This window comes from Passer domesticus, chromosome 3, assembly GCF_036417665.1.
Source record: "Passer domesticus isolate bPasDom1 chromosome 3, bPasDom1.hap1, whole genome shotgun sequence".
NCBI classification, from domain to species: Eukaryota; Metazoa; Chordata; class Aves; order Passeriformes; family Passeridae; genus Passer; species Passer domesticus.
This window is the reverse complement of record NC_087476.1, coordinates 23,789,550-24,066,650: the sequence shown is the minus strand read 5'-3', so window position 1 is coordinate 24,066,650 and position 277,101 is coordinate 23,789,550. Positions and strand designations below refer to the sequence as shown.

Here is a 277,101-nt window from a genome sequence, read left to right as displayed (position 1 = left end):
TTGACCATGTATTTTACTTGATGCAAGAGAGATACTAAGTGTTGGAGCTTATGATAGGACTTAGAGCCCCAAAACTGGGGTAACAAAAGCCCCAAACCTCATAAAGAGCTATTCTGTGGGTTGCCTCTGCCTTTGATATTTGGTAGTTGTCTTGAGTTTAAGTTGATAAAGTGTGTTTCTTTTATGAGACTGGAATGTATGTTGTTAAAACATAGTGTTTTTACAACAAGTGTATGCATTATTCAAAAAAAGAGATGTAAAAGATGGATGCCAAAGAGAAGTATAAATAAAATCAGAGGCCAAATTACTTGAGCTGTGTGGGTTCTGCAGGGAATCCCGTTGCACAATGCAGTGAATGGTGAAATACAGGTAGAGATCTGTTAGAGAAATGCTGCTCCAAGTTGTATTGGTACAGAGGATTAATTTACGTTGTCACTGTCATCCTCTTGCCAAGAATTACTGCACCAGCAAAAGTGATTAGTTGTGATCATCAACATGTTTCACAAACTGATTTATAAGCAAACTTTGATTCCATTTTTGATTTTTAAATCATTTACTTTAAATAGCTGGATATACAAAACAATATCTATACGTTTCTCAATTTCATTAGAACACATTTGTATGAGCAGGGGAACCTGGAGTCCCCATGGCCTCCCACGACATGAGAGTAGTAGAGGCATTTGTTTTTATGTCAAATGTATTAAAATAATCTCCAACAGAAAGGAGGGGAAAGCAACAAAGGTCCAGTAAAAAAAAAGGGGGAAAAAAAAGTATTATGTTTAAATGAGTCAAACTGGGATGTGGAGAAGGAGGAAAGAAACTTACATGTCTTGTGTTTCAATGATATATAATGTAGATACTATATTTTCTATAGAAGGAATGTAAAAGGTCTCTGGTAAATGGTAGACTTAATAGTCTGATTTCAGTATGATGACAGGTTTCAGAATAAATGTGAAGAATGAGCAAAGGGAAGTAAAAAGAAAATGAGAGAAAATGTAACAGTGCTTTTCTGGAAGTAATCACATCTGATTGCCCATATTGGTTTTTAATAAAAAAATACTGTGTAGACAAAGGAAATATATCTTCCATGCCTCTGGAATGGGTAGTATTTTTAATATTGGAAATCATTATGTAAACCAGAGGGTGTGGTGACCAGCAACAGGATCCATGGATAAGCAAGGTCAAACTGATGAGCAGATGCTTTGTCTCAATGCTTTCAGCCAGAACGGAGCCCATTAATAATGTTTTAGGAGAAACCCTGGTATAAAAACCAGGACTATTGGCAACAATGCTTGGAGATGACAACATCAGAAAGCACTGTCAGTGCCAGGAAAGATTACATCTACATTGACTACCTTGATGGCTGGAGTAAGAAATGAAATTACTGTAAATCCCCCTTAGGTACCAGTAACAGAATTTCAGCTGTTTCCATGGGAGTTCCAGTTGGACATGACTGAAGAGAAGGAAGGTATATTTCAAATCATCTCTTCAACAACTTAAAGCTGCAACTGCGAAGAAAAAAAAAAGGGGGGGGAAACTCTTATTTGCTAATTGGTCCATTTTTAGTAGGAGGAATGTGCTAGCATGGGAGGATGAGGCTCTAGCAGAACTTCCTTTTGATGAATACATCAGCTCTCAAGAAAACTGATTTTAAAAGATCTGCTGTACCGAAGAGTTACTGGGATGGGCAAAGAAATGGAGAAGTTCTGCAAAACAGATGTTTAACAAGAACAGTGTTGAGAAGGCATGTAACCTCAGCCAACACAGGCATCACATCAGTAGATTCAAATTTTTGTGAAGGAAAATGAGCTATTTTAAGTGTATGACACAAATCAAATGGGTATAAGCTACCCAAGAGTCTTCCTAGGCTAGAAATAGGGAGAGTGCTTTTTTTAGTGGAATATGGCTCTGGAGCATTTTTCCCATGAGAGTAGTGTGGAGGTCTGGGGGATTGCTTGAAGATGGGTCACTGACCACTTCTGAAGCTGGTAAAACCAGGGGTGGGTCCCCCTGGTGTGCTGCTCTGCATTCTGGCAAAAAGCAGCTGTTGGTACCTCTGTGAAAGTATATCTAAGAAAGGGCAAAACAGAGAGAGGAGCGATGACAAAAGTGTGAGAAACAGCCCTGTAGACACCAAGGACGGAGAGGAAGGAGGGGAGGAGGTGTTGCTGGAGCAGATTCCCCTGCAGCCTGTGGAGAAGCCTGTGGCCAAGCAGATACCCACACTGCAGCCCATGGGGGAGCATGTGGTGGGGCAGGTGGACATGCCCTGAAGGAGCTGCAGCCTGTGGAGAGCCATACTGCCAGATTTTCCTCAGGGACTTCAGCACATGGGAAAGGCCCACACTGGAACATGAGCAGGAAGGAGGAGAGAGGAGCTGCTATGGACTGATCAGAACCACCCCCACAGCACCTGGAGCATGGAGGTGGTAGAGGGGGTGGGAATGAAGGAGTGAAACAGCCTTGGAAGAAGGGAGTAAGGAGTAAGTGTTTTAGTTTTTGTCTTTGTGTCTCACATTCAGCTCTGTTTTAATTGGAAATAAATTACATTCTTTTTTCCCAGAATCCATTTGGGCCATGACAATTACTGCTGAGTAACCTTCCTGTCTTTATCTCAAACCTCAATCTTTTCATCTTATTTCCGCCCCCAATCCTATTGAGGGGGAGAGAGAGCAGCTGGCTGGGTGTCTGGCAGGTGGCCAAGGTCACCCCACGCCACATGGACCTTTTGTTCTCTTACAAATCAGCAGGTCAGGCAGAAGGCAGCTTCCTTGATCAGAAGGAAGATCTGCTAAAGGCCACGAGGTAGCAGGCACCAGAAAACCTGAAGGCCATTGTGGTACATCTGGCAGTCTTGTAGTCTGGGAAAATATGCTCCCTGGAGTGAACCAGCTGCTTTAGTTTTGGGGGATTTTCTTGGTTTTTTTTGGTTGTTTGTTTGGTTTGGTTTTTGTTTTGTGGAGATTTTTTTGTTTATTTTGGTTTTTAAAATTTTTTTCTTGTTTTTTCCAGATCCAACACATGTTAAAGCAACACATTTTCCAGGAATCTGTCCTGTAATTCTTGGAAAGTTTTTAAAGGCAGTGTAGGAACCTCCTGTTTGCTAATGGAAGGTACTGCAGTGGCACAAGGTGTGAAGGAAGCCTGTGTTCAGAAGAAAGGTCCTGAATTCCCTCAGGAGAGGAGCTGCCTCACACCCACACCCTTCAGAGGCAGCTGGAGCTCAAACAGGGATGGTCCAGCCATGTGACAAAAAGAAATGCAAAACCGTACTCATTGTCACCTTTCATTTGGGAGCAGGTGAGACTTCAAGTGTGCTGAATGTGTTGACAAAACAATGCAATCCCACAGAGTTGTTTACACCTGTGCATTTGCTGCTCCTGTGCTGGTGTAATGGGGAATGCACAACCCCTGGGGCACAATTGCACTTTTACTGTCTGAAACTTGCCTAAGTGGATATTCACAGCACTTCCATCAGGATTAGCCAGCACCAGAGGTAATTTTATGTGGTGATAAACTACTTGGTAAAAATACTTACAGTGAAATGAAGTGAATTTTTTTCCACACTTACTAAAGCAAGGTATTGTGGTATTTGTGTAATTGATTAGACATATGGTGTCTCATCCCATTTAGCAAGCAGGAAGCATGTCTTTATCAGCTGTTCTGTCTGCTGCTAGAGGCCAAATGTTTACTAAATGCTACTAATTCAATTTCACCAGCTGTTGTAGGAAATCAGAATCTCAGCTCACCTACCAGAAGTAAGAGCTTTATTAAAATAAAATTTTAAAAAAATCTGTAGCCTTGTAGTTAAGTGCCTTTCTTCCTTTAAAATCAATGTCATTCTCAATGCTTTAGTGCCTTTCTAAGTCTAGCACCTTTCTGTATATTTAGAAAGGATCGCCTCTCTAAAAGATCTTCTGTTAATTTATCAAGTTGCTTTTTTCCCACAGCACTTGGGGTTGGAAGGGAGTGTGAGACCAGCTCTTGGTGTGCTGGCCTATTAGGGACTTGAGACATGTTTGATGCAAATGCACTTTTGCTCAGTAGAATAATGATGAGCTTGTGAGAAAGACCAGGAAATACATCCCATGCATATAGATGGCATAACTATTATAATCCAACTATTATCAGCTGTGCTTCCTTTTAAAATTGTTTGCACAGATTTTTTCAAATCATCATGAAAAAGACTCTTCTGTTCTCAGAAGTTTTAATAATAAGGTAAGAAGTAGTCTTTACATCTGACTCTGGCTTCCATGCTAAGTAGATGTGAAGAATTGCTGCCCAGTCCTACTGTTATGAAGCTGTACAAGTAGATTTTCAAATGAGTGGGAACTCCTGAAACCCGAGCAGGCAATTTGGTGGTGGATGCTCTGCTTAGTTTCCTGGTATTTTTGCAACATGCAGTATTTGCCCAGTTTCCTTGCAACATAGGAAAATAGGAATAATTAGCAACTAACTCTCTCTTGCTCAAAAAGGAGCAACAAAGTTTCAGAAACCTCCAAAACTATGAGGCCAACTTCCTGGCTCCATCCATCCAGAGCACTTAGAAAAAAAAATATATATAGTCAATGTGAGATTTTACTTTTTGAGGTAAAAGTAAAAAAGTCCCAAAACCAACTAGACAAATACCCACTCCCAGTGCTCACAACCAAACCCCATTCATCTCACCTTGCCAGAATAATACTAAAACTAAACAAACAAACAAAAAAACCTAAACACAACTATATTCAGTTTTGCCTTCTGGCCTCAAAATTGGAGAGAGTAGATCTAAACAATATCTGCAGAGGTGTTTTCTCTCTTAGGCAGATGATTTTAAGGAGATTCAAGAATGGTGTAAGCATGCACCGGGGTTTTAAAGCTAATTCTGCAGTAGTCAGGTGTGGTTAAGCCCAGGGCTGCTGTCAGCCCGGCTGGCTGAGAGGGGCACGGAGGAGGTGGCAGCGGGCCCGGTAAGTGCGGGAGCATCCAGGGCCAGAGGGGCGCGGGGGATGCGCTGTGAGCGATGCCCTCTCCTGGCGACACCTGTCTGAGAGGGCACAGCTGGGGACACGCTGCTGCTCCTGCGTCCGGAACCAGGAGCATTTCACAGCAAGATGCAGCTGACAGCAGTGACAAATGTGCCAGCATTTAGTACAGGCAAGGACGGCAGATCAGTATCTACACAGAGAGATAGATATTTCACAGCCAGAGACTTTTTCCTTGTGCTTGCACTGTAGTGTGTTCTTCGAAGATCATGTTTAGCCCCTTCCTAAAAGAGGAGGACTGGGCAGAGAGGTAAGTGTCAGGTAAACAGAGCTCCTGACCTCTGCTGGAAACATCTGCACAGTAGTTCCTGGTAGTAGTACAGATGATCAGAGTATAATTGCTTTTGAATACCACATCCAAGAATAAACCACTGTGTTGTCTTCATTTCACTGCTGCAAAGATTTTGTAATCAAGAGCATTTCCTCGTGTGGAAACGGGTCATAAAGGGAGAGCAGATTAAAAGCAAGCATATCCTATATAATGGCTTTTATAATGCACCTGACCTTGATTGCACGAATAACCTTGGGAACTTTGGCTTTCATGGAAAAGCAGGAACTGTTTTGTTTTCAATTATCAGAATACTGATCTGTGCATCCTGATACCCAGGAATATTTAAGACCATTTTATAGGTAGAGGTGAATTTATGCATTAAAGCAGGGAAGAAAAAAAAGAACAAATTCATTAAACTCAGGCCAAATCTCAAATCAAATCTATTTTCTTATTAAAGCTTACCCAGTAATGGTTATTAACATAATACATCACCAGCTGTCCCGCACATACAAGTGACTGGTAATTATTTAATAGCACTCAGTATTTATCATGCTTTATAGTAGATAAATTTAGGTGAGCAAACCCCAAAATGTCTGGCCTTGTAAGAAGACCACGAAGGGTGGTGCTAGGACAGCAGCTCCTCTGCATTACAGAAGACAGCATCCTCCCTGCTCTGACACCTCAGTAACAGAAGGCTAGCTTGGAAAAAATGAGGAAACACTTCAAAGGAAAACATAAACAGGAAGCAGAAAACACAAAATGCCAGGAAAAAGAGCTAATGGGGAGAGAGGCTCTAGTAGGCAAGAAAGAAGAATGCCCTCATGGCAGTTTTGAGAAGAGGGACAGGAAGAGAAAGTGGAGAATACGAGCTGAATTGCTCTCATTTTCAGCAAGGCAAGGGAGATTGTGCAGAGATGAGAAGGTTACACTGGATCAGTTTTCTGACTGGCTGCAATTACTGTCTCTCTCAGCAGCAGGTTTTTGAGGAACACCCAAAACCATCCCTGCTCTCTGCAGAGCAGCCACAGCTCAGCTTGACACAAGGGCAGGTTTCCCTTAAGCAGCATTAAGAAATATGTTCCCTGTCTTTACTGCTTTCTTCCTTTGGCCTTACCTCAGAAGACACAGTCCCCATCTAGGCATGGATTTGCTTCTCGTGACCTCAGTCTGGGTCTAACCATTGCCAGGTCTGCTGAGCCTCCTCCTCTCCTCTGCACAGAAACCTGGGGCTGCACTTCCACCACACATGGGGATGTTGCTTTTGCTGCAAGCATCTTATGGACTAGGCTACCTGGTCATGTTTTGTTGAGTGGAAGCTCCTCTGCCTTTCATAACCCTTGTCTCCAGTCTCGATGGCTCTTGCTGAGCAGAATCATTGAAAGTATCTCTAGAGGGAGAAATAGGTTGACATCGGAGAGGCACAAATAGCATCCAACACTGGTGTTGAAACAAGTGCCATAGATCTTTGTGGCCATGTTAACCCTTGATGCCTTTAACAGTGCAGCTTTATGGGTTGTGTGGGAACACCTCTCTCCTGGCACCTGGCCTCTGTCCTGGACAATGGGAGCTCAGCAAAAGCTGAGACAAATCCTGCAGGAAAATCAAAATACAGTGCAGTATTGGAGCAGTGGAAGAGGTAGGGAAATGGTTACTGGGCTTCCCCCTCTCCTCATTCCCTCTGATCTTCCTGGGCCAGTCCTCAGCACTATGCTGTGCTGGATTATTCCCTGAGGAAGTGAAGGTGGCCAGCGTCTGGGAGTGAGTTTTCAGTCTGTCTCCTCGCTGGAGCTCCTGCAGTAACATACTGTCCCTTCAGGTTGCAGTCCCTACTGCATTGCTCTGACAACATCCCTGTCAATCATCCCCCAGGGAATATACATCCATTGCCTGAACACCAGGTGTCACTGAGGCCCTAAGGTAACATTTCCTTGGTTTTTATTTCAGATTGTATTTTTTAGTTATTTTGTTGAAAATATCATGGGGGTTTTTTTCCCTATGGAAAAAAAAAAGTCTCAATTTCTGTCAAAGTGATTTATAGAAAAACACAACACAAAAATACTCTCTCACAAGCAGTACTGAAACATAACTTGAAAGAGAACACACAGCCTTCAGTGTCCAGAAGTCTGCTTGATATTTGTCATACTAAAGAAGCCATCTATAAAAGCAAGCCTTGTCCCAGCAGCTGCTGAAAGAGCAATTCACTTCTGTGGAGCAAGTTTTTCTCAGAATAATGATCAGAAACATATTTATGATTGGACCAGAAGTGCACTTTTGTTGCAGAATTGTAATAACTTTTCTGTATATTGAGATGCAGGATCCTCTCAAGGGAAAGCTTATATATTAATCATTTAAGGTATAACATGAAGAAACGAGGTCATAAGGAGACTGAACAAGTTCTAAAAATAATCTGGTGGAGAAATTAAGAAGTCTGCAAGATGCGAAATTAGAGGACACTCTGACTTGACTCTTTTGTCCTTTGAAACTTGAAGATCCCAAATCAAATCCTGACTGGGTCTTTAGGAGTATAAGAACTGAATACGTAAAGGTAGCATCCCAGGATTAACTTTTAATTGGGTGAGACTGTTTACCCTGCCCACCAATGCCCAGTAAGGATGACCTTTTTTACTAACTCCATTGGGCTTTTAGGCAAAATGAGATATTTGGAAGTGCCTTGTCTATACCTAAGATGTCTGAAGTCTTTCAATTGTCCTCACTTTTTGAAGCTGCCTATTGGCAAAGCACCTGTCTGCCAGAGAGCACTGAGATTCAGGGAGCTGCAGAGTAAAGAGGGGGACACCTCACAGCTGTTCTCAGCTGCCTCAGGGTGATAAGGAGGAGGATGGACAGAGTTTTCGTGCCAGGGCACAGAAGAAGACCAAGAGGTGCAATGGAAGGATAAATGCATAAGTTGCAGCAAAGGAAATTATGATTAAATGTATGGAAAAAAAAATCCTTCACAATGAGAGCAGTCAAAGACTGGCACAGGCTTTCCAGGGAGGCTGATCTCTATCCTTGGAGATGTTCAACAGGTCAGGCCCTGAGCATCCTTCTGTAACTTTGAAATTAGCTTTGCTGTGAGATGGGTGCTCTCCAGAGGGACCCTTTACACCAAATTATTCTGTGATTGTGTCAGTGCAGAGAGACAAAGACAGACATCTGAGATGTAGTTTACAGGGGGGAAGCAGCTGTGATAAAATCACTACTCTGAAAGAGTGGAAACGAAGTGCCTTGGACTCAGCCCAAGCCAAGCATGTCTGCACAGGAGTGGAAGGCTGGTGACAGCTTTGTAACATATGAACTTTGCATAGATGAACTCTGACAGTGACTGAGAGAGAACCTGGTTTGTAACTAGCACTACTGAACTAGCCATTAGTAACCCAGTGGTGCTTATTTGTTCCTCTGTTCTACAAGGTTTCAGTCAAACAGAAGAACAAGCCTTAAAGAAAGGCAAGTTATAAAGATAAAAGAGCAAAGCTGGAAGAGAAATGTGTTGCACACTTGGGGATAAGGAGAGAAAATATCACCAAGAGCTTGCAGGTGATTTTTTTTGAATTTGTTTCACCAAGACAACAGCCTGCTATCTCCTACTGACAGAAATAAAGACATTTATCAAAGATATGTTGGTATTCTTCATCAGTGTTCTCTTGGATTGCATCTGGGAGACCGTGCTGCTCCCTGTGACAGAACGGTGGCTGATGGCACCTACAACTCCCTCTGTTACTGATTACACAGTGTGCTAAAGCATGCATGTCAGCTGCCCTTACACTGCCGTGCCTCTCAGTGTCCTGACTGTCAACACTCGCTGTCTCCAGGCTTTCAGTGGTGCGGAAGACAGCTTTGTTCCTGCCCTGGGACACTTTGTTCTCCTGCTCTGCCAGAGCCCCACAGGAACATTGCCGACTCCTTTCTGTAATTGCCTGCACGCGGCAAAGTCAAAGACTCCCAAGACTGGGGAGCCCAAATCATGTTTGGTGGGATTTTGCTTTTTTAAAAATTATTATTATTTTTTTTCTCCCCCTCTTTTTTGGTCTGCGTTCTCATTCCGTCCGCAGACAATAAAAGACGCAGATCTCTATCAGGTGGACAGGGTTAGGAAAGTAAAAGCGAATGGAGGAGGACAAGGAGAGGAGAAAGGCCAGGCGAGGGCCGGGTTGGGCGCGGGCCGTGACTCACCGATACGGCAGCGCCGAGCACGGGCAGCCCCGCCAGCATTTCCAGCTAGAGACATCATTTATTGCAGTGAAATGATGCACTGACCTTAAGAAGCAGCCAGAGGCTTTCTCTGGAGACTGCTGGAGAGGCAAAGTAATCTAATAGATGGGAAACTGCACTGAATACGTTTTTTTCTTGGTCTTGTTAATGATCTCAGCATGCACTGCTCATTTCACCACTCTAAATAGTTGGCAAGTTGTTCCTGAGATTTTTCCAGTCATTTTAGGGCTGGTTTTCAGTTACCACTGAAGATTATAAGAGATATTTTGTCTGTGTAGTGTTAGCTTCCCAAAGTGATGTTTGAGACCTTTTGTAACATAGGTGTCCATTTCTTACTTATTAACATCACTACAGATCACTTTCCTCTAACAAAATAAAAATCTACCCTAAGGCAAAAACTAAGGCACAATTTGGGTGCAAACTGCACACAGCTTGGAGCAGAAAGAAACAATTCAGATGAGCAGTGGGTTTAGGTGACTTTTGAAGTTTGTTACTCCCAAATTTACAATTCTGGAACATTTTTTCAATTTCATGCAACTGTGTTAAATATGCAGGAACAGCACAGGAAATAGGAGCTAGTAACATCCAGGACAAACAGACAGTGTCTGTCTAGAGAACAATTTTAGGACTTTATACTTGTTCCTTTCAAATCTGTGCGTAGGAATGGTTGCTTCAAGTTCCCACGTGATTCAAATGGGAACTTGCCCTTTGAGCAGCTCAGGTGACATAGAGATTCCTGGAGTTGTGCTTGAGCACCCACAGCAGAGTGGTGATGGTTCTCTGTGCCATCTCTGTAGAAAATGCTGATTTCTCAATATCCTGAAAGTCAGGCCAAGTCTTCTGCTGTCTGTAGACTACAGCAAAGCTCTGGTTCCTTACCAATGAAGAGGCAGTGGCAGGAAACAAATGCAGGAAAACTGACACGGGCAGCTGACTGCCCCACAACATTTCACCTGGGGACACTTTGGGGCTGTTCAGCCAAGGAAAGTGGCTGGAAGTCTCTTCAGCTTGTGAATTATTTCCATGGTTTGTCAAAGACAGGGACAGAAAATGGATGAGAGCAATGTGCAAGGACATTGTGCATCCTGCACCTGCACAAAGCCCTTTCCCATCTTGTTCTGTTTTCCCTCTGTGTTTCATTACATAGTGGGTTTGATACTAACAGTAGATGTTTATCCCAAATCCAGCCAACTTTTTTATTATTTTCCCTAAGAAGTTGTTTGTTCTGAATAAGATGACTGATTCAACTTTTTTTTTCTTTTGAACATTTTGTTGACTAGCAGTGAGAGAGGCAGCTTAAACTTTGCATTCCAAGTAGTTTCATGTTTCTACTTTTTTTTTTTCTCTTGTTATGTGACTAATAGATGTTGTAATGGTTGCTATAGTCATGGCTGAAAAGCCCTTTACACAAATTCTTTGTATATAGATAAGTGAATTCTATGGCTTTAAAAAAAAAGCCTTAGTGAGTTCAGCTCTTGCTGTCAGCAGCAGTCTCGACCTCCAGGATGGTCCCTCATTAAAGTGATATTCAATCCTCACTTTTCCACATGTGCCTCAGAGAAGCTGCATGACCAAGTGTTAATGCCAGTAGCCAGTGTTGCCCCTTTTGTTGATGTTGCTTTTCTCTATTTTCCTGTACAAAATCTTCTAGGGATTAATTTCTGTGTTTTGACTGCCTTAAGGGATCAATAGATACTAGTAATTTTGTGTGCTCAAATATGCACAATATGCAGCGAAGGTAGAAGATACCATTTTTATGTCCAAGGTAATTTATAAGAGCATCTCTTGCTTGTACTTACTTAAAACTTACATAGTTCAAATATTTTATATTTTAAATAAGGAGAAAGAGCAGCAAAATTAAACAGCAGCTATGAATGGAAGTCATCATTTGCAAAGCCAGAGGACTAAACCATAGTCAATACATGTGGAAAGGAGAGAAGGCTCAGCAGATGAAGAGGGGATAGTAGGAATTTGTTTCTGAGCAGGTGGCAGGGAGTCAGCTTTTGAAGAAGGCATGAAAACTGCTGCCAGTTAGAGAACTATGACACTATTTTAACAGCCCTCTTCAAGTTGTAGTTCTTCATATGGACCTTTCCAGATCAATTTGCTGCCTTTGTCAAGGTGGAGTCATGCACATACTGTGGAAGGAATGGACAAGAATATTCTGACTTTCTTTGTCTTTCTCACTTTGCAAGAACTTCTGCTTAGCAGCTTTGAAGGTAATTGGAAAGGGTGTAAAAAGCAATTTTCACTTGCTTGTCAACAACAATTGAAAACACACATTTTTGCCACAAAATTAGAAGATCCCCAGAGAAGCAAGGAGCTAAAAAGGCAGCTAGAAAAAAGGTAATTCAGAAAACAGCAGTAAAATTATTCTGGGGTCAGTGCTTTGAAGTGAGTTGTGCAGCAGCACAGCTCCATTGTGTCCATAAGGTTAAGATGTATAAATAACACCACAAAATAAATAGGAACTCCTGCCATAGGTTGTGGGGGTCCCTGCAGGATTCTGCCTAAACACACAAGTTCCCTGTCTGCTGCCGCCTCTCATTTGTTGCCTTCCTGTTTCTGGTGGCCCCACAAAAACAAGGTCTAGGTTTTCAGGACAGTCAATGACAACTGGCTTCTGGTTAATGGACACTGTTCTGTAACTTCTGTCCTTGGTCTCTGCTTTTCCATTTGATGCCAGTAGCAAAGTCCCTGGTCTGTGGCACCAGGACCACATTGCACAGTGCCCCCCCTCACTGCTGTGACAGATACAAGTCCAGAGGCTTCAGTTCAGTGCACTGCAAAAAAGCTGCTGGGTTTCTTCTTCCTGAAGGACAAATGGACAAGCAAAATTAAGAGAAAACGAAAGACAGGCTTGTCCTTCTGTGCTGAGAGGCACACGAGGTGTAAGGAAACCCAGTGGTGCTTACCAGACTGCTGCTGCAGTTTGTGCCACAGCACAAGAGCAGATACGTAGGCAGTCACTGGAGTGTCATCAGATTACCTGAACATTGCTGCTCCATGATATTAGATATGCTGAAAACTGTACTCTATCTAATTTCAAATGCACAGTCCATCTCCTGAGAGGGCAGTGGTTTCTTTGGAGCAGTCTCAGAACAACCCGCAATACCGTGCTACTCATGTGGTTGGGCTTTTACAGCAGGGCTGCAACAGCTAGAGCCAGCAGAGCTAAGTGACCTCGGCAGAGCAGCCTGGTCATGCAGCTGCAGAGCCTCCAGTACCCGACCAGCTGCCTTGCTTTTGGAGGCATACCCACTTTTGGTGAAGTGGGGGATCAGGCTGCAGGAGTACCTGACAAGTCTGTCAGTCATTCTGCAAACATGAGTCAATCAAGGCAAGAGCAGAGGTCAGCCTCAGAGCTAAAGAACAAACCAGGCATCCTGGGCTACTAGTTTTGCTGCCTACTATTCTATACCAAAAAAAAAAAAACAACAACACCTAAACAAACAAAAAACCCTACTTGGAAAATTTGTAGGTATTGTAGATTGTAGATCATTGCACTGCACTCTCCAGATAGCTAGGGAATAGGTGAGTGGGAATGGAGAAAGAAAGTGAGGCAAGGAACATGACATGGGGAACAATGCTGCTGTCATCACTTCTGGGAAATTAATCTGTTAGCATGTGAGGACCTTAGCTGCAGTAGAGAGTCCATTGTACTTTCAGAGAACAAGGTGTTGTCTTGTGCCATTACTGGAGTTACAGGTATCCTAATATGAATCCATGCTGCCGGTGAAACAAGGTCTGCAACACGGCTACCACAGACAGAACCAGGAGAGAATACAGGGGGGTGCACAGGAAAATGTGGGGGTGAAGTCCCACCCACAGGGGTACTGTAGATATCAGACCAGCTCACAAGCCTGAGAAACTCAGTTGTGTTCCTTTTCCTGGAAGAGATACAATAGCAGAGTCAGGCAAAACTTATAAGAGAGATTTTTCTCAAGCCAGTCTTGAGAAAGAAATAGCTTAGAAGTGCACTAGTGTGATAGATAAGCACCAAGTGAGAAAAGGACATGTTGGCCATAATATCGACAAAGAAAGATGTGATAATTATGACCTGATCAGTAGAAGCAGGGACTGCCCGTGTGGGTGGACTATTGAACTCAGGGAGCTCCTGATGCAGGGAATGATTGGCAGCTGACTCCACTGATTCAGAATGCTGAACAACTGCTTTATTGAACGATATTATATTGCCTTATACTATGCTATATTAAAAAATACTATACTACTATACTACATACTAAAGAAAACTCATGACTGTCTCCTGACAGTCAGGACACAGCTTCAAGTGATTGGCCAAGGAAACAAAACAATCGTTAGCAGAATCCAATTGCCAAATTCCTTCAGGTAAACAATCTTCCCAACACATTCCATATGTGCAAAACACCAGGAGCAGCAAGCAGAAATAAAAGTTGTTTTCCCTCTGTGCTTCTCCAGGAAAAAAAAAAAACTGAGAGAGAGAATTATGTCTCTCTCTGTTCAGAGAATGTGAATGGCACAGGTGGACATATCTGTCTGGATTTGGCTTGTTACCAGTTTCCATAAGGCAGAAGTGTAGCTGGCCTTTACAAGTTTTGTGAAGGACATACAGAAATAGCTGCTGGGGACTGCTATGAAGGCCAAGGAGAAAAATTTTGAATAGAGGGTATTGGAGCAGTTTTGGGTTGCAGCAGATGAGACCAATGGCATGGAGGGAGCTGAGAAGTTCCAGGGTGTGACAACGTCAGGAAGCTACACCAGACTGGCAAACCTAAGCTTATAGCTGGGATTCTTCTCTCCTAAAACCAACAGAGATAGGACCTGGAATAAAATAGATAATCAAGTGTAATCTGGCACTCCTCAAACTGTAAAAGATCTGATCTTGTGTCTCTGTTAATATTTCCAGCAGCCTGCTGCATACTGAGCCCAGCCCAATAGGAAGAGTAGCTGTGATTCTCAGGAGTGAAGAAAGTTGTGCTCTGTTGCAAAGCAAGTGACCAGAACAAAGCTCAGTTTCCCCATGCAGTGCTCCTTCTAGTGCTCAGGCTGTGGAAAAGTTCCTCTCATTCTTGAAAGTATGGCAGACCAAATCAGTTAAACTTTTACAGTTCTGCCTGAACACTTGAATCTGTGAGATAACATTGGCAGTAGAAAGAGGAACACACACAGGATCTCCACAGCAGCTGAGTACACCAGAATCTGGCTGTTTGAAGCTAGGGCATGGCTAACTGATAGGAGTTCATTTTGGAATTACCTGCAGCTGAGGATGGATTTGGTAGCTATGATACTCCACCTGACCATGGAGAAAAGTAGAGCATGCTGTCAGAGATATCAGAAATTAGTCAGCTCCGACAACTCAAAAATTAGAATGCATATTGCAGCAACAGAGTGGGAACAAGGAAAACAGCAATCATAGTGACATACCAAATTCCTGTTCTGAAGCAGAGGGACATGAAAGACAACTTATTTAGCAATTACACATTCTTTAAATCACAAAAGGGAAAATCACAGGATTTTAAGGAAAAGAAAAAACACAGCATTCAATAACTGAGTGTCAATCCATGAAATGAGATTTTGCATGTACGTGATGTTCATGCCAGGCAGAGCTGCAAAATTAAGTGTATTTATACCAGCCGCAAAGGCAAGATGAAAAATGGAATATCAGATCAAGAGACAAAAGGACTGAATGCCTGTGGAATAGCTATAATGAATTTTACCCCCGTAAGTTAATATGATGTCTAGAGCATCACATGTTTTGCAGAGTGTCTGATATGTTAAGACAGAAAAATAAAGAGGTCAATAAAGTAAATAAAAAACTAGACTTCACTGCCAAAAAACTATAGCTCACAGCTTTAATAAAGAAGGGAAATAAAGAAATAAAGGGAAATATGTATTTTTATATATTCAAGCATTACAAACAATTATTAAAATGAGCTCAGATCTCAAACCTTTCACTTGGAGCTATGTTCTTCACATGGCAGAAAAAGACACATTCCTAGAATTTGGTACTAAAACCTTGTCCTGGAGAAAAGGACAAAAAAATTAACAGAGTATTGATTCTATTCTGTTCAATAGTAAGTTGTTCAACTACCAGGCTCTCAGCTGAGAACACAGCTTGGAAGCTGATTCAGATGTGGATGAATATCAGTGTCCTCAAGAAGAGGGACTGAGAGGCCTGGCAAAAATATTTACTCTGTGCAATCCAAGTGTGTGGACATGAACCTCATGTGGTAAAGACTCTGAAAAATCATGCCCCCAGCTGCACCTCTCTGCTGCAAATAGCCAGCAAAGTAAAATAGGAGATGAAAAATGAGAATATTGCAGCCAAAAGACTGTTCAATTGACACAGAGGAAAAACTAAGATGATTGCAGGCAGCTGAGTAAGAGCTGTTCAAGAAATTACCATTCCAAGAGCAGGATTTGAATATCCCCACAGCAGATGGTCCATGTGTCCATCCTTGGTCTGTGCAGCACAGGCAGGAACACACAGCACCTCCCAAGCACTCTGGCAGAGACACCCTGAGTGTCTGTACTGAGCAGTGGCCTGAGCCCGAGGGCAGGAGTGATGTAAGAAAAGAGGCCAAGACATTGATCAGTGTTTGAGCTTTGAGATGAACTCTCTGCTAATCTTGTTGGTTTACAATCTGTGGTGTAGATATGTCTGTGTTACATGATGTGGCAGCCGGAGAAGCCTGCAGACTATGTCACCTGAGAAAGTGCTCTAGAAAGAGGATGTTTGGAATAGTAGGGAACTAAAACTTCTTTTAAAAAGCATTTTTAAAAAATTGTTCACTGGATGTGACTGAAGCAGCAAAGCCAGGATAACTACACCACCTACAACTGCTTTTCCAGAGCAGTCCAGAATTCAGAAGTATGGTAACTGAACAAAAATATGAGCTTATTAGCTGTTACAGATCTCAAGGGCCATTAAAATAACAGTTCTGAGAAAAGAATTAAAGAGAAACAAAGTATAAACAAAACCAACCAAGGATTTATAAGTATTTCCATCTCAAAATACGTACATCTTCCAAGACCCAGATCACAGGAGAGAAGCTTCCACTTTTGGATACTGAACGGTGAAGATAGCATAAGCATTTCAAATGATGTTGAATACAGAGGCAGCCAACTTGAGGCTCTACCAGGACAATCTGAAAACAAAAGTTTGTCTCATTGCTTATTGAAAATACACAGCATCTCCAGTGCATTTTTCCACAGGCAGAAACTGTCTTCTCATTATAAATGACACATCTATTTGCAGTGAGATTATGCTCTGCATCTGGGGATAATCGTATTGCTTCATCCTGCTGCCACAGTTATCAAACAAAAGGGATGAACTGGAAGATAAACTTGTTGTTATTTTTAAGTTTACAGAATGTATTTGAAAAAAAGATAAAAAGGCCAGTCTGGAGCAGTATTCCTCAAGGAGTATCAGCAGCATCTTGGTATAAACGTGCACGTTCCTTGGTTCTTGTGGAACAGCACCATGAAACTCTGCAGCAATAGAAGTGGGACAAGAAGCATGCAAAGGCAAACAGTGGCAGTGGAGGAGAGGCAGGAGGGCTCCCACAGCAGGGTGAAACTCTGAGTGTCAGAGAAAACCATGAACTTGAGGCAAGGCACAAAGGCAGCCGTGGAAGACAGTGCATCATAGGCTGTTGGTGGGACAGGTAACAGCCCAGGTAAAGCTCCACTGACTCCACCTGACGTCACTTAAAGGTTGTCATCACTGAAAGATGACACCAAAGAGCAAAAGGGAGACTGATGGAAGCACTGCCTAAAGAACGCTCTTTGTGTGCTGGTGAAATGATGCAAGAAAGGAGCCTGATCTGGAGACTGCTTTGTGACAGGTGACATCCAGGTGCTCCTGCAGCCGAGCCTGGCAGCGGGACAGCAGCGGGCAGCCCCTGCAGGGACAGCTGCTTCCCTCGGTGCTGCTCTGCAGGCTTTGCACAGCCCTCTCCAGAGCAGGAGCCTGAGTTCGAGAAGCCTTTTACAGCTCCAGGCCTTTTTTAGTCCTCAATTTCTTGTTGTAGCGGGTTGCTGAAGAACTGCTGAAATCTATGTTTGTGGTTTGCCAGACTATTCTTCCAAATACAATTTCACAGACAATATTGAATTAATTTAACCTATAGGCTCATGTAAATTTGTAATAAACCTAATTTATTTTAAAAATTCATAATCCTTTTCCTAAGTGGTCAACACCAAGTACTTGTAAGGAAAATAGAGGAAATTTTCCAAATCCTTGCTAGTTAAATCATAAAATATATGGCTTAAATCTCTTTCCAAATGTATTGTAACCTATCTCAGATGTTATATAGAAACAAGAATTAAATAGCAGATCTTCAAATATTATTTCTTTCCTATGTTTTTGACTTTGTCTTGCCTAGTGTTTGACTTCCATGACATATCACAGCAACACTAGTAGTAATGCTGTAGCACAAGAGTCTAGAGAAATAAGTAGTAGAAGGCTTTGCCTATAAGTAGTTAAATATATATGATTCTCTTGAACTTCATTTTTTGTGTGTATTATGATGAAATTACCTATTAATATAGTATAAAGAAGAAATATTCCATTTTTTTCTAATGAAGAAAATTAAAAATCAATTTCCAAGCTCTTACTTTTCTCTCATTTAGAAAAGTAATTTTAAAATCAATGCAGCTATAATTTTGAATTGTGTAACAAATCAATTAATGTTTTAGAGCACACAGTAGTCAAGGGTGATTTGTTTAGCAAATTCAACTGAGTTTTCCAATGCAGCTTGTGTTTTGTTTGTCCTGACCTTACTATCTCCATTTTCATTGTAGTACAGTAGGAAAATACATGGAGACCTAATGTTTCTTACCGAGGTTTTTATTACTGATTTACTGTGTTCCCTTCTCCTCTGTACTAACACCTCATTTGAATCTGTTGGGTTGCCCTCCCAGTACAGTGCCCTCAGTTCAGATTCCTGAATTTGGTGCTGACTACCAGGCCCCCTCTGTGGGAGTCTGTTTCTGTGGAGGGTGTTTTGCTTCTTTTTCCCCCACAATCTGAGCCACCACATGGGGCAATGGTGCTCTGACTGTGATGCCAGAGAATCACACGGCCGAACGTCTCAAGTGCTCTGCAAAAATCCGCAAAGTCTTCCTTTAGAGGTGATAACGTAACATGAGAAAGTAAGATCACAGATGTTTTATAAACAAGTAAACTAAGGACATGGAGGCTAAATCACTTTCTGAGGGCCATACGTATATGCAGAGCCAGAAATAGCAATGAAATACATTATGCTTTTGAAAATCTATGTACTAGACTATCAGGTAGATTTTATTTCTCTCACTACTCAGTAGTCTTTAATAAATCCTTAACTGGCATAACTATAGTGACCTTCCTGAAAACACAGAAACTTTCCAGTTTCCAGAAAGCAAAAACTTATTCACCTTTTCTCTTCTTAACAAAGGAAACAAAGTTTTTCATGCATGGGATTCCTGAGGATAAAACTCAAAACCATCTCTGTATTATCAACCCTGTGTTCATAACAAATTCAATACTGCCCTATATCAGCCACAGTGAAGAAAATTAATTATACCCCAGACAAAACCAACACAGTATTTTATTAAGCTTGGCTGGTACTAAAATCCTGAGTAGGGCAGCCACATACTTAAAAAAATTTCAGGGAAAACCTGTTGGTTTTAATAAACATACAGTGGTGGGGTTTTTTTTTTTTTCAGTCTGCAATTGAAATAGGAAAATGCAGGTAGCCCAACCTCCTTTTCTATACTTCCCTGGTGCAACTGGTAAGCTCTCAGAGTTACCAGCAATATTTGAAATGGTGGAGCACCATTTCTTCTGAAGTGGTGGAGCAGAGCCCTCTTTTGCCACCTTTGTCACATGCAGAGTGAGAAATATCTAATAGGTAAGGAGCGACTCAAAGACCCCTCAACAGCTGCTGAGCTGTTCAGTCAGTTTGGCTCCGGGAATCCAGAGCCAGAGTTGGATCAGATGTACAAAGAGCCCGTGAGCAGAGTTACATGGCTATAAACATGGTATGAGAGGAGATTGAGCAAAGCAAATCAGATGCCACAAGCACGATTTGCTTGCTGCTAATGATGTCTCTGTAACATCACAGGCTATCTCTAAGCTATATTTTCCACTGCCTCGCTGGCTTGCAAAACTTTTAATGGAACAAGTTTTTCTGGCAGAAGAACACTGATTTTTATCTTTAATGAGCAGCCTCTCTATCATTTAGCTTCAGGAAACAGCTTCCTGGTTGTAAACTGCTTGAGACTGCTGACAGCCAGGCAACTTCAAAAGCAGCCAGGAGCAACTTTCTTGCTAACTTTGGGAAGGAATTCAAAAATGCTGAAAGGTGCAGATGATTCTGTTATGGAGCAGGAGGACTCTGCTTCCCGACATGGAGAAATGACGAGTTGGGATATCAATGACATCAAACTTCCTCAGGTATGTGCCTGTGTCGTAGAAATTTATTTAGTTCTGACCAGTCATCTCCACCACTGATCTTAAACGCTTTCTCAGTCATCTGTGACTCATTGCCTTTATTCTCATTGTTACCTCGAGGTATGGAGGAATTTTGCTGAAACATATTGAGAAAATATTGACATTTCCATGCATTTCTCCTTAAATGTATTATTGAAAGCGTTGTTGATGCATGAAAAACGGCAACGCTGCAAAGGCTTTTTTTTCCCTGGTGGATTAGGTGCAGAGAAAGCAGAGGAAAAAAAGGTGCCTCCTGCTATGGGCGCTTAATCAGAGCTGTCCAGGACTTGCTTTTAGCCCTGGGTGGTGTTTTTTGAGAAGGGAGCACAGCACCCACCACTGCCTTGCTACTGTGGGTGTTCAGTCTCATTGCAGATTGGGCTCCAGCTCCAGAGCTGTCTTCTCACATGGAGGCAAGTATTTTCAGGAGCACCTAGGGAAACCTTGCTTCATGTTTGCAGGTTTGCTGAGAGGCACAATAGTCATCTTGCCCTCCCTCTGTCCTTTTTTAGTTCTCTTAGCTGAAAGTTTCAACCATGCTCTCCACTGAAAGCCCACACACACTGCACACCAACGTCACCTCCCTGTCCCTCAGCTCTGCAGATTTCTGCCAGATTCCTCCTGCTGCAGTCCTTCAGCATGCAGCTCTGCCTTTCAACTCCCAGCCCTGCCTTCTTACTGGATCCCAGCCTCCTCCCTACTGTAACAGTGCTGTTTGCCCAAAGCCTCTATGTTCCAGAATGTCCCCTGCCCTTCAGCCCAAGGTCACCTTCACCTGCATTTCAGTCTAGAGGCATCATGGACACCCTTCCCTACACTATCCAGTGGCTACTAGGGGAGCATTGGAATTTTTCTCTTCTTGGTTGATGTTCTTACTGCTGTCATGGCTCTCAGTCCTGGGATTAGCAACTTAAAGGAAATTTCTACTAAGCTTTTGTATCCCTTATTTTAAGAACTTTTCCCTCAAAATCATAATCAGGTATGGTAGATGCTTTACAGCTTACTGCATTTTACTGTATTGACTGTACCCACTGGTGTACACTGATGTGATGTGTATTTGGGGTTTTTTTTCCCAGTTTTATTTTTATTGCTCCTTACTCTGTTGTCCTTGAGGCTTGCTGTTTGTTTAGGGGGTTTTTTGTTTGTTTGTTTGGGGGTTTTTGTTTGTTTGTTTGTTTTCTTTTCTTTGTTTTTGTTTTTATTTAATTTTTGTTTGTTTGGGGGTTTTGGGGGGTTTTTGAGGGGTTTTTAGTATTTTTTATTATTTTTGATTGGTTGGTTGGGTGAATGAGAACAAGCCCCTAGCCAGGCCTTCCTGATGCTCTGGGGCCTGTGGGGAGCCACAGAGATCCGTGTTTTTCCTGCCTTATCTCCACTGCTCTCTCCTGACAACCAGCATCACCTGCTGGGGTGCTAGAGTCACCTAGGCTGGAGGAAACTCAGCAGAGGTCCAGCTCTGCTCAGCTCCTGGACAAGCTTTTCTCTTCCCCAGCCTAAAATATGGCTTGCTTTGCTTTTTCCACAGCATGTGAGCCAGACAGACTGGTTTCAAGAATGGCCAGATTCCTATGTAAAACATATCTATAGCTCAGAGGATAAAAATGCTCAGAGGCACCACAGCAGCTGGGCAATGAGAAACACCAACAACCACAACTCTCGCATCTTAAAAAAGTCCTGCCTTGGGGTGGTGGTTTGTGGTAACAACTGCTCTACCTTGGATGGGAGGAAGATCTACCTAAGACCAGCCATATGTGATAAAGCCAGGCAAAAACAACAGCGTGAGTACAAACATGACAGTTCATTGTATGGCAGTTCATACAGAGCAGAAATCCAAGTATAGGATACCCTTTGGATTACCCAGCCTTCCTTCTGCCATTCCTTATATTCCAATGCAGTTCTTGATTTGTAACACTTCATTTTACACTTCTTATTGTTGGGGCATAGTCATCTGCTTGTTTATTTTCTTTTTTTTTCCCCCTAAACGTTTTTAAATCTCTATTTCTGCTGGTTAGGCATTGGTTCCCAGCCTTCTCAGGCCCATTAGTGAGGGTGCTGAGAAAGCAGTTCCTGCACTGCCCTGCTGTTCCTGCCCACCTGCGTGTCGGCTTCATTATTGCACTGGCCCAAGAGTAGCTCAGGAGGCAAGTCTTGCAGGAAAGAAGTTGCTCATAAACTGTGATGACTGGAAAATAGGCCCCACAGTCACGTCACTGGAGCCAGACAATGCAAACAGAGAACATGAGCTGCACACATATTTTTAACAACACCATTCCAAACAATTGTGATTGCTCAGTAGAGCTAGTGCATACTGATTTCTAAATCTGATGAGCAATTTAGCTAAAGAAAGGTATAACTCAGGTACTCACTGAAGCCAGAACAGTGATCTCTAGAAACATATATGACATTCCAAACTCTGACAAGAGAAAAATTAAAACTGACCATGATAATAAATGATAAAATTGTGATAAAATTGTAATAACATTTTAATAGAAATAATTTTTGAAGGTTCTATTTAATAACAGACAGAATAAAGTCAATGATAAGTTTGTTTATATTGATTTTTGCTCATGTTTGGAAGTTTTTCACATAGTTTCCCTCAGCGTAATTTCTGAGCACCAAACCAGAAGTGGCAATCTGCCACCAATGAACCATTGTATCACATGTTGTGTAGAAAATGTTTCCCCCTATCCTTGTTCCAGGGAAATGCTGTCCAAACTGCAGTGGACCACTGCGGCTCCTTTCCTGCCGAGGCCATGGTGGTTACCCAGTTACCAACTTCTGGAGGCATGAGGGCCAATTCATATTTTTCCAGGTTGGTATAAAATTCCTTAACATTATGTAAGTTAATTTTAAAGACTGGTATTTAAAGTCTTATTTAGCTTTTTAATTTTTTTTTCTCCCAAAAGATAGAGGTTATTGAATATGACAAGGTCAAATAAGTAAGGAGAAAAAAAATTCACAAGGTCCTAAACAACCTGATCTAACTCTGAAGTTAGTCTTGCCTGAGCAGGAGGTTGAGCTAGAGGGCCCTTCCAGCCTAAATTAGCCTATGCTACTTTGATTTTACAGCACAGTGTATTTTTTATTTAGGCTTCTGTGAAAACTTGTTGATTTGGAAGTGTTTTGCCTCAGGTACATAGGAACCAACAAATCCTCAGAAGTCAGAAATACCATATTATCTCTTCTCCTTCTCCAAGGAACTACACATAATTGAGAGGGAGTCTTGGAATAGGAAATGGTTGTACCCAAGGGACTGTCTATGGAAAAGGCCATCTATGCATTATATGTAACTTATATCTGGAACACAGTGTATGAAAGTGTTTAAATAATGGGCACTATTTCTGGAAGCTGTAGTCCTGGTTTAGTAACATAACCATTTTCCTGTTTTCCACTCTTTCACTTATGTGCAGGCTAAATAAAATTAATTCTCTGTGGAAACTAATGGAAATTAATGTTCAGATAAATATGTCTAAACTGTAAGAAGAATTAAAGTGACTGCAGGGACACTGTAGCCAAGCTGCAGAAGATTTTTTGGCTTCAGCTGGGGCTCTTTGGGGGGACTGTTTTCTACAAATAAATGTGGTGCACTGATTTTACGATTTCCGAGGGTTTCTACCCCATCCCACTTCATCTGGGATATGTTTATTATTTTACCTCATAGTAACTAAATCCTATTAAATACAAAGCATTAAATTAGGCCATAATATGTGATTTTGGCCTGTGGTATAAATTCTGTTCCCTTAAGATTATTAACAAGGTTGCTTCTACCTTTAATATACCATAATTACTTTCTAAAGTCCAAAGGAGCTCACGACCACCCACGTCCAGAAACAAAACTAGAAGCAGAAGCAAGAAGATCAATCCAAAAAGCAAAGACAGCTTTCTCTTCATCTTCTCTAAGACTAAAAAGAGTCCAGGAGATTGAGGTAACTCTTGCTGTTTGTCAACAAAATTTTGGTCAAGCAATCTGTGGTTCAAGGCATGGGGGAGGCTGTCTGGGCTTTGGGTCTGGGTGGGAGCAGGCTTTACATCTCCACATTCTGCATGTCCAGGATCAGGCCAAGAAGGACCAGGGCTGTCCTGAGCATCCCGCTCTCCTTAGCGCTGTCATCCTCTGCCAGCATCTCCTCTCCAGAGCAAATTTGTGCCTGGTGGCAGCAGGAGATTGCATCTACACTGGTAAACAAAGCAGGGCTGCAGGGCAGGCTAAGTTTCATCACCATTCAAGTGGAACTTCCTGTGCATAAGTTTCTGCCCATCGCCTTTTGTCCTATTTCTTGGCACTACCAAGAAAGAGAAAGGCATGCTCCACCTCTGCTTGTTCCCCTTGAATTTCGGCAATAAAAGGTGAGGGTGCATAACCTGTACCTGGTTTGCCTGGTTTGAAGGCAGAAGAGTGCTTTGAAGAACTTTCTGAAGCATTGATGGTAAAACACCAGCTGTGATGGGTGTGGAAACACTTGTGAAAGCATCTCCAGAGATCCTTGGGACTGCTGCATAACTGATGGAGGGAATCCCAGTGACTTTCGTTGCAAAGGCTGTGTTAAACTCAATTCTCATCACCAATATTCACATGCAGTGTCTCTTGATGTATTAGGGGTGGTGCATTCCCCCAACCTGGTGTTAGAGATAGTAATCCATGCCCTTTCAGCCACAGACAGAAGGGATAATTGCACTCGGTGGGGACAGATTTCTTAAGTGGATGACATGGAGAAGCAAGGGGATCTGGGAACCCAAGAAGCAGATAAAATGTGCACACAGGAAGTTAAACCCATTTGAATAGAATGTGAATTTAGAAGCTGTAGCTATTTCTACTGGAAATACTCAGGAGGATACTAAAAACCAGAACCTCTTGACACAAGTGCCTGGGAACAAAAGCATAAGAAAAACCAGCCGATCTAATTGTCCAACCAATACAGCAACAATGCTTTTCCTATCACTGGTTTAGTTATGTTTCCATGAACACTGAAACAGTTTCTACCTAGGAAATACGACTGAGCCACATGACTTTCTTTCTTTTATAACTGAGCCTACTGGTGAGCCTACTTGCTTAGGTCAAGTTTCCTATAGACATTTCCCTTCCTAAAGCATCTTCCTGAGACTTTCAATTGCGTGGGATTAGAAAGAGACTAAAGATGTCACAAATGTCTAATAGTAGAGCCTGGTCTTCAGCTGTTTTGATTCTGTACAGTCAGACTTAGGCCATTTAACCTCATTGGGTTTCCAGTTCACGGCTCTCCAGTAGGTTTTCCTTGGGCATAACCCATCATATTCCTGTTTTGCCAAACTAGCTGTGATAAAACTAACTCAGGAGTCTGATTTTTCACACAGAACCTGTGTCACTCAATCTGCAAATATATATTCCAAAAAGATTCAGTTTTAATGTGTTCAATCTGGAAAATGTATACTGAAAAGGTTCAGTTTTAATGTGCTCACAAGAAATCAGGGAGGAGAACTTCAGAAAAAGGTACGAGCCCAAAATAGAGCAAGTGATTTATAGGATGCTCTCCCTATGGCATCTGTGGCGGGTCTGTAGCTGAGGGTGGGCTGGGTCCTACACCAAATTGTTGAAATTTTTTCTCATGATGAGTGGAGAACAACTGAAAGGCACTTTGCTGTTCCAGCAGTCTGCAAAACCACTATAATTAAATGGATGAAAAAGCAGAATTATAAAGAAGAAAGACCTGCAATCACTCATTAGAAATGAATGTTCTGAAAGGAATTAAAGTTTGCATAATTATAATCCAATAATTGGAGCAATTAAAGAAGTTGTGAAATATCCAGAACAGAAGACCCAGGAGAATAATTATTGTGTGCTGATACCTACCTGAATGAAATTTCTGTTTGTGGGGTAAAAAAATGTAAAGATAAGAAAATTTATTAGTTAGAAATAGACTCTAGAAAAGCCGACAAGGAATATTTTTGTAGTGAAAAGATCACTTCAAAACAATCAGTATAAAATGATCATACTTAGCTTTTCCATTCTCCATAGAAAAAAAAAAACAAACCAGTGGTGTCAAATGTATTAGCATAATTTCATTTTTAGGTCCTTCTTCAGTATGTGCTGGCAGTGGACCCAAAGGGCTGTGAATGCAAGGTCTAAACAACTCTTTCAGTGTAAAACAGGCCTTGGGCAAAAACTGGTGAAACAAACACAGAGCCAAGAGCTGAGAGTCTTGTTCAGCTTGCCCCTACAGCCCATGGGCACCCCGCTATGGTGGGGAGGCTGTGCTATGCCATCTGCTTTGTTACCTGTGTTCACAGAGCCACAGAACGGTCAAGGTTGGAAGGGACATCTAACTAAGATCATCAAACCCAACCATCGTGTTAGTTGAGTGCCTTTGTAAGCAGCTCACAGAGGAGAGGTGCTATGCCACACCTTGTTTTACTAACCCATGCCTTGCTTTCCCAAGTCTTTAGCAGGTGCAATGCCGACACAGGAGCCTTTGCCTTTGCTTCTTTCGAACCTGGATGCTCACATGCCACCTGCTAATTTCAGGGGACATTTAAGCAAAAGCTCCCAGGAGCCAACGCTGAGCAGCTGCTCTGGGCATCTTCCATACCCAAGGACAGCTGGGGAGGATGGGGCCTCCAGGGAGCCACCAACCTGGAGCCGAAGCCTGTCCCTCAGGGGGACGCCCAGAGCCGAGAGGCTGTGCAGTGTCCCTGCTGTGCCCAGCACAGCCCCTTCTCCCCAGCAGTGCAACCACCTCAGCGCCCAGCACGTCCTGCCCGTGGCACAGGGTGGCCATGACCCCTTCAGGTCTGGCACGGGCCCTTTGGGAGATGGATCCTGTGGGGTGAAATCCCCGCTGGCCTGCAGCAGTGGCTGCCTCTGCCTGCCGCCCCAGCCCGCGCCTCAGGCAGGGCCCTGCCCCACGGCGAGTGCGGCACAGCCTCACCCACGGCTCTCGCTGCCTCCGAGGGGAAGCGCAGGAGACAGGGGTGGGGCAGGCCACCAAGTCTCTCTCAACTACTGCAACAACGACATGTTTTTTAACCTGTACCCATTACGGTGACTGGGTTCAAATGTCCCTGCTCGCCCCTCCTCTGGCAATGGGTCCAATTCTCCACCCCTGTGGCAACTCAGACCTTAAAAGTGCTACCACAACAGGTCTTACTTTAGCTCCTCTTGCAGGCCCTGGAAGGGGCTTTTGTACCTGAAGGCTTGTCTTTATTCCTTTTTATTTAACTGTCTTATTTCCCACCACTGTTTCATGGATCTAATAAAAGCTATCAGCTCCTCTTACAGACTGCCTCGCTGCCATTCTGGTTTGGTAGCATTTCAACCCTCCTAGATACACAGCTTGTTCAAGCCTGTGGGACTGCGGAAGGTGTGGATGGATGATCCCAAGGACCACAACTGTCATGCGCAACCTTCTGCACTCTTCAGGCCGTCCCTCTTCAGACCTAAGTCCCTGCACTGCACCAGCCTTGCACTTGTGTTGTATAGAGCTGGATGCAGGACTTCACATGGGATCTCATGAGAATGGAGTAGATGGGGAGAATCCTGCTCCTCCACCTGTGGCCACATTTCTTTTGATGCAGCCCAGGATACGTTTGGGCTTCTGAGCTGCATATGCACACTGCCAGGTCGTGTCCAATACACCAGCTGCCCTAAGTCCTTGTCTGCGGGGCTGGACCCAGTTTTAGATATGTATATATTCAAGGTGCCTTGCTGCTTTTTCCAGGAATTTTTAATTTCTTTCATTGCAGACTGTAAAGAACCCTTCAGTATCTGTTCCATACATCATCCCCTTTGCTGACCACTACCACAAGCTGTATTTCTGCAGGACCCATCAGTTATCTACATTTGTTTAAAAAACTAGGGTGCCAAATAGGAATTTTTCTTGCCTGACCTTAGTGGCTCAGACACTTTTGGCAAAGATTCCTTTATGTTTTCCCATAACTGACATCTGCTTGGCTTTGCTGCATGACCGGCCTCTGCTGCTCTCTGGACTGGGTTTCAGGGACCACCAACCTCCCCTGCAGAGGCAAGCGCTGACACACTGCTGCCTGCTGCCACCTCTGCAAGAAAGAGCTGAGGGATGTCATGTACAACATATGGAGCCACATTTTCTGGTAGGACAGTATTACAAAACAAGTGGCAATAAAAACTTCATAGTACCTCAGAAGGGGATGTATCACATGTTCATCAAATAGGTTCAGTCTTAGCACTTTTTTCCCTCCCTAGTTTTTATATTAGTTGCTAAGGAAACCACTCTCCTGGTGATGGGTATAATTCGGAGACATTTACAAGACAAGAATTAATTGTATTTATAGAATGTTTCAAAATGTTTATTGGAATTTGTGAAACAGGATGCGCAGTGATTTAAGTGGAAAAAAATCTAAATGTAGATCACAAAATAATAGTGTACAATTGTACATGAAGGTCAACTCACCAAACTTTTTTTAGCCATTGAGTTACTCCCACACTAATTCCAAACTTGGCATGTTTTATGATTTTTCAGATCATTAACTCAAAGAAAGAAACTTTGATCAACATTTGTAACAACCTCTAAGACACAAAAAGAGAAATTAATAGGCGTCATAAACACTTGTGCTTTAGGAGGTGAGCTGCAGAATTAGGGACAGGCAAGGCTGCTGGAGCTGGTATCCCATACCTGGGATTCCTCAATCCAGTCACACAGGTGAGGGACTGCACAGGGCATGGCCCCTGCCATGGCCATCTGGCTCTGTCTCATCTTGTCTCTCCTCTGAATTCCTTGCTTCTCCACTGCAATGCTGCCAGCATCACCTCTCAGCAGCAGTGCCATTCAGATGTGTGGCTGGGAGGCTCCTTGGTAATTGTTTCCACACCAAAGTTCTATCAGTTCCCCTTACACTCACCAACCACTTTCCAAAATGAAACCTATTCCAGTGATCTCAGCTCCCCTAAGTAGCTCCCTGCCATGCCTTCTTGAGGCTTCCATGCTTGTAATCCTGCACAAGCAGGACTGTCTTGCAGTTTGGGGGGACCCAAAATTCATGCAGCGTTCATGCAGTGTTTATCATGCCCAGCCTCTTTCCAACAGAAACACATTTCAGCCTCAAGGAGGACACGTTATTAATTTTTAAAAAGGAGGAACTAAACATTTGTGATTTTTCTAAGGTTAGACATGGAAAGTCTTTCCAGATTTATAACCTGCCAGGGTAATTTCCAAGCTCTTGAAGCAACTTCTGTGCTGGCAGCAACTCCCTCCTCTTCAGGTATGTTCAGCATGGTGGGTCAATATAGCACTAAATTTATTTCTGTTTACAAAGATACCAGTCCCATCACTGACCTTCACAAAAATTAATTTTTCAATGTGTTTGGGATATGTGAAAAACCTATATATGTATAATTTCTTTAAGCCTCTTTTACCAGTTCTAAGGTACTATGCCCAGCTAGGCAGTGGTAATAGTAGAATCATAAGATGGTTTGTGTTGGAAGAGACCTTAAAGATCATTTAGCTCCAAACCCCACTGCCATGGGCCAGGACACCTTCCACTAGAGCAGATTACTCAGTGCCCCATCCAGGCCCCCTCTAGGTACTGGAAGGTGGTTTAATGTCATCTCAGAACTTCCTCTCCTCCAGGCTGAACAGCCCCAACTCTCTGAGCCTGTCTTCATAGAAAAGGGGTTCCAGCCCTGTGATCAACTTAGTGGCCTCCTATGGACTCATTCCAAGATGGACAGGTCCATCTTTTTTGTGTTGGGAGCCCCAGACCTGGATGAAGCACTCCACTCTAGGTGGAGTCTCACAAGAGCATAGTAAGAGGGAGAATCAGAGGTGAAAGAGCACTGGATGCATATCCCCATATGCTGTATTTAAGAAAATATAATGAATGCTCAGGTTATTCAGATTAACTTAATGAAGAAACATCAATTGATCTGTGAGGATCCACCCATAGATAACCCTGTGACCTTGTTCTCTCCTGCAGAAAATGGTTTTCTGCTAGGCCCAGGTGCAGCAAAGCATTAAGAAGCCAGTAGAGACTCAAGGAGGTCAGGACGTAGATGATTACACAGGCAGAATGGTTTGTTCTGGCTTATTGCTGTTTCTGATGGCTGTAGCTACTGCCAAAGCTAACACAAATCCCCATACATGGCATGGACGATCTACACTACATTCCTGAGGTCCTAGCTCTGAAAGCACTGGCCTAAGTATCTAAGGGCTAATTCTTTGGGACCAATCTCTGTGCATTTTTATATATAAGGGCTCTTTTGAAGCCATCAGAGCACTACAATGTTCCTCAGAATCCTACATTAGCCAGGCTGTATCTTACAGAAGCCTCACTTTTATGTTTGGAGGATTTTGACTCATGCAGCATTTAAAGGTGAAATATACATATAATGATAGGGAGCTACCCAAATAGAACAAGGCAGCAACTGCACACCTGAATTTATTAGTGTATTTATCCTGAGAACATCAGATTGAGAAAGGGTAATGTTTTTGTATTGTCACAGCAAAGGGGAAATGAGAAAACAGAACAGGGATTTGACCCACATCTCTCCAGCCCTGGGAACACACACTGTGTTTCTTCTGGCCTTCCTCTTCCCAGGACCTCTGCCTTTGCATGTGAAATGAATTACAGGTCAGACTGAGAAAAGACATATTTTCCTTTCCAACCTCTTGTACAAAGCTCCTGCCCCTGGGAAGATTGGCAAGGATTAGGATCATTTCTACAATATGATCCTAAATGCATTTTTAAATGAAACAATGTTGTCAAATTTCTGGTGGTAGAAAAGACTTCAGCTGAGAAAGCTTTAGGGGATACATCCCCATTAATTGTAAAGAGCTTTTCTTTCCTTGTGGTTTTTGGGATATTTAGTAATCTGTGTGTCTGGTATTCCTGGCAATTTTGCTCTGCTTTCTCTCAGGGTAGTAATTTGGGGCTTTTTAATAACTATGGTCACGGAGTCAGTGTTTTACTTCACTGCAAGCAATATGTAGAAGTGACCCCTGTGGTAGATCTCAGCAGGAGTATGGCCAGGAAAAGGCATTGTACTGAATCAGGATCAGTCAGCACAGATTGCACGAGTCAGGTTCAACTTCTTTGGGTGTTTAGATGTGCAATTCCAATTGCTATTCATGCTCTGCTTTGATTGCTGATTGCATCTATTTTACTCTGACATCAGCTGACTTCCTTAATTTTTCTTTTTAAACTAACTGTATAATTTTCCCATCCTCCTCTGCCTCTCCTGGGTCCTCATGCCATGTAAATCCTCTTCCTCCCTGAGCTGCTGCAGTCCCCAGGCACTAAGGGGTTTTTGTCATTCACAAAGTGAACTTCCCCAGCATTGTTCATCTCCTAAACTAGGAGGACTCACCATCAATGCAGGGGAAACAGGTTAGAGAACACTTAAACAAAGCCAACACATGTAAGTCCATGGGCACCCATGAGCCCAGAGGAAGCTGGCAGGTGTTATTGCGAGGTCACTCTCAATAATCATTGAAAAGTCAGGGTGATTGGGAGGGTCTGATGACTCCAAGCAGTGTAACTTTTGTCTTCAAGGAGAACAAGAAGGAGGATCTGGGAAACTACACACTGCCTAGCTACACCTTGAAATGCACAAAGGTAATGAAAAAAATCCTCTTCATAACTTTGCAAACACACGTACGACTAAAAAGCGATTAAAGCCAGTCAGCATGGATTTATGAAAGGGAAATTGTGCTTAACCAATCTCAGAGCAGTCTACAGTGAGAAGAGTGGCTTGGTGGATGAGGAGAAAGCAGTGGGTATTTTTTATCTTGTTGTTAGCCTGCCTTTCAGCACAGTCTTCTAAAACATCCTCGGAGATAAGCTGATGAAGTGTGGAATTGTTAAGTGGACAGTGAGGTGAAACATCTGCTATTTTGTGATTCTGGTAACACTTAGGATCAGCCATAGCTCTTCTCATACCAGAGAGCTGCGGTCTCCAGATGTTTCTGTTCGAATTAGCCATGTGCAGTGTAGCATATCCAGAAAGTTATCTGAAATGTGGCATATGAAAGACCCTAGGGCAGCCTTTGTGGCCCTAAAGACAGCAGCATCAGCAATGTGATTGCCACAAGCAAGCTTTTCTCTCCTTGTTGGATTATTTGATTTCTGTGAGCAATGGGAGATGATCTCAGCACAGATGATCTCTTAGGGGACAGGACAAGTGAGGAAGGTCTTTGGCCAGCTTTTCACTCTGACCTCATTTCTGCTGTTTCCAGTTAGTAAGTGAGGAAGCAGAACTGTCTTGGGGGACATGTCTCAGATGAGTGTTTTTCATTTCTCCAAATCAGTTGTGTCAAGATTTAAATTTCACGTCTTTTGTGTCATCAGTGATGTGGCTTAAGTATTCTGTATCCAAGGGCTGCCCAATCTATTTGTTCTTCTGAAGACAGTCATAGAGAATACAAACCACAGCACAAGAGTGTCCTCTTTGCTCAGTGCCTTCTGTGCCTGGTGGAAGCTGTTAAGCAAAGGTCAAAGCCACATGGCAACTGGGCATCCAGCTCCTTTTAGCTTCTAGAGGAGATAGCAATTCCCTGTAGCAGGATCAGGTCCTTCACCCCAAGCAGAATGTCCCTGCCATGACATGGCATGGACCATTTGGTGGGGCCTTCTGCCCCAAACACCAGGTGAGGTGAGGTGAGGTGAGGTGAAGTGAGGTGAGGTGAGGTGAGGTGAGGTGAGGTGAGGTGAGGCACAAGGACTGCCTGCTGACCTCATGTCTACAGCCTCTCCCCTGGCACCTGCAGGTGCTGGCAGCCTTACATTGGACCCTGGCACCTACAGCAATGGGTAATGACTGCCACAAGAGCAGCTGTGACCAACTTAATGTCTGTGGATGCTAAAAACATTGGGTGTCATGAGAAGCTGTTTGCCAAGCATCCAGATTTTCTCTGCTCAAGTCACAGCAAGGACAGGAGGTAACAGCCATGATCTTCAGTGCAGACCAGCAGTGGCTGTGGGCAGAGCAGGATCCCTGGGGGCAGGGCCCTCCAAGCTGACAGCAAAAGCAGCAGTACATTTCAGGGTGGAGAAGGGCTGGCTCATGTTCACTGCCTATAGACATCCCTGATTCCCCACAGAGAGGAGTGGGATTCCCTGCCTGAGAGGCTGGAGATGGTAGAACAAGGGGGTACATATGGCATGACTAGAGATTCACTGACTCCTGCACTCAGAGAAAAATCTAGGGGTAGGAGGACAGCAGGAGAAAAAAGAATGAATATTTGGTCTTGGGATGGGTGAATACTGGATGAACAAACAGATCTTGGCCAAAGTGAGTTAAAATAAAAAGTAAATGGATGGTGTCTTGCTAGTTTACTCCACTGGAGTCGATACATATTGGTCTCTGTATGCCCAGGAGAAAACTTTAGGTCAGACTGTAATCCTGCTCTGACCCTCCTGCACCTTAATGCGTTTAATCACCTCACCAAGAACTTTCCAGAAGCACCAAAAACCTGCCAAGAGCTACCCCTGGAGAAATGAAAACCAAAACCTGTTCCTCTTTGCACAGATGGGTTAATGCTTGGCCTCCAAGGCAGGAAGCCAGTGGAAAACGTCAGCCAGCAGAGCAGGTATGGCAGCTCCCTGCTGATGGGGGATTCGTGCAGAGTGCTGGATTAGCAGCACAGACCACCATCACACCGCCTATGGAGAATGACAGATCCAAGCAGTGAAACACACAAAGCTCACCTGAGGAGCATCACCCAGCAGGTTACTCTGCTCTCCTCTCTTCCTCTTGCACAACACACAATGCCCCACTGGGAATGGGCAGAGGGAAATTTTTTCCTCCAGTTCAAGCAAGTTATGTTCTAGGGTTTTATTGTTTTATAACTCAGTAGTTAATGATAGTTGTGTAGCTAATTTAACAGGGCTTCTGGTGTTACTTGACTTGCTCTAACTTAACTGAAGCACTTAGACTGAGTACTTCATTGAAATAATACTAAAACTCTTGTCATGCACCAGCCTCCTCTTGTGAACTTCCAGAAAATGCTCCTTCAGAGATAGTGAATTATTTACAGCTTAGCCCTGCTTCCTCCCAGTTCCTTGTGGAGCCCTTCCTTGGGGACCAGAGGAGTTTGCCTCACTTGTTAAATTCGCTGTTAACATTCACCGTTAACACCTTTATGCACAGCAGTACTGACAAAGGTAAGAAAGAAAGGTTGGTGTACAGCCAGAGGGAACTAATCCCCATAACCACGATTTACACGAGGAGACCACTCACAAGCCTGTCTGTGTCCTTCCTGCAGCATGGCAGTCTGTCCCTGAGCCACAGCACCAGCTCCAAGCCCTGGCAGCAGGAGGAGAATGCTGCTCCATGGCACCCAGCAGCTGGGCTGGGGTGGACTCGGCAGCTTGGTGAGGGTGCAGACTCTCCACACAGCAGATCTTTCCTGACCCCACAAAAAAAGTCTGGCTTGCTCTTTCCTGTAAAACTAATGCTTTCTCAGAAGGTCCTTTCTAGGTGCCTACCAAGGGAATGCTTCAGTGTTTTAAAAAAATTGGTCTCCTGAGAGCCCTATTCTTGTAAGAGAAAAAAATCTCATTATTCAGAAAAAAAGCTTAAGGTTTTTTATCTTCTCAGTGGGTTTTTCTTGGCCACCCACACTCCCTCAAACAACATATAGCTACTCTTCTCTAAGATGGATCACTCCTTCATACTGGAAACCTGGCATCCTGAACTCCAGACAGCCTTCTCCTTCTCTCTTGTCATTGCACAGAGTGGATTCATGGTTTTCCATACTTATTCTTGAAGTTTAATTTTGCTTTGAAAAGCTCATGCAAAATTTTACCTACTTGATTAAAATCTTGGTCTACATGACCTTCACAGAAATTGTGAAGCTGGGCTTGGCCTCCTCTGCCACACTCATCCTTGTGAATTCTTTGGGTTCTAGTAATGGAACTGTATCAAAGTATTGCAAAGATAATCTGTGATGATAAAACCTGAAAAGAGATGTTGTACAACAGGCCTTCTTCCCATGCAGAGACCAGAAATGTGTGTCTTTCCCCCATTGCCTATTTTCACTATCAAAATGTGGTGCAACTGAATCTTTGGTTCATCTGTCAAATTTATTTCAAAATTAGTAAGCAAGTTCAAAAGCTTTTGGTGGAATCTGTCAGGCATGACAGATGACTGGTTAACACTAGTTTTGTTAGAGATCTGTATAAAAGGCTCTACAGAGGCATCTGGACAGGCTGAATTGATGGCCCAAGGCCAATTGTCTGAGGCTCAGCAAGGCCAAGTGCTGGGTCCTGCACTGGGGTCACAACCACCCCATGCAGAGCTACAGGCTGGGAGCAGAGTGCCTTGTTCTGTTGGGTCTTTTGGAAGACTTTAACTGAGGCTTACTGTAAACCCGGGGTAACCTCTTCTCTGTTCAGGTGCCGTAAGTTTAAACTTGGTTTGGGTTACAATTTTTCAATAGCAAACCATCTTCAAGCTTGATGAGAAGCTGAACTGCAATTTTAGGACGAGATGATCAGGAATGCTGCTGTGCTGAAGCTCGGTGATCACCAGTTGATAACAGTGCACCTCATTGTTATTTTTTAAAATTCCTGTGGACATTAGTAATGACATGCTGACAATACACTATATGATTATGGTTTCATAAAAGACTCTGAGTCCTTAAAGAAGAAAGAAGAAAAACTTGATTCACTGTGTTGCACACACCCAGACAAATATTCATCTTATCTTATTAGACTACTTTTTGTGGTAGTTTTTCAGGTTCTACAGACTTTGGTGGGCTTTTATGTGAAATGTTTAAAAAGGCACACTTTTTAAAGAGGGAGTAGGTTTCAAACAAAATTGCTGGCAACTGTGTTAGCCCCCCACAATCTTCCCCCTCTATTATCACTGGGAAATGTGGCTGACTTTAATATCTCTAAGTTTATTTGTCTCAGACTTTACTTGCCAGATCACCATCTGTCTAGACATTGTCAATTACTAATATGTGTACTCAAAGCAAGTGTAAGGGTACTCAATATTTTCTCTCTCAATATTTTTATGATTAAATTTACAGGGAGAACAGATCTAACCCACTATATTAATGTTTGTCATTTAAGACAGATGCCAAATTGTCCAAAAGAAACTGAAGACCTTTGCATTGATTCAAAGTAAGGAAGTTGTGATAAGTACTCTGAATCTCAAAGGTCTTCTTGAAGTTTGTATAATAGGAGCAACATTTTCCTTGGAAATCCTCTCCACTCCCCAAAAAAATCAGTGAGGTGTGGGAAGGCCAAATCCATTTGCATAAATAAGCTAGTAACAAACTCCTAAAGCCCCTGATATATATACTCTTAATGATAACTGGTTGTAACTGATTATTACTTTCATACACATTTGTCAGTTTTCCTTTACATGAAGACATTTGTGTATTTTACTCTACACTAGGCCACTGAATCCTATTCCCCAACCCTGAGATGCCTGCTCCTCAAGTTATCTTCAAAGCAAAAGTCAGCTCTTTGTGTGAACACTGTTTGAGTCAGGAGGCAATAGAAAATGGGCTCTAGGGAAAAAGGAGGAAAAAAACAAAACCTTTGTACATTTTTTTCCTTGAAATATGCAACTGAGAGCTAATAAAACTTAATGCCCCTATAAAACATCCTAAATGGCCATCCCAGGTTAATAAACTCTGAAGTGTGAGGTACTAGAAGCTGCCTGAACGCTCGCTGCAGTAAGAAACCCCTACAGTATCCTCTTAATATGAGAAAGGATTGTTCCTTTTTGTTCCCCAAAGACAGCAGGTGGTGCAACATCAAACTTTGGTGGAGACACACATCTTCAGCTCAGGGGTTCACTTCTCTGCTCTCACTGAGGCACCCCATTCATATCCATGTTTAGCAGTTTTACAGGGGGTCTGGGGAGATACTTGTTATTCCTTATTAAAGCTGTTCTATAACAAATAGATCACTTGCACATACTGCAGGGCAGGATGTCCAAAACTCCCAAAAGCATGTCTGCTTGGCCCTGGCTGGGGCCACCAACCTTGCCCCAGCAAACTCGGACTGGACAGAAATGTTCAGAGCAGGGCAGGGACTGAAATGATGCCCCTGCTTTGGGAATGTACACTCTCCAAGTGGCACTTCTTTTCAGTGCATCATCCTTCATCATATAACTTTTCATACTGGCTGTCTCAGATCCCATTTGGAAGCCATGATTCTGTGATTCAGATAATTAAAATCCCTTCTAAGAGCTGGCCTTTCTGTTTATTCCCATTCAGTTGTGTTGCTGTAAATGTCTTCCTAGTGCAGAAACATCAGGAGATGAATGCTTGCCAGGCTAAATGTGTGTACCGATTGCTTGGTCCATTTCCTCTATTTTTCCTGGAATGTTCTCAAACTTTAAGTTCTAGGGGAAAATAAATATACTTAGTTTATGAAGTACAAAGGAAAACTTCACACTGTGGCAAGCCACCTCACGGCACAACAGCAACAGCGTGCACCACCCCGGGAAATGCAGGAAGCTGCATCCCAAAGCTGTTGTTTACTGCAAAGCTGCAACAACCTGCAGGGGCAGCACTACCTCGGGAATAAAATAAAATTTAAAAAGAGGAAAAAATCAAGTGGGCAAATTCCTTTGCCAAAAAAAAAAAAAAAAAAGAGTTTGCAAACTAAATCTGGCAGATTTGTTTTAGCAACTTCAGCAATCTCTTGGATTGGAAGTAAGTTAATTAAAAGATTAAATTAAAAGAAGTTTACTTACTCTATTAATTTAGTATGGAAACGTAGGGGTCACAGGGCTCATATGTAAGAGGAAATTCATTCCTTCAGAAATAAAATGTGTGGAAAAAATGTCTACTCATATTGGCTTTCACATTAAAGAAGTATTTAATTTGGCAGGATTTAATAGTGTTAGTTTCCTTACCTCTGCATCATATCCAGCTATTCCTCATTCTGAGACTAAATTAATATATGTCTTACATGTATCTTCAAAAGATGTAAAAAAACTTGCAGCTGCCAAGGAAGGATGCAATTCCCAAAGATGCAGGAATGTTGTCTTTAGAAGCAGTCGTGCCCCATTATTTTTTTTCTATTCATACTATGAACATGTGTTAAAAGGAGTTGCTCTGTACTGTAAGGTTAACACGTGCCTTGTATGATAGGTACACAACTGCATGGTGCACCTTTCAAATGGGCTACACTACCAGAGCTGAAAGCAGTTCTAGCTAAGAGAGAATGCCACTTTTATATATCCTCAGAAGGTCCATTCGATAAAAGTTTTGTTTCTCCTCCCAATCCTTTGTTTCAGTCAGTTTTAGATGGGACTTCTGGCTCTAACAGTTATTTTAAGGACTCAGGAACTAGACTCTGAACAGGCCAGAGGCAAGGCAAAGGTGTTAACTGTTCCTTTTAAGCAAACAATTATGCAAATAATTTTAATAAGCAAGCTGCTAGTCTTAGCCTAAAAGACAAAGCTTGAATCCAGACTGAGCAACAATCAAATGGAAATCCTTGATTTCTCTACAGGTGTTAGTAATACTAAGTAGCATAGGTAATAGTAATTTCAGAAATCCAAATTTCACAAATGTAGAGCAGCTTTTATGTTTTTCTCATATTGGACCGTAGAAAAAATGGGGTTGCACCTCAGTATTTCAGCCATTTTAAAGCCAACAAAAGTTTCCAAATACCCCGGCACACATTCCAAAGGAATTCCTTTGAATTAAAAAAAACCCCCAAAACAAAACAACCAAACAAAACAGACTCTATTGTTCTCTTCCATTAAGAACCTCATGTAAACACCACATGTTTTTTATATCCTGACCAGCTTGGCTCAGGGTTATCGAGTGACTCAGGAGCTGGACTAGCAGCTGGACAATGTCTGCTGGCTGGTCCCCTGCTCAGGGCGCTGAATTACAGAAAGAGAAGGTTTAAGTGATGCTAATCTCCAATCAGACTGAGACAAATCAGTTTAACATTTGATCACCTGAGCATCTTCTCTACACAAAACTGTGCACCCTGCTGTCTTTAATTCAATGCATACAAGAGATCTACAGCTCCAAGAATTATGTTTCTGTCACCTTTTGTAGTTCCCCTTTGATTTTTGTAAGTTAGATTGTCTCAACATCTTCAGTAAACTCTTGGGAAAAAGGACTGTATAGGTGCACACCTTACTCTTTTAGTCAAGTTACTAATACAATTAGTACAGGACAATCTCTACTTATACCAACTAATGTAATATGATAATTACAAGGACAATAAAAATTATAAAAACATAGAGTCTCTAGCAATTAGAGCCCTGGACTACTGAATAACACCACAGAGAATGAAGGAAAAGCAACTAGTCACCAATTCTTTGCTAAAGCAGGTGCTATTTTAATAGCTACACATGAACAAACTCTGCTCATTAACCATTTCAAATTACAAAACTAGTTTGGTTCTTAAATCGCTTAATGCAAGCATATTCATCACATCTCAGTCTCATAGATAGAAGGCTCACATAATTTTCTTGGTGAAGGAATATTTAATATAATCTCAAAATAATCATTGCTTGAGACTTCTGTTGAATCAACATCTCTATTTGTAACTAGCTATCTTTTCCTTATGCCCAGACTAATATATGGCCAAAGCAAGGGAAAACAAAAGGTCAGAAGAAGCAACTAAGTCTTGGTATGAAAAGAGCTCTGTGTTGAAAGGCTCCTCTATTACATCCACCTTGCTTACTGGACAAGACTAAACTAATAATCGCTATCATCATTTGACTTCTGTGGCAAAACTTTCGACACTTCTCAGCAGGCAGAATCAGACCTTTACCTTCCACCCTCAACAAAAAGTGTAGGTAATTAACAGATTTTCCTGTTTACAAACATTGCAATATTTCAGAAATCAAGCAGATATTCTAAGCAGTTGCTTTTCCTTTGAGCAATGAGAATACAATAGACTCCTTATTAAACATTCTGTTTTAAGTGAAACTGGAGTCTAAGGACACAGACCAAAGTCTTGTAGGCAGAGCCTTATTACAGTAACTAGAAACATCATCAACTTTCAGATATACATATCCTTATTGAGAACTCACGTACCTGAAAACTTCTCCACATTTCTTAGGCAATCTGTAAGTAGTGTAATAAATAGTCATTAAGAGGTTAATTCTACCTGTAAATCTTCCTGGCATGTAGTTTATGCATGGTAGCTCATAACTAATCACCGTTAACTGTATGACAATAAGAATTTCTTGAGAAAATAAGAAATTGCAAGGGATTGCATGTTCAAAATCATAATTTATTGATGTATTTTTTAATCATGTAGCTCCTTGCAAAGATACAGTTCATAAATTATAGAACAAGTATAGTTCTTTCCACAGCTTTCATATTTTAGTCCTCAAGTCCAGGTCAGTATTTTGATACAAGACGGTCAAAGGTAAATTATGCAAAATGGCTTAAAAAAAACCTACAGTAAAAAGCTTCAGTTCTTCCAGGATCCAAGACACACATAATAAGCAGCATTACAATGTCTGCACTACACCCCCAAGCGATATATGCAGGAGAAGCAGCGTACAGTACCTGTACCAGACCTCAAGGAACACTTCATGATTAGCAGTACACAGCACCTGAACATCTACAGCAGCCTCAAAATTTATTTAGTAAAACAAATGCTCAAAGGGTTTACAGCATGTGTGGCAAGGTTAGATGATGGGTAGTAACACATTACAATCATGTCCAAGTGAGCCCTGCTTAGCTGTGTATTCACACCAGGCCAGTACACAAGCAGGACACACCACCATTTCACCCCTGCACTGTGACACTCCCCAGGCAGGGCCACATGCCTGCAAACTCATCCTACAGTACAAGGGAACAACTCATTGCCTGTATCCCTCTCCCCTCCACACACATCCCCTGGAGAAGGCAGGCTCCACTGAACTTCTACCAAGATCAAATTACACTGATGACCAACTGACTGCATTGGTGGGGACGTACCTCTGCAGTTAAATTTTATATTTTGTGCTTGCTCGCCATTGACAGGTTTTCCTTAAGGTTGACGTCAACAAAATGCCAGATCTTAAAGGCAAACAAAATAAGTTTAATTTAAAGAAAACATTTATTTGAAGTTCTTTTAAGTCAGAGTTTAACAGATGACAACTTTCTCCCTTTTCACATTTCAAGTCTTCAGCAGAGACCATACACACTGTCCCATGGACAGTGAGATTTTCCTATTGATTCCTTTTGAACGAATCGGAGTCTAGGCAGATGAACATTCACATTTTAAGCAAACTGATTAAAAATTTTTTTTAAAAAAAAACCCAACACAACAAAACTTTATCAAATTTTTATCACAAATAAAATGTGTTTAACACTCATAAGCTTCTCAAAACAAAAATCAAAACAAAATCCCAGCAATTCACAATCAAATAGAACATACTGCCTTCAAGAAATTTCCCAGAATTTTAAAATGCTCCAAATATATACACATTTATAACTTAAGTGCTTATTAGCTACAACCTTTTACTCATGCAAAAGTTGTGAGAGGAGAAGGTGTTTCTTAGAGCGGCTTTTCTGAATATGCAGTAAAACTCTTCACTCGTGCAAAGAACAGAGGGGTGTACATCTTGTCAATGTCGAAAGTAGTAACAGCTGTCTCACCAGTTGATCTGCAAAGAGCATTGTAAAAGTTAAATGAGACACAAGCTTTTGTTTGAGTCCCTCAGGCAATCATGTTCCATAGTACAGTGTGTGCATCAAACTACAGTTGGAATAAAGTGTCTTTTTTAATGCCTCATTTTGAAAGCACTTGACTTTTAGCTGAGTAACGCTATACAGAACATTCATAGCTAAGAAACCACTTTCCCCTTCCACTCATATTATGAGCTCCAAGACCTGAGCAGTGCAGAAACTTCATGCTGAAAAGAATGTCTGCAATATAAATTAGGTATGACAACATTAGCTTTTAAAAAAGCAATTTTTCCGTTTATGGAAGTTACCTATACTCCCAAACCCCAAGCAGTTTATTTCCTGCATTTTATACTCTCACAGCTCAAGAGCTGAGCTATGTTCCTATAAAAGCACTGAATATTAAGAATACTGGAAGACAAGGACTAAATCCACCCCAACTGCCAACATCAAATCTGGAAAGCCAACTTGCCAGTAATTTGCAGTGTCAGCTGCAAGAACAGTGGTCATGGCTCCTGCCTGGTAAGTGATCAGAACAGCTGATCACAGGCCCATATACTGCACAGCTGAATTATATAGTTAGTAACATTAGAGTTCTCACATGAAAAGTACAGACATCTTTAGTCTGCACATCCACAGTGGAATAGATATGTATCTTAATGAATACACACTTTCTACACCCCCTCACTAACACCACATTAAGTCATTCAACCCTGATTCAGTTCTGAAATCAAACACTCTGCAAAAATCCTTTAAAGAGCTAAAAAGCTATAGTTATACTACTTAGGAAACTTCCTATTATCATTAAAACAGGTTACCAAAATCTTGGGATTTCTTTACGTAAAAGTTCATAATGTATTTAAAATCAGGACCAGTTACTGTTTTCATTACATTTTATTAAAACCACCTAAGTTTCAGACTCTTTACATTTTCTATACTTAATACTGGACAAGTCAATATCACTTTTAATTCTACAGTTTAGTATATTTCTTTGCTCTTATTCTCCACTTACTCACCTGCAAGTGATGTGACAAGAATGATGTATCCACACAAGTTTGTTGAACCTCTGGCGCCCACTGGAGCACAACTGCAGTCCTACATGGAAACTGTGATCCGTTTCTTGAGCAGGAACTCGGCGGAAATACCTGTATTTGTGGTAATCAACTGGTTTCTGTACAGAGAAATAACAAGTTTCATGATGTACAAAGAACACATTGTGCAACTATTTATCCTAAGTAATTGTGAGACCAGATTGGTTAAAACTCTCATACTTAAAAACAAGTACTACTGTTCCTGCAAAATACATAAATGTTTATGTTAATGATGGAAGAAGTTTTCACAGAAAGCAAAAGAAGCATACAGGACACCACCCAAGTGTGCATAGTCACTGTGACACTTCTTACTCTTCACAAATTTCTCTTGACTAGCACTTTGGTCATCAGAAGAATTTTTTCTGAGTTCAATTAACAAATACTGCTTATCTAGTTTTACTAGATGTTGTGGAACATAACTGCACACAGTCAAATCTTTTCTGAGAAAATGAGAATCATCCTTCTTTCCCATTAATAATGTTGACACCTAATAGTACTATAAATGGAAACTAAGTCTAAGGGGGAGAACAACTGTTTAAATTTGAACCAGGTATTTATTTGCCTTAATAAATTATTAGATTTAGGGACAAATGTAAGTGACATACTTATTTATTTATATTTTATTTTTAAACTGTTTAAAAATTAAATTAGTTTTTAAATCTTTTGGTGTAAGGCAAATCTTTGGGTCCCTTAAAACACTCAGTCTGAGTAAAATCTTGTTAATCTATTTCTCCTCTATTCTATTTTTCTACGTACCTCATCCTTTTTCTTCATTATTACAGCAAATACTTTGGTTTGATTGTCTGTTTCCTGGGAAAGGCGATAATGGCCAAGCAAGATTGCATCCGTTCTGGAAGGTAAAAAAGGAGGATAATGTCAAGGACATGAAAATATTCTGTGTCTCAAAAGTGTGATATTCTTATAATACAAGTATCAGCAATGAAACAAAGACTGACTACATAGCATAATGATACAAACTATTTCTTATTTCCATTCAGTAAAGCCTAATCAATGATATTAAATTGTGAAAAGATTTTGGAAAATTGCTTTTAATTTTCCCAAACAGAACTGTAAACGTAAGTCAATTGGTTCTACCTAGCCTGCTGCTAAATATTTACAGATTTCTGGTGAACACCTCAAACCTGAAGTTGCAAAACTATTTTCTGTGTTTTTATGTCCAAACATCAAAAAGTACTAACTGCAATATATCCCACTGAAATCTTCACTTGCCTTCAGTTAAGAAAGTGTGAGAAGGCAGACAGTAACAAAAAAAATCTTTAAAAGGATTGTTCCATCTACTTGCCTTAAAAATTTCAAATCACATAACCCACAAAGGAAATCTAATTACAATATCAGGACCCTATATATCTTTATATAAAGATGAAAAGTTTTTGTAGTTCTTATAAACATCTATAACACAATATAAATAACATTGTTTTGCTATGACAGAACATAGAATCTGAGACAAAAGTAAATAGAAATTGCTGGGTAAAAGCAAAATGAAAACTGTAGAGCCAAATACTTTATTTCAAAATAACCTTGTGTTTTTAGTCCGTAAGCGAGGAACTATAGATTGAGGATCTTCAGGAGTTGTTAGCATCATAACTTGACCATCTGGAAAGAATCTCAAATACCTGCAAAAACATAATTACACAATGCAAACCTAGAAAATACATCCTTTTCCTGTTTGTTTGCTTTTAAAATCAGAGGATGTTACCCAGAAGGATTTAGAACTTAATTGGTAATAGCATTTGAAAACACATTTCTTCACACATAACAGAAAAAAAATCAGAAATCAAAAGAAAGTTATGAATATTGAAAGGGGAAGTGATGAAGTTTTGTCACCTCTACCAAAGCAAGGTGGTTACTCTGGGATCAAAACTGACCTCAAGTTTCTCCATTCCTATCCACTGAGACCAATGCAAAAAAATCTCAATTACAGCATCAGTACAAAATTAGTAATGTCATATAGACTTTTTCATGTTCTGGTACCTGATTGATTTTTACAGTACTCCAGTACTGTGCTAATGCTTGAGACTACAGCAATAGCCATCAGGTTCAATGGTGGCTATGAACAGTTTCCAGCCTCAGAGGAGACTGCAGAATGAAACAATAAATGCTGGGAGCACAAGATGAACAACAGCAAAAATTCAGGCTGAGGAAACAAATGGCAAGGCATTTACAACAAGATGAGAAAGCTCAGCCTCTTGATTTTTACAACTGATTACACATATGCTAAATGACTGATCTTGTATAATCACATGTATTCTCTTTGCTGAATTGTGTCATGTGTTGTATCAGACACGTAAAGCAAAAGTCATTTAGGGAAAGCAATCTGTAGGTAATTATTAATTGTTATAAGCCTTCAAGCTTTTGCCACGTGACATGGTTTAAGAGAGGATGAAACATGTTTCTAAGCTCATTTCTAATTATCACAGAATTCTATTATTAGATTCTAAAACCTATTCTCAAAAAATACACATTATCACACACACTGTAGCAGTCCCATTCAGTTTTACAGAATGATTATTGTCTGTGATAGCCAGGGGTGGATTTAAGGAACTTAAGAGAGAGAAACATTTCACTCACTCATTGTACTACAGCTCTACCTGTAATATTCCACTTGGTGCCATGCTCTATAGAAACCATCAAGAGACTGTTCTCCTTGACGTATGTATTTTGTCTTGCTGACATATACACCTACAGAAAAGGAAGATATATGAACAAAAACTAACAACATAAAATATTTATGATGAAAAAGCCAATAATCTAAAACTTTTGAATATGGTTTTGTTACTTAAATACATGGAAGTTTTTATTTTCACCTCTTGCACTTTTCCCTTCTCTTTGCATATATTCCACAAATTGAAAAGCACAAACAAATTCAGATTAGGTCTAACAACATCACAAACACCAAACCCACCTGACTGTTTTTGTCACACATAGTTACAACTATTTCCAAAAGTACAACTTACCATCAAATCGAACGCGAGGCCTTTCCAAAAACATGTGCCTCCAAGATGTATATGGAACAAGTTTATTGCAGCTCCTGCCCCATATTTTCAAACACACTTGATGCCAGATTTCAGGATCTCTAGTGAAAACAAGAAAAAAGCAAACCCCATAACTTCCCTACAAACCCTGTTTATCTTTTATATATCAAAGTAACACTCTCCTACTTAGTTTGGATGCAACTAAAAGAAACTTTCTTGAACAAAAATAGCTCATAATTTAAAACCCTTGACTAATTTACTTAATCCTGGAGTGCTTGAAAGCCTTTTCTTATTCCCAGTGAAACTGAAGAACAGACTGTCATTTTCATCCAAGTACAGAACCACAACACTGCAGCACCCTGGCACTTCTCTGTGTGGCTATATGAGCATGACAACAGACCATATTTTGGAGATCTGAAACACTGATTTGCAAACAAGATAGAGCAAGTAATACTTTCTGCTAGATTTTTATTACAGTAAAGTCATCTATCTCACATACCATTTAGTAGTGTATTAAAAAACTGATTAGCTCTGTGAGGAGCTTAACATGAAAAAGTCCATGGGAAGGAAAAGCAGGACATACTAGTGCAAAAAAAGAACTAGTTTAGGTAAGTTATCTACAATACCTGGCACAAATGTAAAATCCTCGACAAACAAGAGATAGTTGCTCCAATGATCTTAGATCCAAGTCACTTGAAACCACCCATCGGAAAATGTACATTAGTACTTCCATAGGCAACGCTAAAAAGAGAAAAGAAATCCTTGTTAGATGCAGCCTGTAAGTCAACAGGTTATTTATAATTCCAGGTTTGGCTTTTGACTTTCCATTAAAAAATCCTACTTTTTACATTGTAGCCCAATGCCAGAGAACAACAAAAAAAAATTAACTTAAAAGGTCACTACAGATTAGATGTGACTCCATAAAATATCCTTTTGATCCTTTTTAGCCTACTAACTTCTGAAGCCAATGTGATTTTTTAAAAAAGTTTTCTTTTTAAAAAAGTCAGTAAAAAAGACACAGGACTGGCTGAAAAGACCAACATTGTGCTCAAAGGACACATCTCCTGAGATCATTTCAGAGTAAGGTCTGCAACATCTTGTCTTTACTGGTAAAAAAAGAAAATACATTCTCCCAAGAGTACAATGCACCAGTTATTTAAAAAAAAAAGTTTCAAAGCCTGTTTTCTTTATGTTTTGATTTGTTTCACTTACTTTATTTTCTTTCCTTGACCAAAACAAAGGAGATCAGGCCAAGATTTCAAAGTGCAACTGATAATTTAGGATGCAGAACCAAGCCATCTGTTTTTAAGAGAGATCATAGGTCATATACACTCTCTACAATTTAGATCTCATAAGGAATTCTCAGGATAACTGTCCTAGAACTGAAGCACTGAAAGTCATTAACCTTCAAAAGACTTTCTAGCTTTGTTATTTAGTCTTTCTGACCCTAAAACATACTTGTTGCAAGAATCTCATGCAGTATCAGATGAAATCAAGAAATGTAAAGATGCATAGTCTACAAAACAATTGTTTTTGATTCACACTTAAACATTGTAATAATAACGGTATTTGCAAACCAAACCAAAAGAACTGGAAGGAAAACTGGAATACACTTAGTTCAGCAAGTCCATTCCTAGAAGTTGCTACTTTTAAGTATGCCTCTGATCCTGAAAATTCTACTCAGAAATACTACATGTGTGAAAATCTTGTGTGATAAAGACAAGATCTGGTATGAGAACAAGATTTGTTTACCTAGATGAAAATTTTTTCTCCTTTGTATCTAACTACAGAAATAAAGAGATAATATAGGTACTTCTTAAAAGGTGGCTTTTGAATGAAGGAGACAAATGTTTTAATAAAGTGAAACGTCAATATAAATTCTGCCTCTCAACTCTTACCTGAGATGTGGGTCTGGCTGACACAAACTTCAGGCTGACAAAGTTTGACTGAAGATTCCTGAAGAGTTAACTGCTGCTGGAAATCCGTCAGGAGATCTGCCATTTTGTCATCCTCTTTGCTATCCTCAACACTAGAAAAGGAGCAATGCCAACACTGTAATATTGGACAAAACATACCAACAGACATCCTCATCTTGGCATCAATCCACTGCCACACTCCCATTCCACAGAGTTGTTTCCTGTACATTTTTAAAGCAATCACATTTCATCATACAATAAAACAACTACTGAAATGTGATCAAGGTCATTAAGACACTGCTGGAATGCCTCTGAGAGTAACAACTGGCACTTTTTCATTAAATTCCCATCCCAGTTTTTTATTTTGTATTTCAGTTTTTTATTGAAGTTACTGAAGAATTTCTTGACCTCATGAAAAGAAAAATCTCATCTTTTACTTTGTCTAAGACATAGCATATGCAGGAAATAAAATGTTGTTAATGAGAAGTTGTATTTTGTAATCCTTCTCATGATGCAAGATATTGGAAACAATTAAGGATTATTTTTCACACTTGTGTTATTCACTAAAGAGTGATCTTTGGTGGGTGTATTCAACAGTAATGAAGGAAAACTACTTTTGTACCTATTCTATAAATAGGCAAAAATAATAAATTTCAGGAGCCAGAACAAAATAGCAGAAGAGAAACAACAAGCTTGCTACTCATCACTAAATTTGAAGGATTACTAAGTCATAAAAGAACATTACCACATTAATAAAATAAATCTAAATTTAAGATGTATATCATAATATGATCTTTTAATAGCTGCCTGTTTGCTTGCCCCAAATAACCAGAAACAACACAAAACTCTTTGAGCACATCACAAACTACCTTTTTTTCCCTGACTTGGTATACAGGCTAATTAAGAAATCTTACAGTACTTTTTAATACTGTTCAATTCTACTCTAAACAAGCTAATAGAATGAGTTGAGAATATAAGCAAGCAACTAGTAGACCTACCAATGGGTTTTGAAGTACCATAGAGAACACAATTATGTTTGGGTCTGTCCTAACTAAGACTACAGTAAGATGTTGCACTGAACATACCTTCATTTTGATGATTATGATGGTCAGTCCCAGTACCTACAGGCCACACTGTAAACTGGTTTTTCAAACCTAATTGTGTAATTTGTTTTTTCTCATCAAGACTGTATGAAACACCTACAACAGTAATTCAGAAAGCACAAACTAAAATCTCTCCCAAGAAATACATCTCTACAAATACTGCTTTTAAGCAGTAGACTAACAGTTGAGACTACTGGTTCATTTTCTCTCACTGCCACAAGGTGCTCAGAACAGTACAGCAACATTTAAAAAACCAAATAAAAATCCACACAATTGTAGAATCATTTAGATTGGAAAAGACCTCTGAAATCATCAAGCCCAACCATTCACCCAGCACTAAACCATGTCCCTAACTGCCACATGTACACATCTTTTAAATACCTCCAGGGATGGTGACTCAACCTCCTCTCTGGGCACCCTGCTCAAGTGCTTGACAACACTTTTTCCTAATATTAACAGCAAAGCACACCCTGAGGCCATTTCCTCTTGTCCTGTCACTTGTTATTTGGGAGAAGAGACCAACACCTATCTCTACACAAACTCCTTTCAGGTGGCTGTAGAGAACAGCAAGATCTCCCCTGAGCTTGCTTTTCTCCGGGCTTAACAACCCTGCTGCTCCTCACAGGACTTGTGCTCCAGACCCTTCACCAGCTCCACTGCCCTTCCCTGGACTCACTCCAGCCCCTCCATGTCTCTCTCACAGTGAGGGGCCCAGAACTGGACCCAGCACTGGAGGTGTGGCCTCAGCAGTGCTGAGTACAGGGGACAATCCCTGCCCTGCTCCTGCTGGCCACTCTATTGCTGATACAGGCCAGGATGCCACTGGCCTTCCTGGCCAACTGGGCACACACTGGTCATGTTCAGCCAACCAGGACCCCACGGGCCTTTTCCAACACTCAGCTTTCCAGCCACTCTGCCCCAGCCTGTAGCTCTGCATGGGGTTGTTGTGACCCAAGCACAAAACCCAGTACTTGGCCCTGTTGAAATTCACACAATTGGCCTTGGCTCATTGATCCAGCATGTCCAGTTCTCTCTGCAGAGCCTTCCCACCCACCAGAAGGACCACTCCTGCCCAACTTCAGGTCAAGAGTCTTAATGGAGTAGAGAAAATTATGCTAAAGAAATAAAATAATCCTATAAAACCCAAGGTTTTTACATGACTGTAGTGCATGATCCGGTAGTTTTCCTAGTGCACAAATGCACAGCAAAGATTTCATGCCAGCAACACATTCAGATATGAAACTAATGGATGGAAATAAAGCACTTAGCTCATCTTGCATTCTTTTATATTAAGTCAACAGCTGCATTGGAACTGCACTGTCCTGAGGCAACAAGACAGAGCTAGTGATACCCAGTGACACGGTTGTGCTTTCCTTTTTAATTCTCCATGTTAAAACTCTTGATTTTTTGATGCAGCTATCAGGAGCACCAATAGCTGCTATGAGTAAGCAAGAATTTGGGAAGCTGTTCCATAAGCTTGTCTATGTTAGGCTGCAGGGGCTGGAACAGAAGTTTTGGCCCTCCTTAAACATGAGTCTTGGGCTCAAGTTAAGGCAGCCCTAAGTCACTGCACATCCGCTGCACTGAGGTTAGGGGCATTCTGATGTGTGTAATGATGAAAGACTAGATCACTCAGACTGCAGTCTCTGAGCTTCTAAATGTACTGCTCTACTGAAAATGCTCTCGTTTGGCTGTGTTGGCACAAGAACAGATTATTACTTCGCTTAATTAAGATGCTTATTTTATTAGTATGAAGCTTTAACTAATTAATCGTTTTGCCATCTACAACTTTGTATATGATCCTAAATCTGAAAATCAAAAATCAAAATAGTGACTGATGCTTTTTTTAATTAAGCAAGAGCATAACTATTTGTAATCCTTCCCCCTGACATTAGCTAGCTCCAAACAAGCCTGTTACTGTCTTCAAAAAATACAGTCTACTCAAGTGAGAGTCGGTGAGTTTTCCAGATACTAAGGGACTTACAACTGCATATTACAGGAGGATATTGATATCCTTCAGAAACAAAATGTCATGTTTCAGTACTCCTATGCACTTAATTAGTAAAATTTCATACTTACCACCTCTTTCCAACTCCATCACCATCTGGGGACCGTGTATAGGTGATCTTAAATTCTATATCAGGTACAAGCTGCATGGCTAGACGATAAAACTTGATGGCTGAAAAGAAAGGTTTGATGTTCAAACATATCCGATGTCCATATTAGCTTACCAAAGCAAAGACTATTTTCAGAGATGATTTCAGCTAAAAGCACTAAAAAGGTGAAAAATGCCTTTGCCTAGGAAAGCTTGTTTAGTCTAAACTGTTAGGTTTAAATTCAATACAAAAGAGAGGAACATTAAAGACCTTCAAAACTAAAAACCTCATGCACTTTTTTAGAATAAAGAGTTAGCTCAGATATGTTTCAGTTTTTACAGATTTACCTTAATTACCACAAATTCAACTATGGAGTAGAAAATTTTCCACTAAAACATTACAAACTCCTGATGTTCTTTGGTGCTTGGCACTTCCAAAGATTTCCCAGAGAAAGAGGTTCAGGAACATCACTGTGGCAACAAACAGTTATTTAAGCTACAGAATGTCTTCCTCCTGAGTCAGCTCTGTGAACCCTTCTTAATTTAATTTGATGTATGCACATTCAATCTATTTTAATACCAGTAGTAAAATCATGCGTGTATGTATATGTTTCTTTGTATTCCAACCAAAACTCAAATAAAACATCAGTGATTGCGGAGCTCAGAATTTGTCTGATGAGTCTGAGAATCTCGAGTTTGAGACCAGTAAATGTTCCCATTTCCTTGAGTTCATGTCAGGGCCAGTGACTGACAAATAATATCCTTTGGCTGTTGAGGACTGGAAATACCAGGAGCCAGCTAAATAGAGATCAGTCTCAACTTTAGCATTTAATCTTGCAGACAAGGCCTCTACTGTACTTAAGGAAGAACAAGCTGCAGCACATAACTGTCTCACAAACATCAGGTATCAGCAGATTTCAGAAGCAGGCTTGGATTCTGGTGACCTGGGCCAGGTCAGCAAATAAAAGCCTGGTCTGAAAACAGATGTCCCAACATGTGCTTGGTAATATATCTGTGTCTGGGGTAGGACCGTGCCTCTAAGGTCTCATACAGATTATGTGTAGAAATAGTTCAGTTTAGTTTCTCTAAGTCTCAAATCAAATTCAGTTGAGAAAGATGAATTCACACTCATGCAATCCAAATGTCTGAAACACTTTTGTGAATGGAACTGTTAGATATTAGTTCTTCTTTCCTGATATGTTGAACAAAAAAGGAGTGCACTGAAGCAGATGAAGCCACAGCTTTCATTTTATATACACAACGTTTAAATAGACCGCTTTCCTCACCTTTTTTTCCTAATTTATTCAGAAAGAACCTTCACAATTGACTAAGTGATTTCCTAAATATGCACCAGATTTTTAGTGCTGACATATTTTTTTACTGTGCATTTAATCCTTTACCAAACACTTACTATATCTTATCCTAAAGTAACTGTGCTCTGTAAAAACACGTAACAACTTAGAAACTAAGTGATTTTTTTAACTGCAGGCGACTCATATTTTTCTCAGTTAATATGAGATACAAAACAAAACCAGAAATCCCTCGAAAATGAAGGAAAATTCCCATGGTGAAGTGAAAATTTTGTATTCAGCAGGTGGCTGAGCTCAGGAGCTTTCAGAATTCTCTCACATTTCAGTATCTTAACTTATTTTGCACCTGCACTTTGAACACAGTGGCCAAACCCTCTGGTGGATGAGAAGGATTGCACACACATTCTGCTTTGCCTTCTTTCTCACATGAAAGAAACACAAAATTGGTATCTCCACTACTGAACTGTAGGACTTGGAAGTTAGGACAGGCTTCTTACTCTCTAGACTCTGAAAACTAAATATAAGAAAAAACCTTTGAATTTCCATTTTTACTAGTGCTGATAGCAAGAGTGCAGGTAAGCAAGCTAAGCACCTTAAGTATTTTATGACAAATCTCAAAGACTACCAGATTTGAATGTTCATTGCAGGAATTATTGAAAAAGCCATTTTAGCATGCTGTGTTAATAAAAAACAAACAAACAAACAAAAACACCTAAACCCAAAGAGCCCTCTAAAAAAAAAAAAAAAAAAACAACAAAAAACCCACACCAAAAAACCCCCACAACCAAATAACAAAGCATTAAAGCAGTAGTTTTGTTCATAGTGGAATGATGAGAACTGTGAGCATAGGAAATAGTTTATTGCCTTAATTAATTATTATGCTAATTTCAAGTTGCAATAGTCACATAAAGAGGCGTTCTAAGATACTGTTATATTGCCTGAAAGCTAGAAATTCCTTTCTTGATGTCATTTCTGCTTTACCTCAGCCTTAGAACTGTGATATGACGGTTCCTTCCAGAGCATGTTTGTTTGCTTATCTGAATGACAGAGCTCTCAAACCACTGTTAGCCCACAATTTACATTCACTGGCACCATGCAGATTTGCCCATCAATCACAGGTGTTAGATTTCTGCACAATAAGGGTGTTCATTGCAGACTTTCATATTACCTTCATAAAGGGCCCCATTTCGCTCTTCTTCCACTGCCTTCAGGAAAAGTTCTTTTGCCTGCACAATAAATTACACACAGCACTTCTTCAATTCCTTAAAAGTACAAGTGCAACATCACTTGCCTTAGAAAAATTTTTGACCTTACCTACTGTACTTAAGACAGAGATAACAAAAAAATTATATAAATAGAGAAGACATACTCATGTGCTACAAGACATGAGATGACTGAAATTCCCAGTTAACAAACTATCTGTATTCCTGCTGTTTGTCCCTTACATACAGTCTTTCAGAAAGCAGATTGTGAAGGTGACACCAAGGCAAACATAAAGACTAGAAAAATCAGTGTAGGATTATGTAGACATTAGTATGGAGCTAACAAGATATTAACCTCTCTTGTTTCTCCAGATTTAATTCAGCATTAGCTTTTAGAAAAGTTATAGTGGAACAGTAATACAGACAAATAAAACCTCAAAACGATGCATCTTTTTATGTACCTTTTCCTCTTTTGCTATCTCCTGTTTTCCCCTGGCATCAACAGACTTTAGTCCAGGTTCTCTTGATGATGCTCTGCATGGCAGAGGTTCCAACCCACTAGAACTCACACCTGGGGCAAGCTCAAACATCCACTGAGCTCTGAACATCTGGAGCTCTGCCTAAAAAACATGATTAATTCTACATAGTATCACATATTCAGACTGTGTATCTTCTGAGGAGAAATTATAAAGTACAAACACAAAAAGGAATTTCAAAACGTTTCCAAGTCTTAGATGGCTTCAGTCAATTTAGGCACAGAGAGTTAGCAATTGTTTTATGGTAAATTAAAACAAAAAAGTGCACAAGTACTTGTTCAGTCTCATTCAATAACAAAAGTGCTTTTTTCTGGACTGTTCACCTCAGAAGGAAAACTGACATTTCAAGAAGTGCTTGTTAGTACTATGGTTATGACCTAAGATTCCATGGAAAAGTGGTCTTTCCAGACATGATCATGTTTGTTCTTGTTCATGTAGAATTATCATAAGCAATAAATCAATTAGCTCTTAATATTAAAATTTAGAAAATCCAGGTTTTTGTACACAAGCATTCTCAGTTATCTCAGTTATCATTCAAGAAGGCAATTTATATAATATACAAATAAGACCTTACTCCTTTCTCTTTTAAAAGTATGGACAATGCTCTGTGAAATAAAACAAGTTGCAATTCCTGTCATGCCTTTTTTTTGAGCATCTTTGAAGTTACACTTTACATGTCTCTTGCAATCATCTAAGCTTGTGGGGAGCAACTACACAGAAATCTAGTCTTGTAGGAGAACCCACTTTTCTATTACACTGCTTTTATCACCTTTCTGGTCCAGTAAAGAGTGACAACTTAAACTGGAATTTGATCACACAAACTGCTGTCCAAGTTCTACAGTTCTTCAAAGAAATTCCAGATCCGTCACAAGCTTTCTTTTCATCTACACAGATAGCTGAAGACTGAATTTGACACTTGGAACACAATGTAAAATTTATCTCACTTTTGGAAGGGCAGGAAGATTAAGCATTTGTCAGATCAACAGATGTGTGGTAAATAAATGAGGATAAGTGATGCAGTTTAAATCACAGCATACTATGTTTGTAAAAACCCACTAGCATGAGAGACATACCTGAAGATTTGCTTCACCAGATCTTTCACTGTCATCGGTTCTTACCAAATCAGGGTGACAATCTTCTTCAGCTTCTGCCTAGTAAAGAGCAGTCAAATGTGACTATAGGGTCTGCCTAAGTCCCTACAGTACATTCACAAAGAACAATTGTCATGGACACACATAAAAAAAATAATTAAGCATACTTCCCTTTTGATGATAAAAATTAATTTTAAAATTAATGAGATCAGTTGTACTTCCATATTAATGAAGTTCATATTCAATGAAGATGGGTTTTGCATTTTAATCCAACACAGATTAGTTGTGTATCACTCCAAGGCTGGCATACCTGACTAAATACACTGTGTCTATGTCAAAGCACAGAGCAAAAGCTTCAGTATTAAACAATAATGTCCTCTGTCCAACACATTAAAATTTAATCACTATCTTCTCATTGTAAAGATAACCAGTAGTTTTGATTTGTTTAATATTTGCAAGAGCACAAAAGTGCTTTGAATAACAATAGATACTTTACATATACATGTGAAACTAAACAAGAAATGTACTGGAAAATAAAATAAAAGGCTAGCATGAGAGCTTGACAGTTGGTTTTATTTACAGTACAGCTGTGAGACAGGTTAAACAAATAAAACCTGAAATAAGACCTCTGACTAAACCTAACATGGCTCTACATAGCAAGTTAAGCCAGCTAGTTTAAGGAAAAAAAACCTTTTAAAATATGCCAATTAATTATTATAGTGAAATATACTGAGATTTATGAGTCTACACTAAAACAAAGGAAAACTAATTCTGAGCATTAGTGACAAACTACTACAATGATGATAACAACAGCAAGATGCCAGAAAGGGGGAAAAAAACACCCCAAAATCTCAATTAAGAGATTTGTTTAAGATTTTTCCTGCAGCTGAAGCAAACCAGTTTTTCTACCATTCTGCACTGAAATTCACATCTATAGTTCTGCAAGTAGATAATGCAAAGTGAGATTACGAGCAGGCAAACCTGACTTTATCACAACTACTTAAAATTTTTATTTCCCACTCCTTCCTTTTGTAGTCAGTACTCAGAGACTTGAAGTGACATTCTGCCAGTGAGATTCTACCAAGCTCTCAAAAAGAAATCCATACCTCCTGCACAGTCAAAGTGCAGAAATCAAAGCATTCTTGTACTCAGAAAATTTATACCATTTTTAGAGCACCTGGAAGTTCTGATCAAACTACAGAATACTAGCAAAGGTGATGGGAAGGCAACCTGTAATCTCTCTGTCTGGGTGACAAGCACCTCCCTGGAGTTAGCACACGTCTTCAGATTCCCCAAAGACCATAATCTTAGTGGTTTGTCATCTGTAAAAGTGTTTTCACTGATGTTTCATATAATTTATCATTTACGATTGATAGACATGGTTGATTGGCTGAAGATAAACAGATATTGCATCTACTTCTACATTCTCATTTTTAATTTCTGTACATTTTTAATTTCCCAGTGGAGGAAACAAGTGAACCAGAACACTATAAAACAGTAGTGGCATTAAATCTCAGCAAGGAGTAAATAACTTGGAAATTTCATGGGCTTTGATTCCAGAATTTCATTGCAGGCAGTTAATGCCCTGTGAGTTGTGACAGTCCTACCGCATTATCAGCATCCAGGAATATTCTGTTGGCCAAGCAGAGCCAGCCTAGGAATGAGCTAGCTCTGAATTGGGTGTCTGTAAGTGCATTATTATGGCACTGGGCTGGCAGAAATAAGGCCTAATTCTGTCTGTGCAGAGTGCAAGTCTTCTGGTTTGCAGCTGAATTACGTCCAGGCAGCTCTCCAGTCTGGGCAGAATAAGCCTGGTTTTATCAGCAAAATGCAGAAATTAGCAATTTCTGAACTAAATCAACACACTATCTTCTCATGCATAAAGCCACGCCCATTAAAACCTTTAACTCCTGAGTCTGTAAACAAACTGATTTAAGTGTTGAAACTACTTAGAAGGTTAGGGAGCTGGATGAAGTTCACCTCATTCAAAAACTTTGTATTTCACAAATCTGTTCAACTCTTAATTTTTAATCCCTCCTCTCCTATCAGCTGCCCTACATCATTTCTGAGTTGCAGTCAGACATGGCAGTGGACCAACTGCATCCAAAATGTCATTTGATGCTCTTTGAAACCTAAATATGCTCTCAACTCAAACCAAAAACACCTATGAAGACCTGGCCTACAGTCTAAAAGCTGTCAAAAACCATCATGAAATTGATTACAACCGAAGTGCTGTCATTACCTTCTCTATACTGTACGCATGTGCAATCTCCAGTCTCTCACATCAAAGGTCTGTCTTGTGTCAGTAGTGGCAGCCTAAGTGCCCACCCTTCTGAACTCACTGGTAAAGCAATTAATTCATTGCTACTGCATACGAATGAACTGGAAAACTGATGTCTATTAACAACCTTTCCACTGTTTATCTGACCTGCTGAAATCCCATGATTTTGCTGTGACAAAAGTGAGTAAACACAGGTAGTGTGAAGCAAGGACCCTCATGAGCAGACAGCTCATGAGATCACACCTAAAGCACTTCACAATGTGCACAAAGTGGCTCCTTGCCCTCGCTCTGAGAATACTTGTGTTGTACTTAGAGTTTCTAAAATTCATAGAACACTGTGCCCTAACTGCTACTTAGGGGATAAATCTGGATAGTTCATCGTTGTGCTGCTGGCCTTTCTCCTGATACAAGTCAGCTGTCACACGGAACAGTGACTTCATCCTGATTGAAAGGAAGACATCATACTGGGTACTGGCTGACTGGCTTCATTAATTTTCCATGAGGAAAGTAGTAGTCTATCAAGCCACCAAAAGGTAACTCGTCAAAAGTAAGTATCTGATTTAGGCTGCAACTCAGAAAAATTAAGTCATCTGAATAGATTCAATTCTAATTTGTTTGCAAAGCTTTAGAAACCATTTGCCAAATGCAGAACTAGTTTATTTGCACAGTTCAGTTTTGTTTTGCAATCAATAATTGCATGCTGATTTCCTCAGAGTATATTAACTGCTCACTAAACTGTCTGTAACATCACGTCCTGTAATAGCTCTGATCTCTGTTTCAGCAAAATAAAACCAAGATCAGAAACAGTTCGAAGCTGAGCGTCACCAGTTGAACAGGGCTGTTATGTGTGAACCATACAGAACTCAGGGAGGAGCAAGCACGGCAAAGCGAAACAGTGACTAGCAGCTAACATTCCTCTTGGTTTTATTAAAAAAATTAGAAAGTCGCCCTATTTTTCGGTAAATGTGGTAGAAACAACACTGTGATCAAAATTAAGAGTTTTTATAACCGTGGTGAGACATTTTAACAGCTCCTGCGTGATATAAATTATTTAACTTTGAATGGTCGAGTTCTCATCATGGATACTTGAATCCATATTGAGGCGCAGTCAGTAAAGCAATGCCGAACCAAGGAGTATTTCTGATATGTTAAATGACAAACTCAACTCGAGTCCCGGGCCCGCAGAGTCCTTTAAATGACTGAGTGACTTTATGCCACCACATTTTTGGGGGAAGGAAGGGAAAGGAAGGGCACGCTCCCCCGTAATGACACAGGGATTTTGTCCCCGCGTTCCTACGGAGGGCTGGATCTCTCCAGAACCAGGCAGCCCCCTCATCAAAGCCCCTGCGGGGGCGGGATCACGGCACGCTTCCCACAGGCATCGCCCGGTGCCGGGCAGGGCAGGGCAGGGCTGCCTGCCGGCAATGCGGCCAGGGGGCCGCTCCCTCGCACACCCCCTCGTCCCGGTCCCGCCCGGCCGTCCGTGCACGGCAGCCGAGCCCCCGCCGCCCGGGCCCGCTCACCATGCTGCCGACGCTCGGGCGGCGCTGTCCCGTCCCGGGGGCTCTGCTCCCCCGCTTGGTCCGTGTGTCCTCCCTGCCCGCGAGGGGCACTTAGCAGAGTTCTCGGTCGGAGAAGCGCACCACGCAGCGGGAGTCCCTGCGGGCCCTGCGGACGGCAGCCATCTTCCCGGCGAGCAGGGCCGGCGGCGGGAGCGGCGGGACACGGCCCGGGCGAACCCGCCAGGTCAGAGCGCCGCCTCCCGCGCGGGCCGCTACGACGCGCGACCGCACGGACTCCCCGTCCCAGAGCGCACCGCGGCCCGTGCCGCCTCTGCCGCCCGCGGCGGCGCGGCGCAAGGCCTGCTGGGGAGCGTAGTCCGTGGTGGCACACCAGGGGAAGCGCGGCAGAGCAAAGGCTGCCGGGAACTGTAGTGAGTGGGAATCCCGACAGGCGCGATCCCGGCAGTGGGAGCCGAGGCTAAGCGGCGATGTCCGGGAGCCGCGATTTCCGCTGCGACTGCGGTCAGGCCGGGACCTTGGCACAGGCAAATTGCCGACGAGGTAACGGGAGAGCGCTCGGTGCCGCGCTGTGGAGGTAACAGCGGTGCCGAGACCATTGAATCTCGTGGCCCTGGTAATTTGCCCGTCCAGTTCAGTGAGCACAGTTATCACCTGCTGTCAGCACACGCCTTATCAGGTTTTCTAAAATTGGACAAAACCTATTTTTTTTTTAAAGCGTATCACAGTGTTTTTGTTCCAGAAGAAAACCACGTGTATGGATCTGTGAAGCTCTGTGCATGTCTCCTGCCCTGAGCGTTTTCAGGAGGAGGATGAGGAGCCGTGTCCTCTCTGGAGGGGTAGGTGAGCGCTCAGCCTTGGGCGGCGGGAGATGGGGGTGCCCGGGCTGTGGGAGCCGGCATCGGCGGTGCCTGTCAGGTCCAGGTGACTGCAGAGGCGCTCTCTGGGGAGGAGAGAGTGAGAGGCAAGGGGGCTGCCCCACAAGGCCGGGCAGCCGGAGCGGTGGGGAGCAGCGGGACAGGTGCTGCTGTGTGAGCCTTGGAATGGCACAGCGTGGCCGCCTCAGGCTTTGAGATGGGGTGCTCATGGCTGCGACTGGTTATCGTCGGTGCTGCTTCTCGTTTGGAGCTGGAGTCAAAGCTGATTTTCTCCTACCTGGGTGTGCCTCTGCTTAGATACGAAATGTTACATTTTAGTGCGAAATCCTTTACTGTGAGGGCGGTGAGGCACTGGCACAGGTTGCTCTGAGAAGCTGTGGATCCCCCATCCCCGGCTGTGCTCAAGGCCAGTTTGGGTGGGGGTCTGAGCAAGCTGGTGTGGAAAAGGTGTCCCTGCCCATGGCAGGGGGCTTGAAACTAGATGATATTTAAGGTCACTTCAAATAATTATATGATTCTATTGGGAATGAAAAAGCCTTGCCTGTAACAACAGAAAAACGGCATCCTGTGGCTGTGGCAGGGCTGAGTGCTGATACGTGGTTGTGCACGTGGGATGCAATATGGGTGGCTTAAAGCAGAAATCTCGTGTAATCTCGTGTCTCACTGCTCCTCCTGCCTTCACTGAGAATCATGCCTGTCTGTTGGAGGGAATCTGAATCTTTATGATATATTTGTGTAAATATAAAGATTAGCCTCTGACTAGATGGGGTGGGGGAGGCACCCAGAGTTTTGTTTTTCCCCACACCTGTTTTAGCAAATGAATGTCATGTCCTACACTTAACTCCTGAATTCCAGCACTAGCTCATCCTGCCTTTCCAAACCCTGGGAATGAACTCTCTGCTTTACTCTTAAAACCTAAGGGATGAAGTGTAAAAAGAAGCTGTCTCTTCCTGTATCACAGTCCTTTATAATCAATTGTTTTAGAACAACTTTTTGTTCCTTGTTTTCCTTTTACTGCTCTTTCCATTATGTCTTAGGCTGACCCTGTCAGAGCCAGGGGGGGCTATGGTGCTTGGGTGAGGAAGGCACAGGGCCCCCACTTAAAATGTCTATATTCTTCCCATTCGTTCACAGGTTGGTATTTCTGCATTCTAGTTTTGTTGTTTAAACTCCTCTCTGAGATGTGAGAGGCCCATGAGTGTGGGGTTTGTGTTCGTTTGGCTGAATCACAGAACTGTTAGGGTTGGTAAGGTCCTCTGAAGTCATTTAGACCAACCCCGCTGCCAAGGCGGGGTCACCTAGAGCTGGTTACACAGGAATATGTCCAGGGTGGGTGTTCAGTGTTTCTGGAGAGGGACTCTGGGACTTCCCTGTGCAGCCTGTCCCAGTGCTCTGCTACCCTCAATGTAAAGAAGTTCTTCCTCACGGTTAATGGAACCTCATGTGTTTCAGTTTATGGCTATTGCTCCTCTTCTTGTCACTGGCACCCCTGAAAAGAGTCTGGCACCATCTTTCTTGGCATCCCCCTTTGAGATACATCTATGAATTAACGAAATCCCCTCCTAGTCTTCTCCAGACTAAACAGGCTCAGCTCCCGCAGTCTCTCATAAGAGAGATGCTCCAGAAATGGTTTTGTTTTTTTCTCGTTAACACCCAGCTCAGCGCCGCCTCTGCCCCGGCCGCAGTCGTGGGGCGCTGTCCCCCCGCGGGGAGCCCCGGCGGGCCGGGCCGGGCCGGGGGCGCGGGGGGCCGGGCCGGGGCGGGGGCCGGGGCCGCGCCATGGGCCGAGCGAGGCCGGCGCGGGGCCGCTCTGGGCCGCAGCTGCTCCGCGGGGCGGCGGGGCCGCGGCGCCGCCATTCCGAGCCTGCCCGCAGGCCGGGCCCGAGCGGGGAGACGCGTCCGCGGTGAGCCCTGCCGGGCACGGCGCGCCGGGGGACCCGCGGCCCCGTACGGTGAGGAACGGGAGCGGAGGCACTCGAGTGCACAGGGCCGAGGCTGGGGGTCGGGCAGGAGCCGGGACCTGGCCTGAGCGGGGACCCGCCATCGCACATCGGTGCCTGCCGTGGTGTGCAGCTCACCCCCAGAGCCCTCTGACAAACGCGGCAGCCGCCGGGACCGCACCCATGGACATCGACGGCTTTGAACCGCGCCTTTCCCACTGCTTCCTGCTGCTAACACCTTCGAGTGATTGCCACAGCGCAGGACAAGTTTAGAAGGCACATGCTGTTTGTTTACTGTCTGCGTTTCTTAGTTGTGGCAGAGCGAGCCAGTTTCGCTTTCAGTTCTCGGTGCTTCAGCACTTCAAACAGGAGGGGATACTTTATTTAAAGGGTTCATAAGCGAAATAGTGGGTTTGAGTTGTACTTAGAAAGCACTCTCGAATTAGACTTGCTTTTAAAGGCGTTTTGCTGTTCGATTTCTGCGGGGAAAAAAAGTATAGGTGAGGTAGAGTTTGAACACGGTGTTACAACACAATGGAAATAAGGGGTTTACATTTTACTCTTTAGTATCAACACACTTTTTACTTTAAGATATTTTTGCAGTTTATTTACATCCTCTGGTGCTGTGAATTTGTGTAGATTGTACTTTTAGATGATCCGTGTTGTAGCTCTGCAGACTTCTTGTCGGAGACTCGTGCTCTTTTCAGTAATTTGAGTGGGACTCAGGCAAAACAGTCTGAAGGCCAAGTAAAGTAGATTTTGAAAAGAACCTCACTGTTAACAACAAGAAATGACGCTGATTGAGTTAACCAGAGAAGACTTCATTCAGGTTTTGTCAGTGGATTTTCACACAGGTGGATTTGTGCTTCCAGGGGAGCTTGGTTAACTTCTGCAAACGTGCATCCTGGCATGTTTTTTAGCATTAATTCCTCACTGAAATAAGTATTTTCTGACTAGTTTGTTTTTATTGTTGTTTTTTGTTTTGTTAGGGTTTTTTGGTTTATTTGGGGGTTTTTTTTGGTTGGTTGGGGGTGTGGGGGATTTTTGTTTGTTTTTTGGGGGTATTGTTTCATTTGGGTGGGGGTTGGTTTTCTTGTGTTTTGTTTTTTTGTTTGGTTTTGGATTTGAGGGGTTTTGTTGTTTTTTGGAGTTTGTTTTTGCTGTGATTATCAAATATGAGACAAGGGTGCTCCTCCACTGTTCAGTCACAGCTCCCTGAAAGGGATATGTGAATGGTAAATCAGGGACAGCATAGGAATCTGTGAATTTTAAAACATCACAGCTGTCTGGATCATGGTTTCAGAACTCTGTCATCAGGGCAGTATGTGCAGAAGAGTCCACAAGTCCCAGCTGTGTTGATTTGAAATTACCATATAAAATTATTTGGTTATTAATAAATTTTAGGTTTTCAGACTAGGAGAACATGTAAGATGATGTCATTGTTTGAAATCTTGTTGCCAGGGATCTGAATAAAGGCTTCTGAGCTGCTGTGCAGTCACTGAGCAGTTGGAGTGAGCAGGTTAAAGCTTTTTAACCTGGATGCTGACCATTGAACTTAGCTTTATGCTATTCAGGTGTACAACCTGAAAACCAGCCAAAAAGGAGCTGGTACTTAAACTGCTGTTGTTACAGACAGGCTCTGTGTTCCTTGGCAAGTAGTACAAAATGTGGGATTAGGTCTCTAATGTAAGGTGCTCAGTCCTGGTTCTCTGTAGTAGTGAGTGTGTGGAAAGAAACAGGTACTGCTAGAGGGCAGTTCTTCCTGCCTGTCTGAGACACTGACCAGTGTCTGAGATAGATTTAGAGACATGTTGCACAGTGGGTAAATTGTCAAAAGGTCTTCTGACTTCAAATTGCCTGGTCTTTATTCCTGTACCACTATTAGTAGGGCTAGTAGGCTTAGAAGATGGAAAATAGAGGATGTTTACAACATCTTGCAGCTACAGAATAGTGGTTGTGCATTGATGTCAGTTCAGCATTCCAGTAACATAGTCCCATTACTTCTAAAATCATAATACAGCTTTGTGAAATAAGGGAGATATAAGGCAACTACAAAAACATGTGACAATGTAGTTAAAATACACATTACAGAAGGCAAAAGTCAAAAGCCATGTATATCCTTGTCTTTTTTAAAAGCTAAAAAAATAAGAGAATGCAGTGACTAAACCTTCATTGCGGGGGAGTTCTGCTTTACTTCAAATGTATGGTTAGTTTGGATAGAATAGATTACATTTTTGTAAACTATAGTGGAGGAAATACCAGCAACAGTTACATTGAACTAGAAACAAGAAGTTTTTTCCTTTATTATCCATTAGAGATTCTGTGGATGCCCCATCCCTGGAAGGATTCAAGGCCAGATGGGGTCAGGCTTTGAGCAACCTGGGTACTGAAAGGTGTCTCAACCCACAGCACAGGGTTGCAACTAGATGATTTTTAAGGTGCCTTCCAATCCAAACCATTCTATGTTGGTGGGTTTTGGTTTTATTTTGTTTTCGTTTTTTTTTGGTTTTTTTTTTTGGGGGGGGGGGGAGGTTTTTTTGGGTTTTCTTTTTGTTTGTTTGTTTTGTTTTTTGATTTTGTTTTTGTTTGTTTGTTTTGTTTTTTGTTTGGTTCATGCAGTGTCACAACAAAAGATTGGGTAGATAATCTGATGTAGCCACTGCTTCTGGAGACTGATTCATGCTTAGAGTTACTGTAGTAAAATACATTTGGTCTTACCTGACATGAATGTAATATTTTTCCTCTGCACACTTTGTTTAAAGGAATGCTTATGTCTATGCTGTCTCACATAGGACCAGATGGAAATTTAGGATATTGGTTTAACTGATGGCAGTGTGACTTGTAAGGGTTGACTTAACATGCCTAAAAATTTGTCTAGGACAGATCCTATTCTATTGTATTGTAAAACTTCATTTTTTTCTGGTAGCAGATTGTTTTGTCCAGGCTGTGAGACTTTATCCTGTGACTTTAGTAATAGTGTCTCCCATCAGGACTGCCTGCAAGCTTTCTGTAAGGTACCTTTAGCTTTAGGATGGAACTGGCTTTGGGGATTATACCCACTTAGATCCAGATACAGGCTGGCCCTTTCTGGTGAGACACCAGGACAAGTGTTTGTGTACAGCTGACAGGGACTGTTCTCTTGGAGGAGAGTGGAGTCTGCAAAAGCAATCTCAGAAGGGTGCAGAAATCAAATGGATTATGTTCTGTGCTTTCAGACCAAAGGCTAAGTCTTGAAAACATGATTCCTGCAACTGTTCACACTGTCCTGAGTGCTCTATATTTATGCTGCCACAGAAAGAACTGGTTACATTTGGAGGAGAAAACACACAGGAAACGCCAAGAACTGAAATGAGCTTGCAGCTGAAGTATCCTCATCATGAATAGGTACAAAACTATCAGACAGCTTGGTGATGGGACCTACGGCTCTGTTCTGCTAGGGAGAAGCATTGAATCTGGAGAGCTAATAGCCATTAAAAAGTAAGTGTTCTCATACATTACTCAATAATGCATAGTCCAGTTTTTCCTTTCTAGATCCGCATGCGCTTGGTCATGCTGGTTTGAGTACTTCACGTTCCATGCAGCTTCTTAATATGGAGTTGTATTTGGGCAGCGTGAAAAAGTTCCTTGTATCCTCCAAATCCTTAGCAGGAGATAAAAAGGGTGAGATATATAGGCTTATTGTGTAACAGCACTCTGCTGCTAGATGAATTAAAACGTGTTTTACGTATTACTTGGAGTATTCTGCAGTGCTGCTTTGGAAATCTATAGCCCTTTTGCTGCTGCATACATGGAACATATATTTTGTTGTCTAATTTTCAGTGGAATATTAATACTGCAGTGATAATTAACACAACTGATCTCATTGTCTGTTATCTGTGTGTTTTATACTCTGACATATTGGTCTTTTCAACTTAAGATTTTCTTGAAATGGCTTGAGAAATTCACTTGATTTTCTCTTCTGCTTCAACAGTGACTTTAGTTGGTAAATGGCTTATTTGTCCTAGCTATGGTAAGAGACAGCTGTAAAGCATTGCAGGCACCTTCCTGAAATGAAACCATGACAAGGGACAGACTTGTCAGAAGAGCTTTTAGTACAATGCTGTTTTGTATGAGCAGTCAATAGCTGGCTTTAGCAACTTTCTAAATCCCCTCGGCTGAGGGTATTTTGCCTGTATCAGACCTTGCTTAGAAGGTCTTGCTTTAATTTTCAGTTTGCAATATGGGAAAAACTCAGAAAAGTCAGAACAAGCCAGAAGTTTTCTCTTAGCTTAGGTGTTAATGCTGGTCCTTTGTTAAAAACAGAAGTGGCCTGGTAACTGAGTGCACAAGACAATAACTGCAAAAACACTGCTAAAAAAAAAAAAATCCATACCCCTTCATGACATGAAGGGCTTGTAGTTCTTAAACTACTCTAATTGTGAGAGCCAATTTCATACTGGAGACTTGCTACAATAATAAGTAATACTGAATTATCATTAAAGGCAAAGGCTCAGATCTTCAGAGAGTGCTTAACTTGCTCTGAAATCCAGACTCTACACAGTTAAGTATTTTTGTAAGTTTTAATCTGTTATCTTCTGTGTGTGAGCCTTCATCCTTTTGGTCCTAAGGCATAGAGTTATGTCTCAAAGAACTTAGTGGTAATTAAAATATGTACGAACACATGGAACCATACGTTTCACACAAATACTGTGTTCAGAGTTACAGTCTGGCTTGGGAGAAAACTGGCACACAGTTTATTTCTGCTAGAGCAGAGTTGCTTATAAGCTTGAAGAGAAAGCAGAATTTGAAAAGCAGTTGGCATGATAGATGCACCTTGCAAGGGAAGGAGAAATATGGGGAGTAGTGGACAAAGGAAAATGTGGAAATACAGCAAAATACTAAAATCGCAGAGAAATAAAAAATAGAGAAAAGGGGCAAGGAGAATATGATAAAATTGGAGACCCAGTGAAGTGATGGGATCTTCATTTGATTTGTTTCAAAACTGTCAAAACTACCCTTGTTCTTTTTATAGTTAGACTCTATTCTACCACATTGTTATATCAGAAAGAAAAAATAGCATGCCTGGGCTTGTTGAAGGCTGTGAATTATTTTCAGCAAGATATATATATAGAAAAATGCAATCCTGTGTAATAGTAACTGTTATTTGACTGTAATTCTATTTGAGTTTGTATTCTAGTAAATCAGCTTGACTATACCTTGTCTAGAGATGTAAAGTTTTTTGACAAAGGAGCTTGCATGTTATATTTTCATGGAAGAACTGAATTAATTCTTTTCCTCTCTACTTTTGTAGAATGAAGAGAAAGTTTTATTCCTGGGAGGAGTGCATGAACCTTCGAGAGGTTAAGGTACTTGTTTTGTTCAATGGTTGACTTCAAATTAAGTGACCACTGTCACATTATGGGGGTAACATCAATTTCTTTACAACTCTTGTGTCAAAACACTACTGCCAAAGTGAGCAGTAGCATATGACATTACAGTTTTGTTTCCTGACTCTGCATTGGAAGGGAGTGTCGGTAGTCTTATAAAAAACACTTATTGAAATTCTGTAGTCTTACAAAAAATAATTAGTTGTAGAGAGTGCTTCCTCCCTGCAGTGAGGGGTGTGTGAGTGAGGGCTTTCCTGTCCAGCACCTGGAATTCATTGGTGCTTGTTTTTCAGAGCTTGAGAACACATGCCTGTTGTGCAGCATTAACTTCTGTACGTGCAGTTGTTTCTCTGTAGTTGGCTTGGGGACAGACATACAGCATGAAGTTCTGATGCCAACGAAACATCGGGGTAGGGTCTGGGAGCCTCCTTCATTTATAGTCAGCACTGAAAACATGCAGAAAACCTAGGCCATTTTTCTTACTGTCTCATGTAAAAATGGACATCAAATACACTGAAAATCTGAAAAAAGAAGCAAGACCCAAGTTTGCTAGTTTTAGCTAGAGTTAGTTTTCTTCGTAGCCGCTTCTGTGGGTCTGTGTTTTGTGTTTCTGACCAAAACAGTCTTGACAACACAGGTATGTTTTAGTTATTGTTGAGCAGTGCTTTCACAACCTCAGGCCCTCTCTGTTTTTCATGCTTCCCTGTCAGTGAGTAGGCTGAAGGTGGGCAGAAGCCTGGGAGGGGATGCAGCCAAGACAGCTGGCCAAAGAGACATGCCATGTGACATTGTGCTGGGCAACAAAAGCTGGGGAAAGGAGGAGAGGAAGCAGGAGACCTTCAGAGTGATGGCATTTGATTCCCAAGTAACCATTATATGTGATAGAGCCCTGCTGTAGTGGAGGTGGCTGCGCACCTGCCTGCCCATGGGAAGCAGTCAGTGAATTTCATAGTTTGTTTTGCTTGCGTGCTTGATGTTTGCTTTACCCATTAAACTCTATCTCAGTTGTCTCACTTTCTGCCCTTCTGATTATTTTCCCCATCCCCCTTGGAGGGCTGAACAAGCTCAACTGCCTGCAAAAGTTAATCCACAATACCGAGGAAGACTTTCCAGGGTTGTTTTTAGTCTTGACTCTAACCTGACTGTTGCCAATGCAGGTACAAGAAGAGTGTGAATTAGGAAGTTTTTTACAGAGAAAATGCTATTGTGTTGGTGCTTACAGTGACAGCAGATAGCTGGCTTTTGAATGAGCAGCACATTAAATTGCTGCATAGACTGTATATGTATGTGGTAATGCTTGGAGATCTGGTCGTTGTTCTCAGAGCTGTCTGATTATTTAAGACACCAAAGAGTTTTTGAAGTTAATACTTCTGCAACAGTGAAATAAGTTGGGGGTTGTTTTTTTTTTCTCCTTCACTATATTAAGACCCTTGTAAAATACTGTTTGTATTTTCTGTTTCTAGTCTTTGAAGAAATTGAACCATGCCAATGTGGTAAAGCTGAAAGAAGTTATCAGGGAAAATGATCATCTGTATTTTGTGTTTGAATACATGAAGGAAAATCTTTATCAATTAATGAAAGAGAGGTATGTAACAGCATCACCATCCTGATATAAATTAATTGCTTGTGTAGTGTGCTTTTAACACCCCTGATATGGTTCAAAGGACTTTGGGTCATTTATTTAGGCTTGGATCAATACAGCTTAAGCTGCAGGCTGCAGTAGGAGCTGTGACTGTCACCTTTAAGCATATCTCAGCCAGTCTAGTGAGTTTCCAGTGTCTTGTCCCACATTAGTGTGGTAGGGGAGTAGTGTGTTCTTTTGAGAGGTTGGAGCTGTGGATTTTTAACAGTCCTCACACTGAGGAAGCCTTGGACCTAGAACTTCTGATTTCTATGTAGGTACTCCAGTGGTGCTTTTTTATGAGAGTGGTATCACCACCTGTTCTTTTATGGCTTCCTTGAATAAATGACTAAATAAAAAGTAGTTGGAACAGTAATCAAGAGGTGTCAAATTTTGGATTGCTTCCAGGAATTATTTTTCCTTGCAATTTGAACTGACATGACCAAAGACTGCTTGTTTCATTTGTCAGCATTCTGAATAAAAACTAGCTTTTTGATATGTGCTGGAGTGTTAAGAAAGTCTCAATTTTAGCCTTTGCCATGATAACATATACCAGAGGATAACTGAGGGCAAAATTTCCTGCTTTGAATTGCTTCACTCTATGGACCATCATATCAGCCTGGCAGCTGACAAGAATCTTCCTTGATTTAACAAAGTAAAGTTATTGTTACAGTTCACATATATCTGTGTGAATGCCACATGAAATACCTTTTTAAGCATAAAAATGCTTACTGTGCATGCACAGGTATAGAAAACAGTAATTTAATTGGGCACATATGTATGGATATATATAATTATATGATATATAATTTATATATATATAAATTATACATATATACAGAGAGAGTATGAAATAATGAACTTGGAAGAAATGGTTCAAGTCTATGACAAAAAGCAATTATCTTTGGGAATTTCACAGAAATGCTTGATATCCTACCTTCTTCTGGAAGCAAAAAGCCCAGATGTCTCTAAAAGTATGCTTTGCATCATACTCTCTACAGTTTAGCTAGGCCATGAACTGCTTTGACATTGTGTAAGTCAAACCTTTAAGAATGTGATTTATTTCCTTAATTCTTAATTAAATGGCCAGTTTTGTGCCAAGGGTCTGTAGACGAAATAAGAATTTCTTCTGTAACTAGAAAAGATAGTAGGCAAATATGAAAAGCTGACTAGCAGTTTTATTTGTCATTGCTATCTTTTATCTTTGCTTCATTAGATAGCATAAGCTAATGTATGAATTTAGTCATTAATATTTATTTCTTCCCTTTTATTCCACAGAAACAAACTGTTCCCTGAGTCTACAGTTAGGAATATTATGTATCAGATCCTGCAAGGGCTTGCATTTATTCATAAACATGGTAGGTTACGTTTTAGCTATAAACCTTCTGAATTAGAGACAGACAGTGTTTGTGTAAGTTTTTTGATTAATACATAAGCAATTACATTACTAACTTTAGTAGAAGGAATGATCAAAAGAATGGCTCTGTATGAGAGATTCAGATGACTGAAAACACCTGTATTTTATGGTTGCCTCACACTTCATTCTGGAGGTCTTCTCAGTTCCTTTTCTCTAGACTTCAACTTTTTCAGTCTGGCAGCTGGCCATTCTCAAACTCATTGGATGTTAGTGAGCACATTCCTTGATAGATTTAAAGGCCCCCTGAGACTGAGAATAAAGAAGAAATTACTCTTTTCTCAAGGTACATGCAGATACCTAAATAAAACATACATTTTCTAGAAGATATATTTAAAGTAGTAAAGTCCGAGTGACAAGCAGCTTTCATTGCATGGGCTTCCAACTAATATTTATAGCAATGGTAAAAGCTAAAGCTGATGTACCAGCCAGTAGTAGAGACCCACTTAACTAATAAAAAAATCTCAAAACAAACACCTTATTTAAAAAAAAAAGCTTCCTCACTGTTTTTTGCTGGCCTCTGCAATATTATTTGCTAGATACACTGAGGGGTCTGTTGCTGGACAGCTCTCTGGGTTATCAGAAGAGAACTGACATCAGTGGCCAGAGTCCTGGAAGCGAAATGCTTATAGGGACCAGCATTACAGTTCACTTGAAGAACACTGTGTTTTGCAAAATACTTTCCAGCTAATGACTATTCACTCTTCTAATGGGGCTTGGATACTCATCTGAAACCTAACTATAAATTCAAGTCTGTTTCAGTGACATACATAATATGTAAACACTGAAAAAAGCTGGCTTAGAGTTTTGCAAATCAATCATAATATTTTTCTATGAATTGTCAAATGGATCACAGCATTTCAGAACAGCTTTTATTGCTATTTAACTTACTATAGCTGTTAAGACTGAACAGTTCTACGTCAAAACTGTCTTCTTCACTGACCTGCTACCACACTAGACTTGTATTTCTGCCAAGATGTTGCAAATATGTAGTTAAGAACACCTGGAAATGTTTGGCCAACGGGATGGTTGTGAAGATATTGTGGCTCATGGTGTAAGAATGAGTGTCTCAAGATTCTCTCCACAACAGTTTTGGAAAAAATCGCATGAATGTTTTTTTCCCCTCTCTCTATTTCGCTGTTCTGCTCCTGTGTGCCATAGAAATGCTTGTCAAGTAAATTTCTTACATTCTTTGTCCATCCAAACTCTTAATCATCTTTTTTATATTTGAGTACACAACGGATTGCTCTTTCTACAATTTTGTCATTAAATAAATTGCCTCACAAGCATTCTGTTGGTGCATGTCTGTGCAGCAAAATGCAGAAGTGATTGTACTAAATGCTAAGAACAGCCTTGATTGCTTTCCCTGATTCCTTTCACAAAGAAGCAGTAATTCAGGCTGGCACCAGAGTATCTACTCAACATCCCTAGGAGGGATGCAGTATCCTGGTTAGTAGATACCTACAGCACTATGTCTGCAGTGCTGTTATACACAAATCTGACAAACAAAAGCTGATCTGGTTATGCTGGACAATGTAGACACATCCTATGTCAATGTTTAGTCCATTCTCTGTGGGAACATATTCAAAGCCATGGAAAAGGTAAGCATATTGGAGTCTCTGGAAAGGAGCTGGGAGAGGAGGGAGCTCTATCTCAGAACCGTGATAGAAAGAAGCATAAGAACAAGATTGCCGGGCTCATGGTGGAAGCAAATTTCAGAGACAGTAGTCAATGATACACCAACCCTCTTCTCTCATTCAGACAGCTCTCTTTCAAGTAGCACTTCTCTAACATAAAAAATTTTCACCATTTGCTAGTTTCATTTTAACTGGAAATGGTCCAGTGAAGTTACCAATCAATTACATAAAATGTTATTTTAAACAGAGTATATATTTAAATGAGGGGGTTTTTTGCACTTCAAACTTCTTTTTAAATCTGAGAACCTATCTGCAAGCACTGAGCTACTCAACACCATGTAAGAGGATCTCAAACTGATCATGAATGAATGTTTGGCAAGAGCTCTTTTAATACAAATAAGTGCTCTGAATTGTTACAAGATAGCCAGCTTGTGTATGCTGTTCTTCACAACCTAACTGGATAACGCTGTACTGATCAGCTCTGCTGATCACATAGGACTTGATATCTGTGTGGTGCTATTCCAGCTTCAGTGCTAAAGAGCTAAAGTGAAACAATCCAGTTGGAAAATAAAGGATACAGCTGTGAGTGACATTGCAATCCACATCAATATTTCATTTGAATTTCAGGGTTCTTTCACAGGGACTTGAAACCTGAAAACCTGCTTTGCATGGGACCAGAACTTGTGAAAATTGCAGATTTTGGTTTAGCCCGAGAAATCAGATCTCGACCTCCTTACACTGATTATGTATCCACAAGATGGTAAGTGCTAGTGCTCACTTATATTGTAGGAACTTGCAATCAGTGCTTGAAAGTAGTACAGTACTGAATTTGTGCTGATTGTTGTACTGCTTTTGATGCCTCCTCATTATGAAACTTTTATTTAAGCTTGGTGTAATTTGAAAAACTTCAGTTAGTGCAAGAGTTTACAGATAGCAAGAGCAAAGGAGGAGTGTAGTAAGGCAGGAGGGAATGTGCTAGGATTGTTGTGTCAGGAAGGTGTGAAAGAGTTTGCAGAAGATTATGCAGTTTTAATCAAAAAAAGAAAAAAGTCTGTGTACAGAAGAGGAGAGGAGATTTTTAGAGAATGTTTGCTCTTAATAGCAAAGAATGAAGTGGTGAGCAATTTCATATATGTTTGAATTGTGTTGATTGTTGGGATTTCCTTTTCTTTCTTTCCTCTACAGGTACAGGGCTCCTGAAGTACTTCTGAGATCCACCTGCTATAGCTCTCCAATAGATATTTGGGCCGTTGGTTGCATAATGGCAGAAGTTTACACACTGAGGCCTCTCTTCCCAGGCGCCAGTGAAATTGATACTATATTCAAAATTTGCCAAGTCTTAGGGACGCCAAAAAAGGTAACTGAAGTGATACTCCAGACTGCAGTAATCCTGGAGCTGTTCTACAATACACAATGGCATGGTAGCAGTAAGCATAAAATAATAAATTTTCCTCCTTACTGTTAATTTGTGGTATTGATCTCAGAAATAATAAACTAAATTAAAACTTATTTTCTGTGCAGTAAGCATTTCTGTACAGTAATTATGCTATACCTGACACATGGAGGAGGAGAAATAGATCCCTGTACAGAAAACAGAGTCCTTAGACTGTGATTTCATTAGGTGGGAATTTAATTTTCTCTTGTACGTTGCATAAAAACCTATGGTTTAAGAGGCTAAAAATTTGGATCATGGTAAGATTCCTATTTTCTGATTCCATTTGTGCCTTTGACTCTGTCAGATGTACAGTAGACTCACCTCTCACTAGAGGTTTGAGGTGAAGATTCGTAATGAAATTTTCGATGTAAGACCGGAGTAAGCTGTAACACAGCCTGTTACTGGTAGAATGTGTGCTAGTGTGCTTAGGCACTGATACTTCACAGCTGAACTTCTTTTGTGTTTGAAAATCTCATTCTTCCAGAACGACTGGCCTGAAGGCTACCAACTTTCAGCTTCCATGAATTTTCGCTGGCCTCAGTGTGTACCTAACAACCTAAAAACTCTCATACCTAATGCTAGCAGTGAAGCAGTGCAGCTCATGAGAGACATGCTGCAGTGGGACCCCAAAAAGCGGCCAACAGCTAGTCAGGTTTGATTTTATTTTCTTTTTGTCTGCTTGTGATTTTTTTCTTTTAATGCAAGGAGCAGTCATTTAGCAGTTGCTCAGGGGTGCAGTTCTTAGAAGAGAGGAGAATCTAAGAACAGTTTGAAAGACAAAGGAGGGTAATTAAGAGAGGATAATTAATCTTTAGCATGAAACATCAGCTGCTTGGGGTATGTGCTCATTAATCAAAGGTGTGACTGCAGCATGTAAATACACTTGAATTAAGTGTAATCCAGTCACTCTGAATAGCAGCAGAGTGAAGGTAAGATGTATGACTGAAGGCTGTGATGCAGTGTTCATTGTGGTGTGTCACAGAATGACTGGAATCTGGTTCCATCACCTTGCCCTAGGCAGCCTGTGCCCGTGCTCAGTTACTCTCAGAGTAAAAAAGTGTTTCTTGATGTTCAAAAGGAGCTTCCTTTGTTTCAGTTGGTGCCCATTGTCACTGGGCACACCTGAAAAGAGACTTGCTCAATCTACTTTGCACTTTCCCTTCTGTTTTTTTACATGCTTTGATAAGATCCTCAAGAACCTTCTCTTCTCCAGGCTGAGCAGTCCCAGTTCTGTCTTTGCTCGTATGTGAGATGCTTCAGTCCCTTAATCATCTCTGTGGCCCTTTGCTGGACTCTCCACTATGTCTGTCTCTCTTCTTCTTCTGGGGAGGCCAAAACTGGACACAGGAGTCCAGGCATGGCCTCACCTGTGCTGAGCTGAGAGGAAGGATCACTGCTCTTGACCTGCTGGCATCGCTCCTGCTCTGGCAGCCCAGGACTTAGTGTTATTTGCAGCAAGGGTATATTTGGTAGCTGTTCCATGTTCAACTTGGTGTCTACCAGGTCCTTCCCTGCAAAGCTGCTTTCCAAGTGGTTGACCTCAGCATGGACTGGTGCATGTGGTTACTCCTTCCCAGGACTTGCTATTTAGCCTTGTTAAATTGGTGAGGCTCCTGTCATCCCGTTTCATCAGCCTGCCCAAGTCCTGCAGGGTGGCAGCCCCTCCTCCTATTTGTGTCATCAGCAGACTTGCTGAGGGTGCACTCTGCACCACCAGCGACATCATTAATGGAGGTGTTTGAGCAGTATTTGCCCCAATATTGACCTCTGGGGAACACAGATACTTCCTGGCCTCCAGCCAAGACTTTGTTGCAGTGACTGCCACCCTTTGGGCCTGACCTTTCAGCTAGCTGTTAGTCCACCTTGATCTCTGTTCCTCCAGCCCAGTGTTGCCTGGATAAGGCTTGCTTTTGCTGACAGCCTCAGCTTAAGTGCATTGCGGGTATGTTCCAACATCCTATACATAAGCATTGCCCAAGTCATCAATATTGCACATATAGGGGGTGGTAGCTGCTGGTTTCAGGTAGTATTCAACTAATACAATGAGCTGGGCACCTTTTGGAAAACAGATGGGATTCCTGACACTTGACTTCAAGGGCCATAGCTGAACCTTTGTGATTTAACTGGACCTTCAGTACAAATTGCGCTTAAAAGCTTGAAATTTAATCAAAACAGTTAAAAAGTGAAATATATTAAAAACCCTTAAAGGTAATGAAGAATACAAAAAAATTACTGTAACAGTGTTAAGAGCATTAACAAATGTTTTACAGTAAAGTATAAAGAGAGTGAGTAATCTGAGCTTTTAGAAGATTTTGCAGTAAGAAATCTTTGGAAAGATGAGTGTGCCTGAAACAGCAAGATAGATTAATTGCCTTTACTGACAACTTCCTAATTATTTGTAAGGCAGATAAAAGTAATTCTACTAACTAACTTCACTAACTTGTCAGAAAAGGTAGAGGCTAATTTCCATAAGGGTTGTATTTCTTTAACTTAATTCAGTCTTAGAAATGGAGAATGGAGGAGATGTTTCTGGGGTTATTGAGTTTTGCTGACTGAATCTGAGTCAGCAGTGATGAGAGGGATGTGTTTCACACACACACATGAAGAGACAGCATGTAATGAAACATGCCTTTAGATGCCATGTACCTGGCTAACTATCTTAATTCTGCAGAACCTTTCCTTCTGTAGTACTCCACAGAGGATTTGATAATTCAGTATCTCTTGAAAATTCCCTACTATTGCAACATTTTTTTGAAGTGGATTGTGCTCACTAGAGTCTAGTGTTGAGAGATGGGTCTTCTGCTGTTTCCTACCCCACAAAAAAAGGAAATTAAATTTGTACTAACACATAGGACTGGGGTAAATTAAAAACTTTGGTTTTCTAAGCCTAACATCTTTATTACTTTTTAGGCACTTCGATACTCGTACTTCCAGGTTGGGCATGCCCTGGGCATTCAGGAACTGGGAAGACAAAAGGAGCTGCATAATAAATTGTCTCTGCATATTAAGCCTGTCCCTCCAGCACAGCCCCCTCTGAAACCTCATGCCCGAATTTCATCAAGGCCTTTTCATCAAAGCCAGTCTTCACAGCACGTGGTGTACGCATGTAAGACAGACAACTCTGAAGCTGCGCCCAGTAACTGTTCACAGGAGGACAAGTCTAACCAGGTTCTTCTGCCTGCAATACACAATAAGATTCCTCAGCAGGTAAAAGTCCTTGTAGCATAAGATAAGCTTTCTGACATACTGCCTGACTTTTTTCCTTGTGTTTCTTTTTCTTTTTTTCTTTCAAGGTTCTTGTACTTCACTAAAACGACAGTGAGTGGAACTGAAAAATGGTTCCAATGTTCCAACTTTCTGCTAGAAACTGGAAGTTCCTCTATTGAAATCTAAATCCAGTTGTTGTAAAACAGCAAGTCAGTTTCTTGTTTTAGAGCCATTTTGTGGTACCCTTTACACCTGCACCACTTACAGGATGACACTGATTTCATACGAATAAAACGGATGTACAGTGTTCAAAATATTAATGGGATTGATGCCAGAGAGAAAAGTATGAAGCTAAATACTATTGAAATGAGGGAAAGGAGACTACTACCTTCATCCATTTAAGGCATCCAATTTATTGACTGGGAATAATAGTCCCTTTGGTCATCCATAACGGACATAGAAACCAACAGATTATTCTTTCAGCATGAGAATGTACCCTTTCTGTCTTCTAATGAGGAGACTGGATTCATAAAATAGGCAATGAGAGCAGACAGTGTGAATGCTGCTGCTACAGGGTCAGTCATAAGCAGGGTCTGTACTAACCAGTGTCATACAAAGTCAAAATGTACTGCTGAGTCTGAATGACTGAAGAGACACAAACTTGTGCCTGTGCTGTCCTGCAAGAGAAAAAAAAAATTAAATATCTAGACACAGACTTGTGGAAACATAAGCGTTCATGAAGTTTTATATTCCCAGCATGGGTCTGGAAGTAAAAATTGAGCATAAGGTAATGGTTTGGGAGGTGCATACTGGAACATGAACAGAATTGGAATTGAGAACCAATAAATTTCTTCTACTGTAAGTTCAAGATGCTTTTATTAGAGGACAAAATGCAGAATATAGAGAATAATATCAGCAGGCTACAGACTGTGTTCTTAGCATGTTTAATGGAAGTTGAAGATCGTGTTGTTATAGCTCTGCTACCACGATTACTCTTTGAGATAGAGGGAAAAAAGTCCTCTTTGTTCCTGTCACCTAGATTGTGGTCTAAGCCTGTGGGTTTGTTTCTTTTCAATCTGTATAACAGAAAACATCTGCTGGGTCTGAGAATATAAAGGGTGAACTTAAACCAAAACCTAGGCGAAGATGGGGACATCTTCCCAGGACAATTAAGAGTTCTGAAGACTGGGATGATTTGGAAGACCTTGATTTCAGCTCTTCCATTATGAGAATGGACTTGAAAAACAAGAAGAGGCAGAATGATGAAACTCTTTGTAGGTAAGGGGCTTTTTTTATGTATGTGCTATTTGGTCTATTTCTTTGCTCTTTTTCTCTTTCTTAGTAATGTTGCTCTTCATGCTTTCTTGGTATCTAGAAATGTATATCTGTACAATTTTGTGTTCTTTTTTTTTTCCCCACTTAAAATTATAACTGGCTTAAGTCTCCCCAAGTCAGTTTTTGAATATATACTTTCGATTTTACTTGTGGACCAGTTTGACATACTCCATGCATATAAACTGTTTTGGACAAGTCTAAGCTGCAGTTTCCATGGACAATATACAGAAGAGAGAAATTTACTGAGTCCTTTATAAAAACTTAAAGCAGTATATAAAGGAACTAGAAGCACAAATCTGATTTTCAGGGGCACTTGCATGATTGCAGGTTGATAATATTCCCTGTTCCCTGTGTGTTTATGGTGTAGCAAACACATTACAAGGAAATGATTCCTGGAGATGGGGTGTAGTTGAAAAAGTCAGCTGTGAATATACATGTACTGTAAGAATTGGACTATACATACCAATTTTTGAATTGCAGATTTGAAAGCATTTTGGACCTGAAGCCTTTGGATGCTGTAGGTTCTGGCAGCAGTGCACGAACTTCCCACGCGACGTTTTTGCGGCAGGACACTCCTACATTGCGAGTTTCTGCAGCAAAGCAACACTACTTAAACCATTCTAGGTATCGACCTGGTTAGTAAAGTACTTTCCTTTTCTTCCTGCCCTTCAACAGGAGTATTAAATAGTCATTGGTTAATTAGCTCTTATCCTTTGAACTTGTGGAGGGGGGTGGCTACTGCTCAAAGGATATGAGGACAGAAAGAGCTTGTAGTGTAGATGGCCACGACACAAACTACATTCTAGTAGTCTAGCAGTAGAAACAAGGGGACAGGACTGTTGGTACTTCTTCCTCCTGATGGATACTTTATACTTGGAAATGCATTAGAAAATGTCTTATGTGACAATATATATTGTATAAGTGTCAAACTATTGCCTGTCTACCTAAAAAGTGTAAGACTGGTTTTCTAAACTGGAAAAGAAAGTGCCTTGTGTTTACCTCATGAGTGTACAGTATCATGAACAACAGGCAAACTAGTAGTGGGAATATGCTTTGCTGTAGTTTGGAGTTAAGTACAATGCAGATCTCTGTAGAGAATTACATGCCTGTCTTCATTATAACCTCTGCTATACTGACACCAGTGCGGAGGCAGACAGCTTGTCTGCCAGTATATAAAATAAAATGAATATAAGTATATTCTTTCTCATAATTTCTGTTCATAAAGGTAGTGTTAGCTATTTATTCATTTGTAGTACTGCTGCTTCAAAATTAATTAAGGAGACTAGAAGGTATTGTGACAGCAAACTCAATCTTTATTCCTGAAATAATAATTGACTTCAAATTGTCTCAGATAGGGTTTTGGTAGCTAAAACTTGTTTTACTAGAGAAGATTGTCAAACACATTGATTCCCATACTGCTTTAGCCATATCATAAATTGTGAGTGCATCCTTGAATGTTAGGTACCCTGCTTAAATATGGGAGCTATATTAAATACAAATAATAGATGTCATCTGAACTGTAATGCAAACTGTTTGCATAATCTTAGGTTTCAGTAGAGACAAAGAAGAATACAGTACTACGAGAAATGTAATTGCCATTATTGCCTCTCAAGTTACAATAAAATCTGTGCTTTTATTGGAAACACAGATTTCATGTACATAGCAAGGTTCACTTTCTGTGACATGAGAACATTTGTGGCCTTGAGGTAAGGACCCTGTCCTCTGATACAAGCAGCCATTGATGCTAGTGGAACTACTTACATTGTGATGTCTGCAGGATTAGGGTCTGTAGCTAGTTCCAGCATTCCTGTATTATGAGAGGATGGAGAGTGACTCAGAGTTACTGAGAGGGAAGAGGTTTTGCCTAAGTTGAACCAGACATCTGCTCTAAGTTTGTGCATCAGGTGGAATGAATGTGGGCCTGTATGGCAACAGGGATTTTAGTGAAGTAATCTTTGCATTTTTACAATATAGGAATAAGCACCAGGAATAGCATAGTCTCCACTTCAAACAAAGAGTCTGTTCCATCTAATCACTGGCCCAGTTCTGGTTTGTCTGGGAAAACCTCTGGTTTGGAAGGAAGTACTACCAACAGGATGAATTCAGGTAAGAAGGTGTGCTTAAGACTCTGAGAAATGGTAAGAAATGATGTCTGTGCAATCCCCCACTGGTGTATTTTGAAGTCATCCATTTCCAAAATGTTGTCAGCTCTGAAGACACCTGCTTATTACCCTGTCTGCTCTTTGTGTTAAAATCGATTATGAGCTCTCTTCTTTGGGAGACTGCCTTAAACTGAGACACAGTAATTTCTTCTAATGAATCCTCACAAGTGTGAAATACCCCATGCACAGAACGCTGGACAGCTTAGGTCTGTTCATCCTGAAATACTTCATCCTGCTTTAGTTTCTTTGTCATGTTTTCTCGTTTCCAAACTATTTTAGTACACCTGGTACATAAATAGCTGTCATTACAGGAGGAAGCTGGTATAAATTGAACTAGCCATACACACCACTCTTGTTACATGAATTAAGCAAAGAAAATCTATCATTGTCTTTCAATTGATGTTGTTTAAAATAATGTAGTAATTATAGTTTAAAAATTCTGACGAAAAGCAAAACTCTTCAGTCTTTCTTCTTCAGTTTTCTTTGGCATTTGGTATTTCAGGTATTTAATCACTGTTGTTTGAGTTGAAGTAATTAATTTATAGATTTTTACATTAGTTTTTATCAGATATAGCATATTAATAATATGTTGATGTTTTTGGATTGCATCTATGTATTTCCTCTCTAAACCATGGCTTCAGGTTTTCATGTGATACAGTTCTGCAGTACCATACCTATTTTGCATATGCTGTTTTGAAAGTGTTTTATTGCCTAAGTTTGTGTTAAATCTTGGCCCAAAGAAGCATTTTAGGCCTCTAGAAACTCAGGTTAAAAGAAACCAAAACAACAGCTTAAAGTTTTGGATGTAATTTAATCAGAAAATCTTTAAAGATTCAAGATGGGAGAACACTGTAAATAGCTAAACTACATGAGAACCTTTATATACATATCATGTCTCCTTCCTGGCTCTTTTACAAGTTTTTGCTTCTTTTGTAGCAGCATAGGATGTTTTTTCTTTTTTTTATTTATTACCATCATTTCCCACAATAGGCTTTGCTACTGCTCTAGTACAGCCTAGGCACATGTGTGATGGCCCTGCTCTGTCCATGATATCTTGTTTAGTGCCCTTCTGTGCTATAACTCTAGACTGTTTCTATGGCTTATCCTACAGATCAGTCAAATCTGTTCCTCCTCATGTCCGGGACAAGTTTTGTAGGTGGCTTTCAAAATTTGAAATGGGAATCTGTACCACATTTTTAAGTTGTGCTCTCACAGGCTTCACTAAGAGCTTTGTGTAGCACCAATGCCCCAGACTCACTACACAGAAACCCTGAGTCAATACATCCTTAGCACATAGTTGCTGAAAGTCAGGCAAGATAATTCCAAATGAAATGCTGAGTTTTGAAAGCTTTGAGAAACTTTGAAAAAGCTGAGATGTCAGGGAGAACTGCCATTCTCTCTGACAGGTACAATTTGTAAATGTTTTCCATTCATCTCTAATGCAGTCTGATGCTGACAGTCTCCTGAATACAGTAGGTATATATATAGGAGCTGTGGATTTCAAGTGCCTTCAATTAAGTTCTTGTTTTGATCAGCCCATGATCAGGCTTGGTCTTGAAAATGGTCCCTCAGGGCACACACAAAGACATCTTGTGTCTCCTGTTGACAGTATGGGAGATCCATTGTATTCAGGTGTTTCTTGCCATTTCTTTCAGGGCCCATAGGATCAAGTGGTCCAACAAATGCTTATGTCCCTTCATTTCTGAAGAAGGAAGTAGGTTCTGCTGGGCAGAGGGTTCAGTTAGCACCAGCTGTGGACCCATCTTCTGGTAAGTCCAGGACTAAAGTTCTTTTGGTCCCTTGGTCACTACTCCAGTAATGCTGTGTGTATGTAGCACTGAACTACTTATCTTTGCTTTATTTTATTTGTCAGTATATGACTGACTGGAAGTATTGTTTGTAACCTTGCAGAACTTCATATGGAGGAGGATTTGGTTTGTGTTTACTTTTGTTTATTAAATATGTAGGTTTATCTACAGCTTATTTAAATGGGATCTATAGGTTGGTGTGAGAGCTGGCAGAGAATTCACACTTGCCAAATCAGTGATGTAAATACTCTTTGTCTGCTAAGGTTTTAGGGATTGTGTCTGCTATTGTTTCATGTCAGCAAACTTTGTTAAAAAAGGAGACTTACCTCCTGAAGAAGTAAGGATCTGGACCTGCACCCAGTTGTTGTTCAGTATGGTCAGCTGTCACTGAACCTTTATATCAAAGAATTTTTTGTCCTTTAGATTTTGCATCTGTGCCATCAGTCAGACCCCTTCTCGGATGGCCGTCGTTCAGTTCCCCTACCAAAAGCTCGCCGCGGTTGATGCCTCTCCCGCCGGCAGCGGAGCCGATCCACGGGCGCGTCGACTGGTCCGCGAAGTACGGCGCTCACCGCTGACCTGGGAGGTGCCCTGTGAGCAGTGTGTGCCTCCCCGAAACGGTGTCCAGCGTGGGACCATTCCTACTGGTTTATATACCTGTACATTTAAAAGGAGCAGATCTTCCATGAATGAGACATTTTAAAGGGTTTTTTTAACTTCTTTGCATTAATCTGAATGCAATCTTGTACCTTTTTGTATAAAAATGTTTTGTTATATACTTGGGTCCAGTTATTTTCATAAAAGTGATGCATTTTGTATATAAGGCTTAGGGTATTAGGCATTTTTATACAGTAAATTTTTATAATGAACTTTAAAAAAATTAAATTTTTTATTAGGCTCAACTTTTTTATAGAAGTGGATTAAAAAAAACATGGTGCAATATTGCAGTGAAGGAGAAGTACTGAGGAAGGGGCATTCATTAGACATTTTCTGAAGTTTTATGTGCTAATTGAGGCTGTGTAAATTCAAGTGATGCCATGTCTCAGTGCCACACTTCTGTTGTCCTATGCTTATTGCTTCAGACTGACATCAGAGGAGTGAGTGACTTAACAGTCTAAACTCCTTCGCAGTCACAGTCACTGAGAGACTGCTAAAAGATAGTGGGAGGCACCTTTTTTTAATTTATTTTTGCCTTTGAAAGGTTTGTTGTTGGACTGCTATTCAAATTTACCAAATCTTACTCTTGATTGGTGAAGGGTAAATACTCTTCTGTAGATCTGTTTTCTGACAGTGTTCCTTTTTCCTGCTTACAAGTTGTTCTTTGGCATTGTTCACTATGAAATAGAATGTGGACCTACCTCTGTTAAATTCATCTAAATGGTCTAATGATTTCTAAAGAGAAAAAAAGAGATTCTGTTTCTTCTTTTTCTTTTGTTGCAAATGTAAGAGCTGAAGCTATATTAAAGAACGTTTTAACAATAAATTAATGGAACTAAGAAAACTGGTTTCAGAGTAACAAAATGTTAATGATATGCCAGCAACATAGTTTAAGGAAACAAGATCTATGCAGCTGACTTACTTTTCACAACTGTTTTAAATTGCTGCAGTTCTAAATCACTTCAGGAAAAAAACCCAAAACAACCCAGAGGAAGTGAGTCAGTCTAACCTTACTTAGGTTTATACTCAGTTCTTTTTCACTCAATACATCTTCTTTTACAATGGGAGAATATGTCAGCTTCCATAAATTAGGCCTGGAGGCTCTACAGGAAAAAATGGGATCTTATGTGGTCCTGTTAAGAAAATGTTGTAAAACTGTGGTTGATTTCACTGAAATTGATACAGTTCTTTGAAGAGCAGTTTAACTCTGTTTATGAGGGTGTGATTTATATCAAGGTATAGAGAAAAGAATATATCCCCATAATCTGGTTTAGTTCTACTCCGGAAAAGAGTGCCAGAGTCCAACCATCAGCAGAAGGTTCTTCTAGAGCACAGTCAGCATTTGTCTGTTCTGCACCTTCTTCTACAGAAAAAAGATAAAATTGTTCAGTGCTGTGGGAGAAAACCTTCCATAGCTGTGTTCTGGAGCAGTGCTGCCAAAGCTGAAGTGTGCTGAGAAAATGCATCTCCCTGCAGGAGTGTGCAGAAATGCTTATCTTTCTGAGCTCATTTTGTGATCAGCTCAGGAAAATAGTTTATTTATGAGACTTAAATCCAGCTTAAAGGGATCAGAGGAGGTGCAGTTCTCAGCTTCCAGCCATTTCACAGGAACTGAATAGCTTGTGTGTCAGTGAGATCCTCTCCATGGAATCTGCCAGCACACACAAGGGGCAGCTGCTGTGGCCTTGAGACTGAGAACAGATTCTGGCCTTTTTGGTGCTTCCCATGGTGAACATGTGGGATATTGAGGAAACTATACCCTAGGGTAGGCTGCTGGCTCAGTGCTACAGGGGGAACCACGGGGAGCACAGGTCACTGCTTGTATAGGCCCAGCCCACAGTGAGACAGTACAAGACAAAGAGCAAAAGTGTGCATGAAAGACTTCTACATGCCAAAGACATCTTGTATGTCTTGCTGCCCTGTTATCTGGGCATAGCAAGTGTTAACTCCAAACCGTACCTAACGGCTTCCACAGCAGTGATGCCAATGCTTAGCAGTAAGGTAAAGTAGCCATTTGATTTCTGAAGTGCACACTGATGGGTGTCTGTGGGTTAGTGGAAAGGGAAATATGTATATTTGTTTTAGAACTGGAAAGGTAGTTGTTTCTCTTGGAAATGAATACCTGTATTTATGTCTAGGTATCATTTAATTTATTTCATCACCAGGTAATTTGTCTCAAGAAGGAACACCCTGAACCTATCCCAGTGTCCCTAGGCCTAAGTAGGCTATTTAAGTAGTCTGGTCTTAGTTCCTACGAGTGGAAGGAGACAAGTCATGAAAACAGGCAGCTGAGGCTTGGATTTATCATACCTAAGTGTGAGCTCCTTTGTTGTGAGGTGACTCACCCCTGGTGAGTGAGAATCATGTCAAAAGAACTCTGTCTCATTTGAGAGCATACTAACATGTATGCTCTCAAATGAGATACCCGAGTCTCTCCACTGAGGAGGGGGACAGCTCTGTGAGGTTCAAGTAACACAGGATGAATCTGAACCTGGCCTGTAATCTCTGAGCCTTTATCGGACCATCAGTGATTCTTTTGACTATAGCATTCAGGCTTTAGTCTGTCCAGTCAAAAGATTAAAAAAGTAAGTTGTACTTAAAATTTTCATTTTTCTTATATCTCCTCCTTTCCTAAGTTAAAGCCTTTATTTTTGAGGAAAAAGCTAATAATCTTGACATTGAGAATCACAGCTAGTTTTAACTTAGTGAGAGAAAATTATCTAGATGTAATGGCTGTATCCTTTACTCAAGCACATTCTTACTGAAGCTGGAAAAGTTCTTTCTGAGCAGGATGGAGTTTATGTATTTTACCGTGCTGTCTCTGTGCAATACAGATATGGAAAAGATGGAGGTTTTTATATACTCAAATCTGGACAAGCAGCATATCTGAGAATTTATGATATGTAACCTACTACTTTGTGCTTTAATACTTAGCAGCATCTTTGTGGAAAATGTTTTTAGAATTGTACTGTTTACATTTTCTCAGGCTTAGGCATAACATGTAATAATAAAGGAGTCTTGACAGTGGATTCATTTACCCCTGTAATCCATATTTTCCAAAAAGTAGTGTGTAAGTGCCATGATGTTAACAAGAAGAAAAAAAAAAAAGCCAGAAAATCCATGGTGTTCCTGTATCTGATATGGCTGTTGATATGAGCAGGATGTTCCATAATGTGAGGAAGAAAATATGTACTGAAAGAACATTTTAGAACTTAATAGGGAAGGAGGGGGTGGAATTGTCACATGTGGAGAAATAATGGTTCTTGTTTATTCAGAAACATTTGTTTTGTTCAGAAACATTCTAAATTCTTGTTTCATTCCTTCTGTGTCAAATGTCCTGCCCAGAATAAAGTTGTCCTTGAGGAAGCACTGACTGACTGACTTGCTTTTTTATTCAGATTTTAATGAAAGCACTTTGGTTTGTTTTTCGTTTGGTTGGGGTTTTTTTTAGTTGGGGTTTAGTTTTTTTTAATAGGCTGCCTTGGAGGGACACTGCACATTCACTTGCCTAGTGGTTTGAGTCTAAGCATGTAATTTCTGCAATACACTGTGAGCTCCCTGTAAAACTGATCACTTAGTCTTCCTTGGCTGCTTCCTTCCAGCTCTTCTGAACTTACCTGCAAGACTGAGTTATAGTATGCATAACCCTTCAGGAGGATAGGCAGCTGAACTAGATTGTTGTGGGTCCCTTTCCAAGGGAAAGGATTATCTTCTGTTCCTGTGCTATTGTTCTGTCTTGTGTCACCTCTTTAGCCTTCTCCCCTGGCTTTCAAGGCAGTAGAAACTGAAGACAGTTTATACCGTACAAGCCCAGTGCTCTTGTTAGCTGTTGGGCTGACAAGCCCTTGCATAGATGAAGAACAAATTTACGTGGGGAAAACTACATGTATGTTTCCAAGGATTCCAGTTTTACCTGGTTTGGGATTTGGGGGTGTGTGTGTGATGTGAGTAGCTCACGGATTTGTAGGTGAGTGGGGAATTGAAGAAGTGATAAAGGGAAATAAAAGAGTTTTCATGCCTCTCTGTGCATTATGCACAAAACAATGGCAGACTGCCCCATGCAGCGCCTCACTTGGATGTGTCTGCAGTCTTGGAAGCTTGACTACCCTACGTTCTCCTACAAATGGACCTTGAGCTTGTTTGGAGGTTCTAGCAGGGGAGCGCAGCTACCGTATACCCTTGACCGATGAACGGTACCGTCTCTATCGGGGAGGTCGTCCTCTTCGACCGAGCGCGCAGCTTCGGGAGGGACGCACATGGAGCGTTGAGGGAGGAAGGGGACACCCGCCTAGCCAGCCAGATCAGCCGAATCAACCCTGGCGATCAATGGGGTGACAGATGTCGCAGCCAGATCGCCCTCACATCCAGACAGTAAGTGCTGCCTAGAATGTATTTATACCTCATTACTGGTGGTTCCCTTGAAGTCATGGTTTGTAAAAACAGCTGAAAATCCAGTGACACAGCGCATGGAATCAACACTTTGCAGCGACAAAACTACCCGAGAGAAACCGGTTCTTAACCCGGTTAAAAATTTCAGCGAAATTCTCTGGGGTGAGATGTCTTTCCAGAAGGCTTTGCGAAACTTGCAAATTTTCGGCTTCCCATTGGCGGCTGCTCCGCTCGTCGCCGTCCCGTGGCCTGGGCGGGGAGGGCTGCAGGCGGGGCCGGCGGCGGCTGCAGGCGGGGCCGGCGGGAGTGTTCTGTCTTGGGGCGTCGTGTGCTCGCTCGGCATCCCCGCTTCACCCTCCGTGTGTGTGAGTAATGTGGGCCCCTGGGATTTCTCTCTTTCTGTTCCCCCCGCCGAGCGGTGCCCGTGGTCGCTTGGCTCAGGTGAGGCGGGGAGCCGGGAGTCTGTGCCGGGCTCAGGCCTCCCGCTCCCGGTCACGGGCTCCCCGTGCCACACCACGGACCGCCGGTCATCTCGGGCCTGCCAAGAGCTTGTCCCGGGGAGAGGTGGGAGCTGATGGCCCCGGGCTGCTGCCTGTCACAGGCTGGGCACGGGACGTGCCCCGGGTTGGTGCTGCGGGTGCAGAGTGGCAGCGCTGTTGGGCTGCTGAATGCAGGCAGGGAAAAGCGGGCCCTAGAGCCCTGCGTCTGCGGGCTGCTCCCCCGGCCCTCCTCGCCCATGTTCTTCTGGTCCGTGTTCTCCTTGCGGGGAGCAATCCCTTCTTGCGCTGATATTCATGTTCCCTCATTCCCCCGTTAGCCCAGATGGCCTTCATAAATCACAGTAAGGGAGCAAATTTTTCACAAAGTCCATTTTCCAGCTGAGGGGAGCGGACAACAACATACCAGTAATTGCTGCTCCTGGCTGCAAATTGCCATTTATCCCTTTCTGATGAAGGGCACAGAAGGGAGAAGCCCATCACCAGGGTGCTCATTCCATCCGACTTTAGTTCGTTCACAGGTTGGACTTTCTCATATGGCATAGCAGGCTCAGTCCTAGGAACTTAGAATGTTACAGCTCATTTCAAAGGTTGTTGATCCCTCGGTATTTAAAAATATATTATTTATAAAGTATTATAAAAGAAGCATCCACCATGCCTTTACCTTCCTTTTTCCTGTGCTGTATTGAGGTGTGTTGGGCATCAGTGACTTGCTTATGTCCTGTGACCTGTTCACTGGCCTGCTAAGAGCAGGTCTCCAGAAGTGGCACTGAGGTAGAGTGACTCTTCTGTTTCTTTGGTTTTTTTAAACTACAAGTTAAAAATCACCATTGGCTTTTTTCTTCTTTCTCTATGAATGTAACTGTATTACAAGCAGCTCCTGTTTAATTTTGTTCTTTTTTGTGGTTCACAGTGATACTTTTCTAATTCACTGCTATATTTATCAGTGGCAGAGATAGCACTTGGCAGTGTTTTAGTTCCCTGTCACTTACCTCAGAGCAATTAGAGGCCCCTGAGCAGGCAGGGGTGGAATAGCCTGGCTTGTTTGAATTCCCATGGCCTGATGCAGTCTCATATTTTGTGTTCTCTTTTCATGCCTGTTGGCTAACAAGCAGATCACTTTGTGCATGCCCAAGGTCTTTTTTCCCTCTGCTTATGAAGGAGCTCTTGGAACATTGGAAACTGGAGGTTATTGTTCACATGCCAAGGGCCTCTTTTCCAGAATTACTTGAACTGTGGATTGAAGTGACAATAAATCACCTTACAGAGGGAAAACAGCTCTCAGTTGCAGCAAGGACTTGCTGTAAGGGAGTTCTGCATGTGAAATGCCAGTATGATTAAATTTGATTGCTCTCTTGGCTTATGGCTCTACAGTGGAATCCAGTTCCTGCTGAGGCCTAAACAGTAGTCTATTCAAAAAAATAACAATTAATAGCCTCATTTATGAAGTCATTAAAGAACTAAAATGCTGCTTGCAAAGCAGCATTGGATCATCTATAAAGTCCATAAAGTTTTGCATAGCAACAGGGTTTATTAATAGAAAGAAATGTGACTTCTAGAAGGATAAGTTGTGCAACACTCTGAAACTTTGTATTTTAATCTGGATTATTACAGAAGAAACAGGCCATTCTTCTGAAGTTTCTACTGATTGCTGGATCACCGCAGCTAGAAAAAAAAGTGAGAGGCTTAAAAGTACATTCCCATGCTTCACCCAAACGTGTAGAATTAATGTTTAGATACTTAGATTCCCTGATACAAGGTCTGCCAGTTTTGGAAACTCAGTTTACTGCCTCTTCTCTCTGATCAAGACTTGGCTTTTAGTGGTGTCTGTGGAACTTCAGTGCTAAAACTTCTATTTTCTAAAAATTTTAAGGTTTTTCTTTGTGGTGATTTTTAAATTTTTTTCTCTTACCTCCTACTTAGCAACTTGATACTTATTTTTCCTGAATTTCAGGGGGATGAAAAGTCTATGAAATAGTTTGACTTGACTGCGCAGCAAGAAAATCAAATCAGTTTAGACTGAAACTTTGCTAAAATATTTCATCAAAAATTAACTTAAATTTTTGTTGTGTGAGTGACCTGTGAACCGTTATTTCAGCTGCCATCAGATTTTTGTATAATAATTAACTTACTATCTCTTATAACTCTTAGGTAACGGAAAGTTTGAAGTCATGTCCACAAAACCAAAACTTTACTACTTTAATGGAAGAGGCAAGATGGAATCAGTTCGTTGGTTGTTGGCTGCAGCTGGGGTCGAGGTTTGTTTTAGAGTTTTTAACTTCTAGCTGCACATTGGTAAGCTTGTCTTTGAGGCAGATTGCATTTTATTAGTCAAAAAAGAAAAGGCATCCCAAGATGCAATAGTAAATGAATGTTGGCTATTCAGTGTAATTAAATACTTTTACTTCAGGCACACAAAAGCATGGCTTCGTGTTGCATGTTTTCTGAGCAGTGACACTGTAAGCAGTAACACTTGCTTAACACAAGAATGTGTAATCTTTGATTAAGCACTTGATTACTGAGCCAGAGCTGCTGAGCTGATAGATGTGTTCCTCCCATAACAAGTGTTATCTCTGCCCTGTAAAACAGCAATTCATTTTCTCTAGTCTTCCTGTTTTCAGTTGAATGCTCACACAGAGATTTTTGTTTTATATTTCGCTCCACTGGCTGCATCCTTCATAAGAAGCTGTAAGCTTTCATCATTTAGATGAAATTTAGCAGGGTGAAGTGAGCCAATTGAGCCACACGTGTAGGGAAATTAGAAGTCTCCAAGTACTTGGGTAAAATGGAGAAGGAAAGATACCACTTTAATTTTTTCTAATGTATAATTTACTTTTCATTTGCTGGCCATCTTGGTGGTAGACTGGTAATACAGTTTCAGGACACAAAGGACTAGTATTTGTTCTGAGTGCCCTCTTTTACACAATAAGCTGTTACAGTACATACAGTTACTTGTGTACTGAGCCACAGAATACACATTTTTTAAAAAGACCCCCAGTCTTTTTTTGAAGGCCTTGCAGAAGACAGAACTGTCTGCTTCCCTCCATCATTTGTTCCTCTGCTTTAAGTCCCTCTCTCTTTTCAAGTTTAGAAAAAAGCTGTTGATAAGTACCAATTACTACATTTTTTTCCATGGAATATTATTTTCTCAGCTTCTCATCAGCAGAAATCTGGGTTCTAAATTTTAGACTGTGATCATACTTGCTATGGTTGAACATTGGCAGTGTGTTAATGTGCCTGCTCTTCTGGGGTTTCTCTAGTATAGCAAATCTTAATTACTGAGTGGCACAGATGTAATTAGAGAGGCTGACTGAGCAAGGCCTTTAGGGATTGGAAACATCAACCATTTTCTAGTCTCCATGTTGTGCACTGATCACAGACATGTACGGCACATGCAAACAGTTACACGTAGATGTCTAACTTTGGTGTCTTAATCTTGAACTCAGTTTCTCCATAAGCAACACTGACTGGACCAGCTATCCTCAACCATATTGAGTACAACTCCATCCATCTGATCACCAGCAATTCTGTATCTTCTTGTTTCTCATCTTGTGAATATTTAATCTTCAGGTGTCTGAAACATGCATCTGTATCAAACTTCCTGCAGGGCTTGCTACTTGCACACTATTTTCTAAAAGCTTTGTTTTAACTTCTGAAGAAGTTGTTCCTGTCTAGCTCCCAAATCAAAATATCACACAGCAGATTTTTCCACATTCCAGAAAGCATCTTAAGGATAGCCTAGACTGTATTGTTGTTTGTTACACATTACATTGCCTGTTTAATACCAAACAAATCATCCTCACTCCAGTTCTTCTTGCCTGTTGTTCTGCTAGGGTTGCTCTTAGCAGCATTTATCAAGTGTCACAGTCCAAGAGATACTGCCAGCACTTCTGTCCTTGGTGGGTTCTCCCTTAGAACCATATCTGAAATGAAAAGAACCATTATGTATATTCTTTTCCTTTTATGGTGCTTTAAAAGTTTATCTCTTCTAGAAATGTGGAAAGATTCTTATTTCCTCTTCTTCCTCATTCTTTTTTGTCAGTTTGAAGAAGAGTTTTTGGAAACCCGAGAGCAGTATGAGAAACTCCTGCAAGGTGAGTCCATATGAAACCTCAAGAAAAGTGTAACCAGACTTAGAGAAGATGTGTGAAGTCTTTGAAGACTTTGTGTCTTCTCTTCCACACAGAAGAGTTAAGCTGAGAGCTGTGAGCAGCTGCAAAGGCTGATTTTTTTCCACGTGTGGACAGACGAAAAACGGAGTGTCTTTCCAACCTGGAGAGTTTGCCGGGCCTATGGATTCTTCTGTTCTCCATTTGTCTATGCATCACACCTGATCCCACAAACTTAACCAAGGGCTTCAGTAACCAGAAAATATGTATCCCAGAATTTCATGTTATGTCCTGATATAGCCTAAAGATTGGTCATAAGAGAGAAATCTGTGAATCTAACGTTTGCTTCAAATACTGTTTGAATAACGGAACAGAATTTTTTTTACATTGTTTGGAACTAGACATTTTTTACTCAGTTGAGATGTTTAGTGTGATTGTCTCCACTGCATTTCAGTTTCATTTCAAAAGCTGCTGTACACAGTCCTGACTAAAACTTCAGTGAATTTTTTTTAAAGGAAGGATGGTAACCCACAATAATTGTATTTTTCAGTTTAATTTGTCTGCATCACTGTAATTTCTTTTTGCATGGAAGAACTCCAGTTTAATACAATGGCTACCCACAGCAAGCTCATCTTTAAAGCAGTGTTCCTCTGAAGACAGCAAGAAACATGACAGAGTTATTACATCAGCCGAATAATGTGTGTCTGTCCTTTTAGGTGGATCCCTGCTGTTTCAGCAGGTGCCCATGGTGGAGATTGATGGGATGAGGATGGTGCAGACCAGAGCCATCCTCAGCTACATTGCAGGAAAGTACAACCTCTATGGGAAGGACCTGAAGGAGAGAGCCTTGTATGTAACAGTATTACTCTTCTTGAATTTACTGCAGTAGTTCAGATGCATCTAGAATTAATTGCATAGTTGCACACACACCTGTGCACAGTCACCTGTGGGCCTCTGGAGATTCACAGCTTGCACTGAGCTTGAGAAGCCACAGTTAGATGCAAGCCAACTGATTTGTTCTAACTCAGTTACTTTTCACATAAAAATATTTGAGTCGTGGGTTTATTGTGCCTTACTGAAAGATTAATACAGCCTGACACAGGTATTTGAGAAGTTACTGGCATGTAGATGCTGAACTACTTTTGTAACCAGAAAACTCTGAAAAGAAATGGTTTGTTTCTAACTTTTGGCTGCAAAATAAGAGCTGTCATTGACATTATCTGTGGTTGCATGATATCCCACTGCACTGTAAAAAGTGCATGGTTTAGATCTTTGGGAACTGGGGAAAGAACTGCTAAAAGCTGTTGAAAAACTATTGGTTTCATATGAAATAACATCCATGTGAAATTACATCTTGATGTTGTGTCTGTGAAGAAAAAAAAAAGTATGATGGGGCTGTCTCAGTATGTAGCATTTTAAATGTCCATCTACAGTACAAAACCTGCTCTGATAGCTCTGGAAATAGCTGGATGAAGAACCAGGTATGCTACAGGCTTCCAATCCCATTATTTATCTATTTGGCACTACTTGGATTTTGGATGAAATTCTGAAGGTGGGATACATCCAGACAATTAAGTCAGTTGGGAATGACTCATTGTGGTGCTGTGTGTCTCTTTGGTGATTGTGAGGTGATCTGTAACACCAAAGTTACACACTTAATCTCTGCAATCCTGTTTAAGCATGCACAATGAAGCAAGTAAAGAGCCAAAATCACTACAAGACTCCCACTGTGACATATTTTTTTAAACTGCAGAAATAATTTCCATGAGAGGGTGTGTTTGAGATTGCTTAAAAAGCATTTCTCAGATCACACTGCAGCCTGGAAAGGAGTAGGCAGGGGGGAAGCACCATGACAGGGGGATGGGAAATTCAATGTTTACTATCCTAAAACAAATACAAGGTGATTCGGCTTGTGAAGGTGCCTTCTATTTAAGGATTTCGTTTGCTTTGGTTTTAAGGATTGATATGTATGTTGGAGGAACTGAAGACCTTATGGGCTTCATTTTGATGTTCCCTTTCTTATCAGCAGAGGATAAAGAGAAACAACGTGCCTTAATAGTTCAAAAGGCGACAAGCAGGTATTTCCCGGTGTATGAAAAGGTATGGAGGAGGATCATTTTCTTCCATGATTCTCGAGGGATAACAATGGGAACACTGGGTATTTCACCACAACCAGAAACAGAAGTGTCAGTGCAATACTTTACACCAGAACATCCATTCTGTCTGTAGGCTGGAGGGGGTTCAGAGCAGTATCAGATACATTGGGGTGGGTCAACCCAAGAGACTTTCACTGTATTTTCTTCCCCATGTCCAGGTGAGGAAGGAAGTGATAGAGCAGCTTTGGTGGACTTCTGCTACCCAGCCAGGGCCAACCCCACCACAGTAATTTGCATTGCAGAAGCAGTGCTAATTGTCTTCTTTGTTTAACATTTCAAATACATCCCAGTTGGGTTTTTGTAAACACAGTAATATACAACTATCACTGCTGACTTCTAGCCATACTGGAATCTTGGTGTTTCTCTAACTGATAATTTGAGAGATAGGACCCAAGAGGTACTCTCAGTGGAAATTAATATGCATGGACAGGATGATCTAGCAGGAATAGCTCCTCTCCATTTTAAAGACTAAAGAGAAAACAGTTTTTCGCTTTGCAAGGTCTCCTGTAGGTGGTTGCCAGGGTGCATTCTGCCCTATATTCCACTTGTTGCATCTTAGCCCTAATGCTTTAGGCTGATCACCTCTCTTTTATACCCTCTATTTTCCCATTGAATCTGTAAAAACGTATAGAAAAATTCCAGATAAATTAGACTTGAAAGATGTGAATACTAAGAAGGTATCTAACCCTATAGCCTAGTACACAAGGTTACCTAGAGAAAGGATTGGTAAGAAAAACCCTGGGATTCTAGATTTCAGCTGTAAAATGATTAGGGACTGCTGGCATATTCTGTTCCTCCTGTTGGCTGCATGGGAGAGAAGGATGAAAAGGAGACAATAGTGTTGTCAAAGAAGGTGTGCCTATGAATTTTGAAAACATGAACCTCAGCTGGCTATCCAACCTGAATGTTTTCATCTATGACATTTTTCTAGGTTTTGAAAGACCATGGGCAGGACTTCCTTGTTGGCAACAATTTTAGCTGGGCAGATGTTCATCTTCTTGAAGCCATTTTAATGGTAGAAGAGAAGAAGTCAGATGTGCTCTCAGGCTTTCCTCAGTTACAGGTACCTTGCACTAATGAGATGCTCATGTGGCTATAAATGTGATAAATTATATTTCAAAGTCTGTTCTATGTAAATAATTCCACAAACATTTGTTACTTTTTCATTGTAGTCTTGCTTTTCCTGCTTTAGGAAAAGCCTTTTAATATGTTTCATTTAGAGAAAGTGTTATTTTCTGGAGGAACCCTGTACACATCTGAAGAAATGCACCCTCCCTTTTTTTGACTCTCACCTGTTCTGTGATACTGCTAAGTGGAAGATATTTTCTGGATCACAAGAACGATTTGAGCAATGTACACCTTAGAAACCACAGATAACAATTCATCCCATATCAATGCAAGACAGATGGCTCATTTGTTACTGCGGAAAATAAAAGGATTGAAGTGAGTGGGAGTAAAATTCATCCACACTTTAAACCGTATTTCCTGTCTTCTCTCCACATACAGCTAGTTAAAGGATGTTACACAAATCAGTAAAATAAGGTTTTTTCTTGTGTTATTTTTCTGTTCTTTAAATATCATATATTTACTGTTTCCTTTTTAGGCATTTAAAGCAAGGATAAGCAACATCCCTGCCATCAAGAAATTTCTTGAGCCGGGAAGCCAGAGGAAACCTGTTCCTGATGATAAATATGTAGAGACTGTCAGGAGAGTTCTCCGCATGTATTATGATGTAAAAGCAAATTAAGTTTGCCTGGCTGCAGGCTGTAAGAGAACTGCCAGATTGCACAGGTCCAATTACACTGTGAAGGAAGGCGAAGGGGTGATCCAGAGGTGTTTCAATGGGCAATCACACAAAATACAGTAGGCAGGTATCTTTTATAACACTTAATACTAGCCTGTTTTCTTCTTCATTCATCTCAAGATTTTTTCTGGTAATTTTAAGCAATTGACATGGCAGCAATCATGAGTTGCTAGAGACTGTGGAACAGCAGAAAAGGGAAATGTGAGTTTCTGACTGATAGCTACAGTATGTCTTGCTGTTTCTGAGGACATTTTTCTAGATCCAGATCAGATTTTTATATGATGATTGCTTTCAATGTAGGCCTTTATTCTTCTTTAGTATCACTGTTGGCATATGAAACAAGGTTTTTTAAAGAAAGTAGGAGTGAGGTCGTTCTCCTGCCAGTTCTACTGGACATCAGTGACTTGTCTAAATGTCAACACTGTGCCTTTATAACTAAATTGCACTTTTATTACTAAATCAGGAAATAAATGGACTGCCAAATAATGTTTTTGTTTAACTGCTCTATCTGGAGGACAAATCAAATAAACTTTTTAGATAGTCACATTGTCCTGTTGTCTTGTGAATGAAAGCTGGGGCTTACAAACATAATTTTTACTTTTTCTGGAGGATAAATTCTTTTTATTTTATATGAGGAGGGTCGTTGTTAATCCACATGCCTCATGGAAAGATATGTTTTGTTTGTGTTTATAAACAAGAGAATGGAGATGTGAAGGAGAGGTAGTAAACCAGCACACAAATCTGATATAGTGCCTATCTAGTACCAAGCAAACTCAAAATGTTTCTTTTCCTCTTTTTAAAAATTGTATGGTTTCCACAGACAGCTAGACTAAGGAATTTAAAACTGTTTTAATGACTTCAGAAAATGGCACTTAGGTTATGAAAAGCTGCTCTGCAGGATGTTACCTTGGTGTTTCATATTTGTTATTCATATTGTACATTAATGACATAGCTTACAAGAAAAGACTTGTGCTCAATCTCTAATGGCCCTGGTTTATTCCTGTGTCAGCTGTGGATTGAGAAATAAGATGCTGCTTGACACTGGGATCTAGTAAGTACACTCATCTGATATCTGAACAAGTTCCCCACTTGAGAGCTCGTCAGACTCCCCAGCTTCAACACGATTGAAGTTTTCAGTGCTACAAACATTTTCCCCTCATTGCCAGGCATACAAAGTTTGTATTGACTTACAGTAATTTATCAGCTAATGTGATGTCAATTGCAATTACATTTCAGTCTTTAGTTTAATCTCAGATTAGTTCATTAGAAAAGTTTGGAAAACACTGTAGTTGTTGATCGTAATTCCTTTGCTAAGTGAACTTTTTCTCCACAAACTGAGGAAAGTTATTGTGTAATGCTGTTCAAGAGTTCCACAAGCAAAGATGCAGCAGATGTAGGAGATGCCTCTGCCAGTACTTTTTGGTGAAAAACCTGACAGCTGATGGCTATTCCTTGTAGTAAATAGAGTGGTACAACAGCAATGAATGTGAGCAGAAGAACAACTGGCATTGAAGCCTATATGTGTTTGGGACAGGGTTAACTTGAGCATAGCTCAAGAGTGGTTGTGTGGACTGAATGACACTTAAAACAGCATTTGGTGCACTCTTGAAACATATTTTCCAGTTTAATTTCAACCAGAAAGAATCCAGTTTGTACACTCCAAGATCACACTATGATGGGAGCCAAAGCACAGTTAAGAAATTAATTTTTAAAACATCCTCCTCTTCCAGGCCACTAATGTAGACCTACCCTGTAAGGCTCCAGGTCTGGCCCAAGTGATGGTTAATTTCCTGATATTTTCCTTATCTTCTTGGTTTGTTTTGAAATTAAAAATACCTAAAAGTGTTTCTTCTCCATACAAAATTACAGTAATGTTTGCTTATGCAAGGCTACACAGTGCTGTGGCTTAACTCTGTCTGATAACCTTCTTATTTTGATATTCCCATGCAGGTTTGTCAATTTACTTTCTAACCTTATGTAAAGAGCAGCAGGTTTGCAAACTGTTAGTGTGATTTTCCATATTCTGGGCAAACTAGGGATGAAATCAGCTTAAATGTAAGTCTATTACAGAATATCTTTTTTACTGAGCAACCCTGAGTCCTGGTAAGCACTCCAGCAGTAATTATTTAGGGTTGTTAGCTGACTTCAGTAATGCTTTTACAACATGTAAGAGCTCCTCAGTTTTATTACCAACCTTCAAGACAGTGGTAAACAAGAAAAATGTGCACATGTTTGTTGCTGTTTCTCCTATGCCTCTCAATATTGCCAGCCCAATAATTCCTGGCTAAATATTACTTAACTCATAATAATCTCAAGATTTGTTTCACTTTTACCTGTCACAAATCACTCAGGTGTTAGATAGGCAGTTTTGATGTGTTCTCCAAGGACTAGGGGTTTTCTTCATCTCTTGCTCTGGTAAGACCTATTTATTTACAAATCAGCCTGAGCATCATTCTGAGAGCCAAGTAAATTATGCTTGGTGGAGGTAAGGGTTGTGATCCTATACAACCATTTTTGGTTTAAAACACTCCACCAATGGAATGACAAGTTCATTTCCACTGAAAACACTGGGCTAATTCTCACTGATTTACTAGCAAGTATGGGATATTTGCTTTAGTACAAGTTATGGTTTCTGATGACTGTATGGGATCTTTACTTGTGCTTACATTGTGCTTCCTGATGTTTTGATAGACTGCAGTTAATTCCAGTGGAACTCTACTATTTGTTTAAGCCCATCTGAAAGTGCAAAAGTAGCATCAATTTTCATAGGAATTTTTCAAGTCTCCTGCATGCTTCTTGTGGCACTTCTTCTCACCTGACTATAGCAACATGAACCAAAAGAAAGAAAAAAGGGAAAATGCCAGATTCAGGGAAAACTAGCTAGGTCGATTGACTGGAGGATTCCTAACACTGCTTCTAGCAGGCACTTAGCAGATATTCCTATGTTTAGTATCACTTGCCAATTGCCACTATATGCAAAATAGAATTGATTTGGGGGAAATTTCTTTTATTATCAATTAATATAGTTGGTGAGAAACAAAAACTTGAACACCTTCCTCCCACTCCTTTTCTTCCCCGACTCAGCCTCCCTCCTGCGTTCCCGAGTCCTCTGCCTTCTCCCCTCCTTCCCTTCGTGCATTCGCACGCACTATCTCCTCTCTTTTTCCCTGGCACTGTGCCGTGCAGTGTTTGGCCGCTTGTTAAACTATTCCCCACTCCCAACCCGGCCGTGGCCCAGCCCTGCCCTGCTGGAGCCGGCCGTGTCCGGCGGGAGCAGCCCCGGCCTCCCTCACGGAGCCGCCGCTGGAGCCAATGCCCCGTACTCCGTGCCTGCTTTAAAAAGCTGCTCCCTCAGCGGGTTTCCCAGCGGTTCGCGGGGATCACGGACCTGCTGGTGCTGGCCACACCTTTGAGGTGCAAGAGGGCAGAGTTCGCGTCCCAGAGGCGTGCAGGACGCCGACAGCAGGGCGCCCGGACACTATTGGTGCAGGCAGGTTCTCAGGCAGCTGCACCCACAACCCAGCCTTGCTCCTAGGAAAGGCTATTTGATTTGCTGCTGGGGGAAAATTTGAGTGGTAGGCGTGTCCCCGGATTCCCTGTCGGGGACTCGGGAGCTCTGGGCATGGAATTAGCCTGGCATTACTTTTCCTGCCCCCAGGTGGGGCCCTGCGCTTTCCGCAGGGACTCTGCGGGCTCTGGCTGCAGCGAGGCGATGCTTCCCGGAGCCGTCCTCAGCCACAGAGCCCCAAAATACACCCGCCGTGGGAGCACCTGAGGGACAGACCCTGCTGCAGCAACTTCAGACCTCTAAGCATCAGATGCTCGGTTTTAACAAGTGACTACTTTTGGAGTCAGTGGCAACAAATAATATCAGAATGCAATTTATCTGTAAGGCATGGTTAACCTCTGAGCATCTAAATACAAGTGTGTCTGCAAGCTGCCTTGGAGTGCAGGGCAGAGAAAACGATATATACATACATTTCCAGCAGCTCCTTCCAGGCTTTTTTTCAGTGCAGATATCTGTTGGAATTTCTCATGCTGCAATCTGTGCCTGTTGTCTGTTCTACTTTCACTACGGCCCTCTGAGGAGAGCCTGGTCCTGGCCCCTCTGCAACTACACATTAGGTAGGTGAAGAGAGAAACCAGATCCTTGGCACTTCACTATTTCACGTTTTTATCAAAGGGCTAAAAGAAAAATTAGCACATTTCATAGTATATAAAGTGATAATAGGTAGAAAAGTTGAAACTCAGTGATCTGAATCAGTATTCCATACATTCATACATAGGAATTAATAAACCAGAGGCATTTAGTCTAGTTAAATGCATCTTGCCACTGATGTCAGACGCAGGAACTCAGAGGAGGAGCTGAAGAACACAGTGGATAATCAGCCATATGCCAGCTCCCAGCGTGCCACTGACATCTGAAAATGCTAATGTGACCTTGGTGTATAGTGGAAATGTTCAAATAGCATCATTGTATGTCTGACTCTGACATTGACCCAAGAGCTACCTAACTGTAGGCATCACTTATCCTAATGCAGAGCAGGGGACAATTTTCTAGTTATGCTGCAGATTTGTGTTGCTTACCCTACAAGCACTACTTTTCTTTTCAGACCAATTTCAACACTGCAGCTCTACCATTTAATCTCACACCTGGAAACACCATCCAAAAGAAGATGGAATGAAATGTTAGGCTTTCTGGCAAGGGAGAGGGAGCTTCACCTCATCATTCAGCCTCAGATGCCAGAGCTCAGTACATACCACCCCAGCCCTGTCAGCCTACTTGGATACACATTAGTTCAAGCAGAGAATATCCTTCCAGTTGCTTTCTCAATGGCGTAGTTATCTTATTTAACTCTTACTATTATTCAGCAGACAGTTTTGCTGCAGAACATTAGTCGAGGGGTGATCTGGGAGACAACTCTTCTGGATTTCTTTGAGAACCTGACGTGGACAATTATTTCTGAGAAGTTTCACAATGGGTTGTTCAGAGACAGCTTTGAAATAAGCAGTGTAACTCTCATACTTTTCAGATCATCTTGGTCTGTGTTCTTCCGAAGTATGCCCACACAACAAAACAGAGCTGTGACAGGAGTGTTTGTGTCTTAATTAAACAGGCACACTGTTTTTCTAGTGCCATGGTGCTTTTTTGCTAATAGTAACAGGTGCTAAAATGAAGGCAGTGTAGGGCTGAGACTGGAGAACATGTATCTGCAGGATCTGGGCGTCATTTTTACCCTATAAGACACCATGTGTCTTCACTAGTTGGATAGTGTCCTGGCTCTCCTTGAAGCAAGAGGGATGCCTCTTCAAAACTGACAAATTAACTGTATAGGTTAGGACCCCAAAGATTTTTGTGCCTTTTCTGCTGCTAACTGGCTGGGCAAGATGAACCAGATTCCTATTCCATTATCAAACTTGCACTGAGAACTTCCCCTTGAGAACAAGAGAACAAAAGCACATGAAGGTTTGTATCTGACCCAATACACTTGCCTTTCCCTTCACTTTTTATGTGTCTTGTACCATATCACCAATTTCTTCTGATATTTTTTCATTTGTAATTTTTATGGAAATGTAACTATTGTACATGTGCAACCTACAGAACTGACTGAGGATGCAGAAATAAACCTGAAATGAAGGTTTAGATTGTTAATAACTTCATTGCCTCTGTTCTGGAGCAAAACTCAAAAAACTCATTAGGTTTTAAATTCCTGTAAACATTTTTCTGCTTGAATCAAGCTGGTTACAATCTTTCATATCTGTCAAACTTCTGTGGACAGAAGTCCAGCAACTGATGGAAGCTGTCCTGATGGTAGAAAAGAAGGTGCCCTCCTTTCTCTCAAAGTTTTCTTTTCTGCCGGAAATTAAATCAAATAGTTATGCACACATGTTCATTTCCAGTTTTGAGGAAGACAGAATGCAGAATGCTTGCCAGTTTCTTGCACTCTTACAGAATGCATATGTAATCAAAAGAGTACCAGGAAATACAACCAACAGAGTAAAATACAAAGACTACAAAAGGAAAAAAGCAGAGCTGAGAAATGCCTGTGAGAAGTGAGTTACAAATCAATTAGTTACAAAAATTGTTAGATAAATTATTTTTTATGCCTGTGATTTCAGTATGAGAGACAGAGAAGGGCTTTCATCTCCCCTATCTTATGATAGAAGTAGAATAACACAATTAAATATAAGCAGCAAAATACAAGCAAATAAAAGCAACATTTTCACACTAAGACAGTGGATCTCATTGTTAGAGGATGTCATTGAGGCCAGGAATTTAAATGGATGAAAGTAATGTGAAGGATATAATGAACACAGTGAACTCTTGAAAGATATTGAACATTTAGGGGCTAAATAGTTCTCCAGTGCAAAAAGATTAAACTCTGAAAGGCAGGTTATCCCAGTATTGATCACTGCATGGTTTTAAATCTTGTGTTGTAGGCTTGTACCCTCTGACTTGCATCTGCTTTTCTGTGAAGTTGGACCATCTGCTTTTAGGAAATTGCCTCCTCCCTCATCATCAGCCCTGAGTCACCATCTGATGAAGCTGATTTCACAGGCTTTTGTTGGCTTGATTAAAGGATTCCCAACCCCTATTCTTAGTAGTAGAAAATAAAAAGATTCTTTAAACCTAAGTTTAGGTTATTAGTAGTTTTAGTTGTAATAATGCACATAAAGTGAGAGTCTTAGAAAGACCCCCAGAACACAACAGATACAAATAGAGAAAACATACACTAATACAAGTTTCTGTCAAAATATGAAGTAAGTGCAATACATGAGCTATTTAAGTTAAATATTTTACAACTAAATTTGTAAAATATACTAAAGGTATGTTTCAGTTGTCTTTGAAACCTTGATCTTGCCTATCTCATGCCTCGACAAAGCAGCCCTTTGACCATGTTGAGATAGTTGGATCAATAAAGACTAAACAATCCAAATAACAATGTACTGAAAACCAACTCTCCATTTAAACTCTCCTCACAGCACTACAGTGGGTGTAAATCAGAATTAGGGTTATTATTTTCAGATTTTCCTATGCCAGTGATCCAGCTGAGAGTCAAAGAGCACAGGGAAATGCGTGTGAGGATTACTACAGGCTTGGTTAACCTTGCTTTGGGCAGTCAGTAAAGCTTCCTTCACAGAACCTGAAGGTTTGCAGCAAGGCTTAAGTGATGCATGACTTGTTTGAACTATTCATGTGGACTCAGATTATGTTTATCACAGTGGTGTTGTGTGTCAGTTTAGGAGCATGCATGTTTAGGAGTGCAGTAAGCAGCATGGGGAGAATCCTCCTACCCTTCTGTGTTTAATTCTTTGGTGGCATTTAGTGATGTACCCTGTGCTCACCTCTGAGAAGATGCTGCAATCAGGCATCATTCCCCAGGCCAGCTGCTTAGTGTTTTGTGAGGATTGCAGGTAGGTACATTTTGAGAAGACTTTGAACTTACCTCATCTACAGCACAAGGAAGTGTGTCTGCAGAGCACGGTGGGAAGGTGGCATGCCAGGGCATGGTATACTCTAGTTAAAATCTGCCTTTGCCCAAGCCCAGATCACTTCAGCGGCACCTGGGCCCAGTGCCCACATCTTGAATACCCATGGGTGTGGCTTAACAAATCATGTGTAAAAGAAACGTATTTTCTTTTCTGCTGTAGAGGTTTACAGAACACCTATTCAAGTTATAGTTAACAGCAACCTCCTTGATATGATTACCTTCAGATTCCAAAGGAGCTTTGTAATTACATTATGAAAGGCTGGAAGCAAAATAAAAAGAGAACAAGGGAGAAAGTCTTTCTGCCAAACAGGAATGGGTAGAAGGGGAACAGCAAACAAATCTGGATGTGGCCATATTCAGCAGATCCAAAAAGTATCAGAATGCTTTGCTTCACCACTCAGTCATCCCTGACCCTTAAATTAGGGACCTCTCGCTCCCATTCTTTGCCACCAAGCCTACTGCAGCTTTTGTCCTTGGCAGCTTTTGAGACTGCAGAGAACAAAAGATACATGCATGCTCTTCTGCAGTCTCTGTTCCTGAACCAACTCTTGCACTCAGGTGCTGATTTTAAAGACCTCAAAAACAGGAATAGATTAATATAATAGATTAATTCAATACTGCCATCATGGATAGGTATGAACAAATGCTTCTTTTCTACTCAGCTATCTCTGTATGTGCTGCATTCCTACTGGAGCCACATCTGCATTACAAATCTCCAGCTGTGAGGAAAATGTTACCTGGAGACTTTTGTCCTGAGATTCCCTATAATGAGGTTCTGTGTTAGTAGAGCCATGGCTTTAGACAGACAAATACAATTTTGATAACAGTGTGGGTTCTGTGAATAGATCTTCATATTAATTGTACTGATGTCTGCTGCAGGGGTGTAAAGCAATGCCCAGCATCACATGTGGGTGTGTGCTAGAGGAAAGAACCTTATCTTGGCACCTAAATCCCATTTTCCATTTGATATGCTATCTTTGTATCTGTTCACATCCACTTTCGGCTTTGGGATTTTTAGATGAAATACAAATAGAAAAGCTGAAACAGTTACTTCTCATGGGTAAGAAAATCATTATTTAATCTCTGAGTGTTAGCCATGTACGTTTAATTTTAAAAATGAGTGCTATTGCCTTGAGACTAGGGTGGGTTTTGACATAAACTGCTCATCCACTTTTTATATCAAGTAAGCTTGAGACTGTATTTCAAAGTAATTGAGCCCTGTTATTCCCTACTTTGAGTAACTTCTCTGTGCCATACAGCAGCAAAAATAAAAACCTTCCAAATAATTAAATAAGCCTAGAAACTTTAGTGGTTTTTCTTTAAATGATTACTATTACCTTAAATATGACCCAGAAAAAAAAAATCTATAATTTTCTCAGTGTTTTCAAATATCTTGCTCTTGTATTTGGGTAAAATGCCCCGAGAATTCCAAGAGAACATTTCAAATAGATAGCTACCTTAGAAACTGTCAGGTTGGTGTCATGGTGTAGTCAAATCAGCAAACAAAGACTGTCTCTGTTTGGGTGGCAGTTTTCAGAGCTATACGTCTTTAAACTGGATAGTGTCAGTTTAAGAGCATTCGGAGGCTTTTTTGTCTTATTGGGTATGGCTGGAAACTCCCCCAAGCTGCAAAGTTTAAACAGCCCTGGGGAAGCTGCCTGTGTTGGGTGGAGTCTGAGTTAAGGTCAGAAGGTAAGAACTTAAAAATTCCTTTCTTAAAGCATTTGCATGACTATTTTTAAGTAAAACAACAAAGTCTTTTAGGGCATCTGCTGGTGTATTGTAAATTCTCTGCTCTGCTTAGTCTGTCTATGTGCCAGGTAGGCTAAAAATGGCTTAGCAGTTATTCACCAGTGGAAGCTGCAGGAGAGAAAATGCTAGCGAAAGAGGTGTTTTAATCAGGAAGTTAATTCTGCGGTGCAATCTAGAGCTGACCAAGGCAGCCATGAAACAAATGAGAGGACAAAGTGCAAGCCTTGAGCACTGTGTTATTTCTTCTGGGTTTGAGGAGGAAAGCTGGCCTGTGGGATATGCTGGACTCTAATCTCAGCTCCAGGGCTAAACAGCACTTCATGCTTAGTGCTGTTGTTTTTGCAAAATGATGATCTCTTAAATTGTTCTTGCATCCCTAAGATGTATGCTCAGAGAAATTCTGGACAGGCATGTTACTAAAGCTCACAAGGCAATAGGAAACAGGATAGGAATATGGATTTTACACAAAAACAATTTAAAAAATTGTATGTAGTCAAATTTTGTGTTGAGGCTTTTGCTAGATATCAGGGCAGTGTATGTGAGATGCAATTATTTATTTTGCTGCAGCATAAATTCATGACCTGAACCAGTTCTTCAGCAGTGTCTGGGTTAGTGCAGTAGTCCCCAAATGTCCTGAGTAGTGATGTATTTTGTCTGTAGGACTCAGATATTACTTAATTAAAATTACAAGGTTTTCCATGCCAGTTCTCAACAGTCCCTGGACATTTGGCCATTTGTACCTTTTGTAAGAGTTAATTTTCTTCAGCAGGAGCAGTCAGGCAGCTTTGGACTGAGTGGTGGACTGTTTCATTTGCAGTAGTTAGTCAATAACCTGTATTCCAGTTGCTGCTCAGATAATATGATCACCCACAAATGACAATTCCAGATTAGTATTTAGAAACAGCACATCTGTTACATCTGCTTTTAGGCTTTATGGGTGGTTACTTCACAGCTGTTGTGTCATTCCTTCTCCAGGAGGAAGTAGTGTAGTGGGATTTGGCATGTTGGTTACTATCCCAGAGGCTGTTCCTTGCCCTTCTTGTGCAAACAAGGTGAATGATTTACCACAGTCTTGCAGTCCCAGGACAAGTGCAGCTAGCTTCAAAATCCTGAATGTCTACCTTGTGTGTTGCCCAGTGAATGGGTTCTTCATCACCTTAGCTTATCAGTATCAGGGGTTTTTCTATTTCCTTGAAAGAGCTGTCTGGCGATGGCAGAATCTAACTTCTGAAAAGTGTTAGTTTCTAGTACCTGGTCTTGGCAGATTTTGAGTTATTTTAATATGATTTTCAGATAATGACGACTCATCTTGCTGAAGAATGTAGCACAGAGATTCTATACTTCTCTTACCCAAATTGTAAGTTATATAGAAAGGCCCAATGACCATTTTTAATTAAGGCAGACAGTAAGAAATGGGTGACAGCTATACAAGGTTACTTGGCTACTAATAAAACATCAACATATTCTATCAAAAATGGATCAACTTTTTTAAACAGCACATCCTGAAAGTCTCTTAGTAAAATTAGAAAAATAGTGAAGGTCTAAGTGAAATCCTGAGGCCTTGGCTCTGTAGGCTCTATCTTTCCCCAAATAAATGAAAAAAGGTGTTGAGAGTCTGGATGAATAGGTTTGCTTTTTTAACGTAGAAGTTGCTGAGTTTCTAGTTAGTCGAGGGTTGTATTTTCTGATCTTTAGGGACTCTCAGGTGTCAGTACTCACAGGGGGATGAGCAACTAAACTGAGCCCACCAGACAGGACTCGGGTCCAGTCCAGACCCACTGACTGAAAGTAGCTGCCTGTGAGCTACAGGTGTCAGGTCCTATATAGTTAGTGGAGATGCATTCACCAGCTCTAAAGATTAAGGCAACTTCTAACCAAAACTCAAGAAGGTTTTTTTTTTGGTTGGTTGTGGCTTTTGGTTTGTTTATGTTTTGTTTGTTGTTTTTGGTTTTTTTGGGGGGGGGGTTTGGTTTGGGTTTTTTTTTTTTTTTGTTTTGTTTTTTTTTTTTTGGTGGTGGTGGTTTTGGGTGGCTTTGGGGGTTTTTTGTGGGTTGTTTTTTTTTTTTCTTCCTATGTGGGAAGATTAAGGTAACTAAAATCCGCTCAGAGCTGACAGAGTTTTTTAAATTAAAAAAAAAAAATCTTATGGCAGATTTTAATTCTATGATTGTCATTGTTCTTCTCACATAACTTAATGCCACATAAAATCTCTTGTTCATGTGAAATGATAAAATGATGCCTGGGGCTTCTTACTCCTACACTTCTGCAAACAAAAGATAATGTTTCCAGGAGCACTGAGGTTCATATACTTGATGTTTCAGTCGTTGGCTTTTTTAGTTAAAGGAAAAGTCTTATTTACTGTAAGTTTCTGTGCGTTACAAGTTGGGGCAATGTGTGTTGAAATGATACAGATGCAACGAAGCTGAAAAGTACGATAATGAAAGAAGCACTAGGTAGTTGTTGTGAACTGTGTTGATAAACTGCCCTGCAATGAAAAGTAGTCACACAAGTTGCACAAACTAATAAAACACTGTCCCTAGAGCCAAAAATTTGAATTAGGAACAGCTATTCGCACTTTAGAACATACTTTTTTTCTATAATGTGTATTTGGATTATATTTACTAAATTACCCCAAATATCCCTATTTATTGTAGTAATATGGCTCAGTTACTGGAATTGCTCAAGGGAGAACTCTCAATCGTGTTTATTTAAGTCAAGTTTGGGCAAAATACGTTCCAAATGTACACCTACAAAACACTCTGGTTTGAAGAAAACATACCACTGAAGTGCACTGAGCCTGATTCAAATAAGAAATGTCAAGTGGATGCAAGGTGTGCAGATGTAATGTTTCAGCTTTGGCTTTAACTCTGGGAAAACTGGAGTCATCTGGAAATTTTTTTAAGTGAGGCACTCTGAGCCATTAGGATATGATTAGGAGATCTATTTTAAAGGGTTTTTTCCTTCTGATCATTGGTGTATGATACAACCATGTTTGTGAAGGGGAATGTTATTTGTGTTTTAGTAATTAGGACACGAAGCACAGGAATTCAGGCCTGGATGTAGAAATGCTTATGCTCACATCTGAGCAGTGCCAGTCCAACTGGTTGCCCCGTGTATGAAACAGCTTGGTAGGAACGCGCTGTCTCTGCTGCGTGCTCTGGGAGAAGCAGAGTTAACTCTGGGTTACAGCAAAGCATCGACAGCCTCGATGTGCCAGTCCCCTGGAAACACAGGGCCCCCATGCCCAGGGGGTACTTCTCAGGGCACATGAAGCAAATGCAGCTAGGTTCCACATCTGGCTTTGAGGAGCACCTCAAGGCTGCCATAAGCAGCAAGGAAATGGGCAGTAGCCATGCAGGATGGCCAAGGATCCTGTTTCATGTTTCATCTCGTTTCATGGAATAAAGGGATTATCAACAATTCATTCACCCCTATTTGAGGAAAGAAATGGACTCCATATGAAGCTGCAAAATGCACACATGGCAAAAAAAGCTAGGCAAATTTCAGCCTACTGGTAAAACATGTTCTCCTTTCCTTCTTTTCTTCTTTTCAATAATGATGATGACAATGAGTCTAAGTGAGTAATTTCCCTGAGGATGTGGCAGGATTTTCAGTAGCTTTGTATAATTTTCTGCATAGGCAGCAGTGTTCCCCCTGTAGCTAGGGACTCATACCACTTGTTTAAACAGGTCTGTGTTTGCTTGCAATCATAAGAAACCTTCCCAGCAGCACTGGGGAAGGCTTTTCAGACTCACACATCTTTCCTTTCCTGGCACTGGCTGTGTGGTGTCACTGTCTGTCTCTCATTTTATGTTTTGAACCAAACGAAGTTTAAAATTCAACAGACATAGCAACAATAAAAGGTGCTATCTCCCCTCAAAATAACCGTGTTTAAAACACCAGTTTTATGAGATACAGTTTCCTGCTTAGTATCTTTCAGGGAACCAGAAGCTGAGGATCATGTCGGGGAAGCCCAGGCTTACCTACTTGAATGGAAGGGGTCGGATGGAGCCCATACGATGGCTGTTGGCAGCAGCTGGTGTGGAGGTTGGTTGACATTTTCAGTAGAGTGTTACAGACTGGTGTTCTCTACTTTCCTCAATGAGGGACAATTTAACATGCATGTGGTGAATAAAAGCTGCATGAGGGTGGCTAAATTCTTCTGTCCAGTGGCACTGCATGTTTGTAACTACCTTGTTCTGTGGTTGATGCTTGGGATGCAAACTCAGTGGCATTTAGAGTTTATTAGAAGTAGTAGCAATCTCCTGAAGTGATTAATCATAAGGGGACAAAATGGGGACTTTTTTAAAGGGCCTTTATTAATTGCAAGTTATCTAGCTGTGCTAAACCACCTTAACTCAGTTTTATTAAGTTTGCAGTTGCAATGTGGGTAAGCTAGGGTGGGGTTGGAAATATTTGATGTACTTTGTGCTTCCCTTGGCACTAGCTCCAACCTGTCTTGTTTCTGTAGATGCCTGCACTCTGTTTGTGCTCCATCTTCAGTTATTTCTAAATCAGTGCACTGATGCAGAAGTGTCCAGGCCCTCCTTCTGCTCCCCATCAGCTGCCAGGGTGTGTGAGGGATCCTTGGGACATCCACACCTAAACAGTGCAGCTGAAGATCTGGCCCATTACCTTTTGCTTGACTCAGTAATTCTGGGCATGGTTATGTGCTATTACTTAACAGAAGAAAACATGTTCAAATACAGCAGTGTGACACAGTTCTCACTCCTTTTTCAGTTTGAAGAAGTTTATTTGGAAACAAAAGAGCAGTATGACAAGTTAATCAAAGGTAAGAATCCTGACACCTGAGACTTCAAAGGTGCTTTAAAATAATTGTCCAGCCTAGCTAAACTTATGGTTTGAAGTAGTTTCTTTAAACCAGTGGAAACTTCTGGGTGCACACCTTGAATAGTGCAGTACTAGTTTTGAGTAACCTGCTATTTCCAGTGCCAAATAACTGGTATAAGCTAAAAGCTGGAGCTTCTGTGTTTATTGTAGTACACAAACACTTCTACTTAATACAACTTACTTACCTATGCTGTTGAATTGTTAGCATGGTACCTGGCACATTTTTGGTCCAAGACAAATAGAACTCCCTGAGCCTGAGATGTGAAGCTTCCCCTAGTTAAAAAGCATGGAGTCAGCAGGGAGACCTGTGGAAAGCCTGGAAACTGGAAAGGCAATTCTTTCCACATACCAGTGCAGACCTCTACCCACTGCTCTTGATATCTGGTCAGAACAAATCCAGCAGTGAACCCCTCTACAGACACCCTGGGAAGAGAAGACCTTCCTGCCAGAATGGGGAAGGAGTTGGGACAGTGAGGAGCAGTAGAGAGTGCATATGCCCCACAGTTTACCTGCTGCCCAAGACACGTGAGAGAATCCTCAGAGCAGGCTGGGCTTGCCAAGTCATACAAGGAGACTTGGAAGAGGTCTTGCCTGCATTGTGGCTGAACTTAGAAGGAAAAAGCTGTGTCTAAAGAAATTGTGTCAGGGAAAACTCAAGTGAACAAAAATAAGATAGAAGTGGTTTTAAGAAGATCAGAATTAAATTTGCAGGTCCAATTTTTACAATATGGGAGGACAGTGCAGGGTACACAAACCAATTATAGCTCCAAATGTAAGAGCACAGGTACTGAAAGCCCAAATCTCTAGATCCTTCACAAGAAAAGGTTATCTAGAAAGAGTGATACTGTAACCAGGATTGTGTCTGAGCTTATTGCTATCCAGAGAGAAGAATTAAATGGTGGTGAAAAGGACAGGGAAGTTCCAGAAAGAAGATCAAGCATTTTATGTCTATATATTGAGCTTAAGATGGTGAGAACACAAAGAAAAAAGGTGTGGTTTAATAGAATGGGTTGAAGAAAGATAGATAAATTAGTCATCCTGATAAAGGGGCCTCTGGAATGTTGCCAGTTGTGCAGGGCAGGACTCAACAGGAGTAACTCCACATTATATTTCCCTTAAACATTTTTTCTCTCCCTACCAATATGATTTTTGACAGTTTCCTGTGTTTAGACACTACCACATTGTTTGACTGGCCCAGGCATGACTTCGGCCTGTGCCAGCTGATGATCCTGCAGGCAATGCCCCAGCAGTGTCAGGATGATGCCTGAGCCAGGGGCTGTTCCCAACAGGCAGCTTGCAGAGAGACAGCTGTTTTGGAGGCAAAGAGAGTTAAATAGCTTTGGCCTGTGCAGACCTGTACCTGTTGACCTTTGGGATGACTAACCTGGCACAATCTGTGGAGCCAAAGGTTGCCCAAGTGGTACCTTGGTATCAGTGAGCTCTGCTGGTTGGTTACAAATAGCAGGTCATTGTTTTTTAACATGTGCTGCATAGACCACCTTTGGACAGCACAAGCCAATTCCTGGAATTACTGGTAATCTCCTTTTAATCCTGCATATGTATTCTGTGTTGTGGTTATGTGAAGTGGTTCTCCCTACAAAATGAGGGAGGAGAGGCAGTCCACTACTGATTTTAAGAGGGACTCCTATTTTCTGCTGATAAGAAACAAATGGTGTATTCAGTCATATTTACTGTGTTGCTTTTTGTCAAGGGCCAGAAAGACAAATGGTATTTTTCACTTCACATCTTTCTGCTGAAAAAATATCCTTCCAGGTCTATTAGTTTTCTTATTCTATTGTTTCTGCTAGATAGGTACCAAATAATGTTTCTTCCTTAAGATGCAGAGGTGTGTTCTGGAAAGACAAGAACACACATGATATTTCTGTGAATGTTTACAAGAAGCAAATACAAGCTATTTGTTGCTGGAGAGATAACTACTCTTTGAATTTCAACTGTGAATTAATAATGTAGAATGAGTGAAGAATATTAATTCTAGCCTAACAAGGTACTTTAACAGCTCTGGAGAAAAAGGCAGATGTGCCTGTTGAAATGAGCCTTCATATCTGAAAGAAGGATTCACCAAACAGATACAAATTGAGCAATTAAAAGAAGTCATTGAGCAATGCAAGTGGCAGCTGCCTATTTGGATTTGGAGTTCTGCTGTGATTATAAACAGGGCGGGATTGTTCTCTGGATGCCATTAGTGTGTAGATGGAGGAGGGAGTGTCTCCAAAACCAGTGAATTAGTCCAGCAGAACACTGGTCTAGAATAGACTGACTTTGCAATGCTAAATCTCTGTGTGTGTACTTAGCTCTTAGAGCTGCCTCGCTGAAAGCTCAGACAATTGCTCCTACCAGCATCAGCAGAAAATGGACTATAAAGATGTTTCTATATAGGCCTAAATTGTTGTAGCGTGGCACTGAGACTAGGCCTGTAAAATCTATGGGGACATAGTCCTGAAGTGACTGTGTGAAACTTAGTCAGACACCAGCAGCTGTCAAGGCTCTGCCTTCAGCTCTGTAGCTTCAGGATGTTTAAAGTGGCCTGACCCCTTCCTCTATTCCTGCAGCTTGGTTTTGTTGCTGTACTACTCATTTATGTCCCTGACAGGGAATTGATCTACATTCAAAAGAATTGGATTTTTTTAAAGTTCAGATTTACTAGATATCTTTATTCTCCTCCTATTCCTTGGGTTGGAAGTGCTGGTTCAGGCTTTTCCTGCCAGCATGAGGCAGGCTCCTGAAATGCAGAGGTGCAGGAGGGCCAACTCCCCCCAGCCAGTGAAGCTCTGTCAATGCTGCCAAGCCCAGGGCCCAGCTGTGCTGTGGTGACTTTGCTACAGGGATGTGATGCAGGCTGTTTGATCTTCCCCACAATGTTGGTTGAGTGCTGCGAGTTTTACAGTTAGAGCAAGACATCAGTGGTTTCCTGCACTGCAAGAGAAATGTGCTCAGTGTCTCACTCTCCTGTACACCCTGCAGGAGGAACTAACAGACTTTCCTTCACATCTCCACCCTAGATGGATTCCTGCTCTTCCAGCAAGTGCCCCTGGTTGAGATCGATGGGATGAAGATGGTGCAGACCAGAGCCATCATGAGCTACATAGCAGGGAAATACAATCTGTATGGGAAAGACTTGAAGGAGAGAGCCCTGTATGTAACACCTACTCTCACTAACAGAGCAGTCTGTTATTTGATAGCTACATTATATAAACCAAATTCAATCCTATAAATCCCATATAAAGGCATCAAAAAGGCTAACAATAAGATTTAACCACTGCTTCTGAAATGCTCCTAACAGAAACAGGCTTCTATTCTTTTAGAAAAATATTCAGGTTTCATTCATGCTTAGTTTTGGCTGTGAAAATTGGCACTATGTTGGTGATATAAAATTGCTGTAAGTTGCCTTAGTTAATTGGAAAACAGATGAAATAACTTCTGTGCTTTTTTCTACCATCTTCCCCTGATCAATAGGATTGACATGTATGTGGAGGGAATATCAGATCTGATGCAAATGATTTTGATGTTTCCTTTCTCTCCACCTGATGCAAAGGAGAAAAATCTTGAGTCAATTAAGGAGAGAGCAACTAACAGGTACTTTCCAGTCTTTGAAAAGGTAAGTGACAGCAAGTATGTGTCTATCAAACTTGCAATTATCCAAAAAGCTTCTGCAAAATAAGAATTTGTTTGTAGTGTAGGTCAGTTCCCAATCCTCAGCTGCTTTGGCTATCAAAAAAAGGGAAATTCAGCAGTACATTTTCCTCTCTTTGTTTGCTTGTGTTGTCAGGGCTGTGGCATTTGACCATTTGTGAAGCAGCATGTTCTCAGCTGTACAGAAAAACTTTTCACTAAAAGTTTTGTGATTATTTTTCTTAAAGGAACTGTTCTATACTTATATTTGTTTAAAGCCCATCTCTCTGCCATACTTAATTTCGTTTAGAAAAGTTTTGCTGGAGGACTGCAAAAATCCATTGTACACAAATCCTGTAGAGAGGAGTACTTTAGTAAAACTTCAGTCACAGATTTATAAAACAATGAACCAAACCCATATGATTCATGTATCTGGCAATATTTCCCGCTTTTGTAATATTGATCTAGTTTTCTTGCAAAACAATAATAAAGGCTGAACAGCACACAAGTTCTTAGCACTAAAACAGCCTGTTCCCAAAGGCAGGGATTTTCTTTAGTTAGTTGTTGCAATTCTGCATTTCTATGTTTGCTTCCTCATATCAGCATTGGACATCACTTCACATGAAACATCTAAATGGGAGTTGTATGAATTCCTTGAATTGCTTGTTGCTTCCTCCATTATCCCGATTTCTAATTCCAGGTCTGTTACTAGTCTACTTAAGCATGTGGTTTTGTTTCTGTTCTGGTACCCATCACCATTATTACTGAGTGACCAAAGTTTGTAGTTACAAAATGAACAAAACTTCGTTTCTTCCCAGCAATAATGAAATTTAGGCTCAGCTTCAGCTGAAAAGTTCACCCTAAAATTTCAGATAGAATTGCTGCTCAGCTCTGCAGCTGTGCTGTAAGGCTTAGCTGCCAAGGATGCTCATATGCCCCACTCTCATCTGCAGCCCACTTTTTCTTGTCTTCTCCAGGTTTTGAAACAACATGGCCAAGACTTTCTCGTGGGCAACAAGTTCAGCTGGGCGGATGTTCAGCTAATGGAAGCCATTTTAGCAGTGGAGGAGAAAGTTCCTGACGTGCTCTCAGGGTTTCCTCAGTTGAAGGTAATTTAATTACTGAGCGTGCTGTATTCAGGAGCAAGAGGTCAGTCCTGAAGTAATCATCTCCCCATGCTGGGTAAATGATATTTTTGTGGCCGGAATTCCTCTCTTGCTCTGTTTTTTAATATATATATATATATATATTTTTTTTTTTTTAGGTGTTTAAAACCAAAATGAGCAATATGCCTACAATTAAGAAGTTTCTGCAGCCTGGCAGCCCAAGGAAACCCCCACCAGATGCCCATTATGTCGAAACTGTGTTGAAGGTTTTTAAGAAATGAAAGGCATGCCACCTTTGGAGAGACCCAAAATGCTGGGAGAGCCGGGGAAAGCAGAGCAGCAACTCCAAACCCTAAACCAAAGGAGAAGGAAGCTCAGCAAATTAGTATTGTTTTAGTTAAAACCGGTGCTAGAGGAACAAAGCAACCCATACCAGAAATAAAGCATTCTATTACACTGGCGATGTGACAGCAGCTTTCTCTTTATTGATATCAAAGGCTTGGCAAAACATGAAAACAAAGGAGTATGGAGGCAAAGAACTATTTGTAGGGTAGGGAATTTATTAATTTGAGAAAAGAACAATGCAGTGTTAGTATTGTCAGAATGTAACTTGTTGCAGAAGATATTTTCTACATTAAAAGAAGCTCGAGGCTAAGAGCTGTGGAAGGGAAGAAAGGAGACTCGCAGCACCACTTACCTAGCTATTCACAAGCTGCTTACAAATACATTACCTCTTGAGAGCAAAGTGTTATGAAAGCAAGGTGCAGTCTGTTTTGCAGACTCTGGCAAAGCAGAGGGGATTTATTTCTACATGTTTAGGACAGAACACAGAGCAACAGATACTCAGGTTCCATTGAATTTCAAATAAAAATATTTACAGCAGACAGTAACAGCCTTGTGAAGTGGCCTGATACAGCAGAGAAAGCATCTGCTTAGAAGGAAAGTGTGTTCCAACAACTGTCAGTAACCAGATCCAATGCTTAATAGCCTATGACATAAGTGAAGAAAAAAAGAGATTAGAAAAAATATGGGAAAATGAACCTGAGGGAGAAAACAGAAGAATACCATTTCCCAAAATAGCTGAGTGCAGCGACATTTTGAAAAGTCAAGTTATGAGACAGACTATATTGGACTTAGTTGCCTGAAATCTCAATGGAGACTTGTGACAGAACAATAAATGTCAGTGTTGGGATTAAAGCACCACTGAAAAGGGTGTGCTACTCTCCCCTACCTCTAAGGGAAGGCCCAAGGGACTGGCTTCATCTAAACTTTTAACTATCTCAGTTGAGACAGAATAATTTTGAGTAGTTCAGTTGTACCTGAGGGATTCCTCCTGAATTTGGACCTATTGGAAGGAGACTAGACAGCTAGACCAGATGTAGGTGTCTACAAAGTTAGGTGAGATGGGTTTTCCTGAGTTGTCTACACTATCATTAACTTTCAGGCTTGAAATCATGTTTCCCTACCACACTCAGGATGTCTCCTGGAGTTAATCAGGGGCAGGCTTACGAATGGTGAATCCAGTCATGTTACCTAAGAGGGAGTTTGGGTTTGTGAAAGGGCCATGTGCACCTTGGTGCACATGTCACTACATGGAGAGCTTCCATCTCCTACATTTTCCTAAATTCTGTGTCATAAGTCATATGTGTCCAGAAATGTGGGAAACACTGTTTCCAGCAGTGTCAGAGGCTGGATGGAAGACCTTTCCAAAATGCAAGGAGGGGACAGAGGGACACAGAGCCCTAACCAGAACGGGGAGCAACAAATGGTGCTCTTGGTCATGGGTCCCCTTTTGTGAAGCCTGGCTCCCCTTAGGTGCCATGTGGGATAACAGACTGTTCCACCTGGGGACTAGGCACCTCCTAAAAGACAATACATTGTAGTGGTGGCTCTTTTGATGCCCTGTCCTCTGATTCTAGCTCTAAATAAATTATTAAGCTTATTTTATTGTCAAGCATGGAACACATCGACGTAACAGGTACCAACAGTGAGGACTGATAGGATGAGGCTCATTTTCAGCTACCAAGCAATGAAGTGGGCATACAGGAAGGACATGAAGGAAACAGCCTGCTATACAGCAGCTGGATGTGATGTCTACAACAATTAACCAGGTAGATTAGATAGGCAGGAAGGTACATGGGAATGTATGCTGTATTGACTTTTTGAAATCCATTCAGTTGTTCAAAGAAAGCAGTCAGGAGTGCAGTTTGCCTTCTGATGCCACACTTCATTCATTGTTTCTTACAGCTGTCTTTGGTGTGTATTTTCACTGAGTCAAATTCAGATAAACCTTTTTCAATGAAAAAAATAACCAACCCAGATGTCTAGAGAGGATTCGGCAGAAGTGACCTGAAGGAATATATACTAAACAAGGCATAGAAGCTTTTGAAAGATTCACGCTGAAGTAGTTGATGTGATTTATGTAAAGTGGCAATGGGTAAAAAGTAAAAAACCAGAAAGCATTAGAATAAAAGTGTGATTGCTATAGCAGCATTCTTCAATCTGAGTGAGCTTTTCAGCTGTTACAATTGTTTTTAGCTAGCATGGTAGCAAGCAATGAAAATAGGAGGCATATTACCCTTTTGTGCTAAAACAGATGTTTCCAATAATCTGATTTATTTTACACTTGTACATTGTCAGCATGAGTCAGGAATTTATTTTCGGTACGTAGGAAGTAATTAAACACAGCAATGTGGTTTTGTTTGCTTAAGAAAGAGAAGTGTCCAGTTTGCAGAGGGCTGTTCGGAAAACTCTGTGTAGGAGGGGCTCCAGAGTTATATAATCTTAAGGCAGAACTGCTGAGAGTTTAGAGTGAGTTACACTGTGCACGAGGTAAGTGGGCTTTTTGCTTTATTTTTCCCTAATAATGCAGGGAGTTGTTGTACATGAAACACAGTCATTGAATGGGTTTTATAGATTAAATCTATGTATCTACTTTCTTTACAAACATGGTTAGGTGTACCAAATGATAATTCTTAATCAGCTGCTTTGGAGGTAAACAGAATTAAGAAAAACAAGTGCAGATCTCACAAGTGGAGAGTGTTGCCTCTGACCTCCTCCTTCCTACTACTGCAGAGAAGCTGACATGTTATTTACAAGGGGAATATGGTGGTGGTTTGGCCGTTTTCCTTCTGCTGCTGTTAAAGCTTCAGCCTTGTTGCTGGCAGGGTGTCAATAGCTGTGAGGCTGGAAGAGCTGGGCGCTGTTTGTGCGTGTTTGTGGCTGATGTGCACACGTGGTTCTGAGTGGGTTGGTGACAGTCTGCCTAGAAAATGTTGTTGCTTTAAGTTTGTGCCTAGAAGTTGTTGTTGCTGGAAGTTCCAACAGAGTTGGAACTGGACCAAGCAAGCATTGCCCTGAGGCTGTGCCTGTGCTAAAGGCAAATCTGATGCTACCAGAGGCAAAATTAATTTCCAAGGTTTGGAGGTTTGTCTATAGAAATCACAGAGGCAGGGAGTGTTGTAGAAGAGATTGACTGATGGAAAGAATTCCCTTCTTCCTGGCTGGTTATAATGGAGCATAATGGCTGCTGGAGAAAGCAGAGCAATTGCTGGCTCTATAGCATATATCTGATTAAACAGTAAACTGTATTCTGAGATAATGCCAAAATAGGCAAAGAGCACCCTCTGCTTTCTGGTCAGAACAGAACACTTTGGATGGAAGTGGTTTTGATTGGGTGGTTCTCTGTCTGGGCCCAATTGCTCTAAGTAGAGAGTTCTGCTTAAATGTTCTGCATGTGTAAGTAATATTTGAAGGCAGAATGATACAGGGCAGTCTCTCAATAGAATCTTTTACCTCCACTGTTTTTTGAGTCAAGTCATGAACCATAAATCAGTGGCTTCAAACAAGACAACTTTGAGAGCCAGATAGAGACTCAAAATTGCAAACCTTTTTTCTTCATTGCAGATACTAGGGAATCAGGCACAAGGAAACATGTCTGGAAAACCCAAGCTGCACTACTTCAATGGACGAGGCCGGATGGAAACAATACGGTGGCTCCTGGCAGCAGCTGGGGTTGAGGTGTGCTTCTGATCTTTTATACTGAGATCCTGTGTCAAATATGTGCTTTTACTGTTCCTTCTGAAAGGTGTGACTGAGCAGCAGTTCCAAGCTCTGCCTTTAGTGCATTGCTGAGCAAGGCACCAGTGACCACAAGCTTACCCTAAGCAGGGGCAAGTTCCTGTCTCACACACATTGTGTGCAAATCCCGCTGGTAGCACCACAAATGCTTCTCCCACATAGCTAGAGAGAAAAGAAATTTATAACACCAGCAGCAGAACCTTGCTTGTTAATCTTCTGACCACAGAGGTCAAGCAGCTGCAATTCTGAGTACTTTCAGTTAAATTCCAGTGTCCAAAACAGCTAGAGATTATTATTGCAGCCACAATGTAGTTTACCTTTGGAGGTACTGGATATTGTAAACCACAAAGAAATTTTTTTAAACTTCTGACAGATACTAAACCAGAGATGGAACATGGGAATCTGTGTGTTTCAAGGTCCAGGTGCTTCTGTCACAGAGATGGCTAATCTACTGGACTGCTTTTAAATATTATTTATGTTATAAAAAATAAAGTTGCCCAAAACACATCTCTTTAGGCCTTTTTTACCTAAATGAGGCAGAAGATAAATCATGGGTTGTCAAGAGAACTTTTCTTCTCCCCTTCCTACAGTTTGAAGAATCTTACCTGGAAAAAAAGGAAGATCTGACCAAGTTACAGAAAGGTAAGTTTCCTTCACTTTTAGATAATAACAGCAGCAACAACAATAATAATAAAAGGAAGAGGCATCAATTGGAATTATAGTTACTTGCCAGAGAACACTTAAGAATTCTTAAGTCTTAGTGCCTTAAAAGTAAGATCTCTTAACTGGATTGTACACAAGGTCTCAGAGGTGCACAGTGCCATGTGTTAGGTGGAATCATCCACCCAGGTGCTTCAAGCAAGCTTCACTGAATCACAGAAGGGCTGAGGCCAGAAGGGACCTCTCCAGATTGCCTACTCCACCTCCCCTCTTCAATGCAGGCCCCCTCCAGCCTGTTACCCAGGACCATGTCCAGATGGAGTTTGAGTATCTCCAAGGATGGAGAATTCACAGCTTCTCTGGACAACCCACCCAGTCAAAGAGCCATTCTTGAAGTTCAGATGGTTGACTCTCCTTTGCTTCAGCTGCTGTCCATTGCCTTCCATCCTATGGCAATAGAGGCTTTTGTCATCAGATGATCTTCAAATTCCTTAGCAACTTAGGTTGCCTACACAGTTGTTGTTTTATGATCCCTATGAAAGCAGAGTTCCAGATTTCTGAATTTACCTGTTCCTCTGCTGCATTCCTGCCTCCCAAGGCAATAACCCACCATGCTGGCTTCAGCTTCTCTCTTCCTGAACAGGATAATCATGTTTCCTCCAAACCAAATTGCATTTCTGTGCTCTTCACTTGGCGAGTCAAAAGCAATCTGAACTAGGGGTAGTATTTGCAGTCCTGTTGTCCTGTAGGAATAATGACTTGGTCCCCCTGTTACAGGCTGCCTTTCAAAAAGCATTTTGGGAGACAAGCAGAAAGCTAAATGCACAATTAGATAGAGGGACATAGCTGATCATTTATCTGAGTCAAGAAGTAGGATTACCTGAATGAAAAACTCACTTCCTCACTCTCTGGTCTGATACCTCTATCTGGAGGTATTTTACTTCTTTCAGGCTAAGACAAGGCTTCTGCGTGCTAGCAAAAGCATTACATGGCACCAGCCTCACTCCAAGTGATATTTGGGTCTTGCAGGAGCCTCATGGAACTCACTTGTTGTTCCCCTTCATGCAGATGAGATGCCATTTGTAAAGTCAAGAAAATAGTTCCAAAGATATTTTATCTTTTTATATTTACTCTTATTCATATATTCATTATTATTCACATTATATGTTGGCCAGTGCTTAGAAAATCCAGATGTATTTAGGAAAACATGACAGAAACTGGCTGGACCAGATCCTTCAGTCCTTCTTGTCTCTATTAACCTCCATGGAAATCACCTGTGCCAGAGCCATGCAGTTCATGTATTTCTCAGTGTGTGACAGCTAAAAGTCCTGCATTTGGCTGTTTCCTCAAATCTCGAACTTCCACAGGTACTAATTGCTATGGTATTAAATTATTAACATGTCACAAAGAAAAGGCTGCTGCATGGTGAGCATTTTCCACACCTTCCTGTATAGAATGAGGAAGGCTGCTACCAAAAGGGTGGTCAAGCCTTGGAACAGGCAGCCCAAGGAAGTGGTTGTGTCACTGTGTGCAGATGTGCACTTGGGGACATGGTTTAGTGGTGGAATTGGGCATTGTTGGTTTGACACTTGGATTTGATGATCTTGGGATCTTTTATCCAGCCGGATTGATCCAGATTCTAACTAAAGATAATACATGTGGTTACTTTGCCTCACACCTGCTGGTGGCTCCCATTGAGGGACTGAACATCTCCTTGTGTTATTCCCTTTGGCCCAGATGGATCCCTGCTCTTTCAGCAAGTGCCAATGGTAGAGATCGACGGGATGAAGCTGGTGCAGACCAGAGCCATTGCCAACTACATAGCAACCAAGTACAACCTCTACGGGAAGGACGTGAAGGAGAGAGCCCTGTACTGTAACAGCACCACCTTTGCCTGTTAGAGCCCAGCTCACACTGCAGCCCAGTGTAACACAAGGGTGTCCCAGCTCACAGCTCGAGTCAGTGGGAGAGAGCAGCACTGCTTTAAAGTGCAGCATGAGATGACTGTGACTGCAGCTGATGTCCAGAGCAGAGACAGCCAGCTGGATTCCACAGGGCAAGCGAGCCCAGGAATCATCAGTCAGAGCTCAATGCTCTTATCAGAAGAAAGCAGGCAGGGGGGCTGACTGTCCTGCTGATGCTGCTTTTCATTTTCTCCTGCAGTTGTCAGCAGCAGCAGCGGCATTTTCTCCTCATCACATTCAGGGCAATGTTTTTTAAGGAAACAAAACCCCTCCTCTCTCTAGTAACCAGGAATTAATATAGAATTAATAACAGGTTATCAAAGGGCAGGACTCCTGGGGCACATGTTTTGACCTGAGGTATTTCTGAATGCTTGAAAGCAATAAGTACTGATAAACACGTGTCAAGATATTTGCCAGATTGTTGGATGGACCTGCTGTGAAACTTGGGCTGTCTGATTGGATTTTTAAGACGAGTCTGGATGGCACACATGACAGTTTTGTAATCAGGTTCAAGATCTCATAGTCCAGACAAGAATCAGTGCCAGTAAGAAGTGAGAGGGCTACAGTCTTTAGGTTTCCCTTGCAATTTTGCATTTGCCTTTGGCCCAAGCTCCCTCCCTGCCTGCCCCCAGTGCAACTGCGTTCCAGGGAGAACTTTGGGGGATGGAAGGGGCAGGGATTTCCCAGCATCTCAGTGAGGTTGTGCCAGGAGTTATTATGCTGTTCAGACCTACTGTGTGTGACCTGACCATTGGATCTATTCCTTTCAGAATCGATATGTACGTGGAAGGAATGTTCGATCTCAATGAGTTACTCATGACATATGAAATCCAGCCAGCAGACAAAAAAGAGCAACATTTTGCAAATATGATGGACAAAGCTGAAAACAGATACTTTCCAGTCTTTGAGAAGGTATGTGGCACAGAGCTGGTAGCTCAGTTGATATCTTGAAGCTCCATTCTGGATCCACACAAGTTTTATGGAGGAAAGCTGAAGAGAATCTACCACTGGAATGTCAATGCTCTGTTTTTAGGGTTGCTGAGACTAAGGTGGAGAGAGGATACTACAGAGGGGACACAAGGCACTTCAAATCTGGGAGGGATGTAGAGCTGCAAAAACCCAGCAGACATAGAGCTCCCCAAATGTCCATGTTTCAATGTGGGTGTTTCAGACAAAAGAAACTACAGCACCAGCTTTTATATCAAGTTTCCTCCTGAAGTGCAGATGGCCCTGTACCATACATGCTGTATAAAAGCATTGTAGTTCCTTCTGTATCTCGTACAGCTCAGCCTTCAATGCAGCTCCAGCAGCCAAGGCAAGATGAGCACAACTGAGCTGCCAGACAGAAATGTAGAAGTGAAAGAGCTGATAGATGATGTCTAGGATGGCAGTGCCTTCAGGTCATTGTTTGTACTACAGGTGTTTGAACTGCATTTCCTTCTTTCACAGACAACTCTGTGCAGTATGTGACCCTGCTTTGAAGATGTCACATTATTTATGAGAAAAGAACAGAGAAAAGAGAGAGAAATGACATAATCTCCTTCTGGTTTTCTGTTTTTAGGTTTTGAAAGACCATGGCAAAGACTTTCTGGTCGGCAACCAGCTGAGCAGGGCAGATGTTCAATTACTTGAAGTCATTTTAATGGTAGAAGAGTGGAAGCCTGATATATTTGCCAAATTTCCTCTCTTGCAGGTAAATGAATGGGGAATTTGAATGGAGAATGAAAGGAAAGGACCAGTGATTTAAAGTGGCTGAGAAATATGGGAGAGTGGGAGGGTCAGAAGTAACATGGAAAATAATCAGATCCCCGAAGGACTTTTTGCTGGCCTCACATACTCTTTGTTATTTCCACATTCTGTCACTACAACCCCAAAAGCATAAGAGGGGGAAGCATACAGGTCCTTCTGAAGCATCACACCTGATGAGACTTTCAGAGCACAGGTAACATTGAAATGTCTGACAGCTGCAATGATTCTTAAGCACTGTGATGTTTTGGTTTTGTTTTGTAGAGCTTCAAAGCAAGAATAAGCAATATCCCCACAATTAAGAAATTCCTGCAGCCTGGCAGCCAGAGGAAACCACCATCTGATGAGGATGTTGTGGATAAAGTGATGAAAATTTTCTACTCCTGAGCAGCACTCTAAAGCAACAGAAACTGTGTTTCATTGTATTTGCAGACTGTAGCAATGTGAAATTCATGAAAATAATGGCAATGTCAAAATAATGGAATGAGTGAAATATAATGTTTCTGATCTTTCTTTAGCTACAGTGCTGATTTTAGCCTAATGCAGACGCTTCAAGGTAAGCCTATGTGAGCACACTAGCAAGGGAAACAATTCACTATATAGGGGTATGTTGGACAAGACTGGATGCCCTAAACAAAAAACTACCTGAAATAAATTCTTACTACTGATTCTCAAAACCCAGCTGGTCACTGATTTCTTGCTGCTACATCTATGCCTAAGATCTGTCTGGTTCTGCTTTTCTGGCATTCCCAAGAATTGTTGGAAAATTAGGAGAGATTATTCCAATTAGTGGGCCATGTATTTTTTTTTTCTCTCTTGGAAATTCATAGAAAACCTGCAGGTTCTGGCTAGCTGAGGCTGGAAGGTTTGGGTTCAGCTTTCCTCTGAGCTTAATATGGAATACGCTTGGACCAGAGCTCCTACTGCACCTCTGCTTTGTCACTAGACACTTAAACTCTTGTACTGCAGCTTCACCAATGTTCCCTTTATCAGAAGGTCTGTTGCAGCAGCTAAAAGCCCTCTGCAGACTCTGAGAAACAAATGCTGGTCACCAGTTTAAAACTTGTTGAGGAACAAGGAGTCAGGATGTTGTCAGGTCTTAGTGAGACCCTGGAAAGTAGGATTACATGTTGACTTACATCACTTTATATTAAACCAAATTTTATACAAATTGTGGTCAAGTGGTTCATTCTAATCACTCAGATCAAGCTCCACTCTGGATGTTAGCAAGACTGTTGAACTTGGATCAATATGTGCAGTTATGTAGTGAAATGTGTTCCTGCCCAGGGCAGGAGGGTTGGAACTAGATGATCTATGAGGTCCCTTCTAACCCAAAGCATTCCATGATTCTGTGATAGTATTTAAACCCCAAATAAACCCAGTTTGTAAATGAAAGAGTCAGTGCCCAAATCCAGCTACAGCTAGAGCACTGGCAGTTTTCAGCTGAGCAAACTCAGGGCTCTGTAGCTCTTGCTGAAGCCAGCATTTTCTTCATAAGAAATGTCATGCAGCTGGAACCAGTTTTTGTCATCAAGAAAGGAAATAAGCAAATCTTTTTCAGCAGCAAAGCATGGATTCAAGAGAGTTGTTGCAGGAGCTGTTTCCCTCCTGCCTCACTGAAGCATTCAGACAACACTTGCAGCTAGTGTCCAGGAAGGATATGATGGAGAAAGCCCCTCCCACTCTAACAACAAAAGTTTTGTGCAATTTATGCAACCTCCCTGTGTAATAAAGGAAGACTATCCCATCTCACAGCTCTGTTCAGGGCAACTCAGCAGAATTTTGCATGTGTCTGTTGACCTTGAGTGCAGGTCCTGCCTACATCAGTATTAACCACGTAGATTAGATAGGCAGGATGGTGCATGGGGGATTATTCTGTATTGACTTTTTGAAATCAATAGAGTTGGCCAAAGAAAACAGTTGGGAGTGCAGAGGTGCAGAGGGCAGTTTGCCATGTGATACCACACTTCATTCACTGTCTCTCACAGTTCTCCATGGTGTGTATTCTCACGGGATCAAATTCAGGCAAATGTTTTCTACAGAAAATAATTCAAAACTGACCCCTCTCCCAGAGATGAAATTGAGCAGAAGTGTCCTGAAGGAATATACACTAAGGAAGACATAGAAGCTTGTGAGAGATTCACGCTGAATTAGTTGATGTCATTTATCTAAAGTGAAAATGTGTAAAAAGTAAAAAACCAGAAAACATTAGAATAAAAGTGTGATTGCCATTGCAGCATTCTTTTCAACTGAGTGAGCTTTTCAGCCATTGTAATTATTTTTAATTAGCAAATAGGAGGCATATTACCCTTTTGTGCTATAACAGATGTTTCCAATGACTATGACCTCTCATCAGCCTAACATTTCTACATTGTCAGCATGAGTCAGGAATATATTTTCTGTAGGTGAGAAGTAACATAAGAGAGCTAATTGATTTTGTATGCTTAAGAGAATGAGGTTTCCTATTTGCAGGAGGTGTTGTAATTTTCTATAGGTGGGGCTCCAGTGTTATATAATCTCAAGGCAGAACTGCTGAGAGGTTAGAGTGAGTTACACTGTGCAAGAGGTAAGTGGGGATATTATTTGGGACATGATGAGAGTTTTGTACATGAAACACAGTCATTGAATGGGTTTTATAGAGTAAATGTGTGTATGTACTTTCTTTACAAACATGGTTAGGTGTACCAAATGATAATTCTTAATCAGCTGCTTTCGAGATGGACAGAATTAAAAAAAAGAAAAGTAGATCCCATAAGTGGGGAGTGTTTCCTCTCACCTCCTCCTTCCTACTGCAGAGAAGCTGACATGTTATTTACAAGGGGAATGTGGTGATGGTTTGGCCGTTTTCCTTCTGCTGCTGTTAAAGCTTCAGCCTTGTTGCTGGCAGGGTGTCAATAGCTGTGAGGTTGGTAGAGCTGGGCGCTGTTTGTGTGTGTTTGTGGCTGATGTGCACACGTGGTTCTGAGTGGATGGGTGACAGTCTGCCTAGAAAATGTTGTTGCTTTAAGTTTGTGCCTAGAAGTTGTTGTTGCTGGAAGTTCCAGCAGAATTGGAACTGGACCAAGCAAGCATTGCCCTGAGGCTGTGCCTGTGCTAAAGTCAAATGCGATGCTACCAGAGGCAAAATATATTTCCATGTTTTGGAGGTTTGTCTATAGAAATCACAGAGGCAGGGAGTGTTGTAAAATAGGTTGACTGATGGAAAGAATTCCCTTCTTCCTGGCTGGTTATAATGGAGCATAATGGCTGCTGGAGAAAGCAGAGCAATTGCTGGCTTTATAGCATATATCTGATTAAACAGTAAACTGTATTCTGAGATAACGCCAGAATAGGCAAAGAGCACCCTCTGCTTTCCGGTCAGAACAGAACACTTTGAATGGAAGTGGTTTTGATTGGGTGGTTCTCTGTCTGGGCCCATTGCTCTAAGTAGAGAGTTCTGCTTAAATGTTCTGCATGTGTAAGTAATATTTGAAGGCAGAATGATACAGGGCAGTCTCTCAATAGAATCTTTTACCTCCACTGTTTTTTGAGTCAAGTCATGAACCATAAATCAGTGGCTTCAAACAAGACAACTTTGAATGTGAATTAGATAGTTGGATCCAGTATTGAATGATTATTGTGCAAACCATTTTTTCTTCATTGCAGATACTAGGGAATCAGGCACGAGGAAACATGTCTGGAAAACCCAAGCTGCACTACTTCAATGGACGAGGCCGGATGGAACCAATTCGGTGGCTCCTGGCAGCAGCTGGGGTTGAGGTGTGCTTCTGGTCTTTTATACTGAGATCCTGTGTCAAATATGTGCTTTTACTGTTCCTTCTGAAAAGTGTGACTGAGCAGCAGTTTCAAACTCTGCCTTTAGTGCATTGCTGAGCAAGGCACCAGTGACCATGAGCTAATGCTTTAAGTAGGGGCAAGTTCCTGTCTCACACACATTGTGTGCAAATCCCGCTGGTAGCACCACAAATGCTTCTCCCGCATAGCTAGAGAGAGAAGAAATTTATAACACCAGCAGCAGAACCTTGCTTGTTAATCTTCTGACCAAAGAGGTCAAGCAGCTGCAATTCTGAGTACTTTCAGTTAAATTCCAGTGTCCAAAACAGCTAGAGATTATTATTGCAGCCACAATGTAGTTTACCTTTGGAGGTACTGGATATTGTAAACCACAAAGTATTTTTTTTAAACTTCTGACAGATACTAAACCAGAGATGGAACATGGGAATCTGTGTGTTTCAAGGTCCAGGTGTTTCTATCACAGAGATGGCCAATCTACTGGACTGCTTTTAAATATTATTTATGTTATAAAAAATAAAATTGCCCCAAACACATCTCTTTAGGCCTTTTTTACCTAAATGAGGCAGAAGATAAATCATGGGTTGTCAAGAGAACTTTTCTTCTCCCCTTCCTACAGTTTGAAGAATCTTACCTGGAAAAAAAGGAAGATCTGACCAAGTTACAGAAAGGTAAGTTTCCTTCACTTTTAGATAATAACAGCAGCAGCAACAATAATAATAAGAGGAAGAGGCATCAATTGAAATTATAGTTACTTGCCAGAGAACACTTAAGAATTCTTAAGTCTTAGTGCCTTAAAAGTAAGATCTCTTAACTGGATTGTACACAAGGTCTCAGAGGTGCACAGTGCAGTGTGTTAGGTGGAATCATCCACCCAGCTGCTTCAAGCAAGCATCACTGAATCACAGAAGGGCTGAGGCCAGAAGGGACCTCTCCAGATTGCCTACTCTACCTCCCCTCTTCAATGCAGGCCCCCTCCAGCCTGTTACCCAGGACCATGTCCAGATGGAGTTTGAGTATCTCCAAGGATGGAGAATTCACAGCTTCTCTGGACAACCCACCCAGTCAAAGTGCCTTTCTTGAAGTTCAGATGGTTGACTCTCCTTTGCTTCAGCTGCTGTCCATTGCCTTCCATCCTATGGCAATAGAGGCTTTTGTCATCAGATGATCTTCAAATTCCTTAGCAACTTAGGTTGCCTACACAGTTGTTGTTTTATGATCCCTATGAAATCAGAGTTCCCAATTTCTAGGTTTACCTCTTCCTCTGCTGCATTCCTGCCTCCCAAGGCAATAACCCACTGTGCTGGCTTCAGCTTCTCTCTTCCTGAACAGGATAATCATGTTTCCTCCAAACCAAATTGCATTTCTGTGCTCTTCACTTGGTGAGTCAAAAGCAATCTGAACTAGGGGTAGTATTTGCAGTCCTGCTGTCTTGCAGGAATAATGACTTGGTCCCCCTGTTACAGGCTGCCTTTCAAAAAGTATTTTGGGAGACAAGCAGAAAGCTAAATGCACAATTAGATAGAGGGACATAGCTGATCATTTATCTGAGTCAAGAAGTAGGATTACCTGAATGAAAAACTCACTTCCTCACTCTCTGGTCTGATACCTCTTTCTGGAGGTATTTTTGCTTCTTTCAGGCTAAGACAAGGCTTCTGCATGCTAGCAAAAGCATAACATGGCACCAGCCTCACTCCAAGTGATATTTGGGTCTTGCAGGAGCCTCATGGAACTCACTTGTTGTTCCCACTTCATGCCTGTGCCGATAAGATGCTATTTGTAAAGTCAAGAAAATAGTTCCAAAGATTATATTGCAAATATAAAATGTTTTTATATTTACTCTTATTCATATATTCATTATTATTCACATTATATGTTGGCCAGTGCTTAAAAAGTCCAGATGTATTTAGCAAAACATGACAGAAACTGGCTGGACCAGATCCTTCAGTCCTTCTTGTCTCTATTAACCTCCATGGAAATCACCTGTGCCAGAGCCATGCAGTTCATGTATTTCTCAGTGTGTGACAGCTAAAAGTTCTGCATTTGGCTGTTTCCTCAAATCTCAAACTTCCACAGGTACTAATTGCTATGGTATTAAATTATTAACATGTCACAAAGAATAGGTTGTGGCATGGTGAGCATTTTCCACACCTTCCTGTATAGAATGAGGAAGGCTGCTACCAAAAGGGTGGTCAAGCCTTGGAACAGGCAGCCCAAGGAAGTGGTTGTGTCACTGTGTGCAGATGTGCACTTGGGTCCTGGTTTAGTGGTGGAATTGGGCATTGTTGGTTTGACACTTGGATTTGATGATCTTGGGATCTTTTATCCAGCCGGATTGATCCAGATTCTAACTAAAGATAATACACGTGGTTACTTTGCCTCACACCTGCTGGTGGCTCCCATTGAGGGACTGAACGTCTCCTTGTGTTATTCCCTTTGGCCCAGATGGATCCCTGCTCTTTCAGCAAGTGCCAATGGTAGAGATCGACGGGATGAAGCTGGTGCAGACCAGAGCCATTGCCAACTACATAGCAACCAAGTACAACCTCTACGGGAAGGATGTGAAGGAGAGAGCCCTGTACTGTAACAGCACCACCTTTGCCTGTTAGAGCCCAGCTCACACTGCAGCCCAGTGTAACACAAGGGTGTCCCAGCTCACAGCTCGAGTCAGTGGGAGAGAGCAGCACTGCTTTAAAGTGCAGCATGAGATGACTGTGACTGCAGCTGATGTCCAGAGCAGAGACAGCCAGCTGGATTCCACAGGGCAAGCGAGCCCAGGAATCATCAGTCAGAGCTCAATGCTCTTATCAGAAGAAAGCAGTCAGGGGGGCCGACTGTCCTGCTGATGCTGCTTTTCATTTTCTCCTGCAGTTGTCAGCAGCAGCAGCATTTTCTCCTCATCACATTCAGGGCAATGTTTTTTTAGGAAACAAAACCCCTCCTCTCTCTAGTAACCAGGAATTAGAGTGGAATTAATAAGAGGTTATCAAAGGGCAGGACTCCTGGGGCACATGTTTTGACCTGAGGTATTTCTGAATGCTTGAAATGAACAAGCACTAATAAACACACGTGTCAAGATATTTGCTAGATAGTTGTTTGGACGTGCTGTGAAACTTGGGCTGTCTGATTGGTTTTTTAAGACGAGTCTGGATTGCACACATGACAATTTTAATTAGGTTGAAAAAATCAGGTTCAAGATCTCATAGTCCAGACAAGAATCAGTGCCAGTAAGAAGTGAGAGGGCTACAGTCTTTAGGTTTCCCTTGCAATTTTGCATTTGCCTTTGGCCCAAGCTCCCTCCCTGCCTGCCCCCAGTGCAACTGCATTCCAGTGGGAACTTTCTGGGATGGAAGGGGCAGGGATTTCCCAGCATTTCAGTGAGGTTGTGCCAGGAGTTATTGTGCTGTTCAGACCTACTGTGTGTGACCTAACAAGTGGATCTATTCATTTCAGAATCGATATGTACGTGGAAGGAATGTTCGATCTCAATGAGTTACTCATGATGTATGTTATCCAACCTGCAGACAAAAAGGAGGAATATTTTGCAAATATGATGGACAAGGCTGAAAACAGATACTTCCCAGCCTTTGAGAAGGTATGTGGCACAGAGCTGGTAGCTCAATTGATATCTTGAAGCTCCATTCTGGATCCACACAAGTTTTATGGAGGAAAACAGAAGAGAATCTACCACTGGAATGTCAGTGCTCTTTTTTCAGGGTTGATGGGACTAAGGTGGAGAGAGGACACTTCAGAGGGGACACAAGGCACTTCAGATCTGGGAGGGATGTAGAGCTGCAAAAACCCAGCAGACATAGAGCTCCCCAAATGTCCATGTTTCAATGTGGGTGTTTCAGACAAAAGACATTACAGCTTTGATATCAAGTTTCCTCCTGAAGTGCAGATGGCCCTGTACCATACATGCTGTATAAAAGCATTGTAGTTCCTTCTGTATCTCGTACAGCTCAGCCTTCAATGCAGCTCCAGCAGCCAAGGCAAGATGAGCACAACTGAGCTGCCAGACAGAAATGTAGAAGTGAAAGAGCTGATAGATGATGTCTAGGATGGCAGTGCCTTCAGGTCATTGTTTGTACTACAGGTGTTTGAACTGCATTTCCTTCTTTCACAGACAACTCTGTGCAGTATGTGACCCTGCTTTGAAGATGTCACATTATTTATGAGAAAAGAACAGAGAAAAGAGAGAGAAACTACATAATCTCCTTCTGGTTTTCTGTTTTTAGGTTTTGAAAGACCATGGCAAAGACTTTCTGGTTGGCAACCAGCTGAGCAGGGCAGATGTTCAATTACTTGAAGTCATTTTAATGGCAGAGGAGTACAACCCTTCTATACTTGCAAAATTTCCTCTCTTGCAGGTAAATGAATGGGGAATTTGAATGGAGAATGAAAGGAAAGGACCAGTGATTTAAAGTGGCTGAGAAATATGGGAGAGTGGGAGGGTCAGAAGTAACATGGAAAATAATCAGATCCCCTAAGGACTGTAGCTGGCGTCACATACTCTTTGTTATTTCCACATTCTGTCACTAAAGCCCCAAAAGCATAAGAGGGGGAAGCATGCAGGTTCTTCTGCAGCATCAAACCATGATGGGACTTTCAGAGCACAGGTAACATTGAAATGTCTGACAGCTGCAATGACTCTTAAGCACTGTGATGTTTTGGTTTTGTTTTGTAGAGCTTCAAAGCAAGAATAAGCAATATCCCCACAATTAAGAAATTCCTGCAGCCTGGCAGCCAGAGGAAACCACGAACAACAGAGGAAGATGTTGCCAGAGCAATGAAAATATTCCGCTCCTGAGCAGCAGTTTATCCACATACAAGCTGTATTTCATTGTGTTTGATGTTAGTGACAAAGAAAAATTAATGGAATGAGTGAAAAAAATGGGTTATGATCTCTTTTTCCTTAGCTACAGGGCTGGTTTTATCCCACTGCAGACAATTTATGGTAAAGCTACATGAGTGTACCAGCAAAAGAAATTGTCCGCTAAACAGGGGGTGTATTGGACAACACAGAATGCCTTAAATAACTAAAGAGAATACCTGAAATAAATTCTTACTATTGATACTCAAAACCCAGCTGGTCATTGATTTCTTGCTGCTACTTCTATGCCTAAGATCTGTCTGGTGCTATTTTCCTGGTATTCCCAAGAATTGTTGGAAAATTAGGCATGATTATTCCAAAGAGTAGGTTTTTGTCACAGTAGAGCTAGTCTGCAGCTGGACAGATAAATCTGGCTATAATATGAAACCTAACTTGGCTCTTCTAGTTCAATAAACAACTCCCTAGGTGAACAGTGAGATTTGAACTCAAAGAGAGCACCTAATCCCTTTCAACCATACATGCAGAGACATTGCTGGTCCAGGTACTGGGCAGTGTTAAGACCCAGACCAGCCAGCACTTGAGACCCGGTAGTTTTGAGATGCCTGTATAAGAAACTCTGGACAATAAAGCACGCTGTTTGTTGCGGATTTCTCTGTGAGACCGTGTTGTTTCTGCCTCCAACCAACCACCCACAACATAAGAGGCCATGTATTTTTTCTCTTGGAAATTCATAGAAAAGCCTGCAGGTTCTGGCTAGCTGAGGCTGGAAGGTTTGGGTTCAGCTTTCCTCTGAGCTTAATATGGAATATGCTTGGACCAGAGCTCCTACTGCACCTCTGCTTTGTCACTAGACACTTAAACTCTTGTACTGCAGCTTCACCAATGTTCCCTTTATCAGAAGGTCTGTTGCAGCAGCTAAAAGCCCTCTGCAGACTCTGAGAAACAAATGCTGGTCACCAGTTTAAAACTTATTGAGGAACAAGGAGTCAGGATGTTGTCAGGTCTTAGTGAGACCGTGAAAAGTAGGATTACATGTTGACTTACATCACTTTATATTAAACCAAATTTTATACAAATTGTGGTCAAGTGGTTCATTCTAATCACTCAGATCAAGCTCCACTACTGATGTTAGCAAGACTGTTGAACTTGGATCAATATGTGCAGTTATGTAGTGAAATGTGTTCCTGCCCAGGGCAGGAGGGTTGGAACTAGATGATCTATGAGGTCCCTTCTAACCCAAAGCATTCCATGATTCTGTGATAGTATTTAAACCCCAAATAAACCCAGTTTGTAAATGAAAGAGTCAGTGCCCAAATCCAGCTACAGCTAGAGCACTGGCAGTTTTCAGCTGAGCAAACTCAGGGCTCTGTAGCTCTTGCTAAAGCCAACAGTTTCTTCATAAGAAATGTCATGCAGCTGGAACCAGTTTTTGTCATCAAGAAAGGAAATAAGCAAATCTTTTTCAGCAGCAAAGCATGGATTCAAGAGAGTTGTTGCAGGAGCTGTTTCCATCCTGCCTCACTGAAGCATTCAGACAACACTTGCAGCTAGTGTCCAGGAAGGATATGATGGAGAAAGCCCCTCCCACTCTAACAACAAAATGTTTTGTGCAATTTATGCAACCTCCCTGTGTAATAAAGGAAGACTATCCCATCTCACAGCTCTGTTCAGGGCAACTCAGCAGAATTTTGCATGTGTCTGTGACCTTGAGTGCAGGTCCTGCCTACATCAATATTAACTATGCAGGATGGTGCATGGAGGATTATTCTGTATTGACTTTTTGAAATCAATCGAGTTGGCCAAAGAAAACAGTTGGGAGTGCAGAGTTTGCCATGTGATACCACACTTCATTCACTGTCTCTCACAGTTCTCCATGGTGTGTATTCTCACGGAATCAAATTCAGAAAAATGTTTTCTACAGAAAATAATTCAAAATCAGCCCTGCTGCCTGGAGATGAAATTGAGCAGAAGTTTCCTGAAGGAATATACACTAAGCAAGGCATAGAAGCTTGTGACAGGTTTGAGCTGAATTAATTGATGTGATTTATGTAAAGTGGCAATGTGTAGAAAGTAAAAAAACAGAACACATTAGAACAAAAGTGTGATTGGCATAGCAGTATTTTTTTAATCTGAATGAGCTTTTCAGATATTGTAATTACTTTTAACTAGGAAATAGGAGGCATATTACCATTGTGTGCTGACACAGCTATTTCCAATCACCATGGTCTCTCATGTATCGTATATTTCTACATTGTCAGCATTACTCAGGAATTTATTTTCTGTAGGTGAGAAGTAACTAAACAGAGATTATCTGTTTTATTTGCTTAAGAGAAAGAGGTTTCCCATTTGCTGACAATCGTTTCTAATACTTGGTGTAGGAGGGGCTCCAGAGTTATATATTCTCTAGGCAGAACTGCTGAGAGTTTAGAGTGAGTTCCACTGTGCACAATGTAAGTGGGGATATTATTTTGGACATGCTGGGAGTTGTTGAATGTGAAACTAAGTCATTGAATGTTTTTTATAGATTAAATGTGTGTTGGACATTCTTTACTAACATGGCTATGTGTACCAAATGTTAAATTCTTAATCAGCTGCATTTGGAGAGTAAAGAATTAAGAAAAAGGAGTGCAGATCTCACAGGTGGGGAGTGTTTCCTCTCACCTCCTTCTTCCTACTGCAGAGAAGCTGACATGTTATTTACAGGAGGAATGTGGTGGTGGTTTGGCCATTTTCCTTCTGCTGCTGTTAAAGCTTCAGCCTTGTTGCTGCAGGGTGTCAATAGCTGTGAGGCTGGATGCTGTTTGTGTGTGTTTGTGGCTGATGTGCACACGTGGTTCTGAGTGGGTTGGTGACAGTCTGCCTAGAAAATGTTGTTGCTTTAAGTTTGTGCCTAGAAGTTGTTGTTGTTGGAAGTTCCAGCAGAGTTGGAACTGGACCAAGCAAGCATTGCCCTGAGGCTGTGCCTGTGCTAAAGGCAAATGCGATGCTACCAGAAGCAAAATATATTTCCATGTTTTGGAGGTTTGTCTACAGAAATCACAGAAGCATGGAGTGTTGTAGAAGAGATTGACTGATGCACAGAATTCCTTCCTTCCTGGCTGCTTATAATGGAGCATAATGGCTGCTGGAGAAAGCAGAGCAATTGCTGGCTTTATAGCATATATCTGATTAAACAGTAAACTGTATTCTGAGATAACGCCAGAATAGGCAAAGAGCACCCTCTGCTTTCTGGTCAGAACAGAACACTTTGGATGGAAGTGGTTTTGACTGAGTGGTTCTCTGTCTGGGCCCATTGCTCTAAGTAGAGAGTTCTGCTTAAATGTTCTGCATGTGTAAGTAATATTTGAAGGCAGAATGATACAAGGCAGTATCTCCATACATTCTAGCTTTTACCTCCTCCATTGATTGATTCATGTCTTGGATGATAAATCATTGGTTTCAAACAAGACAGCTTTGAATGTGAATTAGATAGTTGGATCCAGTATTGAATGATTATTGTGCAAACCATTTTTTCTTCATTGCAGATACTAGGGAATCAGGCACGAGGAAACATGTCTGGAAAACCCAAGCTGCACTACTTCAATGGACGAGGCCGGATGGAACCAATTCGGTGGCTCCTGGCAGCAGCTGGGGTTGAGGTGTGCTTCTGATTTTTTATACTGAGATCCTGTGGCAAATATGTGCTTTTACTGTTCCTTCTGAAAAGTGTGACTGAGCAGCAGTTCCAAGCTCTGCCTTTAGTGCATTGCTGAGCAAGGCAACAGTGACCATGAGCTAATGCTTTAAGCAGGGGCAAGTTCCTGTCACACTTGCATACATCATTTGCGAAGCCCACTGGTAGCTCCCAAAATGTTTTCCCCTGTACCTAGACAGAGCAGAAATTTAAAACCCAAGCAGCAGAACCTTGCTTGTTAATTTTCTGACCACAGAGGTCAAGCAGTTGAAATTCTGAGTACCTTCAGGTAAATTCCTATGTCCAAAACTACAGGTTTGGTTTTTCCTTTGACAGATAGATACTAAATCAGAGATGGTTTTTGGGAATCTGTGTGTTTCAAGATGCAGGAGTTTCTGTCACAGTGATGGCCAATGTGCCTAAAAGTTTTCAAGTATGATTTATATTGTAGAAAATAAAATTGCCCAAAACACATCTCTTTAGGCCTTCTTTACCTAAATGAGGCAGAAGATAAATCATGGAATGACAACAGAACTTTTCTTCTTTCCTTTGTACAGTTTGAAGAATCTTACCTGGAAAAAAAGGAGGATCTGACCAAGTTACAGAAGGGTAAGTTTCCTTCACTTTTAGATTATAGAAGCAGCAATTGTAATAATAATAAGAATCAGAATTATAATTAGAACTAGAATTGTTTATCAGAGAATGCTTAAGAATTCTTAGGTCTTAGTGCCTTACAAATAAATCTCTTAACTGGATTGTACACAAGGTCTCAGAGGTGCACAGTGCCATGTGTTAGGTGGAATCATCCACCCAGGTGCTTCAAGCAAGCATCACTGAATCACAGAAGGGCTGAGGCCAGAAGGGACCTCTCCAGATTGCCTACTCCACCTCCCCTCTTCAATGCAGGCCCCCTCCAGCCTGTTACCCAGGACCATGTCCAGCTGGAGTTTGAGTATCTCCAAGGATGGAGAATTCACAGCTTCTCTGGACAACCCACCCAGTCAAAGAGCCATTCTTGAAGTTCAGATGGTTGACTCTCCTTTGCTTCAGCTGCTGTCCATTGCCTTCCATCCTATGGCAATAGAGGCTTTTGTCATCAGATGATCTTCAAATTCCTTAGCAACTTAGGTTGCCTACACAGTTGTTGTTTTATGATCCCTATGAAATCAGAGTTCCCAATTTCTGAGTTTACCTGTTCCTCTGCTGCATTCCTGCCTCCCAAGGCAATAACCCACTGTGCTGGCTTCAGCTTCTCTCTTCCTGAACATGATAATCATGTTTCCTCCAAACCAAATTGCATGTCTGTGCTCTTCACCTGGCCAGTCAAAACAAAGCTGAACTAGGGGTAGTATTTGCAGTCCTGCTGTCTTGCAGGAATAATGACTTGGTCCCCCTGTTACAGGCTGCCTTTCAAAAAGTATTTTGGGAGACAAGCAGAAAGCTAAATGCACAATTAGATAGAGGGACATAGCTGATCACTTATCTGAGTCAGGAAATATGATTCCCTGAAGCAAAAACTCTTCCTCACTCTCTGATCTAATACATCTTTCTGGAGGTATTTTTCTTCTTTCAGTCTAAGACAAGGCATCTGCATGCTAGCAAAAGCATTACATGGCTCCAGCCTCACTCCAAGTGATATTTGGGTTTTGCAGGTATCTCATGGAACTCACTGGTTGTTCCCCTTCATGCAGATGAGATGCCATTTGTAAAGTCAAGAAAATAGTTCCAAAGATATTTTATCTTTTTATATTTACTCTTATTCATATATTCATTATTATTCACATTATATGTTGGCCAGTGCTTAGAAAATCCAGATGTATTTAGGAAAACATGACAGAAACTGGCTGGACCAGATCCTTCAGTCCTTCTTGTCTCTATTAACCTCCATGAAAATCACCTGTGCCAGAGCCATGCAGTTCATGTATTTCTCAGTGTGTGACAGCTAAAAGTCCTGCATTTGGCTGTTTCCTCAAATCTCAAACTTCCACAGGTACTAATTGCTATGGTATTAAATTATTAACATGTCACAAAGAATAGGTTGTGGCATGGTGAGCATTTTCCACACCTTCCTGTATAGAATGAGGAAGGCTGCTACCAAAAGGGTGGCCAAGCCTTGGAACAGGCAGCCCAAGGAAGTGGTTGTGTCACTGTGTGCAGATGTGCACTTGGGTCCTGGTTTAGTGGTGGAATTGGGCATTGTTGGTTTGACACTTGGATTTGATGATCTTGGGATCTTTTATCCAGCCGGATTGATCCAGATTCTAACTAAAGATAATACACGTGGTTACTTTGCCTCACACCTGCTGGTGGCTCCCATTGAGGGACTGAACATCTCCTTGTGTTATTCCCTTTGGCCCAGATGGATCCCTGCTCTTTCAGCAAGTGCCAATGGTAGAGATCGACGGGATGAAGCTGGTGCAGACCAGAGCCATTGCCAACTACATAGCAACCAAGTACAACCTCTACGGGAAGGACGTGAAGGAGAGAGCCCTGTACTGTAACAGCACCACCTTTGCCTGTTAGAGCCCAGCTCACACTGCAGCCCAGTGTAACACAAGGGTGTCCCAGCTCACAGCTCGAGTCAGTGGGAGAGAGCAGCACTGCTTTAAAGTGCAGCATGAGATGACTGTGACTGCAGCTGATGTCCAGAGCAGAGACAGCCAGCTGGATTCCACAGGGCAAGCGAGCCCAGGAATCATCAGTCAGAGCACAATGCTCTTATCAGAAGAAAGCAGTCGGGGGGGCTGACTGTCCTGCTGATGCTGCTTTTCATTTTCTCCTGCAGTTGTCAGCAGCAGCAGCATTTTCTCCTCATCACATTCAGGGCAATGTCTTTCAAGGATAAAAAAAAAACCCTCCTCTCTCTAGTAACCAGGAATTAATATAGAATTAATAACAGGTTATCAAAGGGCAGGACTCCTGGGGCACATGTTTTGACCTGAGGTATTTCTGAATGCTTGAAATCAATAAGTACTGGTAAACACATGTGTCAAGATATTTGCTAGATAGTTGTATGGCTTTGCTGTTTAAATTAGGCATTCTGATTGGATTTCAAAACAAGTCTGGATGGCACACATGACAATTTTGTAATCAGGTTCAAGATCTAATAGTTCAGACAAGAATCAGTGCCAGTAAGAAGTGAGTGAGCTACAGTCTTTAGGTTTCCTAGGAATTTTGCATTTGCCTTTGGCCCAAGCTCCCTCCTTGCCTGCCCCCAGTGCAACTGCATTCCAGGGAGAACTTTGGGTGATGGAAGGGGCAGGGATTTCCCAGCATCTCAGTGAGGTTGTGCCAGGAGTTATTGTGCTGTTCAGACCTACTGTGTGTGATCTGACCAGTGGATCTATTCCTTTCAGAATCGATATGTACGTGGAAGGAATGTTCGATCTCAATGAGTTACTCATGGCATATGGCTACCAACCAGCAGACAAAAAAGAGCAACATTTTGCAAATATGATGGACAAGGCTGAAAACAGATACTTCCCAGCCTTTGAGAAGGTATGTGGCCAAGGGCTTGTGACTCAGCTGATACTGTTACCGTGAAACTCCATCCTGGATCTACACAAGTTTTACGGCGGGAAACAGAAAAAGCCTACTGCTGGAATATCAATGCTTTGATTTTTGTGGTGTTGGGATTAAGGTGCTGAAAGGACAGTACAGAGGGAACAGAAGGCACTTCAAATCTGGGAGAGATTTACAGCTGCAAAAACCTAGCACACATAGAGCTCCCCAAATGTCCATGTTTCAATGTGGGTGTTTCAGACAAAAGAAACTACAGCACCAGCTTTGATATCAAGTTTCCCCCTGAAGTGCAGATGGCCCTGTACCATACATGCTGTATAAAAGCATTGCAGTTCCTTCTGTATCTCGTACAGCTCAGCCTTCAATGCAGCTACTGCAGCCAAGGCAAGATGAGCACAACTGAGCTGCCAGACAGAAATGTAGAAGTGAAAGAGCTGATAGATGATGCCTAGGATGGCAGTGCCTTCAGGTCATTGTTTGTACTACAGGTGTTTGAACTGCATTTCCTTCTTTCATAGACAACTCTGTGCTGTATGTGATCCTGCTTTGAAGATGTCACATTATTTATGAGAAAAGAACAGAGAAAAAACATCATCTGCTTCTGGTTTTCTGTTTTTAGGTTTTGAAAGACCATGGCAAAGACTTTCTGGTTGGCAACCAGCTGAGCAGGGCAGATGTTCAATTACTTGAAATCATTTTAATGGCAGAGGAGTGCAAACCTGATACACTTGCAAAATTTCCTCTCTTGCAGGTAAATGAATGGGGAATTTGAATGGAGAATGAATGGAAAGGACCAGTGATTTAAAGTGGCTGAGAAATATGGGAGAGTGGTAGGGTCAGAAGTAATATGCAAAATAATCAGATCCCCTAAGGACTGTAGCTGGCCTCACATACTCTTTGTTATTTCCACATTCTGTCACTACAACCCCAAAAGCATAAGAGGGGGAAGCATGCAGGTTCTTCTGCAGCATCAAACCATGATGGGACTTTCAGAGCATGGGTAACATTGAAATGTCTGACAGCTGCAATGACTCTTAAGCACTGTGATGTTTTGGTTTTGTTTTGTAGAGCTTCAAAGCAAGAATAAGCAATATCCCCACAATTAAGAAATTCCTGCAGCCTGGCAGCCAGAGGAAACCACTAATACGAGAGGAAGAGGTACCTAAAGTGATCAAAATTTTCTACTGAGTCTAAAGCTGAAGAAACTATTTCATTGTGTTTGCTGACAGCGGGAAATGATGAAACTACGGAAAAACATTTTTTTTTTTTATCCTACCAGCAAAGGAAATAGTTCACTAATCAGGGGGTGTATTGGACAACACAGAATGCCTTAAATAACTAAAGAGAATACCCAAAATAAATTCTTACTATTGTTACTCAAAACCCAGCTGGTCATTGATTTCTTGCTGCTACTTCTATGCCTAAGATCTGTCTGGTGCTATTTTCCTGGTATTCCGAAGAATTGTTGGAAAATTAGGCATGATTATTCCAAAGAGTAGGTTTTTGTCACAGTAGAGCTAGTCTGCAGCTGGACAGATAAATCTGGCTATAATATGAAACCTAACTTGGCTCTTCTAGTTCAATAAACAACTGCCTAGGTGAACAGTGAGATTTGAACTCAAAGAGAGCACCTAATCCCTTTCAACCATACATGCAGAGACATTGCTGGTCCAGGTACTGGGCAGTGTTAAGACCCAGACCAGCCAGCACTTGAGACCCGGTAGTTTTGAGATGCCTGTATAAGAAACTCTGGACAATAAAACACGCTGTTTGTTGCGGATTTCTCTGTGAGACCATGTTGTTTCTGCCTCCAACCAACCACCCACAACATAAGAGGCCATGTATTTTTTCTCTTGGAAATTCATAGAAAAGCCTGCAGGTTCTGGCTAGCTGAGGCTGGAAGGTTTGGGTTCAGCTTTCCTCTGAGCTTAATATGGAATATGCCTGGACCAGAGCTCCTACTGCACCTCTGCTTTGTCACTAGACACTTAAACTCTTGTACTGCAGCTTCACCAATGTTCCCTTTATCAGAAGGTCTGTTGCAGCAGCTAAAAGCCCTCTGCAGACTCTGAGAAACAAATGCTGGTCACCAGTTTAAAACTTGTTGAGGAACAAGGAGTCAGGATGTTGCTAGGTCGTAGTGAGACCCGTGAATGTAGGAATCCATGTTGACTTACATCACTTTATATTAAACCAAATTTTATACAAATTGTGGTCAAGTGGTTCATTCTAATCACTCAGATCAAGCTCCACTACTGATGTTAGCAAGACTGTTGAACTTGGATCAATATGTGCAGTTATGTAGTGAAATGTGTTCCTGCCCAGGGCAGGAGGGTTGGAACTAGATGATCTATGAGGTCCCTTCTAACCCAAAGCATTCCATGATTCTGTGATAGTATTTAAACCCCAAATAAACCCAGTTTGTAAATGAAAGTGTCAGTGCCCTAAATCCAGCTACAGCTAGAGCACTGGCAGTTTTCAGCTGAGCAAACTCAGGGCTCTGTAGCTCTTGCTGAAGCCAACAGTTTATTCATAAGAAATGTCATGCAGCTGGAACCAGTTGTTGTCATCAAGAAAGGAAATAAGCAAATCTTTTTCAGCAGCAAAGCATGGATTCAAGAGAGTTGTTGCAGGAGCTGTTTCCCTCCTGCCTCACTGAAGCATTTAGACAACACTTGCAGCTAGTGTCCAGGAAGGATATGATGGAGAAAGCCCCTCCCACTCTAACAACAAAATGTTTTGTGCAATTTATGCAACCTCCCGTGTAATAAAGGAAGATTATCCCATCTCACAGCTCTGTTCAGGGCAACTCAGCAGAATTTTGCATGTGTCTGTTGACCTTGAGTGCAGGTCCTGCCTACATCAATATTAACTATGCAGGATGGTGCATGGAGGATTATTCTGTATTGACTTTTTGAAATCAATCGACTTGGCCAAAGAAAACAGTTGGGAGTGCAGAGTTTGCCATGTGATACCACACTTCATTCACTGTCTCTCACAGTTCTCCATGGTGTGTATTCGCTCGGAACCAAATTCAGAAAAATGTTTTCTACAGAAAAAAATTCAAAATCAGCCCTGCTGCCTGGAGATGAAATTGAGCAGAAGTGTCTTGAAGGAATGTACACTAAGCAAGGCATAGAAGCTTGTGACAGGTTTGAGCTGAATTAATTGATGTGATTTATGTAAAGTGGCAATGTGTAGAAAGTAAAAAAACGGAACACATTAGAACAAAAGTGTGATTGGCATAGCAGTATTTTTTTAATCTGAATGAGCGTTTCAGACTTTGTAATTATATTTAACTAGCAAATAGGAGGCATATTGCCATTGTATGCTAGCACAGATGTTCCCAATGACCATGTCCTATCATCAACCTAATATTTCTACATTGTCAGCATGAGTCAGGAATTTATTTTCAGTAGGTGAGAGGTAACTAAGCAAAGATAAATGGTTTTGTTTACTTAAGAGAAAGAGGTTACCCATTTGCAGGGAATCATTTGCAATACTTGGTGTAGGAGGGGCTCCAGAGTTATATATTCTCTAGGCAGAACTGCTGAGAGTTTAGAGTGAGTTCCACTGTGCACAATGTAAGTGGGTTTTAATATTTTGGACATGCAGGGAGCTGTTGTATGTGAAACTCAGTCATTGAATAGGTTTTATAGACTAAATGTGTGTTGGACATTCTTTACTAACATGGCTATGTGTACCAAATGTTAATTCTTATTCAGCTACTTTCGAGGTGTACAGAATTAAGAAAATGGAGTGCAGATCTCACAGGTGGGGAGTGTTTCCTCTCACCTCCTTCGTCCTACTGCAGAGAAGCTGATGTTTTTTACAAGGGGAATATGGTGGTGGTTTGGCCGTTTTCCTTCTTCTGCTGTTAAAGCTTCAGCCTTGTTGCTGCAGGGTGTCAATAGCTGTGAGGCTGGAAGAGCTGGGTGCTGTTTGTGTGTGTTTGTGGCTGATGTGCACACGTGGTTCTGAGTGGGTGGGAGACAGTCTGCCTAGAAAATGTTGTTGCTTTAAGTTTGTGCCTAGAAATTGTTGTTGCTGGAAGTTCCAGCAGAGTTGGAATTGGACCAAGCAAGCATTGCCCTGAGGCTGTGCCTGTGCTAAAGGCAAATCTGATGCTACCAGAAGCAAAATATATTTCCATGTTTTGGACGTTTGTCTATAGAAATCACAGAGGCAGGGAGTGTTGTAGAAGAGATTGACTGATGGAAAGAATTCCCTTCTTCCTGGCTGCTTATAATGGAGCATAATGGCTGCTGGAGAAAGCAGAGCAATTGCTGGCTTTATAGCATGTATCTGATTAAACAATAAACTGTATTCTGAGATAATGCCAAAATAGGCAAAGAGCACCTTCTGCTTTCTGGTCAGAACAGAAGACTTTGGATGCAAATAGTTAAAAATCACTTGTTCTCTGTCTGGGCCAATTGCTCTAAGTAGAGAGTTCTGCTTAAATATTCTGCATGTGTAAGTAATATTTGAAAGCAGAATGATACAAGGCAGTATCTCCATACATTCTAGCTTTTACCTCCTCTATTGATTGATTCATGTCTTGGATGATAAATCATTGGTTTCAAACAAGACAGCTTTGAATGTGAATTAGAGAGTTGAATCCAGTATTGAATGATTATTGTGCAAACCATTTTTTCTTCACTGCAGATACTAGGGAATCAGGCACGAGGAAACATGTCTGGAAAACCCAAGCTGCACTACTTCAATGGACGAGGCCGGATGGAACCAATTCGGTGGCTCCTGGCAGCAGCTGGGGTTGAGGTTTGCTTCTGATCTTTTATACTGAGATCCTGTGTCAAATATGTGCTTTTACTGTTCCTTCTGAAAAGTGTGACTGAGCAGCAGTTCCAAGCTCTGCCTTTAGTGCATTGCTGAGCAAGGCAAGAGTGACCATGAGCTAATGCTTTAAGCAGGGGCAAGTTCCTGTCTCACACACATTGTGTGCAAATCCCGCTGGTAGCACCACAAATGCTTCTCCCGCATAGCTAGAGAGAAGAAATTTAAAACACCAGCAGCAGAACCTTGCTTGTTAATCTTCAGACCACACAGGTCAAGCAGCTGCAATTCTGAGTACCTTCAGGTAAATTCCCATGTCCAAAACTACAGGGCTTGTTTTATTTTTCTGACAGATTCTGATAATAAATCAGAGATGGTGTATGGGAATCTGTGTGTTTCAAGATGCAGGAGTTTCTGTCACAGTGATGGCCAATGTGCCTAAAAGTTTTCAAGTATGATTTATATTGTAGAAAATAAAATTGCCCAAAACACATCTCTTTAGGCCTTCTTTACCTAAATGAGGAAGAAGCTAAGTCATGGAATGACAACAGAACTTTTCTTCTTTCCTTTGTACAGTTTGAAGAATCTTACCTGGAAAGAAAGGAGGATCTGACCAAGTTACAAAAGGGTAAGTTTCCTTCACTTCTAGATTATAGAAGCAGCAATTGTAATAATAATAAGAATCAGAATTAGAATTAGAATTAGAACTAGAATTGTTTATCAGAGAATGCTTAAGAATTCTTAGGTCTTAGAGCCTTAAAAGTAAGATCTCTTAACTGGATTGTACACAAGGTCTCAGAGGTGCACAGTGCAGTGTGTTAGGTGGAATCATCCACCCAGGTGCTTCAAGCATCACTGAATCACAGAAGGGCTGAGGTCAGAAGGGACCTCTCCAGATTGCCTACTCCACCTCCCCTCTTCAATGCAGGCCCCCTCCAGCCTGTTACCCAGGACCATGTCCAGCTGGAGTTTGAGTATCTCCAAGGATGGAGAATTCACAGCTTCTCTGGACAACCCACCCGTCAAAGAGCCATTCTTGAAGTTCAGATGGTTGACTCTCCTTTGCTTCAGCTGCTGTCCATTGCCTTCCATCCTATGGCAATAGAGGCTTTTGTCATCAGATGGCCTTCAAATTCCTTAGCAACTTAGGTTGCCTACACAGTTGTTGTTTTATGATCCCTATGAAAGCAGAGTTCCCAATTTCTGAGTTTACCTGTTCCTCTGCTGCATTCCTGCCTCCCAAGGCAATAAGCCACTGTGCTGACTTCAGCTTCTCTCTTCCTGAACACAATATTCATGTTTCCTCCAAACCAAATTGCATGTCTGTGCTCTTCACTTGGCCAGTCAAAACAAAGCTGAACTAGGGGTAGTATTTGCAGTCCTGCTGTCTTGCAGGAATAATGACTTGGTCCCCCTGTTACAGGCTGCCTTTCAAAAAGCATTTTGGGAGACAAGCAGAAAGCTAAATGCACACTTAGATAGAGGGACATAGCTGATCACTTATCTGAGTCAGGAAATATGATTCCCTGAAGCAAAAACTCTTCCTCACTCTCTGGTCTGATATCTCTTTCTTTAGGTATTTTTATTTCTTTCGGGCTAAGACAAGGCTTCTGCGTGCTAGCAAAAGCATTACATGGCTCCAGCCTCACTCCAAGTGATATTTAGGTCTTGCAGGTATCTCATGGAACTCACTGGTTGTTCCCCTTCATGCAGATGAGATGCTATTTGTAAAGTCAAGAAAATAGTTCCAAAGATATTTTATGTTTTTATATTTACTCTTATTCATATATTCATTATTATTCACATTATATGTTGGCCAGTGCTTACAAAGTCCAGATGTATTTAGCAAAACATGACAGAAACTGGCTGGACCAGATCCTTCAGTCCTTCTTGTCTCTATTAATCTCCATGGAAATCACCTGTGCCAGAGCCATGCAGTTCATGTATTTCTCAGTGTGTGACAGCTAAAAGTTCTGCATTGGGCTGTTTCCTCAAATCTCGAACTTCCACAGGTACTAATTGCTATGGTATTAAATTATTAACATGTCACAAAGAATAGGTTGTGGCATGGTGAGCATTTTCCACACCTTCCTGTATAGAATGAGGAAGGCTGCTACCAAAAGGGTGGCCAAGCCTTGGAACAGGCAGCCCAAGGAAGTGGTTGTGTCACTGTGTGCAGATGTGCACTTGGGGACATGGTTTAGTGGTGGAATTGGGCATTGTTGGTTTGACACTTGGATTTGATGATCTTGGGATCTTTTATCCAGCCGGATTGATCCAGATTCTAACTAAAGATAATACATTTGGTTACTTTGCCTCACACCTGCTGGTGGCTCCCATTGAGGGACTGAACATCTCCTTGTGTTATTCCCTTTGGCCCAGATGGATCCCTGCTCTTTCAGCAAGTGCCAATGGTAGAGATCGACGGGATGAAGCTGGTGCAGACCAGAGCCATTGCCAACTACATAGCAACCAAGTACAACCTCTACGGGAAGGACGTGAAGGAGAGAGCCCTGTACTGTAACAGCACCACCTTTGCCTGTTAGAGCCCAGCTCACACTGCAGCCCAGTGTAACACAAGGGTGTCCCAGCTCACAGCTCGAGTCCGTGGGAGAGAGCAGCACTGCTTTAAAGTGCAGCATGAGATGACTGTGACTGCAGCTGATGTCCAGAGCAGAGACAGCCAGCTGGATTCCACAGGGCAAGCGAGCCCAGGAATCATCAGTCAGAGCTCAATGCTCTTATCAAAAGAAAGCAGTCGGGGGGGCCGACTGTCCTGCTGATGCTGCTTTTCATTTTCTCCTGCAGTTGTCAGCAGCAGCAGCAGCATTTTCTCCTCATCACATTCAGGGCAATGTTTTTTAAGGAAACAAAACCCCTCCTCTCTCTAGTAACCAGGAATTAATATAGAATTAATAACAGGTTATCAAAGGGCAGGACTCCTGGGGCACATGTTTTGACCTGAGGTATTTCTGAATGCTTGAAATGAACAAGCACTAATAAACACACGTGTCAAGATATTTGCTTGATAGTTGTTTGGACGTGCTGTGAAACTTAGGCTGTCTGATTGGTTTTTTAAGACGAGTCTGGATGGCACACATCACAATTTTAATTAGGTTGAAAAAATCAGGTTCAAGATCTCATAGTCCAGACAGGAATCAGTGCCAGTAAGAAGTGAGAGGGCTACAGTCTTTAGGTTTCCTAGGAATTTTGCATTTGCCTTTGGCCCAAGCTCCCTCCCTGCCTGCCCCCAGTGCAACTGCATTCCAGGGAGAACTTTGGGGGATGGAAGGGGCAGGGATTTCCCAGCATCTCAGTGAGGTTGTGCCAGGAGTTATTGTGCTGTTCAGACCTACTGTGTGTGGCCTGACCAATGGATCTATTCCTTTCAGAATCGATATGTACGTGGAAGGAATGTTCGATCTCAATGAGTTACTCATGATGTATGTCATCCAACCTGCAGACAAAAAGGAGGAATATTTTGCAAATATGATGGACAAGGCTGAAAACAGATACTTCCCAGCCTTTGAGAAGGTATGTGGCACAGAGCTGGTAGCTCAATTGATATCTTGAAGCTCCATTCTGGATCCACACAAGTTTTATGGAGGAAAACTGAAGAGAATCTACCACTGGAATGTCAGTGCTCTTTTTTTAGGGTTGATGGGACTAAGGCGGAGACAGGACACTACAGAGGGGACACAAGACACTTCAGATCTGGGAGGGATGTACAGCTGCAAAAACCCAGTACACATAGAGCTCCCCAAATGTCCGCTTTTCAATGTGGGTGTTTCAGACAAAAGACATTAGAGCTTTGATATCAAGTTTCCTCCTGAAGTGCAGATGGCCCTGTACTATACATGCTGTATAAAAGCATTGTAGTTCCTTCTGTATCTCGTACAGCTCAGCCTTCAATGCAGCTCCAGCAGCCAAGGCAAGATGAGCACAACTGAGCTGCCAGACAGAAATGTAGAAGTGAAAGAGCTGATAGATGATGCCTAGGATGGCAGTGCCTTCAGGTCATTGTTTGTACTACAGGTGTTTGAACTGCATTTCCTTCTTTCACAGACAACTCTGTTCAATGTGTGACCCTGCTTTGAAGATGTCACATTATTTATGAGAAAAGAACAGAGAAAAGAGAGAGAAACTACATAATCTCCTTCTGGTTTTCTGTTTTTAGGTTTTGAAAGACCATGGCAAAGACTTTCTGGTTGGCAACCAGCTGAGCAGGGCAGATGTTCAATTACTTGAAGTCATTTTAATGGCAGAGGAGTACAACCCTTCTATACTTGCCAAATTTCCTGTCTTGCAGGTAAATGAATGGGGAATTTGAATGGAGAATGAATGGAAAGGAGCACTGATTTAAAGTGGCTGAGAAATATGGGAGAGTGGGAGGGTCAGAAGTGACATGCAAAATAATCAGATCCCCTAAGGACTGTAGCTGGCCTCACATACTCTTTGTTATTTCCACATTCTGTCACTAAAGCCCCAAAAGCATAAGAGGGGGAAGCATACACGTTCTTCTGCAGCATCAAACCATGATGGGACTTTCAGAGCACAGGTAACATTGAAATGTCTGACAGCTGCAATGATTCTTAAGCACTGTGATGTTTTGGTTTTGTTTTGTAGAGCTTCAAAGCAAGAATAAGCAATATCCCCACAATTAAGAAATTCCTGCAGCCTGGCAGCCAGAGGAAACCACGAACAACAGAGGAAGATGTTGCCAGAGCAATGAAAATATTCCGCTCCTGAGCAGCAGTTTATCCCCATTCGAGCTGTATTTCATTGTGTTTGATGTTAGTGACAAAGTAAAATTAATGGAATGAGTGAAAAAAATCGGTTATGATCTCTTTTTCCTTAGCTACAGGGCTGGTTTTAGCCCACTGCAGACAATTTAAGGTAAAGCTACATGAGTGTACCAGCAAAAGAAATTGTCCGCTAAACAGGGGGTGTATTGGACAACACAGAATGCCTTAAATAACTAAAGACAATACCTGAAATAAATTCTTACTATTGATACTCAAAACCCAGCTGGTCATTGATTTCTTGCTGCTACTTCTATGCCTAAGATCTGTCTGGTTCTGGTTTTCTGGCCTTCCCAAGAATTGTTGGAAAATTAGGCATGATTATCGCAAAGAGTAGGTTTTTGTCACAGTAGAGCTAGTCTGCAGCTGGACAGATAAATCTGGCGATAATATGAAACCTAACTTGGCTCTTCTAGTTCAATAAACAACTGCCTAGGTGAACAGTGAGATTTGAACTCAAAGAGAGCACCTAATCCCTTTCAACCATACATGCAGAGACATTGCTGGTCCAGGTACTGGGCAGTGTAAGACCCAGACCAGCCAGCACTTGAGACCCGGTAGTTTTGAGATGCCTGTATAAGAAACTCTGGACAATAAAACACGCTGTTTGTTGAGGATTTCTCTGTGAGACCGTGTTGTTTCTGCCTCCAACCAACCACCCACAACATAAGAGGTCATGTATTTTTTCTCTTGGAAATTCATAGAAAGCCTGCAGGTTCTGGCTAGCTGAGGCTGAAAGGTTTGGGTTCAGCTTTCCTCTGAGCTTAATATGGAATACGCTTGGACCAGAGCTCCTACTGCACCTCTGCTTTGTCACTAGACACTTAAACTATTGTACTGCAGCTTCACCAATGTTCCCTTTATCAGAAGGTCTGTTGCAGCAGCTAAAAGCCCTCTGCAGACTCTGAGAAACAAATGCTGGTCACCAGTTTAAAACTTGTTGAGGAACGAGGAGTCAGGATGTTGTCAGGTCTTAGTGAGACCCTGAAAAGTAGGATTACATGTTGACTTACATCACTTTATATGAAACCAAATTTTATACAAATTGTGGTCAAGTGGTTCATTCTAATCACTCAGATCAAGCTCCACTACTGAGGTTAGCAAGACTGTTGAACTTGGATCAATATGTGCAGTTATGTAGTGAAATGTGTTTCTGCCCAGGGCAGGAGGGTTGGAACTAGATGATCTTTAAGGTCCCTTCTAACCCAGAGCATTCCATGATTCTGTGATAGTATTTAAACCCCAAATAAACCCAGTTTGTAAATGAAAGAGTCAGTGCCCTAAATCCAGCTACAGCTAGAGCTCTGGCAGTTTTCAGCTGAGCAAACTCAGGGCTCTGTAGCTCTTGCTAAAGCCAACAGTTTCTTCATGAGAAATGTCATGCAGCTGGAACCAGTTTTTGTCATCAAGAAAGGAAATAAGCAAATCTTTTTCAGCAGCAAAGCATGGATTCAAGAGAGTTGTTGCAGGAGCTGTTTCCCTCCTGCCTCACTGAAGCATTCAGACAACACTTGCAGCTAGTGTCCAGGAAGGATATGATGGAGAAAGCCCCTCCCACTCTAACAACAAAATGTTTTGTGCAATTTATGCAACCTCCCGTGTAATAAAGGAAGATTATCCCATCTCACAGCTCTGTTCGGGGCAACTCAGCAGAATTTTGCATGTGTCTGTTGACCTTGAGTGCAGGTCCTGCCTACATCAATATTAACTATGCAGGATGGTGCATGGGGGATTATTCTGTATTGACTTTTTGAAATCAATCGAGTTGGCCAAAGAAAACAGTTGGGAGTGCAGAGTTTGCCATGTGATACCACACTTCATTCACTGTCTCTCACAGTTCTCCACGGTGTGTATTCGCACGGAAACAAATTCAGACAAATGTTTTCTACAGAAAAAAAATTCAAAATCAGCCCTGCTGTCTGGAGATGAAATTGAGCAGAAGTGTCCTGAAGGAATATACACTAAGCAAGGCATAGAAGCTTGTGACAGGTTTAAGCTGAATTAATTGATGTGATTTATGTAAAGTGGCAATGTGTAGAAAGTAAAAAAACAGAACACATTAGAACAAAAGTGTGATTGGCATAGCAGTATTTTTTTAATCTGAATGAGCTTTTCTGATATTGTAATTACTTTTAACTAGGAAATAGGAGGCATATTACCATTGTGTGCTGACACAGATATTTCCAATCATCATGGTCTCTCATGTATCGTATATTTCTACATTGTCAGCATTACTCAGGAATTTATTTTCTGTAGGTGAGAAGTAACTAAGCAGAGATTATCTGTTTTATTTGGTTAAGAGAAAGAGGTTTCCCATTTGCTGACAATCGTTTCTAATACTTGGTGTAGGAGGGGCTCCAGAGTTATATATTCTCTAGGCAGAACTGCTGAGAAGTTAGAGTGAGTTCCACTGTGGACAATGTAAGTGGGGATATTATTTTGGACATGCTGGGAGTTGTTGAATGTGAAACTAAGTCATTGAATGTTTTTTATAGATTAAATGTGTGTTGGACATTCTTTATTAACATGGCTATGTGTACCAAATGTTAAATTCTTAATCAGCTGCATTTGGAGAATAAAGAATTAAGAAAAAGGAGTGAAGAGTGTGTAGTGTAGTGTTGCACGAGTGAGTAGTGTTTCCTCTCACCTCCTTCTTCCTACTGCAGAGAAGCTGACGTTATTTACAAGGGGAATGTGGTGGTGGTTTGGCTGTTTTCCTTCTGCTGCTGTTAAAGCTTCATCTTTGTTGCTGGCAGGGTGTCAATAGCTGTGAGGCTGGGTGCTGTTTGTGTGTGTTTGTGGCTGATGTGCACACGTGGTTCTGAGTGGGTGGGTGACAGTCTGCCTAGAAAATGTTGTTGCTTTAAGTTTGTGCCTAGAAATTGTTGTTGCTGGAAGTTCCAGCAGAGTTGGAACTGGACCAAGCAAGCATTGCCCTGAGGCTGTGCCTGTGCTAAAGGCAAATCTGATGCTACCAGAAGCAAAATATATTTCCATGTTTTGGAGGTTTGTCTATAGAAATCACAGAGGCATGGAGTGTTGTAGAAGAGAATGACTGATGGACAGAATTCCTTCCTTCCTGGCTGCTTATAATGGAGCATAGTGGCTGCTGGAGAAAGCAGAGCAATTGTTGGCTTTATAGCATGTACCTGATTAAACAATAAACTGTATTCTGAGATAATGCCAAAATAGGCAAAGAGCACCCTCTGCTTTCTGGTCAGAACAGAACACTTTGAATGGAAGTGGTTTTGATTGAGTGGTTCTCTCTCTGGGCCAATTGCTCTAAGTAGAGAGTTCTGCTTAAATATTCTGCATGTGTAAGTAATATTTGAAGGCAGAATGATACAGGGCAGTATCTCCATACATTCTAGCTTTTACCTCCTCCATTGATTGATTCATGTCTTGGATGATAAATCATTGGTTTCAAACAAGACAGCTTTGAATGTGAATTAGATAGTTGGATCCAGTATTGAATGATTATTGTGCAAACCATTTTTTCTTCATTGCAGATACTAGGGAATCAGGCACGAGGAAACATGTCTGGAAAACCCAAGCTCCACTACTTCAATGGACGAGGCCGGATGGAACCAATTCGGTGGCTCCTGGCAGCAGCTGGGGTTGAGGTTTGCTTCTGGTCTTTTATACTGAGATCCTGTGTCAAATATGTGCTTTTACTGTTCCTTCTGAAAAGTGTGACTGAGCAGCAGTTCCAAGCACTGCCTTTAGTGCATTGCTGAGCAAGGCAACAGTGACCATGAGCTAATGCTTTAAGCAGGGGGCAAGTTCCTGTCACACTTGCATACATCATTTGCAAAGCCCACTGGTAGCTCCCAAAATGTTTTCCCCTGTACCTAGAGAGAGCAGAAATTTAAAACCCAAGCAGCAGAACCTTGCTTGTTAATTTTCTGACCACAGAGGTCAAGCAGCTGCAATTCTGAGTACCTTCAGTTAAATTCCCATGTCCAAAACTACAGGTTTGGTTTTTCATTTGACAGATTGATACTAAATCAGAGATGGTGTTTGGGAATCTGTGTGTTTCAAGATGCAGGAGTTTCTGTCACAGTGATGGCCAATGTGCCTAAAAGTTTTCAAGTATGATTTATATTTTAGAAAATAAAATTGCCCAAAACACATCTCTTTAGGCCTTCTTTACATAAATGAGGAAGAAGCTAAGTCATGGAATGACAACAGAACTTTTCTTCTTTCCTTTGTACAGTTTGAAGAATCTTACCTAGAAAGAAAGGAGGATCTAACCAAGTTACAGAAGGGTAAGTTTCCTTCACTTCTAGATTATAGAAGCAGCATTTGTAATAATAATAAGAATTAGAATTAGAATTAGAATTAGAATTAGAATTAGAATTAGAATTAGAATTATTTATCTGAGAATGCTTAAGAATTCTTAGGTCTTAGTGCCTTACAAATAAATCTCTTAACTGGATTGTACACAAGGTCTCAGAGGTGCACAGTGCAGTGTGTTAGGTGGAATCATCCACCCAGCTGCTTCAAGCAAGCATCACTGAATCACAGAAGGGCTGAGGTCGGAAGGGACCTCTCCAGATTGCCTACTCCACCTCCCCTCTTCAATGCAGGCCCCCTCCAGCCTGTTACCCAGGACCATGTCCAGCTGGAGTTTGAGTATCTCCAAGGATGGAGAATTCACAGCTTCTCTGGACAACCCACCCAGTCAAAGAGCCATTCTTGAAGTTCAGATGGTTGACTCTCCTTTGCTTCAGCTGCTGTCCATTGCCTTCCATCCTATGGCAATAGAGGCTTTTGTCATCAGATGATCTTCAAATTCCTTAGCAACTTATGTTGCCTACACAGTTGTTGTTTTATGATCCCTATGAAAGCAGAGTTCCAGATTTCTGAATTTACCTGTTCCTCTGCTGCATTCCTGCCTCCCAAGGCAATAACCCACTGTGCTGGCTTCAGCTTCTCTCTTCCTGAACACAATAATCATGTTTCCTCCAAACCAAATTGCATGTCTGTGCTCTTCACCTGGCCTGTCAAAACAAAGCTGAACTAGGGGTAGTATTTGCAGTCCTGTTGTCCTGTAGGAATAATGACTTGGTCCCCCTGTTACAGGCTGCCTTTCAAAAAGTATTTTGGGAGACAAGCAGAAAGCTAAATGCACACTTAGATAGAGGGACATAGCTGATCACTTATCTGAGTCAGGAAATAGGATTCCCTGAAGCAAAAACTCTTCCTCACTCTCTGATCTAATACATCTTTCTGGAGGTATTTTTCTTCTTTCAGTCTAAGACAAGGCTTCTGCGTGCTAGCAAAAGCATTATATGGCTCCAGCCTCACTCCAAGTGATATTTGGGTCTTGCAGGTATCTCATGGAACTCACTGGTTGTTCCCCTTCATGCGGATGAGATGCCATTTGTAAAGTCAAGAAAATAGTTCCAAATATATTTTATGTTTTTATATTTACTCTTATTCATATATTCATTATTATTCACATTATATGTTGGCCAGTGCTTAGAAAGTCCAGATGTATTTAGTAAAACATGACAGAAACTGGCTGGACCAGATCCTTCAGTCCTTCTTGTCTCTATTAACCTCCATGAAAATCACCTGTGCCAGAGCCATGCAGTTCATGTATTTCTCAGTGTGTGACAGCTAAAAGTCCTGCATTTGGCTGTTTCTTCAAATCTCGAACTTCCACAGGTACTAATTGCTATGGTATTAAATTATTAACATGTCACAAAGAAAAGGCTGCTGCATGGTGAGCATTTTCCACACCTTCCTGTATAGAATGAGGAAGGCTGCTACCAAAAGGGTGGCCAAGCCTTGGAACAGGCAGCCCAAGGAAGTGGTTGTGTCACTGTGTGCAGATGTGCACTTGGGGACATGGTTTAGTGGTGGAATTGGGCATTGTTGGTTTGACACTTGGATTTGATGATCTTGAGATCTTTTATCCAGCTGGATTGATCCAGATTCTAACTAAAGACAATACATGTGGTTACTTTGCCTAACACCTGCTGGTGGCTCCCATTGAGGGACTGAACATCTCCTTGTGTTATTCCCTTTGGCCCAGATGGATCCCTGCTCTTTCAGCAAGTGCCAATGGTAGAGATCGACGGGATGAAGCTGGTGCAGACCAGAGCCATTGCCAACTACATAGCAACCAAGTACAACCTCTACGGGAAGGACGTGAAGGAGAGAGCCCTGTACTGTAACAGCACCACCTTTGCCTGTTAGAGCCCAGCTCACACTGCAGCCCAGTGTAACACAAGGGTGTCCCAGCTCACAGCTCGAGTCCGTGGGAGAGAGCAGCGCTGCTTTAAAGTGCAGCATGAGATGACTGTGACTGCAGCTGATGTCCAGAGCAGAGACAGCCAGCTGGATTCCACAGGGCAAGCAAGCCCAGGAATCATCAGTCAGAGCTCAATGCTCTTATCAGAAGAAAGCAGTTGGGGGGGCCGACTGTCCTGCTGATGCTGCTTTTCATTTTCTCCTGCAGTTGTCAGCAGCAGCAGCATTTTCTCCTCATCATATTCAGGGCAATGTCTTTCAAGGATAAAAAAAACCCCACCTCTCTCTAACAAACAGGAATTCGTATAGAATTAATAACAGGTTATTAAAGGACTGCTGGGGCACATGTTTTGACCTGAGGTATTTCTGAATGCTTGAAATCAATAAGTACTGATAAACACATCTCTCAAGATATTTGCTAGATTGTTGTACGTCCTTGCTGTTTAAATTAGGCATTCTGATTGGATTTCGAAGACAAGTCTGGATGGCACACATGGCAATTTTGTAATCAGGTTCAAAACCTTATACTCCAGACAGGAATAAGTGCCAGTAAGAAGTGAGAGGGCTACAGTCTTTAGGTTTCCTAGGAATTTTGCATTTGCCTTTGGCCCAAGCTCCCTCCCTGCCTGCCCCCAGTGCAACTGCGTTCCAGGGAGAACTTTGGGGGATGGAACGGGCAGGGATTTCCCAGCATCTCAGTGAGGTTGTGCCAGGAGTTATTGTGCTGTTCAGACCTACTGTGTGTGGCCTGACCAATGGATCTATTCCTTTCAGAATCGATATGTACGTGGAAGGAATGTTCGATCTCAATGAGTTACTAATGGCATATGGCTACCAACCAGCAGACAAAAAAGAGCAACATTTTGCAAATATGATGGACAAGGCTGAAAACAGATACTTCCCAGCCTTTGAGAAGGTATGTGGCCAAGGGCTTGTGACTCAGATGATATTGTTACCTTGAAACTCCATACTGGATCTACACAAGTTTTACGGCGGGAAACAGAAAAAGCCTACTGCTGGAATATCAATGCTTTGATTTTTGTGGTGTTGGGATTAAGGTGCTGAAAGGACACTACAGAGGGAACAGAAGGCACTTCAAATCTGGGGGAGATGTACAGCTGCAAAAACCCAGTACACATAGAGCTCCCCAAATGTCCGTGTTTCAATGTGGGTGTTTCAGACAAAAGACATTAGAGCTTTGATATCAAGTTTCCTCCTGAAGTGCAGATGGCCCTGTACCATACATGCTGTATAAAAGCATTGTAGTTCCTTCTGTATCTCGTACAGCTCAGCCTTCAATGTAGCTCCAGCAGCCAAGGCAAGATGAGCACAACTGAGCTGCCAGACAGAAATGTAGAAGTGAAAGAGCTGATAGATGATGTCTAGGATGGCAGTGCCTTCAGGTCATTGTTTGTACTACAGGTGTTTGAACTGCATTTCCTTCTTTCACAGACAACTCTGTTCAATGTGTGACCCTGCTTTGAAGATATCACATTATTTATGACAAAAGAAGAGAGAAAAGAGAGAGAAACTATATAATCTGCTTCTGGTTTTCTGTTTTTAGGTTTTGAAAGACCATGGCAAAGACTTTCTGGTTGGCAACCAGCTGAGCAGGGCAGATGTTCAATTACTTGAAATCATTTTAATGGCAGAGGAGTGCAAACCTGATACACTTGCAAAATTTCCTCTCTTGCAGGTAAATGAATGGGCAATTTGAATGGAGAATGAAAGGAAAGGACCAGTGATTTAAAGTGGCTGAGAAATATGGGAGAGTGGGAGGGTCAGAAGTAACATGCAAAATAATCACATCCCCTAAGGACTGTAGCTGGCCTCACATACTCTTTGTTATTTCCACATTCTGTCACTAAAGCCCCAAAAGCATAAGAGGGGGAAGCATACAGGTTCTTCTGCAGCACCAAACCATGATGGGACTTTCAGAGCACGGGTAACATTGAAATGTCTGACAGCTGCAATGATTCTTAAGCACTTTGATGTTTTGGTTTTGTTTTGTAGAGCTTCAAAGCAAGAATAAGCAATATCCCCGCAATTAAGAAATTCCTGCAGCCTGGCAGCCAGAGGAAACCACTAATACGAGAGGAAGAGGTACCTAAAGTGATCAAAATTTTCTACTGAGTCTAAAGCTGAAGAAACTATTTCATTGTGTTTGCTGACATCGGGAAATGATGAAACTACGGAAAAACATTTTTTTTTTTGATCCTACCAGCAAAGGAAATAGTTCACTAATCAGAGGGTGTATTGGACAACAGAGAATGCCTTAAATAACTAAAGAAAAAACCTGAAATAAATTCTTACTATTGATGCTGAAAACCCAGCTGGTCATTGATTTCTTGCTGCTACTTCTATGCCTAAGATCTGTCTGGTGCTATTTTCCTGGCCTTCCCAAGAATTGTTGGAAAATTAGGCGTGATTATCCCAAAGAGTAGGTTTTTGTCACAGTAGAGCTAGTCTGCAGCTGGACAGATAAATCTGGCGATAATATGAAACCTAACTTGGCTCTTCTAGTTCAATAAACAACTGCCTAGGTGAACAGTGAGATTTGAACTCAAAGAGAGCACCTAATCCCTTTCAACCATACATGCAGAGACATTGCTGGTCCAGGTACTGGGCAGTGTTAAGACCCAGACCAGCCAGCACTTGAGACCCGGTAGTTTTGAGCTGCCTGTATAAGAAACTCTGGACAATAAAGCACGCTGTTTGTTGAGGATTTCTCTGTGAGACCGTGTTGTTTCTGCCTCCAACCAACCACCCACAACATAAGAGGCCATGTATTTTTTCTCTTGGAAATTCACAGAAAGCCTGCAGGTTCTGGCTAGCTGAGGCTGAAAGGTTTGGGTTCAGCTTTCCTCTGAGCTTAATATGGAATATGCTTGGACCAGAGCTCCTACTGCACCTCTGCTTTGTCACTAGACACTTAAACTCTTGTACTGCAGCTTCACCAATGTTCCCTTTATCAGAAGGTCTGTTGCAGCAGCTAAAAGCCCTCTGCAGACTCTGAGAAAAAAATGCTGGTCACCAGTTTAAAACTTGTTGAGGAACGAGGAGTCAGGATGTTGTCAGGTCTTAGTGAGACCCTGAAAAGTAGGATTACATGTTGACTTACATCACTTTATATGAAACCAAATTTTATACAAATTGCGGTCAAGTGGTTCATTCTAATCACTCAGATCAAGCTCCACTACTGAGGTTAGCAAGACTGTTGAACTTGGATCAATATGTGCAGTTATGTAGTGAAATGTGTTCCTGCCCAGGGCAGGAGGGTTGCAACTAGATGATCTTTAAGGTCCCTTCTAACCCAAAGCATTCCATGATTCTGTGATAGTATTTAAACCCCAAATAAACCCAGTTTGTAAATGAAAGAGTCAGTGCCCTAAAGCCAGCTACAGCTAGAGCACTGGCAGTTTTCAGCTGAGCAAACTCAGGGCTCTGTAGCTCTTGCTGAAGCCAACAGTTTCTTCATAAGAAATGTCATGCAGCTGGAACCAGTTTTTCTCATCAAGAAAGGAAATAAGCAAATCTTTTTCAGCAGCAAAGCATGGATTCAAGAGAGTTGTTGCAGGAGCTGCTTCCCTCCTGCCTCACTGAAGCATTCAGACAACACTTGCAGCTAGTGTCCAGGAAGGATATGATGGAGAAAGCCCCTCCCACTCTAACAACAAAATGTTTTGTGCAATTTATGCAACCTCCCGTGTAATAAAGGAAGATTATCCCATCTCACAGCTCTGTTCGGGGCAACTCAGCAGAATTTTGCATGTGTCTGTTGACCTTGAGTGCAGGTCCTGCCTACATCAATATTAACTATGCAGGATGGTGCATGGGGGATTATTCTGTATTGACTTTTTGAAATCAATCGAGTTGGCCAAAGAAAACAGTTGGGAGTGCAGAGTTTGCCATGTGATACCACACTTCATTCACTGTCTCTCACAGTTCTCCATGGTGTGTATTCGCACGGAAACAAATTCAGACAAATGTTTTCTACAGAAAAAAAATTCAAAATCAGCCCTGCTGCCTGGAGATGAAATTGAGCAGAAGTGTCCTGAAGGAATATACACTAAGCAAGGCATAGAAGCTTGTGACAGGTTTGAGCTGAATTAATTGATGTGATTTATGTAAAGTGGCAATGTGTAGAAAGTAAAAAAACAGAACACATTAGAACAAAAGTGTGATTGGCATAGCAGTATTTTTTTAATCTGAATGAGCGTTTCAGACTTTGTAATTATATTTAACTAGCAAATAGGAGGCATATTGCCATTGTGTGCTAGCACAGATGTTACCAATGACCATGTCCTATCATCAACCTAATATTTCTACATTGTCAGCATGACTCAGGAATTTATTTTCAGTAGGTGAGAGGTAACTAAGCAGAGATAAATGGTTTTGTTTACTTAAGAGAAAGAGGTTATCCCTTTGCGGGGAATCATTTGCAATACTTGGTGTAGGAGGGACTCCAGAGTTATATATTCTCCAGGCAGAACTGCTGAGAGTTTAGAGTGAGTTCCACTGTGCACAATGTAAGTGGGTTTTAATTCTTTGGACATGCAGGGAGCTGTTGTATGTGAAACTCAGTCATTGAATGGGTTTTATAGACTAAATGTGTGTTGGACATTCTTTATTAACATGGCTATGTGTACCAAATGTTAATTCTTATTCAGCTACTTTCGAGGTGTACAGAATTAAGAAAATGGAGTGCAGATCTCACAGGTGGGGAGTGTTTCCTCTCACCTCCTTCGTCCTACTGCAGAGAAGCTGACGTTTTTTACAAGGGGAATATGGTGGTGGTTTGGCTGTTTTCCTTCTGCTGCTGTTAAAGCTTCAGCCTTGTTGCTGGCAGGGTGTCAATAGCTGTGAGGCTGGTGGAGTGCTGTTTGTGTGTGTTTGTGGCTGATGTGCACAGTGGGTGGGTGGGTGACAGTCTGCCTAGAAAATGTTGTTGCTTTAAGTTTGTGCCTAGAAATTGTTGTTGCTGGAAGTTCCAGCAGAGTTGGAACTGGACCAAGCAAGCATTGCCCTGAGGCTGTGCCTGTGCTAAAGGCAAATGCGATGCTACCAGAAGCAAAATATATTTCCATGTTTTGGAGGTTTGTCTATAGAAATCACAGAGGCATGGAGTGTTGTAGAAGAGATTGACTGATGGACAGAATTCCTTCCTTCCTGGCTGCTTATAATGGAGCATAATGGCTGCTGGAGAAAGCAGAGCAATTGCTGGCTTTATAGCATGTACCTGATTAAACAATAAACTGTATTCTGAGATAATGCCAAAATAGGCAAAGAGCACCCTCTGCTTTCTGGTCAGAACAGAATGCTTTGGATGCAAATAGTTAAAAATCACTTGTTCTCTCTCTGGGCCCATTGCTCTAAGTAGAGAGTTCTGCTTAAATATTCTGCATGTGTAAGTAATATTTGAAGGCAGAATGATACAAGGCAGTATCTCCATACATTCTAGCTTTTACCTCCTTCATTGATTCATTCATGTCTTGGATGATAAATCATTGGTTTCAAACAAGACAGCTTTGAATGTGTTGGATCCAGTATTGAATGATTATTGTGCAAACCATTTTTTCTTCATTGCAGATACTAGGGAATCAGGCACGAGGAAACATGTCTGGAAAACCCAAGCTCCACTACTTCAATGGACGAGGCCGGATGGAACCAATTCGGTGGCTCCTGGCAGCAGCTGGGGTTGAGGTTTGCTTCTGGTCTTTTATACTGAGATCCTGTGTCAAATATGTGCTTTTACTGTTCCTTCTGAAAAGTGTGACTGAGCAGCAGTTCCAAGCTCTGCCTTTAGTGCATTGCTGAGCAAGGCAACAGTGACCATGAGCTAATCCTAAGCAGGGGGAAAGTTCCTGTCTCACACACATCGTGTGCAAATCCCGCTGGTAGCACCACAAATGCTTCTCCCCTGTAGCTAGAGAGAGAAAAAATTTAAAACGCCAGCAGCAGAACCTTGCTTGTTAATCTTCAGACCACAGAGGTCAAGCAGCTGCAATTCTGAGTACCTTCAGGTAAATTCCCATGTCCAAAACTACAGGGCTTATTTTTTTTTTCTGACAGATTCTGATACTAAATCAGAGATGGTGTTTGGGAATCTGTGTGTTTCAAGATGCAGGAGTTTCTGTCACAATGATGGCCAATGTGCCTAAAAGTTTTCAAGTATGATTTATATTTTAGAAAATAAAATTGCCCAAAACACATCTCTTTAGGCCTTCTTTACGTAAATGAGGAAGAAGCTAAGTCATGGAATGACAACAGAACTTTTCTTCTTTCCTTTGTACAGTTTGAAGAATCTTACCTAGAAAGAAAGGAGGATCTAACCAAGTTACAGAAGGGTAAGTTTCCTTCACTTCTAGATTATAGAAGCAGCAATTGTAATAATAATAAGAATTAGAATTAGAATTAGAATTAGAATTAGAATTAGAATTAGAATTGTTTATCTGAGAATGCTTAAGAATTCTTAAGTCTTAGTGCCTTAAAAGTAAGATCTCTTAACTGGATTGTACACAAGGTCTCAGAGGTGCACAGTGCAGTGTGTTAGGTGGAATCATCCACCCAGCTGCTTCAAGCTTCACTGAATCACAGAAGGGCTGAGGCCAGAAGGGACCTCTCCAGATTGCCTACTCCACCTCCCCTCTTCAATGCAGGCCCCCTCCAGCCTGTTACCCAGGACCATGTCCAGCTGGAGTTTGAGTATCTCCAAGGATGGAGAATTCACAGCTTCTCTGGACAGCCCACACAGTCAAAGAGCCATTCTTGAAGTTCAGATGGTTGACTCTCTTTTGCTTCAGCTGCTGTCCATTGCCTTCCATCCTATGGCAATAGAGGCTTTTGTCATCAGATGATCTTCAAATTCCTTAGCAACTTAGGTTGCCTACACAGTTGTTATTTTATGATCCCTATGAAATCAGAGTTCCCAATTTCTGAGTTTACCTGTTCCTCTGCTGCATTCCTGCCTCCCAAGGCAATAACCCACTGTGCTAGCTTCAGCTTCTCTCTTCCTGAACACAATAATCATGTTTCCTCCAAACCAAATTGCATGTCTGTGCTCTTCACCTGGCCTGTCAAAACAAAGCTGAACTAGGGGTAGTATTTGCAGTCCTGTTGTCCTGTAGGAATAATGACTTGGTCCCCCTGTTCCAGGCTGCCTTTCAAAAAGCATTTTGAGAGACAAGCAGAAAGCTAAATGCACACTTAGATAGAGGGACATAGCTGATCACTTATCTGAGTCAGGAAATAGGATTCCCTGAAGCAAAAACTCTTCCTCACTCTCTGGTCTGATATCTCTTTCTTTAGGTATTATTATTTCTTTTGGGCTAAGACAAGGCTTCTGCATGCTAGCAAAAGCATTACATGGCTCCAGCCTCATTCCAAATGATATTTAGGTCTTGCAGGTATCTCATGGAACTCACTGGTTGTTCCCCTTCATGCAGATGAGATGCCATTTGTAAAGTCAAGAAAATAGTTCCAAATATATAAAATGTTTTTATATTTACTCTTATTCATATATTCATTATTATTCACATTATATGTTGGCCAGTGCTTAGAAAGTCCAGATGTATTTAGCAAAACATGACAGAAACTGGCTGGACCAGCTCCTTCAGTCCTTCTTGTCTCTATTAACCTCCATGAAAATCACCTGTGCCAGAGCCATGCAGTTCATGTATTTCTCAGTGTGTGACAGCTAAAAGTTCTGCATTGGGCTGTTTCCTCAAATCTCGAACTTCCACAGGTACTAATTGCTATGGTATTAAATTATTAACATGTCACAAAGAAAAGGCTGCTGCATGGTGAGCATTTCCACACCTTCCTGTATAGAATGAGGAAGGCTGCTACCAAAAGGGTGGCCAAGCCTTGGAACAGACAGCCCAAGGAAGTGGTTGTGTCACTGTGTGTAGATGTGCACTTGGGTCCTGGTTTAGTGGTGGAATTGGGCATTGTTGGTTTGACACTTGGATTTGATGATCTTGGGATCTTTTATCCAGCCGGATTGATCCAGATTCTAACTAAAGACAATACATGTGGTTACTTTGCCTCACACCTGCTGGTGGCTCCCATTCAGGGACTGAACATCTCCTTGTGTTATTCCCTTTGGCCCAGATGGATCCCTGCTCTTTCAGCAAGTGCCAATGGTAGAGATCGACGGGATGAAGCTGGTGCAGACCAGAGCCATTGCCAACTACATAGCAACCAAGTACAACCTCTACGGGAAGGACGTGAAGGAGAGAGCCCTGTACTGTAACAGCACCACCTTTGCCTGTTAGAGCCCAGCTCACACTGCAGCCCAGTGTAACACAAGGGTGTCCCAGCTCACAGCTCGAGTCAGTGGGAGAGAGCAGCGCTGCTTTAAAGTGCAGCATGAGATGAATGTGACTGCAGCTGATGTCCAGAGCAGAGACAGCCAGCTGGATTCCACAGGGCAAGCGAGCCCAGGAATCATCAGTCAGAGCTCAATGCTCTTATCAGAAGAAAGCAGTCGGGGGGGCCGACTGTCCTGCTGATGCTGCTTTTCATTTTCTCCTGCAGTTGTCAGCAGCAGCATTTTCTCCTCATCACATTCAGGGCAATGTTTTTTAAGGAAACAAAACCCCTCCACTCTCGAGTAACCAGGAATTTCAATGGAATTAATTACAGGTTATCAAAGGGCAGGACTCCTGGGGCACATGTTTTGACCTGAGGTATTTCTGAATGCTTGAAATCAATAAGTACTGGTAAACACACGTGTCAAGATATTTGCTAGATAGTTGTATGGACCTGCTGTGAAACTTGGGCTGTCTGATTGGATTTTGAAGGCAATTCTTGATGGCGCACATCACAATTTTGTAATCAGGTTCAAGATCTAATAGTTCAGACAAGAATCAGTGCCAGTAAGAAGTGAGAGGGCTACAGTCTTTAGGTTTCCCTTGCAATTTTGCATTTGCCTTTGGCCCAAGCTCCCTCCCTGCCTGCCCCCAGTGCAACTGCATTCCAGGGAGAACTTTGGGGGATGGAAGGGGCAGGGATTTCCCAGCATCTCAGTGAGGTTGTGCCAGGAGTTATTGTGCTGTTCAGACCTACTGTGTGTGGCCTGACCAATGGATCTATTCCTTTCAGAATCGATATGTACGTGGAAGGAATGTTCGATCTCAATGAGTTACTCATGATGTATGCCTTCCAACCAGCAGACAAAAAGGAGCAACATTTTGCAAATATGATGGACAAGGCTGAAAACAGATACTTCCCAGCCTTTGAGAAGGTATGTGGCACAGAGCTGGTAGCTCAGTTGATATCTTGAAGCTCCATTCTGGATCCACACAAGTTTTATGGAGGAAAGCTGAAGAGAATCTACCACTGGAATGTCAATGCTCTGTTTGTAGGGTTGATGGGACTAAGGTGGAGAGAGGACACTACACAGGGGACACAAGGCACTTCAAATCTGGGAGGGATGTAGAGCTGCAAAAACCCAGCAGACATAGAGCTCCCCAAATGTCCATGTTTCAATGTGGGTGTTTCAGACAAAAGACATTACAGCTTTGACATCAAATTTCTCCCTGACGTGCAGATGGCCCTGTACTATACATGATGTATAAAAGCATTGCAGTTCCTTCTGTATCTCGTACAGCTCAGCCTTCAATGCAGCTCCAGCAGCCAAGGCAAGATGAGCACAACTGAGATGCCAGAAAGAAATGTAGAAGTGAAAGAGCTGATAGATGATGCCTAGGATGGCAGTGCCTTCAGGTCATTGTTTGTACTACAGGTGTTTGAACTGCATTTCCTTCTTTCACAGACAACTCTGTTCAATGTGTGACCCTGCTTTGAAGATGTCACATTATTTATGACAAAAGAACAGAGAAAAAACATCATCTGCTTCTGGTTTTCTGTTTTTAGGTTTTGAAAGACCATGGCAAAGACTTTCTGGTCGGCAACCAGCTGAGCAGGGCAGATGTTCAATTACTTGAAGTAATTTTAATGGCAGAGGAGTACAAACCTTCTATACTTGCCAAATTTCCTCTCTTGAAGGTAAATGAATGGGCAATTTGAATGGAGAATGAAAGGAAAGGAGCACTGATTTAAAGTGGCTGAGAAATATGGGAGAGTGGGAGGGTCAGAAGTGACATGCTAAATAATAAAATATCCTAAGTACTGCAGCTGGCCTCACATACCCTTTTCTTTAATTTTTGGTATCTTCTGTCACTACAACCCCAAAAGCATAAGAGGGGGAAGCATACAGGTTCTTCTGCAGCATCAAACCATGATGGGACTTTCAGAGCATGGGTAACATTGAAATGTCTGACAGCTGCAATGACTCTTAAGCACTGTGATGTTTTGGTTTTGTTTTGTAGAGCTTCAAAGCAAGAATAAGCAATATCCCCACAATTAAGAAATTCCTGCAGCCTGGCAGCCAGAGGAAACCGCTAATACGAGAGGAAGATGTGCCTAGAGTGATCAAAATTTTCTACTGAGTCTAAAGCTGAAGAAACTATTTCATTGTGTTTGCTGACAGCGAGAAAATAATGAAACTACTGAAAACCAATTTTTTTGATCCTACCAGCAAAGCAAATAGTTCACTAATCAGGGGGTGTATTGGACAACACAGAATGCCTTAAATAACTAAAGAAAAAACCTGAAATAAATTCTTACTATTGATACTCAAAACCCAGCTGGTCATTGATTTCTTGCTGCTACTTCTATGCCTAAGATCTGTCTGGTGCTATTTTCCTGGCCTTCCCAAGAATTGTTGGAAAATTAGGCGTGATTATTCCAAAGAGTAGGTTTTTGTCACAGTAGAGCTAGTCTGCAGCTGGACAGATAAATTTGGCTATAATATGAAACCTAACTTGGCTCTTCTAGTTCAATAAACAACTGCCTAGGTGAACAGTGAGATTTGAACTCAAAGAGAGCACCTAATCCCTTTCAACCATACATGCAGAGACATTGCTGGTCCAGGTACTGGGCAGTGTAAGACCCAGACCAGCCAGCACTTGAGACCCGGTAGTTTTGAGATGCCTGTATAAGAAACTCTGGACAATAAAGCACGCTGTTTGTTGAGGATTTCTCTGTGAGACCGTGTTGTTTCTGCCTCCAACCAACCACCCATAACATAAGAGGCCATGTATTTTTTCTCTTGGAAATTCATAGAAAGCCTGCAGGTTCTGGCTAGCTGAGGCTGAAAGGTTTGGGTTCAGCTTTCCTCTGAGCTTAATATGGAATATGCTTGGACCAGAGCTCCTACTGCACCTCTGCTTTGTCACTAGACACTTAAACTCTTGTACTGCAGCTTCACCAATGTTCCCTTTATCAGAAGGTCTGTTGCAGCAGCTAAAAGCCCTCTGCAGACTCTTGAGAAACAAATGCTGGTCACCAGTTTAAAACTTGTTGAGGAACGAGGAGTCAGGATGTTGTCAGGTCTTAGTGAGACCCTGAAAAGTAGGATTACATGTTGACTTACATCACTTTATATGAAACCAAATTTTATACAAATTGTGGTCAAGTGGTTCATTCTAATCACTCAGATCAAGCTCCACTACTGAGGTTAGCAAGACTGTTGAACTTGGATCAATATGTGCAGTTATGTAGTGAAATGTGTTCCTGTCCAGGGCAGGAGGGTTGCAACTAGATGATCTATGAGGTCCCTTCTAACCCAAAGCATTCCATGATTCTGTGATAGTATTTAAACCCCAAATAAACCCAGTTTGTAAATGAAAGAATCAGTGCCCAAATCCAGCTACAGCTAGAGCACTGGCAGTTTTCAGCTGAGCAAACTCAGGGCTCTGTAGCTCTTGCTGAAGCCAACAGTTTCTTCATAAGAAATGTCATGCAGCTGGAACCAGTTTTTGTCATCAAAGAAAGGAAATAAGCAAATCTTTTTCAGCAGCAAAGCATGTTTTCAAGAGTTGTTGCAGGAGCTGTTTCCCTCCTGCCTCACTGAAGCATTCAGACAACACTTGCAGCTGCTGAGTGCTGTCAGAAACTCAAGTCAGAAACTTGGGCTGTGGGTGCTGACTCCATGCCACGAGGCATGCTCTGAGGATGAGCTTGGGTCTTGGCCATGTGGTTTCAGGATCCCCCACAGAGATCCCAGTTTCTGGCCACACAGAGCCAGAGCCCCTGGCACAAAGAGTGCTTGCACCCCTTGCACAGAGGCTGCAGCCCCAGGCCCCGCTGGTCACACAATCACTGCTGTCCGGGGGACTCCAAGCCTGTCCCTGCTCACTGTGTCCTGACCATGTCCCTGATGTGCAGCTGCCTCGGAGCCAGCCCAGTGGAAATGCTGTCCAGAAAACCTGGGTTTCTTACCCAGTGTGCAACTATTACACACACAAGCAATAATTACACACTTAAGAGAGACATTGACTATTAATTTCAGAGTTGTGCAAGCCTGGTTGCTTGGTGGTATTCCAAAAATCAGTGACAAGTTTTTAGTATTTATTTGTTTTAGCAAGCAAAGGCATTAATGTTCATTGACTACATGTCATCCAGTTCTCTTAATAATTAATGTTCTCTTTTCAACTGGTTAATGATTCTCCCTCTTCTCATGCTAATTAGTCTCCATCCTCACTGGGTCTTTCTGTTCTTTTGAGCTGGGTTTCTTGACTTGGTGGGCTGTGAGTCAGTGGTGTGGGAATCTCTCCCTGTCAGAATTATCTTTTATCTGTTCAGAGGTGATCTCAGCACTCAGTTGCTGAGTGGGCTTTTTTGGTTTCTTCCTTATCTTGGGAGTTCTGCCAAATGCCCTTGTGGCCTGTAAATTCTGTATTTTTTGTAACCACTACCAGAGGATACAAGGCTTTCCAAGCCTTGTTAAACTCCCCAGAGGTTTGAGATCATTGAAACACGTTCAACCCTAACCAAGGCAATTCTCCTGACAAGTAATTTCTCTTTCCCACAGCTGAACTTCACTCAGACCTTGTTTGGTAGCTGCTCTCTGTTTAACAGAGTAGAACTTCTTTCTTGTTGATTAGGCTTGAAAGTATACTAAGATCAAACATCAAAGCACATCCTTTGTCAAGAAAATGTTTACATCTTCCATATTTTACAACAGAAACGCGGCAAGACTGCAGGGCAAGGCTGAGCTGGCTTTTCCCTGAGCTGCGGTGGTGGGTTTGGTGAGGAGTCCAGCGGGGCGGGCGCCGGGCACGGCGGGGCCGCGGCGGCACCCGAGGGGCGGAGCGGCCGCCGGACGGGCCGGGAGGGCCGCGTGTCGGTGCCGTTCCGGTGCCCTGTCGGTGCTGTTCCGGTGCCGTGTCGGTGCAGCGGCGGCGGAGCGGCCCGGGCAGACGGTACCGCGGCGGCGGGCGGGGGGCGGGCGCTGCCAGCCCGGTGCAGCGAGTGGTTCTTGCCGGGATCGGGGCTCCTGCCCGGCTCTTGCCGGGATCGGGGCTCCTGCCCGGAGGGCAAAGGGCGAAGCGCGTCACAGACCGGCTGGCCCTCCGGGAACGTCCTGCCGTGCTGCTCCAGCGAGTTTTTCCCAGGGATTATTCCGCAGCTTCTCTCCTGCAGCAGGGACCAGGACGGGCGGGAGGGTGGGCACGGAGGGGGTGTGCGTTTGGCTCGGGGTAGGATCAGGGTGGAAGCTGAAGAGAAACTGCTCTTTGGAGTGCAGGTTTTGCAATCTCTGGGAGTACTTTGCCTTTCCCCTCGTCCAGACGCTCCTCCTAGCTCCGGCGGTGGAAGGAAGCTTTCCGAAGGCGGGCTTGGCCCGAGCCCCAGCGCAAACCAGCCGCAGCCTTAAGGCGGTCCGGGCCCGGGCCGGGCGGTGCAGCGCCGTGCTGCGGGCTCGCCCTGGGGAGCAGCCCCGGCGGGAGCTGCAGAGAGCTGCTCTGGGTCCCATATCCAACCAGGAAGAAAGTTTAAGATCTTGGATCAGATTATGAGCTTGCTGCTAAATTAATTTACTTGTTCCTCGCTGAAAGGCTGGTGCCTGAGTTGTTTAGGACAAAACAACGTCGGGTGTTTTCAATACAGCGAGCCTGCGTGGCTGGGGTCCAAGGAAAGTCTGATGCACTAAAACATCAGGAAAGTTTGTGATTAATTTTCAGGTCCATTATTGCTATTCAAGAAAGACAATTTACCGATTTTGCGACTCTTATCACCGTTCAGTATTTTACAAAGGGGTATTCATTACAGAGCTGTAAAAGGGTCACCAAATTAGTTTGCAGCCCTGTGCAAGTGTTCAGCCTGAACCCCAAATTCGGACCTTTAGCCGTGCATTCGCAGGAAGATATTCCCGGCTGCTGTGAGAGGAGCACTGAGCTGAGACTGGCAATCAGGGCTCTGCGTGGGCTGAGTTTTATCAGCTCCAGCTCTGCCTTGTGGAAAGGTCAAGGGTGTTTGCTCTTTCTGCCTGTGCTAGCCTGTCCTTATAGTGTTTCTCGGCCTTGATCCCATGTGCTGGAGGTGAGTGTTTGTCCAGTCTGTGGGGGTTTAAGTGCAGTTCTTCTCTCTGGTGAAGTTGAAACAAACATCTACTTTCTGAGCATCAGGGAATGAAATATTTTTGAAGGTCAGGAGCTCTCTTACTTGTTACAGTGTAAGTCATACATGGGAAATAGAAATGAGGTGTAGCTCGTGGTCCTGTGTGTGTAGGGCCTGGCGAGGGAGCTGTGCCAAGTCACTTTTTGAGTGCCTTGTCGCAGTTCGGGTGTCAGGAATCTAGCTGGGCATCCAGCAGGGCTGGATTAGCTGCAGCTCCACGCAAGACATAATCCATTGACAAGCACATCCTTTCGTGTCAGGAGAACTTCGCTACCAGACTGAGGTGTCCGGGACACAGGCACTGCCAGGGTGTGGTGGGTTTAGGTTGAAACTGGGTTAGAAATACTATTTTTGTGTAGTGGTTTTGGTTTGTTAATTTGAGATTTTATTAATTTTGAGATTTTTTTGGTTAATGTATTAGAGTGGGTGGTTTGGTGTTGATTATTAATGTATTTATTTTTTGTTGTGAGGTTGGATTAGGAGAAAGGTAAAATAGGTTGAAAATTTTAAAAGGGTATAAAGAGAAGTTTATTAACATTAACTAAAAGAAAGAGTAATAAGAATTAGAACAAAATTTTTGCAATATATTTTTTAAAATATTTTTTCTTACTGGTAATGTAAAGAAATAAAATTTAAAATTTTAGTTAGTTTACTATTTTTAAAATAGTTCTTTTTTAGTTTATTTAGGGAGAGAAGTCTTTATTGCTAGTGTTATGGAGACTTTTCTATAAGGAAAAACCCCCAGTTTTCTTGTGTTTTTTTTACAAATAGTAGTTGTCCAGGGAAATCTGTAATTGTGAAGTTCTTCTTATATTTATGAGCTTTCTTACAGTTGTTTATGAGTTATGTTGATTTATGGGGTATTGTTTTAAAGATGAGTTGTTTATAGGTAAAAGTTTTTATTTATTTTTAAAATTATTTTTATTTTTATGAATTTTCTTTTTTTTATCTCTTAGGGGTATAGAATTACTTTTTGTTGTTTAAACTTTATGGGATTACAGTTATTTTAATGTGTTTATTTTAATATGGAGGTTTATGTTTGATATTAATGTGAATTTTTAAAATTGTTTTATGTGTTATAGGGAAAAAGAGTTTTTTCTCTATAGTCTATAGGAGGATTTTAGTGTTAAAATTAAGGGGTTTTTTTAATCTGGGATTTGATTTTTTTTACTGACTTTGATGTTTTTATGGGTTTTTAAATATGTTTGTATTTTTTTTTTTGAGGGAGGCTTGAAGTACTGAAAGGGTTAACGTGTTGTTTGGGTCTTGTAAATGGTTACTTGATTTGTTGGTAACTGGTGAAAGAGAAAAGAGGAAGTTTTTGGGGTTTTTTGTGTCTAGTTTTTTAGTGGTTGGAAGCTTTGTATTATTATTTAAAATTCTTCTCTTGCTAAACTATGACACAGGGCTAGGTGGCAGCTGAGCAGTGAAGACCTGCGTTCTGCACGGGGGCACCTCTCTCCCCTGTGAGTCAGTCCCTGACAGTGATGGCTGTGTGCTCTAGGGCCTGTGGAAGATAGCACCCAGCACAAAGGACTTCACTGGAGTGGGCCAGGGATGCACTGCTGTGCTGTTTGTGCCTCTTTATTGATGCCTTGGGATTATGGCCAAAATTTTTACTTTGTGGCTCAGCTATGTATTGTGAAGTGTGTGCAAGCATAAATAAGCCTGCCTGTGAACAGCTAAACCTTGGGCTTAACAATGAAGCATTCTGAAGCCTCTGTTTTATGAAATTTCCTTCATTCTTCTGTGACCCATTAGTGATAAGAGTACAGTGTTAGCTTTGTTTCCAGCACCAGGCAAGCTCACATCAGCTGCCAGTGTCATACAGTGGCATGTGACTGCACATGGTAGGGAAATTTGAAAGGACCAAGTGTTTCATCCCAGTGCCATCATCTGATGGGCTGACTTGAGCCCCCTGCTGCCAGGGGCATTGCCCAGGCCTTATCTGCCCAACAGAGGTCAGTTCCATCTGTTTGTTTTTTGATTTTTAAGTTAAATTTTCAGGGCAGATAGAACACAAATCTCTGTTACAGTTTGACTGTAGCAGCTGGATAGGGAATGCAGTAGGCCTGGTGATATATAAGGCACAGGAGAACAGGGCTCTGAATTGTCATATGAGAGAGGTGTAGTGCTGGTGACACTAGTTTGGTGTTCTTTGGAAGCCATTCATTTGATACAGTACATTTTTCAGGTATGGTATGACACGTGACAAAACCCAAAACCTACTGTAGAGATTGCATCACTGCAAGGTTAAAAATGTGCTAGTTCAGGAATACCCTACAGCTCTGCTTTGGTTGTAAAACTCTAGTAAGCTGTTAAAACTACAACAATATATTATTTAGGAGATGCTTATTGTGGTTGAATGACTGCATATTCTGGTACTGTGTAGCTTTTCTTTTGTTCCATTAATCCACAGGAAACTTAGTTACATCAAGCACAAGTGTGTAGGACATGATTGTTCTTTTACTTTCTTGTTCATCCAACTGTATTCAGTAGTTTGGAGTGGGACAATCAAAATGCTAATTTAAAGCATTTTTCCATAAGATCATCATCTTGATTTTATCAGGAAACAAGAACTCTGAAATCATGGCGGGGAAACCCAAGCTGCACTACACCAAGGGAAGGGGGAAGATGGAGTCAATCCGATGGCTGTTAGCAGCAGCTGGGGTTGAGGTTTGTACCATTTTTCATAAAGTGATTTGTGATTAAAATAGTATTCTCTGGACTGGTTTCCCAATTGCATCTGTGCTTAGGGATATGCACATCATCACATATCTATCTAAGCAGAATGCTTAGATTGAATGATACACTCTTGTGTTGTATTTCATGTATTCCTTGAGCCATAGTGAAGAGATTTTAACATACAAAGAGAATTGATGGATGTCATTTTTGAAACATACTTTAAGATGAGATTGTGAATTGTTGCTACAGACAAAACTGGGACTTTTTGTCAATGCTCATAACTTCCCTGTATCTCGTGAGTCTTCTCCACTGAAGGACCATGCATACCTCATGTCTAATGAACATGAAAACTTTTGAACATTCTCTCCAAACAAAGTACCTTTTGTTCTTTGGGTCAGGACCTGAGTAAGATAAATCAGCAGATCTGCCCCAAAGGCAGTGTTAGGGGATCTATCTAGATTCACATCAGGTCAAGACCATCTTAATTTCTACATTAAGTTTTTGTTTGAATATGTTTTTTTGAAACTATTTATACTATGTTGGAAATAAAAGGCTTTTTTAAATGGTGCTCACTTGAGAATGTTGCTGACAGAAAATTTGCAGAACACGAGTGCTGAGGAAACCAAGATCTTGTCCTCATTCAAATGTCCTTATTAAAAAAAAATAAAAATCCAGTGGATTAAAGAGGGAGATAAATGCTGTGTAAGAGAGGCATAATTTACAAGAAGTTTCTTAATATTTCATGTGGCATCAGCTGCTTTTTAATTAAATGATTTGGTATCCATTTATGGTTCATGCAGGTGACTCTGGTCCTTATAAAGAGGAAGTTCTTTCTGGAGCATAATGCATTGTACAGTCCTGTGGGGTTGGGGACAACAAAGTCTTGGGTTATAGTCTCTGCTGCAGCAGAGATAAGTAGGGGTCTGTTAAGGAAACTTTCCTGTCTGACCATCCAGGAGCCTCTCCATCAGTCCTTAAAATAATTTAATCGTGGTGCCACAACAGAGTAACATTATGCCTCCAGGGAGGGACCCAGAACAAAGGAAACTACTGGTCTTTTATACCCTCACAGTCTGAGTGAAGGTTTGGGGTCATGGGCTCCTGCTGTGTGTCACCTGGCCACTGCCACAGGTCCTCTGCCCTTTGTTGTGCAAAGGGAGGCAGTTCCCAGCTCTTGCCTTGGGCTCCCAGGGCTCCATGAGCAGCTGGAACTGCAGCTGCTCACCCAGCTACTGGCACTGAATGGATTCCTGGACAGGGTCAACACAAAGAGATAAGTATGGAGAATAGTGTGGAGAGGTGGGCTCTAACTGCCAGACTTCCTTCCCCTTCTCCACTGCCTTTGGAGTGACAGTGTTGTTTTCTACTCTTGCTTTTCAGTTTGAGGAAGAATTCATAGAGACAAAAGAAGACTTAGAAAAATTGCGCAATGGTGAGTCTGTAAACTGTACCCCAAACATAAATTCACACAAACAGAGAAAAAGAACAACAGGAGGTATTTTTTTAAGACCTGAAATATGATGTGACCTGTAAAGAAGAGCTGCTTCCTTGTGGATGCTTTCATCCCTGAGAATTAGAAATTTCTTGGTCTCTTTTCAGGTCTCTTCCTTATTTTCAGTGTAGCATTTCAGCAGTCTGAGTAGCTTGCTCCTTTTCCTTCCCTAGATGGAGTCCTGCTGTTTCAGCAGGTGCCCATGGTGGAGATGGATGGCATGAGGATGGTGCAGACCAGAGCCATCCTCAGCTACATTGCAGCAAAGTACAACCTCTATGGGAAGGACCTGAAGGAGAGAGCCTGGTATGGTAACAGTGTGCCACTTACTAACACTCCTCCATGATTGTTAATGTTTACAGAAAGAATGTTGCTGTGAAGTATCTGCACGTAAAGGTGAGTATACCTAACAGACTGGCACTTACTGTAGAGGGTTTATTTTGTGAGAATGGAAGGCCAGCTCCAGAGACTGTGGAGATTATTGTGGACTGGCAATTGTTAGCCAGCATGCTGTCATGATTAGACCTCAAAACTATTTTTTTTCCCCTGAAGTGGTTTGCATATGCAGTCTTTTCTCCCACAGCATAAATGAATAAATTATTAATGGAAAACAGCATGAATTCCATTTTAAACACATTACTTGCAGCCTTTTTTTTTTTTTGCTTATTGCATATACTGTGAGCCTATTTTACAATTTGTGCTTTGAAAAAAACAGGAAGATTTCTCAAAGTGGAAGAACTAAGAAAATAAACCAGTGTCTTATGTTTCACTAATAAACATTTTACTCAGTGATCACTTCAGAGTTGTATTTCAGGAAAATAATCAAAATGGAAAGTTTGAATGATATATGTTGAACAAAAATATTTGTTTCAGGATTGATATGTACGTGGAGGGAACTACAGACCTAATGGGAATGATCATGTATCTCCCTTTTCAACCAGCTGATACAAAAGAAAAGAATCTTGCCTTAATCATTGAACGAGCTACAACCAGGTACTTCCCTGTTTATGAAAAGGTAAGAGATAAATCACCAGCAGTTCACACAGACAGTGAGTTCTGGGCTCTCCCTCCTACCCTACTCCCCCACTGTTCCCACACATGTACTTTCCAGAAGGCAAGTGACAGTAGAACTCTAGAAATGTATGATGGAGCCAGTATCCAACAATGTGAAAAAGAGTGCCACAAAATAATTTTTGGCTGGTTTCTTTTTTGTCTTTCTTTTCCAACCTAGCTTAGTGGCTGATGGCTGCCAGTGTTTTGCCTAAATGCACCATTTCAATACTTGTGCCAGCCTTCAGTACTTATTTTCTGGAAGTGTAATGTGTTATAGAATTGTTAAGGTTGGAAAAGCCCTTCTAAAGATCATTAAGTTTAATTGTCAACCCCGCACCACCACCATCAAACTGTGACCTCCTGTGACATATCCACATTTCTTGAACACTTTCAGGGTTGGTGAGTCCACCAGTTCCCTGGACAGTCTATTCCAGTGCTTCACAACCCTTTACATGAACAAAAATTACTCAGATCTAATCTAAACCTCCCCCGGTGCAACTTGAATCCATTGTCATTTGTCTTGTCACTGGTTACCTGGGAGAAGAGGCTGACCCCCACCCTCCTACAATGTCCTGTCAGGGTGTTGTAGAGAACAATAAGGCCTCCCACTCACCCTCTTTTATTCTTGCTATTCAAAGTTACATATATTTGTGCATTACAGCTAAGGATCTAATTCTATCATCTTCCTTAAATCCATTGCTTAAATGTATTACATTTAGAGGTTATGATTCACTCTCTGAATTGCTACTTGGGCATCCTTAGGTGTGCACAGAGATGCTCTGCAAGCAAGATACATGTAGCATGGAAAGTATAAAGCAATTAATTATTTACTGGCTAGCATGCACCAAAGAGCCTGAGCTGTGAGGGAAGGCATTGGTATGCTTGCCATCCCCTCTGAGCACATGAGGAGGCTTTCTTGGCTAGGGAGGCGTTGGTCAGGAGGATTGTTCTTTTCTTCTCCCTGGAACATTGCCTGGATGTTATGGAACTGCCATTTTCCACCAACCTGCTGTTTGTTTTGTTGTTTTATTTCTCCTGTAAGGATATTTTAATTTTTTCTTGTGTTAAGATTTTCTTGTTTGAATTGAGCCAGCTGTGATCCTCATCTCAGAAGTTTGCTTCTGTTTGTAACTTTTCCTTTTGTGCCATGTGTGGTTGTGCTGTACAGACTTTCTCACAGTGCTTTTTCAGGGCATAGTGGTCTCCTCAGAAATCTGCCAGGGGTACAAAGCTGTGTTGTTTCACAGCTGAGCTGGGTTTCCAGCTTGAAGCCTTTGTTACCAGGCAGCTGAAGTCGACTCAAAAAATACAGAACTTGATGCAATTTCACGTCCCACTTTATTAGAGCCTTAAATTGTACAAAGAAAACCCACAAAGGCTGCCTGGTAAAATAACAATGTAAATGATAATCCAGCACTTTTGTAATCAGAGTTCATATATATCCACTGCCATACCAGTGAAGGGCTGTGCTGAAACATGTTCATTACACAACCAAATCTTTCAAAGATTAAAGTCTGATACGTATTTTAAGTTATTAAACAATAAAATATGCATCAAAATTCTCTAAACCTGTGCCTGGGTGGCATAAACTACTGTTGTGATATGTTTTAGCATGTATGCTCCATATAGGAGAGTTTTTAAAGAAATCCTTGTTTGCTTACATAAAGACACAGCGGAACTGTTCCATTATTTTAGCCTAGTTAATTTTGTTTAAAATGGTTAATAATTTTCTTTCTGTACCAGCTGTTTAAGATGTCTATTGTTTCAGCTTATCAGGGTTTGCAGTCTATGTGTTATTCATTCTGGAAGCTGACAGGAAACATACCTAGCTGTGAGTGTTCACTTTAAACACTCAGCAGCCAGGAGGAGCAGCAAAAGGCAATATGAAGCCCTGCAGGCAATCAGATTCCGATGCTGTGTTTGGGAGTTTCCACACCGTCTGATAAACAAGCTGTGCTAGACCTTGCTAGAGCAGTGTAGGAAGTAACTACGTCAAGGGATCAGCTGTGACTCTGCCCATGATTGCTGCTTCCATGGCAGAACTGGCAGATGGGCCTGGAGAAGGAGGTGGCTTCCAGAGTCACAGACTGATGTCTTACTGCACATTTGCTAATTGAGAGTAGCCTTAGTGTGACTTAGGCACAGACATGGCCTTCTCTTGCTCCTGATAGGAGGGTGACAGTCTTCAGGACAAAGGTGGGCTGGAGAGCTGGTACCTGCTCTGAAACTGTGCTGCAATGTTCATCTCAACCTGTCTACTACACTTGTAGTACCTTTGGCAGGCTGTGATTCTTGCATCAGCAGTTTGCCACAAAGGAGTCCTTCCTTAACGGGATAAAGGGTGGGAAGGTTGTAGTCCTTCATTCTGACATATTTCAGACTGTAATCAGCAGTCTCAAACTTTGCTGAAACATCTGGAAATTCACTTAACATTTTTCTTAAAAATTCAGGTGTGCTTACATGTAAACTGGCCTGACTACCTCTTCCAATTACTTTAGTCCTGGTTTTTTGTGTGATTAAGTCTTTCTTGTGGTACTGGACCTGGTATACAGCTACCTGGTGCAGTAGGTTAGAGTGAGAGATGGGATCGTACACACTGAAACATGAATTCTGATTTAATTTTTTGTTTAAAGAATATGTATCACTTTCTAACTTCATAGGTTTTTGCATGGCTTTGCTGTGCTATGTTTTTTCAGAAATCTATCTGCAATGAAATACCTAGATAAAATTGTCACATCCCATTTTTGTTTATTTGTTCAAACTTTATAGGCCTTAAAAGATCATGGACAGGATTATCTTGTTGGCAACAAATTAAGCTGGGCAGATGTCCATCTGTTGGAAGCCATTTTAATGGTAGAAGAGTGTAAGCCTGATGCACTGTCTGCATTCCCTCTGCTGCAGGTTAGTAATCATCTGGTGTCAGTTTGGAAGATAACAAATTTCACTGACTGTTGTTAGAAGTTTATGGATGTTTACATCTTTTGTGCCATTGTACTGACATTTCTGTGGTCTGTTTCACTACAAAAACCTGCACTCAGTGCACTGCCTTGCCCAAGGGCTGCTGGGGACTCACCCTTCTTCAGTTCTGCTTTTCCCAGCTGTTCTCAGCTGGCAGGAATTCATTCACTAGTGCTACCAATTTGGTCCTTTCACTGCTACTTCCATGTCTTCAAACACAACAACAATATCCAGAAGGAAAGTCTGTGGCCTGGTGTGTCTGCAGTTCCTGACCTTTTCTTTTTGCCAGAAAAATTACATTTTTAAGAAATCATATACAAAGAGCAATTAAGTTTCCTATGTCTTGACTTCTGTAGTGCTTTGCACTGAGATATTCCTGTCTTTGCCTTTTTTTTTTTCCTCAAATATATCTGCAGGATTGGGATGTGGGTTTTTTTCCTTCCACTTTTTACTAGATGAATCTTAACTCTTTAATATTAATTTCTCCCATTCTCATCTGGGAAACTTAAGGTATAGCACCAGCATTACAGATCAGAAAAAGTTAGTATCTTTTACTGTTTAGTAAGTATGTCTGACAAGTAAAAATCCTAGTCACCTGATCTTTAAACTATAAAGGATGGAATTATCATTTCCTTAATCTCACTGGCTTTACTGTTGCTTCTTACAGGCTTTTAAAGGAAGAATCAGCAACATTCCAACAATCAAAAAATTCTTACAGCCTGGCAGCCAGAGGAAGCCACCAACAGATGAGAAGTTTGTTGCTGTTGTGAGGAAAATATTCAATATCTAATCTAATGAAGATAACCCAACTGTAGTATATTACCAGAGCTTGCTTTGTAAGAGTAAATTGCATAGCTGTGCTCTGTAACTTGCATCATATGGCCAGTATTGAAACAAATCACTGGTAAATGAGAGTAAAAGGCTAATTTGTACCTGCTGATTCCAGAAAGAATTTAACAAAGCAGTTATATGAAATAAAATATGCTGACACTTGGTGCGTGTTTAATTAAAGTGCATGCCTGGTAGGGTAAAATGTTCACTTGTAACTTCTGGAATACTGTAGAAAAGCCACATGATCCCCAACCCCCTTTTTATAAACTGCTAGAGACAGGAGCCACACCCTGAAAACTGAGAAGTCATTTAAATTCAGGCCTAGAATCTTTTGGCTTGGTTCTCTAGTGGTCTCTAGGTGGTCTCCTAGAATGTTCATTCTCTCCCTGCTGTATTTCACAGCTTAAAAATTAAGGAAATAAAACCTTTAAAAATAAAATTAAAGATCATGATCCTTTTAAGTTTACAGGCAGAAGTAAAAAACTAATCCCCATATGAATCTCTTAGGAGTGATTTTTTTTCACTGAAAGATCAAAGTCCTTGTGTTTAATTGGCCTGCTGTGGTTTTTATCTGCTGAGAGCACCTATTCCCTTGCTCTTTTTGCTGCTTGGCTGGCTGATCAGTGAGGCAAATTCCCCTTGAGTGGTTTTTTATATGGTTTTACCTTCTGCAGTCACTTCCCACAGTTATAAAGCCAAGTGCACTGGCTGCTTACCTTCTCAGTAAGAGTGAGTTTTACCTCAATAGTGCTTAAAGCATGCACTACTATGTCATATTCTTTACCCTAATTTAATGGGAAAAACCACTGTTCCCTTTAAGAACATTGCCATAAACCATCCTTTGCACTTAGCTGTTTCTCCTCAGTAGGACTCCAACTGATTAGGCAAACAGTCAGCCAGTACATGCAGAACTGCTGCCCAGCAAAGTTAACTCCTTCACCGATTTGTGCCTTAGAAGAGCCATGTGCAGCTCAGAGGTACAAACCACAAGTGCCCCAATCACCTGGGCACTGCTGACTTCCAAACAGGTTTACATTAAAATTACCTTGATAGCTGGAAGCAGTACTTAGCCATACCCAGCACAGTACCCATTTCACTGGGCTACTCCTCTCTTCCAAAAAAGTGCTACGATTTAGGAACCATCACAAAGGGGGTATCATGATACATGATAACCTTTGTAAGCAAGCTTTGTATGAAAAAAATGAGAAGCAGCAAAATTTCCGTTTGTATTCAAGAGCACACTCACCCATACTGCTTCCTAACATCATTGCTTATATTCTCTGTACACCAGAAGACAGTCTTAGCCAAGCTTTGAGTCCCCAGGAATCTTTATTTTTTACACAAATCAAATTCAACTGTAACTTCAATGAACAGTCTCTTCTGCTTATGGCCAGGGGGAGTTCAGCAAGATAATCTGTGTGAGAATGGAATGGCAAACCTGTTCGTCACTGGCAATTTACAGCATGGTACATGTTTTAAAACACTACCAAGCACAAAGCAGAGGACCAGACTCTTATCATTGATAAAATGGCTCACTCATCTGCTTAAAAAAATATATAAGCTTCAAACATTTTACATTTTATTTGAACTCTGATTTTTTATATTTGGAACCAGGGTAACAAGAATGTGTGTTGGAAAGGAAATTGGTTTTTTAGTGCAACGCAGTACAGGCCCAAGACTTTTTTGATTTAGAACTGATTATTTAATAAAATTATACTTCAATACAAGATACCTTTTTAGCATAAACATGTATTTATAGATATTCTTTCAGAGATACATTGCAAGAGTAATTCAATTTCCTGGGGTGCTCTGCACCCCTAAAAGGGATCAAACTTACAAAGAAAAATCCCACGAGTTAATAGACTGCTTAAATGAAAGTAGATCAAAATACACCAACAAAACACTTGCTTTAGTTTTTAAAAAAAGCTTTTTAAAATATCAGCACATGTCAATAATCAATTAACAAGTACAGATCTTTTACAGAAAATATAAATGCAGTGTATAAGACTTGTGTTCAATCTTGTCTTTCAAGTACAGAGAGCATGTCTGTTTGGTGGGCATGGCAGTCATATTCAGTTCTAAATTCTCCTACAGCAGCATAAAAACAAGCCTCAAAATCATCAAAAGGCTGAAAAAAACCCAAACAAAACAAGAAAACATAATTATGGCTGTCATTAATAAAATCAGTGAAAGTCATCATTAAATAACAGTGCATTCATAACTAACTGACACTAGAGTCTCTATTAAGCCATCTTTTCAGGTGTCCAGATCTCCAGTCTCAGTGTCTAGAAAAACAAAACCCACCTAGGCTGGAAAAGCAATCCACAATGGGCAATAACATTTTCCAGTGTAAGTCTTGATTCTTAAATTTTGACAAATTGCTTCTGATTTTTTCTTCCCTGTCTGTAACTGAAGTAAAACAGAATGGTATTATATTAAATCTGCAATATTAAAATGACAAAGCAAAAGTTATTATTCCTTCAGAAGATGGGGATTCTGATTTACACCTGGAAAATGTTTTGCATTACAGACTCATTGGGAAAAAAATTTTGAACTTACTCCATAATTTAATTCCAAATTAACAGACACAGAAATTTTTCCAGAATGCTGAACAGCAGCAATAAAGTAGCTGGAACAGCCAGATTTTTTTTTTTAATTTGCATTAATACTGGCCAAAATTTTGAGGTTAGGTCAAAAATGTCCTGATTTTCAAAAATACTGTGCTTCCAGTTCCACTTCTAAACCAAAGTGTTTTGTTTTTTTTTTTTTTTAAGATATCTGTGTTGTATGAAATTAGACTAATTTTATGTGTATGTGTTCAAAAACACTAAGGCTTATCTAGGTTCTTCCAAAAGCATTATCAATATGCATTAATATTTAATTGCTGACCTCTCCTTTCTGTGCTGAGAAAGTCACTTCTTACCAGCTGTATCTGCCTAGTAAGTTGAAAAAGCTGCTCACTGAAAACAGGACTGTGACCTCCAAACTAATTTCACTCAAGCTGTGTAGTTGCTGAATGACAGTGACTTCCACCAACAGTGCTTTGAATCGAGTGTGAAATGGCAACTATTTGATAACCAGTTAAATCTTTACAGTAAGATCTGCAATATGTATTTACCTCAGGCATGCTACTAGTCCAGCTGGCATTAATTTCTTGGACCTCTTGAACCTCATTCCCATTATAATGGTCAAAAGAAAAGATGAAACTGTAAAAGACAATCCAATATATTTATGTTCTCACTTTTCTCAGTAGACCACTCAGGAACACACAGAGTTATCTAAGGTAATTGCTGTTTTTCTATGAACTGCAACTTAGTGAAACATTAGGCCAAAAACAGTCTATAACAACATTCTTGCTTTTCCAAAATACACCATTATGATTTATTTTAGCAACAAATAAAGTGTCCATGTGCAGCAGAATGCTAAATCCTATTCTATGAAGACTAGGTAAGTTTGTCAGTCCATCAATTCTACTCACCCATATCTAAATTCATGGGATATCAAAAAAGTAGAAAGAATCTTGGCCATAGCACTCACATGTATATTGAATTACAGGAACAGTTTCTCATAAATCCCACCAGTCTAGATCATTGCAGCTGTCTTCTGACTATTCAAGGAGCTAGAGCATTCAACTTCTTGTCTGTTTTATTTTTAGAATATTAGCTCTATTTGCTGAGCCTTAAAAACTATATTGGATGGTTTGTCAGCTGTTTTTGCTACAGAATATGGCTATCTCTTTCTTCATGACTACAATTCCTCTGGAGCCTTTTGCTATGAGGGAACCATCCTTGCCTGTGACAAGAGGTGGGCTCAAGAGAGCAATAAATGCAGCATAAGCAGCAGAGAACAGCTATGACAGAAACTGCATCTTCTTCCTGGAGTAGTCTTATCTAGAAATGGAGGCAGCAATGAATTCATCAGGCAGAGGGATTTCACTTTGAACTATGGCTGCAGAGTGCTACATAAATGAGAAGATCGAGGAGAACACATCAAACTGCAAAGATAGCTACCTTCATTAAAGAACTGTCACTTGAAATGCTTCCTAGAAGTGGGCAGAGAGGCAGGACTTCTCATGAGCAGCTGGGCTTTGCCACTCTCTCACCCAAAGTAATGGCAGTCACACAGATCTCTTCCCTTTCTATGCAGCAGTTAAACCATGTGGCTAATTCTCTTCAAACTCCACTGTCTAATCTTGGGGCCAGTCCTGTGTTCATAGGTGTCAAAAATTAGTTTTAAACTCACTTCAGCATATAAAACAAGCCCTGACAGTTACAAGTATCTTACAGAACTCTACCAACTATGTGCACTCATCAAAGATATGCTGCAAAAAAAAAAATTATGCTCCATTATCCATTGCTCTTATTTTCTAGTCACATAGCCTTGATCCTCTCAGGAATGTTTCAAGGAGTGAAGTATTCCATAGCATGTGTCTTACCAGAGTCCTGAGTATATTTACAGTTTATTACAAGCTACAAAGCATATTCACTCTGTAATGTTCTTTTTTCCCCCATTTGCTAGTACTTGGCTTTTCACAGGCTCCAGAGACTTTTTAACACATTCAGCTTTCAGACCAGATTTTAGAAACTGCTATACATTCACTGTTTCACCTTAAACCAAAGAAATTCAATAAATCAAGAACAATTCAATCCTGTGAATCATATTCAGATCAGAATCAACTTGCATTGTGAATGCTACTAACTCTTGCATACTGAGATTTGAATTTCTACATCTACTTCAAACACATAAAAATGCATTCAAGTATCCAAGAAAACACAGAGCTTATTTCAGGTGAAGTAGGAAAATGCCTGAAATAGTAATTTATAAAACAACTAAGAGAATTTGTCTGGGGTACCCATTGACTACATACTCTTTGTTTGTAGGACAAGTTACAACAACCTTACTATCAAGGTCTTGTAGTAAAATATTACCTAAAGTACAGTAGGAGAGTCTTGCATAGGTCAAAACTAATTATTATTATGGTTTGAATGGATGGGTTGTTTTAAACTTCCTAACCTTTTAAAGGTTTGTGTGCTTGCTTTATTTTACATTGTAATTTACTGTAATGGTTTCTAAGTTCAGAGTGGTCACTTTCTTCCATGCACTTAATTTCCATCTTTCATTTGTGCTCTAGCTGCTTTTCATTTTTTGGCATGTTAGGCATAAGTGAAAACATTCTAGTTTTCCACAAAAGCAATACATATTTATAATAAAAAGCAATTAAAACATTTATTTGTAAACATTCTAAACTACGACTGCTTTAAAAAGTCTTTGTTCCTTTTACTTCATGTAAGAAGAACTTTCTAAGGCAGGTGTAGTGAACTCTATCTCATCTTATTGCTGTAACTTCTACTAAATAAGTACTTTACATTTCTCCAGTTGAGAAAATCCTCACATGCCTACAACAACATGAAATGCAAAACACTGGCTGTTTTAGATATCAGACATTCAAAAGCACATTAATAGAAGATTTTGTATTAGTCCCTTCAAAACCTGGGAATTGGGAAACAGGCAACATATATTAAGTTTTAATGAATCTTCTTTTCCATAAATTCTGTATCTATATGCTACTTAAAAGCATCTCACACTAATCATTATAAATTTACATATATTTAAGGCTGTCTTCGTTGCAAAAAAAGGTTTGGGAGTTTTTAAACAGTGGGATAACTTAATCTGAGCAAGGTCATGGTGGCAAAACTGGAAATCAATTTAAGGCTATCTAGGAGCAGATCAGGTCCACAATTATCACCTTTACTAAAGAATTTGCTGAGAACACTTTGCTATCAATGCTACTCAACATTTTTTTAAAAGCAAATTTTTGTAACTGTGATTGGTGCAAAGCACAAAGCCAGAATGAACAATATACCACAAATTCTAAGCTAAGAAAAACTAATTGTGTTTTTCACACTTAATTTTCACACAATCTGGATTAAATGTATTTTAAATGCCTTTTGGCATGTGAAACCACAGCCTAAACCATCTTTGCTAAAACCATGAGTGAGACAAGCTCCCAACAGCTCTTATTGCAAATTGTGCAAGGTTTACGTCTCCTGAAGGGATTGTAAATTTTAGCCTCCATGAGGGTTTCATGGCAAACTAGCTGCCACGACAATTATTGCACAGTCTGCATCCTGTCTTTCTCAGCAACAAAGGAAAAACACTAAGTTAAACTGTTCCATTCACTGGGAGCTGAGGATATGTTGCATTACGCAACAGTGGATCCCACATCTACTTTACTGCTCCGATTGCAGAATTCAATCTGTAATGCTAACGATTTTACAGCAGTACTATCTCCTGTTTATCAGCTGGATTTCACAATGTGTGCAATGTTAGGCAAACATCTCATAAAAGGAGTGCTGCCAGGTGGCTCCTGGCACACCTGACACACCTACTGGCTTTGTATCAATGATCTGGCTTACCTTGCAAATGGCTCCTGAATTTTGCAAGCTAAGCTGAAGTGTTGAACTCTAGTTAAAACCCAACATTTAAACCAAAGCAATAGCCAAAATTTACTAAAAAGAGAATTTTACATGCAGTTCAGGATGCTGCTTGTTTGTTTGCTTACTGTAGTGAAACACTTACACAATGATATCTTCACATTTCTTGGATCACACGTTACACAGTAAGCTCCATAACCAGCCACAGAGCCAAAGATGAGTCCAGCAGCTAAAGAGATTTTACTACCTGCAAGAAATCATTCAAGTGTTATTTCTCAATACAAGGTCTTTAAGCTCAGTCTTTGTACGGCAGCTGTCTCTCTACAATAGAACTGATTTTGCCACATTCCAGCTTACCTCACTCAGTGTGAAGAGAGAGGTAATATTTCTGTAACTGGGTCATCTAATGTGTGGGATTAGGGGCAAAGCCGACTAAGGGGAAGATTATCAGGATCCAGTAACACTTGCAACTTGGGAAAAACACAACCCTAGATTTGGCTATTTTCTCTATCATACGTATGACGGATTTTTGTAATTTCTCTGAACTGTATGCTCATTTTAACTATGTCTCACAGCACTTGGGAGTCTCCAAAAATGGTAGAAATGTACCAATATATATAAAGAGTAAACTGGAAAACATGTGTGGTCATAATGTCAGGTCTTTCAGTCTGACATCAGTCCTGGAAAAAGAAATGCTATCGCCAACATCTCATTTAATGAATAACGAATGAAAAAACAAATAAATGGCAGTGAGGATGAACACAGGGCTTCTAAAAGTAACTTGACATCTTCTTGCAGTGCTATTGAAAAACGAATTCATAAATCCCAGATATATCCCCAATATTTTAAATTTCTGAACAGACACTTGTCTTGGTACCATATGATAAAAGCACAGAATCTGCACAGCAGACATAATTTGAATTAAACTGATCCCCAGATGTTTATAAATATTCAGACCCCCGATGTCATTTAGTTCCCAATCCTTTTGTTTTGACTATTTTTAATCAAGACTTTGCAAGAAAATGTAAATCATAACCAATAAAAAATTATCTAGATTTGCCACGAGAATCGAGCAAGTATTGAAGAGTGAAGAGAACAGGTGAATGGGATAATCAGTGAGTGCAGCTGGCTGCAAACACAAAACCACAGCGTTTTCAGAAATTCAGATGTGAAGCCGTGCCTCCAAGAACAAAGCCTGTGCACACTACGAAGGGAGACGGCGACCCTAAGCCCCAAGAATCGTGACGGACACGGCACAGGGACGGTGACCGGGGCGCCGGGGTCCCCCCCACCCGCCCGTCCCCGGGACCGCTGCGACCTCTGCCGGGCGCTGAGCCGGGCACGGCGCTGCCACCCGGCACTGCAAAACCCTGGAACACCGAAACTGCGCTCTGTGCTGCGCTGCCACCCAAACCTGACTGGTTATCTTACTGCGGAAAGGCACAATTCTAACAGTACCAGAGAATTAACCACCATACGTAGAGGGTTTTCTTCCCACCGTGCATCTGGAAACGTCAGAATCAATCCTGGATTTCTCTGTAGAAAATAAGCTTTAATCAAGGATCTACTGTGCTCAACATAGGAATGACTGAAAGGTGATGAGAAAGCCCAAAATGCACTTAAGGTCAAACATAACATGACAACCCCCACTCTTTGCCCTGAAAACAAACTCATTTAAATGATTAAATTGGTCCAAGAGCATCTCATGAAACTCAGTGCATTTACAGCAGCGTATGATGGATGTAAAATGCAGCTGTGCTAATTACAGCAAAGTTTTCATGTCTCACACTGCATAGAAGAAATCAAATGCTCGATTTCCAAATCCTTCTGTCGTAGTACTAACCTTTACGAGTGTATGCTACAACACCTCCAACCACCAGCAATGAAGCATATGCAAAACCAATCCAGTCAACAGCCATGGTCCCAACTCTGGAAAAAAAACCCCAAATATATTGCAACTGAAGGCAAACAAATTCCTTCCTCCTGGTAAAAAAGAAATAATTACTTAATGGGTTCTAAATAACACTACACTCACCTAAGTTGTGCTTGACTACTGTGTCAAAACATTCAGAAGGTGAAGGTGTGCTTGTTGGCTATTGCACCATCCTTTCACTAACTGCTGCCCTTCCTTACACCCCACCATGGGCATACCCATATTTCCATTAGAGGATTTTTTGGATATATGTGGCATACATTTTTCCCAGTTACAAATACATGTATGCAGGCAAAAAGCTTGACACCATGCAAAGCATGTTTCGTTGCACTTGTGCCACGCTGCTGAGCTGAGAGCACACTCTGGATACATACAGGTCCTCTGAGCACTCATCTCAGCGCTTTCATCTCCTTTCAACCACACTATACCTGGAGAACTTCAAGCAGCATGTTGTTACATTTCACTCTAAAAAATACAAATTTTTAGAGTGTATTCAAAGATTCCAGACAGAAACTTAGGCTGTTTTGGGAAGCTACACACACACATATACTTTATCCTGTATCTATGCCCCTTTTATTTCACCTTTACGTTTTCATGCATTGTCTGAAGTTAGGCTTCTGTTCTGCAGAAAGCGTTTAAGGCTCTGTTGTGATGCTGGTCCGTACTTCCCTGGCAGCGCTGTGTAAAGGCAGGAGTGGCAGTGCTCTGCAGCCAGAGAGCCCCTGCAGCACCGCGGCCCCTCTCCCATCAGCAGATGGGGCACACCTTTCCCCTCCTCCTCCCAAATTAAGCGTACACTTAATTAAGCACATCCTTCTTTATACCTCAGCGCGCGTAGCCTTGATCAAAGTGTAAAGGCGTGCTAGCAAAGAGTGCTCACTCAGCATTTCATGTCAAGCCTTTAGTATTTAAAGCAAGCAACTCGCAGCGAGCCCACTCCTCCCCAAGTCGTACCCTAAAGGACAAAGGGTGGGTTTAGGGGGCCACAGCACCCCGGAGCACGAGGCTTGCAGAGGCGGGGGCCGGGGATGCAGGGGACAGTGATTCCCAGGCCTTTGATGTGCCTGGCCTCCGCGGCCGCCTCCGGCCCGGACGCGCAGCCCCCATCTCGCTCCCCAGCGCCGCGGCGCAGTCCCGGGCCCAGGCAGGCACCTGCGGGGGGCGGCCCCGCGCCCCGCCCAGCCGCCGCTCGCCCCCCGCCGTCCCCGCGGCAGCTCAGCCCGCCGTACCTCGTCCCACCGCGCCGCCCTCCGACCTGCCCCGGCCCGGCCCCGGCCCCGCCTCCCGCGCCCTCTGGGCTCCGCGGGGCGCCGGCCCGGCTCAGCCCCGCGGCGGCGGAAGGAGGGCGCCCGTCGCCGTCATGGCGGCGGCGCGGCCCGGCCCGCCCGCAGCGCCGCGGGCGGAGCGGCGGCTGGCGGCGCTCGGCGGAGCCGGGCCGTGGGGGACTAGGGGTGACAGTGAGCCGGCAGTGCCCTTGCGGTGGTATCAGGGGTGCATCGGGACGAGCGTGGCCAACGGGAGGTGATCCGTCTCCCCCACTCGGCCCTAGCGAGGCCACATCTGGAGCGTTGTGTCCAGTTCTGGGCTCCGCAGTAGAAGAGAGACAGGGAGCTACTGGGGAGAGTCCGCGGAGGCCACAAGGATAACATGGGATCTCTCTTTTATAAGGAGAGACTGCAGGATTTGGGTCTGTTCTTTCTAGAGAAGAATGAGAGAGGATCTCATGCATGCAGATAAATCAAAGCTGAGTGTTGAGAGGGTGGTGCCAGACTTTCTGGTGGTGCACAGCAATAGGACAAGGAGCAATGGCCATAAACTAAACCACGAAGTTTCAGCTCAGTTGGACAGAGCATGGTACTAATAATGAACTACATGATTTGCATGGGTCCCTTCCACCCCCAGCAGTTCTGTGATTCTGTGAGTCGTGGCTGTGCTGGTGCAGTAGAGCAGTAGGGCAGCACAATCTGTTGGGGCCCCTCTGTTACTGTGCCCTGCTCCAGGGTGAGCATCTCCTGCTTGAGACTCCTGATCCAGCCTTTCAGGCTCTGGAAAGGTCCATGGATATTTTACTTTTTTAAGGACACCCCCCCCCTGCCATGTTCAGGATGGAAGAACTCACAGATGCAGGAGTCCCATCTGCAGATCCATTTGTCCCCAAAGCACGCCCATTCCACAGAGACAGGCTGAGGGTCTGCTGCCTGCAGCCCCCACAGTCGCCCTGTGACTCAGCAGTGGGCACTCATTGCTGTGTCAGGCACCCTTCTGTCCCCTGCCCCTCTCAAAAGCAGGCTCCTCTCTCCTTGCGTGTGTTTTTTCAAAGTCTGAGTGCTGCTGCATGAAGTCAGGTGAGCAGGCACGTAGGCTGAATGCTCGGATGTGTTTGTCAGGGAAAACATCAGGCACAAGCCCTGACACTCTGATACTAAACACGTAGCTAATTTATGAAACTGCTTGATGTGGTTATTTTAACACCCTGACTTCTTGTCTGCTAGCCCTTTTTGCTGGACCTATTCCACTGCAAGCTATTTTTGTCCATATTTCGTCCCCCTCCGCAGTGTTTCTTTAGCTTTTTCTCAAGTGAGTGATTCTTGACCAGCACAGGACGTGTCCTTCAGGGGTGATGCAGGGGTGCCTGTGTGCGACATTCCCCACACTTCCCTTGTTCCCACAAACAGACTGAGCATAAACATGGCCACAACAGGGAGAGACTCACAATGCCATGTGATAGGACTTGGATACCTGCCTTCTTCAGGGGTCATTTGAAAATCTGTGCCAAAATCCTGTGTTTCCTTTAGATTTCTTTGCTTAAAGGTGTGGGAGTTTTCCGCTCCAAAGAGCTAACTGGAAAGCAAATCAACATTCTCATTAGGGTAAACGTATCTAATTTCCACTCCTAACATTCCGTTTGTTTTTTTCTGGTAGTGTTTAACTACTGCAATACAAGCCCACTCCGTGTGAGCTGTCCAAGTCTGTCTGCTCAGTGGAAAACAGCACTGCTCTCCTTATCTCACCACAGTGTCTGTGGGAAGGAAGACTTAAGGTACACCAACTTTGGAAAACAAACATAGGACACATGAGGGCAGGATGGCTCCAAAATGCAAACAAAAAGTGGATTCATAAGCTGAAATCCAGAAAGTGGATTTCTTGGTGAACTATTATGTGACTTGCGGCTCTTGAAAAGCACATTAAAATAAACAGGGAATTAAATGGAGCAGAACTCTATTTGAGGGGATTCCAAAGTGCAACAAATACAGTGTCTTTAGGTACCTCTAGGATAATGACCAGTTGTGCTTACTGATTCAATGATGCTCATCACTTAAGAAGACTGGGTAACGCTGAAGTCTGCGTAAAATTTGAATTCACATAATTGTATTCTGCTTTTTATGTTCCCTTCAATTTTCAATTACAAAAAGTATTTGATACTCTTTTCCCTAAGGTTTTACTTAACTATTGTCTGATGTGAAATAGTTGCTGTATTTTACAGCACAGATGGGAGGTTTTGAATAGGAGGAGAATTAATTAAATTAGTTTTTGGTAGCATGACAAATCAAACACCTCAGTCCTTACAGAGAGCTGTAACAGAGCTAGCAGCATAGCCAGTGTTACTGTTGCTGTGTGCTTTGTAGTATAGTTTTCACTTGCTTATTGCTGCCAATCTGAGCTGAAATTCCCCTGTTGGGTGTCTGCTTCCAGCTGTTTTATTTTAGTTTGTTTTGGTTATTTTGTTTTGTATTATGATTTGTTTGCTTTGGTTTTGGAAAGTTCCATTTACAACAATTGAGCCAACTACAAGGATGAATTTAGGCAAAAATACACGGTTTTGTCCATTATAAACATAACTATTTCACTGAAAAGCCCCTAGCATCTCTTTGTTTTGGAAAAACAAACTTTCAGATCTGGCAAACAAATTGCCTTAGTTGCAGGGATATATTTTTCTATCTTCAGGAAAATGTGACCTGAAGAGGAAAAGAGTTAAAAAGTGTTGAGTGGAGGCTTCTTAAAATTGTACAGCCCTGTTCCTAGAAAGTTTCACCTGTATTGATTATGTGTTACCTTGTCTTAGCCCCAACTACATTCTCACCTGAATGTGGGCATTCTTCCCTGAGAAAGTCTGAGCTTGTCCTTGCTTTGCTTATGTCATGTCTAAAACAAGAAACCTCTAAGGGGCTTGTGTAACACAGCCCATCTCCTTCCTCTGTAACATTTTTGCTGAGGCTACCTGTTAGAGAAGGTGTTGGCAGGATGAAGCACATAAAAGCACATAAAACATATATTAACATGGAGTAAAGGCTGCAAAGGAAAAAGTGATGGATTCTTGGGCAGTGATTTCACAGGAGATGGTGTTCAAGTTTAACAGGTCACTGCTGCCAAAAGGGCCTCTTAATTTCTGGTTTTGTGTTCCAGTCTGTTATTTTGTGAAGTAATTGATGAGTTTTGCTCTATCTCTCCCAGTCCTCAATGACTGAGTCAACTCAGTAGCCTTGCAGAAACATAACCAGACAGAAAAATTTATCACTTTGTGCTAAATTCACTCAATCAGTCCTTAGTTTAAATTAGTTAAGTCAGGAGTCTTTACAAAGCATCAGAACACAAAGGAAAAGATGGGATTGCATGACCGGCTTGGAGGCTGGGGAGAGGCTCTGTAGGCATCACCAAAAATAATTGAGATAACCTGAAGCTGTGCATTTTCTTTGACTTGTCAGGAAACTTGGCCTGCAAGAAACCATTACTTTTGGCACCAACTGAAATTCTTGGTAAATTTGGGGAAATGCAACCCATGATTATTGTTGGTCAGTGGTATCTCAGGAATCTTCCCAGATGCTGAGTCCAGCAAACACTGAAATAAGGTGCGTGCCCACAGAAACCTACCTGTGGGCCTTGTGAGCTGACAATATCCACAGTATTAGTGTGAGAAACTAGGATCTAGCTACAGGTAAAAGTGGAGAGGCCAACAGTAACAAAATGCAAGAATGGAGTTGTGGTATACAGTGATTTGAGACAGCATATGTTAGATTGTTTCTGCTCACCAGACATAGTCAAAGGGCTGTAGGTGGTGTTGAGAGTGAGTGGTTAAACTGCCTTGGCTTCTGCTCAATGTAGTGTTTTCATTTTCCCAGCTGAGTTCCCAAAAGCTGATAGATTTCATCTGAAGAAATTGAGGGTTTTCTCTTCAGTATCTCAGGAATCCTTGGTCTAACTAAATCCAGATTAGGACCACTATCTGTTCTCTGCTACTGATATATCCCAAATTTTCCACCTTTATAATAAGCATGTGGATTTTAAAGTAGTTCATGAAGTCAGAGTGAAACTCTAAGGGATTTCAAAGTTATTTGAAGTGGCTTATTAGTCATTATTTGGTGTTTTCAGCTGATTGAAAATAACTCATGAGGATGAAAGTTTCTTGGGTCAAAGAAGGGATTTTTGTGTGTGTGTATATTTTCAGACCCTTTCTCTAATATTTGTCATCCTGTGTTAAACAGCAGATCTCTGATACCTCTCACCACTATGTGCTTGTACAGAGGGGTCTGTTTTCACCTGCACATACTGACGGACAAGTTTTCCAGACAACAACTCACTGAAGAACAGAGGCACAGAGGCACTTGCCCTCTCCAAGATACACCAGATACACCAAGAATTACCTAAAACCTGTATGTGCCTCAAAGCTTCCTGGTCTGAAAAACAGTTTGTGACTAGGGAAGCTTTAGGAAGAAAGTTGATATATAAATGCCCTGTCCTTTCTATTTCCTAGACTTCAGTTCATGCCTGCTGTTCTAACTCTTTCTCTCCTGCCCATGGCCATAGACCAAGACAGGAGCATGAGCTGGCTGAACCTTGTTCAGGTCCAGTATGGGCAGGCTTGTGAACAGGAGTGTCCACATCTTAGGCATCCTTCAGATCATTCTCACACTAAAAAGAAGGAAAAGTAAGATACAACATCCCTCCCAGACAGAGGGGGTCTCTGAGATCCTAGCTTTTATGGGGTGCACAGAGTGTGGCTCAGGCTGGAACTTATTTCAGTTGCTGAATTCCCCATTCTCAGTCACTTCCTTGACCCACGCCTGGCATTCAGTGAGCTCTGTGCTGAGCCATGATGATAAATTCAACTTAAAAATTCAACTCACTGCTGATGTTTTTGTTCTGAAACAGCAGTCTTAGATCTGATCCTTAGAGATGTTCCTTACTTATGTATTGAAGAAGGGATTGAAAGATGGAGGGACAGTGCCACTCAAACCCACATCCAGTACTCTCAGGAAATTCAAGCATGAGCCTCAGTTTGGAGAGAACGGATGTAATCAGGATTTATAAAATCAAGAGTGAATAAATATTGCTGTTTTCCAAATCCTGCAGAACTAGAAGTCAGGGCAGTCATTGAAACCAGTAGGAAATTGGTTTAGAAAAGATAAAAGGGAATGTACTTTTTTATGTAGCAGATACAGTGAACTTGTGGAATTTACTGCTGGCAGAGGTTTTGGAAGCAGATGGGTCAGCACACTGGAAAGGAGACTAAACAGTTAAATGGAATGCATATTCATAGAGAGATGCAAAAAAAAATTAGTAGGGATATGCTCCCTAGCATCCCTAATACAATGATTGTGCATGCTGGAGGAGAATAAAGGAAATTTATATGTCTGACTTTTTCTCTTTAAATAGTATCTCTTGTTATTAAAGAAAGGATTCTGGGGATAGCTGGATGTTGGTCTAACCCACCAGGACATCCTTTGTGTTCTTTTCAGGGCTATGATTTTGTGTCCACAGGTATGTGAGGATAAATGCAACGTTGGTAAGAGTTTGTATTTTAATTTTTGAAGATGATACCTAAGGGTTCTCTTATTTCAGTGAGACCTGAATCATAGGTCACTAACACTGTTTTGTACCCTATTAGGGAACCATACACTTTTAAGACAGTCCACATAATATCAGTGCTTAGATAAGGACTCTTAGACTGAACTATAGCCCTCCTGATGTTGCACTTTCCCCTGAGATCCTTCTGCTTTGTCTGCATAGAACTTGATAAATACTCATGTCTCAGGAAAGATTTCGTAAGTTGTGATAGAATTTCCCCCCAGGATATCAGTGTATTTTGGAAATATTATTTGAGAGTCATCTGTTGGAAAATATCTAGTGCAGCTGAAGGAGAGAGAGTGCCAGACTAGACAGATTACTAGGCATGAATCCCAGCCCTTATTTGTATGAGTACTCCTGCCTTTAGATAATCACATTAACATCAGGAGTATTGCTTACAAATGTACTACTGAGAAAAAGTGGTGAACAGGCTTGGGCCCTCAAAGCAATGTTCTTGTTCCAGCACTTTCCTATTGAGATTCTGACCTTTTCCTCACCAGAGCTCCTTAGAGTTGGTACATCCACGAAGGAGGACCACCCACTACTCAGCAGCCTCGGGTAATGATTACCAACTCATCTTTTACATCTATCAGAAGTAACATTTTTAACAGTTCAGATGTTGTTTTCCTTCCCTTTCCTAAGCTCTTCCCACACTTAGACATACACAAGTACTGTGTTTCATGCTTGGTTGATTATGAAGCCAGATCTTTTTTCTCCTTTGAGGGTTTTTCTGGTGCTCCTCCAGTGCAGATGAGCCAGGAGCCTTCCGCAAACATGTGCTAGAGGAGCCCCCAGTGGGTGGTGAGACTGGTATGTCATGGTGGTTGTCATCAGGCAGCGTGGGTTAGGATATGTCTTGCCAAGCCTGCCTGGAGAAGCACAGCTCAGTGATACCTTAGGGATATTGCCTAATATCCCTATCCTAATAACAGCAGTAACCTAATTTGAAAAAAAGAGAAAAAAGCTGTCTCCATTTTTTTGTGGCTGATGATACCCAAAGGAGTACCACTGGGAGTGCAAAGGGAAGATTATAAGCATCAAATGATAGAAAGTGTTTACATGTCTACTGTTGGGTGCAATTACTCAAGCTTGGAAAAGATGAAATAACTTTTATTTATACACCTAAAAGAAGAAGCCAAGTTAAAGTACTTACATAGATCAACTGCAAATGTGAAAGTGTGAGATAAACAATGCCAACAACCCTGCAACATAAAATCCAGATTTCAAGCCAAACATCCATGAAGAAATAAGTATTCCATGGAAAATATCATATTCTTGCAGTCTTTCTGACCACAGAGTTACACTCATTATGGTAAAGCTATAATTGCAGCCTTGTGAATACAGTGCCACAGACAATGGTCTGTCAGTGTTTTTCCACTATAAACTCTCATGTGAGGTTTGCAATTTTGTGAAACACAATTATCTTTGTCTGGGATATTCAACTACATTCTCATCCCAGAAATTGACCTTTTTTGTGTGCATGTTTGTTTCCTTTACTGAGTTGTTCAAAGTTCATTGTTTGGTGAGTGTTCGAGCCTTTCTGATCGCTTGGCTGCTTACGCCTTATCTGTACTGTGAGGATGTGTGGGGAGTTTGCTGTCACTGGTAACACATCAATGCTTTGTAATATTTAGGGCTGTCAGGCTGTTGCAGAGTCCACACTTTGGACCAAACTGCCTACATTTGTAGTGATGTGGTTTGGGAAAGTCAGGGCAGCGGGATTATAGCAAATTAGCACTGACTGGAATACCCAGGCATGCACAGCAAAATGTGCTTTAGGGAATACTAGAGTATATTATTACAGCTATGGAAGGAAGGATAATTGGCCAGGCCAGTTAAATGGGTAAAATTGTAAAGGTTTGTCCATCTTAAAGAAAAAGAAAATTCTGAATTGATGTTTCAAAAAATCTCCTAAAACCTTGTAGGATTAGTGAACCCCTGCAACATGCAAAAAACACTTCTGCAGTTCTGATTTTGATTGTTTGTCTTAGCTAAAGGTTTTATCTGTGAGATTGCAGTAATAGAGATCCAAATCAGCCCCGTTAATTTTTTTCACAGGTAACTCAAGGTGGAAAATACAGTGCCACTGTTGAGTGCTGTTTCCCAGATTGAAGTATGTTTAGTTTCAAGTGCTAACCATGTAACACCTGCATATGAACTCCTGTATGAAATAGGACATCTGAAATAACCATACGTGTAATGCCTTACTTAAAAATAATTATTTGGAGACAAATATTACATGCACTTAAGGGATCTCACCTATAGTTAGATGCAGTTCAATAAATATGAATTTATTCAGTGCCAATCAATGGTCTGGAAGAAAACATGAAGTCCTTGTGCTACAGAGATCTCTGGTTGCTTCAGCAACTTGTTACAGGTAATGGGGAAAACTGCTGAGTTCACATAGTTTAAAATAAATACGAATCAAAGCAGTTTATTGCTTTATTGGCAGAGTGTAATTATACAGCAATCAGTGAACTATGGAAACGAGATTGGTAATACAAATAGGCAAAGCATGCTAGAGATTTCTAAACAGTCTTTTATAACTAATCCCGGAAACATGCAGGCACACATATGCACAGAGTTTATGCACCCCCTCAACTCATGGGCAGTATGGGTTACAAAAACACCCCCCTTCCCAAAGATTGCAGATTTCCCTGCAATTTACATGTCTCCTGTGGGAGATGTGGATCCTCTATCTTTTTACAGATCCCTGCAGTTCTCCACAAGTCATGGGCTGAACCACACACCCTTGAGACAGTTGTTTCCCTTCTGAAGTCTGTCCTGTTTTGAGTTTTCACACTTCTTTAATTTTTTTTTTTTTTTCATTCTGGCTCCTGCTTTGTGTCAAGTCTTTTTGTAATTCCCTAGTAACTGTTTAATCTGGCTGATGATCATCTTCTGTAACATGATCAGTTTGGGCAAATGCTGGCTGGGCAGCTGGTTGTGTTTCATCTGCAGACACACAGATACTCAATTCACACACATCTTTATCTTCAGGGATGACATTACCTGTGCCATTTGTCGAGGGCGTGCTGTGCATCCCTGCCAGGTCCACACTGAGGAAGAGCCCTCCCTGAGAGGTCCATGGGCCGCAGGAGCAGAGAGAGGAGCAAGGGACATGGCCGAGCTGCCTGCAGCCATGTGGCCTACACTGTTCAAACCAGAGTGACTTGTGTTCTGGATGCATCCCACAGTAGATGGTAATGATAAGTGGGCAAGCAAATCTATTTCCAGACTCCCTTCATGCTCCAAAATCCAAAAATAAAATTAACAATTGCTTTACTAAATTGTTTTGAACACCTATTATGATTCTCAATAAAGGCGTAAATGGGATGGAAGCAGCAAATTGGATCGCTGGAAAAACTGCAGAGACACCATCTGGACCTGGAGCTTTAATGGATTGTAAAGAATTTACATTTCACACTCTCACAGTTTACATTTTTTGAGTTGATAAAGACATTTGGATAATTTTATTTTTTGGATGTTTTACATAAAATGAAGAGCCATGATTGAATCTGGAACTGCAGTCAGGAAATAACCAGATTGTGTATAATGTGGTAAAGTGCTAACAAATACCCACATGCTGCATGATTAATTTAATGTAAATGCCAGTTGTGGATTTGATTTGTCAGCAGTTGGCTGGGGTTTTGTGATTACTGGCCAGTAATTTAAGTGATGATTTGATCTATAACAGAATCCTCAGCTTTTTTTGTTAGCTGCTAGAATGGATACTGATACGTTCTGGGGTCTTCATGCAGCTGATGAATAGCCTACAGTATGATTTATGGTGGTAAATCAGGACAGGGAATAGAACCAAGTGACAGCTATTGTTTCAATATGTCTTCAGGCAGTGTTTTTGAATTGCAGATACAGAGGCAAAGAACACTCTGGGTCTGTCTATAAATACAGCTGCAAAGTATGGCACCGCTCTTGTCTCTGAGTCAATCTCTAATCTGTGTTCTTGGCATACCAGCACTGGGCCGTGGGGAAGGGCCATCTGTCAGAGGTAATTGAAAATGGAGGCACTGACCATCTGTAGGTATTTAAAGTCTCCTGACACTTTTTGTGAGCTAAAGGATAATTCAGTGTTAGAATTTATATTGTGTCTACTTATTACCCTCTACATTTTTCAAGGGAATGCATTATTCTTGGTCTGTTGTCTTTCATTTTGGTAGCCCATCTCTTTATGTCACACAAACCTATTTTTCACCCCTCTCTGCAGTTCCCTCTTGACAGAAGTGACCCCTATAAATCTTTGTAAGCTTGAGAATTTTTCAGATGTGCTGTGTAAATTACAAGTTACTGTTATTGCTGGACCAAGCAGAAGCATCCCTTAAAGCCTTAAGATTTGACCAGGCTAAAATGGAATTCAGATCTGGTTTCTACTTTGCAAAAGTCAATCAATGCTGTATTGCATTGCTTTCCCATTGTCCCTATGGTGTAAATGATTTAGCAAATGGAAAGGCCAGCTCTATTCCAAAGAAAAGATGTATAAATATATAAAGGTGCCTGCAGACTCCCTGTATGCACACAGCTATAGCTGTTAACACTAAATAATAATGTACACTGCTTGTGGGATCAAACTCCTGATTACGTTAAGAAATTAATAAAGATTTGTAATGCTTATTTTACATGTTGAACTGTTGAATTTTATTTAAACATTTTTTGGGTGTGTCAATGTGAAGGAAACCAGCTCTGTCAGGTACACAGACACACACATAACATTTTTTTCCTTCTAGAAAAAAAAAAGTTGGAATATTTTTGTTAATTATCTTTCTAATCCAGGCATTCAAATACTGTACATATGTTGAGCTCACATGAAGAGAAAGAAAAGACACACAGAATTTTTAATAAAAATGCACTCGAAGCAGGATTTGAAGTACACTACTTTGAAATACAAAGGAGAACTTTATTATCAAAGCTGAGCAAATTTTCTGAACACATTCAAGGTACTGTTATGGTAAGTGAAGGAAGCTTGTGAAGTTGCTTGGAGTTCAATAGAATAAAAAGTAAAACACATTCATGTTTCAGCAGATGGTTGGCAGAAATCAGAATGGAGCCCATTTTTCTGAGCAAGTTCTGCATGCACACAGCCTACAGAGAGCAGAGACTAAAGGCTCCTTTTCTGCACAGCCTTGTGCTCTTTCTAGGCAAACACTGCATCAGCGTTAGACAGTGGGGCCCTGAGTATGGGATGCAATATGGAGCACAGAGCAACCGAGTGTGCAGGCTGTGCATTTGTGTCCCAGAGAAGCCAGACGGGGAATATGCAAGGGTATTCCACCCTTTCCCCATAGCATCCTCCTCTCCCATCTCATCTTAACACCGCAGTGCCAGGAGGAGAGTGCAGCATATAGGAGTTGCAGAGTCGAGAATGCAGAGACTGCCCATGGCATGCTTATTCCTGACACCTTAGAGTAATGGTGATGTTGGCAGTCCTGGCCCCTGCAGCATGCTGGGGCTGCAGTGCTCTGCACACCTGCATGAAGCAGCATGATTTGGACCACACAGAGAGCTGTGGCCATCTGCCTGCTTATTTTCAGAGTTGGAAGTTGGCAGCTGGTTGTAGAGCTGGGAGGAAGGTGACTTTGTCACCTCCCTGTTCTTGCAACCTCCAGAGCCTGCTTCTAAAGGACTGAAATGAGTTGCCAAAAATATCACTGAAAGACTGACTCTTTCTTGAGGTGGAAGTGTTCTTCTCAACCACCAGAGACTATAGACCAACTGGCTTTGGTTTCCAACAGCCAAAAAAAAATCTATTTGGATTTTAGTGGTATTTTTCTTCCCTCTGAAGCCTTTTGAGGTAGAAATAACTGCGTGAATCCTGTGTTAGGATAATTAGTCTGACACAACCTAGCTATCAAATTCATCACCTGAGTGAGTTTCTGAGCTATTCTTAGGTACCATATTGCTTCACAGAAGCTTCTACTGTCTATTGCATTCCTGCTGCTGTTTGCTGTCTCCAAGGAAAGGAAGGAATTTGCACTTTTTAGGAGTTGGTTTGGAGGCTTTATAGAGGGAGGAGGTAAAATTGGTTCAGAGCCTTCAACCACAGACTCTACGAAAGGCTTGAATTTCCAGCATGGACATGGTCTCGGAGTCACACTTCCAATACTACAGTGAAGGAATGTACTTCTGCAGCTTCTAATGCTCTACCACTGTTATCTCTAAGTCACCACCATCTTCTGGGCCTAGAATTACCTACCCTCAGCCCAGTCTGTCAAAACCTCTGGTGATCTGAATTCCCTTTTTATGCCTTTGCATAGAGCAACAACTTAGCCGCATTTGATGACAGTGGTTTTGAAAAATAAGCAAATTCTCACTCTTGTTTATGACTTCAAACTCTTTTTGAGAAAAGGTTCAGTGCGCTCACATTTAAATGTAACTTAGTGTTCTTCCTTCCTATTTTTGAAACTTACTGTGCATGTGTATTATGGAAGACGGATGTTGCTAGCACAAAACAGTGTGCTTGTTATCTATTATACCATGATATATTTACTGAGAAAATTTCAATAAATAAACCACAGGCTTGAACCTCTGAACCCTTCTAAACCAGCTGATTCCCATGGTGGGTTCAGGAGTTTTTATGGATGGATACTGTGTTCTCATGAGAATTTTACTGAAGCTCGTAGGCTCGAAACTGACTAGCAAGAGAATTTATGAGGTTACATGGGAACGATCACATCTTTCATTCCAACACCCTATGAGTTTATAAAATGAAGCCTTCCTTAAGCTGTGTTAGAAGAGTGTCAATGAAACTTTAGTAAAATATCTCATGTTATCAATGATTTCTCATCAGTCAGAACAGCTGGTTAATTTTAACAACTTTTCAGTTTTCAGTTATCCTAGATTAGAGAGTTGGTTAAAGTTTTTTTGCTAAAAATTGTGGAAAAAAAAAGAAAGAAGGGGGAAGGTCATAAGTTACTAAAAGCATCAAAGAACCCTTGTCAAGATGGATAATAGAAAGGGTGAATAGTGTCCACTATGCATTTGCTTAGCCTGTATTCTGTTTATCCTTTTGAATACTCTCTAAAATTCCTCTTATGATTTTGTTTAAATTTAGAACAATCTTGAAGTTCTGTAGCTGCTCATTATCCCACTTGAAATTCAACTCAAAATGTTATTTTGCATCATATAGTTGAGCTGGAAAGTTGCCTAAGCCAGGAATTGAGGTCTGTGCTAGTGAACTAAAGAGGAAGTGCTCTAAGCAAGACTCCGTTCTGGGGATATTCCAACATTTTATTACATTGTGTGTACTAATGAGTAGAAAAAAGGACTGTGAGCCAGGAAGGGCAGAGTTTTAATCAAATGACTCATGATATGGCCTTCAGCAAAATACGTGACCTTGTAATTCAGTCAGCTATAACAGTGGGTAAAAATAGGGGTTCGGTGGAGTGTTCAGGCAGAGATACAGCTGGGCCTGCTTCAGCTGCATTCACGGTCTGCAGTTTTTTCCTCCTATGGAATAGATACAATGGGAAGACAGAAGATCTCCTTTCACCTGCTCCAGAGAGGCTCAAATCCAATCTGACATATATTTTTCCTTGAAGAAGAGCTTTTAAAACTGTCAGATGGAGGTCAATCCTTTGCTGAGTCACCTGTGAGTGATCAAATTTGTTGATGGTGATGATCAGGTGCCCGGGCACAAGGAGGATGAAGATGCACATTTTGAATGGTTGGTTCAAATCGGGTACATTGCTGGTGCAGTTTGCCCAACCAGACAGAGCTGGGAGACTGTCTGGACTGCACACTTTGGGACACTGATGCCCAGAGGTTGTTCTTTAATTGGTACATGGCATGCATCAGATTTCCAAGTGGGACTGGAAATGCCGGCTTGGCCACCAGCAAGCTGTGGTTGTTTAAGATATCAAAGGCCTTGTTTTAAATCAAGGGTAGATCTTTGGTACTTGGCTAGCACTGTGCTTTTTAAGAGCAGCCTGTTTCTTCTGCTGCTTCCTTCAGCTGTGTGTTAGTCCTTATGGCTGTCTTGGATCATGGCCCCAGAACTCCACCTGGGAAGCTTCAGGCTCTCAGCAGTGTGTGAAAGCACTCACCTGTCCCCAAAATCCTGTCAGATAGAAGGTGCCATACAGAAATATCAAGGAAACCTATTGTGTGTCTAAATATTTCAGGCCCTAAAAAAGGAAAAGGACTGGTTCACTTTGCCAGATTTGGAACCATCAATTTTATTTCAGTGTCAAATTACACACTGCATTCTCATTGTCTTTCAGAAATGTGGGGAAGAAAACCTGGGGAGATTTTACTGCTTGCCTGATCTGCTTTCATACCTTAAAGACCTGTTGTGATGGCAAAACACAAGAACCTGGAGTATCCTTGGTTCTTAGCCTACAGACTTAGCAGAAGTGCATTTTCATATGATTGTCAAGCATAAGGAAAACATAATAAATATGTCCCATATCTCTAATCTTTGCTATCTCAGGACAGGAAGGAATGGGCAATGTAGATACTGTACTGCCTTTTGTAAATCAATTGATCTGTGTATTTTCATATGTTTATGCAGAACAGGTTGACTAAGCCTCTTGTACTTCAGAGAGAAAATATCCTTAAGCTAACATTTTACTGATCCTGTGAAGATTAAAATAGGAGGAAGCTGCATACAAACAGGACTACAAATCATTGAAGTTATTTAATAAGAGAAAGGCACTAGGTTGGCTCAAAACCAGTCTGGAAAGGCTCTTTGTTGAAGTTATCAAGGTGATCACATCTGGCCTATTTTTTTTTATCTTAGGTACTTTTATGAATTTGGTTATCTTCTCTTTGACATTTCACATTCACTAGGTTTCTTGGTTTTCTGGGTTTGTTCATATGAGCACAGCAGTTTGGAGTTGGATCATTGTTCCTCAAGTTCTGCAGCAGTTAAGGAGCAAATGCAGAAACATTGTTTTATTCTTTAATAAGATCTTTACATTTTTCTCATATTTATCAGCCCACAGTATAAGATGAACCAACAAAGAGGCTCATTTTATATTTCTGAATGACCATCAGTTTCTCATGGGACTACCCTGCAACTAATGCAACTGTTAGGAAGGGGCCAACAACAGTTTTGGTATTTGGTGCCTCTGGCAAATAAAAAATTGTTCCCCTCATAATTGTTACCCTCGGTCATATTGCTGGTTATCCTTTTCCTGCCAGCCAGTGCCCAGCAGAGGGAATGGCTATTGAGCCTGTATCTCTATTAGAACTGCCCTACTTTGCTCTCTGAACAATTATTTCTGGCTCTAGCAAATGTGTATTTGCACAAGCAGCTGGCCTGGTGCAGCACTGGCTGACACTGGCATGCTTTCATTGCCTTGTTCAGGTCAGCATCCTGCCCTGCTGCCTGCTTGCCAGCTCTGGCTCTGCCAGCTCCTTACGCTTCTTCAACCAGGACTGCAAAACACAAAGCTTACTAGCAATTTAGATTAGTGGTTTAAAGGTAGTTTTAAATGTAGGAAAACAGATTTGATTGTTGTGACCTGGCCAGAAATTATTATTTCAACTTGTGCTTCCAAGTGTGCTTCACTATTTTCGATATTTTCTGGTAAGATATTATTTTACCTTTGTACTATCTGTCAGTGATGAATCTCTGGCCTAATCTAGGATTGTGGTGCCCTATTCATCCATTCTGTTTATCTGCTAGCAAGAAAAGCACTGGCTGTTCCCTACCCATCCACAAAGAAAAAAAAATGCCAAGGGCCTTCTCATTAGCAGAGTTCAGGCTGAGAGAAGGGATGACCTGAGCAGCATTTCAATTTGGAGAACTTCAAATAAAATAAAAAAATAAATAAAAAATAGTAACATCTCAAATAATGTTTTCTAATTATGGCTTCTATTGGTTTTTAGTTGGAGTTTGGATTAAAAGAATGAGAGAAGGAACCTCCTTTTGTTGAGGCATTGATGTTGTGGAATAGCACAGAAATGTTTTGGAAATACTAGCCATTTTCCTTCACAGCCAAAGAAAGAAAACCCAAGGGAACTGTTGCCTTCCTACTTGTGGAAAAATACAGGCCTGCAACTCAAACATGCTTTTCCCATCTTTATTTAAATTGTACATTATAGTTTAAACTTATTTCCATAGTGTGGAAAACAGTGGATAAATTTGAACTCTAGGTCATGAAAGATATACATATGAATATTTGCAGAAAATGTCCTCATTGGGTGCTGCTTCAGGGTATCATTTCCATTTTAAAATTCCACATCCTTAGGACAATTATGCTGAAGAAAGTTAATTTCATCAAATGTAATTAAAGTATATAAAATGTTCTTTAGATATGTTTAAAAATATAGTCCAAGAAGATCTCTTTCTAATGGCACTACCATTTCATTCATCTGTATTTTCAGGCATGTTTTTGTTGGCATTTTCATCTGTTTGGCCTCATTTTTAATGAACTTTTAACTGCTTAATAGTGATTATCTGAGACACAAGAATCAAAGGTAGTTAAAGTTCTTCAGACCTAAGAAGAATAGACAGAAGTACTGCTCAGCATTTTATGCAGTAAGCTGTGGAACAATGAGCTATAATTATCTCCTGTTAAAACAGCAAAATAAGAAATATGCCAGTTTAGATTTGAAGTTGGCAGCTGTTCAGAAGGTTGAGACAATGAGAAATTGTGGAAATTGACTGCCTTATTTTTCCCTTCGTGCCCCTTCTATGTCAGTTTTTTAGGTTGTGTATGGATGCTTTTGGATGGGTCTATGTGAAGCTGCAGTTCTAAAAATTATTCTTGTTCTGCCCCCAAATTTGAAAGATTAAACGGAATTGAGCTGTATTATTTTCAAGGCATTACCTATATACAGACATACGTGCCTAGAAACACACATATATCTGTATAAAGAGATACATGTACAGACTGTACAAACTTGAGCAGCATCAAAGAGTGAGAACAAAGTGAGGGTCCCCTTTCCCTTCACCTCCAGTGTGGATTCTCATGGTCTTCCTTGTCATGGAGTAGGCAGCCCACACCAAACACCAAAAAGAAGTTTCCTTGAGAAACTCCTTCTGTATTTGATACAAACACATTAAGGTTAGTTGGAATTTGTTAAATATATCCTTATTTAAAAGTGAAGTTTTGTCCTTTGGCATGTCCAATTTTTAAGATACAAAATATACCAGACATTTGTGAGATGGAAAACTGATGACAGTCCAACAAGACAGTGTACAGACAGTAAAAGTAGAGAAGATAGAAAAATATAATGCTGAAGTTTTGTGTATTTGACTCCATGCTGAGTTCTAACATATCGTTTCATGGTTTAATTTTTGCTTGGTATCTTACTTGTTATTGTAACTTTGCCTAATTTTTCTCTCTCTTTTCTTTCTTCATGCTATTTCTTCATATAAACAAGAAAAGCACAGCAGTAAGCATTAAAAACAGAGAGATCAGAATTACTTCAGTTGCCTTACAGCAGGGATGAATTTTGCCCCTTGCATAAGCAGAGCCAAGGAGAGAGAGAAGATGCGAGGAATGGGTTTCTTTAATCAGATGCAGACTTCTCACATTCATGCAGTTTTAAAATCATCAAGGCCACGCTATTTATCTGTCCACTCTTCCTTACTGTCATTTGCTCTCACCATTAATGCTTTGGTTTTCTTGAGATATACTTTATGTCACATTGAAATGATTGAGAGATGGTTTTCTTGGTGCAATTAATTGACTAAGAAATGAATGTTAGTGGCGCACCTCTCTATGGATTTACATGTTACTTTGGAAAGCAGACATGAAACTTTACAAAGATGGCACAGTAGCATTACAAACCTAATGCTAAACTGGCAGCAGCAGTTTCCCAGCTTGAAACGAACAAGAGCAGTGAATAAGAAGTTAAATGCCCCCAGTTGGCAAGGGACAGCAAATGCCCTTTGTTTGCAAGCCAGGAACTGGTTGCCTTGACAGTCAGTGAAAGTCAGATCAAAAGGCTGTTTAAAAACCATGGCTTTTAGAAGCAAAGATGGGAAACAACATCATTATTTTCTAGTTCTGGAGTTGAGAGATAGAGGAAACAATAGCTATTATATAGATAGAGAGTCATTTGAATTCTACCTCTCTGCACCTGATCAAACAGGCTGCAGCTGAAAGGCTGATGTACCATCAGGCTTCCTGTGTGATACAAACCTGATAAAAATGGTTGCACCTGAAAGCACAAAGCTTAGAAAAAAAATAGATCCCAGGAAGGAAAAGTGGGGCAATACAAAAAGAGTCCTAACCCAAGGACCCTGTCATTCTGGCATGCATGGACTTCAGAGAAAGAACAAGGGGAAGAGAGAAATTGTCTTTTCTCCAAATGTGCCTTGGATGGGCTGCACAAAAACATTAAAGAAGACACACTTCCCACCTCACATTTTCTTTAATATAATCTTATCCCACAACACTAGTACATAAACCCCATGTACCCCTCTCTTATTAGAAACCCCCTTCAGCCCAGGATAATAGTCTCCTACCTGATACTTTGGAATTTCTAACATACTCCAACCTTCCTCCTCTGCTACAGCAGCTGGAATTCCATATCTTATCTCTCTCCACAATAGCAGAGTAGAAAAAAGAGGTCTGTCAGCTGCTGGCCTGCATGCAGGGGCTCAGCAAGCACACCAGAGTGGTGCACTAAACCCTAGCACCCCATACCAGCCTTGGAGATTTTAGAAACCCGACTGGACAGTGTCCTAGGAAACCTGCTGAAGGTGGCCCTGCCAGATGACCCTGGACTTGGGTTGGCCAGTTTTCTGAGGTCCCTTCCCACCTCAGCCTTACTGTGATTATGTAAGCCCTGAGCTCCATGAGAGGCAAGAGGAATTATGAAACTTAACTGCCATGTTGAGAGTCACGGAGGTACGATTTGAAAGGTATCACCAAGTGCCAAGCCTGGTTTTTTAACCATATTTGGTGCCTAAATGAAGCCTCTCTGCAAACCTTGGTCAATTTTTCCTTTGAGAAAAAGCAGACAGGAGAAAACATTACCTTCCCTGGTGCACTTGGCTAAGGACAGCCCCCAGTGACCGTCTTGCTCCTGGGCAGCAGGAGCAAGATGCAGGGATCTATGGGCTGCAGTTTGAGGAATTATGTGAACTGATGGAATGATGGGAAATGATGGGAACATGCATGGGGACAGGTGAAAAGCTGGAAGCAAAATTCCAGTTTAGTCAGCACATACAATCCTGACAGCTTTAGACAACAAAATGTAAGTCAATACTGTATCTCCTGGGCAGCATGGGAAAGTCAGGTTTACGTCTGTGTTTATTGGGAAAATTAACTCTCAAACATGACTGCTATGAAAAGTATATCTATTGTAAAGTGAAAAAGAGCAATTTATTTTAGTAAAGAAGCTGGAAATTCTATTTAAGGGATGGTATATTCATATCTCTGTTATAATCTGCTCTAGGTAAAATAAACAAAATTACTGCATTTTCACTGAGAATGTTGTCAAGACAACTTTTAGTGCAGCTATTTTGAGAAATAAAGTAATACCATGCAATTAAAAACCCCCATTGTTTAACATACTTGTACATTTTATCCACTTGCACAGCTTTAGCCACTTTATCAACTTTTTGGCTTTACGGCAGTTTCAGTATTGGCAGCTGTTCTGATTTTGTGTTAGCAGCAATGTGAAATACAGAGTGTGATCCCTGATACTTTCTGTCACCAGTTGGCAGGGCTGTACTCTTTATTTGTAGTGATCAAAGGCTGATGGAAACCCATGGCATGGCCAGCATCCATGGGCTGGGCTGGGCCACACAGGGGGTTCAGCAGGTCAGCTTTGCAAAGTTAGTTGTACAGAGCCTGCCTCCTAGTTTATGTTGTTCTTCTGCTTTTGGTTTTATTTTGATTTTTAAACTATTATGTTGGAGAGAGCATTTGAACACTAGAAAATTGTTCTTTGACTGGAGCTATCAGAACAATGAGAGAAAATGCTTATCCTGATGTCCTGGGGATTTTGGAGGGGCTTGTAATGACATCTATGTCATTCAGGGGGCCATGAACACGTCTGATGGGAATTGTATAGGATAAGCATGTTTGTGGTAGTAAAACATCGTGGCTGTATTAGCCTGGATTAAACACACCTTTTAAGAATGCATACTAATAGACTGGAATAGAAGCCTCACCCTACTTGCTGTCGCACTGCTGGCAGCATTACCAGCCCTGCAAGCTCTGTCATCAGGAAAGTGACTGAAACAATTGACAGCCCTGCTGTTAGCCTGGTCCTTTAATTTTGGTCTTGTGTCTTTTCTTGCTCAGTCTATCCACTGTCCTGCTAACCCAAGTACAAGCCAAGGAATAAGCTATGGCAATGGAAAGTGCTGCTGAGCTGTGTAACTGCCTCACACTAGAGACTGGGCTGACATCACTGTTTTAATAAATAAAAATAGTCTCCCTAATCCCATTACTTCTCTGTCCTTAGCAAATTATATCAGATTATTTGAACAAAGGGAGAGATGTTCTTTGTGTTTCATAGCCCAGAGAAAAATATAGTGAGAAAAAGAAGAGTTCTCCATCACTGACAGAGAAAAAGGGAAATCAAATGAGAAGGCAAAAAGGTGATCAAATGCAGGTTCTATAATGTGAGTTTCCTCAGACAGCTGTAGGCCAAAATTCAGTTATAATGTGGGACTGTGTCGATTGGATGAATACCATGATTTTCCATAAAAATGCTGGGAAGTGGTGCATGTGACCTGACCCCTATTCCTTGGCTCTGGAAAGCTCAAGTGAGTTTAAGGCATGCCCAGCTGCGCACTGCAGTCATGCCAGCAGGTCTGCTCCTGGGTCTAGCAGATCCAAGCAGAGATTTCCCTTTGTAACCCAGGAACATCTACCTTAAAGATTATTATAGGCTTTCTCTTCCTCATTTTACCACTTCATGCTATCTGGTTTTTGATCTCTTCCAAATTGGATTATCCTCTTATCCATTCCAGTTCCTCTGAAATCAATGAAGACAATGTAGTATAAGTGATATTGAGATTGTACTAGAGATTAAAGAAATGCAGTAGGTTTTACATGCATAAATAAAGATACAGTCCAAGAAGCAGCATGTAATTCAGGATACAAAATAAAACCCAAGGCAAAACATGGTGGAGAAAAGAGTACCTCAAAGTGAAAAGTGGTAAAAGACAGGGGGAAGGGCCAAGATAAAGTAACAGAAGTAGCAAGCAACACACAAAGAGATACATCGTGTGTCTGGCTAAGGGAACAGTGCTCTATAAAGCACAAGGAAGGGAACAAAAAGAGGGAAGACAGCATGAAATAAGGATGACAGAAACAGTTAGGACAACTGAACAGAGAAAGCTGAAAGCTGAGAATGTGGAATGCTTTTCCATAAAAAAACCCCACAAGCACAGAAAAATGGAATGAAATTGTGTGCTGAATTCCTCCTGTTCAGGCTCATTTTCCCAGCAGCAGTGATTACTGCAGCAACCAGAAATGGGAGAGCTCTCAAGGTCATCTCATCTGACTGCCTGCAGAGCAGAGCATCTCAGAGCCAATAGTCTTTTATTTGATTCCCCCAGCTTTTAATAACAACTAAATATAAACCAAGCTGTTGGCAATATGAGTTATGTTCTCTGTGAGCAGTAAAAGCATGTGCTTGATCTTGACGAGGAGGGGCTCATTGTGGAGGTGAGGGAAGTTGTAGGTTACAGTGAGTATGTTAGCAATGATGGCCTGTTTTGAGAGAGGTGATGCTGGTTGGTCTGTCCTTCCACAATTCACTCAAGAAGACAGGCCCCAAGGACCTCTGCAAAGCTCAGTCCTGTAATGTGAGACTAGACCAATTCCTCCTTTTTCTGTTCTTTGGTTCTCATTGACCATGGGCTGCACGGATAGCTGCATATAGTATGTTGGTGAATATACACCAGGATGCCTTGGACATTCTGGCTCCGCTGCAGGTATTTCATTACAGGAGTTTGAGAAACACTATTATAATGTAATAAAATACAGCCCTGCTTTCATCATGCATCACTCTGCACGGAGAGTTAAACAACAGGAACGCTTAGGAGATCATTAGCACCACAGAGCAAGTGATCTTGCCTGAGAGGAGAAATAAAACTTGTAACAGTCCAGTGACTTCTTTAATGCAAGTTTGTTGAAAACCAGATAGGTGTAATTTACTCTGAACCCAATGGGGATGTGTCACAGCTGATCCCTGTGCAGACCCCACAGCCCCAGCTGTGCCAAGCTTTCAGTGTGAATAATGGTGTTAAGCTTCAAGGTTTTTTCTTATCATCCTCTAAGTGCACCACTGACTACCTTGAAATGCATTTTAGAAATTTCTGAACTTCTAAAATGCATTTAGAAGTTAGAAATAGATCTGCCCATGGTTTAGATTTATCCTTCTAAAAGTGGGCACATAATTGCATTTTCTGGGCTTCCTGTTTGCTTGAGCAATAGAAAGTTCTGGATCAGAGTATGGCACTTAGCCATGTAGTTCACTAGATGCAGTACATCCAACATTGCCTAACAAGACTGATCTTTTGTATGGGAACATTGCTAAATATAACTCGGCTTCTGTTGGTCTCCACAGGACAAAACAAGTAGCTCCATATCAGCTGGATATCAAGAAAACAAGAGGGCAGAGAAAGCAGACTTGACAAGAGGGCAGATTTCTCCTGAGGCCCATCCTCAAAAGGAGGGGGGTGGGATACTCCATGAGAGGATCCCAAGACGCACAAGCCAAACCACACACACATGGCTCTGGCAGCTCAGTTTTAACAATCCCTGAGAGGCTGGCACCCCACATCAACCTCTGTGCCCCAGGCCAGGGGCAGAGGATGGTAGGGGGTGACCCCTCTGCCCAGGGGTGGCTACACTGCCTGCAACCCTTCCCCCTGGGCTGCAGGTGCTGAGGCATCTCTGATGGCCCAGTGCAGGCAGAGGGACAGAGGGACAGGGCCCAGCACCCCCCTGGCTCGAGGCTGTCAATTTCTACCACGAGCATCTGTGCCTGAGCTGCTCAGGCTGGGCTTTCCATAGACATATAGTCAATATAATGAATCAGGCTGGGCTCTTCTTACAGCCTGCAGACACATAATCAATACAATGATTCAGGCTAGGCTCTGTTTCATCTTGTCCTGGAACTGATGTCTAAAATTGTGCAGATGAAGGAAATACTGGACATGCATTTGTTTCCCAAGTGATAGTATAGAGAAGTAAAAGGGTCTGGACTCCTCTGTCTGCTGTAAGGCAGTCCAGATCTTCTCTAGCTCTGTATATCACGGATGTCTCAAGTTATCTGAGACAAGTGTGATGCCAAATGCTTTGTCTGCACAGCTATAGCTTGGGGACCTGCTGATCACCCCCCACAGATTTAAATCAAACACCCTTTTTCTAGCTGGGATAGCCAAGAATTGAGTAAAGGAATGCAGAGGACTTGGCATGGGATCCAAAGGCAAAACAGTCCACACTATGGATCCCTCAAAAATGAGACGAGAAAGTATTTTTTTTCTGGAGGTGGAAGTTAAAGCACACAGATCTCTCTTCTCTTTGGTTTTTGCAGCAGAGTAGGAGATACGGGGTCATGGGGGGGGAAGTATTTTGTTCTGTGAGATTGGCTCATTTGGTCAGAGCCAATTTGGTGCCTATATTTGGTGCTAATAATGACAAGGTTGTGGGTTCAGTTCCTTTGTGGGCCATCCTCTTAAGAGTTGGACTCGATGATTTTTGTGGATCCTTTCCAACTCAGAATGTTCTGGTTCATCAATACATCGAACCTGAGGCCCAGCTAGATAGGCTCGGCATGGGTAAACCACATGTGAAACACCCAGTGTTTGCTTGGATGCTTTGTTTTCTGAGGGTGCTCAGCAAGCATGACTGGGTTCGCCTTGCCTTAGTCCTCAGCCCCCTTTGATCTGGCTCTGATTGCAGCTCGCTGACCCCCAGACTGCTCACCCCGAGACCACTTCTGATTCATTATCAGATCAGAATTGTAGAATTTAGAAGAATCAGAATCTCAATTGTAGAAATTAGTCCATGGTGCATTAACAGATTTTCCTACATAAAGTATGGTGCATTAAGGCTTGTTACTGTCACTGCTTTCTAAAAGCAGCTAAACTGAAGCTCAGAACTGCTTCACATATTTTCAGTAGGAAATAATAAATCTTCTCCATCATTTTGGCAGTCCTCTTCCTTCTCTGCCCTCCCATGAAATTCTGTTTTCTAAGCTGATTTTCTTGTTTTCTGTGAACCTGTCTTGCTACGGTCACTGGTTTCATTTATTTGAGCATCCCACAGAAAAAAGGAGCAGGCAGATATTTTCTTCCTCCCTGCAAACAGTATTTATGCCAGTGTTGGAGGAGAAGCATCACGTCCTCTTACAGCACCCTTCAGGACTGAGGGCTCCTTGGAAGGCAGGTCTCTCACTCAGGTTCTGCGGGCCTGGGGAGTGCAGATGAGCTCAGGTTTGTCAGGCAGACCTTTTCGGACCTGTCCCGGTTTGGGCACATATTGCACATCACCCGGGAGCGATCTGTCCTGGGCTGGGCACATATTGCACATCACCCTAGACCGATCTGTCCTGGGCTGGGCACATATTGCACATCACCCGGGAGCGATCTGTCCTGGGCTGGGCACATACTGCACATCACCCGGGAGCGATCTGTCCTGGTTCGGGCACATATTGCACATCACCCGGGAGCGATCTGTCCTGGGCTGGGCACACCGCCTGGGAACGAGCCCGCTGCCGCTTTCCCTCACCCGCGGTGCTCCCTGCCCAGCGAGCTCCGGGCTCTGCTCTGCGCCGGCTCACGGGGCAGCACTGACTGTAAAACCCGGGGATCGGCTCTCTGCCCTTCCCTTTGCTGTCCATGGAGAGAACGGCCCGGCGCTGGGATCTGCTGGCTCGCCACGAGATGGTGGTAGATGCAAGCGCTGCCTGGAGCTGCCTGGAGCGCCCGCTGCCCTCCCCTCCCCTCCTCTCCCCTCCCCTCCCCAGCCGGCCGTGCCCCATCTCTACGGGCACCCGCAAATGCCGGCAGCACACCTGCTCCCATTCGTGCGTAATTGTCCCCCTTCCTGCCTTCTTTACCTTTCGGTGTTACAGTGCCTGCCCGGCCTCCTCGGACTTGCCCTCCCTACTGACCCCATTCCCAGCGCTGCCAGCTCTCCCTGCGGCGAGGGCCAGGGCCTCGCTCCAGGGGCCGCTTCCCGCCGAGATTCCCACACGCGCAGTGTCGGGCCGCCACGGGAAGGAGAGATGGGCTCCCAGCCGTGGAGGCTGGGGCTTGTTTGGGCAAAGCAGGATCATCTGCAAAGGGCGGGTGGGAAGAGTCCCTCACAGCCCGGGCTCCCCAGCGCTCTGGCACAGGATTCCTGAGGGAACATCTGTCCTACAGAAAGTGCCTTCTTAATATGCATTGGCTACCTTAGAGTAGCCACTGTGTCACAAAAGCCGTGCATGCAGGGCAGCTCGGGTTTGAAGCTTCATTATAAACTACTCAGAAAGATGTGAGATTAATTTCACTGCCATGAAAACCAGCGTGTCCCCTCTGTGTTTGCAGCTTAATGTGGGAAAACACTAGATAAAGGAAAGGAAAAGCTACCATTCCTTACGCCCAACCACCCATCCCATCATTCCCTGTGTGCAGGTGTGCTTGCTGTGGGCACAGTCCCGGAGTGTGCGTGGCATCAGCGTGTGCGTGCTGCTGGATAATGGCTATCCCCTGACAGCTCTACCCCCCTGGCTTACAAGCTGTCATAGCTCTCTGGTCTTCCTGTGTAGCTCAATGTAAGAGCTTCCCCCAGGATAAGAATTGGGTGTGAAGTGTTTCAAAAAGCTGAGCTAGCCCATGTCACTGCAGGGGTACTGGGGATGGGAAGTAGGATAAGATGGCTTCCAACACAGACTGAGCTTGCAGGGATGGAGTGTCACCCACTGGTGACTGTGTCTTGCTGAGAGGACAGGTGAGTTTGAGTTCGTTTGAGGTCATTTTCAGGGAAAAAAGTAGCTGGTACCCCAGTGCTCTAGTTTGGTGAGTGATGACAGCAGAAGTAAAAAAGGCAAAATACACAGAGGGCAGAGCCTCACAGGACTGTGGTAACCGAGTGCCTCGGGAGTGGATATGAGCAAGGGGAGGCTCGTGTCAGACAGTGTGTGAGACAGCATCCACACTGCATGTGTCAGCTGGGCCCAAATTCTGGGGTTTAATCCAAGATGCTGGCTGAGCTGCTGCTGTTGTGAACAAATTACATCCTAACAAGCACTGGACAAGCCTCTTGGCTCATACTTGCCTCTTCACCGAGATCTCTGCTGTTTGTCTGAAGCTGCTCCTTGGCTCTGTTCCTGTGCAAACTCAACAGAGTCACTGAGGTGGCAGGTGGTGTAAGAGGAACTCTTGGATCCAGAACAGAGAAGGATATGAGGCTTGGCAGAGTGCTAGGGTCTTACAGCTCTGCCTCTCACAACCAACTCGCACAGCATGAAGATGCAAACTCCAGCTGCACTGGCAGGCCAGCTTGTCTGCAGGCCTAAGGAGGATGCTGAAACTCCCCAGGATGAACCCCATGAGCCTGAACATCCAAGGCTTGTGGCTATTGCTAACATGTAGTACTGGCATATGGTATGACTGAAGAACTGTGTGCTGTAGGGTGCTCTTCATGACAGGAATTGCTTCTCTTTTAATTTAAAGCCTGCATTCTTTCCTTCAGCCTTAAGTCTCATGTTTCTAATGCACTTTATAATCAAATTGTCAAAATTCTTCCAGGCAGTAGTTAGTAATATCAGCCAGCCAGTTTGGTTACAGCAACACTGACCCCACCTGGGTGGCGGGACTGACTCCAAGCACTTGAGACACATCAGTGCTGGACGATAAAGGTGCACTCAGGAACAGTGTTAGAAACTGATACCCAGTGAACAAAACACAATATTTGCTTACATGAGGAAACAAAACACTTAGATATTCTGCACATGACTTAGTTACTCTGCTTCAGCCCTTTGGTTTAGCTAAACCTTTGTAACCTCATTTTTATAGCTAATCTTCCTAGCCATATTCCTGGGTTTGGCTCAAGTAGCCAAACTTCATTACATGGAAAGCAAATCTGAGATATGTGCAGCCATAAAATGACATCCAGTTAAAAACAAAGACTGATCCAAACCACAACCAATCCCACACTGATCCTTGAGTTCAAATTTTCTCAGAGTTTGAGGCTGAGGGAGGGAAAGATGCAACCTACATAGATGGCTGGTAGTGCAACCTAAATTTTGGACTGCCCAATGCATCTTGCCTTTTCAATCCTGGGATTATTTATAATTTATATATATTTTTTATTATTTATTACTTTTGTCCAATTAGCAAATATTTAAGCCATGTTTTACTTGCCAGGTGTGTGTTGAAGGCCGGGTTTCTTCAAAATTTCAGCCAAAACAGTTCATGTTTCCGAGAGCACCTTTTTTTCTTAACCTAATCAGATTGGCCAGATTGAAGCCAAACAAAAAGCCACTTTCCCTTCCCAGTCCTCTGGAAATCCTTGAAAAGCAATGGTGGTTTTTTTCTTATTGGAAGAGGGACTTGGAACTGGAGAAAATTTAACCTTACTGTTGGGATGGACTTTTTATCCTCTCAGTGAAAATTTGGCCAATTCATAGAGCTTTGGATAAAAACCAAGCCAGCTGCAGTTCACATGTGCTTGCCAGAGGCCAGCTGGAGAGTGCAGGCTTTGTTCTCTGGTGAGTTCATGAGCATGGGACATGCTCCAGGACTTGGAGTGGGACTTCCCTAGAACTTGCAATTCCTAACTCCTTCAGGCCAAAGCAGCTTTAAATACAGATACTTGAAAGTCCAGATTTTTTTAAATTTTTTTTTAAACCTGGTTGTTTCCAATCTACATGAAGGACATCAGCTGAACTACATTCAGAGGAGGTGAGACATGCAAGAGGGGACAATTTCAAAAAGTAGACTTGGAACAGACAAAAGGAATCCTGGCAGAGAACAGGAGGGACCTGAAGTGTGTGAACACTGAGGTGGGAATCAGGGGATGGAGAGGAGACTAAAGCACAACAAAGCATGGAGGCAACTGGGAAGTGGTGTGTGGGAAAAGGATGTGAAGGATTTCATTTTGGCCTCTTTGCACATTATTCTGAGCTCATTTAAGAACACTTGAGCTCACTCAGATGGTCTTCCCATCTATTACTGACTCCTTGGTAAATAAACCTGCCTATGAAGACAGAATCATGCATTTCTTTCTGATACTGTCACGGTGAATATTATGAAAAAGTGCCAAAACTTCACAAAATAAAGTGTTTGTTGAACACCTCTAAAATGCAAGGAGGAGCACTGCCATCATATTACAAACAGAAAACCAGAGCCTAGAAGTACTTCCTGATCATTCAATCCATGAAGTACATTGTACCAGGTATAGTGATGTGTTGCCTTCTCCAACAGCTTCAAGTCCTAAATTCTTCTGCAAACTAGGCTTAATTTAGGTCAGGCACCTAAGGAATACTGGAGGCTTATAACTGCATGTGGAAATATTTGACCTGAGTGAGAAAGAAGAGAGGGATGAGACCCTGCAGCCTGGCAGACCCTTATTCAATTATTCTGGGGCATCATTTGATCCCAAAATTACTCCAAACTTGGAGGGTTCAGGAGTACTCCTTCCTTTCCAGGATGTCATATAATTTGGAGAGGACTTTTTTTTTTTTTAAATTTCAAATTTGTTCTACTATTAAAAAAGGAATATGAAGTCTGTTTACTCCAGCTGAGCCTGGTGTGGTGCCTGAGGGCACTGCCTCTTCCACGCACGTGGAGTAACCCCAGTGGCACTACCAGTGCTCACCCTTGTGCTGGGACTTGCTCTTCAAACAGGCACGTGGTTGTCTCACTGTGACTGCAGCTCCCTGTTGGCCTGAGTTCCCATTCCTGGCTTCTGCAGGGCTAATTGATGAGCTGCCCAGGCTTTATTGCAGTGCCCAGCATCCTTGGTGATGGGACATGTCCCAGCTCACACCTCTGTTTTCATACGTGTTTGTGCTCCAAGAATAATTGTTAGTTTTAAACTGGCTCTGAAAGCAGCAGCCAGCATTCCAAAGGGATACACAGGATGAGCTAGCGACAGCAGCCACTTGGCATTTCCAATCCTGCAGTGCAAAAGGGGATGTGTTCTAAGCATTGAGACTTCTTGAATCTCTTGTGATTTTGTCAGGAATACAATTGGCAGTATCAGGATACGTACACACAATCTCTTATTACTGTTTAAACTTAGAAAACAATACCATATCCTGTGCCAACAGAACTACTATGGGTTATGCAGAATTATTTGTCAGCTTTTTGGAATACCTTTCCTTTTCTGGACAATAAAAACACCATTTCTCCAGCTTCCAGAGAACCTCTATTTCTCTGTCTTTAAACAGCTGCGTGAACCAGGTTATTCACCTATGACTACAACCAAGTCCTAGCTACAAGTGTGGGATTCCCAAAAGAAGTATTTCTGCATTTTGATGTATATCCCCTGGCTATAAAAACAGTGTGTGTTTTTAAAGTCTTTTTAACATCTCTCAGTATGTGACCATACTAATGTAATTCTTTGTGATAAACAGGGATTTATTAAAGCATCCTGATGTCAAACCAACTTTTTTTATACTTCATGAGACAAAAAGTGAAGACTTTGTAGTTTATAGAAGCCAAAAAATACTCATAGATTATACAGATTAAAGGCAAAAATTTATAGCCTGTTTACCATGCAAGACTTAAAAAGACTTGGATGCAAACTAGCATAAAGGCAATGCCATTTTCTGGACCTATAGTGTTTCTGCTAAAAGTGCAATAAGACACTATAGGAGATGCAAATGCCTGCTAAACTGTGACAGCCTTAACCAGTGACTGTAATGCATACAGCATGAAAAGCAATTTAACTTAATACCTCCAGTTCAGGTTTCAGCCTTGAGAAATCTCCATATTCTTCTATTTGTGCTTAAAGATGTACAGCATTTGATAGTTTGTAGGATCATTACAGTGTCAACTCTCCCATCTTGGCCAACTGGAAATTAAATTCTGTTTCCCTTGTGGTCCCAACTGGATGAAATAGTTGCAGAGCTGACTAAAGCCAGGGTCTGGTTATATCCAGAAATTCAAAACTGCTTTGGCAATTTTAGCCTTTGCGAGTGCCCCTGAAGATGACAGAGGAGGGTCTTGGTGTGGAGCGTGGGACACAACAACTGTAGAGGTGACAAGATCATGGTGTGCCGGACTCACTCCTAACACGGAGAGGCACTTCAAAAATATGGCAGTTTAGGGTGGAACCCTTCCCCTATTCCTCTGTAACCTCTGCCTGCAGACTGGTGTGAGCTGTGGGCCATTTCTGGTTCCACCTTGTTCCTAGGGCAGTTCAGAAATGCCCTAGGACCAAAACTGAGTGCAGACATCCACGTACCCAGCCAATGTCTTTGGCATCAGGTTGTCATGCTGGCCCTATAAATCTTCAAGTATTTTCCAACCTAGCCAGGTGAAAAGCAGCACTGGGAACTCACTGAGGACATGGAATGGTGGGAAAAGTAAAATATCTCTGGTCTTTCTCAGGCCAGTTGTTGAGACTGTATCTCCTATTTCTCATCCCAGTGACTGGGCTTTGATGCCCTAAAGTAAGCACAACTCTGCAACTCTTTGCTCATCCATGCTTCAAAGTACCAGTGAAGCCCAGCCCACCCTATGGAGAGAACACCAAATCCTGGATACTTTGCAAACAAGCCAAGTGGGTTTTAGGACCTACCACTCTGAAACCATTTGTACTGGCAGCCCATGGTGATGCCTCTCACAGGCTGTGATGGTGGGACTGGGATTTGAGGGGCATTTTCTGCAGAGGTTTTGTGGGGAGCCCAGCAGTTCTGACCAGCAGCTCTGTCACTGCACAGCCAGAAAACTGGCAGCAACTTCTGCCCCTGAACATCTGCATCCTCTCTAGGTTCTCTGGGCCTGTCAGGCAAACAGGTTGAAATGGCTCTGGTTCGAATTAGTCACACAAGGAATACAAACAAAGGCATCAAAATGTCCTTCCAAAACAGAGTTCCCACAGAAGATAAAAGGCTATGGAATAGTTTGTACAAGCCTAACTAATGGAGCTTTCACATCACAAATATGACCCAGGAACAAGTCACTGCTTTTCAGGGGATTGTCTGGCCTTTGCCTTTACTCAAAGCCATGCCAAGTGCCACTCAGTGAAGGAGTGGGCTCTGGCACAGGCAGGAGGGAGGGAGATCCATCTCGGATGTCCCATATAGACTTCCCAGAGTAGTTTGGTTGCAAGGGACCTTAAAGACCATCTAGTCCCAAGCCATCTGCCACGGGCAGGGACATGTTCCACTAGATCAAGTGGCTCAGAGCTCAACAGCCCATCTTTCAACAGCAACACCTCCTTCCAACCCGCCAGCAACAGACCCCTGCCTTTCCACTGGCATCTGCCCACCAAATGCCAGTCCTCTAAAGGACAACATATTAGAAGGACATGGGTGGCAGTGGTCTATCAGCAGTTTATCAGGCTGAAAACAAATAGGGAAATTCTTCGGTTCCAGGAGAATGAAGGAAACCCAAGATTTGCATCAGTCTGAAAAGTGTTGAAGGACTCATTAGAAAAAAGAGACTGCAGACAGCCTAGGGCAAGGCTGCAGATCTGGGATTGAAATTGGACAGGTGGGAGAAATATTCACCATGCTGACAGGGAAACTGGTCCTCACACAGAAAACAAATTTTCCCTGGAATCAGATGTGGTCATGCCTGACTGGAGCTGATGTTTCTGGTATTTGTTTCACATTATTGTTACTTTTCCTTCTCTGAACATGCTGCATTTTACATGTGTGACTTTTGCCATTATACAAACTAAAGTAACAATTTCTTCTTTTGTTTTATGCTTAGCAAATTGGTCAGCACACTTCACTGGGACCATAGAGCTCTAAACTGATGAGACAGGCAAGAACATGAAAATGACAACAAGAGAAATCCCAGTGTGTTTGCTCCAAGCCCTGCCACCAGAGCCACTGTGCTAAAAAGTGACCTAGAATTGCAGGTTAGGACCAAACCCTGGCTCCCATATTTAGAATGGAAGGGCATTTATAAAGCAGATGCAAAGATCATGAACCTGGTTAGCTGGTTTTCTATTGCATAGTTTAAATTTTCGGTCATTAAGTGGTTTTTTTTTATTTGGAGGTGGTTATGGGAAAAGTATCTTTTTCACTTATAACACTAAGCCAAAAATCCCAAACCTGCTCATGGTCCTCTTCATTATCCAAACACAAAACAGTTACCTCTCACTCTCTTAAAGTAAGTATAAATATTCTCTGCAAGCTAAAATGCCAAAACAATCAGGGGCCAACTTTTAAGTACTGAAAGAAGTTGTACAGGTATGCTACATTTGACTGAAAGGAGAAAAAACAAGTATTACAGCAAAATGCTTCAGAGAAGTTAGCAAAGTACTGCATCTGGGTGGAGCCCCGTGTCCTCCTCAGTCATTTCTTCACTCCAGTATCATCCAGTGTTTTGTCACTTCACTTTTTGTGTTCTCCATCAAGTAAGTCAATGCTTGCTCAGCTAAATTCCTTCCCCCAAAGTCGACAAAAGGATGTCATTGTAGAACTAGCATTTAGTGGTCTTACAAGTTTTACACACAGCTTGTGCACATGATCAGAGTGGTACTTGTGGGAGGGAAACAGCTCTTATCAGAGGCACTGATACAGCTGGCAAAGGCAGTTTTTGAACATAAAGGTCCTTCTGAGATTCAGCGCATCACTACAACTTTGGTGGCATTGCTACCAAGATATGCTTCAGGTATTTGTTTGCAGTACTTCCCTGCCCTGGGTCTGTCCACACTCTGCCAGTGCTGTCAGGCCAAGGCCTATTGCCACTGAGGCCAATTCCTGGGCAGAAGCTGGTCCTACACGCTAATGAACATCATTAATGAGCAGCAAATGGTGCAGGTGCTCAAGGGTGAAAAGCTATTGCCATTCCACTGACCTGGTGGTGTGTGTTGCACTGCAACAAGCACAGATCAATTCCAACACATTTCTGGCTGCACGGGAAAAAAAGACAAAGTTGTTTTCTTTCAGTTGACTGCTTCTCACACAAGTCCTTCCACTGGGGACTTAAAACCACAGTTGTGGCCTTTGTTTAAACAGCTCCAAATTATAAACATGAAAGTGCAGAAAAAATTGAACAAGCAGACAGGACAGAAAAGTTGAATGAGCATTGGCTCTTCTTATTTTAATGAAGAAATATTTCAAGTTAATATCAGTGCATATTTAGAAATAGCATGTGATACTCCCAATGCCAAATACATCAGCAAATTACAGTTTCAAAACTTTATAAATTAATTGCAAGGAAAAAAAAAGATTAACATAGAGAAAAAGGTTCAAAATAAACATCCTGTTTGTTTGCTGCACTGTGTCAATTATAATCCTGGTACTTAAACAGCAAGAGAGATCCAATATTTCATGTAATTAGGCTCTCCAAAATAGCAGTTATTTTCCTACAAATGAATTAAGCATTTTGCATTTATTTTTGATGTATAATTAAATGTCATTCTTAGCTCTTACAAAGAAATTTAGCCATGTCAGAATAAGATTTCATTCCACGACTGAAAAAACTCACACTAACATAAGAACGTTGCCTTCTCGTTATACCCACTGGTAGTAGTCAGCTGAGAATAGGAAGAACTACATGTAAGCACATTTGGCTGTTACATAAAATGGCTTTTTTTTTTTTTTTTGTTTCACAGCCTCATAACAATACTGTTTTTCAACATTGTTCCCAGTCATTGTTTTTAAAATGGTTCATCAACATATCCTGAATCAATCACCGATATAAATAACTCCAGTGACAAAATCCATTATGGAAGGACACAGAACTGCAAACTGAAAGTTGTACTGAATGATTTTAAGGTGGAACTGTAATTCCTCTGTAACACTCTGTTGAAAAAAAAACCAAACCCAAAAACAACCCCACACAGTAAACCTTTAATTAACTGGCAATGATAGAATCTGAAAAACTGAGCTATAATTTTAAGAGATGTTTAACTCACAATGGACTCTAAAGCAAGACAAATCGTACTGAAGCTAGAAAAAGATGCACATTTAAAGCTTGCAAGTGTGATATAAAAATATTCTCTAGTTTTTTAATTTTGATACAGGGAGTCCAATGCCCTAATGGAAGAAGATAAAATACATCTTCTTTCCTACCCCATTGCTGTACATATAGACTGTTCCCTAGAATCAGGAAATGGCTTTCCCCAACAGAGATACCAGCCTTGGGAATCTCAGACTTTCATAGGGTTTGTTGATTTTGCTTTTTAAAGTATATTTTCAAGCAGGTGAAGTACTGATAGGATATGCATTTTGTTGACTATTATCTACTGTGCAAACCATATACATCAACCCCATAACTTCAACCTAAGTGCAGTATGCATGGCCTAGAATGACTCAGAATCTAGTGGGATATTACAGCACAGAGATGATTGCCAGCCTATGAAACACCAGGCTAAACCAGGTTAGTGGGAAAGGCACACACTCCAGATTTACCAGGAACAGCTGAAGGTTCCTCGTTACAGTGATTCTGTGCACTTCTCAACAACAAGGTTTGCTTCCAGAAAATCGTGAGGTAAAGGAAACTTCTGCTTATGGCACGTACACACAGAGGAGTGTGAGCTCAGCTGAACACCCATGGTGAGAGGGGTAATGCAGACACAAGGAAAGCTACAAGGGTTCTGGCCAGAAACAAAAACTTCACATTTCCTTACACTGCACACATTCCTTTTATGCACAAATGCAAGGTGCGCAAAATAAGCTGTTTGCTTGGTACAATTTAATGTTTGCATATGTAAAATAATCACCTAATACTGTAATATAATCAAAAATCATGCACTAGATAAACAGAGCTTCTTCCCCATGAACAATAGTTCTCAGGAACATTTTATTCTGCTTCTGGTTGCATCTCATGATTTTTCAGCTTACACAGTCCCTTTTAAAGAACACAGTATTTAGTGAAAACTGAAGAGCAAAATTAAGAATAAAAAAGGAAAATTTTGATTTTAGTTGCGATACAGCTGGGATAGATGCAACTAAGCTGCTGTAATGCACCAAAGAGTAACAAAAATTCAACATGAATATCAGAAGAATAAATATATACCCTAAATTAATCTCTGTAAATACATTCACAGGTCCACATAAGACACCCTTATGCATAACTCATACTTCTTCAAATCTGCAGAGAGAGATAGATGTTAGTTCATGGGGAAAGCAATTTATCAGTTTATCTGTCATTATTCCAGCAAAAATCAGTAGCAAATTTGAAAATCTACATTTATTTTCCCCAGACCAATCACACAAAGGCTTAAGTCACAAAATCTATTATTTCCAATATTCGATCAATAAGGCTTTATTTACACTTTTTTTCTATAAAGTCAGGAAAAAATTTGGTGCAATGTGCAAGAAAAGACTGCACATTTCACTGATTGGAGACTAACATCTGCTTATGGTTTAATGCTAACCCACAGGCAGCCAATTAAAGTTCCATATATCCATGTTTTTACATAGAGTTTCCTTCCTGATTCTGTCAGAAGCATACTAGCAGTCAGGCCACCTAAAAACAGCAAAGATGGCAAAGTTTTCTTGAGGCTTAGTTTGGAATGAACACTTTTCCCAGGGAACTTATTTCTTCTTTTAGAATCCTTTGCATCATAAAATTCTATTAGTAACCTATAAGCAGAGAAAAAGGAGATGGTCAAAGTCAGACAGTAAGACATTTTAAGCAAACTTACTTTCATCCAGTAACTGCTTCTAACCAAATATTTTTAGTAAATGATCTCATAATATGTAGCAGCTCCTCTGTAACAAGTTCAAACAATGAGTACACCTTACAAATATGATGCACGTCAAAATACTCAACCTGAACTCTTGTAATCATTAAGGCTATATTTTCCTTGTGGACCAACTGCAACAGTGAATATAAAAGTTGACAAAATTTATTTCATTCAGCATTTAGCAGAAAAGCCCAGAGCACTGTACAATACTGTATGACAAAACAATACATTGAGCACCAAAGGAGGAGGAAGAAGAAGTATCTTCATAAAATAAATTAATAATTAACAAAGACTCCCACTATACTGAATATATTGGAAGCTAAACATGCAAGAGTAAGATGCTGCATCACTGGCTTAGTAGTAATCTTTCTCCTCCTAGTTTTAAAAAACAGTAATGAATGGGTCTGGAAATTCTGAGGTTTTGTTTTAACTATCTCTAAATTTCCCTGACAGACTATATGGTCCCAGGAAAGACATTCCAGTGAACAGGAGCTTACAATGACACATGGATGATTCAGCTTTGTTCACTTTCACTAGATAACTAAAGGGAAAGACACTGGACAGTCTTTCATTTTATGTATCAGCTCCTTATCCATTTAAATGAAATTCAGACTTTCTGTTTTTCAAAAGTAGTGATCCTAAATGTCTAACACACTTTAGTAACAGTGCCATGTTTACAGATAGTCATGTTAACTTCTAAATGAATTCAAAGTTCTCAGGAGAAATGAATACATTTTTCACTTCCATGGAGTGTGAGACTGGCAGAACAACATTAAAGAACCTGGGAAATTTCTGTCTCACTCAAAGTATTCAAAGATTTAGAAAGTAAACAGATTCAGCTCCCTTAAACAGGACTTCAGATCTGGCAAATTAAACCATCATCTCTCAAACAATACTTAAATCCTACATTTAGGCACAAAGTCCTTCTGGAGAACAAGGTCCCCCCGGATCTGCTGCATGTATTCACTAGTGACCTTATCTGGAGATGCTGGAGGAAGCCAGGCACTTCTGCCACAATTCAAAAATGGACAAAACTTCTACTTCACCTTGTTTCCCAACTGAAGGTAGTAATTTTGGGGTTAACTGTGTTTTTATCCAGTTGCTGTCTGGATGAAAGATTTGTAAACAATTTTGGCAGAAGAGATTAGATCAAGACCTGCCTCTCTATCACTCCAACTTAACACTGATTACAAGGGCAGAATCACACTGCTTTTTCTTGCTTGCCTACCACAGGCATCTTACATTCCTGCATAGGACTTAACCACGAGAAGATGAATGGAGAGTATACAGATGAATGAGTCTTGCCTGGAACATGGACTCACACTTCTTCAATCTAAAGAAGGTCAGAACCTGAGGAATCCCAACCTCCTGAGCAAAAGGTTTAACCACAAGGTTATATTATATTGTATTATAGTACATCAATAGGAGTACCAACTTCACCCCTCTTCAGAGAGCCCTACAGCAGGCACTACTTGTAACACAGAAACCATGGGTATATTTATTAATATAAAAGCAATAAGACAGACTCTTGAAACAGAAAGTTCCACATATTTCTACTCACTTATCCTTTATTTCAAAACGTTCATGAAGCCACCTCCTCATATACATCTGCTCTTCTGGAATGTCCTTCAGATCAATTCGGTCAATGAAAATATGAACTCTTGGGCATTCCTTACAAAGAAATTCTAAGAAGAGAGCAAAACAATGTGACTGAGTTACAAAAACACTAAGTTATGAATACACCAAAAAATCTGACTGTAAGTGCCTTGGAAGCCTAACTTCATTGCACCAAAACCTTCCCTCCTTATGTTCAGACCCTGAGCACTTCACTGAACTTAGAAATCATCTGGTCTACACACTTGAAATGGTGGACCAACATGGAAGAACTGTCTAAATATGCACCTTGCTAACTGTAAAAGACTGTGCTTGTAAATATTACCCTCTACTTTAGTAACAATCTACTCACTCAATAGTGTTGGATGCAGTAACTTTGATGTCATAAAATTATCCATCCTGCAATTTTGTTTAAAGTTAGTAATCCTCCTTGCTTGTCCTTTTTAAATAAAATCTAAATTTTGTTTGATGCTGGATGACAAAATTGGAATTATAGTGATTTCCCAAAGCATCTCCAGGAGAAAGTATGCTTCAGTTTAAGCAATAACCTGTAATTAAAAAGTGTAATAGGACAGAAGACTTAGAACAAAATGCTGCTTTCCATTTTGTATCCCTTCATTTTTCTTCTGTCTCACAGAGCTCGAGACAGCCCTATTTCAAACTGCCTCCCGCCTGCCCCCAAATGCCATTTCCTCAATTTATCCCCAGACAAACTTACCAAGCAAGCATTAAGGACAAACAAAACTCCATTACTCAAATGGCCTTGTGGGATTTCTTACAACTAACAAGGGGTAAAAATACTGGGCATGATTACTGTAATATACTGCATGTTGTAAATGTGAAATCCTGCGCAGTGTGTATTGGTAACCATTTGCATTTATCAGTAGCAAGGGGTATGGCAGTAACCACATTATCCCTGGACAGAGATTTGCATGATGTGAGGATAGAAGTCCTCAGAAATTTGGATAGTCATCCTATTTTGAAAAGAGACCAGAAGTGCCTTCCTACAATACATACAGGCAACAAATGTAACACAGACTGGGTGGTCCCTTTAGGTTGTTGACATTTTTCGGACAGCAGTGCAGATGCACAGAAGACTTTGACCCGTAACTGTAAGGGGTATCTGGAGGAATGAATGTGCAAATAAATTGTTACAGCATGTACATCTTTATTTATCTGCCAAAGCAGATATCCTCCATTTGTTTTTCATCTTCACAGGATTATTGATTGTAAGGACTTTGCTGTAAAAACAGTCCTTATCACATACTAGAAAATTGCCTTAAGGAATTTTAAAAGCCTGTTCATGCAAATGTGTGTGTGTGCTTGCAGAGAGGGAGGGAAGGAGAAGAGATAAAAAAGATCTCTAAGGTCTTGAGGCGCTTGGATGCAGAAATCTTAAGGTGCTGTGTGTGGTTCTGTCTGGACGTCAGAGCCCTTCGGGGAAGCACAGCATAAAGGGAGCAACGTGGCCTCACACCATCAGCTGGAGAGCTGGATGAGGGCTCCATCCAGGCACGAGTCTATCTCTTGGCCATGGAGCAGCAAACACAGCTGTTGCCAAGAGGTTTCTGGTAGAACCTTCTCCTAGCTACAGCTATTAGATTGCAGTTAAGTATATAAGATGGTGAGTTAAGGACTCGGAGTCTGGAATGACGGTACATGTAGACATTTTCTTCAGGTTTATGTGCAATGCCTTTACTAACCACAAAGAAATTGATGTTACCTAACATAAATTTTTTTTTTCACTTGCTTTAATGTGAAGAAAGGATTTTGCAGGACTGTTTCTCTAAGGATACTATCCTGGCCACTACATGAAGGTCACTGACTATATGAGCACCTAAGAGCGTTCTATTAATATCTTAAAATGATGGATGTATTATCCATGTCTTAAATGCTTATAATGTTCATGATGTACAAATCCTCTTTTGAGTGGCATTACCTATTAAGTGGAACATTCTAACAATATGCAAAACTGTATCTGGAAAACAAATGCCTGGAAGCCAGATGATCTGGTCTTTTTCTGTACTAGGGTCCTATAAAAAGCATCTATGGTATGCATATTCATAGAGCTGAAGATCCAGCTTTATAAGATACTTAAGACATTCTGTGCATTGTATAGTGTAAGTTTCTTTTGCTTCTTAGCACATGGGCTGTTCTGCACAGGAATAAATAAGTCTTTACTGATGTTACTTATAACTCCGTTATAAATTATTAAGGAAAAATGATAAACCAATCAAAACTCAAGACATAAGTATTTAAAATGAAACACCTCCCCCCACCAAAGCTGAAGTGTAGCAATTTTATAATTCTACTTAGACAACAAAATCCCCTCCTCAAATACCTGAGTGTTGCTGCTGGCTTTCCACCTCAGGACCAAGTTCCAATGCAAGCTGATTCTTACCAGTTCCCACCCTCGTCTTCTTCAATCACTCAAAATTGAATCCCCATATGTGAAGGTCCTAAACTTTGTCATTATTTCCCATCTTTGTGAATCCTACTGCCCTTCCTTTTGAGTTTGACTTAGTTCAGCAGCACTCAGGGCTGTTTGATCTGCTACTTCAGGTGCTACCCTGGGGAAGGTCATGCTTCCCACACATTGATTCCCACAAAGCCTTTTTATCCAAAGCCTGGGCACTCAGGACATCTGCAGATGTAATGCATGCAGTCAGCCAAGTCAGGTAATCTGACTAGTATTTAATTATCCAATTCACGTCAGTGTTTAATGCAACTAACCAAACTTTTCTTCCCCAAATCTACAGTGTTACAGCAATCACATGAGAACACCATTGGATAAGAACAACATATTGGAGGTTGATTGTGAGAAGAAACAGCTGGATTTTATCACCATAACCTCCAAAGGTTTGTGGTGGTCTCATGACCCTTAATTTCACATTAGCTTAACTCCCAGGAGACTTATGTAATTAAGCTAAGAAACAAAATCTTATTGAAGCAATTTATTATGCACAAATTACGTCCAACTTCAGGGACACTAGCCCTTAAGGCCAACATCTGACAGGCTTTTCAGATTCCTAAACTTGCCAGAATTTGTTATAATTAACAGCAGGAACAAGCAAGCCTGAACTTTCCTTCAAGAGACAAAACAGAAATGCAAATCATACATTACAAGCAAACATTATGTTGAGGATAGCATTAGTCAGGAACCCTGTACTATTTGGGTTAAATGAACACTAACAACTTCTCTGTGGGAGCCAAATGGACTGACTTTTGTGTGGGAGATAATTTCCTAATAAAACTTTCTATCTGGCTAAATAACAGATACAAGCACAGAATGTTTATAATGCATCTAGTGACCAAGCACAGCAGAAGGAAGGAACTGAAAATTATAATAAAGTGGGTTAAGCATTTTTTGTTATTGAGCTGTGACACAGGGCTTCAGAGTGGGGATCACTACAGCACTGGGATTAACAAATGAGATGCAACAGACTCCAGGAAAGGAACTGAATCCATGGAATTTATAATTGCAAACCAATATTTGGGGCTGCTGAGAAATTCTACCAGTTCTCAACTCCTCACCTTCAAAAGCCAATTAATTCTCTTTGGAATTACCAGCATTACCAGGGAAACTAAGGGAGGAGAGAAGCTCCGAAACACACATATATCTGTAACTGGCCTCAGACTACCTTCCCCTTCTGAACCACGTAAATTCATTCCACCACTCCAGATTATTTGCCTTGTCCTTTAAGAAAGTTCTGACAGCAGTGTTACACTTAAACAGATATTCCAGTTTTCAATTACTAATGAAGTCTATTTTTATATGCACTTTAAATATGACAGTAATAAAGTAGCTCAGATTTCAACCTCCTACACTGGCTCTTCTACTGCAATGTAATTGTCACCAAAGTCCTTCAAAATTAAGAATGAACAAACTGGGGCCTGACTTAGTTCTGTCCAGTTTGAGAGCCCCCAGATCTCTCCTGTTTTAACAGATTTCAGTAATGTTTGTGATAAGCTGATAGTGATATCACAGGAAAATGAAATCTGAATAATGTCTATTTATTCTAAATAACTAGCATTTCAAATGTGTAAAAATACATCTCTTCAGTAAGAGAACATTGTGTGTTGTGGTTTGTATGGTTTTACAGGCAGAGACATTCCTCTGAACTGTAGGTTCTTTCTCTGCTCCTTAAACTTGCATTAGTCTGGACTTCAGCATTCAGCTACCAAAGCAGTTTGTAAACTATATCCTCTTCAAAGAAAGGAATCCCATTCTCTCTGCTTCCATTTACTCTGTACACCAAATTAACAATCAAACAGCAAAACAAACATAAATTTAAGTGTTGTGTTTCTCAGCTTCCATGATGCTTTCCATCATCCCAAGCTGAGCTGACAGAAAACTATTTCACGACTTGCTCTAACAAAGTAAAGGAGCAGTAGAGCAAAGCAGGACTAGACAGGAAAGCAAACATCCCGGGCCAGCGGAGGTTGGGCGCAGGAGTTGCCCTGGGCAGCACTGGAGGAGCAGCACTGGAGGAGCAGCACCAGTACCTGTGAGGAGGGAGGATGGAGGAAGTGTGGAGGGGATGCTGTGCAGCCCTGACTGAAGCTCACGGCCAGGAGACAAGCCTGCATTTGAGGAATAGAGCTCTCAGGAATGCTGTCAATACCTTGTGCAAGGACTTATATGCACACAGACATCAGTGCCCCCATGCATGCACAAGGGGCACAGTGTAAGGAGGATACAGCTCAGGAGATGGGAGATGTTTTGAAGTGAGAAATGGGATACACCTAGATCATTATTAGGCCAATGTGCCGGCCATGAAAACTGAAAAATCAGAGACTGTTTCAACTGGCAGTTGAACAAGACTGAAAGGCAGAAAAAGCAACTTAGTCAGATGCATGTAACATGAGGTGGATGTAGCTAAATTCATTGTGGGAGCAAGATCCAGAAGTGCCTCTGTACCTAAATTCAGAGGAGACTAAATATGAAGACATTACAAGAATTACTGGCACCTAGAGACCACTCCTCCCTGTAACACAGGCATCCTGGTGGGCTTGCAGGAGTGGGCAATGTTACCAGACTACCAGGGATGACAGAAGAGGATGTACAAGCAAGGGTAGGTTGCTGTGCATGAAAGATTATATGAAGTATAATAGCTTTATATAATAAGGGGACAAAAAGCACAATAAAGTCCTTGTGGATGGAAAATCCAGATTCTACTAGAATATATATAAGATAAATAATAAAATTACTTCCAAGTAACCTTAGTAATAGTGAGCAGAAACTGTGAAACCAGACTCAGACCTACCTGCAAGTTCAGGAATGACAGCAGGAGTCTGAGATTCCAGCTACCTTTATTGAACTGCATTGATACTTCAGCAGGATAAGCAGGGGGAAAATCCCAGATAAACTCAAACCAAGATGACCCAACCAATTGGACAAAAACATCAGAGGAGAAAAAAAAAATCCTGGAAGGACTAGTAAGTAAGAAAACCCACAAGAAAAGATGCTGTCCCTGGTGTGGTCTTGCTCTGCAACCACAATACAATTAATTTCAGCGCTGTAGAGAAAGAATCCAGCACAGAAACGCAGAATTCTTTGGGATTGGCCTCTTCTCCCAGGCAACTAGTGACAGGACAAGGGAAATGGCCTTAAGCCACAGCACAGGAAGTTCAGGCTGGATGGATATTAGGAAAACCTTCTTCACTGAAAGAGTGGTCATGCATTGGAACAGGCTTGCCCAGGGAAATGGTGAACTTGTAATCCCTGGAAGTGTACAGAAAATAAGCAGATATGGCACTTTGTGATAAGGTTTAGAGGGTGTGGGTGGTGTTTGGTTGAAGGTTGAACTTCACGATCCTAGAAGTTTCCAACTTTAATGATTCTATGAATAAAAGGAAGTACATAATGGGAAGGAAGGCAAAGTGTCAAAACACCCTGAAATATACAGTCCAAAAGAAGGCAACCTAGAAACTATTAAAAAACTCAACAAAAACCAAATCCCAGAAAAATTTGTAATAGAAGCTTGCATAAAATGTGTAACACTGCAAAAGAAAAAGTCTGTGTGGGTCTGAAAAAGAGCTGTATGACTTTAATGGGAAAATCAAGGAGGCTACCATGATACTCCTACCTTCTTCTACTCTTTGAGGAATGGAAAGCTTGTTCAAATAAGGAAAACAACCCAAAACTGCTCATGGCAAATGAAAACATAAACTTAAGAGGACTAAAAATGAACTTGAAAAATGGAAAGGGTGCTCTATTTTAGCTTTTTTCAGTATATTAAAAGCAGTAAACTTGATAGGCCACTGGTAGGATTGCTGGATGACAACAGTGTGAAGAGCAGAGCTCATGGTCAAGTATGTAAGAGAAGCTCATATATCTGCTTGCATAATTCTTTCTGTTGAAAATGTTTGATTCCTACACCCACTGCATTCTTTGTACCAGATCATTCAAAGGAACTAGATCAATAAGTAAACAGACAGAAAATATTAGACTAAATATAAATAAACAAGTCAGATGTCAGGAAGTCACCAAGACCAGACAGCATTCATCCAGAAGCTCTCAAATGTGGAATTTAAAAACAAAGAGGTGTAACCTATCATCAAAAACAGCCATTGTGCCAGAAAAATGGGCAGTTTCCCTTCTACAAATGAGGACTTTAGAGATGATGCTGGGAAATACAGAAATACAGACCAGTCTTACATCACTGGCTAAGATAACAGTTCTCTGATAAAATCACTGTCCACACAGATAATCACAGTCTGTTGAAAAAGATTTGGTGTGGATTCTGTAAAGGGAAATCCTGTCCCATCAACTTGCTAGATTTCTACAACAGTGTCAAGGACCAGGTGGATAAAGGGGATTGATTCACTGGACATGATATTTTTGAATTTTCATAAAGCCTCTGACAGGGTTCCACATTGAAGGCTATTAAAAAAATTAAGCTGCCACAGGATTAGAGGAAATGATGTTTTAAAGACCGAAAGCAGCTTAAAGGAGAGGAAGCAAATGGAAGGCCTTAGGGATGAGAAAGACTTGGCCACTGGGGTCCTCCGAGGATCGATGCCAGGACTGGTTTTACTCTGCCTCATGACTGATGAGTTGAAGAAGGGAGCAAACTGTGAATGCTCCAGTTTTTCACATCTCTTTCAGAAGACCCTGAGCTCTTCTGGGTAGTCAAATGTTGGCTGAACTTCAAAAAGCCCTCAAAGCTGAACAAACAGGGTAAAAATGTGGCAGCCAAGCTTCAGTGTAAACAAACGTGGGGAAAAAAATAACTGAAACCCTGATTACATGACGCTTAGCTTGGAATTGGTGGTTACAATCTGGGAGTTGCTGACCCTTCCCTACACCCATCCTCTCAGCAGCAACCCCAAATCCCCCAAATACTGGGCAACTTCAGGAAGGACATCAAGAACAAGGCAAAGACAGTCACTTAATCTTTACAGATAAAGATAACGAATCCACATTTTAAATACTGAGTGTATTTCTGGTCTCTGCATCTGAAGGAGGATGCAGTGGACTCAGAGAAGGCCACAGAAAAGACCAACTAAAACATTTAAGGAGGAAAAGTACCTCCATTACAAAAAAGGAGACATGAAAAAGGCCAGAATTTTCAGTTTGGAGAAGGGAAGCAGAACAAAGGATATGACAGCTTAAAACAAACAAACAAAAAAAATTTATATTTATATATACATATATATATGCATTTAAAAAAATCCTGAAGATGGCAGGTAAGAACTATAACTCCACAAATCCTGCAATATAAATAATAACTTGTCTGTATCTTCCTGAAGATGCTGAAATCTAAAGAATCTTAGAAAATGGTATCTATAATTTGCTATACTGATATTAGCAATGGAGAGCAGCACAGTGTCATTGTAAGTTGTCTTGCTCTTCCAAGATGGTGTCTGATGAAGACCCACAGTACTTGCACATTATAGCTCAGTGAAACAATCTTTGAGTGGTTTTAATCTGTTATTCTAACAGATCCAGTTTGGCCTTTGTACTACTCTGTAACAATATGTGAATATTGTATGCTGGCTGATAGCAGAGGTTTCCTACAAAAGTGTAACAGTTTTGATCAATAGGCTGCCAGGAACAGAACCTGGAACAGCTTAGGTCTCTGGATTACATCTAAAGGGTATCCCACCACTGGTAACTAAAAGTGAGCAAATTCAGGAGATATCTGTGTCTTCCCTGGAATATTTTTAAAGTTTCAGGAGTGGGAAAAAAATAAATCAAACAATGCAATTAAGAAAAAAAGGCAACAAAAATATAAGGAGTGGACCAGTTCAAAACTATGCTCTCTACAGCAAAAAAACAGGATATGTTAGGAACTATGCCAGTACTGCCAGCATTGATGTTTTTGCCTTTCTTTCAGACAATCTGTTTTGATAAACAGAGAACAGCACCACAGAGCAGAAGAAAAGGATTGTGATGTATAAAAACCCCAAAAATAAACACAGACTCTCAAAGCAGCAACATATTTTTGGCCAAACCTGACGGTGTGAAGAAGTAAAGGTTGTTTTTGTTATCCTCAGGGTTTAGATACACTTTTGCATGAAGATCAGGAGTTCCTTGAGCCTTTGTAAATAAATGGCTGCTTGGGGAGTGGAATGCTTCCTCTCACATGTGCATGAGGTCCAGGGTGCAGGATAATTTTATGAATCTCCAGTGTAAATACTTTCAAGAGCCTCTTGTGTAGCAGAGGTTTCCTGATGACCATTTGTTTTTAAATCACAAATTCCCAAAGGGAAGCTACAGATGCACTACAAATGCTTACCTTCAGTAAGAGCTGCTTGGGAATAACTGAGATACACAATAATCTGCTTTACAATCAGAGGAACATAAGCCTGGGGCTCAGAAGGAGTTGTAGAGGGTCATTACCCCCACCAAGGGGGTGTGAGCACACAGACACAGTGTCTACAGGTGTCTGTCATTTGGGAAAAGTTAGACACATTTAGGGTCACCTGAATCTTGCATTCTTCCTTAGGCATCCAAGATTGGCTGATGTTGGAGAAAATAAACTGAGCTACAGGAATTCCAAACACAGTTGATGTTGTAGTGTGCTTTTATACTTTGTAATACTTTGTAATAGTTTTGGTTTTGTAGCCCCTTATTTTTCCCAAATGGTTTACCACTGATTGTACCCCCTCCCTCTACCTGTGTAATCATTCTCCTTTGTTGAGGTCATCCCCAAATCCTGACCTGGCTCTCTGTCAGTCACTCAGCATCCCATCCCCTCTATCTAGAACTTTCGGTCCAAGTCGTCGAGTGATTAGTCTGAGGCCAGGAGTCAGCACCCCAAGTATTATCCTATACACTATCCCAAATGTCCTTCCCTAAGGTTGCATCCCTGGAGGGTCTTTATTGGTCAGCAAATGTATCTACCTTCGGTTTCCTCCCCCCCTTTAAAGGTAACCTCGGCATTGCTCCCGGGTACTCTGAGCAAGAGGCATCACTGAGGTGTGGGGGGCCCCTCGGGCGCTCCAAATAAACCTTGGACTGGCCTCCTGCTGAGAGTTGGCCTTTTATCCTCTACCGATGTCTCCAGTGTCTCCTCTGCTGCAAAGGTGACTAGCCCAGCTGCCCTCAGTTCCCTCGGGGCACCAGAAAGTGTCCGTCTGTCCCCCTGCTGTCGGTCACTTCAGGGCTGCACCCCAGTTGTTTGCCGACCCGGGGCTGGCCGGGGTTCCTGAGAGGCTCCCAGAGAGACTGAGACAAGTTGACATCTTTGTGTCCTTGTTTTCGGATGGATAAAGAAGCAGAGGTGCTACTCATGCTCAGACTGACCTTCATTTTCTCTGATGAACTACATCAAGGCTTTCATATGCTTCTGACCAGAAGCACAATGTTTCATTCTTATAGTATGAAAATACTTTGCATTTACTCAGACTGTCCTTATCTGCAGAATATTGATACCTATGCCCACATCTGTGTTGAAAGTGCCACTACAAATAAGTAATTCCCAAATTAACAGACAGCTTTTCATGTTACTCAAACTACTTCTAAAAGGGAATTACAAGGGGTCTAAAATGACAGCTCTAGTCCTACACAGGACAAGAGAAATGAAAATGCATTCAGTTAAAACTGAATCATAGGTTACCTTGTGGAATACCTGATGAAATCATGTTATTAAAAAAGTTTTATTTTAACATTTTGCACAAAATAAAACTAGGGTTTTCCTTGAGAAGAAAAATGTCTTAGAGAATATCACAGAATCACAGAATTCTTAGGGTTTGAAGATCTGGAGATCATCCAGTTCAGCCCCCACAGAACTATGTTGCCAACCAGTGTTATAATCAAAATTCTTCCAAACATCTCAATGTAAATTTTACATATGGAAATACAAAAGGTAATTATTACTTAAACTCTGCTTGAACAGATGCAGAATGACAAGTTTTTGATGTGAGGCTTACTGTACATGCTAAAAAGCCATCCTACACATGATACAAATCTCACCAATGCTAATGTCCAGCCTGAGGTCTAATCTACATCCTTTCTTTGGTTACTCTAGCACAAATGACATTGTCTCTTCCATATTCTTTCATGCAATAGAAGATGACAGCTAAGCAGAGATCTGAAGAGATTATTAGTAATTTCATAACTATAAAACTTCTTTGGCCTGTTTCATACTTCTGTTAATGTTTATCAGCTTAATAATTTAGCTTTTAAATTCTTTTATTGATGGCTACATCTGTAACCATGTGCTTGTTATCCTTCTTTGGACCTTGAGAGACAATGGATGTGAACAAATCTGGGCCACAGTCCAGACAAAGACTGTTTTCTATTGCTCCAGTTTCTTTTCTATAGTCTTGTATTTTAGTATTAGACTGTATTTAGACTGTATTTTAGTCCTTGTCTAACTGGGTCCTAACAAAAGTGCAAGCTTTTGGAAAAGTGTACTTTCCCCGAGGGAAGTTAGGCCAGTCTGACCTCCTCAAATTATACTGATCAAAGTGATGTACAGATTTTCAGAAATGCTCACATACACAGGCTTTCAAAGTGTTTGTTCTGGAACTGATATACAGCAGAGTCAATAACTCTCAAGAATTCCTCTGACTTCTTTAAGACAGAGTCTATATATACTTGCTATTTTTATTCAGTGTTTATCATTGTCACATGCTGCTATTTCACACACTCTTTCATCTACAATGGCCAGATAAATACCATCTGGTTATACTAAAGCCTTCAGGCAGAATAATAAAGATGTAGATGTGTACATACTGCTCTTTCAGGTGCAAGAATGATAACAGTTCCCACGTCCCACGAGACCTGCCTTTTAACACCAGACAAAACTCGTTTATTCAGAAGGGGGGAAAACTACATTCTCATCCTTTCTTCCCAAACTTATATCTGCTTTTCACTTGATGACAGTGTAGGAAAACAGTATCAACAAATTCAAAAGTTTCACTTCCTCCTTTTCCCTTCTAAACAGTTCTTTCAGACTTCAGTACCTGAGATGTCCTTCAGCTGTGCCACAGTGCCCATATGATTATTAGCATCTTATCCTAATGACCACAAATAAATACTGCCTAGCAGCCTGGTCCTCCCCAGGCAAGACCACGATGTTCTGTCATTAATGATCTGGACAAGCCATCTTCAGGAGTACAGAGAGGGGAGAAACCTGTGGGAAATTGCTATTCTTTGGAAAGGCTGCCATGTGCCAGATAAACTTCCAGTGGAAAGGTACCAAGATCCAAACTTGTAATAAAGAGAATGAGTAAATGGTAGGAAAAAAAAATCCATCATCAGTTACAAATGGATGTGAAGCAACAGTAGAAAGCAATATCCCTAATATCCCTGTGTAAAGCTAATCTAATTTTAGTCACTGTTGAAGACTAATCAAATCTGATGTCTTCTAAAACACACTTGCCACTAAAAAGTGCCAAAAAACATTAACATGCATAAGTAGTGACAAAAAGCTCAAGACATTTGAAAGTATATACTACAATAATTTGCCTGCTCTAAAATGGTACCACATTATATCAGGTATGTCTAGCATTCACTCTTCTTATGGTGAAAGGTATACTATGCTGTGTTTTAATCCTTTTGAGCAAGTGAAAGTATATTTAAGTCTGCTGGACTTAAAAAAACTTTCAAAAAATGAATTTTTCTAAGAAAGTCTACTTAGACTAAAAGTTGCATACTACAAAATTTACAAAGCAATTCACCTTTTCTTCAGAATTTTTTTCCCATTCAGATTTTGCTAACACAGTTTCTCAGACAAAGTGTGCTAGCACTCCTCACAGTCACTAAAATGTTCTTTTTAATCCATTTTGTTTACTTCTGAAGACAATAGCCAAAAGTTGATGATGTCCCAGGTAAGTATGGGTTTTTGCTAAAATGGCACAGCCTCTTCTGAGGAATTGAGATATATGGAACTGAAAGCAAAATGCATTTCAAGAAACACTGTATCTGTGTGGAATTCAGATTTCATTCACATGGGAAATGTCATAGTATGGGAAATAAAGTCCTCAAGTAAAGTTGTGTTTATCAGAAGTTTGTTTTCCATGCAATAAATTTCCATCAGTGTTGCTGGATTGAAAAAGACATGTCAACCTTATCTTTTAAAAATTACCAGGATCGCACTGCCATTTTATTCCGATGAGAATGAAAAACAAAACTCTCAACCAGCCCTGACACAAATATGAAATGTTCATATGAAATAAGATGTTCTTTTCATGTGTGCATAACTCAATTTAGCACTGTGAAAGAGAAATAATGCTAAAAAATGTCACATGCACAAGTATGCTTAATTAATTTCTTGTTATATTCATGACAGACCAGTTGCTGGACTTCTGCATAGCAAATGGTGAAATGATCTTGATCTCTTACAACAGAAATTGTTTATCTGTCACTTTTGTGTCTGGAGAGCCTAAAAGAATGACAACTATGCTCCACACTGCAATTCATAAAGTGTTCTTAATCTACATAATTTATATTAAACATAATAAATGTGAGTGCCACAATAGCATGGAATGTGATGTTGATCTATGATGGATATATCATTTATCTGCTCTGTAAGGAGTAACAACTGGTTGGCTGCACTTCATTCTGTATTATTGCCTCATTTTTACCCCAAGGCCGAGCCAGTAATTACCCCAACCCTAACAGCAAGCCTGGCTGAAAGATATGCCTGGACTGCTGCCATGGAGGCTCCAAAAGGCTGGATGTGGAGTGGCCACCCAAAGCATCTGATTCCTGCCTGACACCAACACAAAAAAAAAGCCAACAGGGAAATCCAACTTGTTGGTTCCCCTTCCATAATTATATCATGCTTCATGCAAACCATAAGGCTCAATAGGTGAAGAGGTCTTGTAAGGAATTTGAACATTTGCCATCTTATCATTAGGTAATGACATTTTAATAGTTTTAATTAACCATTAGGCAGTGAGAAGTTCAGCATGAGAATGGCTGAAACTGCCTAGTAATTAAGCTGTGAAACAAGATATGCTGCAGGGAAGGAGAAACAATCCTATTTGTTTTGAAGAGGGTCTTAGGGTTGGGTGATGGGACAAGAAGGAGGCTGCTCAGTCTCCAAAGGTACTATGAAAGGGTCAGAAGGCATTAACAAAAAAAATAAAATAATTGTAAATAATAAGAACTTTTGACATTAAAAATGTCCATTAGAAACAAGATGCACATAAAACAAAACGATCCTAAGACATTACAGTACAATACGAATGTTGAATTAATACCCTGTGTTGACAGTTTTGTTTCTCACCTATCCAGAAGAATTTTAAACAGGGTGAAAATGTAAAAATAGATGACTGCAGAACTTCTAATCAACTAGCACCTGGGAAGCAGTGCATGTGACACAAGGAGTTACACCTGCTAATGAAGTGACATGGAAACAGCTGCACTACAAACTATTTTTAGCAGCAGAAGGAACAAGTCCCAGTGACACTGGGTGAGCTGAGGAGCAGAGAGTTAGATAAGTTCCCTGCATGTCCCTCAGTCTACACTGATCCCTCACCCAAAGCTCTGGAAAGCTCTGTGGAACTACTGTAGCTGTTTTTTCCCACTTGGTATTGGTAGTGCATAAGACTCAAAAGTGCCACTTTGAGCCAACCAGCAACAGACAGGCACAGATACAGCTGAGTAACACAGCAACTACAAGTGGAAAGAAAGATGATATCTGGCACTCCAGTAACAGTGCAGGCAAAATATCTACTTAACAATAAATTATCAGTCCACCACCAAGCATAATAAACAGCAAACCCTGAAGCTCTGTGTCCCTGAGTTTTCCCCAGCAGAAACTCCAGAACATATTTTCTGGTTAGAATATGCAAGGAATGTAAAACCAATCTGATTTTCTTAAGGTCCTGTAGGTAGTTTAAAGAACTAAAGCAAGCCCACTTGCATAAAATGCTGTTGAATGTTTGTAGGATTACTGCCTGTGTGTAGCAATTTGAAAAATTGTCAGTAGAATACTACTGCTATGCATTTTACCCTTAAAATATGTGCACTTCAGCAATTAGATGTACATGTGTACATGTACACATATGTAGCAGAGGAAGAGAGAGAATTTAAGATGATGCCAAATCCCGGAGCTAGAAGAAACATGAAAGTAAATGGAATCTGCTACCTGTGTCTCCAAGTTCCCTTTGACTGCAAAGGGCACTTGTATTTAATAGGGAAGCAGAGGGCAGGAGTGTCACAGGTAACTCCTGTAAAAGTCCAGTGACTAAAACAATGCCCTATCAGGGAGCTGTAGGATGGCTGAACTGCTGTGGAGATTATCTTCAGAGCATTTCAATACAAATGGTTCAATGAAATTTCAATGAAATTGGTTCTGTATCTAAACAAGCATATAGCCCCATCATGTCTCACAGGCCTCAACTCACCTGTCATAGATGGTGCCAGTTTTCTTTGCCCTTTGTGGTCCACAGTACCTTCATAAGCCACAGTCACATCGTACACTGCATCCAGATAGTCTTTCATTGAGTCAATGGCTACATGAGTTGCCTTCACCCGTGGAGTCAGCACATGCTTCAATATAGCAAGTCCTAGAGGGGAAAAAAGTAAAAAAAAATAACTACAGTGTTTGAAAGTAAACTAGACTTCTTTCACAAAAGGAACATCACACCAAGGAATGTCAGCATCTCCATTCAAAATCACAAGAGGTTTATTTTCAATCTCAATTCCCAGTTGAGAGTGTGCCATGTGTACTCACTGCTTATGCTCTACTGAACACATGTAGAAGATGAAATAGAAATCCTAAAGGACAATAACAATAGGAAGGCTGCTCAGTAAGAGGGCCTTTTTTACAACTCCTGACTAGAAGAAGTGATGGTTTAAGGTAGCTCATCAGTGATGAAACAGCACTTCTCGTTACTGTTTATGTGTGTCCAAATGAGGTTAAAAAAGAGCACATTATCTGAGAAATACTGAACACACAGCATCACCTCCTGAAATTCTGTATCAGAAACAGATTAAACAGATAATCACAGAGAATTTTAAGCACACCTAATGCTCATCCAGCATTTTACTTCCCAAGGACAAACCAATTTAGTGAACATACTGAATCCTAACCTACTCACTATCCCAGCAAAAAACTTAGCAGCAGTGGGAGAAAAATACAGCACTGAGAACCAAAACCAAGGAGGAAATCTTCTGTGCTTCCCTGCCACCTCTTACAATTGACTTGGCTACTGACAAACTCTTATAACAGAAATCAACTTTTAACTTTTCCAGGCCAAGACACAGCGATTGGTATGTTAAGAACACAAGAATATCAGATTTAACAGCACACCACACATCTTAACAACAGTATTTCATATCCCTTTTTACTTCAGTTGACTACTTTCACTTAAAGCATACTTAAGAACATTAAGTATGAACATACTGGACACAAGAGAATAAGAACATATTGGGCTCAAAAGTATAAACCTGGTTCTCTTTCCAGAATTTTAATATACAAGGACTTTCAAAATTAAAACAGGCAAACAAATATGCCCAAACTCAAAACCTTTTCTTGACCTGAACACAGCTCTTCCACATTTACTTGAAAGGGCTTCTAGAAAAAAAAAAAGCATGCTATGTAAAATTTTTCACTATTTTTCTATGTGTATCTTTCTCAAAGAGAAGTATCAGAATAAAATTGTGGCTTTTAATTTCTAGCCTATTTTTCAGTGGCTTACTATTCAGTCCATTTTTAAAGAACCATCCATTGGTGAATCTTCTGGTTCCTGGTGGGTGAACAGGAAATTTTTCTAAACCAAAGTGCTATTGCTTTTGATACCTTTCTGTTTGCTAAATCAATTCAAAACATTTTATATTATGTTCTGACTTTGTGCTGAACTCCCTTGCTGGGTAAAACATTCTTTGATCTAACATCATGAAAATATCTAGTGAACATTGTAAGATAATGCTTGTTTCTATATAATTCTAAAATTCTTAAGAGTTGAATATTTCAATATAAATCACTATCTTGATTTTTTAATATTTGCTAAGAATCTCCTTGTCTGAATGCAAAGATAAAAGGCTGTTTATCAGTTCTCCTTCTGAAGCCATTGTTCCATGCCTTACCGGCAATAGTGATAACTGTCTATGCAAAATGTTATATGGATCATGTAAATATTTTGAAGCATAACATAGTGGTAGTGTTTTCTTAGCTTGTGAACTGTTACATCAAACAGCTAATTATGTTATGTTTCAAAATGTTTACTCTGTAAATGAAACACTGAATATTCTTGTGCTGTGTCAGCAATGATATTAGTGTGGACATGACACTCAACACAACTCTTGCTGAGCCAAATTCCCAAATATATTCTAAAAACACTGTCATTCCTTTCCTGCCCAACTCATCTTCCCCATTATCAAATATTACTGTGAAGAAGAAAAAAGGAAAACTGCGAGAATTGAATCATCTGGAAAAATTATTAAATTAGGTATCTATGACTATTAACTGCTATTTTTTTTAATCTATGCCCAGTTCTGGTGATGAAGATGGTCAGTGACAATCTATGAAGTGAAAATGTAGAATAAGCCACTCGTATTCCACATGCTATCAGTGAGCTCTTGAGAGCTTAAGCACAATATGAATATGTATCTAAATCAATAAAGTCCAGAATCCATTATTCAGAAAGACTACAGTGCATGATAAGCATGCAGCAACACCAGTTCAGCACATCCTTTTAAAGAATCTGTTTTATAAAAACATTACTACATATTCTTGCAATTACTTATGATCTGTGCTAAAATCAACATAATAGAATTTAAATCCAAGTAGTTACAGTATAGTTACCTTGGCAAGCTGCCTGCATCCAATTCACAAAACACACTGCGCTTAAACTGTTTTTAATGTTGTGCAATACAGTTAGGACCCTCTGTCAAAGTATTTAAGGTCATGAGATTTTATTTTAAATGCCAAAGAAAATGAACTAGATACTACTAATATTGTAATGTTCTACCTTAAAAAGCCATAGCTTTACTCTTCTAACTTTTGAATTATAGACATTTTAAAAAAAAGAAAATCTGAAGAAATATGATGAGCAGTGATACTTCAAATATCATCCATTTACTACATTATTGTAAAATGCATAATTACTTGAGAAAGTCTGAAGAAAACTGAATGAAATAAAATAATTACTTTGGCAAGTACAAAGACCTAAATAATTTACATCTATAGAACTGAATTTTTCATATAAACAAAAAATAACAAAAAGACACTACACAAACATCATTTCTCTAACTTCATCAGGGCAAAGTAACATATAATAGTAGCTAAGTACAAGTCTATGTAGAAGACTGCCATCCTCTTCTCTTCATCCAGACCAGAAACTCAAAGAGCTGTTCAGTACAGGCAGTACAGGCAACCATCCATATTTTCAGAGATGGATTTTGTTATCTTTCTACCCCTGATGTGTACACACCACATTTTAAAAAGAAAACAGTAAAAATTCTCAGCTCAGGATTAGTTTGAGGTCTTCACACCTCTCTCCCCTCCCCATGAAAGCATCTACTTGAAACTCAACTTTCAAGTACACAAAAACTGAAAGAAAGCAGGGTGAAAACCAATGAATTGATTTCAAGACCAATTAGATCTTTCCTTTTCATGTGAATGTGTGTGCAGCGAAGATATTAGACAGAAAGCTCTGCAGTTACGTGCAGTGTCCCAAGTACTCACCCAACTCTTGAGTTCCCACCAGCTTTCTGGAATGCCTCCAGTGATTCAAAGCTTTACATATTGAAACCAGAGTCCATAGTTAGACTTAAAAAATAACAAATGGTAGGAGAGCTCATCCATTTGTTTGCTAGTATTCCATCAACTTACAGAAACAGGACTCAGCTCATAGCAGTATTAAAAAACTGCATGCACTAGTAAAATTGATTTTCTGTTACCATGAACTAAAGTATACAGGAAATGCAACTAATCTCCACAGGAAGAGCATAACCAGCCCACAGCAAGACAAGGGAAACACCATACCTTGGTACACTTTCTTCCAATGGGTATCCACAGAAATACAATGTAGCTTCTTGTTTTCCTATCTTAATTTCCCAAGGATAACCTTTAATAACACAGACCCTTACTTCATTCTAATGAAATACTCTCAAATGCTACTCAAGGTCCATAATTTACTCTTTTTTAGAACTATATTCTTTGTCCACATCTCACTGAGCACTTTTAGACCAAGCCTGCTTTCATGAAAGTGTAGAATAAATACCACCAAAAGCTATTTTCTTTAGAGACAATTCCAAATAACTTTTAAGGATATTGAATACTTTGAATTGCCTTAGAATACAATCAAAAACTAATGCCAAGATCTAGAAGGGAAACATTTTGAATTCGCTCCATTGAAACACCTCCTTTTTACATGACCTGTAGAACAATTTTGAGATAAGCATATCCTGCATACACAAACATCTTAACAGAAAGCAAATTTATCAAGCTAAGCTTAGCATTAAAAAATATTTACATGAGTAACTTTTCTGCATTAAAAAAAGAAGATAATAAATGCATACCTTAAATGTTTGCTTGATTAAATGACCTTTGTTAGAAATCGAACATTAATACAAAATTCCAAAAACGCCTTTCACCAGGGAAGATTGTTTTGTCTTCATTCAGCAAAAACAAGCCAAGTTAAATTTAAGAAGCTTCTCATTCTTTTGGCTTTGACTTTTCAGAGTTAGTAATATTAGGAGTAGGAGGGTTTTGGATTATTTCTATTTATTTTCAAATTTTTAAAATCCCATATGTTGACATTTTGATAAAATTAATATTCTACTAAACCAAAGAAATTTGTGGTGTTTGGGGTATTCTGTGCAGGGCCACAGTTAAGACCCAATGATCCTGATGGGTAACTACCAACACAGCATATTTTTTGATTCTATGACTGACTATTACAAAATGATAAGAAATTCACACATAGATATTTTGGCTACATACAAATTAAATACATTTTATACCAGAAGCTTGCACAAAAAATAACCATCACGTGTATTACAGGGTTTATAAACATTTTTTCTCTATAGTCAAATATAATTAAAAAGATCCAAGCTTAAAAGATTTACAGTTTTAATTAAATAGATCCAATAAAAATTACCACTTCTATTATTATGACCAACTTAGTTAAATCCCTATGAAAATATGAGTGCACCTACACATTAAGACTGGACTCAGCAACTCAAGCTCACTGACTAGTGGGGAAGAAGTTCTGCACTTTTAAGATGCCTAAACCCATGGAACAGAGCCTGAAAAGTATCACCAATATGTAACCTGAGTGACTGCATCAGACTTTGAAGACAGCAACCATGTTGGCTGACTACTTCCACACAATGGAAGACAAAAGCAAACTCAACTACTGACTATATACTTAAAGACTGGAAATTAGAATGCAAAAGCTCAGAAGACAAGGGGCAAAACCCATACCATCATATTCTTAGTTCTTTGAGAGAGCAGAGGAAGAAATATTTCATTATGCGGAATGTACCATTAGAAACACAGGAGTCACTAACCATCCTGAAACATGGAGGGAGTGCCCATCCTGGTAGCAATTCCTGGAGTCATCTCACCCAAGCACCTACTTTGTGCCAGGAGAGGACAATGAGGTGTATCAGGCTCAAATCCAGCTACATGGCACACATGTCCCTTAGCTTGGAAGTCTCCACCAGAAATGAGAAAACCTAACACATCTGATATTCTGGCAAAACGTGGCTTATGTGGCTTGTTGTAGCTGTAAAATGCCAGCAAATATTGTTATTTTGGGCAAAAAATATAAATACTGGATTAATTCTCTTAACTTCACAAAATTCAACTTGTCCTGTGATAAACTCCTACATTCATCCTACTACAAATAACCAAAAAACTTAGTTTTAGAGACTTTTGCTTTCATTTTTAAACATCAACAAGTTTCTTTCCCAGTACAATCAAACAAACATATTTTGAAGTTACCTTCTATCCCAGGTAAGCAGCTGATCTGAGGGGAATCTTCTGCCACTTCTAAAAGGTGTGAGCAATCCTTCAGTTTTTGGAGGTACTAGCATTGCTCTTAGATGACAACATCCTCAGTTCATCACCACAAAATCAGTATTCCTGGAAGTAACCAACTTTCTGTTGCTAATTCTGACTGAATTCAATTCAGTGGATAGAACTTACAATGGACCCACCCTGTGTGTTTGAATTGCTTGTTTCATAAAGAAGAAAACAATCTGTTCTTGTTAGAAATTGAGATTTTGTGTGGAACTCAAGCTCTATGACAAAACAAACTGTAACATGAATTATTATTGGTATTTTTAAATGTTGCCTCTCTTTCAAGGGTTTAAAGCTTAAAATTTTCTGCTGCTTGATATCCTTCCATCCTATTCATAGGCAGTTAAGATTTATTTAAATACTCATATCAATGACTGAAGACATAATAGCTGAAATGGCACAATACTTCATTGTATGTCAATATCAGCTTTTTATTAAATTAATTTTAAATTTATTTTTGTTGAACTGGTCCTAGGACCAACTGTAAAGAGCCAGTACCTCTATGCAAAACTTAAAAAGAACATCAAGATATGAGATGCAGCTCATTAACTGCTCCCACTAAGAGCAGGTAATTAAGTTCAGCCCAAGAATTCTGACTAAACCAATGAATCTTCTCTAGAAGAGGATGCAGCTCACAGACAGTAAAAATAAAATCCCACAAAAGCCTTTTTATACTTCCTCTCTGCATATACACACACACTAATGTCAAAACCAATATTTCAGAGAGCATCATAAACATTGAGTTATGCTTTGCTCTAGGAATAGCTTTGTTATCTTTGGGGGTTATAGCTCTGGTTCTAACATCGGTTTCTAGTTTAACTCTTCTTAATTTAACCACTTTTCCCAATATTACACTTCCAGTATTTTCTCAACATACAATTGAGCAAAAATGTAGGGGGAAATCATTTCAAGGTAAAAACCAAGCAAACAAATTCCCCTACATGTCAGTAAGGCCCACACTGAAGTACCATGCTCTGTAACAAATATACAAGATGACAGGGCTAAATTATTAAACTTCATTATATCTGCAAAAAGAATGAAGTGCAATTTTATTTAAACTGTAGGTTGCAGTATGTCCTCCTCATTCCGATGGCTGGCAGAACTACAGTGTGTTACTACCCTTCCTGAAACTGTAGGAAGTAAGAAATCTCCTGGATCTTTTGGACAAGCATGGCGACGTGTGTGTGATGGAGCCCAGCAGTGTCCCGTAACAGCGCTCCCGGGGAGTGTGGCCATGGCTCAGCCTGCCTGTGGCCATGGGGGGCTGTGGCCGTGGCTCCCACGCTGCAACCCCAGCACCCAGCCAGCACCATGGGGACACCAGGGTTGCTGAGGGCAAGCCATAAGCCAGAGCCAGCAGCACTGCCCAGCAGCAGGGTGGGACCCTGGGGAGCTGGAATTGCATCCTACCAGCAGCCACGTGGAGCTCCCCATCCCCACAGCACCCGGCATACTGGGATGTGCCCTGGACTGGCACGTGCTCGAGGCTCAGCCTTCAGAACAGCCTGGTTCTGCTCTCAGTGTCAGCCCCTGCTTCTCAACACACTTGCACGAGGGATGCTCCAGCTCCCGTGAGCATCTGTATCTGTGTGGACATGCAGGTGAGCAGGGCCCCAGGAGAGCACAAACTGCTTCCCATCCTCCCCACCTAAAAAGCGGGGCAGAGGCAGTGGGGAGGACGGAAAGCAGTTTGTGCTCTCCTGGGGCTCTGCTAAAAAGCGGGGCAGAAGCAGTGGGGAGGAGGAGATCAAGAGGATTCTGCAACAGAATTGGAGATAATTCTTGTTTAATAATTATTTGCTGTGAGAGTTTTTAAAAGGAGTAATTGTTGCAAAATAAAACCAGACCACTACTGGAGAGAAAACCAGTAGAAGAAACAAAAGGTGCTCTGAAAGCACAAAAGCAGTGTTTTACTGCAGACTGCAGAGATATAATTAAAAGGTGAAATAAAATAATAGTTAAACAATGAGAACCTTTTCCCTGAAAAAGAAGTTGAGGAAAAAAAACCCTATCAAACAGCCCTCTCCCTCTGAACTCTCAAAGAACCACAAACCTAAGTGAAACATTTGACTTTCATTTCCGACAGGAAACTGAAGCGATGAACAAATACATTATGACTTCAGCTCTCCTGCTCATACACGCAAACAAATTCCATTCTTCCCAAGGAGAAGAAAGCCATATATCCTTTTGGACAGGAGCTAACAATACTTAATAGCTTGATTATATCAACAAGCTGATTCACAGACTTGTGAATTCATTTCAGTGTGTCACAGAGATGAATTTACCAGACCTATTTGTTATTCTTTGTTTACTTTTAGAGTGAATTATTTCACTTTTGGTCAACAGGAAAAAACAAAATCAGGAAACATGTTCACTGAACTGTTGGATTTAAAGGTTATGTGCATATGATATGATATGAGAAAATATGAAAAATCTTGCGACTCTTGGATTTTCTGCAAGCCTTTCCGAAGATGAAGTAATTCCATCTGTGTTAGAGAAAATGCCAATAATCAAAGCAACTCCAGAATAAAGTTCAACCAAGGAACAGTGAGACTGGAAGGTGAGAGAGGAAAAAAAACAAAATGCCATAGGAGTACTAACACTAATTAAAAGTGAAACGATGGAAGAGTCTTTCTTTTAAGGCACAACAAGCTTTATGCAAAATATTCTTTATATTGACTAACAACTGTAATTGGAGCTAAAATATCAAGTTAGATGGACCAGTGCCCTGATTCAGTGTAGGCAATTCCTACAACCTTAAGGAGCAAGAAAATAAGTAAATACACAGCATACCTTCTACACAGGTAGAAACTGCAGCGAGCCTTCTGGAGTATTGTTACTATTGTACATTGTAAAATGCATGAAATGTCTGTATATTATATACTACTATTATATACTACTATTATATACTACTTTAATCTCACTCTGTAAGCAAAACAGTAGTTTATACTGTTCTAAACTTAAAACACCAATCATGCAGGTTTCAAAATCCAGTTAAGGTGAGATGATCTTCATATTATGTAACAATTTTATACAGAATATGTTAGCACAGTAACAAAAGAATTCTTCCAAATTTTTTTTTGCTTACCTTCCTTTTCAGCAAATGATTGACTATCCGCAATGACTTTTGGTATTTCTGGATTGTAACGAGTCCCCTCTGGAAAAATCACTAAATACATCTGTGGAATTTAAAAAGAAGCAAAACAGACAAGTTCTTTTAATGAATGTAAACTGACTGCTTTTACAGAAATTATCAACATTTTATAGGTCCATATTGCATTTAGCTCATACCATTGACTATTGCAAGGATCAAAAGAAAATCAGAATACTTGAGCTAAAATTTCTTAACTCTAAGAAACTTACTGTTCAACGTTCATAATAATTTCCTTTGAAAATACACCATAGAATATAATCCACGTGATTTAGGGAGACAGCATGTGTGAACAGAAGTCAGCAACTCAGGAGCAGCTGATATCAACAAGAGTATCAGTTTTAAGAGATTTTGAAAAGACTGACAAATAAATCACAAAGTGATCTTTTTTTTTTTTTAATAGTGATCTTGCCTCTAGTCTTTCCTTATACTGAAATATACAATAATTCATTCATTATTAGAAATACTATTAATTGAAATGATGATAGATCTTAAGTGCCTTTTGTCTCTCACTGTATTGGACATTAAAAATATTAGGAACTCAAACTCATAATTTAGCGTAATTTGAACTTTAAAGTCAAATTCCTTTAAGCATGCGTGTCTGCAAGGTTAGATTTCCCAAGTAAATTAATTTGTTTGCCTGCTCAGCACCAAATCTCTGGGCTCTCAAATCACTACACAGGTAAAGGTTGCCTGAGTATCTGCATATCTGACTATAAAGTCGTGTACCCAAATAGGAGGAGTAAAATTTGACATTTTTCCATTTTCTTTTGAAACAGAACAGAGGGGTTTTGGGTGTTTTGTATGTGTGTATGTGTGTGTGTGTGTGTGTGTGTGTGTGTGTGTGTGTGTGTGTGTGTGATGCATAATCCCCTACAAACAAAGCTGATGCAAAACATCACTTAAACAGTGAAAATTCCATATTGGATGCTCATCTGCAGAAGAAATTATGGTCACAAATGATAATTGCTATGGAGTTGAACATAACACATTCATGGTAAAATGCCTACTGTAAATACTTAATTTATTAACTTCGCAGAAAGCAGTCTCAAGAAACATTTGAAAGACAATAAGATAATGGATTTACAAAACAGTCCAAGGAATATTATCAGTGATTAGACAGAGACTTTGATAATTGGGAGTGCACATCACATTAAGATGCAAAGTTAAACAAAAACTCAAAAAGAGGCACCTAGGAATGCAACCTTGTGCTTCTGGCTGTCAGAACATTAGAGTGTGCTGGTACTTGCACTTATGATTGTGGAACAGCTACAAAAAGGGCTGAATGCCAAAAGACAGGCCCCAGCAAATGACCTCTCCAGAATCACCCCACAGTGAGGAAGGTTGAAAGATGCACTAAAATGCAGAGGTGGGAAGAAATCTAGGAAATGTGCCAACCAGAGAAGCCTGCTGGAGATCAAGAAAAAGGAGAGCTGAGTACATAGCCTAGAACCTGACAGGGAAAAAAAAAAAAGAAAATCAACGTCAAAAATAGCAAAACCAGTGTCAGTAGAGTAAAGAGAGTTAGGAGAAAGACTGTACAGTACGTTTGGGGAAAACTGGCAGACTGCAGGGGCAAATCCAAGAATGTTCAAGGACCCACAGAAATCCAAGATTCATATAGATTTGGTGGTGAGGGAACAAAAGAAAATGGGTTTAAGAGTCAAGGTGCTTACTTTTTCATATATAACTGTAGCACAAGTATAGGGACAAGAACAGGAATCCTTAGACCCAGATGTAGTCCACACTTCCCCCATACATTTCATATATGAAGTCTAATGTTGAGATATTTAAGTGACCAAGTAAAACTTTTCAGAGGTAGCTGGAAAGGACATAACATTCAATGCCAGGTGCATTTTTCTTTCTTTTCATATATGTGCTTATGTGCAAAACTTGTAATCTGGATGCTTAAAATGGTAATTCAAGATGGGCTGTTCCAGTTTCACTCACTTCCATTAAAGACTGCATTGCTGAGCTCTAAATTGTAATACAGCCACTGTAACTGGTCATAGAGCAAAGGAAGTGAAGCATACAGAACAGGAATATCATTCCTGGTACACAGCTCAGCACTTACAAGCAGGCAACATTGTTACTGGTCTTCAAAGCAGATAATCACCCCCAAAAGTTGGCTGCACAACAGGGAACAATATCTACTTACTCCAGTCCTATGTGCATAACACAAACCAGGGACTGAAATTGTATTTTACTTATTAGTAAACCTCTACAACACAAGCAGCCAAACAGGTTTTTTGACCAGAATCTGAATATCTCTGAGTTGAAAGCACACCAACAAGACAGAGAAGTGGCCTTTGCTTTAAATTCAGCATAAAATAACCTACTATGTAGCTCATTAGGACTGTTTTAACAGTAGAATTCATGAATGTAAATAGATGACCTACTTATACTCACATACAGTCCTGCACAAGACAAAGATATCCTGCCAGTGCCAGAACAACTTGTACGACTGGCTTTTCTCCCACCATGGGCAGCAGAAGTTAAATCCTTAAGCACTACTTCCAAAGACTCTAAGAACTACAAATCTCTAAGATTTTAATAACTAAATAAGCTCCCCTGAACTTGGAATAAGAACTTGTAGAAATATTTTAATTGCCTAGAAACACTAGCTGCAGTTTAGACTGTTTTTAATACAGACTTTTCAATTAGGGCAATTAGCTACATAAAAGTTACACACTTTATTGCTGCAAAATACAGTGCTCATGTTCAAAACAGCACAAACAGTTTTGGATTACCACAGTCCCTGATTCATTGAGACACCAATTCTAACCCAAGTAATAGGTCCCTATGCTCAGGTATGTGGTACTTTCATTCCTTCTGTGGAATGGGTGGGTGTCAATAAACTTGGTATCTCTCATCCATTTGAAAGCTTCAAGGAGTGGATCAGGATTCATTTAGTAGAAATCTACTGATTCTTGCTGGAGCCAGAACATCAAAAAAGATGCAAGTCTTTTGCACTTTGCCAATCAGAGGCTACCTGAAGAGTCCCCAGTGCAATGTCAGTGCACTTGCTACAGCCCACAAATGAAATGAATGGAAGATGGTAAGTGCATTCTCCCAAACAGCAATGCTTCATTTCCCCAGCACTGTCAAGGTCTCACAGGCAAACAGAAACAGCAATGGCACTAAGCTGGGGGGTTGTCCTTCCAGAGAGGGGATAGGGCAGCTGAGGGAGTCCCTGAGACAGATCAGACTGCCACAAACTGAGGTGTGGGGAGAGCAGGGAAAAGCAAAGCAATACACAAGTCCCTGGAATACAGAACAACCATAAACATACAGCAAGAAAAGGTGGCCAAGGGCTTTGGAGAAAGTCCTGGAGTGAGTCAATGCTACTCTGTAGAAGAACATAGGGCACAAAGAAGTGGTATACTACTGACTAAAGGTGTCTTGCATTTACTGTGCTGTTCTCATGTGAAAAAGGGAAAACAAATATTTTAATTTATGAAATTCAAAATTGTCTTACACAACGCACTCGCTTGATTTTAATATTATTATAATTATTGCTATTGTATCCTGACAGTTAGACAGATTCATATCTGCATGCATTTAGACCACTGCCTAGAAAGTATCCTTCTAGTGAATTGGATCAGAAACATTACCACTCAGATCAGTAACTGAAAAGCATGTGGTATGAGAAAGCCTATCTGGTATAACTGGAACAAAATACAAAAGCTGATGTGGGAAAAGCAGGCAAGGACATCCGTGATTTACAATTGTCAGGAATTTGCAAATTAGTAACTATATCACAAAATTATTACTTTAAGCCTCATAGCAGTTGTATTAATGTGTCTGTAACCTCTGTTTTTATTCTTTGATTAGCATTTCTTCATATGACTGAATGAATGACAAAACCAAAACACATAGTAATCAGCTAAATATTGGTTGCACAGGGTTAAATCCCACATCTCAGAATGCAGATTCCCTACTCTGGATGCATGATAAAAAAAAATAGAAGTGACATTTTCAGTGACATTTCAATAGAAGTGACATTTCATCAAATTGAATAGTTTGCTGTTCAGAAGAGTTAACTTTCTTTATAAATCAAGTAGTTTAAGCATATCAAGTAACAGCTGGATACCCATTCATTTGGCTTACATTCATCTATGGCTTACATTAAAACAACATTAACACAAAAGTGTTCTAAACACTGTGACAGTCTCTGCTCTCACAACAAGACATGTGATTGCAATTTGTTAGCAATCAGTCAAATTTTCCAGAATTTTAAACCAAATCACATCTTGAGTGAATTTTATCAACAAAAGGCCTAATAATGCACCATTTAAGCATATAATTCAATGAGAGTTTGAAAAGCAAAGTGACTTCAGAACTAACTAAGAAAATACATTAGTTCAAGATCCCCACTAAGAAAACACAGGTGCAACAGTGTTTCATCTGCTATCAGCTTTGTGCCTGTCTGACACTGTTGTGCTGCATCTGGGAAGAGGTGGTGAACCAGCTGCAGACTGGAGGGCAGGAAAAGGAGTGTTTGGAGCAGACAGGTGGATGAAAGTCATAAGACAAGGTGAGCAAGGAGAATCATGCAGTCCACTGTTGTCTACACAAAAGGAGGCATATCACAGCACTGATCAAGTTATACGGTGCACATAAGAGGCCAAGAGGCAGCCTTATTTTGCCTGTCAGTTTTAACTCAAATTTACTTGTCATACTTTTACAAAAAAACCCAAAACCAAAACAAAACAAAAAGCAAAAAAACCCCAAACAAAACAAAACAAAACAAAAAAAAAAACCCCAACCAAAAAAAAAAGGTCCACAGTGAAGCGGTAAAGTTTGCTATGTTAAGGAAAACAGAAGAATGGTTCTGTCTTCTTACACATCTTCAATTTCTTAATGGGAAAAGGGATGGCTCCAGACAGACTGAACATTAATCATCTGGATTCTTTTGTTTTAATTGTATGTGGAGAGAAAGTGTAAATAACAACGTGACCCTTAACACAGATTCCCCTCCATCTCTTTTTTATTGGTATATAAATCTTTCCTGAGCAGCTGAAATGTCAGCTCATCTCTAGCACTACATTAAAGAAAGAACTCCACCATGTACACACAGAATGACTAAGCTACACCAGCTGCCCACTAAAGTGAGGAAAGTCCACCCTGAGCTGTACCATACAGCACATGAAAATTTCAGTCATAGATTAGTTATTTTTGCATGAAGCTGATGAGTTCAGGGCATACTTGATCAAAATGTCTTCATTTTAAAAGCAATATGGTTGCTTGTAAATGTCATGCTAAGTTTCAAAACTGCATGAATAATGCAGTAAGGACACAGGTTATCATGTTCTCCTCACAGTAGTAACTGTAGGTTAAAGGCCACTTAAGAACATCTACATTTAAATTCTCAGATAAAGTGGGCTATAAGAAGTTTAGTCTTCCCTCAAATGACAGCTCAATGGTCTGTGTCTTTTACCCTTGCAGATGCAAACATCTGCCTCAGTAAACAGCCTTTTAACAACTTTGGTTTTGTAAATTTAAGTGTCACTCCCTATATGTTTGACTGAGAGATTTTAAACAATTAATTTCTGCAGCAATAATTTCTCTTCTATACTGCAACACCTGATAATATGAGGCAAATGGCAACAACTGCCTGGTATCCACCTCCAGGCTCTGTGCTCATTCCAACAGCACCAAACTCCTAGAGAGGTAAACAGCAGCAAAAATCAAGCGTACCCAAGTGGTCCCATATTTATTAGGCATTAGCTTTGATAGGTTAGGTATAGGTTTTCAATCTACACACAACTCAGGAGGGAGAAGAAATAACAAACAGAGACTTCTGGACAGAGACTCTCCACAGACAGAAACTTCTGGATTTATTTCACTTACTAACCACATGGAAAGCAGAACCACATCAGTTCTTGTCTTTACAGAAAAGCTTTGTGCTTAAACCTCTCCTTACATTCCAGCTGCACTAAAATGACACACTGCAGCAAGGCATTTGCAGGTTTCCAAGGACATAATCAGAAGAGTTTCTAGGCACATCTTCCCAAGACTGTATTAAAAGAAAAATGCACATTTTTCTAAAGGAGATTAATTCAACACAAACTATGAATTAAGACTCTTACCACAATGTAGACCTTGTAATAACAACAAACCCCTGCTTTTTAGGGGGTGCAGAGGGATTTTCTGCAGCCAGGAAAACCAGACTCAAGCAGAACCTGTCTTTTTAGCTAGCAAGAAAGCCATGGGCCTATGCAGGAAAACACCTTGCTGGTTTATTTCATCCAGACTAACTAAAATGAATTTAACCAGCACTCAGCAGGGGGAAGAATTGCTTTGGGGGATGACTACAAGTATGTTTCACACATCCTGCAAGCAGTCTTTGCTTATTCCATTACACCCCAAGTTTTGCAGCAAGTAGAATCTTTACCACTGACATGTGGCAAATAATGAGGCAACACAACCTCTTTACATCCCAGGACCCTCCCTGGTAAGGAGGGTGCAGGTTCCCACCACTGAACACGACCATCTTCTCCATGGACATCATTGATTAGATACTGTTTAGTTGTTGTAATGTATTTCTGGCCTAACTTATATGCTAACAATTGGAACTTTCTTTTCTTAATTACAACTTAAAAAAATAATGCTAAATCTTAACTGAAGACAAAATGAGTTTGAGCACTGTCTGAAATAGGGACACTTTACTCCTTTAGAGCCCCACAGTAAGCACAAGGTCAATTCCCTTTTTCAACAGAGACATATGTACAAACATAAACTCACCATCTCCAAATAAGAAAAAGAAATACTATTATGAATGTCAAAACAACCCATGAACTCTTTTTACCCAAGTCTCAGGATATAAAAGTTTTGACAATATGGGGAGTCTAAGTCCTAATAACACAATTTTAAATAAAATAGAAGTTTAGCTGTTCTATATCAAGGCTTGCTTAGTTGTTTTCTTTTAGCTTGGCCAAAAAGGAAGAAAAAAATCTAATGCACAGCAAGTAATGGAGGCAAAGCACAGTGATTCTAACCACTGAGCCACAAACCATACAGGGAGTCATGAGAAAAGTCACTTGGCAGTAACAGTCATTCTTCAAATAGAAAATTATCAAGAGTTTGTTTTGGGTTTTTTTCCCTCCTCCAGGCATAGCAGACAAAGTTATTTAATTCTAACATGTCATTGCCATTAAAAATGATTGATTATTGTGATGACTAATTAACATTTGGTAGGAAAGGTTCTTGACTTTTAGAAGTTGAGTGTATCAGTCTCTGACAAGCACACAGTAGTCAAAATGTCGTTTGAAACAGAGGGTTTCTCTTTTGAAATAGAGGTTTCTCAAGGAAGGTACTGTAGTTCATGTTCTAAGTCCAGATCCCCCTTGTCCTCTACAGAGAGGACCACAAAGCTGCTGTCACTCATAAAGAACCAAACTTTCCTCGGTTTAATTAGAGGTATCACTCTAATCACAGAAAGTAACTGTAAAAACACAGAAAGAAAACAAATCCATGATTACCATCTTAGCAGTTTGTGGATATCGGGCATGGCTCTTTTCTCCAACAAGCCTTTGCCATTAAAAAAGTCAAAGAAATGAGAAGGAAGGTATAAGCTTACTGGAGTCTCAGCTTTCATCTGGGCCCGCAACTTCTCTCTCATTTCTTTCTCATTGAATTTGGCACTTCTTTTTACATAGACTCCTCCATGCTATCAGAGAGAAAAAAAAGGAAAAGCATTAAATATTTAAGTAGTTTAATGTAGAATAGCTGACAGAAGAACAAACAAGAGACAATGACAAGTCACCTTTATGACTCACGCTACAAATTGCCTACAAGACTTTTTCTCCGATCGCAAAAACATGTGAAACTAATTTTACATTTGTATGTACTTTAGCTCACAAAATCTGTTTAAATAAAAATCAGATATAAACCCCCCCAATGCATAAGACACTTGAAGAGTCTTGTTTAAAGGTGCTAAGTAATTAACTAGAAGATGGCATTAGAAGTGACCCCAGGGTATTTATTCTTGGCAACACTGACATACAGCTTCATTTGTGTATCAGGGGAAAATCACAGAACTGAAGTTACTCACATGCAAGTACTTACAGGTCAATGCTTTCAATTCTAGGTGCCCTCTCTTAAATAGTAACTAATGCAAATACTGGGAATGCAGGTATCATACTTCTACCTACAAAGTTTATCAAGAGCACAAAAGTAACTAGTGCACTTAACCTCCATGCACTTTACTAGAGAAGCAGACTTTTAATGAAGTCATATAACAAGATAATATTTGAATAAGTAAACCAAAATCTTCACAAAGCAAAGAATTCTATAGAAGTATTTTTACTGAAAATTATTATAAAAAGTAAAACTATGTCCTGGAAGAGATTCATTTTATAACTTGTTGCACACAATTTATCACAAAACTTCAGTAAAAGTACACACAAAGAGAAATTTGCCCTATCATTTCCCTCTTCCACCACGTTGTTTTATCTACAGAGAAAGAGCATGTAAACAAACATGCACCAACTGAACTACTGATACAATGAAGTCTGGAAAAAACATGATTAGCTTCCAAATAACAGAATTTAAGGTACATACAACAGGTTTGAGGTACATTGTTTTCATGAGTTTTCTGACTGATTCCATAATTTCGTAGTACTCTTTTCTGCTCACCATGACAATTGGTATTAGGATTTGTCAGACAACTTCTGTTCAGTTATGGTTTTGCATGCTCTTAAAAGAAAGGTGACAGAAAGATTAAAACTACTAAGAGCTGAGCCTCATTCAAACACCTGATCTCATGGAAAGATACAGTACATTGTCGAAACAGGGGTGGTGGCTGTTTGCAGAGCTGTATCCCTGGAATGGACTGAAATAAAATTTGAGGGGTTAGGAGGAGGCAGGCAGAAGAGGTGGTCATGCAAAGTGTTTCCAGCATTTGCTTTTCATAATGTGAAGAGATAGCTGCTTAGCTAGTGGTGTTTGATGTGACTTTTGAGTTGTTCTTCAAATACTGCAGTGAAAGGGAACAGAAAGCCAATGATGCATTAACTGCATACTAAATATTCTGTCTTAACTTTATCATCTGTGGTTCACTCCCAAGGTGAAGTAGCCAACTCTAACACTCAGCTCTGCTGCTGTGACTGGCAGGGGACCAAAACCATGAACAGAATTCCCCAGCTCACTGAGCTTGGCTGTGGCATGGTGTTGGGACCATACCACAAGCAGTTTAACAGTTTCAGACAGAAAGCAGCATGAACAGAAAAACGTTTCTTCAGCTGTGTAGCAAACAGAGAGCCTCATGTTATCTCCACACTCCACATATAAAACCGTTTTCAAGATCTGACACTATTAAAGGGAAACAGAAGTCTTAAGCAGACTTAAGTACAGCTGTATTCTGACACCCAACACAACCACCCCTTCCAGGAAGGGCAAACTCAGTTTGGTATGAGAAAAAATTCATCTACTATATAAGACTTCCATGTAATGGGCAGGTCATCATTCTCTGTGAGCTCAGCTAGGTCAGGCTTTGATAAATGAGTGAAACCTAGAATCGAGGCATTCCCTTACCATCAAATTACTAATCAGCTGCAGTAAACTGGAAAAATACCGAACCAACTTTTCCTTGTTTGATTTGTCAACTTGGACAAACGAAGTTACTATTGGACTTTTTGGTCAGGGACACACACCATGACACCAAAGATAGATCTGGTGTTGTATGTCAGACATTTTAATGCTCAGAAATAGATTTGCACTTCTCAAGTAAGTGAGCACAGAGTCATGTAACATAAGAACAGACAAAGTATCACAAGATCAGTGTTCACTGCATTCACTCCAACTCCACCACTATGGCAGGTCCCCATGGCTCAGGGGTACAAAGCTAAAGAGAGGTAGGATATGTGGCTAAACTTAGGAATAGCCAAAGGGGTGCACAAGCTAATGCTAATAACAGAAAAGATAAAGACGTACTCTCTATGTTAGAAAGTCAAGCTAACTGTGGGGTATCAAAAATACTTTTCAAAATTACATCCCAGCCTCATCAGAGACATAAGATAAATAGGAATGAGTTGTTAAGCAAATAGGAGTGATGGGATGAATGTAGCAAATGATAGGGGCAAAAAAATATTTCAGAACCACCCAAAAATAATAAAGTCAGTTTTAGGAAAAGAAAACGGTTCTACTTAATAAATCAGACTTGGAATATAATAGGTTAATTTAAGTGTTTCTTTTCTTTCCTTGCTATTAGATAGCTGCCTCAAAAAAGAATGCTAGTTATGTGATTGTATATAGCTCAAATTCCCCAACTTGTATTGCATTTCCTTTTCAGTAAGAGATCAAATATATGAACACTCTTCAAAACAGGTTTCTGGAAGTACTGTTTTTAAGGTTATAATTTTTTTCCGCTGTACTTTAAAAGCCCCTCTCTCAGTCAACAATGGATTGTGTTTACAAATATACTTCCTTTGTGCCTGAATTTTGCTCTCCTGGACATCCAGACCACGTTTATTTCCAAACAGGATGTTTACCTGAGGAAGGGAATATGAATTCCGTAAGCATGGCGTAATTATGTGGCTCTGGAAACTTTTAGTGGAGTGTAAGTGACATCACTGACAGAACATCAACAGGAAGGGCAGGAAGTGTTTTATGTTTTTGCACTGTTTGGTGTGATAAAAACAATAAAAATACCTATTAGCTTGCACTGCAGGCCTTCTGCATCCCGTCTCAGTCATTTAGCTGTATATGCATCACCACTGCCTATCAATTGTGTCACTGATTTAAATATATATATTAAACTATATATAATCACCCCCCCACTAAATCTTGCAGAAGTTTTATTTTTTGAGGAATCCAAATCTGAATAGATTTTATTTAATATATATACCTGTTTTGATTAAAAATGTAGGTGACATTCAGATTAATTTCCACAGGAACCTCCTTTTAACAGTCAATATACAGCTCAGGAAACTGAGCACCGGATATTCCACATAGCTTAAGTAATTTTCCAAAATCTTGAAAACAATAATTTCTGGAAATCTAGTGACAGTGGATGGAATATATATCCTGTTTGTATTTTAATTAAAGCAGACTCAAATCACCACCACTGTAATGACTAAAGGCAAGGACAAAGGACAAAATATTTCCATGCAGCAGATCAGTCACTTTGGTGGACAAAAAATGTAGAGAATCATTAAAGGCAAGCATTAGACAACTGAGAATTCCATTTTCTCCTTATGCATACCCTTAGTGAGCCATGACAGGGTCTGACAGTTTGACAGTTATTTAGGGGACAGGGACAGCAGATCTACCAATAAAAGAAATTGTGAACAGTTTTCTCCTTTTCTCTGCAGCATATACTTCTCTAAACATACCAATTTTAGCAGAAACAATGGCAATCCCATACTCCAGCCTAGATCTATAGCCTACTCACTAAAGTGCTTATCTAAAAGAAAACAAAGATTTTCAACCATCCAGCTGAAGACATTGGATGTGCTGCAAAGATGAGGGAAAGAGTAAATCCTCCTATTTGAACATACACCTGTAGTTGCCTACTCTTCATACACTCCTTTACAAATTAATATACAGTTCCAATCATACCCAGCATAATATTTTTCTGAATGTTCTCCACCTTCTTGCCCTCTTGGACAGTCAACTCAGGCAAACTATCTAATTCTATTAGAAGTATTTTCCTAAGCATGTGGGTTTTTTTTTTTTTTTGGTTGAGGTTTTTTTGTTGTTGTTGTTCTGGTTGGGTTTTTTCCCCTTAATTTTTTTGCCTGGACAATGGAGTGAGGGACAGAAAGTAGACTAATATTCAGAGATCACACAGAAAAGACAAAGGAGAGAAGTCTTATTGAATAAGACTTTGTAACCACTACCCAAAACTTTACCCATTTCTATTCTAATAACTAAGCACCCATCTAAACCCTGAGATAAGTACCATGAAGCCATTTCTGCTCACCTAGAAAAAGGCCAGTGCTTCCAAAACCATCCACCTCTACATTTTATCTTGTTTCACATAGAAAGAGTTCTGCTTTCAGAAAAGCAAAGAACAGACACAACAAATTCACAGAGGGTTTTAGGGAAGTAAGCCATCTACACTGCTCTCCACCATTTCAGACTGAATATCATATCTACTCAGTACATTGGCAGCTCAGTGACCACGGCCCACTGCTTCTCAGTAATTGCATAAAACTGAGTCACATCAGGTTAAGCTGTCAGACCAGAAGGAACAAAAGGAATATTATGCAGAAAGAGGAGAAAGAAAAAGGTGGGAATACTGTTAGACTCAGGTTTTCTCCTAACTGAAGTCCAAAATAACCATCAACATTTTCATGGAGCCAGGATCTGCCTTTCCTCCACACTACACTAAGATCCATTTTTTCTCTTCTGTATTGTGCTAAAACCTAAATAACTGAAAAACAAGGAAGTACATCAAACAGTAATGCCAATTTACTCCCAATTTGTAGCACGATACACAGCAAAAAGAGTCTGTTTACACCTGCTAACCTTCTGAGAGCAAGACTACAAACTGGAGTTTTAGACTGTAAAAAGAACAAAGTTTTAGAACATTCTGAAATATTTAGAATATTCTGAAATTATTTAGAACATATTTAGAACATTCTGAAATATTTAGAATATTCTGAAATACTCCTAATAGACTCCACAGTTTTAATTCTATTATAGGTATTCATTTAGAAAAGTGAATCTTTAGTAACTGTCTCTCAACTAAGATACACATCTAACTACACAAAGTGAAACCAGTGGATGTCATGTTCAAATAATTGAATGCAAGCTCAGAACTACATCTTCACAGCATGCGTGGAAAAGGTGGAAAATACATCTTACGAGTTAGACTCACAAACAGAAGAGTAAAGTGGCTCACCTGTGAAAAGTACCACCCGTACAGTGGAAGCCATTTTAAGCCATCCTTCAAGACATAGCGGACGTGCCCGAGCGCGTTCTGCCTGATCGCCAGCATGTCCGCAATAATCCAATCAACTGCAACGACAAAAGCCCAAAGCAATCAGCTAAATTACCCCTTAATTGCCACTGATGAAACAAAAAGTACATGTTGTATGTATAAATGTCATTAAAGGTGTCTGAACTAGAAGTTCTTGCTTGTTAGGACAAGCCTGGAAAGAGACAGTAAACAGACAAGCAGGTTTTTTTTAAATCTATAAAAGTGTTAAGCAAAAAAAATACAAACCTGTACACTGATGATTTGATAAATATATTACATTTTCTTTATTTTTTGGCAAATCCCCGTAGATAATTACCTAAAAAAAAATTAAAAAATATGCAGTATTACTTTATAATTTATTTTCATTGCATTAGGCAGTGATGAGATCCAATGCAGAATAGGCTTTTTACTAAGAAAACTGTCAGCAAGTTAGCATCATTACCAGACAAACACCCTATCACTACATCAGTACCCACCACACAGACAACTGTCTTATCAACAAAGCTGCAAATATTAATTAATGATGCCTTAAGAAACTTATTCTGTTCTTGTGCCATAGCCCCAGAACTGGATCCATGGAATGTGACCTTCAGCCACAAGCTCCATACATTAATATAATTGAAGTTAATGAAGAATCACAGACATGTACAAAATCACCATTTAATTTATACATCTAATGAATAAGACATGCTTTAGCCAGACACCTGCTGTCATTCAAACTAAAACGGTAACTTTTCCTGGATTAGATCAAGAACAAAATCTCAACCATTTGCCATTATTTTAACCATCAAGAGTGAAAAAAAAGAAAAGCATGAGGTTAAGAGGTGCCTTTAAATTAGTCTATGGCTTCCAAATAGCAGGGTTTTTTATATGTTTTTTCCTCTGCTACATTAAAGACGCACTTCAACCTTGTAGTGTCTCACCCCTGAAAGGTACTGGTCTACTAGAGAAATAACCTTCTGAGAGCATGACTACAAAACAAGATGCTGATGCTAGAATCTTGGTCACCCTTTTAAGATGGATTAATTAAATTAATAAATTCCTCATTTTATATTTGAAAATAATTTTAATTCTGAACTGAAGAACCAATCCAGCTGTTCAATTACCTTTAATAAACATTTTCATAACTTAATAAAGCATAGTTTTTCTAACCAGTACATTCTAGGTAGGCTTTCACTATTCTTTGCAAATGGACATACTCCTTGTCTCTAGAAGTTGGCTGTATCATACATACACGCTACTTTGAAATTATTCCATTTACCAAAAAAGCCAAGTGCTATATGGAAGGTTTATCCACTTATTTTCATCACTTCCCTAGTCTGGGCAAATCTGGACTTTCATCAGGAAGAACTAACATTGATATGTTAATTGGCATAATTTAGTATGCTAATTCTCATATTGATCCTTATAGGAAGTCTCTACCAGCATCTCTGGAAATTGTCATCTCTCAGGGAACCTGTGATACTGGATGGCTTATGTCTCATATTGTTAACTCTAGGCAAAAAACCCACAAAAACACTGTATGTTTCACATTCCTGCTGTTTCTTCTTTGAAAATACAACCACACTGTTGATCAAATTTTATTTTCAAGGCCAAAACCAGATATTGGTGAACTGAGATACTCAGTTAATATGTGAACAAGAGATAATTCAGCATAGAGTAAAAGAGGATAAAACTTGAGTTATTTTTTTCCAAAATGAAAAAGAAAAGGCATGCACAATAAATTCTAACTGAATAATATTTGTTACAAGTTAGTTGACAAGTATATTCTGAACTGTATTTGAGAAAATTGAACAAGATTCTGCTATAAGAGTAGTCTTCTCATTGAAGTAGCAGAATTTATAACCTTACTGCTGACACTAGGTAGCACACACAGTTTAGAGCAAGGTAGCAGTCTGAGGTTGACCTTACAGTTCACGTGCACAAATTCCTCTGAAATAAATCCTCCTACTCTCACTTACAGAGTTAAAACTTCATTTTACAAGTGTATGCTTTCCTAGCACTGTTATGCACAACGTCCATAAATACTGCTTTCTTTAATTTCAAGTTAAGACTACACTATGCAGTTTCTGGCAAAGAGAATTTTAGAGTAAGAGAGAAGGCCCAATACAACAAATCATTAAACCAGAAGGTCCTGAATGTTATTTGAGCTTTTCTAAAATGTAGAGGAAAAATAAGAACAAGAGGAAAACAAAACCTGCCCTTGACCCCAAGAGCTGCCCCACACAAGAAACAGGGTTTGAAAGACACAATTTATAACTTCAACTTGTAAATATTTCCACTTTAATTTACCAAGTCAAAATCTCAGTGCAATCAGACCCACAATTTAAAGCACTCATTTTGGACTATTGCATGGGTAAAAACAAATATAAAGGCTCATTCCCATTAAAAAACATATACGCTGGTGTCTGCCAAATATAACAGTTAATCTGTGTCATTTTTTATTTCAGTAAGATTGGATCTAGTTCACTTTTTAACCCCAGAGGAACACCCACTCACTGTTCCTGTAAACAACTTCTATGCACAACATTATGGCTTATCCTAAGGGTTAGATATGTTTACATGTAATGGATCAAAATCTTTTACTCATGATAAAACATACAGCCAAACTGTTATACAGAACTAAAATAGAAAAAAAAAATCTTATTTATATTAGTTCTCATTAAACACACAAAAACTGGATGTTTTATTTCAAAGTGAAGGTAAGAATGAGAAAATCTGAAAGCTCTATTTTAGGCTAAGATGCCTCAGCCTAAAAGGATGCACCAGCTTTATCTGCAGCATCATCGACTTCAGCACCGCCCATCTCACTGATCTGGAGGAAAGGCTTACACAGTTCATCAAAGGCCAGCAAGCAGCTGTTCACCTTAGACACTCTCAGTTAAAGAACTGAGCTACAAACTTACAACTGTTACTACAAGTAGCTAAGAATGGCAACTTCCAGCCTGCAGTCCCAGGAGACACCTACTCTGCGGGCACCCACGCAGCTCTCCTCCTGAGACCAAAGCATTTTTCCTTTATCAGGCTTCTGAAAATATTCACCGCACACAACAGAGGGGTAATAGTTAAGAGTTTTGAATCCTACAGAAATGTTCTTTTCCCTTTGAGATGATGTCTGAGTAATTAACCTGCTTGTGGATAAGCAGGAGAAGAGTCTGCTCAAGACAAGACTCCAATTTCTGGCCATCTGATGTGTTTAGGTAAGCCAGAGCACCTAATGTATATTATAGCTGCAGAAGGAAACAATCCAGTGCTCTTCTTCATGGCCTCCAGAAAACCTCAGACTCCCTGCTGTTTTTCTTAGCTAACTTTGCAGAATTCCTTGCTGCAGAGGCTGTGCAGCCTCTAACTCTTTCTCATTTTGCTGGTGCAGATGTTTGGGGGCCACAGTGAATTACAGAATTACAGGATATTCTGAGTTGGAAGGGACCCACAAGGATCCTCAAGTCCACCTCTTAAGGAAATGCCCATGTAAGGATCAAACCCATACCTTGGTGTCTCTAGCACTGTGCTGTAAGGCAGCACTTGAGTGACTCTCCTGGGACAGCACTACAGAAACAGGAGCCCACGGTGCCCACCTGTATTCGAGCCCCTTTGGATGTAACCTGAAGACATCAGAGAGGCTTAAAGACCCCTAGCCCTCCTCAGAGGAGCAGTGCTGCTCCCAGGACATGCAGAGCATTGGCAGGGGTGGTCTCGCCCCCTGCAGCCAGTGCTGGGGAAGCAGTGCAGGACATGCAGGACATGCTTGGGAGGCAATTTGGATTTTAGTATAGTGTTTCCGTATTTCATGCATGGCTCTCCTGTCAGCTACAATGAAGCAAGTGAGGAACCTGTTCATTTAGAAGAGAATCTGCTGTGTAAAAAAAAAAGGCACAATGGAGTCAAGCAAAGAAAACAAGTCAATAGGAAGAGCAACACAGCAAGCCAAAGTAAGCAGAGATTTGAGGGAAACTGTTTAAAATGCAGATGTAGAGTCTAACACTGCAAACATTACTTGTGTACACAACACTGAAATGTGTGCTTTTAGCCTTGTTTCAGTTGCCTCACAGCCCAGTTCGCAGTAATGGGTAATACAGTTAATGTTAATGTGGGCCTTTCACATCTGTTTACACAGCAGCACTGTCAAGCTCAGTACAATGAGGTCTCAAATACAGGGAACTGGATGCTATTAGATCCCTTCCGTGGGAAGGCTGGTACCCAGCTTCCACGGATGCAACGCACCAAGCTGTTCACAGGCTCAGCAGCCACAAGACACACCCCAGGGTATCCTGTCCAGGTGAAGCTTTGATGAATTAGCAGGAAGCTACAAGTAGTTCTGCTGGGAGAATGTACTAATTCAGTGATAGTCTGATCTAGGCATGCAAATGGGAGCTCCTGGGTGATCTGGTGACAGCGGTTTCAGCTTCCCTACCAGACTGCTTTTTCCAGTTCAACATACTCAACTATGGCTGTGCTAATTGTGGGAGGTCACGTAGCAATATGGAACAGCTCTGCATGGCAGCCACACCCGAATAACCCATAATCTGCACACGTTTTCACTGAAACAAGGTGAACACTCCTAATTTAGAGTTAAGAATTTTATTTCTTGCTTATGAAATCTTTGCATACCAAAGAAAATTAAATAGATCATTTAATCACATCCCAGCAGTATCAGTCCAGTAAACACTGCCATGGCAAAAACAACTGTAGGTAAAAGTAATCATACTATCAGAAGGTCTGCTTGCAGGTCAACTGGTGATCACATCAAAATCCTAGCAAAGAGATTACCTTAATATTGTAATTGGATGTGGCTGATAATGGGAGCAGCTAGAAGCTGATCTGCAAGCAGATCTTCTGATAGTGTGATTCCTGCTTTATCAGCATTAAGGCAATGCAACTGGTTATTGCTAGTAAAAACTTGGGCCATCTCATCTGGTGTCTATCAGTCCACCAGCACATTCAGTCTTGGTTCCTCACACTTCTTAATCCTCCTGCCTTCTCTATTCAAAGAAACAAAGAATGATGGTCCCATCTTTGCTGCTACTTCAACAAAACTTGCGTTCACTGGAGTACTTTGTGAAAGCAGAGCACCGTGTTCAGGAAAAACATCAGCTTCAAGCACAGGCAATAGAAACTGGAAAGAGGGATAAAAGCAGGCTAACAGGGAGAGAACATTCCTTCCCTCTTCTGAAGAAGGAGTCAAGAGATCAACACTTAAAAAGGACCACAGAGACTTCCTACTCAGCTGTACTATCCTCACAAAATGTACCTCTCTCCACCTCACTATTACTTCACGATTAATTTGGACTGCGTGCTCTTTGGCCAAGACTATCTTTGTTAGCTGGGCACTACTACAACATGTCTACTACAATAAATAGTATCCTAAAACATATTTCTCATCTGTTTGTTGTAAAGTCTGGATACAATTTTCTGGTGAAAGGGTGGAGTTTGCATGACAAACCACCAAAACAACTAGCCTGTACCCTGTGCAAGCTGACCTCTGCAGCACTGCTGCAGGTATCAAAAACCTGCCTCATGTCTCAAGTCCTTTGAGCTTCCAGAGAAACCATCTCAGACCACAGAAACTATTTATCCTGTTTGACTAGAAACAGGCTCAAGACAGAATACAGATAGGGAATCTGTACTTGGGGCTGACAAATTTCTCAGGTTTTCAGATGCCTTACTATAAGAATTTTAAATGTTTATTTTTCTTCACAGAAGACAAGCACTTTTATTTACATTTAACAGATACAGGTTTCACTTGCCTACAGCATAAGGAGTATGAATAGAACAGAAGAAGGAGGACTTTGATGTTATTAGTTGCATTTTCTCTAGATCTGAAAAAAAAAAGTTTATAAATTTTCTAAAAATCCCTTTAGGACACACAGCTTTAAGGTAACTATCACACTATTGCTACACATCATAACCTCTTTAGGGACTATCTGCTCCACACAGAATTGCACAAGTCTGAAGTCTGCTGCTCAGACAGCTCTAGCAAGCTCAGCAGCAAACCAGAAAATCACAAAGCAATCCATTTTATTGAAGCGGAGTTCAAACATTCTGCAGATATATATTTTACTGGGGCTCAGTAGAAAAAACCTTGCTAACAGATTAAGCTCTGGAGAATATTGAAAATATTCCTATATATAATGTAATTAAATTTCTTTTTAAAATACATTTGTGACTTGCTTCAACCAGAGAGCACACAACTTTAGAAAATACACTTGCTGTCACTTAATTTCATTTTTGTAAGAAAACGATAGTAACAATCTATTTAAATTAAGTAGGACTACATCATACCATCAGATGTTACATACGAAGCCTGTACATTCTTATTTTAGCTTTTAGCCTTATGGTCTAAATTGACAGAGTTTTATGAGTGGTTGCTTATACTTCATTCCATGTACTAGATACATGTAAAAAAGTCATTTTGTTCTGATGCTGACTGTAAAGGCTTTACAGATTATGAGCTGAATTAAAGGTAATTGTCCCCTGTACTCCTTAGCTCTCTGATGAATCCTTTACAAAATCTTTAAAAAGGCATCTGTATATCTTAAATGTTCCAGTCTTGATAAAAGGAAAAACCCCCAAGATTTACCATGATTTTAAGATTCTGACACCTAAAGTCTGAAAAAATCCTATTATCAGTGCCCAAATAATTTACAGATTTTTCTCTAAATTACTTGCTTTTGATTACAGTGCAGTTCAATAGCACAAATCTACCATTACAATCAGTGATCACCTGGGAAAAATCAGAGTATCTAAATTTCATCATAAATCACCAGTAATGAAATTTTAAAATAACAACTGCAGATACTTCAGACATATCTGAAAGGTGATTATTTATATGATGAGATTTCAGCAGGAGTGTTTTTCTGAACATTTGGCATCTTGGTATTACATAAAACCTGAACATGTCTTCTAGTACAAGAGTGAAAGTAGGTATTCCACCTGTTTCAATAAGAGAAAGTCTCCTTTATAAGCCTCTTCCACCTCTGGAGACTTCTTCATGCACATTTTAGTAATTTCCTTAAAAGAAGGGCAAAAGCTACCCACACTAAAGGTAGCTATTGTTTACTTTATTACCCTTCTGTAGTGGAAAATATGTAACATCCATTCAAGCTCACTCTGGCAATACCCTTCGCCCACCACTCAAGAGCAGGAAACCTTGTGGCAGTTTGCAGCGTTTCCTCCAGCCAGAGCTCTTTGTAACAGGAACTTGGCCTTTCAATGCCTTGCACTCCTCGGAGGAGTTGTTTGCATCTCTATTTGTAACACTGTTACAAGTGTTTGTATCAAGTAGAGACTGGAAGCTGCTGGGAAGCTCTCAGTGAGTTGACTTGAATGAAGATGATTATGAAACATCTCTCCTCTCTGCTTGTGATAGTGGAATAGGATTTCTGAAAGCTCCTCCATACATTCTCAGTAGGTATTTAGAATTTAAGCCCTCTGGACTGTCACAGTGAGGCAAAGGAAAGCATAAGAACATGTAGGGAGGTTTCTGCAACAATTCTGCCTCCGGAATTGAACCTAGTAAACTGATCAGCCTCAAAAATCGACACATTAAAATCACCCTCATCTGCTCACCATCACAGCACGTGAATGAGCCAGCTCACCTGCAGCCTGCTCGGAACTGTGCACGGTTTGCTTACTCAAAAAGAAACATGCATGCCCCAAACTCCCACGCTCCCAACCTGTTCCACACCAAATGGAACAGAGGAAGTCTTTTGGGTCAATCCATAAGTTCACAGGTAAAATTATTTCAACTACCACAATACAGTTCAAAGTCATCCAAACTAATTTTTTTTATATCTAGTCATGAACTAAAATATAAAATTTGACCAAATCACGTGTAGTTTATTTTACATTTAAAAAAATCAAACTAGCATAAATGCTATTTCCTACTCCCACAGAGGATCTAGTTGTAATAGAGAAGATGACAAGTAGTATGTGACAGAAAAGAAACGAACAAAAGAAAATAATTTCCCTGTCTTTTTAAACCAAATACCTTCATAGGATAAATTCAAACTGACAGAAGAGAGATTAAAGAGTATTTTTCCCCGAGAAGATATGCTTCCTCATAACTGTAATGTCAAAATCCCTGACATCTGAGCCTACTTTATCTAACACAACTAAAACTGAGGAAAAAAGGATACCCCACCTGCAATCCTATGGCAAAAAGTTTGAAAAAAGTGCACACAAATGTTTAACTATGAACAGAATCTTCTGTTAGCAAGAACAGTGTCTGATGGTAGAGTACCAGGAGAAAAAAACATCTAAATTAACAATCATCCTTACATAAAATATCTGGACATATTATGTAAGCAGAAGAAAACGGCATGGAAGAGCACTGTAAAACTACACAGCCCAGCATCTACCAGAACACAGTTAAACACAAAAAGAGTATAGTGTGTAAAGCTAATGCTGGCTAAAAAAATAGCAATAAATACAACTTTTATTTTCAAATGTAACAAATTATGCTAAGTCAGGACAAATTGTAATGAAAAATCCACATACCAAAAATCTTAAGATATTAAAATAAAGTATATTTAAATACAAGATTTTCAAACCATAAGATTGCAAAACTTACTGGTCAAATACTTGGAACCAGAATTTGTAAGAGCATTCAAACTTGCCCCTTGACTCCTTAGCTTTTCATACCTGACACATACTTTCTAATATTTTTGTAAGGACATGCAGCTAACTTAAAAATGTAAACACACATTTTTTAAATTGTGGACTGAGACAGATAAGGCTGATATAAAATTCAGATTCAGTTGTGACTTGCCATTATGAAACATGTTAGGCAAATCTCCACACAAAGCTACTAGCTTATGAACCCAAACAGCAGTTTTGGTTCAGGTAGCTGATACTTGATTTCTAAAAATGCTAACTAGACCTCAGTTTTTATTTATTTTATTTTTCATATATCAGGCAATAAGTGGAGGATGATCAGGATCAGTACTGAATGCAGAACCTTTCCATACTAAACTCTTTCCAGATTGCCCCAAAGCCAGATCTGCAATAGACTGGAACTTTAGATGGTATATTGTCGAACAAGAGTCCTGAAGGACATCGCTTTCACCTTCAGATCTACACTCAAAGGTACAGAATAAAAATGAAGATATATGCAAATATTTGGATTGCAATATCTAAAACAGAAAGAGCACAAAGTTAGCACACCTAATCTATTTTTGCTACCTCATACCACAGTTGAACGTAAGAGTCTAAAATTAGGCATGCATCTCAATATGAAAGCTGCATCCCTCGGGCTTAGCAGGTATCGCTTAATTTCTGTTCTAATAACACAGAGAACTTAGCTGTGTACTACAAAAGACATATATGCCTGGAGACAGCTATACACTGAAATCTCTAATGAAATGAAGCAGGATACACCCTCTTAATGGAGCCAGAAAAATTTCATAACAGCAGAAAAATTTCACTGGGCTTCTTTCAAAAATTTATCACACAAATGTGATACACTTCCCTACCTTCTCCTAGCTTCTTTTCAGTCTTTGCATTGCACCAGTCCCCACATTTCTATCACTTCCCCAAGACCTTTACTTCATTATTTCTACCATTGCAATTAAGTTACAAGTATGTTTATTTTAACCTCCCAAAAGCTAACACTGTTTCACAAAGCAGCAATGTAAGCGGACACTACCTGGGGTTACTGCCACAAGCTACATGAATGAGGAAAGCTCGAGCCCTCGAGCCTGCTCAGCTCCAACCTGAGCTTAGAGGTTCGCCTTGATGGCAGCTCTGCACCTTCCTGCTCAGCTCCCACACCATTCCAGAATCCTCCCACTCCTGAGCTGCCACACAGGGAGGAGTGCTCAGGAAACTCAAGAGCAGGTTCATATACCCAGGCTCATGCCAAAATGCAACTGCGAGCACTTTCCTTCCAAACACAACTGAAGAAGGGTGAAAAGTTCTGTTTCCTTTGGACTTTCTGGTTATGTCATTTGCCTGGGAAATGGGTCCTCATCTAAAGAGAAGCCCAACCCTGTCACTCACATCTGCCGACAGGAAGCAGCGAGAAACCAAACCTCCACCCTGCCATGATGAAGTCTGGTTATGATGCCTCCCCAAGTGCAGAGAGGGAGGAACCAGGTTCCTAATAGATGACAAACCACCCCACTGACAGCAACGAAAGCACCTCCTTGTATGCTGCAACTTGGCTGTCAAACTTGCACTGCCTCTTGCCTTCCCACTTCCACCTTGGGCCCTCAAGAATTACCTGTTGGACAGCTGAACAGGTTCAAAAGGAAAAGTAAGAAGTAAGTAATCTTGTCTGGGAAGGTTGCTGTCCTGGGAACAGAGATGGGCACAGACACTCACTTTCACTGCAAACTGGTCAACAGCTCCAAGACTAAGCATCCATCCCTATCTCAGACACCAAGCTGAGATTTCCTAGGAAGCCAAGGTATGAAAAAAATCCCAGACTCTACTCCACTGGGAAGTATTGCCAAGAGTTCTGCAGCACATTTGCTCCACAAAGTTTTAGTTTGCTCTAAACCTAAGTAGTTTTCAACCCTATTGAGACACAGCAAGTCCAAGCTTCTATCAATCCAGGAAGCACACTGCACTGTTAAACAAGCATCTCTTGTATTTTATAAAATTGTTTAGCTCTACTAAACAACACTGAGGTATTATCTGATTCTTACAGCCTTTCCAGAGTACTGTAAAGACAATGAAAACCAGAATTTCATAATGTCTCTAATAAAAACACTGCTTCCAAAAAATTCTATTCATCAGGAAGGGGGGGTAGGGAACACAGCTGAGACAAGTACTGAACAAAATCCATGAGCATTAATTCAATTATGGATTTCATTCAATTGTCAAAATCTTTCAGATGAAAATGATCCTTTAGGAAGCAGCCTGAGTGATGATTTCTTTATTATTTCTTCACCAGCATTCAGTACAAAATATCAAACACAATTACAAGAAAAAAAGTTGAAGAACATTTAGTCCTCATCTGATCTGAAACATGTGCACAAACACAATAGGCATTAATTTCATCACCCTGACAGCAAGTGGGATAAGACGCTCAGGGTCAGAGAGATGAGAGCATTCATCATATTGAATTACCCGTCCTTTCAGCCTTCAACCATTCTAATCACACACATATTTGCAGCCATCCTAGTTTTCACATTCTATGGCAAGATTCAACTGTTTCTAGCCTGTTTGAAATGGAAGAGACCAGACTTCCCTGACACAGGAAAGAGAAAAGCAGTAACATAACCACAGTTCATCAGCTACTTGATGATTCAGAAACCTGGGGCCAAACCAACTATCCTCAGATGGAAGTCCTCCCAAGTGCATGAATTGTACCTGTTTGTACCAGGGACTGCTTTAGCTCATCACTGATAAAATTAACACCCTTTGCTCTCTGACACTCTCTTTACATAGAATTCTTTTCATTTTATAAAATATTCTTCCTAGAAAACAGTACTGTAGGGCACCTGCATCTTACGGCAGGACAGGTGCGAAGCAACACAGAGCCCAAGCAGGGACGTGCTCTCTGTGCCACTTTCCAATACCACTTCTACACATTTCATTACTCTGAGAACATAATCCTAGAGATTATTGAAGAGCACTAGTCACAATGCCACAGATTAATTAAATATATTTATAGCTGCTTAGCAGAATTCATGGATGCCCGCTAAACTGTAATTGCACCGACAAATTTACACAGCATTACAGGATTTCATTTTATAGTCATACTGGCTTTGTCAAGTTTACCTCACAGCACTGGGATGTTGTTGTTGCTTTCTGTACTCTCAGTACTGGTTCTTCAGTCTTCTACTGCCAACTCTTGCATGACAGTCAGCAGAAAGGACTATTTTTGGCAATTTGTTAATGAATTCTAATATTATTGGAAAACCAAAACTGATGCCAAGTAAGCTTGAGTTCTCTTAGGCTTTGTAAAACAAAACCATTTCAGTGGAAAAAAGTCTGACCAAAATTTAAAAAGAGAAAGTATTTACAACTAAATACTTTTTTACTTACCAAGTAAAAAACTTCTACAGTTACTTCATGAGCCACTCTCTAGAACCTAAAATATCCAGAGCTCACAGCAATTATAGCTCTGCAATTATTTTATATCTCAAGTCAAATACATAAGAGAAAGGGAAAGACTAGCATTTCAAGATTTTCTATCATGCAGATCAGGTTATCACTTTACTTAGTTACATTTCAAAACAGAGGAGTTTGCTATAAAGATAAAAAGCCTTTCTAGTATGAACTATAGTTTTTGTTTTTAAAGAATTGGATAAGAACATCCAAGTCAAGAAGAACAATACACTTGTGCATGCACCTGTGAGAGGGAGACAGATTTAGATACTTAATGGATTAACAGCAAATGATAGAGAGAAACATCACCTCTTGACAGATAAATGAACAGAAAACAAATATCACAATACACTAGTATTTGAATCAAAAATATAGTCACCTGTGTTTATGACTGTAACCAACTCTACCCTATTAATACCTACTCACATTACTGGGAATTTTGGAAAATTATTTTAAGATCAGACACTTCAAATATCCTCAACTGGTTCAGCATGTTCTTGTATTAAAAACCACGAATACTTTAAGTGTAAAGCCAAAGAATGCTAAACAGTACATAACATTAAAGACATTTTAAATACAGTAAGACAGCAACAGAGTTAACAAAAAGTCACTTAAGCATCTGTAGTACCCTAATGACTTGAGTGGGACTACAACAAGTTCCAGTATTCTGATGGATGAGGTTGTCTTCTATTTATTCAGTTACAAAAATAAACATCCCAACAAACTTCAATCGATTGAATAAATTAATAGACTTGAAAGAGATGCAGAATTCCTCCCTCCCATGGCTCTTATGGTGCCTTAATGCATCTAGAGCCCTACAGCTGCCTTTAAGAAGCTACTATTTTTGCTGGTTTATTGGAATTAAGTTTAATGATGCTACACTTCTGCATCTCATTACATGCCTTAGGACAGCCCACGCACAGTAGGTCTCAGGTTACCACCCCAATCTCACACACTCGGGCACATGGTTAACTTTCCACTGTGAGTTTCAAGTTAAAACTCGTGCAGCATTCACTAGAGTAGGTCTAAAGGGACACTCTGTTTCTCTCCCTTAAACAAATGGGGACTATCCTGCAGTCAAATGGCACAAGGATTTTAAAGGTTATGGCTCTTACCTCTCTACACATGTATTGTATTTTCCAAGCTTTTATTTATGTTCTAGTCATGGTTCCTATTTTATTTATCCTATGACATATGCCTCCTCCTCCACAATTACTTATCATTACTTCTTGCTTACTGTGACAAAGCATCTCTGTTTCAATATTCTCCTAATTGATCTCCTGTTAGTGGCCTATAATTGATCATCACCACTTTTCTGTTTGCATGAAGTTTATCAATGCAATGAACAGAGGTCAACAGATGATGGCTGCCTTGTTGTTTCTTTTGGTTAGCATTTTCCTTTCTTTAACGTCACAGGCATCTTTTGGACAAAAGTTCTTTTTAAAAATTCTAAGTGTTTGCTACTGTTGGCACACCACTTGTAGGCAGCTTGAGTAGCTTTTCCATTACAATTTATACACCGATTTTTGGCTCTCATTCTTAGAACAGGTCAAGTTAAACTTCTATACCACTACTTTCAGCAGTTAATGACCAAGGTGTGTTACTACACATCAAAGTATCTGCACTAGAGACACTGCATAAAACAGAAGGCAGCTAAAACTATGAGTACCTGTGAACTACTGCTCCTTCTTATTTGGACAAGAGGTAAGGCAAAGCTACATAAATTACAAACTGAATCAAAAACTGCCACTAAAAGAAGATCTTGATCAGTTTTGTATCCATTCTATTTACTCTGATATCCCACTGTGCAACTCTCGTACCTTTAGGTGGCTTTGTGGGTTTCCTGAGAGTCAGGATGAAAGCAAGGCCTACAACTGCACTCAAGAGTGGAAACTAGGGGAGATCCAGCCTGATTCTGAAATAAACGCTTCATTACAGAGTGGAAAAAGGCCTTAGCCATGCATATGAGAAGACCTTATTTGTATGAGCTCTGTCATCTGTCAATATGCATTGCTATTCTTCCCTCTCAAGCACCTAAAGCTGACACTGTCTTCAAACAGCCTTCTGTACATTAAAAAAATTTTGAAGGTCATGTTTAGACACAGAAAGCATCTGTCATTTATTATTTTTTACATGCAGGATTAAAAGTCTCCTTCCCTACTTTCCAAATGACAGAAAAATGCATAACCTCTGAAACACTGAGAACTTTGTGAGGTATTATCACCTGAATGCAAATACCCCTCTGCTCACACAAGAGAGGCCTCCAATTTCAACTTACTAACCTGAAACCAAGATCCTGAATAATCACAATCCATGGCTGATCCAAAATTTAAGGGCTAAAGAGTGACACGAGGCACACTGCACGAAAACTAAAAAACTGTAATAACGGAGAAATTAAGTAATCTATTTATTAAAAACTTATACGTGTATTATGCACAATATAGCTGATGACAGCTTTCTCATCTGCTGCCAATTTAATGCTACAGATGTGCAGCACAGGCCACAGGGGTTCAAAGTGTGCAAAGGCGGCTGCCATTCAAGTGCCGATAGAGCACGACCGGTGTCGCATCTCTTCCGTTTCCCCGACCTGCAAAACGAACACAACACCAACACTCCGTGAAAAGCATCACCAGAGCAGCAGCAGCGGCTGCGGAACGAGGCGGATCCTCTGCGGTGCCGGGCACAGGCCACGGCCGCACCTGCCGCGGGCGGCCCGAGGGGCCCGGGGGGCGAGCCCAGAGCCGGCACCACGGCCGGCCGCTCCCGGGCCGCCGGAGCCCCCCTGCCCTGCCCGGCCCAGCCGGCTCACCTGCACGCCCGTGTAGTTCTCGAAGAAGAAGAGAACCATGCTCTGGTAGATGGTGTACAGCCGGTCATCCACCTCGCGGTAGAAGCGGGCGGGCAGCACGGCGGAGAGCAAGCGCCAGGCGCCCCAGGCCAGCATGTAGGTGGGCGCCGTGCCCATCATGACGGCGGCGGGCAGCACGTAGCGCATGGAGTAGGTGTGCAGCACCAGCGACAGCAGCATCTTCCCGCTGCCCCCGGCCTCACCGGGACACCCACATGGGCGGCGCGCTCACACACAGCCCCGCAGCCCCGCCGTCCGCATCGCCCGCCGCGCCGGGCACACCCGCCAGCGGCCGCGAAGCAGCAGCGGCGGCGGCGACCGCGGCCAGGAGGGACGGGCAGAGAGAGCGCGGCTGAGAGGGCACCGGCTCACGGCTCCCCCAGCGCCGCTGCCGCCACCATCTTGCCCGGCGGAGGCGGAGCCGCGCCGCAGGAAGGCGGCCCCGGGCCCGCGGCGCTTCCGGGCGGGCGGGAGGGGCCGCGCTGGCGCCGGGCCCGGAGCGGAGCCGGAGCGGCCCGGTCTGTGGCACCGGACCCGCCAGCGGCCCGGTCTGTGGCACCGGCTCTGCCCCCGGCCCCGGCCCCGGTCCTATCACTCCCCAGCCAGAACCGGCAGCAGTGGCGGCCGGGCTGCTCGGCTCCGTGCAAGACGAGGCACACGTGTTTATAACTGATGAGCTTAGTTGGTATTAGTTATATCCTAGCACAGGTTAGAAGAAAATTTAGTCCTTTCTCCTGGCCGTCCTCCGCCCTTTCCCACCCCCGCACTTTGGGCCTGTGAGTCCAAGGCGGAGCGCTGGAATGCAGCTCTCCCGTTGCCGGCTCCAGGCGCAGCGATGCCCGGGTTTAGGAGGCATTTCACGCGCCCAGCCTGGACGCGTTCTCGCCGCTGCCTGCCTCGCCTCTGCTCCCGCCCTCCCGCTCTGCCCCCAGTACCCTGCTGGCAGCAGAAGCCAGAGGCACCATCTGCTTTTGAAGAAAATGCAAGGGGTCTTGCAAAAACCGGTCTAATAACCTTCCCAGAAAAAATTGCTTATTGAGCTCTAGGCTGTCGTGAAGTATTTATTCCTCGTCTTTAAAAAAATAAGTTCTGCCCTGAAGTTTGTGGAGATCTCAGTGTTTTGAAAGAAGTGGGTGTGCAATACATTCTGCTAAGGTCTGTTTCCTTTGCCAGGTTTTAACTGGGGCAAGCTTTGTCCTTTGCTGTTGTTGACCTCCTGCTAGCCGGTTTTTACTGTCTGTTGAAAATGGCATCCTTCAGTTCATTAGTCTTAGCTATAAAAAGATACGTCTTTACTAGTTTTAAAATGTTTCATTTTTATTCCTTTATATGTTTTCCCCCTTATTACAAAGACTGCCTGTATTTTTTTTTTTTTGCTGTATTTTACAAGTTTTCTTTTTTTGTTACTGTTTGATTATTTTTTCCTTCCAGTTTATGCTTTTTTGGCATTCTTAATCTTTTACCATCCCATACCACACACACATGGCCATGTTCACACACTTTGTTTCTGCTTTTCATAACTGGATATTTTCTACGGGTTCTTTTAATGTATTTTCTCTCTTTGTGAAGTATCTATTACCTGAT

At 41.1% G+C, this 277,101-nt stretch overlaps 13 protein-coding genes across 36 annotated transcripts; 11 read left to right on the top strand and 2 right to left on the bottom strand.

Annotated features, from left to right (window-relative positions):
- Positions 1-19,825: 19,825 nt before the first annotated feature.
- GCM1 (glial cells missing transcription factor 1) lies at positions 19,826-26,982 on the top strand. The gene is made up of 5 exons (XM_064411350.1): positions 19,826-19,927; positions 21,489-21,741; positions 22,663-22,775; positions 23,761-23,889; positions 26,377-26,982. Exons 1-5 carry the CDS (start codon positions 19,826-19,828, stop codon positions 26,980-26,982), a joined length of 1,203 nt encoding a protein of 400 aa, XP_064267420.1.
- Positions 26,983-40,935: 13,953 nt separating this feature from the next.
- Positions 40,936-58,994, bottom strand: FBXO9 (F-box protein 9). 2 transcript variants are annotated; one of them, XM_064412185.1, is made up of 13 exons: positions 58,665-58,994; positions 54,843-54,920; positions 53,695-53,853; positions 53,200-53,257; positions 50,706-50,805; positions 47,506-47,636; positions 46,234-46,348; positions 45,590-45,708; positions 45,224-45,314; positions 44,153-44,248; positions 43,371-43,464; positions 42,540-42,694; positions 40,936-41,504 (listed from the first exon to the last, which is right to left on the bottom strand). In XM_064412185.1, the coding sequence occupies exons 1-13, from the start codon at positions 58,665-58,667 to the stop codon at positions 41,396-41,398; spliced, it is 1,308 nt and encodes a 435-aa protein (XP_064268255.1). In that variant the 5' UTR covers positions 58,668-58,994; the 3' UTR covers positions 40,936-41,395. The 2 variants fall into 2 exon arrangements, with proteins under 2 accessions (XP_064268255.1, XP_064268256.1); XM_064412186.1 differs by having other exon boundaries at positions 54,843-54,916; positions 58,665-58,939.
- An 87-nt stretch (positions 58,995-59,081) lies between these two features.
- Positions 59,082-85,238, top strand: CILK1 (ciliogenesis associated kinase 1). 12 transcript variants are annotated; one of them, XM_064412182.1, is made up of 15 exons: positions 59,096-59,204; positions 59,404-59,500; positions 64,774-64,956; positions 66,770-66,824; positions 68,309-68,430; positions 69,745-69,824; positions 72,145-72,277; positions 72,703-72,874; positions 73,437-73,604; positions 75,863-76,159; positions 77,247-77,437; positions 77,975-78,129; positions 79,469-79,600; positions 81,312-81,425; positions 81,888-85,238. In XM_064412182.1, exons 3-15 carry the CDS (start codon positions 64,856-64,858, stop codon positions 82,040-82,042), a joined length of 1,875 nt encoding a protein of 624 aa, XP_064268252.1. In that variant the 5' UTR covers positions 59,096-59,204; positions 59,404-59,500; positions 64,774-64,855; the 3' UTR covers positions 82,043-85,238. The 12 variants fall into 12 exon arrangements, with proteins under 12 accessions (XP_064268244.1, XP_064268252.1, XP_064268247.1 ...); XM_064412177.1 differs by having other exon boundaries at positions 64,695-64,956; XM_064412183.1 differs by having other exon boundaries at positions 59,404-59,504.
- Positions 85,239-86,720: 1,482 nt separating this feature from the next.
- On the top strand, positions 86,721-95,620 carry LOC135296168 (glutathione S-transferase 3). 4 transcript variants are annotated; one of them, XM_064412169.1, is made up of 7 exons: positions 86,721-86,875; positions 89,159-89,265; positions 91,050-91,101; positions 91,833-91,965; positions 93,075-93,216; positions 94,204-94,335; positions 94,876-95,620. In XM_064412169.1, exons 2-7 carry the CDS (start codon positions 89,179-89,181, stop codon positions 95,017-95,019), a joined length of 690 nt encoding a protein of 229 aa, XP_064268239.1. In that variant the 5' UTR covers positions 86,721-86,875; positions 89,159-89,178; the 3' UTR covers positions 95,020-95,620. The 4 variants fall into 4 exon arrangements, with proteins under 4 accessions (XP_064268239.1, XP_064268242.1, XP_064268241.1 ...); XM_064412171.1 differs by lacking the exon at positions 86,721-86,875 and adding an exon at positions 86,933-86,951; XM_064412170.1 differs by lacking the exon at positions 86,721-86,875 and adding an exon at positions 88,650-88,684.
- An 8,484-nt stretch (positions 95,621-104,104) lies between these two features.
- On the top strand, positions 104,105-114,369 carry LOC135296167 (glutathione S-transferase-like). The gene is made up of 7 exons (XM_064412168.1): positions 104,105-104,261; positions 108,252-108,368; positions 109,062-109,113; positions 112,193-112,325; positions 112,647-112,788; positions 113,780-113,911; positions 114,067-114,369. Exons 2-7 carry the CDS (start codon positions 108,282-108,284, stop codon positions 114,187-114,189), a joined length of 669 nt encoding a protein of 222 aa, XP_064268238.1. The 5' UTR covers positions 104,105-104,261; positions 108,252-108,281; the 3' UTR covers positions 114,190-114,369.
- Positions 114,370-116,592: 2,223 nt separating this feature from the next.
- Positions 116,593-123,035, top strand: LOC135296166 (glutathione S-transferase-like). Its single transcript, XM_064412167.1, has 7 exons — positions 116,593-116,740; positions 117,815-117,928; positions 118,579-118,630; positions 120,386-120,518; positions 121,383-121,524; positions 122,174-122,305; positions 122,623-123,035. Exons 2-7 carry the CDS (start codon positions 117,842-117,844, stop codon positions 122,743-122,745), a joined length of 669 nt encoding a protein of 222 aa, XP_064268237.1. The 5' UTR covers positions 116,593-116,740; positions 117,815-117,841; the 3' UTR covers positions 122,746-123,035.
- A 1,751-nt stretch (positions 123,036-124,786) lies between these two features.
- Positions 124,787-131,631, top strand: LOC135296165 (glutathione S-transferase-like). 2 transcript variants are annotated; one of them, XM_064412166.1, is made up of 7 exons: positions 124,787-124,924; positions 126,004-126,117; positions 126,770-126,821; positions 128,596-128,689; positions 129,604-129,745; positions 130,389-130,520; positions 130,838-131,631. In XM_064412166.1, exons 2-7 carry the CDS (start codon positions 126,031-126,033, stop codon positions 130,958-130,960), a joined length of 630 nt encoding a protein of 209 aa, XP_064268236.1. In that variant the 5' UTR covers positions 124,787-124,924; positions 126,004-126,030; the 3' UTR covers positions 130,961-131,631. The 2 variants fall into 2 exon arrangements, with proteins under 2 accessions (XP_064268236.1, XP_064268235.1); XM_064412165.1 differs by having other exon boundaries at positions 124,791-124,924; positions 128,596-128,728.
- A 1,763-nt stretch (positions 131,632-133,394) lies between these two features.
- On the top strand, positions 133,395-140,388 carry LOC135296164 (glutathione S-transferase-like). Of its 2 annotated transcripts, none has more exons than XM_064412163.1 (7): positions 133,395-133,434; positions 134,509-134,622; positions 135,215-135,266; positions 137,017-137,149; positions 138,014-138,155; positions 138,799-138,930; positions 139,248-140,388. In XM_064412163.1, the coding sequence occupies exons 2-7, from the start codon at positions 134,536-134,538 to the stop codon at positions 139,365-139,367; spliced, it is 666 nt and encodes a 221-aa protein (XP_064268233.1). In that variant the 5' UTR covers positions 133,395-133,434; positions 134,509-134,535; the 3' UTR covers positions 139,368-140,388. The 2 variants fall into 2 exon arrangements, with proteins under 2 accessions (XP_064268233.1, XP_064268234.1); XM_064412164.1 differs by lacking the exon at positions 133,395-133,434 and adding an exon at positions 133,493-133,624.
- Positions 140,389-141,744: 1,356 nt separating this feature from the next.
- LOC135296162 (glutathione S-transferase-like) lies at positions 141,745-147,996 on the top strand. The gene is made up of 7 exons (XM_064412162.1): positions 141,745-141,763; positions 142,845-142,958; positions 143,550-143,601; positions 145,356-145,488; positions 146,366-146,507; positions 147,151-147,282; positions 147,600-147,996. Exons 2-7 carry the CDS (start codon positions 142,872-142,874, stop codon positions 147,720-147,722), a joined length of 669 nt encoding a protein of 222 aa, XP_064268232.1. The 5' UTR covers positions 141,745-141,763; positions 142,845-142,871; the 3' UTR covers positions 147,723-147,996.
- Positions 147,997-151,284: 3,288 nt separating this feature from the next.
- On the top strand, positions 151,285-156,761 carry LOC135296161 (glutathione S-transferase-like). Its single transcript, XM_064412161.1, has 6 exons — positions 151,285-151,398; positions 151,992-152,043; positions 153,819-153,951; positions 154,811-154,952; positions 155,601-155,732; positions 156,050-156,761. Exons 1-6 carry the CDS (start codon positions 151,312-151,314, stop codon positions 156,167-156,169), a joined length of 666 nt encoding a protein of 221 aa, XP_064268231.1. The 5' UTR covers positions 151,285-151,311; the 3' UTR covers positions 156,170-156,761.
- A 1,766-nt stretch (positions 156,762-158,527) lies between these two features.
- Positions 158,528-165,079, top strand: LOC135296160 (glutathione S-transferase-like). The gene is made up of 7 exons (XM_064412160.1): positions 158,528-158,565; positions 159,626-159,739; positions 160,332-160,383; positions 162,149-162,281; positions 163,142-163,283; positions 163,916-164,047; positions 164,371-165,079. The coding sequence occupies exons 2-7, from the start codon at positions 159,653-159,655 to the stop codon at positions 164,488-164,490; spliced, it is 666 nt and encodes a 221-aa protein (XP_064268230.1). The 5' UTR covers positions 158,528-158,565; positions 159,626-159,652; the 3' UTR covers positions 164,491-165,079.
- Positions 165,080-167,180: 2,101 nt separating this feature from the next.
- Positions 167,181-177,683, top strand: LOC135296158 (glutathione S-transferase). Of its 7 annotated transcripts, none has more exons than XM_064412152.1 (7): positions 167,181-167,307; positions 171,072-171,178; positions 172,568-172,619; positions 172,853-172,985; positions 173,553-173,694; positions 176,502-176,633; positions 177,358-177,683. In XM_064412152.1, the coding sequence occupies exons 2-7, from the start codon at positions 171,092-171,094 to the stop codon at positions 177,478-177,480; spliced, it is 669 nt and encodes a 222-aa protein (XP_064268222.1). In that variant the 5' UTR covers positions 167,181-167,307; positions 171,072-171,091; the 3' UTR covers positions 177,481-177,683. The 7 variants fall into 7 exon arrangements, with proteins under 7 accessions (XP_064268222.1, XP_064268225.1, XP_064268227.1 ...); XM_064412155.1 differs by lacking the exon at positions 167,181-167,307 and adding an exon at positions 168,028-168,424; XM_064412157.1 differs by lacking the exon at positions 167,181-167,307 and adding an exon at positions 168,028-168,530.
- Positions 177,684-219,858: 42,175 nt separating this feature from the next.
- On the bottom strand, positions 219,859-275,949 carry AGPAT5 (1-acylglycerol-3-phosphate O-acyltransferase 5). The gene is made up of 8 exons (XM_064412151.1): positions 275,479-275,949; positions 260,859-260,928; positions 260,535-260,650; positions 255,267-255,356; positions 247,622-247,712; positions 238,907-239,068; positions 224,043-224,166; positions 219,859-222,377 (listed from the first exon to the last, which is right to left on the bottom strand). The coding sequence occupies exons 1-8, from the start codon at positions 275,695-275,697 to the stop codon at positions 222,152-222,154; spliced, it is 1,098 nt and encodes a 365-aa protein (XP_064268221.1). The 5' UTR covers positions 275,698-275,949; the 3' UTR covers positions 219,859-222,151.
- Positions 275,950-277,101: the final 1,152 nt, after the last annotated feature.

Coding starts and splice junctions, on each gene's coding strand:
- GCM1 (XM_064411350.1), top strand. CDS start 19,826: ATGCTGAAAGGTGCAGATGATTCTGTTATGGAGCAGGAGGACTCTGCT. Junction 21,742..22,662: donor AGCCAGGCAAAAACAACAGC/GTGAGTACAAAC, acceptor TCCTTGTTCCAG/GGAAATGCTGTCCAAACTGC. Junction 23,890..26,376: donor AAAGAGTCCAGGAGATTGAG/GTAACTCTTGCT, acceptor TGCTTTCCCAAG/TCTTTAGCAGGTGCAATGCC.
- FBXO9 (XM_064412185.1), bottom strand. Junction 45,709..46,233: donor GGATTTTACATTTGTGCCAG/GTATTGTAGATA, acceptor TGTTTTCACTAG/AGATCCTGAAATCTGGCATC. Junction 42,695..43,370: donor TAATGAAGAAAAAGGATGAG/GTACGTAGAAAA, acceptor TTCTCTGTACAG/AAACCAGTTGATTACCACAA.
- CILK1 (XM_064412174.1), top strand. CDS start 64,856: ATGAATAGGTACAAAACTATCAGACAGCTTGGTGATGGGACCTACGGC. Junction 69,825..72,144: donor TGCATTTATTCATAAACATG/GTAGGTTACGTT, acceptor TTTGAATTTCAG/GGTTCTTTCACAGGGACTTG. Junction 72,278..72,702: donor GATTATGTATCCACAAGATG/GTAAGTGCTAGT, acceptor TTTCCTCTACAG/GTACAGGGCTCCTGAAGTAC.
- LOC135296168 (XM_064412169.1), top strand. CDS start 89,179: ATGTCCACAAAACCAAAACTTTACTACTTTAATGGAAGAGGCAAGATG. Junction 91,102..91,832: donor GTATGAGAAACTCCTGCAAG/GTGAGTCCATAT, acceptor CTGTCCTTTTAG/GTGGATCCCTGCTGTTTCAG. Junction 94,336..94,875: donor CAGGCTTTCCTCAGTTACAG/GTACCTTGCACT, acceptor TTTCCTTTTTAG/GCATTTAAAGCAAGGATAAG.
- LOC135296167 (XM_064412168.1), top strand. CDS start 108,282: ATGTCGGGGAAGCCCAGGCTTACCTACTTGAATGGAAGGGGTCGGATG. Junction 108,369..109,061: donor TGGCAGCAGCTGGTGTGGAG/GTTGGTTGACAT, acceptor CTCCTTTTTCAG/TTTGAAGAAGTTTATTTGGA. Junction 109,114..112,192: donor GTATGACAAGTTAATCAAAG/GTAAGAATCCTG, acceptor TCTCCACCCTAG/ATGGATTCCTGCTCTTCCAG.
- LOC135296166 (XM_064412167.1), top strand. CDS start 117,842: ATGTCTGGAAAACCCAAGCTGCACTACTTCAATGGACGAGGCCGGATG. Junction 121,525..122,173: donor ACTTTCCAGTCTTTGAGAAG/GTATGTGGCACA, acceptor TTCTGTTTTTAG/GTTTTGAAAGACCATGGCAA. Junction 122,306..122,622: donor CCAAATTTCCTCTCTTGCAG/GTAAATGAATGG, acceptor TTTGTTTTGTAG/AGCTTCAAAGCAAGAATAAG.
- LOC135296165 (XM_064412165.1), top strand. CDS start 126,031: ATGTCTGGAAAACCCAAGCTGCACTACTTCAATGGACGAGGCCGGATG. Junction 126,118..126,769: donor TGGCAGCAGCTGGGGTTGAG/GTGTGCTTCTGG, acceptor CCCTTCCTACAG/TTTGAAGAATCTTACCTGGA. Junction 128,729..129,603: donor GATGTGAAGGAGAGAGCCCT/GTACTGTAACAG, acceptor TATTCATTTCAG/AATCGATATGTACGTGGAAG.
- LOC135296164 (XM_064412163.1), top strand. CDS start 134,536: ATGTCTGGAAAACCCAAGCTGCACTACTTCAATGGACGAGGCCGGATG. Junction 134,623..135,214: donor TGGCAGCAGCTGGGGTTGAG/GTGTGCTTCTGA, acceptor TCCTTTGTACAG/TTTGAAGAATCTTACCTGGA. Junction 135,267..137,016: donor TCTGACCAAGTTACAGAAGG/GTAAGTTTCCTT, acceptor CCTTTGGCCCAG/ATGGATCCCTGCTCTTTCAG.
- LOC135296162 (XM_064412162.1), top strand. CDS start 142,872: ATGTCTGGAAAACCCAAGCTGCACTACTTCAATGGACGAGGCCGGATG. Junction 146,508..147,150: donor ACTTCCCAGCCTTTGAGAAG/GTATGTGGCACA, acceptor TTCTGTTTTTAG/GTTTTGAAAGACCATGGCAA. Junction 147,283..147,599: donor CCAAATTTCCTGTCTTGCAG/GTAAATGAATGG, acceptor TTTGTTTTGTAG/AGCTTCAAAGCAAGAATAAG.
- LOC135296161 (XM_064412161.1), top strand. CDS start 151,312: ATGTCTGGAAAACCCAAGCTCCACTACTTCAATGGACGAGGCCGGATG. Junction 153,952..154,810: donor GACGTGAAGGAGAGAGCCCT/GTACTGTAACAG, acceptor TATTCCTTTCAG/AATCGATATGTACGTGGAAG. Junction 155,733..156,049: donor CAAAATTTCCTCTCTTGCAG/GTAAATGAATGG, acceptor TTTGTTTTGTAG/AGCTTCAAAGCAAGAATAAG.
- LOC135296160 (XM_064412160.1), top strand. CDS start 159,653: ATGTCTGGAAAACCCAAGCTCCACTACTTCAATGGACGAGGCCGGATG. Junction 160,384..162,148: donor TCTAACCAAGTTACAGAAGG/GTAAGTTTCCTT, acceptor CCTTTGGCCCAG/ATGGATCCCTGCTCTTTCAG. Junction 164,048..164,370: donor CCAAATTTCCTCTCTTGAAG/GTAAATGAATGG, acceptor TTTGTTTTGTAG/AGCTTCAAAGCAAGAATAAG.
- LOC135296158 (XM_064412152.1), top strand. CDS start 171,092: ATGGCGGGGAAACCCAAGCTGCACTACACCAAGGGAAGGGGGAAGATG. Junction 172,620..172,852: donor CTTAGAAAAATTGCGCAATG/GTGAGTCTGTAA, acceptor TTCCTTCCCTAG/ATGGAGTCCTGCTGTTTCAG. Junction 172,986..173,552: donor GACCTGAAGGAGAGAGCCTG/GTATGGTAACAG, acceptor TATTTGTTTCAG/GATTGATATGTACGTGGAGG.
- AGPAT5 (XM_064412151.1), bottom strand. CDS start 275,697: ATGCTGCTGTCGCTGGTGCTGCACACCTACTCCATGCGCTACGTGCTG. Junction 247,713..255,266: donor AGATGAAAGCTGAGACTCCA/GTAAGCTTATAC, acceptor TAAATTCCACAG/ATGTATTTAGTGATTTTTCC. Junction 239,069..247,621: donor ATCATTTGCTGAAAAGGAAG/GTAAGCAAAAAA, acceptor TTTCCCCTCTAG/GACTTGCTATATTGAAGCAT.